This window comes from Schistocerca americana, chromosome 2 (assembly GCF_021461395.2).
Source record: "Schistocerca americana isolate TAMUIC-IGC-003095 chromosome 2, iqSchAmer2.1, whole genome shotgun sequence".
Taxonomy (NCBI): Eukaryota; Metazoa; Arthropoda; class Insecta; order Orthoptera; family Acrididae; genus Schistocerca; species Schistocerca americana.
Genome location: NC_060120.1, coordinates 405,311,827 through 405,600,184, shown reverse-complemented (window position 1 = coordinate 405,600,184; position 288,358 = coordinate 405,311,827).

Sequence of the window (288,358 nt, the reverse complement as noted above, 5' to 3'; positions counted from 1 at the left end):
ACAGAGTGGGCATCAATCTTCCAGTTGTTTACTGATGATGCCGTGGTGAACGGTAAGGTGTCGAGATTGAGTGACTGCAGGAGGAAACAAGACGACTCAGACAAAATTTCCAGTTGGTGTGATGAATGGAAGCTAGCCCTAAATGCGGAGAAATGAAAGGTAATTCGAATGAGTAGGAAGATCAAGTCCGTAATGTTCGAGTGCAGTATTGCTAGTGTCCTGCTTGACACAGTCAATTCGTATGAATATCTAGACAATGAGATACTAGATGGTACGAGCATGTGAGAACTGTGGTAGGGAAGGTGACTGGTCGACTTCGGTTTACTGGGAGAATTTTAGGAACGAGTGGTTCACCTGCAAAGGACAACGCATATAGAACGCTGGTGCGACCTACTCTTTAGTACTGCTCGAGTGTTTCGGATCCGTACCAGGTCCGATTGAAGGAAGACATCGAAACAATTCAGAGGCAGGGCGCTAGATTTGTTACCGGTAGTTCTGAGCAACACGTTTTACGGAGATGCTTCGGGAACTCAAAAGAAGGAGCTGGCCGCTGTGGCCGAGCGGTTCCAGACGCTTCAGTCGAAACCCTCGCTGCTACTGCGGTCGCTGGTTCGAATCCTGCCTCGGGCATGGATGTGTATGATGTCCTTAGGTTAGTAGGTTTAAGTAGGTCTAAGACTAGGGGACTGATGACCTTAGGTGTTAAGTCCCATAGTGCTTAGATCCATATGAACCATTTGAACTCAAATGGGAATCGCTGAAAGGTAGGTGACGTTCTTTTCCAGAAACACTACCGCACTGAGAAAATTTAGAGAACAGGCATTTGAAGGTGACTGATGAACGATTCTCTTGTCGCCAGAATGCACTACGCATAAGGACCGCAAAGATAAGATCCGATAAATTATTGCTCATACGAAGCCGTACAGACAGTCGTTTTCCCGTCGCACTATTTGCGAGTGGAACAGAAAAGAAAATGACTAGTTGTGGTACAAGGCACCCTCTGTCACGCACCGTACGGTGGCTTGTGAAGTGTTTACGTAGATGTAGATGGTTATTAGTCGTTTCTGGTCCAATTTTTGTAATTTTCTCTTGTTACAACTGATAACATATTTACATTCTTGCCGTGTTGTCCACTTGACCTCCCCCTTTTTCGGCTCCTTCATACATCATCCTCCCCGTTTCCTAGCCTCCATCTTCACTCTCCCTTCCTCCCTCCCGCCACCCTTTTTCCTACAGCCGGACTCCCACCCTACGCGCCCATGGGTAAGATTACGCTATGCCTTCCTCAGGACGGCAAATCAATCTTCGGTGCTTTGTAAAGAGAAGCTACTTTGTGGTTTAATATTTGTTTTTGCGTGTGGCAGAATATTCTCTGGTAATTTCTAAGGTTGGATGCGATAAAGTTGTTATACTTCTAAATGGTCGGAAATGACGAAGAATTTAATCTCCTATTGTTTTGTTTTCTCTCAATACTGATGTTGCTGATCACATTTAATGATTTTTATGTGCCATCATGGGATACAACTTTGTAATACGCGCCGCATGGACAGTGATTTTAATCATTTGATTGCTTTTGGTAAGGATTTTAAAAAGTATCAATTGTATTGTTGACTTGTAAGTTTATTGTATGAACTGCTGTATTCGTGATGGTTGGAGAACTTTTTAATAAATATAAAAGGTTTCCTATACCCTGATAGGGCGCCCCCCTCCAGAGGTTTGCTTACAATAGCGGTTGGTGATTAGTCATTTATGGTCCAATTTTAGTAATTTTCTCTTATTACCGGTAATAGTATATTTACAATTTGCCGTGTTGTCCATTCGACCTCCCTCTTTTACAGCTCCTTCATACTTCATCCTCCCCGTTGTTATCTGTATGCATTGCAAATGTTGATTGCACATTTTCGACATCTTCGCAAATGCCATTTTCGACAATGTTATGTAAGTTTGAAACGATAAGTTCTGTATCTGTGGCATGTACTTTAACGTTTGATTCAAATGGTTCAAATGACTTTGAGCACTATGGGACTTAATATCTGAGATCATCAGTCCCCTAGAACTTAGAGCTACTTAAACCTAACGAACCTAAGAACATAACACACATTCATGCCCGAGACAGGATTCGAGTCTGCGACCGTAGCAGTTGCGCGGTTATAGACTGAAGCGCCTAGAACTTCTCGGCCACTCTGGCCGGCTAACGTTTGGTAATAACTGTTTTATACATGAGAGTAAATTTGGTTTTCTGAGTTGTAGGATGATTTGAAAGTGGGTCTAGGCCAAAAACTAGTCACCTAATGAATGAAAAGTAAAAATTTGCAACGTGGACTGGTTCCTCGTTGTGCTGAGATACCTACTACCTGGTGATTGAAGACATGAACTGGTCGATATCATTTTGTGGAAAACGGTCTTCCGTCGTAATATTATGTACATACACCATTTTAGCTGTCAGTATTTCAAATTGCAAGTACCTTCATCCTTTTATTCAAATATTTATTTATTTTTGGACATTAAAACAGTGGTACAGGGAATATGAAGTTAGGTTTAACGTAATGAGGCATGTTTAAGAACCCGGAGGGTAAGAGCATTCCATGCCCAAGATAAATGACCGAGTTCGAATACTGGTCCAGCACAGTGCACAAATTAATCTGTCTTGATGCTTAGACATTTCTAGTTGAGTAAGCATCTTGGGCGGCGGTTTAACATAGAACAGCTATCGATAAATGTTTAAAAATTAATAGATACAATTTTTCTCCAGACGTAATCTGTTATGACCACATTTTCAACTATTCGTTTACTGTAAACTCTGCGATGAAATGTGTTTGCTTCCGCGTCCCAGCAGACGGAGACGTAGTAAAACTGACTCCATCACCGGAAGTCTGAGCTGTGAATCCTGTCCTGGTTTCCTCCTTCCATAATCTGTACGCGCTTGAAGGGAGCAGTTTGCAGGCAACTCGTGGTGCGCGGCTCTGGCTACATGCAGACTTTGAGGTGGGAGGAGACTGCCTCTACTTTCCGGCTTATGTAAAGCCCCTTCGTTCTATTATAAGTTACTAAGCTGCCAAATCCTGTCGAAGCGTGACGCCATTTTTCTCACAAAGCGGGCACAGTAGGTTCGTCGTAAGTACAGGTGATTGTAACGAGCAACTACGCAAACTTAGGCTACACGACGCTCACATTAGAAGAAATATCTCAGAAATAGTAGCTATCCGTTGCAGACTGCATGATTAACATTACTAAATTACTTTCATGAAGAACGCTACTAAGTTCACTGAAAACAAATCGTGAGATATTTCATCCAATTCTATTATGATCTGATACACACACCACGGATGCAGCTCAGTATTACACAATTCAGGCGTTCTATGCTTTTGTTCCTAGGCAGTGACGGACCGAATGCCTGTGGACTTCTCAAGGCTTAAAACTTAGGTCATCTACTGCGACATTGTTATCAGATGAAGGCTACTCTGGATGTGAAGGAACTAAGTAAATTTTTCCAAGTTTTATCATCAGCTCTAAAGAAGCAAAACGAAAACCGGCCACTTCAAAAAGCGAAGTAAAAAGTCCAACGAAGGGACACAAAACAAAAACATCATTGTAGAAGATGAAGCCATACTGTAACGCTATCAGTTCGGCTGTTTAGGAAGCATTCTCAGACAAGACAATAAGTGCACCACACGAATCAGGAGAATTGCCCTCGCTGAACAGACCTTCAGTAACAAGAAACAGCCTCTGAGAAGCAGGCACATAAGTTCTAAAACTGGTAAAGTATTCATCAAAACATTTGCCTGGAGTGTTATACGGCTGTTGAACATGGGTCCTAATTAAAGACATTAAACAGTGTCTGGAAGCAATGTAAGTGTTGATGTGGAGCAGGGTGCTGAAAATGATCTGGGGAGACAACAAGTCGAATGAATGGGCTCTCAAGGAACTGGATGCAACAAGGGAATGATCAGTACCAAAGGACAGAGAAAAAGATTGTAATTGCTCAGACAATACTTCACAACGAATTCTTGACCACCATATTGAAAGGAGAGTCTTAAGAAAGAAAGGATTCAGCGATGGGCGGACTTAAATTCAAACAGTACCCTGACATGCAACGTTTAACGGAAAAGAAAAATGTATGGGTAATTGAGTTTCTGAATGATATCTACAGCAGTCAGTTCTGGGATTGAGATAACTCTGATTACAGATTCTCTAGTATATTTACAATTGATATATGCTTATGTTTTCCTTTATTAGTATTCTAGATAGGTTTCGCAGCTGCTAGCACATTTCTTCGCATTGGATGTGGAGTAGGAGGTAGGAAAGGGGGTGGAGTTTGGTGCAAGTATCAGTGGCCCGTTCGATCATCCGGCATCTGTGGTCTCAAGTCTAAGGAGAGCGTGACTGTATGGGAATAGGTAGCGTATAACGCACTGCACTTCACAAAATAAGAATCGTATCCTATGAATAATTGCATCAATGATGCACAATTAGAATCGGTCAACGGACAGAAATACGAGGTTGCCATAATTTTTGTGGATTTCAACTGAATTCATCACATAGGCAGGTGACAGACTTCTGTCCATTGGCAGATAACTAAGAAAAGTAGTCAGGTTACAGAGAAGATTGCTTACAAATCACTTGTGTGTCTCCTCGCAGAATATTGTTCTAGTGTTTGAGACCCACCCCAAACAGAAGTAGTCGCTAATAGTAAACGCATACAAAGAAAATCGGTGCAAAATGTGAGAGGTTTGTTTGACTCGAGGGAGAGCATCACGGAAATGATAGAAAACCTTAATTATTAGACTTTTGAAGATAGCTGCCTCTCATTGCCCGAAAAGCTACAAAAAGTATCAAGAAAATATATCAAATGAAGAATTTGCAGTCATTTTTCAGCCCGCTACTTATCGCTCCTGTAGGGACCATGAAGACAAAATTAGACTATTTGCAACATGAGCCTTTCAAACGATAAATGGGCAGAAAGAAACCTAACATATGGCACTATGCTAAGAACCTTCTGCTTATAATTCATGGCAATTTACAAAGTGTGTTTGCAGATGCTAGAAAAAATATCTACTCAACAAATTATAACGATGGGTGATGCTTGGGGGAAGCTATACACTGAACAAAGTAATAAATTTATATTGATCTCAAAATTGCTCGTCAATGAACTGAAACTTGTTATCAATGAAGTATTTTGTTCTCTGGACTCAGGATTTCTGTTCCATAAACTCTAACGTTACAGATCGCTTGTCTCCCTAGTTGACAATTTCAAATAATAAAGAACACTTAATTTAGTGTAATAATAGTATACGGTAAGTGATACACACTTATGTCAGCGTTATAAACACTAACTTTAACAGAGAACAGTCAATTTAAAATTTTAACGTAAGTTTAGATTACACCGTAATTCTGATTTACTCGTAATTTACTAACACATAACCATAACATAGGTGTATAGTACCCTTACCTTGTTGAGCAGAAAACATGTGCCATAAATTAAAAAATGTAATAACACACGTGTGGCCGCGGTGGTCTAACGAGTGGAGCACTAGATTCTGGCCCTGGGGATCCCAGGTTCATTTTCGGCAGTCAAGTTCGTAGCTTCGTCACGGGCTGTGCGGTAAAGGTTAAGCTAGTAAAATCACGAGAGTCGTGCAATAAGTAATGAACCACTTTTTTTTCGGCCAGTCTCGGTTGAATGAATGAGGCATTTGTTGTGGGACAGCGGCTGATCCCGGCGGAGGCTCGAGTCCTCCCTCGGGCATGGGTGTGTGTGTTTGTCCTTAGGATAATTTAGGTTAAGTAGTGTGTAAGCTTAGGAACTGATGACCTTAGCATTTAAGTGCCATAAGATTTCTCACACATTTGAACTTTTTTTTTTTTTTTTTTTTTTTGGACATCGCGGAATTTCCCGTTTCAGCCAGTGTAGCTAAATGAAATGTCGATAGATGGCGGCGCTATATATAGTCTTCAAAATGGCATCTGTAACGTAGGAGCGTTTCAAGCAAAGAGCTGTCGTTGAGTTTCTTCTGGCGGAAAACGAGAGAATTGTAGATATTAGTAGGCGCTTCCAGAATGTCCACGCAGAACTTTAAGTGAAGAAAAGCGGTTAGACGTTGGGTGAAGCTTCTGTCATCATTGCATCAACGTCGCACAGGTCTGTATGGTCTCAGCGTGCCTGCCGGCCTCACGCTGCTGCGGCTCCTGCAGTGTTGCAAAAATTGGAAAAAGAAATGCAAACGAACTTCTCCATCACCATGACAACACAAGGTCGCACATAAGTCTACGCACATGAGAGGAGATGGCAAAACTTCATTGGACTGTGTTCCCTCGTCCACACTCCAAGCCGGATCTCGCACCTTACTAGTTCAATCTGTCTGTCGCAATAAAGGGGGCACTCCACGGGAAGCAGTACGCGGATGATGGGGAGGTTGTTGAAGCTGCAAGACATTGGCTCCGACCCCGACCTGTAGAGGAGTACCATGCGGGCATACAGGCCTCCCAGTAAGGTGGCGTAAGGCTGTCGTACTGAACGGAGTTTACCTGAAACGAGGCAGTCTTGGTTGCAAATTGTGTTATTAGTTTATTGGAAATGATGTGTTCCGTCCATGTGACGCATCTACAGATTAGCGTAAAAAGTAATGTCGTGAGCAGACATTCATTCTTTAATGCCAGAAAATGGCATTAAAATAAAAATTGTAAGGTAACATCGTCCTGTTATTATGTTGAAAAATAGTATTTCGTAACCAAAAGAGTGAGGAATAATATGGTGTGTTGGATGACTGAATAATACCAACATGCTTTCATAACAAGAAACGTGTTGCATTACTTATCGAACACCCCTCGATTATGGCACGTAAGTGGCAAGGCAAAAATCAGTGGCAATAAATAAATGAAAATATACATCCTAATATCGCTTAAGACACATTGGTTCAAATGACTCTGAGCACTGTGGGACTCAACATCTGAGGTCGTCCCATAGAACTTAGAACTACTTAAAACTAACTAACTTAAGGACATCACACACATCTATGCCCGAGGCAGGATTCAAACCTTCAACCTTAGCGCTCACGCCGTTCCAGACTGAAGCGTCTAGAACCACTCGGCCACACCGCCCGGCGCTAAAGACACATTCCATCAATTATTGTTTTCCAACCGAGATACTGCTTCGTCTATACTAATCGTCTCATCCACAAGACATCACACAATAATTTTCCATCCTCCTTCCTTCCTTCTCAAACAGCAATCCTATTACTTACTTAGCTACGTACGTTTCCTCCTCAAACAATTGTACTGTCAAGTTTGGAATCACCCTTTCAGGAGCACACCGTTCAGGAGCAGGTGGCCTTCAACAACGGCTCGCAATGATAGGATACACAGAGAGCAGACTATGAAACGGATGGGCGGGCGTTGTCTGCATACACCGGGTGGCCACGTCTGAACACACACAGTGTCTGGAGATATTGCATTTCCCCTCGCTGACGAGCGTCGGCGAGAGCAGTGTTTGCCGGCCGGCAGCAAGTGGCAGGCAAAGCGAGCAGCTCCGTGGTGTGGTGTGGTGCAGCGTGGTGCGAGCGCGCGTGGATTTGGCAGCTAATTAAAGCCGGGGCTCGGGAGGGAACGGGGCTACGCGGCCGGCAGAAGTCTGGCCGCAGCGGCCAACACCGGCCGCCGCTTCCGTATTCGCTGGTCTCACTACACGTCTGGCGCTGCGTAGCGGCACCACTCCGCACTGACAGGAACTGCGCTGCTATTGCGATTCTCGGTCCCCACACGGCGGAGATATTCTAGACCCTAGCGCAAGTGTCCGTGCTCCGGCAGAAACCTCCCAATGAGCAAGTCGTTGTCGTACACATCACATGACAGCTCCAAATGTTCAGAATCTCGGGCAGCTGCCGTCGGTGCCGTGTAACGTCACGTCTCTGAAATTATCGTGAACAGAATTGTGAATGTTGCAATTTGTTATTTAGTACTACTAGTACTTCGTTCGAGGTCGAGCACTGCAGTGCTGTCCATAACGTAACACGAACTCATGGAAACATTGAAACTGGGTACATTAATTATGTTGTAACATGGTGAATGTGTGTGTGTGTGTGTGTGTGTGTGTGTGAGAGAGAGAGAGAGAGAGAGAGAGAGAGAGAGAGAGAGAGAGAGAGAGAGAGAGACTGAGACAAACAGATAGACAGAGAAAAAAAGAAGGACCGTCGAATATGGGATGCAAAATATAAAAGGTAAAATGTCTGTGTGTGCAGGAATATGGCCTTCACGTGATACAGCAGACGTGTATTCTTCTCATATTCCTTTACTTGGTCTATGCTCCTTTATTTATACCAGGGGCGGGCAAACGTTGCACGCGGCTCATGAGCGCACATCGCTGCACGTGTGCTGCTCGCGTGCAGTCGTCGAACGGGGTAGTGCCGATAGCCGGCAGGTTGCCGCAGTGTAGTTCCAGGCTAAGCTGCGGACGTTGAAGCGAAGCGACCACTACGTAGTGAATTTCAGTAACAGGAAAATGCATGGTGAATCAAGGAAACGGAGAATTGGAGATTTGCCATCTTTTTAAAAGGAATGGGAGAATCCTTTTTTCTCTGTGCAAATACGTGAAAATTGGAAATGTATAATATGTGACAGTATTCTCGCTGGTCAGCGGAAGTTTGATATTGAATGCCATGATAATAAATTTCAGTATGTTGCCGTTCTTAGTGCAATAAAAGAGGAATTTCTCAAGCGATTTGGGGATATATCTTAGTTACCCAAGGTTTCGAATAGTTCTCGAGACAATCTGCTGTTTCTGTAGATGATATTCATCCCAGTTTGCAAATGGAATTAATAGGTCTACAGCGTAATTCTCGTCTGAGAGACAGGTTCCTTTTGGCAAGACGTGGGACAGATTTTTATCACGACTTTCCACAGCAAGTTTCCTCGTCTCCATAGTGAAGCCGCGAAGATAATGTCAATGTTTGGCTCGACATACGTTTGTGAGAGATTTTTTTCTGATATGAAAATTAATAAGTTTCGGTTAAGAGCAAACATCAGTAATGAAAATTTACGTAACTGTTTGCGTTTGTCTGTATGTAGAAATTTTGTTCCAGACATTAAACGTAGTGTAAACTCCACCTGTGATAATTAAATAAAACGTATCGTTGGTAGTAGGTACTCGTTCAAACCATGATTTCTTTCAAGCATTCCTACTAACCTTATTCCTCCATTCAATAAAGCAAGCTAGGAAACAAAACGCATTAGAGAGGAAGAAGCGGTGAGACGGTATGGTGGGGAGGGGAGAGAAGCGGGTGGCCAGCGTGCCCCAGTGTGCACGCAGAACACTTGTTAACTGCACGCGTGCATGTGCACCGCAGACGTGCAGAATTCCTGCCCGCCCCTGATTTATACGAACGACCACCAGAAGCCGACCTTTGTGGCCGACCGGTTCTAGGCGCTTCGGTCTGGAACTGCGCGACCGCTACGGTCACAGGTACGAATCCTCCCTCGGGTTTGGATGTGTGTGATGTCCTTAGGTTGGTTAAGTTTCAGTAGATCTAAGTTCTTGGGGACTGATGACCTCAGATGTTAAGTCCCATAGTGCTCAGAGCCATTTGAACCATTCTGACTACGAGAAACTACTTCTGTTGCGCCTGGATGTCGGTAGAGGCAAGAGTAAAGCTCGTTTACAAGGAAATACACAGGCAGACTGGATTGAGGCTGTTTAGCAAGTAGCAGGGATCAGGAAAAGTCAGAGTATCAAGTTTGTCTGCTATACTTTCGGCACCTTGTAGGGCCCACGGAAATCTGTATGAAACTGAAAAGCTATCCGCTAAAGATCTTAACTATCTGGTGTGCTATAGAGAGGTTGCATGCATTTGAACGTACAGTAAAAAATTATTAAACTCATCTGAAATACTTACGAGCTCCCGCCAGAGGCGGCTGCTGGCATCGTAGGACCTGCAGTGTCACGTGCTCTGACGTAGGCGCCACGGCCTCGGCAAGCAGCCCTGTTGAGTAAGACCGGAGCTACCACTGTGTTTCCAAAATTAATGACCATTTTTTTGGTTGACCATCGAAATATTTTGGGCATTTTGCGACCAATGAATCTCGCTAAGACGATGCAGGTTCTTACTAATTTTTATTTACGGTTTAGTTAATTTCGTGTTCTCCTGAGCTGCTGTTTGTGAGCTATTGAAAAACGTCAATACCTTGGTGTCTATGGTTTGTGCCACTAATGGCAAATATTTCTGGATTTGTTTCAGCCTTATTTGCACATCATTGGATTTTCTGTTGACCAGAGGTTTTCAATCGTGCGTGCGGCTCCCAGAGGCACCGCAGCCTTAAATTATGGGCGTCGCGTTGGTTTAATTTGGTTTATTTTCTTTCAGACTAAAGGAACAACACGTATTCTAGTAGTGACACCTAGTGAGCCGGCAGGTTAGTGTTGTTACTATGGTAGCGTGGTAGGAAACAGTGCAGTAATGTGGCAGATAAAGTTGGTTGAAACGGCTCTGAGCACTATGGGACTTAACTTCCGAGGTCATCAGTCCTTTAGAACTTAGAACTACTTAAACCTAACGAACCTAAGGACATCACACACATCCATGCCCGAGGCAGGATTCGAACCTGCGACGGTAGCGGTCGCGCGCTTCCAGACTGTAGCGCCTAGAACGGCTCGGCGACTCCGCCCGGCAGATAAAGTTGGATGATGAAGTTATTCATTAAGTTCTCTCTGCTCTTCACACGGTTTCAGAAAACTATGACACACAGTTTGAAAAATTGAAGTCTATATCTGTGGCTCACTTAACCGACCTCAATGGTTACTTCCTAAATCAGAGATCCTTTCGGCACAGGCTTTCCGTCAACACTTAGCACTGAAGACCAAGAGCAGTTTATTGGTATTCCTTCAGAACTGCGCACTGAAATCGACCGTTTCCTTATCACTGCTTGAATTTTGGAGCTTGGTGATACAGTAATATCCGCAGTCAGGCAATAAGCTCTTACGAATTCTGATACCTTTCGCAACGTCCTTATATGGGGCCTCTTTTTCAGAATTTGCTGTTATTAACGCGTAGTACGGTCGGGAATGAATGTGGAGAAAGAGATGCTAGTCACAGTTTACAATCTTGTGCCGAGATTTTAAGAACTGATAATGAAGAATCGAGGTCACCCTTCCCACTGATTTCGTTGTGACAATAGAATTTAGTAACATTAAAATTCTACTAAATTGTCTCATGACAAGAGTTAATGAAGAAATAACTACGCTTATTCTTTCCTGGAAAAATAAAGGTTCTGTGCCTCACATTTCGATTAGGGTATCATGTGCGAAAGGAGCCTCGCGGTATCTAGTTCAACGTCGAGGGAGCTGTGGACCCAAAGCGTTGGGAAACCACAGCTACACATATTGAAAAGTCAGTCCTACGTAAACACCCTTTCATATGTAAGCGGAGTCAGCATCACTTGTTGCTGACCCTTGAAGATGACACAGGATACCACACAAATTGAAACGTCCCCTTTGAACAATTATACATGACTGTGCTTAAACTGACACACAATATTTTGTTAGCGCAACGCAATCTGACTTTCAAAATTCCCTACAAAAGAATGGCCCTGACTAACATTAAACTATACCTTTCACAAACCACTTACCTCACAAAAATCTTCGCTGCTCAAGCTACTGCAATACAGCGAGCGCCACTACTGCCAGCTAAATAAAAGATTCAAACTATGGAAGGCACTAACTACTGATAGGGATAGTTAGCAAATGAAAGATGTTAATAGAGAACAAACAATGTATTTACCTTGATATCATCATATATAAATATAGCAGTTCATGACAAATTTCAAAACTCCGCCATCTCTCTCTCCACATCCACCACTGCTGGCGGCTCACCTCCAACTGCGCAACGCTACGCGCTGTTCACAGCCAGCTGCCTAACACTACAATGGCGAGTATTACAACAATGCAAACTAGCGACAGACTGCACACAGCACAGCCAGTGATTTTCATATTGAGCGCTACGTAACGTTGCCAATAAGAAAACCTAAACAGCCTACTTACATAGCCCCCATGCTCCCCACAAAAAATTTTACAAATTGGATTGGGCAGTGGCCAATACAGATTTGAAAATTTTTTTTCATAATTACAATAACAAAGAAATCAAATGCACACACTTATTGATACAATGTTGGTCAAAAGCTAAAATTGTCTCACAGTCCATAAAGACAGTCCTAATCGTACATAACAGGAGAATAGCAGTGTTTTTCTCAAAGTCTGAGCAGTAAAAGAAAATGCACACGGAAGTAGTGGATTTCCATGCAGTCTTGAAGAAGTAGTGTTGTCCTTCCAATGGAAAGACAGTGCTGACTCTCGACATGCAGACAGGTAATGGGCCACAACAGAGCAAACCCACAGCAGAGTCAGTCGAAATTTTGAAGAGTATTGGTAGGTAGGTCATCACAGAGCAGACCCACTGTAGTCCTGGTAGAGAATACGGTATTGGTGGGCCACCAGAGGTGCAGACCCACTGCAGTCCTTGTAGAAATAATGGCATGGTGGGTCATCATAGATGCAGACCCACTGTAGTCCTTGTAGAGATAATGGTACTGGTGGGTCATCAAAGATGCAGACCCACTGTAGTCCTTGGAGAGATAGCCAGCAGCCATCTGTTGTGACTGTGCAGGTGCACAATCACCGTTGAAGAGTCTTGCGGATAATATAGCAAGTCCATAAACCACCACTTGTGCACTCACAAAGTGTTTGGAATTGTCCTTAGAACCAGCAATGCTGTTATCCAGTCCCTTGCTGAATTATTAACACACGTGCAAACACTAACAGTCCCTACTTCTCACATATTGTCCATATACTATGACCAACAGAAACGTGTGCAGTGAAATGTAACTTAATTTGAAGAACTGGTGTCTGTACAATTATAAATTTACAACACGAAAATACAATTACAAAGGTACAAAATACATCATTAAAGAACATAACAATACAGATAACATTTGTAGTAACACAGGCTTTACAAAAGAATAGAAATAAACATATACATCAGTGGAATAAGACATGAGTACATACATAAAGGATCACAATAACTTTTGAAACATCAACTTCACACATGAGCATTGAACAGAACAGAATTAATAATGCCTAACATCTTTACAAAGTAAATAACATATTATTAATGCCAATTATATTCGAGGATAACAGTATTCCTCATCATAGTGAATGTAACTTAGTATTAGAAGAGAAAAAAGTTCTATGAAACAGTACACAGAGACAGGAAGAAAACAAATACACAAGGGTACACAAACATATAGTGGGATAACACCAATAGGAAAGGACAGGGTTCGTTTTCAGTGTAACATGTGGTACTGCAGTCCAACCCAAAACTTCATATATCTTTCCTCTTATTTCATCCTTTGTTTTCACCAAAAAAATTCTATCTAAGCATGCTTTCTGTATTTATATGTTCACACATTTCTTACCTCAACATTTATTTCCAAGAAAATCCTACCTAAACCTGTTTTCTCAATGCATTTCTTCCAATTCATCACAACTCATTCTCTTACAGGCTACCCCCTCTTAAGCTAACTTAAATCTACTGAGCTCAGATGCTAAACTAAGGGACGAGGCAATGCAGCAGCACAAAATAAGTAACACAAACAGCAATGACCAAAAAATTGGAAAATTGCAAAGCAAGCTACAGTAAATCTAAATTACCAAGCAATGCAACATTACAACTAATATGAGTCAATGTGCAGCAACAAAAAAATAAATCTGGCTTAGCAGAGTAACACAAATTAAAGTTCAGTAGCACTATGCCTGACAAACAGCAGCAGCAAATATAAAAAATATAAAACTTATATCTATACATGACAAAGCTCAAGCAGAAAAAATATTACAGTAAAAACAACAATGCAGATAAGGGAAATGTATATTCACATCTTAATATCTATGTAATTAAAGTGGTGCACCACAAGAAGTTATTCTACCAAAAAGTTACCAATTACTTGAAAAGAAAATTATGAATGCAGTTCCTGTGAAGGTAAATGTCATTTTGTGCTCCCTCATTTTTTTAAAAAAAATATTATTTACTCGATCTATAGACAGAAAATATTTATATTAGTACATCTATAAAATTTTATTTTAACCAATGCTGCAGTGCAGCTAGAAACTAGATATCAAATGAAATAAGCAACTATGTACAAAGCAAAGCATAAGAACATCGTTCAATAGTCATGTGGCATTTCATAAGTAGTAAAAAAAATCTCTCATCTAGAAAGACAGTAGTCATAGTCAGGTGTGTAGACAAACTATTTCTTGTCATTTCATTAGGCATTTCAGTAAATATCAGAAAGTACGATATGTTTCCAAGTAATCAGCGTGTCTGAGCAATATCAGCTGGTGGTCCATCTCTAAACACTTCACTTACTACAGACGCTAAATCTTTCTTTTATTTTTCTGGTCGTGATTGGAACTGAAATCAATATACAATGATGTTATTTCCTTTTTTATGTAGTGGCGGTCCAATTTCAGAGTGCACTTTTCTTCATACGCCGACCATAATACCTGTTTTAGACAAAATAGCAACCGTGTTTCATTTTTTGACAGATATTATGAACACAAATAATGATGAGTGAAATAAATATCCGATGACTTCATTACCATGCATCCTATATGTCAGTGAAATGCGCCAGCATCGTTCATATGCAGTAGGGCATGCTGCGGTGAGTAACACCCGCTAATTAACTTGCAGTCTCAACGAGTTGTCAACAGAATGAGATTTTCACTCTGCAGTGGAGTGTGCGCTGATATGAAACTTCCTGGCAGATTAAAGCTGTGTGCCCGACCGAGACTCGAACTCGGGACCTTTGACTTTCGCGGGTAATTGCTCTACCAACTGAGCTACCGAAGCACGACTCACGCCCGGTACTCACAGCTTTACTTCTGCCAGTACCTCGTCTCCTACCTTCCAAACTTTACAGAAGCTCTCCTGCGAACCTTGCAGAACTAGCACTCCTGAAAGAAAGTCTCCGCAATGTCCTTTCTTTCAGGAGTGTTAGTTCTGCAAGGTTCGCAGGAGAGCTTCTGTAAAGTTTGGAAGGTAGGAGACGAGGTACTGGCAGAAGTAAAGCTGTGAGTAGCGGGCGTGAGTCGTGCTTCGGTAGCTCAGTTGGTAGAGCACTTGCCCGCGAAAGGCAAAGGTCCCGAGTTCGGGTCTCGGTCGGGCGCACAGTTTTAATCTGCGAGTTGTAAACAGTTTGACAGGTGGATTATGTGCCATGAAACACTGCATGCTTACAATCTCGACTAGTATTTAGATTTTTTAAATTCTTTAAAATATCTTCATACCGAAATAAACACCGACAAACAAATGTATCAAAGTAAATTGCGCACCCCTTTATATCAACTTCTATAATATTCTGAAAATTAAACAACTGCCACGTTGAAACTTTCAGGTGGGTTAAGTATTTGATCTGGACCAGTATTCGAACCTTGAACCTTGTCCTTTCGCGGCCAGCTGCTCTACCGATTTACCTTTGCAAGCACGACCCACGACCCACGCCCCGGCCTCACAGCTTTACTTGCATCAAGACATCTTCTCCAACCTTTCAGTTTCACAGTAGATTAACGTAACGTATGGAACTGGCGCTTCCTGAAGAAAGGACACTGCGCAGAAGGATCATAGAATCATATATATCAGAGCTGATCATACCAGCTGACTCATGTCCATTCTGCACGCTAAGACGTGAAGGAATCTCATCAAATGCTATTACAAGCTATTACCTGATTCTCCATAATGTTGTGGTCTTCAGTCCAGAGACTGGTTTGATGCAGTTCTCCATGCTACTCTATCCTTTGCAAGCTTCTTCATCTCCCAGTACCTACTGCAACCTACATACTTCTGAATCTGTTCAGTGTATTCATCTCTCGGACTCCCTCTACGATTTTTACCCTCCACGCTGCCCTCCAATACTAAATCGGTGATCCCTTGATGCCTCAGAATATGCACTACCAACCGATCCCTTCTTCTAGTCAAGTTATGCCACAAATTTCTCTTCTCTCCAGTTCTATTCAATACCTCCCCATTAGTTATGTGATCTACCAATCTAATCTTCAGCATTCTTCTGTACCACCACATTTCGAAAGCTTATATTCTCTTCTTTCCCAAACTATTTATCGTCCACGATTCACTTTCATACATGGCTACACTCCACACAATTACTTTCAGAAACGACTTCCTGACACTTAAAACTATACTCGATGTCAACAAATCTCTCTTCTTCAGCAAAGCTTTCCTTGCCATTGCCATTCTACAATTTATATCCTCTCTACTTCGACCATCATCACTTATTTTGCTACCCAAGTGTTAACCATGAATAAGTTATGTTCTGTGCAAAATTCTACCAGGCGGCTTCCTCAATCATTCCTTACTCCCATTCATTATTCACCTACTACGTTTCCTACTCTTCCTTTTCCTACTATCGAGTTCCAGTCACCCATGACTATTACATTTTCGTCTCCCCTCACTATCTGAATAATTTCTTTTATCTCATCATACATTTCATCAATCTCTTCGTCATCTGCGGAGCTAGTTGGCGTATAAACTTGTGCTACTGTGGTAGGCGTGGGCTTCACATCTATCTTGGCCAAAATAATGCGTTCACTATTTTCCTATTCATTATTAAACCTACTACTACATTACCCCTATTTGATTTTGTATTTATAAAACATGTATTCAATTGACCAGAAGTCTTGTTCCTCCTTCCACCGAACTTCGCTAATTCCCGCTATATCTAACATTAACCTATCCATTTCCCTTTTTAAATTTTCTCACCTATCTGCTCGATTGAGGGATCTGACATTCCACGTTCCGATCCATAGAAAGCCAGTTTTCTTTCTCCTGGTAACAACGTCCTCCTGAGCAGTCTCCGCCCGGAGATTCGTATGGGGGACTATTTTACCTCCGGAATATTTTACCCAAGAGGACGTCATCATCATTTAACTATACAATTAAGGTGCATGCCCTCGGGGAAATTACGGCTGTAGTTTCCCCCTGCTTTTAGTTAGTTTTCATTAAATGTTCTCCGATATATAAATTATGGAGAGTCTTACCTCTGCTGGAAAAGCGGCTAATATTTAAACATTCTGGCACTAGTTGGCGCTATAGTCACATGACGCCGTCAAGACGTTACAGTGGTTTCTTCAAAATCCATGACAGTGGTTAGTTGCAATTAAAAAGAATAAAAGATGACGAAAGATGGGAAATTTAAAAGTTAAAGATGGTTAAAAAATTACTTAAAAATCAAGATGACTGACGGGAATAGCCCACTTGTACTTTGGAGTGCCTACACCTACATTACCATGTCTCTCAATTGACTCCAGTACATTAGAGTCTTTTCAAATAAATCATCCAATTACACTACAATCATCCTAATGCTCAAAAGTACGGAAACGTTTTTTTTTTTTTGCACAATTTACTAAACTATGAGGGGCTTCCAATAAGTAATGAAACTTTTTTTTCCAGAAAGGAGATTGGTTTTATTCACGACACCAATACACCGTATTATTCTCCACTGTTTTGGCTAAAAACGCTGTTTTTCAACATAATCCCCGTCCAGTGTGATGGCCCTACGCCACCATACTGACAGGGCCTTTATGCCTACATCGCACCACTCTACTGCTCGACGTCGGAGCCTCCCCGTCATCCCCGTACTGCTTCCCGTGGAGTGCATCCCTTGTTGGGATAAACAGGTGCTAATCGGAAGGTGCGAAATCTGAGCTGTAAGGTGGATGAGTGAAAACAGTCCACTGAAAATTTGAGAGGTCCTCTCAGGTGCCGACAAAGATGTTCAGTTTAGCAGGGAATGTGTGACTGTGAACCGTTCATCATCTAGAATGAGAGTGTCCGCCCTCTGCAACATGGCGAGAGTAATCTCTGAACGCGGCCGGCCGAGAAACGGGAGGTTAGACAGGTTTGTGCGACCTTCTTGCAATGATAACAGATGCCTCACCCAATTACTCACCGTGCTTTTGTTCACTGCCAAGTCTCCGTAGACATTCTGGAAGTGCCTTTCAATATCTGCGATGATCTGATTTTCCCCATAAATCAATGACAGTACTATGCTTACAAAGCACCTACATTACAGAGGCCATTTTTAAGGTTCTGTATAGCGCCGCCACTTATCGGAACCTCATTAAACTATAGTGGCAGAAGTAGGCAGGCTTATATTGGGAGTGTAATGCCATCAAACTGGTGTCAGAGACAGGAATTCGTGCGACATTGTGCTGGATGTTTTATCCGAAAATTGCTTTGAACAGAAGGTTAGAGAACTACCTCGTGATGGCAACGTCTTAGACCTCTTGGTAACAAACAGACCTGAACTTATCGAACCAGTTAACGCAGAGGAAGGTATCAGTGATCATCAGGCTGTGACAGCATCAATGAAAACGGATAATACAGATAAGAAAGGTAGGAAGATACCTTTGCTTAGCAAAAGTGACTGGATACAAATTTCAGAGTTTCTGATCAGTCAGCATCAAATATTCGCTGATGAGGGCGAATTTGCGCAGAAAAAATGGAAAAAATCAAAGGCATAGGGCGATATAACATAGACAAGTATGTTCCGAGTAAGAACTTAAGGAATGAGAAACACCGACCATTGTTTAATAGCGGTGTTAGAAAACTGCTACGTTTACAAAGAGAACTTCATCCCAGACTCAAGAGAAGTAAAATCCTAGCTGACAAATAAAATCTGATCGAAATAAAAATGAACGTAGGAAGCAAAGAGGAAAGTATTCAATGACTTTGAAAGTAAAACTCCGTTAATTGATCCGAGTAAAAACCCTAAGAGGTTTTGGTCGTATGTAAAGTCAGTAAGTGTGTGAAAATCATCTATTCATTCACTCGGCGACGGTACTGCCACTGAAACGGAAGGTAACAGAGAGAAGGCTGAAATACTGAATTCGGTGTTCAGAAATTATTTCACAGTTGTAGATCCTTCCTTCCAACCGCCGTACGAATGTCGAAATGGCAGATATTGAGATAATCGCGGTATAGAAAAAGAGCTACACTGGCTTAATAGTGAAACGTTGTCAGGACAAGATGCGATACCTATAAGATTCTACAACGATTATTGGAAAGACCTTGGTCCCCTTCTAGCAGTACTTTGTCGTAGATCACTTGGGCAACGAAGGGTACCTATCGACTGGAAGAAAGCGCAGGTCATTCCCGTTTCTAAGCAGGGCAGTGGGACAGATGAGCACAACTAGAGACCTATATCATTAACTTCCGCCCCCCCCCCCTCTCCCGCTGGAACCATAGACCTTGGCGTTGGAGGGGAGGCTAGCGTGCCACAGCGATACAGGTAGCTGTGCCATAGGTGTAACCACAACGGAGGGTATCGTTTGAGAGGGATGACAAACGTTTGGTTCCTGAAGAGGGGCAGCACCCTTTTCAATACTTGCAGGGGCAACAGTCTGGATGATTGACTGATGTGGCCTTGTAACACAACCAAAACGGCGTTGCTGCGCTGGTACTGCGAACGTCTGAAATCAAGGGGAAACTACAGCCGTAATTCTTCCCGAGGGCATGCAGCTCTACACTATGGTTAAATGATGATGGCATCATATTCGGTAAAATATTCCAGAGGTAAAATATTCCCCCATTCCGATCTCTGGGACTACCCAGGAGGACGTCGTTATCAGGAGAATTAAAACTGGCTTTCTACGGATCGTAGCGTGTAATGTCAGATCCCTTAACCGGGCAGGTAGGTTAGAAAATTTAAAAAGGCAAACGGATAGATCAGAGTTAGATATAGTGGGAGTTACTGAAGTTCAGTGGCAGGAGGAACAAGACGTCTGGTCAGGTGAATACTGGGTTATAAATACAAAATCAATTAGGGATATTGCAGGAATATATCTAATACTGAATAAGAAATAGGAGCGTGGGTAAGCTACTACAAACAACATAGTCAACGCATTATTGTAGCCAAGATAGACACGAAGTCCACGCCTATCACAGTAGTACAAGTTTATATGCCAAATAGGTCCACAGTTGATGAAGAGATAGAAGAAATGTACGATGAGATAAAAGAAATTATTCAGAAAAAGAAGGGAGAAGAAAATTTAATAGTCATTGGGGAGTGGCATTCGATAGTATGAAAAGGAACAGAAGTAAAAGTAGTAGGTAAATATGGAAATGTGGTAATGAATGAAAGATTAAGTTACCTGGTAGAATTCTGCACAGAGCTTAACTTAATCGAATCTAACACTTGATTAAAGATTCATGAAAGAAGACTGTATACGTGGAAGAGGCCTGGAGACACTGGAAAATTTCATATAGATTATGTAATGGTAAGTCAGACGTTTAGTAACTAGGCTTTAAATTGTAATTTCCAAGGACTCATGTGGACTATGGCCACAATTTATTGGTTATGAACTGTAGATTAACACTCAAGACAAGTAGGACATTAAGGAGACGGGACTTGGATAAACTGAAAGAACCAGAGGTTGTAGGGAGATTCAGAGGGAGCATTAGGGAACGATTGATAAGAATGGGAGAAAGAAATACAATAGATGAAAAATGGGCAGCTTTGAGAGATGAAATAGTGAACAGAAGAGATATTGACTTTAATTGATGAAAGAAGGAAATAAAAACCAGAGGTTGTAGAGAGATTCAGAGGGAGCATTGGGGAACGATTGATAAGAATGGGAGAAAGAAATACAATAGATGAAAAATGGGCAGCTTTGAGAGATGAAATAGTGAACAGAAGAGATATTGACTTTAATTGATGAAAGAAGGAAATAAAAACACAGTAAATGAGGCAGGTTAAAAGGAATACAAACGTCTCAATAATGAGATCGACTAGAAGAGCAAAACGGCTAAGCAGGGATAGTTAGAAGACAGATGTAAGGATGTAGAGGCTTCTATGACTAGGGGTAAGATAGATACTGCCTACAGGAACATTAAAGAGACATTTGGAGAAGAGAGAACCACCTGTATGAATATCAAGAGTTTATATGGAAAACCAGTCCTAAGCAAAGAAGGGAAAGCAGAAAGATGGAAGGAGTATATAAAAGATCTATACAAGGGCAATGAATATGAAGGCAATATTATGGAAATGGACGAGGACGTACATGAATATGAAATGGGAGACATGATACTGCGTCAAGTTTTTGACAGAGCACAGAAGGACCTAAGTCGATATAAGGACCCGGGAGTAGACAACATTCCATTTGAACTACTGATAGCCTTGGGAGAGCCAGCCATGACAAAACTCTATCATCTGGTGAGCAAGATGTATGAGAGAGGTGAAATACCCTCAGACTTCAAGAAGAATATAATAACTCCAATCCCAAAGAAAGCAGGTGTTGACAGATGTGAAAATTACAAAACTATCAGTTTAATAAGTCACGGTTGAAAATAAAGGAACTATCATTTTAATAAACCACGGCTGCAAAATGCCAACGCTAATACTTCACAGACGAATGGAAACGCTTGTAGAACCCGACCTCGGGGAAGATCAGTTAGGATTCCGTAGAAATGTTGGAACTCGTGAGACAATGCTCACCCTACGACTTATCTTAGAAGATAGATTAAGGAAAGGCAAACCTACGTTTATAGAATTTGTAGACTTAAAGAAAGATTTTGACAATGTTGACTGGAATACTCTCTTTCAAATTCTGTAGGTGACAGGGGTCAAATACAGGGAGCGAAAGGCTATTTACAATTTGTACAGAAACCAGATGGCAGTTATGAGAGTCGAGGGGCATGAAAGGGAAGCAGTGGTTGGGAACGGAGTGGGACACAGTTGTATCCTATCCCAGATGTTATTTAATCTTTATATTGAGCAAGCACTAAAGGAAACAAAAGGAAAATTTAGAGTACGAATTAAAATCCATGGTGAAGAAATAAAAACTTTGAGGTTTTACGATGACATTTTAATTCCGTCAGAGTCAGCAAAGGACCTGGAAGGATAGTGGAATGTAGTAGAATTAAATCAGGTGACGCTGAGGGAATTAGATCAGGAAATGAGACACTTAAAGTAGTAGTTGAGTTTTGCTATTTGGGGAGCAAAATAGCTGATGATGGCCGAAATAGAGAGGATATAATATGTAGACTGGGAATGGCAATTAAAGCGTTTCCGAAGAAGAGAAATTTGTTAACATCGATTGTAGATTTAAGTTGCAGGATGTCTTTTCTAAAGTATTTGTGTGGAGTGTAACCATGTATCGAAGTAAAACATAGACGATAAATAGATTACATAAGAACAGTATAGAAGCTTTTAAAATGTGGTCTAAATGAGAATGCTGAAGATTAGATGGTTAGATGACTTAACTAACGACAAGGTACTGAACAGAATTGAGAAGAAAAATTTGTGGCACAACTTGACTAGAAGAAGGGGTCGGTTTGTAGGACGCTTTCTGAGGCTTCAAGCGATCACCAATTTAGTACTGGAGGGCAGCGTGGAGGTTAAACATCGTAGAAGGAGACCTAGGGATGAATAGACAAAGCAGATTCAGTAGGATGTGGGTTGCAGTATTTACTCTCAGATGAAGAGGCTTGCGCAGGGTTGAGTAGCGTTGAGAGCTGATCGAACCAGTCTCCGGACTGAAGACCACAATAACAACATAATTATCGTCAATCTTTTGTTGAATTATGGAACAAATTCTATGTTTAAGAATTATGACGTGTTTGGGGAATGAAAATCTCCTCAACGTGTATTCCGCAAACAGAGATCCCGCGAAACTCAGGTGGTTTTGTTCCTCCATGAAATCCAAAGCGCCGTAGTCAAAGGCGCGCAGATCGATGCCGGGTTCCTTGTCTTCTGGAAGGCATTTTACACCGTCCCGCGTCGCCGTTTAGTGAAAAAGAAGCGAACCTATCGTGAATCGGAGCTGATTTGCGGCTGGATTCAAGACTTCCTTGTATACAGAATTCTACACGCCCTCTTTAACGGAGCAAAATCGACAAATGTAAAGGTAATTTCCAGAGTACCCCAAGGAAGTGTGCTACTACCGTTACTGTTAACATTATATACAAATGATTTAGTGGAAAGCGTCGGATACTCTTTAAGGCTGTTCGCAGATAATGCAGCTATCTACAACAATGTACGAACGCCAGAAGGTAGTAACGATTTACACAAGCCCTCCAGAGGATTGATGAATGGTGCAGGCTCTAGGAGCTGACCCCGAACGTAAATACACTCCTGGAAATTGAAATAAGAACACCGTGAATTCATTGTCCCAGGAAGGGGAAACTTTATTGACACATTCCTGGGGTCAGATACATCACATGATCACGCTCAAAAATGGTTCAAATGGTTCTGAGCACTATGGGACTCAACTGCTGAGGTCATTAGTCCCCTAGAACTTAGAACTAGTTAAACCTAACTAAGCTAAAGACATCACAAACATCCATGCCCGAGGTAGGATTCGAACCTGCGACCTTAGCGGTCTTGCGGTTCCAGACTGCAGCGCCTTTAACCGCACGGCCACTTCGGCCGGCCATGATCACACTGACAGAACCACAGGCACATAGACACAGGCACCAGAGCATGCACAATGTCGGCACTAGTACAGTGTATATCCACCTTTCGCAGCAATGCAGGCTGCTATTCTCCCATGGAGACGATCGTAGAGATGCTGGATGTAGTCCTGTGGAACGGCTTGCCATGCCATTTCCACCTGGCGCCTCAGTTGGACCAGCGTTCGTGCTGGACGTGCAGACCGCGTGAGACGACGCTTCATCCAGTCCCACACATGCTCAATGGGGGACAGATCCGGAGATCTTGCTGGCCAGGGTAGTTGACTTACACCTTCTAGAGCACGTTGGGTGGCACGGGATACATGCGGACGTGCATTGTCCTGTTGGAACAGCAAGTTCCCTTGCCGGTCTAGGAATGGTAGAACGATAGGTTCGATGACGGTTTGGATGTACCGTGCACTATTCAGTGTCCCCTCGACGATCACCAGTGGTGTACGGCCAGTGTAGGAGATCGCTCCCCACACCATGATGCCGGGTGTTGGCCCTGTGTGCCTCGGTCGTATGCAGTCCTGATTGTGGCGCTCACCTGCACGGCGCCAAACACGCATACCACCATCATTGGCACCAAGGCAGAAGCGACTCTCATCGCTGAAGACGACACGTCTCCATTCGTCCCTCCATTCACGCCTGTCGCGACACCGCTGGAGGCGGGCTGCACGATGTTGGGGCGTGAGCGGAAGACGGCCTAACGGTGTGCGGGACCGTAGCCCATGGAGACGGTTGCGAATGGTCCTCGCCGATACCTCAGGAGCAACAGTGTCCCTAATTTGCTGGGAAGTGGCGGTGCGGTCCCCTACGGCACTGCGTAGGATCCTACGGTCTTGGCGTGCATCCGTGCGTCGCTGCGGTCCGGTCCCAGGTCGACGGGCACGTGCACCTTCCGCCGACCACTGGCGACAACATCGATGTACTGTGGAGACCTCACGCCCCACGTGTTGAGCAATTCGGCGGTACGTCCACCCGGCCTCCCGCATGCCCACTATACGCCCTCGCTCAAAGTCCGTCAACTGCACATACGGTTCACGTCCACGCTGTCGCGGCATGCTACCAGTATTAAAGACTGCGATGGAGCTACGTATGCCACGGCAAACTGGCTGACACTGACGGCGGTGGTGCACAAATGCTGCGCAGCTAGCGCCATTCGACGGCCAACACCGCGGTTCCTGGTGTGTCCGCTGTGCCGTGCGTGTGATCATTGCTTGTACAGCCCTCTCGCAGTGTCCGGAGCAAGTATGGTGGGTCTGACACACCGGTGTCAATGTGTTCTTTTTTCCATTTCCAGGAGTGTAAATGTAACATATTGCGCGTACGTAGGAAAAGAAATCCACTAGTATACGACTACACTATTGTTGACAAATCGCTGGAAACAGTATCTACCGCAAAATACCTAGAAGTACTTATCCAGAGCGATCTCAAGTGGAATGGCCAGATAAAACAATTGGCGGGAAAAGCACATGCCACACTCAGATTCATAGGAAGAATCTTAAGGAAGTGTAACTCATATACGAAGGAAATGACATATAACTCACTTGTTCGACTGGTTTATGAATGTTGGTCATCTACCTGAGATCTCTACCGGGTAGAACTTTCAGAAGAGATAGAGAGGATACAAGGAAGAGCGGTGCGTTTCGTAACGGAATCGTTTAACCAGTTTGGGAGAGTTACAGAGAAGCTCAACGAACTACACTGGCAGACGAAGAGAGGCGTTGTGCACTGCGGAAGGACTGATGTACGTTGCATATAACCAAATTGCACGACACCTGCAAAAATGTGACAAGCAAATGTGCTGAAGTAGTTTCATGAGCTGCAAATCAAAAACGTTTCATAATTTCCAATGTATATCAGAATGAAATAGTGGTTGTAAATTGAAATTGTATTTCGACAGCAGGAAGGAGCACCTTAAATACAGAGAATAAAATAGTAGGCATCTAAAATGTGACAGTGAAAATAACGCTGTAGTACTGTTGGAGGTAGCTTCATTATTCTTTTTCTTAATATATAAATTCTTCTGGGAGCCAATAAAATATTTAAAAAAAACATTTTTGTATGGGGGATGTGTGGCGTTTCTGCGATATTTTTCGTCCAGATTACATTTTTAATTTACTTCTATTTTCTATCAGTCGGGCAAAAGCTCTGAGCAGCAGCAAGGCAGGAATACGGTACCGTGCATAGAGTTGTGTGGTTGATGGTTTCAGAGTATGGGAACATGTCTGCTCGCAGTGAGTGTATCACGCTGGAATGCTGCGCAGAGAGCCAGGAATTACATATTGTGCTTGAAGCGAAGCAGGACAGCGTTGTTAGTTAATATTTATTGTCGGAACACTACTATGCTCCTCCAGCCATACTAACAACATTAGTTGTACTGATTGAAACTCAGTAATAATTTTATAAAGTCATTAACTAAAGTAAAACCGGAAATGAGAAGACCATTTAACTCAGTCATTATTGGTGGAAGACGATAGACGAATCAGAAGCTTGCACTGTATAAGCAGGCACCGAACTGTTGCTGTAATTTACTACGAGGCACCTCCAGATTACAAGCAAGGCAACCTCCTTCGGGACGGTCAAGTGAAATACTATTCCGATAATTATTCGTCGCAATTAACAGTGCCTCGGAAAATGTTGGTGTCTAGCAACTCGCTATAAGTTTTATATCAGGTATGAACAAAGCAACACATGTAACAGGTTAGTGAAAACCATTTGTAGTGTTGAACAATGCCTTGGTGAACGTTGGTTGAGATTTTGAATCTTGTAACACTGTGAATCATTAGATCGTGCCAAGTTGTCGAGCTCGAAACATAGTTGGCTTCCGTGGAATTTGATTGAGTGAATTAACATAATCTAAACGTTAATGGATAAAAATCAAGTGACAGCCCATATTTTGGGAACTTCATTTCGTAGCAATGGAGTTTTCTCTCACACTGCCACTTCAGTTTAGCACAGTTTGTTGTTTGCATGTCGAGTCCTGCGCCTATGTCGAGAAGAAGCCAATCGGAACGAGAACTATGAGACATATTGAAAACATACGAAGTAAACAAACAACCGCCCGTGGTGGCCGAGCGGTTCTAGGCGCTTCAGTCTGGAGCCGCGCGACCTCTACGGTCGCAGGTTCGAATCCTTTCTCGGGCATGGATGTGTGTGATGTCGTTAGATTAGTTAGGTTTAAGTAGTTCTAAGTTCTAGGGGACTGATGCCCTCAGACGTTAAGTACCTTAGTGCTCAGAGCCATTTGAACCATTTTGACTTTTGGATACCTCGTAATTATTTCCCACAGTGACGTGTAAGTTTGAATGGTTCAAATGGCTCTGAGCACTATGGGACTTGACTTCAGAGGCCATCACTCCCCTAGAACTTAGAACTACTTAAACCTAACTAACCTAAGGCCATCACACACATCCAGGCCCTAGGCAGGATTAGAACCTGCGACCGTAGCGGTCGAACGGTTCCAGACTGTAGCGCCTAGAACCGCACGGCCACTCCGGACGACCGTAAGTTTGAAGATTGACTGAAAGTTGCCATAACCTCTTTCTGTAATGATACAAAAGCTTGTTGTCTTGCGACGTCGTCCTCAGGCTGGGTGGTGGTTCAGACAGCAAGATGTCGATACTCGTGAAAAAAGGGCCAGAGCTGAGAAGTTCCTGTGGGGTTTGAGGTGGTATAATGATCTCACAGTGGCATCAAATTTGACCAGAATTCTGCACATTGCTACCGTGGATGTGTCCCATGATGGGTAAGCTGTTACAATCCCTCTTACCTATAATTTCATGCCTTCTTTCAATGCCACCACAATGGTGGTTAGAATGGCGACGCCACTCAGAATCGACAAGGAAATTCCCCAGGGAGAGACATAAAAGGTGCCAATGAAACTGCCCCTACACTTGAGGCGTTGATTTCTACACATTTCGTGGTTGATACGAAAGTTGGCAATACGTTGAGCAACAGGAGGATGTTATTGACAATCTTTGAGACTGCTGATACCTCTCGAACGCCTCAGCCCATCTCGAAAGATATCACGACCCAGCAACCATACTGAACGTGACTGCATCCCTTTGAAGTGCAGCGCGACTGCAGTATTTGCTCTGGTGTACATTGTGGAACCGAAAAGACCCGTTCAAAAGCATTCAACGAAATTTGAACGCTACCTGAAGCAATAAAGTGTTATTATGCTTTTTCAGCTCTTCGGTTTTGCACCCTCCTGTGGACTGGTCGTGGAAGGGTGGACATTGATACATGAATGAACAGATCCGCAAAGATCCCTTCTAATTCCCGCAAGTTCGACAACATGCATCCAGGACTCTCTGACGAATTTTCTTTGTGGGGGTACATTCAAAAAATGCTCAAAAAACCTGGGAGGGTGACACTGACAGTATTTTCGAACTGGGATGTCTTAGAAAGACCCTTTGACGTTGACAATATATATATATATATATATAACTGACATAGCAGATAGTGTCGGAAGTTCCATGCAGCTTTTCGCGGATGATGCTGTAGTATACAGAGAAGTTGCAGCATTAGAAAATTGCAGCGAAATGCAGGAAGATCTGCAGCGGATAGGCACTTAGTGCAGGGAGTGACAACTGACCCTTAACATAGACAAATGTAATGTATTGCGAATACATAGAAAGAAGGATCCTATGATTATATGATAGCGGAACAAACACTGCAAGCAGTTACTTCTGTAAAATATCTGGGAGTATGCGTACGGAACGGTTTGAAGTGGAATGATCATATAAAATTAATTGTTGGTAAGGCAGGTGCCAGTTTGAGATTCATTGGGAGAGTTCTCAGAAAATGTAGTCCATCAACAAAGGAGGTGGCTTACAAAACACTCGTTCGACCTATACTTGAGTATTCCTCATCAGTGTGGGATCCGCACCACGGGTTGACAGAGGAGATAGAGAAGATCCAAAGAAGAGCGGCGCGTTTCGCCACAGGGTTATTTGGTAAAAGTATAGCGTTACGGAGATGTTTAGCAAACTCAAATGGCAGACTCTGCAAGAGAGACACTCTGCATCGCGGTGTAGCTTGCTGTCCAGGTTTCGAGAGGGTGCGTTTCTGGATGAGGTATAGAATATATTGCTTCCCCCTACTTATACCTCCCTAGGAGATCACGAATGTAAAATTAGAGAGATTCGAGCGCGCACAGAGGATTTCCGGCAGTCGTTCTTCCCGCGAACCATACGCGACTGGAACAGGAAAGGGAGGTGATGACAATGGCACGTGAAGTGCCCTCCGCCACACACCGTTGGGTGGCTTGTGAAGTATAAATGTAGATGTAGATGTAGACGCATACATCAAAGTCGCAAGCATCCGTGATCATACTACGCGAGGGTGCAAAACAGGAGGACCGATAAAGCGTAAACAACACTGTTGCTTTGGATAGCATTCAGATATCGTCGAATTACTTGGAACTATCTCTTGTGGTTACAGGTTGTTCACAAGAGCAAAAACTGCGATACCATTGAACTTAGCCGGCCGGGGAGGCCGAGCGGTTCTAGGCGCTACAGTCTGGCACCGTGCGACCGCTACGTCCGCGGGTTCGAATCCTGCCTCGGGCTTGGATGTGTGTGATGCCCTTAGTTTAGTTACGTTTAAGTAGTTCCAAGTTATAGGGGACTGATGACCACAGCAGTTAAGTCCCATAGTGCTCAGAGCCATTTGAACCAGTGAACGTAAAAGGGGTACTATCACATTCAGTGGGGTTGATACCTCACAGTGTCCTTAGAGAAGTGCTGTAGCGTCCGTGTGAAGTGCGTAGTGTCAAATATTGTTAGGAACGTCGACTTGTTGTTCATCGCACTGTGAACTGTACGACAGTGAAGTATGCGGTAATCAGCGCTTTAAGGAAAGGATTAGCTTTATTTAGGCCCTTGATTCCATTCCCCCACCCCCACTCCCCACCCCCACCCCCCACCCCTGAACATTTTTCGTGTCTGTTCTGGGCGATAGTAGCATTGGAACGTTTCCTAGGGCACACGTAAGACAACCGCCTTTTTTTCATCTCTGGGCTAGCGGCTCTAACCTCCATCACGCAGGCATCAAAAGAAAGGTCGAAATGTGGGTAAGACGGTGTGCGACGATCTCCCCATCCACGGTGGTGACGGGCAGAATTGTGGCGAACTTTGGTGCCACTGTGACATGATTAATCCATCTTACGCCTCACAGGAACTGTGCGCTCTGGCCTTCTTGGCCCAGGTGCCGACAACTTTCTGTTTGAAGCAGCGCCGAGCCCGAGAGTGACCCTGCAGGGTGCCACGCTTCCGCACCATTACAGAAGAAGGTTCTAAGTGCATAGGAGTTACATTTCAAACTGATACCTTGCATGTAGAAAAAATAATTTTGTTATGCAGTGTACTTCAGCGATTCATCGAACAGTTATGAATACTTCATCCAGTTTTAACGTAATTCATTTATTTCCATTCTGCGTCAGCTGCCAGTTAATATACCACTAGTTGCTTCTCTACTGCATGTCTTGCTTTTATGTACAGTTTCCTAACGTTGCAGCTTTTCTATATATGACAGTATCCCCTATAATCAGCGACAATGAAGTTCTGGAATTAGCGACTAGTGATTTCGTGCCTTTACGAACGGTGTTTTGTGGTTTTTCTGTTAGGTTGGCGGTAGATCCAGTCACATAGCTGGTCTGATATTTTGTGAGATATGTTTTTGTTCTGTGAATGACAAAACGTAAATGTATCGAAAGTCAACGAGCAAGAATATGTATAAGTGCCGTTGTCTACGGTGTACATAATCGCACCGACGAACAGACCGAAATTACACTTTTTTTACATAACTCATGTTGGTTATTACATAAGAGTTTTCGGTTCTCGAGAGGATAACTGGCAGTCAAACAAATCCGAGACACATGGATAGAAAATAAGCTATTTATCAATTCCAAAGTAATCGCCGTAACAATTAATACTCACATCAAAAAAAGTTCGCACTACTCCGGTTCCTAGAACTCCTGAAGATAGACGTTGACTGTGGATATTGTATCACAGACTCAGTCCCTTTGACTGTTCAGAGAGTCACTAAACCTGCCCCAAGATATAAACAATCATGCATGAGCAGTGCCTATTAGACGGAGTGGGTCCGACACCCTATCAGTTCCAGTCATTCCACCAGGGAAGGAGGTACACGGCTCGCGTTGTCTGTAGTACAACCATGCCTTGAGTGTCAATACCGCCGTTCGATCGCGTCCGCATTGTTACTTTGCGCCACGAAGGGTTCTCAACAAGGGAAGTGTCCTGGCGTCTCGGAGTGAAACAAAGCGATGTTGCTCGGACATGGAGGAGATACAGAGATACAGGAATTCTCGATGACATGCCTCGCTTAGCCCGCCTAAGGGCTACTACTGTAGTGGATCACCGCTACCTACTGATTATGGCTCGGAGGAACCCTGACACCAACGTCACCATGTTGAATAATGCTTTTCGTGCAGCCACAGGACGTCGTGTTACGACTCAAACTGTGCGCAATAGGCTGCACGATAAAAAACTCCACTCCCGACGTCCATGGTGAGGTCCATCTTTACCACCATGACACCATGCAGCGCGGTGCAGATGGGTCCAAAAACATGCCGAATCCACCGCACGGTATTTGCACCACGTTGTCTTCGTCGATGAGTGTCGCATATGCCTTCAACCAGACAATCATCGAAGACGTTTTAGGAGGCAACAGGGTCAGGCTGAACGCCTTAGCCGCACTGTCCACCGAGAGCACCAAGGTGGAGGTTCCCTGCTGTTTTGGGGTGGCATCCTGTGGGGCTGACGTACGCCGCTGGTTGTCATGGAAGGCGCCGTAACGGCTGTACGATACGTGAATGCCATCCTCCAACGATAGTGCAACTTTATCGGCTGCATACTGGCTAGGCATTCGTCTTTATGGACAAAAATTCGCGGACCCATCATACAAATCTTGTGAATGACTTCCTACAGGACAACGACATCGCTCGACTGGAGTGCCCAGCATGTTCTCCAGACGTGAACCCTATCGAACATGCCTGGGATAGATTGGAAAGGGTTGTTTATTGACGACGTGGCCCACAAACCACTCTGAGACGTGTACGCCGAATAGCCGTTGAGGAGTGGGACAATCTGGACCAACAGTGCCTTGATGAACTTGCGAATAGTATGCCACGACTAATACAGACGTGCATCGATGCAAGAGTACGTGCTACCGGGTCTTAGAGGTACAAGTGTGTACAGAAATATGGACCACCACCTCTGAAGGTCTCGCTGTATGGTGGTATAACATGCCATGTGTGGTTTTCAAGAGCAATAAAAAGAGCGGAAATGATGTTTATGTTGATGTCTATTTCAATTTTCTGTACAGGTTCCGGAACTTTCCGAACTCAGGTGCTGCAAATCTTTTTTCATGTGTGTATATTTATCCCACAGTGGAACAAGGTATTCGATACCTTCGTAGAAAAATGCTTGCTGTTGCCTAAGGAATCATGATTATCCCCAGGCGTGCACATCTACCTTGGAAGCAAATCGACGGCCACGAATGTCAACCTCCACTGCTCCAAAACTAAAGAAATCACGAGGGGAGATGCAGGGACTGTATGGAGCACGCGTAAGGGCTTCCCAGCGAAACTTCTGCAGCGCAGTCGAAATATCATTGGAAAAGTGTGGACAGGCATTATCCTGCAACAGAATAATGCAGTGCGCCAACATTCTTGGGCGTTTCAACTTGAAGCTGTGTTTCAAATTTTGCAAAGTGTCCACGTACTGTCGGGAGTTTGTTATGTCGTCGTGTTCCAGCAAGTCAATGAATAGCAGGCCGTTACAGTCACGGGAAAAGAGGGTCATCATAACTTTCCCATGCGATTTTCACATTTGTGGAGCCATGAAGAAAGATATTCGTGGTGGTCGATTTGCTTCGAACGAAGAGGTGCCCGGCGGAGTACAATCATGATTCCGTATGCAAGCACAGTTTTCCATGAAGGTGCTGACCGTCTGTTTCACAGTGGCATAAATGGTGACTACTTTTGAATTAGGAAACAGTTTCTTACTAATCAGGTTGCCTTCCATTCAGAAGGCTGTTGCACTCAGCGACTGTTATATTAACTTGTAAATAATAGATTTCAGCTATTAGTCGTCCTTCTTAAATTTTATTGGCAGATCTAGATTTCAGCTAGAAACTAACCATTCTCAATGCACTATCATTTTTGATCAATGCATGTTGGTCGGGCTTCATCCACAGTTCAATGACTTGTGGATGAAGCCTGACCAACAGGCATTAAATGTATTGATCAAAAATGATAGTGCTTGAGAATGGCTAGTTTCTAGCTGAAATCTAGATCTGCCAATAAAATTTAAAAATGACGACTGATAGCTGAAATCTGTTATTTACAAGTTTACTTACTTCTTTAAATCTGACTCGTTTTCATTGAACTACCTCTAGGCAGTAATATGTGTTCCAAGATTATACACAAAATATTTTTCAGTTATGCGCATCTGCCCGACGACTCTCCTTGAAAAAGGGAATCATGTGAGAATTACTAAACCGCTCAGAGACGTTGGAGGTTGCGGCAAGCTACGTTAAACTATTGCCAGATTGGACAAGTAGTTTCATATGATATACATGTAATCGTACCGGTATCTTGTCAGTTCTGACAAAGCAATTTTAGATTTGAGGTCTTCACACATATGCCCTGTTATTGTGACAATGTTTGCAGCACCACGGAATTGGGCGAAGTGTACCTTTTCAAAGCCTGAAGCAGGGACTTGGGAGAAACGAATAAAATTTGTAGGTATACGCATGAAAATACGGATTATGTGATACATCTTTCCGTTACATCACCTGAATGATAGGAAATAAAGTATGTAAATTCAGCGGAGAAGAGTGTGTTAATAAGTTTTGTAATGAGAATATTAGTAATTTAATGTGTGTTTACAGGGCCAAAGGCCAGCGGAAAATCTCTTTTCCATTCATCTTCAAAAATATTTTCTACTGTCTTAGCCAGAGGTAGAGTCGTGCATACAAGGGACGCGTGCTCTTACCCGATTAATGCGGTAACGAAATGGGTGTGTTTAGCCGTTCCCACACGACGTATTAGCATTCCTGTTGTGTTGCAGCGGTATCGTGGCCGCCAAATGTAACCCTCCGTACCGACACAGGCAGGCTAGTACTAGTTCACCGTAACACTCAAAAGCGGCTGGCCAGACAAGAGAGCTCAGCGCCCGGACCCACACACGCGGAGGGTACGTCGCGAACAATGGAACCGCGCTGAACGCGGGTCGATGCACTTGTCAATACTGTAATCCGTGGGCTTACGGCCACTTGAATGCGTTATTACGCTGGGTTCCTGGGACCACCAGCACCTGGCACCGCCTCCAACATAAAAGCTGTCCCCATGGCCTCTCCAAAGCTACTAGCAAAATTAAATGGAGAAAAAGCACAATGGACGCATACAAGAAATACATGTGCCGAAGAAAAAGCGAATATCTAATAGGATATGTTTAAAGTTAACAGACAGTACCAAAATGTTAGTATGTTTGAGAATGCATGCGAGAAACACATCTTCCAGTCACTTCCATGTGAGCACCTGTTAAAAGTATGAATACCTACCTCTTGCAGCGTGAACCACTGAAGAGAGTCGATGAGGTTCTGGCGGGTAAAGAGAAGAATGTGGAGCCATCACGATTTCCTTGTCGTTGCCAGCTGCGCTAGGTTTCTCGGTTGAAGGTTCATGGCGCGAAAAGTTCGACCGAGGTGATCCCTCAGTTTCCCGGTTGGGATTAAATCCGGGGTGTTTGGTGGCCAGGGGAGCATCCTGGTGCTCTTAGAACCACGCACGTACACTGTAAGCTGTGTGACATGTTGCATGATCCGGCTGGAAGATGCCACCAAACCGAGGAAAATCTACCTTTCTTATAGGGGTGGCCATTGTCCACAAAGACAGATACATATTTATGCTGATCTATTGTGCCTTCAAGAATGACGACTTCAGCTAGGGAATGTCACGCAAACAGTTCCCGCGCCATAACGCTCCCTCCTCCTGGCTGAACCCCTCCGACGATTGTTGCAGGGTGCTTACTTTCAGATATTTCACGCCGATGGGGCACAAAACGTGACTCATCTGAAAAGAACACTTGTCGCCTCTCAGCGGACGTCAAGATGCAGTACTGGAGAGCATACTCCAGCCTTCGTCGTCGATGAATAGGAGTTAGCATGTGTGCATGAACCAGGCGTCTGCTGTATAGGCACGTACGCAGCAACGTTCGCTGAATTGTCGTTGAGGAGACGCTGTTGGTAGACCCCTGTTTCATTTGGGAGGTCAGGAGCGCTAGAGTTACACGTCTATTCGAACATACACGCCTCCGCGGATGTCATTTTCCCCTATCATCCATGGCCGTGGTACAACACAATTGCCTCGGCGCCGGTTTTGGGTATCACTATTTTGACATGAACGTTTTACTTTTATGGCGGCATGCGAACAGTTTGCAAACTTTGCAGTTTCGGATATCCTTCCACCCTCGGCCCGAAAACCAATGATAGCGCCCTTTCGGACATCAGATAATAAGTTTCCGACTGCACCGTTTTAATCGCCCCCCACCTCCAACGCGCTTTATATACCCTCCGCTGTTAGTGCTGTCACCTGCCGCCTGTGAGTGGTTGCTACACGTTGACGTTGAAGAATAGACGGTGGCCACAATACTGAGACTGCGTATATGGAAAATGGCATCGTATTTCTCAGCATGACAGAATAAGACCTGGAGGGTAAGTTGAAATGAATGGGTGGTATCTAGAAATGTAGAAAATATCAACAAAATTGAATTTTGTGTTGAGGAGGGAATATCAACAAATGTGAAACAAATATAACGAAATATAATATAATTAATTCAGGCTGTCCTGAGAATATTACATTAGTAAATTTAACAGTATAAGTCGTTTATGTGTTTTATATTGTGAGCATCACAATTACTGATCAAATTTACCCATATACACTCCTGGAAATGGAAAAAAGAACGCATTGACACCGGTGTGTCAGACCCACCATACTTGCTCCGGACACTGCGAGAGGGCTGTACAAGCAATGATCACACGCACGGCACAGCGGACACACCAGGAACCGCGGTGTTGGCCGTCGAATGGCGCTAGCTGCGCAGCATTTGTGCACCGCCGCCGTCAGTGTCAGCCAGTTTGCCGTGGCATACGGAGCTCCATCGCAGTCTTTAACACTGGTAGCATGCCGCGACAGCGTGGACGTGAACCGTATGTGCAGTTGACGGACTTTGAGCGAGGGCGTATAGTGGGCATGCGGGAGGCCGGGTGGACGTACCGCCGAATTGCTCAACGCGTGGGGCGTGAGGTCTCCACAGTACATCGATGTTGTCGCCAGTGGTCGGCGGAAGGTGCACGTGCCCGTCGACCTGGGACCGGACCGCAGCGACGCACGGATGCACGCCAAGACCGTAGGATCCTACGCAGTGCCGTAGGGGACCGCACCGCCACTTCCCAGCAAATTAGGGACACTGCTGCTTCTGGGGTGTCGGCGAGGACCATTCGCGACCGTCTCCATGAAGCTGGGCTACGGTCCCGCACACCGTTAGGCCGTCTTCCGCTCACGCCCCAACATCGTGCAGCCCGCCTCCAGTGGTGTCGCGACAGGCGTGAATGGAGGGACGAATGGAGACGTGTCGTCTTCAGCGATGAGAGTCGCTTCTGCCTTGGTGCCAATGATGGTGGTATGCGTGTTTGGCGCCGTGCAGGTGAGCGCCACAATCAGGACTGCATACGACCGAGGCACACAGGGCCAACACCCGGCATCATGGTGTGGGGAGCGATCTCCTACACTGGCCGTACACCACTGGTGATCGTCGAGGGGACACTGAATAGTGCACGGTACGTCCAAACCGTCATCGAACCCATCGTTCTACCGTTCCTAGACCGGCAAGGGAACTTGCTGTTCCAACAGGACAATGCACGTCCGCATGTATCCCGTGCCACCCAACGTGCTCTAGAAGGTGTAAGTCAACTACCCTGGCCAGCAAGATCTCCGGATCTGTCCCCCATTGAGCATGTTTGGGACTGGATGAAGCGTCGTCTCACGCGGTCTGCACGTCCAGCACGAACGCTGGTCCAACTGAGGCGCCAGGTGGAAATGGCATGGCAAGCCGTTCCACAGGACTACATCCAGCATCTCTACGATCGTCTCCATGGGAGAATAGCAGCCTGCATTGCTGCGAAAGGTGGATATACACTGTACTAGTGCCGACATTGTGCATGCTCTGTTGCCTGTGTCTATGTGCCTGTGGTTCTGTCAGTGTGATCATGTGATGTATCTGACCCCAGGAATGTGTCAATAAAGTTTCCCCTTCCTGGGACAATGAATTCACGGTGTTCTTATTTCCATTTCCAGGAGTGTATTACAACTTCAAACGTGACTGTATTCTACAGACTGGCAGTATGAATTAAAAAACGCCTTCAGTCACAACTTTTCGTGTTTCACTAAATACACGATGCATTTCGAATCCTTTGGGATCATCATCAGGTGTACTTTGTCTTAATACATGCTTTATTTTTTCTCTTGAATAAGTTGAAATGTATATTCCTCTCATGAAAAGGTTTGTGTTAGGTTACGAATTTGAAGAAGAGATCACTAGTAACTGGTAGTTGAAGCAGAACGAGCACATAAAACTAATCGCCAGGGAAGCAAGTGACCAAGAAACATTGGAAGCATCCACCGACCACGGAGATACAGCGTGTGGATAAAAATACGGAAACATCAAAAGCGCAATACATTAAAAAGCCTGTATAGGGAAAACGTTGGTATGCAAATGGGTATATAAAGGTCTGGTTGTGACGCCACCGTGAAAAATTAAATAAATTTCTCAAATAAATTTAATTTTGTTTTACGGTATTGGTATGTTGAAAGATCAATATTAGCAAATGAATGTGTAAAAGTGTTATGTTTTTATGCAAAGCTCTTTGACATAAAAGATTTACTTCATAACTAATTGTTAATTAACGATAAGGAAAATGTTACTGCCATTCAATGAAAAACTTGTAATGACTGTAACCACCCCAGGCAAAATTCCATGGTTGATATCTTAAACAAATGTACAGAATAAGATGAGGGGAAGGACAAAGGGTTTTACGTGACTAGTTGTGGGGGTGACCTTGGCGAGACGAGCACCAAGGGAAAAAACCGTGGAAAGAAAGGCATTTGCGTAGGAGCTTTCACAACGTGTGTATCGGGCTGTGATATGTTCGCTACAGTGAGGCTTATATGGTGATAAAGTGGTGAAAAAAGTGAAATCAAATATTCGGACGGCAGCGGCAGTTGTGCCCCAAAGTCGTCTCCAGTATGTATCAATTCGGAAAGCAAGATTATCCGAATAATGTTATGGTGGAATGCGGCCGACGCTCCGACAAGGAAGGATGGCTGCTGCTTGTGATGTGGCTATCAATAAGGAAGTCCCTCACTGGGGACGTGAAGAACCTACCGAAGTTGTTGTACCAGCAATACTAGGAGCCCTCCAGCACGCAACGCAAGGCAAGCGCTAATGTAGTAGACTTGTTCGTTTGATCTCAGGACATTTAATGGGTTACAGTCAACTTACTTTGAAACGAAAAAATAGAAGATATGCTAACTTATCTCCAATAATTTCTGCCGCAAGCCTTCACCAGTCCTGTTTCCTGGTTATCTTTGTTGGGAAATGACAGTTTGAAAGTTAAATGGCTTGTTTGTTTAATAGTTGAGTAAAAGGTACGATAAGTATATTAATTATTATTACTATTTCATAGTAGAAAGAGAGATGGAGACATTCAACCTAAGAAATTGCTTTGGTTTATAACACCATCTTTAAACGTCGTCACTTTGTTCAAAGAAATAAAATTAATGTTGCTACAAATTTAAATTTGCTTTGCATGCTAATTCAGGGTGTGGTGTGCTACTGCGGTGTGGACGGATCTGATAACAGGCAGGTCAGACATTGTACAATCATGTGTGCCCCATTGAATTTGCGTATCGAGCCCCTTCATCCATAGTGCGCTTTGGGTAGAAGCCCACGTTAAATTATCACCTTGCAGTGAAAGTCCATCAGGTTGCAACCGTCATAGGTTTTATTGAACACAGAAAGTTTATTAACTATATTTGCAGTAGCGTTTTTCAGTGTAATGTTTACGTTAGCGGGGGTGACCTAGGCGGCGTAGGAGGGGCGGCCGCTACCCGCTTCCAAAAGGCGTTCGCTTTCGGCCGGAAGGCTGGCGAGGGACTTTCACTCAGCAGCAAACAACTAACGTTATTATGTGCACTGAAAATGTAATTATTTCAACAAAATTAGTTTATTAGTATTGTATTTAATACTACGAATCGGTCACATGTGGAAACGTCAGGTTCGGTCACATGGTACGGTTTCGAATGGAATCTTAAATCGTTCTTGCTGCAACGTAGTGGAAAGTTCGAGTAACGATGTTGCAGGTGGACAGCGTTCTCGCGACTTTCTCTTCAAATTACACAACTAAGGGTCAGTAATATTGAGATTTGATGACTGTTGTAGCCAGGACAGGTGCGACAATTTACACTCAGTGATCACATATCTAAACCTGGACATTGCGAGCTGTGTGAAAAAGGGTACTGTCGTCATGGAACACAGCATCAAGACTACGGAACAAACATGGTACCAAATTGGTCATCAAATCCTTGGCAGCACTGCGACTGTGTAGAGTAACCATGCGGCTAAGAAAATACCAAGGTTTGGCTGTTGAAACCATCACCGAGCCGCCGCCGTATTTCGCTCTTGGGGCTTAAACTCGGCCAGATGTTGGATACAATGTGAAACAAGACTAATCAGAAGAAATGACTTTCTATCCACAGTACAAGTTTTAAGGATTCCACACCGCGCTTCCTTTTACATATATTTGCACCACTGATGTCCGATTTGGAAGTTCCAGATCTCCCTGCAGTTACCAGCTTGTGGTAACGTCGTTGTTCTATTAGTGCTAAAAGGTTTCGCGGATCTGATATTCAGCCCTGCAATGGCTTTTGCAACATCAGAAGATTTACTCACGTTCGAATTCGCATTGCTACTACGGACCGCACTCAAAACTACAGAGAACACAGTTCTGTTCTGACAACGACTGACGCTTCCGATGTACAGAGCACAATGCGCAGGTGCCTCTCGGATCGAATATAACGGCGTCACATATGGGCTTCACAAGCATCTGATTTTGTGTTCAAACGTGCCTTTCTATTGGTTTTCATTATTTTGTCCAGTTTCTGTACATTGCAAAACTCCTTTGTCGACTGATATCTGCATGTTGCTTGTCAGTGCAGCACCCTCTTCAGATAGTTATAATACACGAAACTGAGATGTTTTGTCACTGGTTCGCATTTTTTTTTTCAGACATCGTCTTCTGACTGGTTTGACGCGGTCTGTCACGAATTCCTTTTCTGTGCCATCCTTTGCTTGTCAGAGTAGCAATATCAATGTACATTCTCACCCCAGTGTCATTATTTGCTGCCTGTTATTTGCTGTCTTGCTCTGCAGCTCTCTGTAGTACCGTCGACGTTATTTTCTTATGTCTTAATAGACGTCCCATCATCACGTCCCTTCTTCTTGTCAGTGTTTTCAATACATTACTTTTATAGCCGATTCTGGAGAGGACCTACTCATACCTAAGCTTGTTGGTCCACCTAATTTTCAAACTTCTCCTGTAGCACCACATCTCAAATGCTTCCATTCTCTTCGGTTCCGTGTTTCCCACAGTCCACGTTTCACTGTCTTAGAATGCTGTGCTCCAAACGTACATTCTCAGAAATTTCTTCCTCAAATTAAGGCCTATGTTTGATACTGGTAGACTTCTCTTGGACAGGAACGCCCTTTTTGCCAGTACGGTTTCGCTGTTAATATCCTCCCCGGCTTGTTCGCCATGGGTAATTTCGCTGCCTAGTTAGCAGAATTACTTAACTTCATCTACTTCGTGGTCACCATTTCTGAGATAAAGTTTCCCGCTGTTATCGTTTCTCCAACTTCTCATTCCTTTTGTCTCTCTTCGATTCACCATCATTTCGTATTCTGGCTCATTGAACTGTTCATCCCATTCAACAGATCCTGGGTTTCTTCTTCACTTTCACTGAGGATAGCAATGACATCAGGAAATCTTATCCTCTCACCTTGAATTTTAATCAAAGTATTTAATGTTTCCTTTAATTTCGTCATTGTTTCTTCGATGAATAGGTTGAGGCTACATCCCTTTCTTACACCCTTCCTTTTACTCCAAGCCCTTCGTTCTTCGTCTTTCTCTCTTATTGTTCCCTCTTGGTGCTTGTACATATTGTATATTCCCCGGCTTTCCTTATCGCTTCCCCTTATTTCTCTCAGAATTTCGAACATCTCACTCCATTTTTACATTGTCTTTTGCCTTTTAAACAAGTAGAAAAATGCTATAAAAATGTTGCCGCCCCCGCAGTATATCTCACGAAAAGACTAAGAATGCAACATTAATGGGGTTCGAGCTCTCGCGAGCGCCGACTGACAATCGTTCTTCCTGTGCACCATTCGCCACAGGAAGGGAGAGGTGGGAAATGACAGTGGTACATAAAGTAGCTGAACCACACACCATCCTGTGATTTACGTACTTCAGCTATACTAGCAGGTGCAGAGACGAAGATAAAACGAGCCTTGAAATGTGCTGCTGTAGCACGCTGATGGTCTGCTGCGTAGATAGGGTAACTAATGAAAATGTACTGAATGGAACTGTAAACAGAAATTTATGCCAACCACAGCAAACATTTGTTAGGATGCATCTTTTATTAATGAACTGTGGATGTAGTAACGCAGCGAACCGCGGTAAACAGCAGTTTCAGAGAGAGAGCAAATCCTGTCTACGGTAAGCTTCTTTATACTTGCATCTGTCTGACATTGCGTCATTTGTTCGAAGCGATCTGATACTTGTGCTGTTCTTGAAGAATCAAGTTTGCCAAGAGTGCTAGCAATTCTTTTTATTGCTACGACCGGTTTCGACAAATAACAGCATAGATCTGTTGAAACCGGTGATAGTAATAAAAAGAATTAGCGATCTTAGCCAACTTGTGTCTTCAAGAATAACGCTTCTTTGTAGTGATGTAGGTCGCAATAGTTATGCAAAGTTGAAGAGGTATACAGAGAATAGGCTAGCGTCGAGAACGCAGCAAACAGTCCTTCGGACTAAGGATCACAAGAACATGCGACCAACTGAGACAAGAGTATTTAATCGTTCTCTAAATTATCTTTCGACCTCGTCAGCATATGCAGTGACGAGTGCTGAAAGATGAGTCCTCGTTCTCGAAACTGTTGCAAGAAAATTATGTCTTTGGACAGTGAAAGTGATCTATCAGCTGAGAAAAGATGCATATCATCAGAAAGCCCTGTCCCGATAAGCTGCAGCAAAATAACACATTATTTAATGGAGAATAATTTATGCAGATAAAGCTCAAAATTCAAATTATAAATGACACGTTTCATCCACTGAAAAGGAAGAAAGAAATATCCAAAAAACACTGGGACATTCAGCGTAGTACCATGAACGCAGAAGTAGAAGATAAACGGAGAGAACAAATGAATATTTTATGTAAGAAACTTAGATGCTAGTCTCAAAATAACGAAAAAAGACCTGTGCCTTACAGCAGTCTGATATGCCTGAACAGAACAAAACTTTGCCAGAGGATCTTGTAGCAGTTTGCGGCATGACATTGCACACTGAGTGAGCGTAACATTGTGTGCGTAAACAGTTGTGACAGGAGAAGACTTTACTACACTTGCGTACTTGATTTCCTCTGCTGAACTGTTCTTGCTCTAAATTCTCTAGTTAAGTAACATACTAGATAATTAAATTCGGAGGAGGTAAAGTTGATGTACTAACCAGTAAAGTGAGAATGCATTACACTTTCTTTATCATCATTCAAGAAATTTGTACAAATATCTGCCATTAGGTATCGAAACTAGCCAAGAGACGCGGATTATCACTGCTGAACTACAGAAGTTCTTAAGAATACACACACACACACACACACACACACACACACACACACACACACACACACACGCACATACAAACACAGGCACACATACACACACACATAAACGTAATAGTATTACCAGGATTAGTATATATGAACTATAACACAGCTCTATACTGATCTTTTTATATACTTTTGATTTAATTTTTGACTGTGATTTTTATAAAGGCAATTATGTTGTTGAAGGCGAAACGGTAGGAGGTACGGACCGATAGATCCGTTCAAAATGTAATATTCAGTGCTTTCCTATTGCTGGTTATAAGCAACTGGCTTTCTTTATACAAAAACCATGTTAAAACTTGCCTTTAACATTCTGTTAGAATAATTCGTAATTTAAGATGCAGCTCAACAGTAAATGCTGTACAATAACTTGCATAAAAATGGCTCTGAGCGCTACAGGACTTCACTTCTAAGGCCATCAGTCCCCTAGAACTTAGAACTACTTAAACCTAACTAACCTAAGGACAACACACACATCCATGTCCGAGGCAGGATTCGAACCTGCGATCATAGCGGTCCCGCGATTCCAGACTGTAGCGCCTGTAACCACTCGGCCACTCCGGCTGGCTAACTTGCATAATGTTTTAGCAAGCATGTAGACTACGGAGATGTAATGGTTGGAGTGGTGATTAAATAGGGACAGAAAAAGTCAGTGTTGAGAGAGTTATGATGAGAAATTGGGTAAATATGGGTGGCAATGATTGTAAAATTGTTAGCTATAGTTAGTGTGAGCCTTGGTTATGGATTTAAAGGACGTGGGCTCTTTGAAAGCTGTGCGTTCTATACTTACAAGAGTTCCCTATGAAATTAAATGTGATTTTGTAGAAATTGACGCATTTCCGATTTGTGGACTTGGAGTGTGCAGAAATGTGGGCGATCGTGCTTGGGGTTTGAACTATTTTTGGTTGCTCGCTCAGAGCCAGAAACGTGTTGTGTTGTATTTGCCTTATAATTGAGATTGAGTGAAGCTACTTCAGACTGCTACTCAAAAGCACTAGTTTACGCTTTCATTTTATACAAGCAAGCCCGGTAATGTTTCTCAGTCGCTAAAAGTGTACAGAAATAGGATGTACTTCCTAGTCTCCTTTCCACCTCTGTCAGTCTATCTCTTTCTCCTCCCATTCACTCTGTCCGTAACCACCTCCCCTTCACTCTTCATATCCTTCTCCTCCCTCTGCCCATTTCCTCCTTGCCAATCTCTATGTCCATTACCCCCCCTCCCCACCCCCTCTCATTGCCCACCTTCTCTTCCCCCTTTCTCCCTCCTTGGGCCGTGTTCATCAGCATTGAAAACGTAACCTTGATGGGATATGAGGTCGCTTTAAAATGAATGGGTAAATCGGTCAGGATCATTAGTACACTATGTGATGAAAAGTATACGAACATGCCCAAAAACACACGTTTTTCACATTAGGTGCATTGTGCTGCTACCTACTGCCAGGTACTCCATATCAGCGACCTCAGCAGTCATTAGACATCGTGAGAGAGCAGAATGAGGCGCTCCGCAGAGCTCAGTAACTTCGAAAGTGGTCAGTTGACTGGGTGTCACTTGTGCCATACGTCTGTAAGCGAGATTTCCACACTCCTAAACATCCCTGTGTCCACTGTTTCCGATGTGACAGTGAAGTGGAAACGTACAGGTCGACCTCGTCTGTTGACTGACGTAGACCTCCGACAGTTGAAGAGCGTCATAACATGTAATAGACAGACATCTATCCAGACCATCACACAGGAATTCCAAACTGTAGCGGGATACACTGCAAGCACTACGACAGTTAGGTGGGGGTGAGGAAACTGGGATTTAATGGTTGAGCTGCTGTCACGTCGGTAAATACCAAAAGATACCTCGCTTGGTGTAAGGAGAGTAAACATAGGACTATTGAATGGTTCAAATGGCTCTGAGCACTATGGAACTTAACGTCTGTGGTCATCAGTCCCCTAGAACTTGGAACTACTTAAACCTAACTAAACTAAGGACATCACACACATCCATGCCCGAGACAGGATTCGAACCTGCGACCGTAGCAGTCTCGCGGTTCCGGAATGAGCGCCTAGAACCGCTAGACCACCGCGGCCGGCTGGACGATTGAACAGTGACGAATCACGGTACACAACTTGGAAGTCATATGGCAGAGTGTGGGTATAGCGAATGCCCGGTGAATGTCATCTGCCAGCGTGTGTAGAGCCAACGGTAAAATTCGGATGTGGAGGAGTTAGGGTTGATCATGCTGTTCATAAAGGAGGCATCCACCCCTTGTTGTTTTGCGTGGCAGTATCACAACCCAGGCCTTCGTTGATGTTTAAGCATCTTCTTGCTTCCCACTTGCTTCGGGGATGGCGATTGGATCTTTCAACACGTTCGAGCATCTGTTCATAATGCACGGCCTGTGTCGGAGTGGTTACACGACAATAACACGCCTGTAATAGACTGGTCTATACAGAGTCCTGACCTGAATCCTATAAAACACATTTCGGATGTTTTGAAACTCTAACGTCGTGCCACGCCTCACCGACCGACATAGATGCCTCCGCTCAGTGCAGCACGCCGTAAAAATGGGCTACCATTCCCCAAGAAACCCTCCAGCACCTGATTGAACGTATTCCTGCCAGAATGGGAGCTGTCATCAAGGCTAAGGGTGAGCCAAAAGCATACTGAATTCCAGCATTACCGATGGAGGGCGCCACGAACTTGTAAGTCATTTTCAGCTAGGGGTCCGGACACTTTTGATCACATAGTGTATTTGGGGTATGAGAGAGGCCTCTCCACCTGCTGTATTTGTGACGATAGTAATTTGGGTTATGGTATTTTGCTTAGTTTCCAACTGCAATGCGCAGAATTAAAGGGTTTTGGAGGATTCAGTTTCCATAATAATATTGTAATCATAAAATGACAATACGTAAAACAACTGTAAGGAAGAAAACAAAACAGCACATTGTTGGGTTTAAAATTTTTGTTTAAAAATATATGTGAAGGGAAAGAATATAATTGGGAGAAATATTTGTGCAGTAGGTTAAATGCCTGATACAGTCTGTATACAGATGTTTAAAAAAATATTCATACTTCGTCTGACTGATGTTCATTGGAATTTCGTGCAAAATTTAGGAATAGACTGGTCAACAAGTTTTCTTCATTTTTACAAACATGGTTTACATATAAACTTTAACAGTAAACCGGTCAAGAGTTTTTCATGATTTTTGTTAACAAGGTTAATATATTTTATATTACGCGTATAAAGAGTGTGGGAGCTATAAGTGCAGAAATTTCTGTTGTGACCAAGGCTGCTATATTTAATACCGTTACATGAGTATTTACTTTATTTGCAGACCAATAATTGTAGCTGTAACGAATAGTATATATTTTTAAGTTCGTTAGAATCTCCCAGTACATGTGGCACGAGCACGTCATTAATTCTTATTTTCCACTGGGAAGTAGGTCAGGTGTTTTGGAAATCCCCCTGGTTACTAAACGATAAGCATATACAGACAACTGGAGTCCATTTAGTGGTGCAGTTAAGACCATGGAAAAAGCATCGGGTAGTAAATTATGTGACATGTCTGCGGGAAGACTGCTAGACGTAGAGAAAAAGCAGCTGATACAACGAAGTGGGAACTTACTAAGATACCAGTGCGACACCTGCACTTATAACCCCAATTTTCAAAAATGGTTCAAATGGCTCTGAGCACTATGGGACTTAACATCTGAGGTCATCAGTCCCCTAGAACTTAGAACTACTTAAACATAACCAACCCAAGGACATCACACACATCCAGGCCCGAGGCAGGACTAGAACCTGCAACCGTAGCGGTCACGCGGTTCCAGACTGTAGCGCCTACAACCGCTCGGCCACAGCGGCCGAGCCCAAATTTCATTTATAAGTATGAGATCCACATGTTTTCATAAGTTTATAATGCCATCTTGTAATAGTTTTAAGTTAATCTATCAAGAAATTCCCGATAATTTTGATAAAAATGGTTCCCCATGGGAAATCACTGTTACTGCGCAACAAGATAGAAGGACAACTCTTCGGAAACCTCGTGATTGCCTTCCACTGCGACGCATAAGTTTGAAAGTTGGCTCAGAGGTGCCTAAAATCTTCCTCTATAACGGTGCAAATATGCGGATCTTTGGGCCGTTACGCTCGGGCTCAATGACATTTCAAACAAAAAGGTGTCGACACAATCGAAAAATGTCCACAGCCCAAAAGGACGTGTGAACTGTAAAGCGGGTTACTGATGTAAAACTGGCGCCAAATTTCATCACAATTCTACCAAAACGTCACCGTCAAAAGCATCGTGAGATTATAAGGTCGTCACAGCCCCTTCTTACCCACAATTCATCCTTTCTTCTGATGTCTCTGCGATTTAGGTAATGGCTCTGAGCACTATGGGACTTAACATCTGAGGTCATCAGTCCCCTAGAACTTAGAACTACTTAAACCTAACTAACCTAAGGACATCACACACATCCATGCCCGAGGCAGGATTCGAACCTGCGACCGTAGCGGTCACGCGGTTCCAAACTGAAGGGCTTAGAACCGCACGGCCACACCGGCCGGCGCGATTTAGGTAAGAACCGCGACACCCAGCATTGAAATCACACAGTTTTCTTATGGGTGGCCAAGGAAAACGTTTCAGATTAACCACCGCTCAGAATCAGGAGGAGGTCTCAGGGGATGGCATAAAGGGCCTCAATGAAACCACCCCTTCGTTTCTGACGTTTATTCCCACACACTTGGTAGTCGATAACAACACTTCACAAAGCAGTGAGCAAACAGAAGATGCCCTTGGCAACCTTTGACGTTGCTGACACTCTCGGACGTTGCAACACGGCTTTAATGACATTGTGAGGCTGCATACTAACATTATCACATCCCTTTGGAATGCAGAGCTACCCGAAGTTTTACTCTCGTGTACAAGTTGGAACGTCTAGGTACTGCTGAAAAACATTCGACGAAAACATGTGCTTCACTACAAAGGCAAAGAGTCCCTCTGACACCCCACAGATCCGCAGCACTCTCAGCTGCAGCCCACCCATCTTTGTGGAGCAGATTATAAATGTGTACTTGGCAGTAAAAGTAACAGTGCCACTTCTGAATGCAACCAACATAACGCAGCTGTGTCGAAGGTCCTATAAACGCTGAAGCACTGGGCGGTGCAGTCGTTTGACTGTACGCAATGATTACTACAAGAGACCACTAGCGAACACAGTTCACTGTGGCATTCAGTCCAGATGTAAACCGCAATTTAACAAGTATCAGAAAACACTTCATTACAATAAGTGACACGGCAGAAGTCTTATGGCATCCATTAAATGACCGACGTTATTTATTCGTGATCTGAATTTGAACCCTCTGTTAACCAAACAAAACTTGGGTGTGTGATCGTGGCCATAAAAAGTGTTCACCAGTATCAGTTTACAAAGCCGAATGTACGAACTTGGTAATAAATAACGATATTATTAACATTGCACAGGGAACCCCATGAAGCTTATATTGCCCCCGAGAAGTAAACACGAAAGGTATGTAATAAAGTACAATGCACAAGCGTCAAACGCCATTAAGTAAAGTTGTTATGATGGACAGGGAGTAGAGCCCAGTATCTACGTGAATTGTTAGTCAGATACCAGATATTAAATATGTTCACCAACAGCGTGATACTGGAATCTGAAACAACTATACAAATGATTTTTGCCTGGCAGGAATACAAGCACGGCACATTTCGCTGTTGTCTTATAGCCACCAACAGAGATGAAATAACTTTTGTATCTTCACCGATAGCGAGATGTGCAGTTGTTCGACGACTGGTTCGTGAACTAAAACAACTTTATTAGTATAAGAAAGCTTACTAGAGACAGAGTGTCTGCAAGCAGTAACTTCCGCCTCTGACAGCCGAAACTAATCCATCGCTGTTCCAGTCAGTAGCAAATGCACATATTTAATGTTGATTTGAAACCACAACACAGTCCAGCATTCCTTATTTGGTGTTACTGGAGATGAAGATGGTACGAGGGTCGGTCAAAAAGTAATGCTCCCATTTTTTTTCTACTTAAAGAAATTAAGTTAAGTGAAAAATTTGAATTTGGCGCCATTCCTCAAACCTTCTTCTGCAATCCACTGCAGTACTAACTTTCTGTGTCAACAGGTGGCAGCACAGCAGAAGTTTGTAAGATGGCCGACATCGATGTTCGTTTGAGACAGCGTTGTGTGATTGAATTCTTGAATGCAGAAGGTGAAACGCCCATACGCATTCATGAAAGACTGAAGAAGGTGTATGGTGTTGTGACAGTGGATGTCAGCACTGTTAGACGATGGGTTCGTCGTTGTAAGGAAGCTGAAGGGCAAACACCGTTGACTGACGAAAAGCGGAGCGGCAGGCCGGTGAGTGCAGTGACTCCACACAACATTCAGCAAGTTGATGACATCATTCGTGGTGACCGTCGGGTGACTGCAGATGAAGTGTGTCGCAGTATTTCTCTTAGTAAAGGCAGTGTGATCACGATTATTAAACAATTGGGGTACTCAAAAGTTTGTGCACGGTGGGTTCCAAGAATGTTAACCGATCAGAATAAAGAGGCAAGGAAAACAATAGCCTCCCAACACTTGCAGCGCTTCCGTTTGGAGGGAGATGAGTTTCTGAAAAAAATTGTGACCGGGGACGAAACATGGGTGCATTTTATGAACCCGAATCAAAGAGGCAGTCAATGGAGTGGCGTCACACAAGCTCGCCGAGGAAGAAAAAATTCAAAACTGTGCGATCGGCAGGGAAAGTTATGGCAACAGTTTTCTGGGATACAGAGGGTGTGATTCTGGTTGATTTTTTTGGAGCAGGGATGCACAATAAATTCTGTTCAATACGTCACAACCCTCAACAAACTTAAAGCACGTCTTCAGCGAGTTCGCCCAACAAAATCAATGGCAGATGTTCTTCTTTTGCATGACAATGCAAGACCACACACCAGTCGTCACACCTCTGACGAGATTGTCAAAATTGGATGGGAAGTTTTGCCTCATCCCCCATACAGCCCTGACCTGGCACCATCAGACTTCCATCTGTTCGGGCCACTAAAAGAAGCTCATCGTGGGATTCATTTTGAAGATGAGGAGGCCGTCAAAACATCCGTGCGTCAATGGCTTAGGGAGCAGAGCTGTGATTTTTACCGTGCTGGGATACATGCCCTTGTTCAAAGATGGACCAAAACTGTAGAGATGGGCGGAGATTACATTGAAAAATGACAAAATGATCCTCAATGTTGTGGTTTTCAACCTATGTAATTGCATTTAAATTTCCTGACAATTAAACGTAGAAAAAAAATATAGGAGGCATTACTTTTTGACTGACCCTCGTATGTTTGTGACTGTTAATAACTCTTAGCTCCAGTAGGAACCTGAGCCGTGCGTGGCTCGTGTTCCCAAAATCATGTATTTTACACCCTGTTTTTAACGTACTTCCAGCTCTCTACATTAATTTAAATTACTACTGTCACTGAGTTGCTGCTTTGCCTGACCGTGAACGGCGTTAGCGGCGTGTATCGATATATCCCCTCTCGTAGTATCTTTGCTCGACTGCTATTACTTCCCGGTCGTCGTCTGTCGTAATGGAGTTCGGGCTGCCAGTTTGTTGGAACGCGCCTGGGGAGGAGTCCGGACCTACCAGTCGGGGAGTTGCAGTGCTGCACTAGTGCAGTCGGGTTGGAGCAGCAGTGAGGTCTGCATCGACATGGCTCGCTCGACCATTGCCGCCACGCATGACTTGAGCTGAGCCACGGTCTAGGTGGATCGTTGGTCGGTCGTCCTACAGGACGACGCGTTTTGGCTTGCCGATCGTTCATGAGTCGGCTGTGTGTGTGTGTGTGTGTGTGTGTGTGTGTGTGTGTGTGCATCGACTCCCGATTTGTCTTCGTGTGTGCTTAGTTACTGCTGAGTATCGTTCAGGTCTTCGTGCAACTGTTGTCAGGTTGTGTATGTAGTTGGCGTTATTTCCTTTGACAAGTTATTTTAAATGTTGTCGGCGTACTACCTCTGAGACGTCGGTCGTCTCATCCGACGATGTGTGACTGGTTCTCCAAGCGCTTCTGGGCCCCTTCAGTTACCATCTTGTGGAACTTGGGACGGTCCTTTCCTGATGCAGGGATGTCGTTTAGCCAGTGGGCGTGTTTACTCTGCGTGGTTGGGTCCGAGACTGCATTTCCACCGTCGTGTGTCTGGAAGTGAGTGGGAGACGCACCAGCAGTGCAGTCGCGACGGAGCAGCAGTCAGTCGGTCGGTTGTTGCGGACCAGGGAAGTTATCTTCGCGCGGTGCAGGCGGCAGGGACCGCTGACGGTCCCTGCACCGTGTCGGAGCGTATGTGGAGCTGTCAGATCGCTTCGTGGTTCACCGACCCAGGACGTCAAACTTGAATAGTGGTTTCAAGTACCCAAGCCACGTCCATTCATGTTGTGTGGTTCGCTTCGATGGTACGCTGTTTGGGAGGTTTTCCTGTGAGCAGCACCAAGTGTTTGTATTGCTGAAATTTAGCCTCCACGCAGTGGTGTTAAGTACATTGGTTGACTACAATTCAAGTACACCAGCGGAATTTTTTGCCTTGTGGCCAATAGTGTTCCTGTTATCTGCCCTGGCCACTAACGTAATTTCAGGCAGTGTCCTTTCCTCACCTGTTGTCGCTGTCCAACACGGTGTGTAGTTTTTGACAGCTTAATACATATACATATTTGATTGTGGATAATCACACTCGTACTATTTTTTGTTTGAATTCTCATGTACCGATTGGTGGCAAGCAAGTCGTTTGTCGGTCGGTCTTTGGCCGTCCCTTGGTGGGCTTCCGACGGATCAAGTGTAATTGGGCTCACCATCTGTCTCTCCTAAGTGAACGAGGGCAGACCGACTCTACGGAGGCTTCTGAGTGCAGTTGTCTTTACTTTCTTTCTCACCGGTGTTTAATTGTCTGTTTATAATCTATCATAGCCAATGATAAAACAATTTCTTGGTTTTACTGTGTTTTATGTAAGTAAGTTTGAATTACTGCAAGTGGATATTTGCTGGAAGGTTATTGCCGTTGTGTTGTCTTTTCTTTTAGTCCGGTTTCAGCTACTTAAAATATAAGGCTTATGGTTATATTTTTTTAATTTTGGAAATTAATTGTGGGCCTTGAGCCTTGGAACCTTATTCTTAAAACAGCATTTCAAGCTTAAACATTGCGGCATGGACCCTTATTCTTATAACTACCCTTTAATCAAAACATTGCGGCCTTCTGCCTTTAAAAGGTTATGGTAATTTATTTTAAAATCATCCAAATTTTATTGTGGGCCTTCGGGCGTTTGTATTGCATCTCGTTTACGTTTGTTTATCCACTTTTGCCTTGAGGCTTTCAGCCTAGCTGTGATAAAAATATATTTTAATTCTAGAATGAAATTTTCACTCTACAGCGGAGTGTGCGCTGATATGAAACTCCCTGGCAGATTAAAACTGTGTGCCGGACCGAGACTCGAACTCGGGAACTTTGCCTTTCGCGGGCAAGTGCTCTACCGACTGAGCTACCCAAGCACGACTCACGCCCGCTCCTCACAGCTGTAATTCCGCCCGTACCTCGTCTCCAAACATCACAGAAGCTCTCATGCGAAACTTGCAGAACAGCAGTCCTGGAAGAAAGGATATTACGGAGACATGGCTTAGCCACAGCCTGGGGGATGTTTCTAGAATGAAATTTCACTCTGCTGCGCTGATATGAAACTTCCTGGCAGGTTAAAACTGTGTGCCGGACCGAGACTTGAACTCGGCACCTTTGCCTTTCGCGGGCAAGTAGAGCACTTGCCCGCGAAAGGCAAAGGTCCCGAGTTCGAGTCTCGGTTCGGCACACAGTTGTAATCTGCCAGGAAGTTTCATATTTTAATTATTTTATTTGCTGTTTTAACTCCATTTTTATCTTGTTGATTTTCAAGATTTCTTGTTTGGAGGCCTTCAGCCGTGAGAGAACTGCATTTTGGAAACTCGCGGTTGTAAAAGTTCGACTATGTGCCGCTTTGGTTGTGAATGTGTTATTAAACTACAGTACATTACAATTTTAAGGTGAAACTGACTCCTACCTTATTTGGCCCTTTCCACAGTCCTAATCTCCTGTTCTGCCCAGCGGGTTTAGCGGGCGTCTCAGAACCAAACACACATTAACCATTACAAGCTAGCCTTAGTCAAACCAAACACCTAATTTCACATGTGCCAGTAGCAGTTCCGCAGTATTTTATGTTTCTTACCCCTAGATCTACTGATTACTGAGCGTATCGACTCATTTTATGATGACAAAATTTCTAAAGATGTTCTGACTTCGGTATAGCTGTTTGTAACTGTGTCACAGAGAAGGTAAAATGTTACTCTCACGCCAGTTTGTAACAGAGAGCTACTGTTCCTTACTGTTTAGAGTGCTTTGACATTTTCAAGGAGCCAGCGACCAATTGCAGCGTTTATCGCTCCTCATTACCCTTGTTATGGCTGACACAGATAATTCGAAATGTAGACAACGAGATTAGTTTTAGTTGGTGCGTGAAAGGATTCTCACCTGTCTATAAACATATATTTGGTTAGTCGATGACATACCAAAGTGGAATTCACTCACAGTGTTTTATTGGTGTACCACGAATATATCGAGTGACTCTTGCAAGGTAGTTCTCTGTCATTCCAGGAAGTAACAAAATTATCACAGCATCAACAAACATATTCCACTATTTTGTTATGGCCACAACATAGTCATATCTGGACGACTATGTTTCTACTGACAATGCCTTTCTTGAGTGGGCTAACAATTCAGAAGAGCATCTTGTACATCAATGAAGAAGCAGCTTAATTACTTCTCCTACAACATTATTAGGAGTATTCCATTATTTATTGCGAAGCAGAAAAAGAGGAAGTTGCAAAAACCACTGCATCCGACACAAAAGAATATAAACGTAACCCATTGAGTTACAGATCCATTTGAATGAATTTGCATGTAGCAGGATAGTGAACAATTTATTTGTCGCAACGTTATGAAATACTCCGAAATATATTATGTATTAACATCACACCTGCACGGTTGTAGCTAGCATCACTCATGTGAGACACAGCTCGGAATTTATTCGCTCGATGCACTGAGTACAGGAACACTCAAATTGGTTCCGTCTTTATAGATTTCCATGAAGCCTTTTGATATCATTCGTCATAAGCGAGTCCCAAACACATAGCTTTCCTATGGACCAGCGTCCCAGTTGTGCGACTGGATTCGTTATTTCCTGTCTGAGAGGTCACAGTTCGCAGTAACTGACAGGACGTCACCTAGCGAAACGGAAATGATGCATGTGATTTCCCAAGCAAAGTGAAGTAGACATTCTCCTATTTCTAATATACAGAGTGAGTAACTAACTATTGCCACCTAGAGTCACTCCGAAAGTTTGATAGTAGCTGAGAAGTTTGTGGGACAAATGTTGCATGGGACAACGGGGGCCATAATATGTCGTTGGTTTTTTGTTGCTAGGTGGGCTCGAGTCAGAGATATGAAGGTCAACTTTGTTCTTTAAATGGGATGCTATAGTTTGGTACTCATTTTCTCGTAGGGGCTATTCGGGAAGAATCCAATGACGTGTAACAGTAAGGTCTTTGAAGGTCAGCGAAGGTCAAAACGGTGGCATGAACGTCCATTTACAAAAAGTTTTCGAAGTGATGACCATTGGTATCAACGCAGTGCTGCAATCTTCTTATCATGGATGATTTATAAGCCGTCCAACGGAAAAGCCTGAAGAAGCAACTTCCTCTCAGGCTTCAAGAACACAGACCCAAAGAGCGTCAGCTGTAGCAGTTGGTTTCGCGGCCAGTTCTCTGTTAACCCTCCGGCAACATCAGCCCACATGTTTTCCATAGGATTTATAATGGCAGCCGGCGGCGGCCGGTCCATGACGTTGACATCAACTGTGGAGAGCTGCTGCTGAACGAATGAAGGTTTGTGATTGAGAGAGTGGCCGTCTCTCGGTGTGAAGTCCCCTTCTCCGTAGAGCATTCGCACTGACGGAAGCATCACATTTTCCAACATGTGGGCGTACTGATTGCTGTCGAGAGTTCCTTCTATTCTGTGAAGAATTCCTGATCCTATTACAGAAATCCATCCCCAGCAGGAAACAGATTCTATTTCACCACTGTTCCATTCACATACTAAGCTCGAGAAAGACGAAGACCAAAATTTTTATGTGCGAGTTCTAATTTCCCTTATGTTATTACAGCTGTCATATCAACCATTGTACGCTGGTGACAACAAAAGCTATTTGAGTTCGGAGAAGAAAGATGGTGGTTGAAATGTCGTGAAAATAATGCGTTTGTTTTAACACTGCGTCCCCAACTCGTCCCTCCAAACCCTCTCCCCTCCAACCTCAAGAAAATATCCGTGACACTCTCCGTTAATTCGCTATACTTCAAAATTAGCTGCCTTTATTCGACGTTTTCGATGTACTTCGTTAACCCTTTCAGTAACGATCCCTCGGTACTCAGCAAGTTTCCAGAAGAGGTCCAACAACCGTAGTAAACTTCATGGGTCTTCTGAGGGTTGTCTCAACAACCCAACATTTGTTTCACTCTCGCCACAACTTGTCACCTTTCCCAGTTACATTGTTCATATTTGTAACTCCTAGAACTTCCGTTAAATCTAAATATGTCAGTTTTGTTTTACTTACCGACTCATCGAAGTTTAATGGAACCTTCGTAGTAATCATGAGAAGAAACACGAGTATTTTTTTGCTTGTGGATCACGGCCACGTTTTGCACCAAGTAGAAATTTTCCAATTCGCTTTGCTTTCTGAGGTGTTTACTAAACGGCAACATTACATGCCGCATATCTAAGAGAATTATTCTGATATTTTTGCTAACACAGTTTATATACATATTCACATCAAAAACAGTTTTGCATCACCTCGGTTCCTAGAACTCCAGAAGATAGACGTTGACTCTGGATATTGTATTACAGACACCATCCCTTTGACTTTTCAGAGATATCATTAAACCTGCCCAAGCCGGCCGAAGTGGCCGTGCGGTTAAATGCGCTGCAGTCTGGAACCGCAAGACCGCTACGTTCGCAGGTTCGAATCCTGCCTCGGGCATGGATGTTTGTGATGTCCTTAGGTTAGTTAGGTTTAACTAGTTCTAAGTTCTAGGGGACTAATGACCTCAGCAGTTGAGTCCCATAGTGCTCAGAACCATTTGAACCATTTTTGAAACCCGCCCAAAGATGTAAACAATCATGCATGAGCACCGCCCATTAGACGGAGGGGGTCAGACAGCCGATGAGTTCCGGTCATTCCACCAGGAAGGAGGTACACGGCTCGTATTGTCTGTAGTTCAACCATGTCTAGACGGTTCGATCGCGTCCGCATTGTTACTTTGCTCCACGAAGGGCTCTCAACAAGGGAAGTGTCTAGGCGTCTCGGAGTAAACCAAAGCTATGTTGTTCGGACATGGGGCAGATACAGAGAGACAGGAACAGGCGATGACATACCTCGCTTAGGCCGCCTAAGGGTTACTACCGCAATGGATGACCGCTACCTAGGAATTATAGCTGGGAGCAACCCTGACAGCAACGCCACCACGTTGGATAATACTTTTCGGGCAGCCACAAGGCGTCGTGTTACGACTCAGACTGTGCGCAATAGGCTGCATCATGCGCAACTTCACTCCCAACGGCCATGGCGAGGGCCATTTTTGTAACCACGACACCATGCACCGCGATACAGATGGGCCCAGCAACATGCCGAACGGACCGCTCAGGTTTGGCATCACGTTCTCTCCACCGATGAGTGTCGCATATGCCTTCAATCAGACAATGGTCCGAGATGTGTTTGGAGGCAACGCAGTCAAGATGAACACCTTAGACAGACTGTCCAGCGAATTCAACAAGGTGGAGGTTCCCTGATGTTTTGGCGTGGCGTTATTTGGGGCCGACGTACGCCGTTGGTGGTCATGGAAGGCGCCGTAATGGCTGTACGATATTTGAATGACATCCTCCGACCGGTAGTGCAACCATATCGGCAGCATATTGGCGAGGCATTAGTCTTCATGGTCGACAATTCGCGCCTCCAACGTGCATATCTTGTGAATGATTTCCTTCAGGATAACGACATCGCTCGACTAGAGTGGCCAGCATTTTCTCCAGATATGAACCCTATTGAACATGCCTGGGATAGATTGAAAAGGGCTGTTTATGGACGACGTAACCCACCAACCCCTCTGAGGGATCTACACCGAATCGCCGTTGAGGAGTGGGACAATCCGGACCAACAGTGTTTTGGTGAACTTGTAAATAGTATGCCACGATGAATAAAGGCATGTATCAATGCAAGAGGACATGCTACTGAGTATTAGAGGTACCGGTGTGTGCAGCAATCTGGACCACTATGACCGGCTGCAGTGGAGGAGCGCTTCTAGGCACTTTAGCCCAGAACCGCCCTGCTGCTACGGTCGCAGATTCGAATCATGCCTCGGGAATGGATTTGTGTGATGTCCTTAGGTTAGTTAGGTTTAAGTAGTTATAAGTCTAGGGGACTAATGACGTCAGATGTCTAGTCCCATAGTGCTTAGAACCATTTGACAATTTTGATGTTTATGTTGATCTCTATCCCATTTATCTGTACAGGTTCCGAAAGTCTCACCGAGGTGATGCAAAACTTTTATTTGGTGTGTATATTAGAAATTTTAAATGTCTTCTTCATTTTACTTGCAGAATCACATTCGATACTGTAGTTTCAGTAGAGGATGTCCCGCCAGTTACTGCGAACTGTGACCTTTCAGACTGGAAATCACAAATTCAAACACACAACTGAAATGAAATTTCATAGCAAACCAATGTCGTTGGGAGCCGATTATGAGGAATGATATCAAAAGCCTATTCGGAAGTCTATAAATAATGCATCAATTTGAGAGCCTCTGTACGCAGTACATCGTCCGAACAAAGTGCCAGCTGTGTCTCAGAAGTGTAATGCTTTCCAAATCCTTGCAGGTTTGACGTAATATATTTTGGGATATTTCGTAACATTGGACCAAAGTATTTGTTCACACATCGTCGATGTCAATCAAATGAATCTATTGCTCAGTGTATTACATTTATCTTCTTTCGTATGTACTACGATGGTTTCTGCAACTTTCCATTCTACTTTCTCACCATAAATACTAGAATACTCATAATGACGTCGTAGGAAAAATACTTGAGCAGCTGAATCGTTGATGCAGAAGATGCATTCTTAAGTTGTTAACCCATTAAAGCACTAAAGAAAGATATTGCCTGTAGAAATACAATCGTCCTGCTAGAACTGTGTTAGGGTAAAGACAACATAGTGAACTTTTTCAGGTGATGCTGTGAGAGTTCTGCAGTTGTTTTATACTTCCTGGAATGACAGAGAATTATCTTGAAGGATTTTTACTTGACATATTCGCGGTATTCTAATCAAAGATTTTGAATGAATTCCGCTTTGGTGTGTCATCGGCTTGTCAAATATATGTTTACAGAGATTAGAGTACCTTTACTCAGCAACTGCAACTAAGCTCGTTGTCTACATTACGAATTATCTGTATCAGCCATCACGAGGACGACGTGGAGGCAGTTAACGCTGCAGTTCGTCACTTGCTCCATGAATAGGTCGACGCACTGTACAGAGTAAGAGGCAGTAGCTCGTAGTTCCAAACTGGCGTGAGAATATCGTTTTACCTCCTCTGCGACACAGGAGCTATATTAAACTCAGAATGACATCTTCAGAAATTTTGTTACTATAACAGGTCTCGGTACGTTCAGTAACCAATAGACCTACAGGTAAGAAACATAAAATACTGCGTAACTGCTACTGAAAATAGACATATCTTTTAATGAAATTCTATCACTGAATACTCTGTTAACTGTGTTCCATTCAGCTTCTACTTTCACAGCCACATTGTTGTATTTAAGATGTAGTCTAGTAAAGATACTTAAGTATGTTATGATGGGACACCCGTTAGTGTGGTGCACATTAGTAGCATTTTCCGTTAAGTTACTGAACGAAATAAATACAAACATCACAGACAATTGAAAAACAACTGCTATCACTTAGTAGCGGAAAAGTATCCGGACCAGACGAGATACCCTTAAGATTCTACAGTGATTATGCTAAAGAACTTGCCCCCTTTCTATCAGCAATTTATCGTAGATCGCTGGAAGAACGTAAAGTACCTAGCGACTGGAAGAAAGCGCAGGTCGTTCCCATTTTCAAGAAGGGTCATAAATGAGATGCGAATAATTATAGGCCTATTTCGCTTACGTCAATCTGTTGTAGAATAATGGAACATGTTTTGTGTTCTCGTATTATGACGTTCTTAGATAATACAAATCTCCTTCATCATAACCAACATGGATTCCGCAAACAGAGATCATGTGAAACTCTGCTCGCCCTATTTGCCAAAGAAATTCACAGTGCCGTAGACACTGGCGAGCAGATTGATGCCGTATTCCTGGACTTCAGGAAGGCATTTGATACGGTTCCGCACTTACGTTTAGTGAAAAAAATACGAGCTTACGGAATATCGGACCAGGTTTGTGATTGGATTCAGGATTTCCTAGAAGAAAGAACACAACATGTCATTCTTAACGGTTCAAAATCTGCAGATGTAGAGGTAATTTCGGGAGTACCGCAGGGAAGCGTGATAGGACCTTTATTGTTTACAATATACATAAATTACTTAGTTGACAACATCGGTAGCTCCGTGAGGCTATTTGCAGATGACACGGTTGTCTACAAGAAAGCAGCAACATCAGAAGACTCGTACGTACTCCAGGAGGACCTGCAGAGGATTAATGCATGGTGCGACAGCTGGCAGCTTTCCCTAAACGTAGATAAATGTAATATAATGCGCATACATAGGGGCAGAAATCCATTCCAGTACGATTATGCCATAGGTGGTAAATCATTGGAAGCGGTAACGACCGTAAAATACTTAGGAGTTACTATCCGGAGCGATCTGAAGTGGAATGATCACATAAAACAAATAGTGGGAAAAGCAGGCGCCAGGTTGAGATTCATAGGAAGAATTCTAGGAAAATGTGACTCATCGACGAAAGAAGTAGCTTACAAAACGCTTGTTCGTCCGATTCTTGAGAATTGCTCATCAGTATGGGACCCTTACCAGGTTGGATTAATAGAAGAGATAGACATGATCCAGCGAAAAGCAGCGCGATTCGTCATGGGGACATTTAGTCAGCGCGAGAGCGTTACGGAGATGCTGAACAAGCTCCAGTGGCGGACACTTCAAGAAAGGCGTTACGCAATACGGAGAGGTTTATTATCGAAATTACGAGAGAGCACATTCCGGGAAGAGATGGGCAACATATTACTACCGCCCACATATATCTCGCGTAATGATCACAACGAAAAGATCCGAGAAATTAGAGCAAATACGGAGACTTACAAGCAGTCGTTCTTCCCACGCACAATTCGTGAGTGGAACAGGGAAGGGGGGATCAGATAGTGGTACAATAAGTACCCTCCGCCACACACCGTAAGGTGGCTCGCGGAGTATAGATGTAGATGTAGATGTAGATTGTCAACAATATATTCCGTCATGTTATCGAAAACCATCCGACGATGAGTAGGTTGTTTTTCAATCCCACGAACGTAGTGCTTTGCTGATTCTGAAATAATCCACTTTTAAAGCGAAATCGACAAGACAAACGAAACAAAAGAAAAAAAAAGAACACGAAAATTGATTTTCTTGGTCGATATGCGCCGACAAAAATAAAAACATGCGGGTGCCAGATTAGAATGCGTGCAATAGGCTTGTTTTTCAGCCATGCTCCTTGGTGCTGTCTTCTAGGCCGCATTTTGTACTGTGCAACTGCATGGCATCTCATTTCGTGGCAACAAATGTCAACTGCGAAGGTCACATCCCTGTGAAGCAGTTCGTAACACAGAGCACCTTCTTTGTGCCAGCACACGTATTAAACAACAATACATTCTGTGACATATACAAGCCATCGTCTGAGATAATGTTTCTTGTGGCTTACCCACTGTTTTCATCTCCTGAAGTTACCACACAGTACTTAAAATCGCCATCAGCCCGCCGTGATTTAGGTTTACAGTGACATCCATAACTCTATTACGGCAAATCCCAGGAGCTACCATTTGAAAGGGATGACTTCGTTGCCCATCCTTCCCAGTTCGAGATCTTGCTTTACGTCTTATCTACTTTTCGACAAGAAGTTATACTGTAATCCTCCTTCCTTTCTTTTAACCTCAATACGACTACTGAAGGTAAGTGCCACACGAAGATTAATTGGTCGTACTGTAATTGACCACAGTAGTAAATCGCAGACATGTACTTCGTCAATGCCTGTTTCAAAATGTTCTAATGTGTGTAAATTCTAAGGGACCAAACTGCTGAGGTCTTCGGTCCCAAGACTTACACACTACTTAAAGTAACTCTTGCAAAGAGGTTTGCACCCGTAGTCTAGGGCGCCGGCACAATAGCTCAGAGTGTTCTGTCAGAGGGCTTAGCTACCCTCTGTAATAAAAAAAAACTGAGTGAACGGATCAACGAACATCCTGAATGGGTGTCATCGGACGTCCGCCACGAACAAATTCAACGAACAATATAGAATAAAATGAGATCAACAAAAGAATGGGTAGCGTCGTTGATTCATAATCAAAACGTCTTCGGTCCCGGGTTCGAATCCCGCTCCTGCTTAAATTTTGATTAATAATCAGCATTGGTTGCCGAAGACTTCCCATATAAGTAGTCACCCTCATTCTGCCAACTGCGTTGTCATAGCGGGCAGAGTAGCGGACAGAGGTTCAGGGCACTCTCTTGTCCTAGGGATGGGAAATTGCCCCTAAAGGGGGAAGAATCAGCAATGATCAACGGCATGAATATGCAGAAGGCAATGGAAACCACTGCATTAAAGACATGTAATGTGTATCCACAGGAAATGTGGCCTGTAATTAAAAAAGTGTCATCATGACCTCTCCATCGACAAAAGATTTCGGAATAGAACCCCATTTGGAGGCGACTGCCAAGGAGGAGGTTACCATGAGAAATCAATGAAAGGCTAACATTCTATGAGTCGGGACGTGGAATGTCAGAAGCTTGAACGTGGTAGGGAAGCTAGAAAATCAGAAAAGGGAAATGGAAAGGCTCAATCCAGATATAGTAAGGGTCAGTGAAGTGAAGAGGAAAGAAGACAAGGATTTCTGGTCAGATGAGTATAGGGTAATATGAACAGCAGCAGAAAATGGTATAACAGGAGTAGGATTCGTTATGAATCGGAAGGTAGGGCAGAGAGTTTGTTACTGTGAACAGTTCAGTGACAGGGTTGTTCTTATCAGAATCGACAGCAAACGAACACCGACAACGATAGTTCAGGTACACACGAAGACGTCAGAAGCTGAATATGTAGAGATAGACAAAGTGCATGAGGGTATTTAAAGGGTAATACAGTATGTAAAGGGGGATGAAAATCTAATAGTCATGGGGGACTGGAATGCAGTTGTAGGGGACAGAGTAGAAGCAAATGTTACGGGAGAATATGGGCTTGGGACAAGAAATGAGAGAGGAGAAAGACTAATTGAGATCTGTAACAAGTTTCAGCTAGTAATAATGAAAACTCTGTTCAAGAATCACAAGAGGAGGAGGTATACATTGAAAAGGCTGGATGATTCGGGAAGATTTCCGTTAGATTACATCATGGTCAGAGAGGGATTCCGGTGTCAGATACTGGATTTTAAGGTGTACCCAGGAATAGATACAGACTCAGATCACAATATAGTAGTGATGAAGTGTAAGTTGAAGTTTAGGACATTAGTTAGGATGAATCAATACGCAAAGTCGGATACGGAAGTACTAAGGATTGATGAAAAATGGTTCAAATGGCTCTGAGCACTATGGGAATCAACTGCTGAGGTCATTAGTCCCCTAGAACTTAGAACTAGTTAAGCCTAACCAACCTAAGGACATCACAAACATCCATGCCCGAGGCAGGATTCGAACCTGCGGCAGTAGCGGTCTTGCGGTTCCAGACTGCAGCGCCTTTAACCGCACGGCCACTTCGGCCGGCAAGGATTGATGAGATACACTTGAAGTTCTCTAAGGCTATAGACGTAGTAATAATGAATGGCCCAGTAGGCGGACTCTGAAAATGACCGTCACAGAAGTTGGGAAGGAAAACATAGGTACTGAGGAGGTAACTGCGAAGAAACGATGGGTAACAGAAAAAATTTTCAATTGATCGACAAAAGGAGAAAGTACAAAAATGTACCGGGAAACTCAGGAATACAAAAATAAATGTCGTTCAGGAAAGAAATAAATAGAAAGCGCAGGGAAGCTAAAACGAAATGGCTGGAGGAAAAAATGTGACGACATCGAAAAAGAAATGACTATCCGAAGGACAGAATCAGCATACAGGAAAGTCAAAACAACCTTCGGTGACATTAAAAGCAAGCGTGATAACATTAAGAGTGCAACGGCAATTCCACAGCGAAATGCAGAGGAGAGAGCGGATAGGTGGAAAGAACACAATGAAGGCCTCTATGAGGGGAAAGATTTGCCTGATGTGATAGAAGAAGAAACAGGAGTCGATTTAGACGAGGTAGGGGATCCAGTATTAGAATCAGAATTTAAAAGAGCTTTGGAGGACTTAAGATCAAACAAGGGAATAGGGACAGATAAGATTCCAACAGAATTTCTAAAATCATTGAGGGAAGTGGCAACAAAACGACTTTTCACGTGTGTGTGTAGAATGTATTAGTCTGGCGACATACCACCTGACTTTCGGAAAAATCGTCATCCACACAAGTCCGAAAACGGCAAGAGCTGACAAGTGCGAGAATTATCGCGCAATCAGTTTAACGGCTCATGCATTCAAGTTGCTTACAAGAACGTAAAAGAAAATTGACGATGCAGTAGATAACGACCAATTTGGCTTTAGGAAAAGTAAAGACACGAGACAGGCAATTCTGACGTCCGATTAATAATGGAAGTGAGACTATAGAGAAATCATGACACTTTCATAAGATTTGTCTACCTGGAGAAAGCGTTCGACAATGTAAAATGATGCAAGATGTTCGAAATTCTGAAAAAAAGCAGTGGTAAGCTATAGGGAGAGACGGGCAATATACAATATGTGCAAGAGCGAAGAGGGAATAATAAGAGTGGACGCCCAAGAACGAAGTGCTCGTATTAAAAAGGGTGTAAGAGAAGGATGTAGCCATTCGTCCCTACGGTTCAATCTGTACGTCGAGGATGGTGTAAGACAAGGATGTAATCATTCGTCCCTACTACTCAATCTGTACATCGAGGAAGCAATGATGGAAATAAAAGAAAATTTCAGGAGTGAAATTAAAATTCAACGTGAAAGGATACCAATGATACCATTCGCTGATGACATTGCTATCCTGAGTGAAAGTGAAGAAGAATTACATGATCTGCTGAACAGAATGAACAGTCTAATGAATACAGAGTATGGATTGAGAGTAAACCGAAGAAAGACGAAGGTAATGAGAAGTAGTAGAAACGAGAACAGCAAGAAATGTAACATCAGGATTGATGGTCACGTAATAGATGAAGTTATGGAATTCTGCTACCTAGGCAGGAAAATAACGAATGACGGACCGAGCAAGGAGGATATTAAAAGCAGAATAACAATGGCAAAAAGAACATTCCTGGCCAAGAGAAGTATGCTACTATCAAATATCGGCCTTAATTTGAGGAAGAAATTTCTGAGAAAGTACGTCTGGAGTACAGCATTGTATGGCAGTGGAACATGGACTGTGGGAAAACCGTAACAGTAGAGAATCGAAGCATTTGAGATGTGGTGCTACAGACGAGTGTTGGAAATTAGATGGACTGATAAGGGAAGTAATGAGGAAGTTCTTCACAGAATCGGAGAGGAAAGGAACATGTGGAAAACACTAATAAGGAGAAGCAGCTGGATGACAGGACATCTGTTAAGGCATGAGGTAATGATTTCCATGGTACTAGAGGGAGCTGTAGAGGGCAAAAGCTGTAGGTTGGAATACACCCAGCAAATAATTGAGGACGTAGGTTCCAAGTGTTACTCTGGGATGAAGAGGTTAGCACAGGAGAGGAATTGGCGGCGGGCCGCATCAAACCAGTCAGAAGGCTGAAAGAAAATAGCTAAGAACAACACACACACACCCACGCCCGAGGGATGACTCGAACCTCCAGCGGGGAGGCCGAGCAGTCCGTACATGACGCTTCAAACCGCGTGGCCTCTCCGCGCGGTACAATGCCTGTTTGCCTTCCTCAATGTGGTAATTAATTTATCTCGAAACGATACCGCTTGAAATAATGCATCTTGACCTTCGCGATAAAGGGCATACCGTACGGGGCACACGTGTTTCGAATTGCTTCCACTGCTTTTACCCTTTCATTAAACACAATCATAATACAATGTCACAAATTTTAGAGTTTACTCCATTTCAGACTCCGTTTTCTAGTGCTCAAACCGCACTCTTCGTAACGTCAAAAATGAGAAATATTCAAGCTGCCATAGCATGAGCTAGACTACAGACTTGAACAAAAGAAGAGCACAGCTAAATATGCTTGTAGCAATATGCCATACAAAATCACCATAGAGTATGCAGAAGTATAGTATTACAGCATACGTAGCTTTACAAAATTTTATGCTTGCTATTCAGCGCGCAGAGAAGTCCACCGGAAATCATAGACTCTAGGCCGCCCAATTCGTCGTGATCACTTGGCTGGAAGCCGGTTTGTATCAAGCGGTCGCTGGCTTATGGCGCGGAAATTGGTCTTACCGTGCGGAGCCCTGCAAGATTTTCATATTAATGGCTGGCTAGGAAACGTAAGAAAGTGTATCTGCCTTTTTGTCAGACTGATGCGCTTATCAGATAGGCAGAATACGGCTTAAAAAGGAAAGGAAAAGGTAGGATTCTATGTCACGACTTTGCGTTTGCTCTGCGTGACGTTGACTACTATACCGTGAATATGTTATTAACAACAACAGTCCAAGTGGAAGTCAACAGTTCTCTAGTGTGTACCCATTATGACAAAAGAACATGATGGTAATACATGTAAAATTCAGTGGTAGTTTGGACTGAGGTTACCTGGTACGGCTGAGGTGTGGGTAGGTTTCCCGCTGGAAGTATCAGTTTTTAACAGCCAGAAATATACCCTCTTCACCCTCAGTAACGTTAAGTAAGGAACGCAGGACTGTGTTATCGTTTCAAATCAACACTAAACGTCGCCATTCGCTATTGATTGGAACAGAGTCGAATTAATTTTGGCTGTCAGAGACGGAAGTTACTGCTTGCAGAAACTCTGTCTCGAGTAAGCTTTCTTACATCAGTTACCTTATTTTAGTTCACGAACCATTCCTCATGTACGGTAAAAGGACCTTCATTTTTTATTGTAAGTGCTTGATATTTTGAAAATATTGGCTCTGGATTGGGATTCGAGCTCTGATTCCAATATTTCTCTGGATTTGAACTCTCAGAGATTTTACTGCCCCATCATTCATTGTTTCCTCACGGTGTCAAACTCCTGGTCTCTATGAACATGAACATGTACGAGGTTGGATTCCCATGCAGCACAGAATTATCCGTTGCGTTATCTCTATCTGAACATGTGTACATCTCGCTATTCATGAAGAAGGAAACAATATGTTATGTCTATTGGTAGCTATAAGACAACAGCGAAAGGTTCCACGCTTGTATCCCTGCCAGGCAAGAATCATCACGTTGGTACCGGTTTGTACTTCCTGTCCTTCACAACAACTTTACTTCATGACGTTTCACACTTGTGCATTGTACTTTATTACATACCTTTCATGTTTACTTCTCATGGGTAATATAAGCTTCATGGGGTTCCCTGTGCAGTGCTAAACATATCGTCATTTATTACCAGGTTCGGACATTCAGACTTGTAAACTGATACTGGTGAACTCTTCGTATTTTACTTCTCTTTATGGCTAGTCGAGTCTCGATCAGACACCCAAACTTGGTATAGTTAACAGTGGGTTGTAATTTAGATTAACAACAGAAATTCGTCATGTCATTTAATGGATGTGATAAGACTTCTATAGTGTCATTTATTGTAATGTAGTTTAATGTACAAATGTTAAGAACCGTCTAAGCTTTAATAACGTGTTTTCTAATATTTGTTGTATGACGGTGTTGGTTTACATTTTGACTGATTGCAATAATGAGCAGTGTTCTCTAGTAGTCTCTTGTGGTACCCATTGTGTGTAGTCAAACGATTGTACTGCAGTGGGATGAGAGGACCTGTGACACAGCTATGCTGTGTTGGTTGCTTGGAGTCAGAGGCAGTCTACACATTGGAATTCAGGGTTGGCTCGGTTCTTGTGCTGTCTATATCTCCTGAAATTTCAACATCATCCTGTTCACTGCTCTACGGATTGCGAGTTACGGGTATGTTTATAACGTGTTCAACAATTTTTCATATGTGACACCGAGGGGTCTTAGGACCCGTTTTATTCACGCACATGTTAATGTTGCTGTTCCTCATGATCACGCCACAGGAGGGCGATAAACATCAGGGCTGAATAAGCATAAGTAGTCTTTGATACTTTGGATCATGTAGAAATTTCGTAGCGTGGTTTTGAACAGTCCCTAGTGGAGCCAACCTGTATACAAGAGCAAAACTAGTGGCAGCGCAGTACTCCGAAGGGGTGAGACCAAGTTCAATGTGAATGCAGCTGCATTATGTCCTCAGAGAATCGTTGAAACGTCCCATAATGTGAAGAACATCTTCGTGATTGTCATTGCACTGCCACCTGTCGTTTTGTTTTCAACTGCGACATGTGTGGCAGTCAACGCGCCACGGAAAGGCTGGTTTCATTGAGTCCCTTTGTGCTACCCCCTGTGGCATTTTCATGTCTCTTCTGAGTGGCGGTGTGGCTGAATTGTGTTCCTCGCCCGCCCGTCAGAAAACTGGGTAATTTCAACGCTTATATGACCTCCGTCGCAGAGACGTTAAAAGAAGGGGTAAAAGAGGCTGTGGCGATATTCTAATCATTGAGAAGTTGATGATGGCGCTGGGAAGAATTATGACGAAATTTGGTGCCAATGTAAGAACGCCAGTATAAGAACATTACCCCCACTTTACAGTGTACATAAATTTTTAGCTTTCTTGCTGTTTGAAACGTCGCCGAATCGGAAGGTGACGTCGCTTTTTCACCATTGCAAAGGAAGTTTGTAGGCACCCTTCAGCCAAAATTGAAGCTTACACTTCGAAATATGAAGTAGGTACGAATTTTTGAAGAAAGTGAACCTTCGACTAGAAATGAAGGATAAAAGATCCTGTGAGCATGTGCCTGCAAATGTATCGTTGCCACGGCTGATGACGCCTACGAGAGATAGTTCCTCTGGCCACGAGCCGTGTGTTCGGGTGTGTTTAGGCTTCATTTCTGACGCAGACCACTGTATTAACAGAATGGTCTGGTATTTATGTCGGGAGCAACCAGGTGGAAACGTTCTAGAGGCAGCACAGCTGTACCAAACCAAGTACCCTCACAGACATCAATCACATCACACAACATTTTAATCCCTTTTTGAGGGTTTGAGTGATCATGTGTCCTTTCAGGCAGAAGTTCTTCCAAATGTTCATTAGAGCGTCGTGCAAAAGTGTGAAGTCAATCGATGAGCCGGCCGGAGTGGCCGTGCGGTTCTATTCGCTACAGTCTGGAGCCGAGCCATCGCTACGGTCACAGGTTCGCATCCTGCCTTGGGCATGGATGTGTGTGTTGTTCTTAGGATAATTAGGTTTAATTACACTCCTGGAAATTGAAATAAGAACACCGTGAATTCATTGTCCCAGGAAGGGGAAACTTTATTGACACATTCCTGGGGTCAGATACATCACACGATCACACTGACAGAACCACAGGCACATAGACACAGGCAACAGAGCATGCACAATGTCGGCACTAGTACAGTGTATATCCACCTTTCGCAGCAATGCAGGCTGCTATTCTCCCATGGAGACGATCGTAGAGATGCTGGATGTAGTCCTGTGGAACGGCTTGCCATGCCATTTCCGCCTGGCGCCTCAGTTGGACCAGCGTTCGTGCTGGACGTGCAGACCGCGTGAGACGACGCTTCATCCAGTCCCAAACATGCTCAATGGGGGACAGATCCGGAGATCTTGCTGGCCAGGGTAGTTGACTTACACCTTCTAGAGCACGTTGGGTTGCACGGGATACATGCGGACGTGCATTGTCCTGATGGAACAGCAAGTTACCTTGCCGGTCTAGGAATGGTAGAACGATGGGTTCGATGACGGTTTGGATGTACCGTGCACTATTCAGTGAGTGTCCCCTCGACGATCACCAGTGGTGTACGGCCAGTGTAGGAGATCGCTCCCCACACCATGATGCCGGGTGTTGGCTCTGTGTGCCTCGGTCGTATGCAGTCCTGATTGTGGCGCTCACCTGCACGGCGCCAAACACGCATACGACCCTCATTGGCGCCAAGGCAGAAGTGACTCTCATCGCTGAAGACGACACGTCTCCATTCGTCCCTCCATTCAAGCCTGTCGCGACACCACTTGAGGCGGGCTGCACGATGTTGGGGCGTGAGCGGAAGACGGCCTAACGGTGTGCGGGACCGCAGCCCAGCTTCATGGAGACGGTTGCGAATGGTCCTCGCCGATACCCCAGAAGCAACAGTGTCCCTAATTTGCTGGGAAGTGGCGGTGCGGTCCCCTACGGCACTGCGTAGGATCCTACGGTCTTGGCGTGCATCCGTGCGTCGCTGCGGTCCGGTCCCAGGTCGACGGGCACGTGCACCTTCCGCCGACCACTGGCGACAACATCAATGTACTGTGGAGACCTCACGCCCCACGTGTTGAGCAATTCGGCGGTACGTCCACCCGGCCTCCCGCATGCCCACTATACGCCCTCGTTCAAAGTCCGTCAACTGCACACACGGTTCACGTCCACGCTGTCGCGGCATGCTACCAGTGTTAAAGACTGCGATGGAGCTCCGTATGCCACGGCAAACTGGCTGACACTGACGGCGGCGGTGCACAAATGCTGCGCAGCTAGCGCCATTCGACGGCCAACACCGCGGTTCCTGGTGTGTCCGCTGTGCCGTGCGTGTGATCATTGCTTGCACAGCCCTCTCGCAGTGTCCGGAGCAAGTATGGTGGCTCTGACACACCGGTGTCAATGTGTTCTTTTTTCCATTTCCAGGAGTGTAGTTCTAAGTTGTAGGCGACTGATGACCTCAGAAGTTAAGTCGCATAGTGCTCAGATCCATTTGAACCATTTCAATCGATGAGAACTCTTCCAGAGTTTGGGTAACAATCTTAAACTCCTCCTTATTTAAACACTTTAGGACAAAAGAAACGACGCTCCACGAAGGAATTACCCATCTTTGTCGGAATCGGTAGACATGGTGTACGTGCACAGACAGCTAAATGATTACAGTTTCAGAAGTATTGAAAGACAAAGAGCTTCACAAACTGTGCAAATTAATAACGCGTTCGTCCACCCCTGGCCCGTAACCAAGCTGTTATTTGGCTTGACAGCTTTGAGAATGTTATTAGATGTCCTCGTGGGGGTTACGTTAAACCCAATCTTCCTTTCTTTTTCTTTCTTCCTGAGGGATATCGTGCCAAATTCTTTCCAATTGTCGCTTTAGATCGTCAGACTCTTGAGCTGGTTGGAGGTCCCTGCCCATAATGCTCGAAACGTTCTTAACTGAGTAGAGAGCCAGGACCCACCTGGTCAAGGTAGGATTTGGGAAGCACCGAAACTACCAGTAGAAATTTTCTTCGTGTGCGGGATGGTTGTAATTACTGAAATGTTAACCAGGATGGTTTTCCCTGAAGGGCAACAAAATGAGGAGTAGAATATTGCCGAGTTAAGGCTGTGTTGTAAGGATGCTGCGGATGACAACCAAAGAGGTCAGGTAATGAAAAGAAATTACACCCTAGACTATCATTACTGGATGTCTGGCTGTATGACGGGCGATCCCATCACAGTCCGATGCGTATCCAGAAACCTCTTCGGCCTCGAATCTCATTACCCATAGCGATGAGTCTCGCTTGGAACTCAGCCCCGACGAGCAACGAAGACGCGTCTGGATACGCCCCAGACAACGATGGGGTATCAACATTACTTTCGCCCATTATTTTCGCCCGTCGCTCGTGCTGCCAGACAGCCAGGAGAGATAGTTTGGGGTGCCATTTCTATCCGTTTCCGGACCCCTTTGATTATCAGCCACGGAACCCTTACAGCATAGAGGCGGCTTGACGGTATTCTACGTATCGTTTTCATCATGGCAAATCATCCTCTCATCCATTTCGACCGTTAACGCCATCCCGCACACGACGAGAGTGTCCACTATTTTTCAGCTCAGCGAGGTCGCCTAATCTCCGCCCTGCTGAGAACGTTTGGAGCATTATGGACAGGGCCCTTGAACCAGCTCAGGACTTTGACGATCTAGCTCGCTAATTGGAAAGGATTTGGTACAATATCAGAACGAAAGAAAAGGGATGGGAGATTATGTTTATCGTATCGCTCAGGAGGCCATCAGACAGCTCTACATAACGAATGTCAAATTGAAGACGTATCTGGAGACGCCCCGGACAAACCAACCACGAATTTCCAGTGTAAAACGTGGGTAATTTCACATAGAGGACAAAAAGGAAAGTAAGTCGCAACTGATTAATTATTATTTAATTTCTGTCCTTGTCTGTTGTCTTATTTATACTGATGTATTTTTCATCAGACGTACATTATACTTTTGCACGTGCTCTGTTTCTGTAGTTATGTGTTCGTTTCGAATGGTTCAATGTTCCTCATTTGCTATAAGTACATGTATTTGATGAGTTGAAGAAAGCTTGCTCGTTATATCTTTCTCTGTTAGGCCACTTCATGTTAGTTCCCAAATACACTGGTGTCCAAACTGGCAGTACCTTCCACGTGATATGTCACTACCAAGTAACATAGCTCTATGAAGCTTGGACTGTACATAGAAAGAACTACTACAGTGTAATACATAAAGCAACAGAAAGAAATTCGCAATGAGACGAAAAGCAATGACTCTTTTATTCAAAGACAATAATTACACTGTAATCACTTATGTCCATGATGCTTCACTGGTCAGTACAAGCGGCAGGACATGGTTCTTATTAGGGTGTGACATAACCACGAACAGCAATTCAAATAGGGCACCGTACTCGTATGCTGGCAACAAGGTCGGTAGTTTCTTTTGGTAGGGCGTTCCATTCCTCTACCAGGGTGGACGAAATCAGGTCGTCTGTACTTTTTGACTGTCGTCGTTATGTTTAGGACACCAGAATAATATAGTTTACTTCAGTTTTCTACTCAATTTGCGCTTATTTAGCTACTCTCCTTCTTATTTTTCGTACTCCCCTTTCTTTCGTTTTTATTTCATTTGACCTGAAGATAAATCCTCATAAGTTCTCTTTTATTCCTATTTCTGTCGGTCTGTTCATTGTCTCTGTAAGTCACAACTCCAGTTTAGAAATGGCAAACGGGAAAGCTACATTACATCTTCCTTAACACACGTTTTCGAGACTGAGCTTATTACTTCGTACTGTATCCTTCATCCTTTCAGATTCTCGCTTTACATTATAGTGGTTAGTAACAAGTCCATTTATTCTAGTTTCCTTAATTTTTGATCGTAACAGTGCGAAGTTCTAACACCAATAAACACTCGCATACTTTTGTAGGGTATTGCTGTTTATCTAAAGGAAAAATATACAGGTCGTCAACTTTACAGCAGTTTCAGTTTCCAGCTCCAGCTTAGTCACTTATTCATCAGCATCTACATTCGTAGAATCATCTGCCCTTTTTCCTCCTAATGTCGCTCTTAAGGGCTTCCTATGGATTTGTTGAAAGTACGGGTTTGGCTTCAAATGGCTCTGAGCACTATGGGACTTAACATCTGTGGTCATCAGTCCCCTAGAACTTAGAACTACTTAGAACTACTTAAACCTAACTAACCTAAGGACATCACACACATCGATGCCCGAGGTAGGATTCGAACCTGCGACCGTAGTGGTCACGCGGTTCCAGACTGAAGCGCCTAGAACCGTACGGCCACACCCGCTGGCAAGTACGGGTCTCCGCTAGTCTTTGCTTGACAGCGGAAACCGGCAGCATCCACCTGAAGGTGAGTTCTGGACTCGGAGAAGTAAAGAGTATCTGGCGAACTTGATATGCCGTCTGACCTGAAGTGATACAGTTACTGTGTATCCGGGCAAGCTCTGCCTCTTGATAACGTTTTCTGCATCAGACTCGTTTTATTTTCTTTAACTACTGCATGTCATCCACCCAGTGATACGGCCATTAGCACACAGTAGTTGAATAAGGGATGCCTTTAACTGGGATCCCTACCAGACGTTACGGATTTAGGTTTTCTGTGTAAAAGCAAGTTCCGAAATAATTCCCTCAAAATGACTGATGCCTTTCCCGTCCTTCCAAAGTTCGAGTCTGCTCCTCGGCTGTAATGACCATGCCGTCGAAGTACTTCAAATTAAAATTATTTTACCACAACTGTTTTACTTTGTGGGAATTAGTAAATCTAATTACATGCTGACTACAGACTGCACTAATTATATGTGATGGGTCAATGTGATGCCCCAGAGTAGGACTCCACCATTTTATTAATTCATGTTCCTAGTCTGCCTTCATGTTTTTCCACATTTTGATGATTTTTGTTTCATAGCGAGAAATGCCGATATTTTCCTTTTGTGTTTCGTACTTCCATGTATTACCTTCATTGATGTGCATGGTAGTGCTAAACCAATTTTTCTCTGTCCTTTGAGCTTCCGGAAACCTCAGGGGATGTCATGCTTTCAGAGATTTGGCAGTGTGAATTGCCAAACTAATCGTACACCAATCATGACATCAATCGACAGATGATTTACATAATGGAGGGTTAGTAATGCACTTCTGTAAATACCTTCATGTGCTCCTGCTTCACTGTTTAGATAAATAGTATCAATAGCTGACAAATCCAGCATTGCGCAGGTACTCATTTTTCCAACTTTCTGTTAGCAACAGAAACAAAAAACAAACTGTGTTTTAGTGAAATAGCGAAATAATGGCACTTCGTGAAAACACTTTTGAAATTATGAAACAACCGAACAAATACGCATAATTACAAATATGCGATTCTTTGAAAATCTCTGTGGCAACGTCTCTTTATATCTCTATAGAGGGCAATTTCTGTTGGCGCTTTGCAGTTGAAAGCCGTCAAGGGCGCTACGAGGTGTCTGAGATTTCCGTAAGTTGACTCGACTAGAGGCGTACCTTAAGAGAAAATAATAAGTTTATTAAAATCTCAAGCATGATACGGCATTTTTTCACACTCCTCAGTGTTTACGACGTCATATGTCTTCAACTATACGTTGTACAACGATGTATTTGTGTACATATATTCTCCTTCATATGTGGATACCGTCTGCGAAATAAGTTGCGAATACACTTGGTAGTAAAGAGGTAATAAATTTAAACGCCATGCATGATGCAGCAGTTTTTCAGGCATCTCAGCGGTTATGGAGCCATATCTCCTGACCTATGTGTGGTACCGTGATATACGTACATCTAACGCCATATGTGGATACTCTCTGCGAAATTTACTGCGACTAGACTTAGTAGCACAGAGGTAATAAATTTAACATCGCGTATGATGCGGAAATTCCTGATGCAATTCGTTACTTATGGAGTCATTCTCCTGAACTATGATGGCTAGGTTTGTTGTTACCCCAGCGGTGATTGATTCATGGCAGTGAGGGATATGTGTACCAAGGTTGGTTGAAATCTGTCCGAACACACACACGAACACACGCAATTATACATACATTTTCGTACTATGTATGAAATTAACTGTTTCCAAACTCAACCTACGAGAGTATTTCTCGTTGTCAGAATCTCTGAGAATTAATGAAGGTACTACCTTTGAAGCACAGCCATATCTAATGATGAAGTGGTGTAATCGGTTAAATTGGGATTTCGTTCCAGTTTTGCAGCGTATCTTTCATGAAGATCTTTTTCCCTAACTTATATTCTTGACGATTCCAGACACTGGAAAAACATTATCCGAAAATCATTTGACTGTAAATTATAATTAAACAGTGTCACATCTGACTTGGGCCCTATTACTTGTCCCTTCATAATACGTTTTAAATTAACTCAGAAGCTCCAATTGCTCCATGATCTGCATAATTTATGCAGAATTCATTTGATAATTTCGTCTGTTGCATTGTGCGATATTAGTGCATAATTAGGACTAATTTATATCACGAATATGTAGCAACGGTAGATGCTAAAGTCAAGAAGAAAATACAGAACTGTCCTTCAAGGTGTTATCGCTGTCTCTTCATCTTTTAATAGCTATTTGGCACGAGAATTGAAACTTTGTGTCTGATATCTAATTCGGCCTTAAGAAGTCCTCTGCCGAATGTAGGGAACCAGAGAGCTTGCCTTTAACTGCGAGATTAAAAGGTTACGTTTAGTTTCAGTTCTAAGTGAGACCGAAAAAACAGTGTTCTGGATTCCCTTTCAAGCTAATTTCTAGGCGATTCCTTCTGTAAGTTGAAAAGGGTTCTTATGTAAACAAATACGCGAAAATGTTGTTTTCCTTCTTCTATAAATCACGCTTATATGCGCTTGTGTAAAATCAGCTACATTATTCATAGGGGGAAATCGTATTAAATCTGAATAGTTCCATAAATTTGTGAAGTGAACTTGGTTATTATCAGAAACTTATCCATACAACGGAAATAAAGTTTCGGTTCCCTCGTTGATATATAATGGCCGTTGATGTACCCATAACTGATTTATTGTCAGTCAAATTCATTTGTGGCATAATCGTGTCCGCGAATCTCCTTCTTCAAGCACTATGAAATATAGATGACGCTTCGGAATATTTAATCTGTAGCACTAATGATGACTGCCCCTGAGAAATGTGTTTCAAGCTCTTCTGGATAGAGTTCAAACTGTAGCCTTCGATTACATTTCGTTAGCCTTGTTACGGCCTGGCCTTTAAATGGGACATGTTAATTATGTAGCTTAGTTGATTCCTTTAACAAGTTTCCACCGACTTATTCTATTTTACTCTAATATCCAAAGTTGTCACTTTTACTTTCCCACTGGTGGCTCGTAGTAAAAATGTCAGAGTATAATGAATACTCATTTCTGAAAGAGCCAATTACGATTTTCGATGGTACAAGTTTCCGACACAAGAAGACCGCAGGTGTTTGTGAGGTGACACACAGTGAACATTCTGATTAATTTAAAAGTCTTTTGTATTACAAGTAGGTTGTTTGTTATCAGCTTAGGAGCGTTGAGGAACACTACGTACGGAAAAATTAAAATTGCCGGAGTTTACCTTAGGAAGGAAAGGCAAAAAGAATTCTCGCTTGCCGCTAGACGTTCAACAACACCGTAACAGTTCAGAAAGGATAAAGATTTTTGTCTGGACTGTTATTGTGAAAACTTTGGTCCTTTCTAAAATATTTCTCGTCTGGGGTCCCAAGTAAACACAAATTGCTATAAGAGAACGAGCTTTTGATGAAACGAAATGCATCCAAGTGTTTAGTATTCCAATGAGCACTAGTGAGAAACTTAGTGTTCACACTTCATAAAAAGTTCAGCCTGACGACTAGTTATGAACTTAACTGTGTAATCTACTCCATTTACAGAACAATATTTGCAACTGGTAATGTGTCTATGATCTTTGCATTTGGTGTTCTGGGAACAGTTTAAGCGATTCGAAATGCTCAGCAGTTAGAATAAATTGTTAGGCTGTAACCGGAAATATTAATTAAATCTTCAGCAAGCGGTAGTAACACCTAGCATTGTTGCATTACTGAATCAATATCATCAATATGACAGTGTTCATTATTACATCTCTCGACGGTAAAGATTGTCAGACTAAGAAAGACACATAACATTAAGATTGTATTTCTATTCATTAGTTGTTTTATTTTAATTATTCAGTTTTTGTCCCAAATTTGCGTTTTCTGGCCTCACTACGTTGAGAAATTATTTCTTAATTTTCACTTATTGAGAGAAGGGAGACAAAATCAGTTTTCCTTTATCTATCTGTATGTCAAATAGTCCTGAATTTTGAAGTTGCGAATATTATCTGAATGATAAAAAATTTCACTGTTTCTGAAGCGTCAGCCATATTGAGAGTCTAATTATTCACTTAACAGGTTTGAAATTTGGTCACTTTGCGTCCATCTTATACACTGTGAAAATGAGATACAGAGACACTTTTTTATAATCCCTCTATTATTCCCCATTTCGAAGCAGAAACGTCAGATTTGACTCATAGGTGCCTGCTACTTTCCTCTGAAATGGTGTAAAAGAGTGGCACCCTGCAACGTCTCTCTCGAGATCGGCCACTCTGCACGCCGAGGTAGCGACACATGGGCAAAAAAAGCCGCACCTCAGAAGTTCAATTTAGGCCACAGTTCTGCACTGACATGTCGTATGATAAGAAGTTCACAACCGCCCCCCCCCCCCCCCACCCTGGCCGTTACCTACATCACCCACCCCGTCTTGATGCCACTGCAATTTGGGTCAGTACCGTGATGCCCAGCGTTGAAACCATACAGGAAAATATTTCAGAATCTATACAAAAAAGACCTCAAGAGGATGCATAAAGTGCGTGAAAGAAACAACTCCTTCCCTTTGGACGTTAATTTAGACACATTTCGTGATCGAAAATGACAGTTTGCATTGTGATGTACAACAGAACGACGTTCTTGAAAAACGTTTGGCACTGAGGACCCCCTCCCTTACGGTTCATCCCTTCTCTACGGAAACTATGGGCCTGCAAAACCCACTGCACGTGATCTGACCCCTTTGGAATGCAGCGCGCTGTTCTCGGCTGCAGTTTTTCCTGTAAGGTGTCGAAGAGATTGCTGTTCGCAAGAGAAAAGTAAGAGGAGTCGAAAGTGATGCGCGTCACGCCAACGAGTGGGAATCAATGAATGGCCGTCTCTGCACAGGGGCACTTTTAAAGTGCCCACCAAACGCGTGCGGGTGGCACCGTTGAAAGTTTTGAGCGATAGACAGTGGTTGCACCAAGCATTTCAAAGTAAAAACTGCATCACACTACACTCTAAAGGAGTCTCATCACTTCAGTGTGGTTATAGGCCCACGAATATCCTTAGAGTTATGAAAAACGTCGGCAGTGTCAGAGGTTGTGAAGAGTGTCGTTCCGTTTCACATCGCACTGAAAACAGTCGCTTTCGACAGCGAAAACTGTGTAAGTAAGAACCCCCCCACGGAGGGGGTGGTTTCATAAATGCCCTTAATACCACCTCCTGAGCCCTGATATCCTAGATTTCATTGTTTACAGTTATGATAAACAGAAGAAAACAAACTACTCTTTTTAGGGATTAAATTATTGTTTATGAGCAAAGCGTTTAAGCTCCAGTAGAACTAGGATTAGAACCAGAAATCTGAGGAAATTTAGCTGAAAATTCACATATGATACACGTATCTAACAGAAAATTGATAATTTTAAGTACTCTGAAGAAACCGCAAAATATGTGCACTAGACTCACATCGACGCGAGGCCATATTTGCCCTTGGCTCTTTGGTCTTAATTTTGAGTTCATTCCTGTCAGGCTTGAGATCTCGAAGTGTGAGTGCGCTTGCATTGCAGTATGAAAAGGTTTTTACCAGGGGAACGTAAAGGGCTCTGGTGTGGAAGGGAAACCCAAGGGTGACGCAAAGGGAACACCATTCACAGTTAAAAAACTGTTAACAGAAAATTTATTTCACAATTGACAAGCTTATCCGATATATCATATATTTATGATAACGAAATTATAAGGACATTTTTTCAGATCTCGCTCAGCCTGATCAATCACAGATTTTTTTTAAATAATGATGTCTTAAAAAAATAATAAGTAGTTTTAACAAATCCTAAGAAAATGGTATTTTAAGTAAGATGTTTGCTTTACATATTTCGCTGTTATTAGGGCAATCATGATCTCGACCCACTAGCAACTCCCTGAATTCGTGCAAAAACTTGAGGCTGACAAATTGTTGCGTTAAGAAAATGACAGATTAAATTTATAGGATCAAGAATACCAACACAAAAAACCATTAGTCAGTTCATTTCAGAAACAATGATTTCACGAGACACACAAATGGGTAAAATCGTAAAATCCACATTAAGTGACTAGGTTGTAATAATGTACAGAGGTTTAAATGTGATTAAATGAATCTCGTGCACTCTCACACAATGTAAGAAAATACTGCTAGGCAGTGGGCAATACTGCTAGATCTGTAGGCAGTTCAGTTGAAGAAGAAATGGGTATCTCTAAAAACGACTATCACTGAAGTTGAAAAGAACCTAGGCAAAAAGAAGGTGCCTGGGGAGAAACAATGGGGAACAGAAGAGATACTTCAGATGAAAGGAGGAAGCACAAAAATGTTCAGTGAAATTCAGGAACACTAAAATTAAAGCTACTTATGAATGAAAAAAGGCGGAAGTGCCAGGAATTGTATGTGAAATGGCTGTATGAAAAAGTTGAAAATGGAAAAAGCAATGATTCTTGAAAGGACTGACTCAGCGTATAGTGGAGACAACTTTCGGTGAAATTAAAAGTGATGGTGGTAACAATAATGAGAATGCATTGGGAATTCCACTGTTAAATGCAGACGAGGGAGTGGACAGGTGTAAAGTGTACGTTGAAGTTCTCTGTGAAGGTGACGACTTGTCTCATGACGTGATCCGAGGAGAAAGAGGAGTCGATATGGAAGACGTATGGGATCTGGTATTAGAATCAGAATTTCAAAAAGTTTTGGAGGATTGAAGATCGAATAGGGCAGAAGGTATGGATATCGTTCCAACAGAATTTCGAAACTCATTGGCGAAGTGGCAACAAAACGGCTATTCGCGTTGGTGCGTGAAATGTATGTTTGTGGCGATATACCATCTGACTTTCGCAAAAATGCCATCCATACAACTCCGAGACCGCAAGTTAGTTAGTTAGTTAGTTAGTTAGTTACGTGTTACTTTTATCAAAAGCACAGAAATGATGTGGAACGTGTCAAATGCGCACAGGAAACAATTTTTTTTTATTACATTACAGTGCTATACCTAAATATTTCTGTTATCTATCCCAAACCCTTAAATGGCACAAAATGCATATGTTATATCTCCAGATTTATTTACTCATATTCAAGAATCTATCTATGGTATAGAAGGAGTTGTCAAGGAGGTATGATTTCAATTTGTTTTTGAAATTATTAGCGCTGTCTATCAGACATTTTATGTCATCTGGTAATTTATCAAAAAGTTTTATAGCAGCATATTTTACGCCGTTCTGTGCCAAAGATAGGTTAAGTAAGGGATAGTGTAGGTCTTCCTTTTTTCTGGTATTGTAATCATGAATATCGCTGTTGATTTTAAACTGGTCTTTGTTGTTAAAAAAATTTCATTGCTGAGTAAATGTACTGTGAAGCAGTTGCAAGAATTCTTAACCTTTTAAACAGATGCCTAGGGGATGCGCGACTATGAAACCCACACATTATTGTAACTACTTTCTTTTGATCAGTGAATACCTTTTGCCTAAGTGTTGAATTGCCACAGAATATTATTCTGCATGACATCAGAGAGTGGAAGTATACAAAGCATGTTAGCCTACTAATTTCTACATCCTCAAAATTGACAATTATTCTGATTGTAGAAGTTGCTGAACCTAGTTACTTTAGGAGATCTAAAATATGAATTTTCCAATTAAGATTCTGATCTGTATATACACCCAAAAACTTAGTAAGCTCTATCCTGGCTACTGACTTCTTTTGATGCGTTTTGTTTATTGAAGGAATTATACTTTTTGCAGCAGAAAATCGGATGTATAGCGTTTTTTTAAAGTTCAGAGAAAGCCCATTAACAGAAAACCAATTAATAACAATTCCAAAGACTTGTTTGTATCATTTTCTATCGGACATTCTTTTACTGGATTAATAATTATATTTGTATCATCAGCAGACAGTGTCAGTTCGGCATCTTGTTGCACATAAGGAGAGAGGTCATTCACATATATCAAGAACAGGACGGGACCCATGATCGAATCTTGTCGAACACCTAATGTAATTTCACCCCAATTAGATGAAGTGACAAACTGCTTTGAATCACGTGAAGCATGTAAAGAGACTTTTTGCTTCCTGTTCTGTAGAGATGACTTAAACCACTCACATGCTGTTCCATTTATACCATAGAATTGTAATTTCTCTAACACAATGTCAAGGTTCAGACAATCAAATGATTTGGATACGTCATAGAATACTCCTACTGGTGACATTTTACTATTTAAAGACTCTACTATGTGGACAGTGAAATTGTAAATTGCTGTCTCAGTGGAACAGCATTTCTGAAATCCGAACTGTGATTTACTAAGCATCCCATTACTGCTGAGATGGCTAACCACTCTTGAGTACATTACTTTCTCAAAGATTTTTGAAAATGCTGTAAGCAAGGATACTGGCAGGTAATTATTGACATCTGTTATTTCCCCCTTCCTGTAGAGAGGCCTCACAATGGCATATTTTAACCTGTCTGGAAAAATACCCTGAGTCAGTGAAGCATTACATATGTGACTCAAAACGTCAGCGGTAATTGCTCCACACTGTTTTAATAAGTTGTTAGAGATATCATGTACTCCAACGGAACATTTATTTTTCAAAGACTTTATAATTTTCTTTATTTCACAAGAAGTTGTTTGATGAAACTTAATGCGACTAAAATTTTGGAAACTGATTCTTCCACGTACTGCCTAGCTTTTTCTTTTTAACCATTCTCACCAATTTTTTCTCTGACACTCAAGAAGTAATTGCTAAATACATTGGCTACCTGTGCACTATTGGTTAAGATGGTCTCATTCTCTTTAATGGTAATACTACCTACCCAGTGGTTACTTTTCCTGTCTCCCTTCTAACAACATTCCATATTGATTTGATTTTATTGCTGGAGTTTTAATTTCTTCTCTAACACACATATTTCGTGGTTTCCTTACAACTTTTCTCAGTATGTTACAATAATTTTTGTAGTGTAAAACTACTTATGGATCTTAACTAGTTCTTGCTGTCTCGTACAGTTTTCTTTTTCTTTCTGAAGACACTTTAATACTTGTAGTAATGCAAGGATTCTTTGAAAAGATTGTGGTGTTACATTTAGTAATTTTCATTGGAAAACAATGTTCAAAAAGGGATATAAACTTATCAAGAAATATGCTGCATTTATCATTAGCATTTGGTTCATTATATACATCTTCCCAGTTTAAATTTCCTAAACTTTATCTGAAGTGATCTATAGATACCGAGCTGAGCACCCTCACACTTTTACTTAATGGTTTCTGAAGTGTACACCCTGTTAGGTTTTGTAAGTTAATCAGTTATGCATCATGGTCAGATAATCCATTTACCACAGGGAAATCATGTGTTTCTTCTACATCCTCTTGCTGTACAAATACATTATCTATTAGAATATTACTGTCCTGAGGTATACATGTAGCGAAGTTGATCACTGATACTAAGTTATATGTTGTTAAGACTTCTAGTTCACTTTTCCTGTCAGAATTGCTTAGAAAGTTAACACTGAAATCACAAGAGATTAATAACTTCTTCTTTTTGTCTGACAGGCAGCATAATAGGGAGTCAAACATTTCTATGAATAGCTCCCAATCTCCTAGTGGAGATCTGTACACTGTTGCTAATATCAACACAACATTATCTAGCTGAAGTTCACATGCACAAACCTCAAAGTGCTGATCAACACAAAATTTGCTTACTTCAACAGTTCTGTATTTATACTCTTGTTTTATGAAAATGGCAACTCCTCCTTCATCCATACTAGATCTACTAGTGTAAGATGCTAAATTATACCCATTTATACTGACATTTTCCATCCCCACAGTTGCATGGTGCTCAGACAGACAAAGTATATCAGTCTCATTCTTATTTTTGAGATCATCTAAACACATTATCAGATCATCTACTTTGTTTTTTATTCCCATGATATTTTGGTGAAGTAAGTTGATACCACCCTTAGCTTTATCTCTATTTGCTTTGCAAGAAGTTTCTTTTCATCTATTTTCCTTTGTCGTTGTCTGTCTGGAATTCGGCTTTAACCTAAAAAACCTGTCTGTCTGGTCCCAATAACCACAGGGATCACCCTGTGGCCCCCCTTACAGTATCTGCTAATAGAGAAGCTAGCTTGTCTTTCCCCTTCCTATTAAGGTGCAGGCCATGTGTAGTGTAACCCCACGCACCAATAGCATCAACTGGAACAATACTCATGTGAGACTTTGCCAGTATCTGGAGCATCCCGTTCAGCTCAGTGTTAACACGCCTTACAGCAGTGTTTACCCAGGGCTGATCATGACGCTGAAAGACATCCACAAACACCACATTCGTGTGCCCAGTTTCTACTCCTATTTTATCCAGGTCACTTCTGACACTATATCTTCGATTAATAGCCAGGCAGTTTCCTGCTTCCCCAACTATAATTACCTGATCTTCCTTCTCTAAGTCCTTGCATAGCTGACCTATGTTTTCTGTAACCCAGCTAAGGGTAGCACTTCATTTCATAAAACTTGTGACCTGGTACTCTGTCCCTAATTTCTCCTTAAGCTGTAGGCTCACACACCTCCCATGACTGCTACCTATAAGCAGAATTTTTCTTTTCCTATTCTGGTTTGATCCCGACCTGTCTTTTTCTTTAAGCTAGTGTTCTGCTTCAACCTACATTTAACTACATCTGAATGAGGCCCTTCCTCCACTACTTCAGATAGAAAGCCAAATTGATTTGCTAACTGAATTTCAGAAGTTTTATCAACTGATTCCCTTTTTCGCGTTTTGCTTGCTAGCTTTTCCCAGCACCCAGCGTCATTTTCCTCCCTTGTCTTCCATAATTCCAAATTCGCGATTTCTAATTCAGCCTTAAGGGCACAAATCTTTGCCTTCAAGAATTGACAAGTGCTAGAAATATAGCAAAATCGGCATAATACCTTATGCATCTAATTTGCTCACAGGGGTAGTACGCAAAAGAATGGTAAAGAAAATTGGGGATGTGTCAGATGACGATCAGTCTGGTGTCAGGAAAGGTAAAGGCATCCGAGAGGAAATTCTGTCGCTGAGGATGATAATGGAAGCAAGACTAAAGATAAATAGACACGTTCATTGGATTTGCCGACTTGGAAAAAGCATTGGACAATGTCAAATGGTGCAAGATGTTCGAAATTCTGAAGAAAATATGGCGACCTAAAGACAGAGATGGATAATATACAACATGTACAAGGGTAAAGAGGGAACAATAAGAGTGGAACTTCAAGAACGAAATGCTTGATTGAAAAGGGTGTTGGACGGGGATGTAGTCTTTCGCCCCCACTATTGAGTCTGTACATCGAAGAAGAATGGTTCAAGAGAGGAATTAAAATTCAGGGTGTGATGATATCACTGATAAGATTCACTGATGAGACTGTTATCAATGAAAGTGCAGAGGAATTACAAGATCTACTGCATGGAATGAACAGCCTAATGAGTACTAAATACGGATTGAGAGTAAATCGAAGAAAGACAAAATTAATGCGAAGTGGCTGAAATGAGAACAGCGAGAAACTTAACAACAGGATATTTGGTCACGAAGTAGACGAAGTTGAAGAATTCTGCTACCTAGACAATAAAATAACCGATGACGGACGGAATAAGGAGGACATAGAAAGCAGAACAGTACTGGCGTAAAAGGTATTCCTGGTCAATATAAGTGTACTGGTATCAAACATCGGCCTTAATGTGAGGAATAAATTTCTGGGACTTTATGTCTGTAGCATCGCGCTGCAAGGTAGTGAAACATGGACTGTGGGAAAACTGGAAAAGAAGAGAACGGAGCATTTGACGTGTGGTGCAGCAGACGAATGTTGAAAATTAGTTGGATTGATAAGGTAAGGAATGAGGAGACTATGCACAGAATCGGCGAGGAAAAGAATACATGGAAAAGACTGACAAAGGAAGGTAGAAGATGATGGGACACCTGTCAAGACATGAGGGAATAAGTTCCACGGTACTAAGGGTAGCTGTACACGCTAAAATCTGTAGAGGGAAACAGAGATTGTAATACATCCAGCAAATACTTCAGGACGTAGGTTGCAAATTCTACTCTGAGATGGAAGGGTTGGCACACGAGAGGAATTCGTGGCTGGCAGCTTCAAACCAGTAAGAAGACTGATGAGTGAAGAAACACCCCAAGTTATGTAACATTTTATCTATCCAGTGGAAATGAATGAAACTGTGAGAGCATATTGTTAGATATTTCCGAGTGGTGCACAGACAGAAGGGAAGTAACACGGCCTGTGTCATCGTGACTATAGCGCCAGTGTGTCTGCCGGCGAAAAACCGGCAGTTGATGGAATGGGAAAAGACAGAGCGCGTCAACCAGCCAGCAGTCACGCTGCACTGTAGGGGTGACCTTCATGACACCAACGGCTTTAGACAACATTTGGATGACTTCTCACGGAGACGAATCAACGGGAAACTAGAGAAACCAAGTGTGACGAGTGTAGCTCAGGAACTGGGTGTTGTCACAGAATTGGTTCACGTGCATGAGAGGTGTTCCAAACCACGGGCGCTGCTACCTGAAACAGAGGAGGCGGTCGACCACGATCAAATACAACAGCGAATGATACCTGTATTGTGCAACAGGCGAAAAGCGAAAATGTCAAACAGTGGGTGCAATTACAACCACACTTAACTCGGCTGCAGGGCAGCAATCTAACGCTCCACAGTGGCATCGTGACAGCATGGATGCGGGCTCTCTGACCGATGAGCAGTACACTGTGTTCCGTTGATATCCACACATTAGCGGCACCATTTGCAGTGGCGCCTAGACTATCTTGGTTGGACCAAAGTGTAGTGGGCTCTCTCATCCTCCTCGAGTGTGAGCGGATTTACTCTAAGTAGAGATTCTACAAGTACCCTCACGTGGCGAGAGAGTGGTACAAGTAACGTACCGAGATACTTTATCGAACATGATCGTTTTGGCGGTCTGGTTGTTATGGTGTAGGAAGGCAAAACGTTGCAAGAACGTACTCACCTCCAAATCTTTGAACAGGGCACATACACTGGTCGGCCTTATTCTGACGCTGTGTTCCTTACCCATGCGTGTGTTTTCAGAGGAATATTCAGACCTGATTCCATTTCTATGGATGACAATGAGCAACCGCTTTGAACACCGCAGGGGGATGAGCTCTTGGAACGGGAGGATATTAGTCGAATAGATTGGCCTGCCCATTCTCTGACTTAAATGCCATCGAGGAATCATAGCATGCATTGGAGGGCCGTAGTGCAGCTCGTCCACACGAAACAACGACCGTCCTACAGCTGTCAGCTGCGCTGGTGGTGAAGTGCCATGACCTGCCACAAGGGTTCATAATCTGTCTTCTGGCCAGCATGCACTCAAGTGGTAGAGCATGCATTACCGTTCGTGGTCATCACACACCCCATTAAGAACCGTGTCCCACTTTCTGTAATGTCCTCAGTAACATTATAAACCACAGTAACTTACGTGTAATTACTGTCTTTGTATAAGAGCGTTATTTCTGTTCATCTCTTCACGTATTTCTTTCAATTACCTCCTGGAGTATGCTGTAGCACTTTTTTCTACGTGTGGTTCAACCTTTATGGCTCTATGTTAGTTGGTAGTGATACATCCTATGACACTTACTATCTTCTTAAAGTTTTGCACATCACTGTGCGTAATCCAGTAAGTACACTAAATGAAAATTCATGTCTTCATTTTGTAAGGTGACAGAATAAATGAAGGTCAGATTCGCACATTACTTGAGAGCCTTATACAACGCAATGGGAGGGTGAATATTACACCTAACTTAATTCGGCAATAATGAGCAAGTTTGCCTATTAGTGTGTAATTCAAAAAGGGATGACACTCAATTGGCGATAGTTAACACACCGTTTATGTAATGCAAGTTTGAGTGGAAGGTGGAACAAGCAGTGAGAGACGTTTCAGTGTGAAATTGAGAGGGACGAGGGCAGAGGCAAGGTCGCGCTGCAGGGGGTACCACGAAACCACTTAAAAGGGTTTCCTAGGCGGAAAGTCAACGACCGAGCAAGTGACTCAGCTGGGCAGAGCGAGTATAACGGACTATCTGAGGGAGGAAACGAAAGAAAGCTTTTAGAAAACTGCGATTCGGAATTCCAAATTGATACGAAACAAGACCAGTGACGCATTTTCGATCACGTGTCCAGCGAGTGCTACACACGGGAGAGAGTCAATGTAAGCATTTAGGCATCTGGAACGGGCACAAAACGCCGATTGGCGGAAAAGCGCTAGGAAGGAGGAAAGAACCAAAGATTCGACGCAATTTAATGGTAGGGACCTAGCTATTGGTAGAGAGAGGTTCCTCAAAATAAGAGGAACGCTCATATTGATCGAAAAAGCCGTGATGTGAAGAACGAAAGAACCCAGGTGGGAAGACAGTTTGACTATGAGTAAGACAAGACGGAAATTTTCGTGGACTCTTCTCTGAACTGGCGTCAAGTGCAGAATGGAGGGCCTAACGCTCTGTACGACGCAGAGGAGTAATTTGTGTGAACACTGGGTTCACAGCGGTTGATATACAGCCATAAATTGGCTGTAGCATCGTTTAGCTCCAACTGTGGAGAGGGCATTATAATAGGCACGCTGCTCCAACCATGCGCGTGTGTATCGCCACATTCTGTGACTAGGGATGAGTACATGTTCTCTCACATAACGAGATACATAAGAAAAGTTTCTGCTGGAAAATTCAGCAAAGGTGTAATTAGTTGTATAGGAATTTCAGAGGATGAGAGCGGCCTTGCAGACGATAGCTCAGCGTAGCTTAAGGTAAATACTATGTGAGGAGGCGTAAACTTGTTGGTTCACCAGCTTGTGTCCACTGTAAACTCAAGCGACCTTGGGTAATCTTTTGCTCAATTTGTCACATAGCTAACCATCCACTGTAGACTTGATTGTCATCTTAAAAACAGTACCGAACTTTGAAACGGAATCGTACCGATTTTCGTAGTACTGACCAATATCATAACGTAAGTGTAGGAACAATTTTGTAAAGAAACTTCTACTTAAACTTTAATATTGTCTTGTTTAGCATAATTTAACCTTCTGTGAGTTAATATTTAATATTGTTGTGTTTAGGATTATTTGACTTTTTGATGTTGACGAGATACGTTATCCTGATAACTGTTTTTTGTTGTTGTCACTTTGGCAACTGTGTAAAAGAGTGTATTTTTGTGCCAATATTGCGACATGAAGCATGTCATTTCAACGTGCACAGTTGTCTTCTATCCTAGAATAAGCAAATCACAAAATATTGCACCTTACAATTTGATATTATCTTTAGTGGAGTTAAGATGCATGTGACAAATGAAGACACGCAGTGGAAAAGTTTCAAGATAGACTATGTCCTCTTACCCATGCAGCATCCATCTGTCCGTAGTCAGTATGCTGAGAGCGTCATCCATATTTGATGCGAAGGACAGTCTGTCTATCCAGCAGGTTCTTCTCTTTGAAAGGCGACAGGTGAAGACGTTTGTCCTGCTGGCTCTGTTTTTCTTAAGACCTGGGGGAGTATACTCCTTCCTCCCATGTGACTGCTGAATGTTTCCTGTGTTTCCTGCTATCGCCCACCAAGTTCCAGGCATGTACGTCCAATAAGACTTAGCTGTGCCAAGGACACTGATTAATCTCTCACGTTATTAAAACTGTCTCAATTAAAGACACCAGGTGCTCTCCGAATCACTAGTCACTTTTTCGTCACAGTTCCACCATTAATGATTTAAACTCTGTTTCTGTCCGAGTACTTTTAGAAAATTCCTCATTCATCACTAGATCGTATGTTATACGTTGTCGCTGGTTCCAGACGACGTATTCAAATGTCAGGAGAGGAACGTGTAAGTATAACAGCGAACAGGGCGAGAGTCGAGTGATACACAAGTACAGGCCCTTTTATCCCATAGAATAAATATTTTATTTCCACTTTAACTAATCTAACCGAGCCCATTCAATCTATCATTCTCCAGATTGTTCATAGAATGACAACCCAAGAAGTAGTTCCACGCATTTAGCCAGTTCGAAATTGTGTTAGCATTTTTAATAAAAAAGAAGTTTTACGTGAACTACATTGCTGAAAAATATTCTGTGTGGAGGGTGAAATGGGTCACTGTAGTAAATAAATTACAAATCGTATTCTCTGTAAAACAACATTAAAGCAATACGAAATCTATGTCCTATTCTTAACAGCAATAAGGTTTTGTATCATGAATTATAAAAGACCGACTTTATTTGCTCTATGTAAACTGTTAATAGTGTATACACTAGTAATTAGAAAAAAATAAAATGGGTGTAATTAAGAGTTGATAAGCATACCTTTCCAGGATATTTATTACAATTTTACTTTGGGTTTTTTTCCCTTGACCGAAAAGAACTAATTGTTTTAGTCATTAAGGATAAGTAGTCTGCTTTCAGCCATATTCCACCTTAAGCATTTTTCTTCTAATTTCCTGAAGTATGTTCAATATACGCTGCAGTCACTGGTACTTTTTGAGTTATCCTCAAATCTCGAAACCCGCTGGACCTACGGAAAACCACAGTGGCGGAAATGAGCGTACGGCATTGTGGGCCGGGAGTCCCCCATTCTGGGAAGTTCGGTCGCCGAGGGAATTACTTATTGCATTCGACGCCACATTGGGCGACTTGCGCGTAGGAGATGGGGGTGAAATGATGATGAGGACAACACAACACCCAGTCCCTAAGCGGAGATTATCTCCTGCCCCAGCCGGGATCGAACCCGGGCCCCTTGGCGTGGCATTCCGCCGTGCTGACCACTCAGTTAACGGGGCGGACACCACATTAATATTTCTGACGGATTAAAAATTTGGGAAACAAACTCTTTACAAAAAATTAGTTTACTAAATTTGATCACCTATGTCAGATTTGCCGCTATCATCACAGTGCAGCTTGTACAGCAGTCACATGTACGCCCGAAGCGTTGACTACGCCTATTCATAAGCTTACGCCTACTGTACTTGTTGGCTATGACGATGGCTGAAATACCGAAAACGGTCATCAATTTTAATGAATTTTTTTGTGATCAAAACACTGATTTATATGATTTAGTCCTCGACGCCATTTGAATGATCGCGCACGAATCTCTTTTAATCTGAAAATCCTAATGACTCTTTCAAGAGGGACCAGAGTGAACACCATGTTTCCTATTCCACGGATTTCATTCATCGTTTAACGTCGCGTCGTGTTGGTCCCTCTGTCAGTTTCGATGTGGTTTCTGTCTTCCCTCGCAACTCTCTTGAAGAACCATGGTTTTTAATTAATGAAAAACTAGATGTGGAAATGACGAAGCTTTGTCGTCATACACCTACTTTTTAATCAAAGAAAAATATTTTGAGCAGGCTGACGGTGGGCTGTGGGTGGTCATTTACCCTCCATAGTTGCTGTTCCTTTTATGGAGGCCTTTAAGGATATATGGCCCTAAAATCATCTTTTTTGAAGCCTATTTTTTTTAGGTATGCTGACGATATTTTTCTTGTTTGGCCGCAGAGTAAATTATTTGTACCGGTTATCATCGTAAGATCGAATTCACGATAGTGATTGAAGAGGAAGGGAAATTATCATTTTTGGATAACCTGGTTTTTAAAAAATGTGGCAGAACTGTTGGATACAGAGTTTATAGGAAATTAACACATACTGATAGATATTTACATGCTACCAGTTGTCATCCATCGTTTCAACATACAGGAGTCCTACAGACCTTGGTCAAATGAGCATATGCTATCTAGCAGAATGTACCACAAGTGTTGGAACATCTTAAGGACGTGTTTAACCATAACAGCTATACGGACAGACAGATTCGACGTACATATCAGTATGAACCGTTACCTAAACCAGCTGAAGACGCTTTTAACTTTGTGGCTTTTCTTCCATATGCTGAGAAACTGTCTGCCGAGATAGGTAGGATTTGAAGAAAGATGAAATCAGATATGTATTTCGTCCGCCAGCCACGATTAGGGGACTTCTTGGCTCTGTTAAGAGTGATTTAGTTTTGAAGAACCTTGGCATTTACAAATTACCATGCCAGTGTGGTAAAATATACGTTGGCCAAACTATTCGTATCGCCAGTGACAGATGAGTTGAACATCATCGGAATAGCAATTATTACAACCTGATGAATCCGCGGTGGCTGGGCATCTGCGGTGGTTGAGCACTGACTCACAGAGGGACGTAGGTTACTGTACACTGAGACACAAGTGGTTGCAAACGCCTCTCGTTACTGAGATTATGTTTTCAAAGAATCTGTCGCAATCACACTAACAGACAATATCATTAACCGTGATAATGGATACCCGCTATGTAGAACTTGGAATCCTGTTTTATCGGATATGAAGAAACAACGGAATCTGAATCGGTCGGCTATTAGTATATTCTTACCGACACATTGTTTCCGACAGTATTTACCACTGGGTACGCTGCAACTCTTCTTGCGCCAGGGGCAGCAGCAACATTTGAGCGCTTGAGCATTACCTCATGGCATGAGCTTTCGTATTATTGCTGCATATGAAGGTTCAGTCGTTCGCTGTCGGAATCATTTATCGGCTACAGCGGCTTAGCTTTTATCGTCTGACGATGGTGGTGAGGTGGACTGCATAAAGACTGTATGCTGATGACGGATTGATCCGGCTGAAGACCCGACAAGAACTTTATCTGTTAATACGTCGGGAAAGTCTACATAGTTACTTGAAACACTCTAGTTCATTTTCTCAACACAGATCGTGTCTCGCATTCAGCCATCCCCTCAACCATCTTTTTCTCTTTTGTCATCATAGTAACAGCAAATCTGCTTTGAATGGATAATCACAATCTTCTTTGACATTGGCTCTGTACGCTGCATTCCTTCTGAACTTGACATTTTTCTCCAATACAGGTAGCAAACTTCTGTAAGACCAAAAACATCAGTCTTTCCTTGTAGTGCACTGTTAGTTCAGTCCCGTTTTATTACTACATCACACATCATATCTAAAAGGCACCCGTATCCACAATCAATTTTCCCTACTGTGGCTGTTTCAGTGGCCCTTTGTTTCTGTCAGTCATATCCTGTAAGTTGTAGCATCTTGCGTATGGATGCTAAGTTCCTTTGAAGAGCTTTTATGGTATGACGCCTAGAACATCCCCTGGCATCGCAATTCGCAATGTCTCTTGAGAGGAGTTTAAGACAACCGAAAAAAACTTCGGATCTCGAAGCAGATACATCCTCTGCTGCCGCGTCTCGCTCCAGACTTCGTCGGAAAAATGGAAAGCCTTCTGTCAGCTACCATATTTGCTCAGACTTCCACACGCCGACATTTGTGCCTCTACAGTACCGTAGCCGTGTGGCAGCACGAACTCCAGTGTTCAACATGAAAGAAGTGCAAGGTTGCCAGGTCCTCTGAAAATTCGGAAGATCTTCCGATTTTTAGATTTATTCCTTAAAATACGAAATTTTTGTGTAAGTCTTCCGAAATCCTGCGATCTTCCTGAAATCTTGTGCAAATCTTCTGAAATTTTCCGATCTTCCTTACTCGTTGGTACATGCTGTTACATAGCACATATCACTTCGAGTGCAACGGAACATTGTGTTAACAGTGACTATCGCTATATTACTACTGTATTATTTGGACTCACGGGCCGGTAAAGCCATGAAAAACTAACACTGCCAGTGATGCGTCCACAGTTTTGCTGATCCAACAAAGGAGCATACGGGCAACAAAGTGCTTCCAAGGAACTGGGTGGTTCATGACTCCCACAACTGACAGAAAGCTTGTGCAAAGTAATGGAGCGTTGTGCTGATTTAAATATGGGTTCAAGGTCTGTTTCTGAATCTGTGGTGCCTATGCCCAAAAAATGTTACGAAACCGTAACCGACAATGACGAAAAGAAACAACGTTCAGTGATTGGCTCAGAAGCACCAAAAAAAGGTGCTTTGCATATGATTATAATCTAAAGACAACGCCTGGGGAAAAATGATATAGTAAAGGACATGAGTTGTAAGAAACATATAATTTACTGTAGTGTACTGTAAATTTAACGATTTTACGTCAGTTAGTGCCAACTCAATATCGTTGACAGAGAACGCCAGAGAAATTCTCCTTTCTTATTTTGTTACGCAGTATAATTTGCCACTTCGAGTTATTGAACAGTCACCGAAACTCATCCAGTCAGTGTGTCTGCTTCACAAGTTGCAAAACATATTAACTGGCACAGAAGAAAAGTAGGTGGAATCATGAATAATAAGGCGAGGCAAGTTTCGTGAAACTAACCGACACACTGAAGACAAATAAATTTAGCCTCTTTGTTGATGAATTAAATGATAGAGGTGCATAAAACATTTGTATTAGGCAGTAAATGTTATGAGTGAAGGAAACCAAATAAGTAACGCTTTTCCACGACTGAATCCACTTACTGATGCTACTAGCGTTATATTATATCATATTGTCAAATCCTTCTGTGATAATAATATTAGTTGCAAAGAGAATATCATTGGCCTTGCAAGGGATGGAGCGAATGTTATGTGAAGGGCTTGTCATTCCCTATCCATATAATTTGGGCAATATATTATTTGGGCAATATATTCCGGAGCTACTCGTCATGAAATACAGTTTTCATCCATTTGTACTACGCGCTTCATACGCTTGCTTAACCCTTCCTAGAGGCATAGAGGATTTAGTGAGGGACGTGTCTAATGTTATGAATGAAATTGTGGTCTGTCTTAAGCTTTATTTCAGTCGTAAAATTTCTAGAGGCTATAGGCCAGCGCTGAACCAAAATCATGTGTATAGCTACGATTTCCCGTGTAGCCCTAAAAGTCTTTGTAAATTGAAGGAGTTTCTGAACTTTGTAAATGTCAAACCACGCAATTATTTCATCATCAAATCCAGAAAGCTGAGTCTCTTTACATGTGGTTGAATCTAGGCTTCCTGAGCAATTTGATTCCTTGAAACTCTTTTTATCGATGTTGCGGCTAATGACAGATTTCTGGCAAGCGACACAACTCAACCGAAATTAAATGATAATACATCAAGGCCCTACCTTACTTCTTTTTTTCATTTTGTGTTACCTATCTTTAACATATTTTGTCTTAACATGAAACTAGAGTCTCCTTAAATGCACAACATGCATCGTGACGTTGAAGCAACACTGAAAATGGTGTTAGACTGTTTCTTGGAGGAAAATGATCTACAATCAAACTACATGTTCAGTTCAGTATCGAAAACTCACTCATTTTAAATAGTTTAGTTGAAAACTGATAAAAATACGAATCTGACTTGCGATTAATTGAAGAATTTTATACTCCGGTGCTTAGACTTCTTGACTGAGAGCACTCAACATATATTCAAACGCTTTCCTTTCAACGATAACTTTCTAAAATATTTGGAGGCATTTGACGCAGTTTGCTTTACAGACAAGGAAATTCCATCTATAGCCAGTCTTGTGCCAAAGTTTCCAAGTTTAATTAAAAATGACATTCCAGAAATTGACAGTGAATGGAGGAAATTGAGAAACACAGAGGCAGAAACGAAGAGTAAGAACACGTCTGAATTCTGGAATGCTGTTAGTAAACCAAAACGGGGAGATAGAACACTAATGTTCCCCACGTTATCAACGATGGAGAAAGGCTTCTTCTCACGGGCAGACGAAAGCTAGGAGAGTTGTATAGCTCTCCCTGTTTGATTCTTAAACCATTTTTCTTTCTTGTTTTGTTTCCGGTCAGTTTTTATGACCCACTGTGGCTACGACCTACGAGATAGTCTACCCTGCCCCTCCTTCGGTATACACCGGTACCTAGTAATGGGCAGCTTTGCACCAGAATATAATTGTAGCCCAATCGACAGCACTTCCCGCCATTTAACACAGGAACAAAGCGACAAAACACTGCCTCTATATGCATCACCCTACGTGTGGTTTGATATTCTTTTGTGATTTGGAAACTATTTAGTATGGTGGTTCCCAACAGGGAGTAATAAATCCTAATGGGTATAATACAATTTTATGATTTGCAAAAAAAAAAAAAAAAAAGTAAAATAATATAAAAGCCTTCAATTATCTTTAAAAGATTATTAATATTATCTCTATTTCGTATGACTGTAGCACTAATTATATATGTTGCCAATGATTACATTTTTATTTAAGATTTTAGTATTAACTGTTTGTGAGGGTACTGGTGTGTAGTAGCTGTAAGTGGTTGTTCTTTGGAGGGCGACAATGGCCAGTGGCGCAAGGAGTCGCAAGCAGAGGCAGTTGTTGGAGGCTGTGGAAGGTGTAGGCTGCGTGAGCCAAAGGCGGTTGCGTAGCGAAGGATTTATTTCTATGTTTAACAGTAGTGGCACACAGTTTGAATACTAGTGTGTTTATGTTTTGTGCAGTGTGATAAAGGAAATAAATTAAATTTTACCAGTTCTTAATGCGTCTCCATCAGTTAGTACCACACCATTGGATTTACCAATGAACTAAGTCTCGATATACACGGTCAACTAAAACAATAGGAATTTAACATAATAATAATTAATTAACCCATATAATATCCAAGGGCACGGGAGCTTATATTTGGCGACCGTGACAGGACATAAGAGAAAGTCACATGACATCAAACACAGAGAATAAAATACACTCACTGCAGCTACCGACTACAGTCTTTACCATCTCACAATAGCCAACGACAATTGTCCAAAGATTTGTCCATCAGTAACGTAACATATTTATAACTAAACACGGTTCACTAATTGACATTTCCTTGTGATAGTTCAGGACACTTATACAACTTAATGTTCTCAACATGCTGTAGGCTATGTTATTTGCCGTCCCTTTTTCCTACAGCGTGTATTGTGTTCGAATATTCATTGTCTGATCTTTCAATTATCGGATTAGCCAACATCCTTTTGATTTCCTTCTTCGCTTCTTCTCTCTTCGCTAAAGGCATTGCATACGATTTGCTGCGAAATGGTTCATGTTCCTTGACTTTAATTTTGCAAACACATGCTTTAACTAATCCTGGTAATTTTGAAAACAGGTCAGCTTTGCGTCTCAGCACTTCCATTAATTCCTCTCTCTTTGCTTCCGTCAAGTTCACTGACGTCTGAACCTTGATTCGAATACTAGTCAGAGCATCTTCATCATTATTCTTCTCTTGCAGAGCAGGAGCTTCCTCAGAATCATCATAAGTCGCCGGTTCCTCTTCTCCTCAGAAACGCATTAGCCTCATCTTCAGGCACGCAGCGCCCTTATTATCTTCATTAATGAATCCTTTGAACATTATCTTCTTCTCGACATTATTTATTCTCGTCCACAGACAACCCTTTTCAAATTCAATACTGCACCTCATTTCAGTCATCAAATCGATTCCAAGAACTAATCCGACATTAAGAGATCCAACAATTAATACGCTCTGCTCATATTCGTCTTCATTGCTTGTGAACTTCAATAGAGCTTGACCTTTAATGGGTTTGCTTCTATTACCTACAGCACTGAAAATACGTACGCCGTTCACGGGGAATGTAGGAAATGCCACCAGATAATTTAATTGTGAAAACAGCTTTTCTGAAATTGCACTCGCTTCGCCCACTGAGTCCAATTGTGCGTCCACAATAATTCCGCATACCTCCACCTCTACAAAACGCTTTAAGATTTCTTGATCATTATTTTCATCCTCTCGATACAAATTGTCTTTAATATCATCTACTCGTTCACACCTGATTGCGTTAATCACTACATCCAACCCATTTCTTGTAACTTGAGTTTCGGAGCGGGTCGTCCTCGAAACTTGACTTAGTTTACCGGTTCACGCTCGTGTGGATTACGGTCTGGGGTCCTTTCTTGTTCCGGCGATCGTTGTTGTCTTCTGTTTTCTTCATACTGTGATCGATCTGAATACTGATTGTAATTAAATCTGTTCGGTGCGTCATACTCATTTCTTCTTTGTTTTTCGTCCCCTCTTCCATCAAATCTGCTTGGTCTTCCATTAGTCATAAATTCTTGTCGCAGTGGGCCATTACCACGCCAATGACGATCGTCATTATTTCTCTCACGCTGTTCCCGTTCATGGTTAAGTACATCAATTCTATCGATCATTAGGCAGATCTGCTCCATGTACGATTTTGTAGTGAGTGCTAACTTTTCACGTACCGCGATATGTAGCTTTTGTATCAAAATTAACATCAATTCACCTTTCTTGACCGGATCATCAAGATAGGCATTGTCCTTCCAAAATTTCTGCATATATTCACGCATTGTTCCATAATGTTTTGCGTAGTTCGGCGGTGTTAGAATCTTTGATTTCACATCCCATTGTTTTTCTCGCGACCTAAATTTACTCAAGAATGCAGATTCAAATTCTTTGTACTATGATTAATTTTCTGAAACACCGATGCCCCAGATATGTGCTTCGCCTTTCATGTGGCTAACGCACGTATCAATTTTCGCACGTTCCGTATAATGTCTTCGAAACGCGTGTTTAAAAATGCTTAATAAAGGCAACTGTATGGATACCTTGTTTCCGATCGTAATCCTGAAAGTTGCGTACGGTAAATCCATTATCAACAATAACTTGAGGTACGTTAACCATACTGTTATCAACTTCGCGCAGCGCTGCATTGATTTCCTGACGTATAAAGTCTTTATTGACAATGTTCAAACCATTTTCGGATGACGTTACCTTTTGGTGAATTTCGCCTACTTCGGTACTCAGTTCAGTACATTGCGTCTGTACGCCTTGAACTAACTTAATAATTGTTTCTTTGTTGTCTTTACATGTACTCTTCATTTTGCAAATTTCATCGTTTTGAGCCTTAACTGTTTCTTGAACTTTGTTAACTAACGTGCTCGATTGTTTACCTTGTTAATTAACTTTTGTGTTGTGATCTTGCATTTTATTTTCAAGTTCTTCATGTTTGGTATCACATTCTTTTTGGAGCTCCTTATGTTTCTGATTAAGTGAATTAGTGAGCTCAGTTCGCAAGTTAACCATTGCATGTGATAAATTCTTTATTTCTTCATTGGCGTTCCTACTTTCCTGTTTGATTTCTCTCAACATCTGCACTATCAAGTCGTTAGTGCTAACACTCGTTCCCGGTTGTTGACTACTCAGTGGTGTTGAATTAGGCGTCGTTGAATCGAAACTAACTACACCACTATCTTCCATTACGTTAAGTGTGGTATTCTCAAGTCCAAAATTGCATTATACATTGACTAAAGCATTAACCTGTCCCTCCTCAATAATAACTTCACTGTTGTTCTGCGTTGTGTCCGCCATGTTAACAATGTTCCCTGTCCATTCATAATTAGTTCCAACACTTAATTTAACCCCCCATGAACCATGGACCATGCCGTTGGTGGGGAGGCTTGCGTGCCTCAGCGATACAGATGGCCGTACCGTAGGTGCAACCACAATGGAGGGGTATCTGTTGAGAGGCCAGACAAACATGTGGTTCCTGAAGAGGGGCAGCAACCTTTTCAGTAGTTGCGGGGGCAACAGTCTGGATGATTGACTGATCTGGCCTTGTAACATTAACCAAAACGGCCTTGCTGTGCTGGTACTGCGAACGGCTGAATGCAAGGGGAAACTACAGCCGTAATTTTTCCCGAGGACATGCAGCTTTACTGTATGATTAAATGATGATGGCGTCCTCTTGGGTAAAATATTCCGGAGGTAAAATAGTCCCCCATTCGGATCTCCGGGCGGGGACTACTCAGGAGGACGTCGTTATCAGGAGAAAGAAAACTGGCGTTCTACGGATCGGAGCGTGGAATGTCAGATCCCTTAATCGGGCAGGCAGGTTAGAAAATTTAAAAAGGGAAATGGATAGGTTAAAGTTAGATATGGTTTGAATTAGTGAAGTTCGGTGGCAGGAGGAACAAGACTTTTGGTGAGGTGATTACAGGGTTATAAATACAAAATCAAATAGGGGTAATGCAGGAGTAGGTTTAATAATGAATAAAAAAAATAGGAGTGCGGGTTAGCTACTACAAACAACATAGTGAAAGCATTATTGTGGCCAAGATAGACACAAAGCCCATGCCTACTACAGTAGTACAAGTTTATATGCCAACTACCTCTGCAGATGATGAAGAAATAGATGAAATGTATGACGAGATAAAAGAAATTATTCAGGTAGTGAAGGGAGACGAAAATTTAGTAGTCATGGGTGACTGGAATTCGTCAGTAGGAAAAGGGAGAGAAGGAAACATAGTAGGTGAATATGGATTGGAAGAAGGAATGAAAGAGGAAGCCGCCTTGTAGAATTTTACACAGAGCATAATTTAATCATAGCTAACACTTGGTTCAAGAATCATAAAAGAAGGTTGTATACCTGGAAGAATCCTGGAGATACTAAAAGGTATCAGATAGATTATATAATGGTAAGACAGAGATTTAGGAACCAGGTTTTAAATTGTAAGACATTTCCTGGGGCAGATGTGGATTCTGACCACAATCTATTGGTTATGAACTGCAGATTGAAACTGAAGAAACTGCAAAAAGGTGGGAATTTAAGGAGATGGGACCTGGATAAACTGAAAGAACCAGAGGTTGTAGAGAGTTTCAGGGAGAGCATAGGGGAACAATTGACAGGAATGGGGGAAAGAAATACAGTAGAAGAAGAATGGGGAGCTCTGAGGGATGAAGTAGTGAAGGCAGCAGACGATCAAGTACGTAAAAAGACGAGGGCTAATAGAAATCCTTGGGTAACAGAAGAAATACTGAATTTAATTGATGAAAGCAGAAAATATAAAAATGCAGCAAATGAAGCAGGCAAAAAGGAATACAAACGTCTCAAAAATGATATCGACAGGAAGTGCAAAATGGCTAAGCAGGGGTGGCTAGAGGACAAATGTGAGGATGTAGAGGCTTGTCTCACTAGGGGTAAGATAGATACTGCCTACTGGAAAATTAAAGAGACCTTTGGAGAGAAGAGAACCACTTGTATGAATATCAAGAGCTCAGATGGCAACCCAGTTCTAAGCAAAGAATGGAAGGCAGAAAGGTGGAAGGAGTATATAGAGGGTTTATACAAGGGCGATGTACTTGAGGACAATATTATGGAAATGGATGAGGATGTAGATGAAGACGAAATGGGAGATAAGATACTGCGTGAAGAGTTTGACAGAGCACTGAAAGACCTGAGTCGAAACAAGGCCCCGGGAGTAGACAACATTCCATTAGAACTACTGATGGCCTCGGGAGAGCCAGTCATGACAAAACTCTACCATCTGGTGAGCACGATGTATGAGACAGGCGAAATGCCCTCAGACTTCAAGAAGAATATAATAATTCCAATCCCAAAGAAAGCAGGTGTTGACAGATGTGAAAATTACCGAACTATCAGTTTAATAAGTCACAGCTGCAAATTACTAACGCGAATTCTTTACAGACGAATGGAAAAACGAGTAGAAGCCGACCTCGGGGAAGATCAGTTTGGATTCCGTAGAAATGTTGGAACACGTGAGGCAATACTGACCTTACGACGTATCTTAGAAGAAAGATTAAGAAAAGGCAAACCTACGTTTCTAGCATTTGTAGACTTAGAGAAAGCTTTTGACAATGTTAACTGGAATACTCTCTTTCAAATTCTGAAGGTGGCAGGGGTAAAATACAGGGAGCGAAAGGCTATTTACAATTTGTACAGAAACCAGATGGCAGTTATAAGAATCGAGGGGCATGAAAGGGAAGCAGTGGTTGGGAAAGGAGTGACACAGGGTTGTAGCCTCTCTCCGATGTTATTCAATCTGTATATTGAGCAAGCAGTAAAGGAAACAAAAGAAAAATTCGGAGTAGGTATTAAAATTCATGGAGAAGAAGTAAAAACTCTGAGGTTCGCCGATGACATTGTAATTCTGTCAGAGACAGCAAAGGACTTGGAAGAGCAGTTGAACGGAATGGACAGTGTCTTGAATGGAGGATATAAGATGAACATCAACAAAAGCAAAACGAGGATAATGGAATGTAGTCAAATTAAGTCGGGTGATGCTGAGGAAATTAGATTAGGAAATGAGACACTTAAAGTAGTAAAGGTGTTTTGCTATTTAGGGAGTAAAATAACTGATGATGGTCGAAGTAGAGAGGATATAAAATGTAGGCTGGCAATGGCAAGGAAAGCGTTTCTCAAGAAGAGAAATTTGTTAACATCGAGTATAGATTTAAGTGTCAGGAAGTCGTTTCTGAAAGTATTTGTATGGAGTGTAGCCATGTATGGAAGTGAAACATGGACGATAACTAGTCTGGAGAAGAAGAGAATAGAAGCTTTCGAAATGTGGTACTACAGAAGAATGCTGAAGATAAGGTGGGTAGATCACGTAACTAATGAGGAGGTACTGAATAGGATTGGGGAGAAGAGAAGTTTGTGGCACAACTTGACTAGAAGAAGGGATCGGTTGGTAGGACATGTTTTGAGGCATCAAGGGATCACAAATTTAGCATTGGAGTGCAGCGTGGAGGGTAAAAATCGTAAAGGGATACCAAGAGATGAATACACTAAGCAGATTCAGAAGGATGTAGGTTGCAGTAGGTACTGGGAGATGAAGAAGCTTGCACAGGATAGAGTAGCATGGAGAGCTGCATCAAACCAGTCTCAGGACTGAAGACCACAACAACAACAACTTAATTTAAAAGATCATGTTATAAATATCAAAGTCCCTAACATAGTTCAGAGGTCCTTTCCTAATTTCTCCTGTGCAACGTGGCAAACAATTAGGAACGAAGGGCCGCGATCGCCATTAGCTGCTTCACTCACCGTTTGTTGTGCTGTTTTCTCCGACGATCCGAAGATTGCGAAGGAATTGACGTCCGACACACGCGTCGCCAAATATAAGCTCCCGTCCCCTTGGAGATTATATGGTTTAAGTAATGATTATTATGTTACATTCCTCTTGTTTTAGTTGACCGTGTATATCGAGACTTCGTTCATTGCTAAATGCAATGGTTTGATACTAACTGATGGAGACGCATTAAGAACTGGTAAAATTTAATTTATTTCCTTTATCACACTGCACAAAACATAAACACACTATTATTCAAACGGTGTGCCACTACTATTAAACATAGAGATAAATTCTTCGCTACGCAACCGCCTTTGGCTCACGCAGCCTACACCTTCCACAGCCTCCAACAACTGCTTCTGCTTGCGACTCCCTGAGCCACTGGGCATTGCCGCCCTCCTACGAACAACCACTTACAGATACTACACACCAGTACCCTCACATGTTGACATAATGTGGTGGAAGTTACATGTTGTGAAACGGATGTATCTTCCTCCTGTTGTTCATCCACAACACGTACACTTAAGTACCTCATGAAAATGTCTTTTCTGAACTTTAGGAGGGTCCCATAACAAACCAGAAATCGCTTCATTATTCACTTCGCAAGAATAAACAAGCTAATTCAAGTACAGCACAGCAGTAACTTCGCAACTTCTACTGCTCTGCTGCACAGCCGACCCTGTATAATAGTAACACTAACAATAATAGTAACGGTACTGCTATCCTAACAAGGTTTTTTTAGATTTTTTATGCAGTGGTTGAGCAATTTTCCTTGGATTTCTAATAGTACCTGCGCCTCCTCTCCCCAGAAAATTGCTCAGTAATAATAATAGTAGTAATAATAATAACAATTATTATTAATAACAGTAGTATTATTACGGCAGTGGTGATACACAAAGCAGACTCAAGTCTTCTAATTACTGCCATTACTGAAGGGCGAGCACACTAATCAAGAAATTTACAAACAGTCGGCCCAATACAGTGCATGTATTTTAATTTGGTATGTTCGAAATACGCCTGTATGTGAAACAAGTGTTGTTAAGGAGAGGAACAGTGCAGGAGAAGCATGCTTTGTAAGAAGAGTCAACCGTCAAAAAGTGAATCCTTGACATTCTTTTCTGCGAAGGTAGAACTAGAGATCCACGGAGAATGGCTCAACCATCGCATTAAAAAAAGTTGTTAGGATAGCAGTACACAAAACACCTACAAGAACCAAATATTAGTTGTCTTTTGTTATTTTGGAACGAAAAGTTTGGAAAGAAAATTCCCTTCATTCTAAAATTTAGTATGTTTTTAGTGTTGATAATGGTTACGGGAGGACAATGGGAGCGGGAAGGGATAATAGCTAATACCTGATTGATATCAAGGGTGATAGTCTCACAAAAGCTGAGAACCTCTGATTGTCTTTGATCCTAGCCTCGCTTCAAATCACAAAAAAATACTAGCGTTGCTTCAAATTACAAAGAAATGACTTTGAAATATGCATCCATCCACTGGGTAATGGCCTCAAGGAAATGCTGCCTCATGTTAAACCGTAATTTTCCTTCCTTCTGGCATGTAAATCATTTTCCCTCCTGCCCGACAGCTCTCCACCTAAGCTAACCCCCATTGTTTTGGCAAGAGTTACTTTCTTGTTTTCCTTTTCATTTACGTGCGAACAAGATCTTTATTAAATACGTTGTCGTTTCATCCAGATTTCTGGGTGATTCGTCGGACATTCTTATGTTATAATACTGCTGTTGCCTCTAATATGCTACACTATTTTATCTACAGTAATTCTGTTTAAGAGACAGAGGTTCCAGACTACGAAAACATTACACAATTTTTTTGGAACATTGTTCCAGGAAACAGCGACTTAATAGTATTACAATTATTTAATAAACACAGTCGTGGTCACGTGTAACTGATTACTTTTTATTTGTGGATAACAGGTTTCTAACTGCTACAGATATCATCAGCAGCGTTCTCAACACCAGCACGGATGGGCCTGCTCCACAGAAATTCTTAACATAATCGCCGACGCCTAAATATGGCCACTGCATATTAAATTCCCACTGGTTCTGCCTGACTGGTATCCTAGCTTGAGTTATTTCTGCGTTTTAGTCTTACACGCATTACTATCATTCTTGTAGCTTACGTTGTTTTGACGTTTTACGGTATACACCAAGAGGATGACTTTACAGTTATCTGTTGAAGTTTCCGAGCAAAGTTGCTATACTTTTCAATAATATTAAAAGCTAGGGTGTGTCACTTTGAGATTGTACAGATATCGATTCTCTACTTAACTTATCGAATATACCCTTACCTGTCTTTGCTTGGCGGAAGCTGCAATGATGACGTGGTATGCTGCATGTTATGTGTGGGGCGACGTTTAGACAGCTGCCGATTTTGATAGCCTTAAGAACTGTAGTGTGAATGGTGATTTGCAACGTGTGGAGATTCTGCTTTAACCTAAAGAATAGCGAAATCACTGTTCAATTAAACTGTGTATAGTTTTGAGAGGTTCTTGACGTCATTTAATACTTTCGTAGTGAACGATATACAGGAATACTAAGAGTTTCTATAGGGTGTGTATCAGTAATCGCACGGCAAAAGACTTAAGGACTTGACGTGTGTAACTTGGACGTACATTCGTCCACCACTGATGTCCTTGAAATTCAGGTCACATGACTAGGAATTTAGACAGCAAACTAATCAGGGACAAACTTTTTGTAACCAAAGCTGGTGGAAGTTTACAATTTATGTAATATATGACACCCACTTCAAATTGGAGATGTGGCGTTTGACTATATCACAAGCACAGAGTATTGATGGAACAGCGTGGAGCGGTGGATAGCATAAGGTGTTGTACCTGAAGTATGCCTATAGTGTACTTGGGAGCACATAGTGTTTGATAGTCGGCGTTTCAGTCCCGTTGAGAACCATGTGAAAAATTGCGCAATGAAAACCACCATAAGCAGCTTCCGGCATTCTCTACTGTTTTTATTGTTGTGATGCAAGAGGTTGAGTTTTTTGCACCGGTTGTAAATATCAAGAGTTCTCCATGTTGAAGTGTTATACAAATTGTTAAAATTATTTGGAAGATATTGTTAAACCTTCAGTCAGGCAGTTTTATGGTGAGATATTTTTTAAAATAAATGATACGTTCGTATCGATATGTTTCTGCACTGTAAGTGTTTATGTTCTCACATGGTTATATCTACATGACACTCCCGATAACACACCGATGATGACCATATTATAGTCGAAACCTGAATCTGCAATAAATTACGAAATCTGCGACTGACTGCTGTCCTCCTTTTCTTCTGAATATTCAACGGTCGCTGTGCACCACCGGTATCCCATAGATTCCAGTTTAATTAAAACTCCGAGAAAGCTATTACAATCAAAATGTAAGCCCAGAAACATAAAAAGCTTTTGGATGTTCAAATGAGGCAGCGGTGGAAAAATAGCCTGGGGAAAAAATTAACTGAATCCAACATATTAGCAACCTAAAGTGATTCATGAACTACATCGAAATTTGGAAGTAAAGTCTTAAGTAATACTATAAGAGATAAATAAAACACAAGTTTACATAGTTGTAAATCTGTATCACTGTAGAGAATCTATAGACAATAAACCGCTTGAGCAGTACTTTAAAATAGATTTTGAATCAATTCCGTACACACAAACTAAATTGGATGAGTAGGATGAAACAGCGATAGCAGAAAGTATGGAGAAATGCTAGAGGGGGTAAGTACAGTGAAAAGCGTTGAAAACGGAACCTCTGGACCAATATTTTATTGGGCTTTCATCTTCGTTTGGTATGTGGTGTTGATGGAACTTCTTCAGATAGCTACAGCCATCACTGAATGTGATGACCAACGGAAACGCCTACATTATGCTCCTAACTCCGGTTGGCTGAAAGGGCAAAACGTTAAATAATTTATATGGAGCATTTTGGAACTCTCTAAATGGGACATTGGCATTTTTGTAACCGGCAGACGAGTTTGAGAAGATTTTGTGACTGCTGCGTAGGTTTCCAATCAAGTGGTCGAATGTGGGAGTATTTTCTAAGTAGTTTCGTTGCTACTGGGCGATTACTAGAAGTAAAAGAGTGATGGCAATTTTAATCCTGTCTGTCGGATCAAAACAGGGCCGGCGAATTTCGTTTAGGCTGATTGTACGTGTTTATCTTCGCGGAGAATTGATCTGGGCCATTCGAAAAACTTTTCCGTGGAATACACGTAATGTAATCGCAGTTGCGAATATGGACAACCATCAGCCATGTAATGGAGTGACGACATTGCAAATTCGTGCCGGACCGGAAATCGCACCCGAATATCTCGCTTTAAGTGATCGGTCACCTTGATCGCTTCGGATATCCGTGAACGACCCCACGGCAAGACCCAAAATTCCCTATGTCGTCGATCCTACGTCACAACCTGTACTCGTACAAGCACGCTGTTAGATACCCTTGCAGGGGGTGGGGACATTTTATCTGAAACTAGCTACCTCGTATCGACGGATAAAGACGATAACGCAGTGCCTGTTTCGTTAAGAAGAATGAAGCTTTATTTTAGCATAGTATTAAATTCAGCATTATAAATAATATCACAACTTTCCTGAGAAACAATAAGTAACGCTCACTTTCGAATGATCCACAATCGAATATTTGCTCACAAAAATAACTCTCTTCCAAAATAACTTCACTGAGTTCTTTGCTTATTTTTTGTGCCCTTGTAGGATGTTTGATGACTGTCTAATCGATTGGAGAAAATGAAGCGTTGTCATTTTGGTGAACTTCCAGTTTTCGCAGTCTTAGTCCGTTAGCGAGCCGTGTTGCAGATTTCATAGCTTTCTCCTCTCCATATCTGCCAAATTCTCCTTTTGTCACATATCTGTCAAATTCTCCTTATGTCAGATCTGTCTTCAATTTGGGTGGGAAGTTGCTGCGAGAACAGGCACAAGACATTTATTGCTACTACACCTAATACGTTGGCCACATGACTTGTAATTGCCAGACTGGGTTTCGCACCAAATTGATGATTATAAAACTTGCCTGGACATGGACGACAGCATTGTTAGTGGAATTTCCTTCCTTCCGCTCGTTAGTGACGCTGATTTCCTCTATTGAGATCTATAGCGGCCGATGAGGAGATCATGAACTACATAATGTCTATCATTTAATTCGTCACTGCTTGCTTCAGTTGAGACACGGGGAGGCGCGACGTGATTACTCTTGGGAACATCGGTTTCTGAAAATCTACTATCTTACTGATGAAATAAAGCTTCATGTTCAAGCCATTCAGTAACAGATGATTCAAAACTTCGGTCACTTTTGCGGAATTCAGATGATGTTCTCTTTTGTGACATGTAGGAATTACTATATCCCTGTTCTATGTAAAGAATAAAGATGCATTACATATTTATTAAAGTAAAATGAGTAACGCACTAACCTTCAAAGTGTACCCAGTTGTAGCTTTTACAGTACTTGGGGAACTCTCAACAGAGAGTATCAATGTGCAGAACTGATAACTGTTGTTAGCAACTTGCTACTTTAACAGGGCACTCAGATTAACGATAAATATACTATTGAAGCGCGAGCTTGTTTTTTAAGGGGTCTGAAGGATCCCTGTGATGCATTACACATGTAGGATTACAGAAGTAATAAAAAATTCAATAATTGTACTTACAGTAAATAATGTTTTTCCTAAGAAAGTCAACTGTATTTCTAACGGTTACACAGGACATCAACAAAAATAAACTAATTTTAAGAGATTTTATTGAGAAATGGCGATTCATGTATGAAACAAGTTTTATTAGATTCACCATACAAATACGATGAAATAAACGACAATCGTGCTTTGCCTTAACCTCGTACAGTTTTGCGATGGCTTCATATTAGCGAAATTGCTACATTTTAGGTAAAATCTTATATATATATATATATATATATATATATATATATATTGTGTGTGTGTGTTGTGTGTGTCTACGTCTATTGTTGATGAAGGCCTTAATGTCCGAAAGCTTTATTTACTTGTGACAGTCTATTCGATATGCCTATCTGCGACTCAGCGTCTCCACTATATGGTGAGTAGCTATTTTCCTTTTCATAATACAGGGTGATCAAAAAGTCAGTATAAATTTGAAAACTTAATAAATCACGGAATAATGAAGATAGAGAGGTAAAAATTGACTCACATGCTTGGAATGACATGGGGTTTTATTAGAACCACCCCATATTACTAGACGCGTGAAAGATCTCTTGCACGCGTCCTTTGGTGATGATCGTGTGCTCAGCCGCCACTTTCGTCATGCTTGGCCTCCCAGGTCCCCAGACATCAGTCCGTGCGATTATTGGCTTTGCGGTTACCTGAAGTCGCAAGTGTATCGTGATCGACCGACATCTCTAGGGATGCTGAAAGACAACATCCGACGCCAATGCCTCACCATAACTCCGTACTTGCTTTACAGTGCTGTTCACAACATTATTCCTCGACTACAGCTATTGTTGAACAATGATGGTGGACATATTGAGCATTTCCTGTAAAGAACAACATCTTTGCTTTGTCTTAACTTGTTATGCTAATTATTGCTATTCTGATCAGATGAAGCGCCATCTGTCGGACAGTTTTTGAACGTTAGTATTTTTTTGGTTCTAACAAAACCCATGTCAGTCCAAGCATGTGTGTCAATTTGTACCTCTCTATCTACATTATTCAGCCTTCAAATTTATACTGACTTTTTGATCACCCATTATTATTACATTCAATCCTGGATTTTCCATTGTTTAAACATCAATTTCTACAGAAGTAAAAACAAACAGCGCCCAAGGCTGTATGTATAAGCACTATGCCGATAATTCAGTCATCCTGTTTTAATGGTTCTCACGAAAATAAAATATTGTTACAACTCAGTAATTTGTGTCTCAACATAACATTTGCTGCAAAGCTTGATAATCTAAAGAATATGGGTTTTTAGGATTCTGTACCTCAGTCTGTAAAAAAGGAATCGCTATACGGGGTGTTCAAAAAGTCTATCTGCAGTGCCGTAGGATTGTTAGCCGCGCGTGCCGTATGCCGCAGTGAATAGACCGAAATGAAACCCGCTGCAGTATCGTTGTGCGTTTATTGTTTCGTTGAAAAATGTGAGACTTACAATCTGACGTCTAGAAATTGCAACCCAAACTCCTATTTTCACAGAATTAAGTGGTTCCTTCTTGGATGCGCAATGGATTTGCAGTACTTCAGATACGAGAATTTTGCGAGTTCATGTACCCGAATAAATGAAACCACGCCTCAATAGTGAAAAATTTCATTAAGAACATCCCTTCCATTTCGTTGAACGAAATTTTTGAACCATTGCTAATAATGCAGTTTCTTGCCATGATCAGTATTTTTCAGTTCTTGCACGACTGTCATGCGGAAAGTTCTAATTTTTTCGTTACAGCTGTGTGTGCCGTTCCGACACTTGAAATGTCCCCTTAGAACAAATTATACAAGACTGTGCTTAACCTGACACACAATATTTTGTTAGCGCAACGCAATCTGACTTTCAAAATTCCCTACAAAAGAATGGCCCTGACTAACATTAAATTATACCTTTCACAAATCACTTACCTCACAAAAATCTTCGCTGCTCAAGCTACTGCAATACAGCGAGCGCCACTACTGCCAGCTAAATAAAAGATTCAAACTATGGAAGGCACTAACTACTGATAGGGATAGTTAGCAAATGAAAGATATTAATAGAGAACAAACAATGTATTTACCTTGATATCATCATATATAAATACAGCAGTTCATGACAAATTTCAAATCTCCGCCATCTCTCTCCCCACATCCACCACTGCTGGCGGCTCACCTCCAACTGCGCAACGCTACGCGCTGTTCACAGCCAGCTGCCTAACACTACAATGGCGAGTATTACAACAATGCAAAGCAGCCAGAGACTGCACACAGCACAGCCAGTGATTTTCATACAGAGGTGGCGTTACCAATAAAAAAAAACTAAACAGCCTACAAAAAGCTAAACAGCCTACTTACATAGCCCCCATGCTCCCCACAAAAAATTTTACAAATTTTTTTTTGGGCAGTGGCCAATAATGATTTGATAAAATTTTTCACAATTACAATAACAAAGATATCAAATGCACACACTTATTGATACAACGTTGGTCAAAAGCTAAAATTTTGTCACAGTCCATAAAGACAGTCCTGATCATTCATTACGGTAAAATAGTGGTGTTTTTTTCAAAGGCTGAGCAGTAGAAGAAAATGCACACAGAAGTAGTGGATTTCCATGCAATCTTGAAGAAGTAGTGTTGTCCTTCCAACGGAACGACAGTGCTGACTCTCGACATGCAGACAGATAATGGGCCACAACAGAGCAAACCCACAGCAGAGTCATTCGATGTTTTGAAGAATATTGGTAGGTAGGTCATCACAGAGCAGACCCACTGTAGTCCTGGTGGAGATTACGGTATTGGTGGGCCACCAGAGGTGCAGACCCACTGCAGTCCTTGTAGAAATAATGGTATTGATGGATCATCAAAGATGTAGACCCACTGTAGTCCTTGTAGAGATAATGGTACTGGTGGGTCATCAAAGATGCAGACCCACTGTAGTCCTTGTAGAGATAGCCAGCAGCCATCTGTTGTGACTGTGCAGGTGCACAATCACCATTGAAGAGTCTTGCGGATAATATAGCAAGTCCATAAACCACCACTTGTGCACTCACGAAGTTTTTGAAATTGTCCTTAGAACCAGAAATGCTGTTATCCAGTCCCTTGCTGAATTATTAACACATGTGCAAACACTAACAGTCCCTACTTCTCACATATTGTCCATATACTATGACCAACAGAAATGTGTGCAGTGAAATGTATGCTTACAAGTTACTTAGTTTGATAAACTGGTGTCAATTACAATTTTATAACATAAGAATACAATAACAAAGGTACAAAATACATCATTAAAGAACATAACAATACAGATAACATTTGTAGTACAGGCTTTACAACAGAATCGAACTAACATATACATCAGTGTTACAGGAATTATGACATAAGTACATACATAAAAGATCAGAATAACTTTTGAAACATCAACTTTACACATGAGCATTAAAACAAAACAGAATTAATAATGTCTAAGCATATTTACAAGGTAAAGAACATATTATTAATGCCAATTATATTTGAGGATAACAGTATTCCTCATCATAGTGAATGTAACTTAGTATTAGAAGAGAAAAAAGTTCTATGAAACAGTACACAGAGACAGGAAGAAAACAAATACACAAGGGTACACAAACACATAGTGGGATAACACCAATAGGAAAGGACAGGGTTCGTTTTCAGTGTAACATGTGGTACTGCAGTCCAACCCAAAACTTCATATATCTTTCCTCTTATTTCATCCTTTGTTTCCACCAAAAAAATTCTATCTAAGCATGCTTTCTGTATTTATATGTTCACACATTTCGTACCTCAACATTTCTTTCCAATAAAACCCTACCTAAACCTGTTTTCTGTATTCTGTTCATATTTCTTTCAAAATAATTATTTCTGATTGTACAATACTCATTTGGGCCCAAATCTTTTTTATATAACTTCGCAATGCATTCTTTACCTATTCTCCATAGTCAGTTTCTCATATAGTCTACCCCCTCTTAAGCTAACTTAAATCTACTGAGCTCAGATGCTAAACTAAGGGACGAGGCAATGCAGCATCACATAAAACAATTAATATAAACAGCAATGAAAAAAAATGGAAAATCGCAAAGCAAGCTACACTAAATCTAAATTAACAGAAAAAATGCAAAATTACAACTAATATGTGCCAATGTGCAGCAACAAGTAAAGCTTAACAGAGTAATACAAAGTCAAATTCAGTAACACTATGCCTGGCAAACAGCAGCAGTAAATGCTATGACGTATACCTAAGCATGACAAAGCTCAAGCATAAAAAATATTACAGTAAAAACAACAATGCAGATAAGGGAAATGTATGTTCACATCTTAATGTCTATGTAATTAAAGTGGTGCACTACAACAACTTATTGTAAAAGAAATATTACCATGTACTTGAAAAGAATATTATGTATGCAGTTACTGATACTAGTCCCTTCTTATTGTTCTTTCCTTTCCGAGTGCTCCTTTTTTGAAGAATGTGGATCACAAAATTATTATTTAATAGATCTGTTGACTGAAAGTGTTCACATTAGCAAATGCATTTAATTTTATTTTATGAAACCAATGCTGCAACACAGCTGGAAAACAGATGTCAAATGAAATAAGCAATTACGCAAACCAAAGCATAAAAATATCATTCAATAGTCATGTGACATTTCATAAGTCAGTAGCTCTCAACTCTCGTAGAAAGACACTTGTCATTATCAGGTTTGCAGATGTAAGAATATTTCCCATCAATTCATAAGCATTTCAGTAAATATCATAAATTACGAGCTCCACAGTATGCTTTCGACAAGGAAATGTCAATAGCGAGTATAATGGCCCCCCTTTTGTTTTTTTTGTTTTTTTACCTGTGCCGCTGAAAGGCTAATGGCTTTTTTTTTTTTTTCGGGCGGCTGTCGCCCAGGTGGGTGCCCGCGACGTTACGTGCAGGTGGTCACTTAACTTTCTTACGGAAATATTTACGACAGCAGTTTCCGCTACAGTGACAGTCTCACATAAAAATATTTCACAGGTCAAGAATTAGCGTTGCAAATCTGTAGAAACAAAATCCTATAAATATAAGTGTCCAAAAAAATTTTCGCCGGCATTGTGATACATTCACGCATTTACACACCTTTCATAACTCTTAAAGTACGATTCTTGGTTTCCAACATCCTGTTTCACAAGTCAAGAGTCCCTACCCACTATTCATTACTCCTTACCTTATTACACATATACGTATCCATCGACACTCGTCAATATTTCGTCGTTATAAATATGAAGCATAATCAAATAACTCATATAGCCTCAGCCTATTAATCATAAACATACCTCAGCAGCATAATACACATCGTCGTCGTAAAAATAACATCATAACACCTCAGTCAAATCTCAAAATCGTCGTAGCTTCCTCCAATAATTAAAAAAAATTCTCTGCTCATGTCAAAAGTGTCATCTGCCTCAAACGTACTTTAAAATCATGCTCCCTTACCAAATATATCATTCAAAGCTTTCATAGTATCACAATGGTTCCGAAAAAATATGAGCATTACACAAAGTACAGACAAAATACAATTTCATAAGTGTGAAGTTATCCAACTGTGTAATTGCGTAAACATCTGTCACTGATGTAATAAAAAAAGTTTATCTCTCAGTTGCATGATCAGATAGCTGTGTAATTTGTGTGTTAGAGAAATATGGTACCGATGTGTAAAGTTGTATAAGCAAATACCATATTAGCTAGGGTTCCTTGTGGTTGCCACACACATGGTACACAAAGTAAGCGTGTACCCCCTTGAGGATAAATGTAATTATACTCCCAGGTGTTACAAATTACAGCAATGGAATGAAATGTATCATGGAAAACTTTCTTTGTAATTAAAAAAATCTTTAAAAATAAGTGTTTTAAGTATAAGATTAATCACTCAAATGCGTGTACTGTAGCGCTAAACTGTGCATCTTGTCGCAACATAATCTCTGTGGAAGTGTCGTAGTTATCGTCCTCCGAAAGCTAAGTTCTGCAGAAGTCAATGTACTTACCACATGATAAACAAAAGTGAAATGCTTTGCGTATAGATATCGTAGTTATTATGCTTATTGGCATGATGAAGAAACTACTGTACAGTAACGTATTGTTATGCCACGAAAAAGGCTGTCTCATTGTTGCTATACCACAAAAGTTACTACTAAAACATGTTTTTCTTCCTAGAAGAATTCAGAAAACTGTGCAGATATAAAACAGATACACTGCAAAAGCAACATTGTAAATTGTCACTCATTAGTAACGTCGTGATAACATCGTGTAGCTGTCACATAAACTAACCACTGTGTCCTCTGGTATCTCACAGAAAGTACTTTAAACCTAGAATGTATTTTCAAGTAAACCAAAATGCTGCATTAAAATCTCATTAGCAGTACCAGTATGTGTCCTAAGTATGTAAGCCTGATAGTCGTTACGTAATCGTGCAACTAACAAGCAAGAATGTACAACTAACAACACTGTGTCGTCTGTTCACTATAACAATGCATTCGTAATTTCTGTTTAAAAATGTTCCCTAGGTTCTAGACTGGATATTTAACTTCAAACATTGTTGCATGTTAACAGTTTCTTAAGTCTGACAAAGCATACTAGAAATGTGAAGTGAAAAGTTTTATGGCAAAGACAAAGTTAAAAAGCAGATTATCTTTCAATAAACGGTTTTACATGTGAAATGTGGTGTAAACCTTTACTCTTCCTAGTACGCAGAGTTTCAACTTCAACGCAATTATCATGTGGTATACGTCGGATTCTGTAAGGTCCATTGTAAACTAGAAAGAATTTGTGACTCAAGTGTTTCTTCTTATGTGACAGTGAATGAGCTTTAATGAGAACCTTCTGACCAATATACAATTTCTTTGCATTTGTTTTACCGTGTAGTTTTCTCCTTTTGTCTGCTGCAGATTTTATATTTTTAAGAGCCAAATCAATTATGTCTTTGTGTCGAAGTTTACGTGTATTCGGGAAAGGTACAAGCTCTCTGATTCTGTTCGGTGGTTCTTCATTCTTCAGTACAAGAATAGGTGGTAAAGCAGTGGAATCATGAGGCATTTCATTCAACACATTTTGAAATAAGTGTAAATATCTGTCCCAATGCTGATGCTTTCTGTGACAATAAAGTCTGCAAAGCTTATTGATTTCTTTCATAATCCTTTCAGACGGGTTGCAATGTGGTGAGTACAATGAAATAAAAACAGGTTTGATTTTATGGTTGTGAAGCATGCGTGACCAAACAGCAGATCTAAATTGCGGTCCGTTATCTGAAATGACTTTAGCAACGTGGCCAACTTCACGTAAGAAATTTTTAACAAAGGCGTTGGATACAGACCGTCCAGTGGCTTTACGTAACGGTGTGAAAGGAACAAATTTTGAAGTAAGTTCAACAGCGACTAGAACGTACGAAAATCCATTGGATGTTCTGACAAGGGGTCCCAAGAGATCAACAGCAGCAAATTCTTTTAATTTAGAAGGAATAATAGGAAACAACGGAGCACGATGTGAGATAGTAGATGGTTTCGCCTTTTGACAAAGTTTACAAATAGACAAGACTCTTCGAATTCGCTTTTCCATATTGTTAAAATAAAAAGTCGTTCGAAGAATATGATAACATTTTCGTGGACCAAAATGTGCGTAGCTGAAATGAATGTACCAAATGAGCTTATTAACAAAATCGTCTGGAATGCTAAGTACCCATAGCTTGTCATCAACAGTGCAGCGTTTGAAGAGTATGTTGTTTCTAACCAGGTAATAATGCCGAATCTGAGTGTATGTCTTTTCATGCCATTTACTTTTGATGTCTTTCCAAATCGGATCTTTATCTTGTTCATGAGCGATGTCCTTTAAAGATGTGGTGATGAAGTTTTCAAAGGCGACTTTCTGAATGTAAAGAATAGTGAAATTTTTCTCGAGGTTGCCTTCTGTGTTACTTTTCTCAAGCCCAGCCGGTGCGCGTGACAGCGCGTCCGCAACAATGTTCTCCTTGCCGGGAATGTAGACTATTGTAAAGTGGAATTCTTGCAGAAACAATGCCCAACGTTTTAACCTGTCATGATTAAATTTTGAAGACATAAGAAATTGTAATGCACGATGATCACTGTATACTTTTACATGCTTACCAGACAGAAAGAAACGGAATTTGTTAAATGCCCAAACGATAGCTAAAGCTTCTAATTCAGTAACGGAATAATTTTTTTCAGATTTTGTTAGCACTCGGCTAGCAAAAGCAATGGTTTTCTGAATGGTAGTGTCATTTTCTATGGCTTCTTGAAATAAATGGGCACCAAGACCGACTTTAGAAGAATCCGTGCTAAGGCAGAAATCTTGTGACAGATCTGGATGAGCTAAGATTGGCGCGTGAAGTAACGCTTCTTTCAAAGAATTGAATTCCAATTGTGCTTGTTCGTCCCAGTTCCAAATAGTATTTTTTCCAGTGAGAGAACAAAGTTTTGGTGTAACAAGAATTTGCATATTCAGAAAACGACGGTAAAAATTTACGAGACCTAGAAAACTGCGGACTTGTCTTTTTGTGGATGGAACTGGAATGGCTCTGATTGCTTCTAACTTTTCAGGATCCGGCTGAATCCCTTCAGAAGAAATAATATGTCCCAAAAACTTCACCTTTGTCCTACCGAATTCAGACTTTTCCAAGTTAACTGTAATTTCAGATTCTGCAAAAATACGTAACAAACTGTTGAGAATGCGATTATGTTGTTCCCATGAAGCTTCTGCTATCAGAATATCGTCCACATATAAGGTGATGTGACGTTTTAAGAACTCAGGTAATATGGAATTTAACCCACCAATGAATGCTGCCGAAGAAATGTTCAAACCAAAAGGAAGTTTCCGAAACTGGTAACAAACGCCGAAACAAAGGAAAGCTGTGTATTTTCTACATTCTGGATGAAGTTCGATCTGATAAAAGCTGGATCTGAGATCAATGGAAGACAACACTTTTACACCACTGAAATTTTGAAGAAGTTCTTCCATCGTCTGCGGCCTGTCTGTTTCAGGAATGATGATAGTATTGATTTGTCTCGAATCTAAAACAAGCCTGATCGATCCATTTTTCTTCTCAACAACATGTAATGGGTTGTTGTATGAGCTTACTGCAGGCTCAATAATGCCCTCATTAAGCATAGATTGTATTTCTGTTCTAACACGGTCTCTATAATGCGCCGGAATTACGTATGGTCTAACACAAAATTTAGTATGTTCACGAACACGAAATTGGTATTGAAATCCCTTGATTGTTCCTGTTTTGTGAGTAAAAACTGTGGAATGTGCTTGTAAAATCTCAAAAAGGTCCTGCCTATCAGTGTCATTACAATTCTCAATTGTTTGAATTTTATTCTGAATTAACTCATTAATTTCAAATATGCCGTCGATGTCATCCCTGTCAGTACTTGCAGAGTGATTGTTAGTGTCTAGTTCCGTAGAAAATTCCTAACTGTTGTCTAACAGAACGTAAAGCCGATTAATTTCCTCATCATGGTTTGAGAGCCAGTCTTCAAATTTCAAAGCTATTGACTTACCTTCTTTCTCTAAACTTATTTCAGCATCGTGAAAGTTTAAGATTGCTTTGAATTCATTCAAAAAGTCTACTCCCAATATAATTTCCGTCGACAATAATGGAACAATAAGAAAGTTCGTAGAGAAGCTGTGGCTTTGACAAAAGAATTCTAAGTTGGTTTGTTGGCGCACATCTACACCTTTTCCAAAGATTGCACCTTGTAATTTAATCTTACGTAACGGAAGTGTGGGGCAATCGTTCGATTTGTTGCATTTGCTAAAGGCTGTTTCACTAATTACTGAGATGGGACTGCCAGAGTCAAGTACTGCCGTAAATTTTACGTCATTTACAGTAATGTGAATCACAGGATATGCAATGTTGTTAAGTTTTACGTCGTGTTCCTGGAATAAGATGCCCCTAACGTCTTCCATTTTTACGTAATTACTAGCTACGGCAGCTGCGTCATCAGTTTCATAAGTACGTTTTGTTGCTGCCAGCGGTGTGAGTCATTGCCTATTGTCTCTTTGTTGGCGCGCGTCGTTATTGGGATTTGGAGACCTAACTTCTACAAATTCACCGTGACGAGAGGGCCCTGCTCTGTTTGAATCCCGCCAGTTCTGATGCAATTCAGGTCTGTCGTTACGATCATATCGTCTGTCGTCATGTCGGTAGATTCCATAGTTTCTTTCTTGTCGGTCACATGGTGGAGAATTTCTCCCTGAATCGTAACTGCGCGCTGGTCCGTTGCGTCTAAAGTTATTCTGTCTCCCTTGATAGTATTTTTTTTGGTTCCTATATTGTCTGTTTATCTTATTGTCTCTGTGATAGTCATTACCACGGAGAGGTGATCTTTCCCTGTAGTTATTACTACTCTGCCAGTGGTTGTCATACTGGTGGTGTCTGTTTTGGTCACGATATGTGTTGTGAGAATAGCCTTGTCGTGTCCAGTTATTGTTTCTGTCGTCACGGAATTGTGACGGATGTGACCTGTAATTGTTGTGTTCTTGTTTTCGCGTTCCGCGATTATCAGTGTCAATTTCTAGTTCTTGTAACAGTCCCTGAAAAGCTTCAATGTCGTCTTTGCAACGTCCTGCTAAAATAATATGTCGTAAATGTTCAGGCAGTTTGATTAAGCAAATGTGGATGAGTTCTGACGGGCTGTATGGGTTTGAAAGATACTGATTCTTATGCAACATGTCTTCAAAATATTTCATAAGACTGGAAAATTCAGATTGTTCGAAACGTTTCATCATTATGATGCTATGTTTTACTCGGTCTTGTGTGGCTTGAGACCAATATGCTGAGAGGAAGGCATGGTAAAACTCTCCTTCACTGTGGCAATCGTGAATTACCGATCGCATTCTTACAGCTGGTTCATTCTCCAAGTAGCCACACATAAATTCTAATCTGTGTTCTAACGACCAGTTGGGAGGAAAACAATGCGAGAATTGATGGAGCCATGCTTGTGGATGAATGTCGTTGCCAGAATTCTTAAATGTTTTGAATTTACGTGTAGTAATGAACAGCTTATAGTCAAAATCATCATGTCGGCGAGTCGCATATCGGTCATTGTTAGGTCGTGTCGGCCGTTCCATCTCAAAATTCGGTGCACATTGCCAATTTCTTTCATAACTTCCGAAATGCCCTGTGTTATTATTTTGTGGCTGTTCCGTATTTCTGTGTCCCTCTTCCCGTATTGGGGCGCGAGTATCCTCTGAAATACGTAATTCTTGTATTACCTGTGTCAGCTGATCTTGTACTTCCCGGATTTCTCTTTTGTACTGTGTATTGATTTGATTTTGATTCTGTTTGAATTTTCTAATTTGTTCATACTCTTCTGTGTCAGTGAAGGCTACAGGTCTTGTGTCATTCAGATCATCATCTACCTTTGTAGATAAGTTAGTGACCTGATCCGAAAGTTCGGCTACTTTCTCCGATAGTGAACACATTTCCTCAGTGTGTTTTTCTGAACCAAGTTTCAGAGTGTCCATTTGTGTTGAAATCGAATCTACTGTGTCCTTTAAGTTTTCTTGAGTTTTTGCAAGTTGCGTAACCGAATCGGTAGATGCAACTGAGTCAATTTTAGCCCACAAGGTCTCATGATTTTCATGAACAATGGTTTGCAGTTCTTTTATGGCTGCTTCGTGATTCTGTAATGCATTTTCATGCCGCAAAAAAATAGTTTGAAAATGCTCACAAATTTGTGTTTTTACGTCATTACAGACTTTTTGACATTTCGATTCAATGTTATGTAACTCAGTAGTTAAATCTTCACGTGTTTGTTCAAGTGTTTGTTCCAATGAGTCTAACTTTTTAAGATTTTGTTCCACTGTGTCTAACTTTTGAAGCTTTTGCTGTGTTTGTCTCTGATTTTGTTCCATTGTGTCTAACTTTTGAAGCTTTTGCTGTGTTTGTCTCTGATTTTGTTCCATTGTGTCTAACTGTTGCTGTGTTTGTCTCTGATTTTGTTCCATTTGTTGCATTAATTGCAATAATAATGTATTAGTGTCTGGAATCTGTTTCTCTACGCTTTTCGGCAGTGCATTTGCACCGGCAACATTCACATTTTGACAAGCAGAAAATGTGTGTTGACTTATTTGAGAAAACGGTGATGACCCAAAACCTGAATCTACAGTATTTGCGAAATTGTGTCCTGTCATTTCGGATTCCTGAGGCGAGCTGTTGCCGACCGATTGATCGATAATGCTTCCCTGTTCACTACCTGTTTCACTGTCTACACCATTGTTTGCAGCCCGCTCCATTTCCCTATGCACAATTACCAAATTACTACTTTGAACATCAGTTAATTCATTACTCGGTGGCGCTAACACACTGCTTTCATTTTCACTGTCATTTCTCAGTTTACTTTGGAGCCTAGTATTACGTTTTTCACACGCCATTATTGTCACAGTATTTCACACGACAACACAGAAAAACACAATTTGAAGATCAAAAATAAGAGAACACATTAACATAGCACTGAAAATAATATCTAGTTAATTGCAGCTGCGAAATACTTGGTGCAAATCTACATGCATGCCACAACTGTTTTACTGTATAACAATGAAAGACTGCAACTACAAAGGAGATTTTCTCTACAATTACGCGCTAGCAATAAACAAAATCTACACTAATTACACAAACTACAACAAAAAATCAGAAGATTCCAGTGAGGTATCCTCGGCTAAGGGTCGACATATGAAACGTCCCCTTAGAACAAATTATACAAGACTGTGCTTAACCTGACACACAATATTTTGTTAGCGCAACGCAATCTGACTTTCAAAATTCCCTACAAAAGAATGGCCCTGACTAACATTAAATTATACCTTTCACAAATCACTTACCTCACGAAAATCTTCGCTGCTCAAGCTACTGCAATACAGCGAGCGCCACTACTGCCAGCTAAATAAAAGATTCAAACTATGGAAGGCACTAACTACTGATAGGGATAGTTAGCAAATGAAAGATATTAATAGAGAACAAACAATGTATTTACCTTGATATCAGCATATATAAATATAGCAGTTCATGACAAATTTCAAATCTCCGCCATCTCTCTCCCCACATCCACCACTGCTGGCGGCTCACCTCCAACTGCGCAACGCTACGCGCTGTTCACGGCCAGCTGCCTAACACTACAATAGCGAGTATTACAACAATGCAAAGCAGCCACAGACTGCACACAGCACAGCCAGTGATTTTCATACAGAGGTGGCGTTACCAATAAAAAAAAACTAAACAGCCTACAAAAACCTAAACAGCCTACTTACACACTAACATCAATTTCCTGGGCAAATTTTCTTACTGACTTGTTGGGACTCATGGATATTTTATAGGAAATATCGAGTAGTTTATCTTCAGACACAACACTAGGACGACCACTTCTCGGTGCATCTGTCTCTGAACCCGTACTTCGAAATTTGTTAATCAAATCTCACACAGCATCGCGATGTGGGAGTGTTGTTTGCGGGAAAACTGAGTTAATTGTTTGGCGAACTGAAACTGTGTATTTTCCGCCAGCTTTGAACACTTATTCGGCTAAAAACACACGTTCTTCAGTGGTTAGAATTGTAACACTGACAAAAACGATACAATCGAACAAAGGATCTAAACTTAAATGTTCACGTCAACACATAACGATACACACCAACGATAGTACTGACGCTGGCTGAGATAAATAGTGGAGTATTAGGAGAGTCACTTGAAGGGAAGTAATCCAGGCAGGCTAACAATCATAAGGCACTGCGGAGAGACTTTTTGAACACCCCGTAGTAACACTTTGTTGTTCGACTGTCGGTCTGTATGTCTGTCTGTCCGATTAAAACACTGTTTCTCAGGAGCAGGTAGAAATATCGAGCTGAAATTTATGTCCCTTGCCGATATAAGAAAGTGAGGCTTTTGTGTCAACGCAGTCGGAAGATACGGCTATACATGTCACGTATTTTGATACTCGCGAACTCAATCATTAAAACCTACAGGATATGTCTCGTTGACCTACAATGATGACCGTTGTCAGGAAGCAAGGTTTCACACTAAAACCAAAGGAAAATATCAGAAAATTATTTCGTATGAAAAAAATTGACATTTGTTATCAGACTGTCGTTGGTCCATCCATCTATTAAGACCTCTTTTTCTTAGGAGCGGGTAGACATATCAAGTTTAAATCTACGTCACATTCTAAGGTCAATGGTCACTTGGCCGTATAATATCCGCTAACCACTATGTCCACACAATCAAGAGATACGGCCGTTGTCACGTATTTTGATACTCACAAACTCAGTCGTTAAAACTTATGGGATATATTGACGTAGACTCATGAAATTTGTCAAGAAGTAAGATATTACAGTATAAGTAAAGGGAAAATTCTGAGAATTGTGAATTTGTAATTATATCACCCTAAAATAATTTCCTCTGTCATCTGTCATCCGACTTCAGACTTTATTCTCAAACTTCTTGGAATCTCTGGGACCCATATCTTGCCATTGTCACTGTCAATAGCAGGTAAAAGTCGTCGAGATCCCATATAGGTTCGAGTAATGGATGAACCGTCAATATACATAATTAAGTTAGTACACAACCCTTAGTGCACGAGTCCTAGTCGCACGTGGTCAGTTTATGTTTAGACTTAAGAACAGAGAACATTGGTACAAGTTTAGCAGTTACCGTAAACGAGTGACAAAGGATACAGTTATCCACAGAGACCCAAGAAGAAGTTTATAAAAATCTCTCAACCACTCAAGATACAGCTGTGAAGATCTGGTATGGCATCGTGTAAGCTGAACATTTGAATGAAAATAAATGTAGGCAAAATGAAACTCTACCAAATGAAGAAATGACACTAGCGGAAGAGACGGCAAAAAAAAGGTTTTGTTACGTCTTTTGCCCTGTGTAGGCGGTATTTGTAATAAACTAGGGAACCCTTTGAAGACAGTAATCTTAGATGATCTGAATGTTAATTTTTTGACAGACAATTGGGAATTTTGCCGTCTGCAATTGAACACGAGCGGCGCTACTGTAAAGACCTGTGTATGTATAATATGGAATCCATTGCTCCTTGTTTATAGTGACATGTGGTTTATTACCTACACTACTGTTGTAAGTAGGCTGTTTAGGTTTTTTTATTGGTAACGCCATGTGGCGCTCTATATGAAAATCACTGACTGTGCTGTGTGCAGTCTGAGGCTGGTCGGCATTGTTGCAATAGTCTCTGTTGTTGTGTTGGGCAGTTGGCTGTTAACAGCGAGTAGCGTTGCGCCGTTGGAGGTGAGCCGCCAGCAATGGTGGATGTGGGGAGAGAGGTGGTGGAATTTTGAGAGCGGACGATCTGGACGTGTGTTCATCAGAAAGAGTAAATTTGTAATATTGGATATCATGGACTGATATATATATATATATATATATATATATATATATATATATATAATGACTTTTGAACACTATTAAGGTAAATACATTGTTTGTTGTCTATCAAAATCTTTCATTTGTTAACTATGCCTATCAGTAGTTAGTGCCTACAGTAGTTTGAATCTTTTATTTAGCTGGTAGTAGTGGCGCTCGCTGTATTGAGTAGTTCGAGTAACGAAGATTTTTGTGAGGTAAGTGATTTGTGAAACGTATAGGTTAATTTAGTAAGGGCCATTCTCTTGTAGGGATTATTGAAAGTCAGATAGCGTTGCGCTAAAAAATATTGTGTGTCAGTTTAAGCACAGTCATGTATAATTTTTCTAAGGGGATGTTTCACTGTTTTTTCACTATTATCTTGTGCCTTTTAAATATTAGGCTACGTGCGCTGATAACTATGGTATGCATGAATCATATCACTTTCATTTTATGCTGGTTATGAGAACGATGTAGACACATCTATTGTACGTAATTACACAACTGTTGAGGAAACGTTACTTCCAGCAAATGCAGGTGCTTTTACATTTTGACTTTAATTTAACTCTGGTGTGTTATATACCAAAGGGTCGATTACACAGCGCATCTCCTTTTACATGTTAGTTGTGTGAGCGAGATGAGTCGTCTTCACTGTGAGACCTAGTGTTTTACCTCATGCCCTATCCTTGGGATGCAACGGATCGTTGAACTGTAATCTCAAATGTCAAGAGCATTAACACGTGGCAACATCAAATAGTCACAACCTGACTTCGCCTGGGATTCAACTACTCTAACAATGTTAGGCAGAAAATATAATTGTAAATTAAAAATCCAATTATTTTATTTCACCTACTCACGTGAACGACGAATCTTGGCTACAAAAGACGCAATCGTACATCAATACATGTGTATGACTAAATTCAAGAACGAATGCTGCAGTAGGTGCAAGAAGTTAAATAAACTCATATTTCAACATCTATGATTCGCCTCACACCACCACCTACATTATTGACTGACGTCATTAAAGCTATATTGTAGCATGCCTACGTCTCAGCGCGGTATGTATGGAAGTGCCTGACATATTCTGTATGGTTCCCCCCTCCGTGGACCAAGGTGAAAGATTTTGGCCTAGGTTGTTCGTTTGTCTGACTTGCAAGTCTGCCCAGTAGTTCGTATGGAAATTGGCGCAGAAATGTTAGAGTCACTAGCACAGTACAGTACTGTTACGTGAAAGCAGGCAGCGTCAGCGGCCGTTAGAGGACGTGCCCGCCCTCTCATGCTGGAGGAAGCGCGAGGGAGGGGTTTCTCGTGCCAGTCAGACTGACACGTTACAAATGGCCGTTTCAATAGCCCGTACCTTCATCTCCGACACGGTAGAGTTTCCGACCACACAATTTCGTGTCGGCTAATATTCCGACACTCAGTACTCGCTAACCTCAACTAGCAACCTTAATGGGAGGTTTAGTATCTTTGGCCCTAAAGAACATGTTCTTTGAGAATTTTTTTCTCTGGATGTTTTATAGATATCAATGACAAATTTAGTCAAAATGTTTACAACGATTTCCTCTAAAAACTGGAATTTTGTAGACCGGAAATGTCTAAACGCAAAGGTGGAAATGCCGTCAGAATGAAGCCAAATTTCGATGTAGACTTCCACACGCGGTGTGTCACAGGTCAGCCGCCTCGTCTGAAATCAAAACTGAGTTGACGTTAATGAAGTATATAACATTCTTTAGGAGTTGTACCCCGCGAAAGTTACTTGGACCATAGGAAAGCAAATGGCGGCCATCTGAAAAAATAGGGTTTTTTTCATCGATTTTTCAACTTCTTCGGCCAAGTAAAAATATTTATAGTTGATCGATCGAAATGAAAGTGGTACAACTACTAGACGATTTAGTTAGCTTCCTCGGAATCAAAGAATCATGCCAATCAGTTCAGTAGATTTGAAGTTACTATACCGCGCGATAAAATGAAACCTCATTTAGAGAAAAACGCGTTTGAAGTTTTGACTACATGTAAATGCAATGTCATGCAGCGTACGTCCAATCTACTATTCCGGGTCCATAAACTAGTCCTTCCTCTTCCACATAGAGGGCGTTTTGTCTGATCTGGGCCACCCTCCATCCTGCGCTGCTCCAGAGCCGCTCGTACGGCCGGTGACAAGCGGTTTTCGGCCGCTTGAATCAGGGGTAGTCCGAGTGCTTGGTGAAATGCGTCGAATAGAGTCCCAGGGTGACGTCCATCGTTGTCATAGTCTTCAGAATTGCTGAATATCCTTCGCTGTAGCTGCTCACTGCTAGGAAAATCGCAATCTCAACACTCTTCGCACCAGAATGTAAATGCTTGGGGGCTAACTTCCAAACACACACGTTCAAACTTTCATTAGAATTTTGAGGGTTCCCTCTCAAGCATCGGTACAATAACCCGTCCTCCAAAAGAAAAAAACTGGTGCGTGAAAAAGGCCGAATCAGGTAGGCGCATTTTTTTGTTCAAAAGCGAATAACAAACATTTCTGTTCCGTATTCGGAAAAACCGTTTCAGGAGTGGATTCTAAACACTTTTATGGATCCAAAAACGCAGTTAAAAAATCGATTTTTTGAACCAAAAGATATTAAACCTCCCCTTAAGACTATACTGTAAGGGAATAAAACTATGGCAGAAGTTGAAGCAGAAACAAAGCCCAGTGCTTTAGTCAGGCCACATCCGCAGCCATCCGACAGTAGTCACTGTGGGCGAACAGCAGAAGCAATGAGACTGCATCGTCCGGCCTCCACATCCTGATGCCAGTCCAGTCTCCAGGAAATCTCTCCAGCCCGATTTGCTGCCAATTACGACAGCTGTTCATTGCCTTGTTCTACATTGCTCGACATGACAAACAAACAGAGCTCCCACTGCAAAGTCAGCAAGCAGCAGCAGCATTCAAACTTAATGAAACCAACTAGTCAATATCACATATCTGAGACAGTTATACAACGCCCACTCTTTGACGGTTAGTGCCATGCAGATGACACTGCTGTACCTACCACCACTGTGCGACTAATCCCTGCCCATCACCTGAGCACCTGGACATTCGAGTAACTTTGGAACACTACGTAACAGCCCAGCCACCCCTGTCGCCAATGAGACGTCAACATTTGACATCTATATTCTAGGACACTGAAACTGGATGTACATAGGGGTGCCGCCGCCAGGCTGCCCATGCATCAACCTGGGATGCGTGCCTCTCACAACGCAGCAGCAATGGCAGCCGGATGCACATTCATTAACAGAAAGCCGACGTACTAGGGGAAGCTGTGTCGGAGTATTCACATCGCCCATCATCGCCACATGCAGTTTCCACGTTCCATGATCGAAAATTAGCAGAAATAAAGAAACTTCCTGGCAGATAAACTGTGTGCCGGACCGAGACTCGAACTCGGGACCTTTGCCTTTCGTGGGCAGGTGCTCTACCATCTCTACCATCGCTGGGAGCGTCTGTAAAGTTTGGAAGGTAGGAGACGAGGTACTGGTGGAAGTAAAGCTGTGAGGACGGGCATGAGTCGTGCTTGGGTAGCTCAGATGGTAGAGCACTTTCCCGCAATAGGCAAAGGTCCTGAGTTCGAGTCTCGGTCCGGCACACAGTTTTAATCTGCCAGGAAGTTTCATATCAGCACACACTCCGCTGCAGAGTGAAAATCTCATTTCAGAAATAAAGACGTTGTTCTATGTACCAACTGCCTTTTCCTGCTGCGCCTAACTCCGTCTTAGGCCGAGGACTACCACTCAAACCCAGACATCCAGCCATTCCGTTATAATTGGTGTTAGAAGCGTCTTTCCGCTGTCTCGTCGTCTGTGCGTTTTACAGTGCTCAGTGCTAGTTTAGTTAAACAAGCTACGTTCCTTTGCAGTAGGATCCTGTGTGACTTTCGAAAGTAGCAAACAGTGAGTTACAACGGAATCCTTTTAAATAACAGTCATCGATGTCATCTACAAATGAGTAAAGAGTCAAGTTTTGGTTTTTAGATAGGTTCTGTAACTGAGTAATACGTGTAGTTTAGTAAATGTTTGGCGCTTCAAATCTGTACCACTCACGAGTAGCTTAGAGAATATCATGGTATGCGTGCTTGTACTGATGATAGGAGTTTGAGTTTGTACATGTGTCCCGCGGTCGCTTAGCAGGAAAAAGCTTTGGCTATGGCGTAAAATGCGGCGGCATTCGCAGAAGCCAGGGGCGTGCCTGGCAGCAGTGATCAGTCAATTCGGCGCATTAGGTCGGCGCTGGTGCTGGCATTGTCACTTACCTCTCTGAGCCCCGCGAGAGCCGGCAGCTGTCGCCGCGGCGGCGCGGTAATCAATCTCGGCGCGACGCCGAACCATGCAGCGCCGTTATGTGTTGTGCGTCGCCGCAGACGTCACAGATGCCGCAGAGCGTACCAGCACCACCGAGTATTTCTTTTGAAAAGTGTCTAGATAATTCCCACGTCCACCTGTTTCCAAATACTGAAATTTCACATCGGAAACCATTACGACCTGCTAGTATAGCGTAACGTACCATGCCCTAGCTTGTGAGAAACAGGTGACCTGGAGAAAATCCAACCTTCGAATTAACGACCATGGGCTGCTACAGCGGTCAGCGAGAGTGTGGTTTTCTGGTGGTTTCCCAGGCTCGTGTCGGGAAAAGCTGAGCTGCTCCCCAAATCCCGCCTTAGAGAATATGGAACACAAACAGTTAAAATAACACATAGCACAAATTTTACGCTGTTCACAGAAGAAGGCACACACAATTTTCCTCCCTTAGGTTACCTTCACGTTTGGGGCTTTAGGAAGGGTGTCTGGCCAAATTATTATAGTAAGTTTTTTATGCCCAGAAAAACCGAACCCCGTCCTAACAGGGATAAACATTAGGGAAAAGAAAGAAAAATATCAGGACCGATTGCAGGGCATATATTATTATATTTTTCACTCGCAGGTGACTTCACCTCACCGATCTCATTCATGTTCACGTGGTGTATACGTTATAACTAGGACTTCTTCAATGGTTAACAGGAAGATCCGACTCTCGACCATTTTCGAGAAAATCGAGTTTGAAAGTTTTAGGCGTGCTTACACAACGATCGGCAAGAACATTTAACGGCTACGTAATAGCCGGCAGGTCCACCTTCGGCATGGACAACAGCGGCAACGCTTAGTGGTATGGAAACAATGAGGCCGTGGCAGATCGTTGGAGGGAGTTGGCGCCACATCTGCACACACATCACCAATTTCCCGCAAATCCCAGAGGAGGGGGTGTTGGGTCTGACGCCACGTTCAGTCATGTCCCGGATGAGTTAGATCGGATTGAGATCTGGAGAGTCGGAGGGCCAGCGCATCAGTCGGAACCAGCCGCTGTGTTCCTCGCACCACTCCATCAGACCTATGGCCTTGTGACATGGCGCATTATCTCGTTGAAAAATGCCAGTGGTGTTGGGAAACATGATCGTCATGAAGGGGTGTACACAGTCTGCAACCAGTGTAAGACAGTCCAAGGCCATCATGATGCCTTGCACGAGCTCCACTGGAACCATGGATACCCACGTAAATGTTCCCCAGAGCACAGTCCAGCCGACTCCAGCTTGTTTCTGTCCCGCAGTTCTGGCGTCAAGGAGATGTTCGCCTCAACCTCGGCGAGACGACGGATTCGCGCCCTCCCATCGGTACAATGAAGAAGGTATTGGTATTGATCAGACCAAGCAACGCTCAGCCACAGTCGGTCGGTGGTCATAATGTTCTGGGTGATCAGTGTATGCTTTGTATGGTCGCTACTACTCAAGGAGTCCACTTATTTTCCGCTCCATTTTTACGGTGCCGATAGCCACGTGCCCATTTCACTCGTAATTCCCGACGTCGTGGTGCTATCATTGGCACACGCATCGGTCGTCGGCTGCGGGGACCCATCGTTAGCAAGGCTCGGTTCACTGTGTGTTCAGACACGCTTGTACGCTGCCCAGTGTTTAAGTCTGATATTAGTTCCGTTACATTCGCCGCCTATCCTGTTTTACCAGTCTGCTCAGCCTACGACGTCCGACGTCTGTAATGATGGGTGCTCAACCTCATGAGGTCTAGACGTGGTTTCATCTTGGTTCCGTCACGTGTTGCAGACATTCATCACAGCATTTCTCGAATACCCGACACGTCGTGCAGTTTCCTAAATGCTCGCGTCGAACACTTGGACCATCAAAATCTGCCCTCGGTCAGCCTCACATAGATCGCGAGCCTTCGCCATTCTATACACGGGCAGCACTCTCACTGACACTACACGTAACGTGTGTGTGTGTCTGACTAGCAGTCATTCCTCGTCAGGTGATGTTCCCATCGCCTGGAAAGGTTTATATCGACAGTCAGTCGGTGGTCATAATGTTCTGGTTGATCAGTATGGTCGCTACTACCCAAGGAGTCCCCTTATTTGCCGCTTCATTTTTCCGCCTGATCGCAGCGTTGTGCCCAGCTGGACAGTTGTTCCTCAGTATTGTCTGTGTCTTTGTGTGTGCTTCATCGTCGTCTGGTTCATCGCGTCAGTTGTGTGTGTCTCCTGGTAGCAGCGTCATCCTCTCAATAATATCGCCGACGGTTTCCAAGTCTGTGCCGAGAAAAGGTACAGGAAGCTTTAGTTTTGACAAATGTTCTTGTTCTGTGTAGTCCTGATATCTGGAGATTCGAGACTGGCTCATCGATACCGTTCAAGTAGTCTGATCACGTTCTTATTGCCTATTTTGACACTGATTTGTCTTTTCCATTACGTTATTGGATCTCCTAGAAATAGGCATGTTGTTTATGCGTCACCGCTGTGAGGTTCCCTTTAAACATCGTGATGAGAACGGTACTTCTTCCTGACGCGAAACTGGATCAACTGAATGTCCGAGTGTCCAGTCTCACATCACAGGGTGACTACAGATTTCTTAAGAATATTTATCTCCCTAATGATGAAGTGAGCGGCTTAGGACGCAAACGTTGGTCCACCCAACACAGGTTTCAGTGTTTTAGCGGTATCCGTTCAGTGGAGATGGTAATTAAACATATAGTTACTTCTCATCAACAGGTCTGTAGTTACTGCATTGATGTAGCTTATTATAGATGATTTTCAGTGTGACGATGTTTATAATCTCGTAAATCGTCAGGGTTCGATGGTCTGCCAAAAGAGTTTTATGTGTGTTTTTGACGTTTGTTGGGTACTACTTTACTTTTGAACTAAATGTTGAAAGGCAGATTGGTGTCCGACTCTTTCAAGGTTGGCAAATTTGCGTTACTTTCTGAGAGTTTTGGTCAGGGAGAAACTGATGAATTTAGGCCGACTACCTCTTTGAATTCTGATTATAAGATTATGAATAGGATGATGAATAGCCTGCTGTTTGGGTCTCTCGAGAAGGTTTTTGCTGATCATCAGAGTTGTATTCCTGGTCGTACTGTTCTTAACTTGGTAGCGGAACGTCGTGATGTCTTATCGATGGCCGCTGTTCTGTTCCTTGTCCCCTGGCTTTTTTTGGGTTTTGACAAGACGTTCGACCACATCAGCCACGGCTTCCTGCTGCGTCTACAGGAAGCCGTTGGGTTCACTGATGCCAGGCGAAGTCTCTTGTGTAATTCATTTTCGGGTACCCACGCTTCTCTGGCTGTCAGTGGACTACCGGTACGCCGATTTTTGTCCGTAGAAGTAACTACGTAAGCTTCCTCCGCTTTTACCACGACGATTAAAATCTTTATGGGTGTTGTAATGCGTTATTGTAGATAACACTTTATTTAGAGCTTAAAACTAACGTTGGACCACACTACAACAGCTTTCCTTAGAGCAAGACTGGGGTTGTTGGAGGAAATATGGCTCTGTTTATTAGAGACGATCACTGTCAACACGTCGTGTTTTTGAAACTTGACTCAACTTAGAATATAACAGGATAGTCCTCACGAAAGGGGGAGAGGGTACAAAAAAAGAAACAATTTGTGGGTTAGCTGGCTTGTCAGCGATTGACGACAGACTACGAATCAGTGCTTGGCTGCTGGTGGGCACGTTTTCTTCCTGGTGTGCGCAGAAATGCCCTGAGAGTTTCTCTATGGCTGTTTGTTTAGGCTGTGGTGTTCGTGCACTGTGAGGCTTCTGCCCTGCGACCGCTCGTTGCCCGTTGGGCAGCGATAGCTGGCAGACAGGACGTCGAAAGTTTGCAGCCGCCCTCTCTCTTGATGTTCTCGGGCTGCTTAAAAATTTAAATAACTCTAGAATTTTGCATGCCTCGTCCACTATTCCTTCGGAATCACACGGGCCCCTTTTAAAGAAAATATGCTGTCCAAGAACACGATGGTGTTCCGTTATTGCCGTTATCGTTGTAATAGCACATAGCGCTGATGTTCTGCTAGTCGTGTTCTAACTGGTTCCGTGCTTCCCTTCTACAGGCAGCTCGGAGCTCACAGAGTAGTTCATAAACTCCTGCAGTGTTCAGTTCGTTGACTGCATTCATAATCGAATCTATCACGTTGTAGATTCTGTGGCTGCTGCGGAAAATCGGTTTCAAACCTCGTCGTCAGAGCAGTGTTTTACTAAGGTAAAAGCTACAGCAACTGCGGAGTTTCATTGATTCCAACAACAGGCATTTCTGTAGCAAGCATTTGTTGTTGGATCAAAGTTATCAAACTGGGATAGCGTCGACAGAAAGACTCACAAGCAAGCCTTCAAGGACGAGGAGCTGGCCCAGCAGTTGATAGGAAAAGAAATTTCAGGAGCTAGCAGGCAATAAATAACGGACACAGCCAAGTCTGGATACACACCGTACTTTGGTACACATTTCTAAGCAGACTATCAGTGTAGCGGCGACGTCAGTTCTGTCCAAAGGTTTACTCATTGGCATTGTGCCCACGAAGATTCCCACAGAGGAGATAATTTAATCTGTTGAGGCTTCGCTCGAGTACCACATGTCGAGTCGGAAGATATAAGACAAGTAACCGTCTGAATATTACAAGTAGCTTAGCCACCAAGAGACACTAATGCACTTGAAGAATGACAGGCCATAGAAGAACACAGGAATAACAACAACATTATTATCTTACAAGCAAACAAAGGAAACAACTGTTTTGGTAGATACCGCTAAGTGTGATAAGAAAATGGACGCATTGCTGAGCGATCCCATTTGCAGAGAGCTAAAGAGTGATTCAACGGTGAGGACAGTCAGGAATACGATGGCCCTCGAGAGATTATCCTGACACAGCCAAGAGGCTTATCACCCACGTTCCCGTGATTCCTAGAATTTGTGGAGTACCTAAGCTCCACAAGGAGGAATACCCACTAAGACCTGTAATAAACGGAATGGAGTCACCTGTCTATTACGTTGCAAAGTATTTGACATTTAAATTGCACCGCCTTGTGGGAGAAACAGATCCCTATTGGAAAGATTTTTCCTACTTTGCACAACTAAGACCAACGGATACCGTCAACTGACCTTCTGGTTAGTTTCGATATCAAATCTCTCTTTACCAGCATCACTACAGAGCAGAAAATCGGATCCTACAGGAACATATGTGTGATTTGTACTTGATCCGGCTGAGAAGATATTGCGAGCAGTTAGAAGGAGTGGCAATCGGACCCTGCCACCCCAGTCGCTGCGGACATCTTCATGGAAGCAAACGATCCTAGGTTCTGCACAGTTACACGCCTGTTGTTGGCTACGGTATGTACACTATTCATTCTTATCTGGAAGCCTACACAAGAATGTACAGTTCACCCACGAAACCTTAATGCACCGTGCGCTATAATTTTTTGGTGCGGAGTCGTATAGAACTGTGGATACCACACTAAGCCACAAAGTACACCGGAAGCAATCTCATACAATCCGGTACCTGCACACGGAGAGACACTATCATCCAGCATAGAAGTATTTACTTCTGCATGCTAACTGCGCTTTCCTACCTGGTAAGTGACACTAAAATCATCAAAGAAGAATTGAGTACGTTAAACCACGATTATGACTGCAACATTACAAGAAAGGCGACCAAAGTCAACCAAAATAAAACAAGAGAAGCGGGAAATGGAGAAAAGCTCCCGCTAGTACACTTACCACAACTGAAGGGCGTCAGTGAATGACTGGGCGAAGTTCTCCGCCGACTAGGTTTCAAACCGATTTTTCACATCAGTCACAGAATCCACACCATGATAGGTTCCACCAAGGATGCAGTCAACAAACTAAATACTGCAGGAGTGCATTATCAATTTTGGGAGTGCCGAGCTGCCTGTGTGTGGTAGACAGGGGGACCAGTTAGCACACGAGTATCAGAACATCAACGCTACGTGCGACTAGCGCAGCATAATAAATGGACAATAAATCATCGTGATTGTTGACAGCTTATCTCTTTTGACGAAGTCCGTGTGCTGGCGAAAGAGTCGCGAACTCGGCATCGCAAAATTCGATAGGTGACAAATTATTAACCAGCTTGACAACATCAGTAGCGAGGTGTTCTGGGTGCTAGCTATCCCAGTCCAACGGGGTGCAAGTGGTTCGGAGAGCAGATGACTCACCCGGCATGGCATCGACGTGACAGTCTAAACAGACAACTGTAGAGGAAGTCTGTGTATTTTACGCACACCAGGCAGAAAACGTGCCCACCAGAATCCAAGCGCAGATTTGCAGACTATTGACACTCGCTGAAAAACCGGCTGGCCAACAACCAGTAAGATGGTCGTTTCTCCCTACGTAACCGGGAATCAACAAAATATTTTCTCATTCTCCTACATTTATACTATTGTTCACAATTTTATACAGAACGTCGTTGCAGAGAGCCACGCTTTTGCATCAATACAGAGGAAGGTTGTAGGCACCTCTGATGTAAATTTCAAACTCCTGCGACGCGATAGGAGACGGTTACAGGGTTTCAAAAAAATTTTTCTTTAATCCTGTTGCGCAATGTTTATCTGACTATTATGCAGTTCACACTTACGTGCCTACGAGAGGTTCCATCGGACCAATTTTTATTTCTCTTCTTTGCTACTCTCCAGTAACACCTTAGAAAAACCAACACACAAAAATATTGAAGCAGCTCTGGTTTCTCATGTTTATACACGATAGTCGTTTCTCCTTACGTAGGCGGGAGTCAACAAATTATTTTCTCACTCTCCTGCATTTATATTATTGTTGACGTTAATATAATATAGATATAGGATCGTACTATTTAAGTACTAAGGCTGTAAAAGTGTTTATTTCTGTACTTTTAGATACTTTTCTTATCGAGTTTTAAGTACCAACCACGTGGGTTTCGTTCAGTATGTCTTGAATTTGTACCTGTCTGCCCAGGACAGCACCTCCGCTCAAGACAAATCTCTTGTTGACAAGAGTTCCTACAATTTATGCTAGATTTTGGAAAGTCTTTTTCCAGTACTATGTCTGTAACGGCTCTAATCCCGTTTCTAACGCTTAATTCCACTTTATTCTTAGCTTTGTGAATCCTTCATCCATACTTGTACTATAGTGACTGTCCATTCCAGTAAAAATCTTCTGTATATCACCCTCTGCCTCCTCAATGTGTCTAAGTATTGGGCTCTGCTATTCTTGACTTTTTATTCGTGTTTGAATTTTTTTTCGGGTCGTTCACTGCTTCTTCTTGTAGCTCTTATTGTCGTACATTACTTGTGAGAGAAGTTTGTTATAGCTGCTAAATTGTTGAATAGTGAGCGTATAACCCACGAGACTGGTTATGGAAGATATACACAATGTGATCAAAAGTATCCGGACACCTGACTGAAAATGACTAACAAGTTTGTGGTGCCCTCCATCAGTAATGCTGGAATTCAGTATGGTGTTGGCCCACACTTAGCCTTGATGACAGGTTCCACTCTCGCAGGCATACGTTCAGTCAGGTGCTGGAGAGCTTCTTGGGGAATGGCAGCCCATTCTTCACGGAGTGGTGCACTGAGCAGAGGTATCGATGTCGGTCGGTGAGGTGTGGCACCAAGTTTGCGTTCCAGTACATCCTAAAAGTGTTCCATAGGATTCAGGTCAGGACTCTGTGCAGGCCAGTCCATTACATGAATGTGATTGTCGTGTAACCACTCCGCCACAGGCCGTGCATTCTGAACAGGTACTCGATCGTCTTGAATGATGCAATCGCCGTGCCCAAATTGCTCTTCAAAGTGGGAGCATGAAAGTGTTTAAAACATCAATGTCGGCCTGTGCTGTGACGGTGCCACGCAAAACAACAAGGGGTGCAAGCCTCCTCCATGAAAAACACGATCACACCATGACACCACCGCCTCCGAATTTTATTGTTGGCAGTACACTCTGGCAGAGGACGTTCACCGGTATTTCGCCATACCCACACACTGCCATCGGATCGCCACATAGTGTACCGTGATTCGTCACTCCACATAACGTTTTCCTACTGTTCAATCGTTCAATGTTTGCGCTCCTTACGCCAAGCGTGGCGTTGTTTGGCATTTACAGGGGTGACGTGTGGCATATGAGCAGCCGCTCGACATTGAAATCCAGGTTTTATTACCTCCCACGTAACTGACGTAGAACTTGCAGTGGATCCTAATGCAGTTTGGAATTCCTGTGTGATGGTCTGGATAGATGTCTGCCTATTACATATTACGACCCTCTTCGACTGTGCTGTACGTGGCCCTTCAAGTTTCCGCTTCACTATTACATTAGAAATAGTGAACCTAGGGATGTTTAGGAGTGAAGAAACCTCGCATACAGACGTATGACCCAAGTGACACCCAATTACCTGACGAAGTTCGATGTCCGTTTGTTCCGCGTAGCGCCCCATTGTGCTCTCTCACGATATGTAATGACTACTGAGGTCGCTGATATCGAGTACCTGGCAGCACAATGAACGTATTATGAAAAAAGTATGTTTTTGGGGTGTTCGGATACTTTTGATCACATATTGTATCTACAAGGAGCAATCCTAATTCTGTATATCAATAAGTGAAAGTTATGGTCACGTAAGTGGAGTGCTGTAAAATTTTTAGATGTATTGTCTTACAAACGATGTCTACTATTTTACATCTAAAAATGGAATGTGACTAATGGATGGCTGTTTTATAATGTCACAGACCAAGATATATGCGCATGTGTGTCGTGTAAATAGCAAATAAAAGCATTTGGAATTTTTTGTGCAAATTTCGGCGTCACTTCGTAGACTTTAAGAAAATGTCCTCAGCAGATTTTCGGACTATAGTTCTGAATGTAACATAACGTTCAGGAACTGGTAAATTCGTGAACAGGTGAATGATTCAGTCTGTCCATCCAGTTACGGCTATTAATCTAGGGCAAAATAAGTATTTGTACCTCCTAAAACGTACATGAGTTGTGATAAGGACGTTTATATCTTTCCAGCCGATTCGTGGATGCGTTCAGGTCATCAATTTGCAAGTTTGTGACTTCGCGATACACAAGAACGTAGCCACAGAACTTTAAAATCTGTCGTGTACTTCACTTATCCTTGAAAGCAAAGTGTATACGTGAGAACGATACAAAATTCCGTTCGGAGGTCGTACAGACCAGACTCGATATGCCAATCATGCAAAAGTAGCCGTGTCACTGAATGAATCTTCCTATCGATGCACCATTTTAAAGATACGCGTTCCCAAAAACAATGTGTGCTGCTGCATGAAGAAGTCCGTAACAGCCTGCTCCACATCCTCGTACGACACGAAGCGTTTCCATTCTTCATTCTCCGCTGGATGTCTACCGGTGTTTGTCCTTCGGCAGCTTAGAAAAGAATAATAGTTTGTTGGTCCTGTTTGAACGCATTTGGTAATAACAGCACCATAATTCACAAGTACGCATTTACGGCGAGCACGTCAGAAAGAGAACAATGCCACACTGATTCCTTGCGTACATGTAGGTGCTTTTATACCCGCATCGGAGTCACGGTAAGTTGCAAATACGCGGCAGGAACGCTCTCAAATGGAAATTTTTAATCACACCTCATGTAAAGGGTTTTTCAGAGTCCTTGCATTAAACATCTGTGAGTGTTATATTCCTCGGTGGGTAACATCTTTGGTGTCAAGTCACGTGTGAAGGACTGCTGTTGAAATTGCTCACCAATATATTATAAGGTTTTGGTATTTATTTACACACGTTAAAGTTTATTTGTGTTAACATTTGCCATAAAAGTAGCTTATTAGTGGATTGACATTTATCTCAGCCTTTATTTCTGTATTACTGACTCCAGTGGGCTGTTATTCGTGAGTGTGCTTACGTCGTTCATCCAAGTTGGACGCCTCAGCAGCGCGTTTACATTGCGCGGCGTGCGGTTCCAGCCGTAGTGGTTCTTAAGTTCTGATAAAGTTGTTTGGCCACTGTTATACAGTTATTAAATTTAGTAGCTTTTCAACGATGTCTCCTGCTGTTTGTGGAGAAATAAAGGTTTAATAAACTCTTGGAAACGTTCGCTCACTGAGATTTTTCTCTGCGTTGAAGTCGTTTAATAAATTTTGTGCTGTAGTTTTCAGCTGACTTTTCTTATTGTTTCTAGTGAAATATATCAGTAAAATTTTCATTCACTGTTTTAACTGCATTGAGTGTTCCAGTGTCGCTTGAATTTTTGGTCTTAGCTAATAAATTGTGTGAAGTTTTGTTGGTATTAGTATTAGTTGTTGTTTAGTAGTATTAATAAAAGTTGTTGCTTTCTTAGTAGAGAGAGAATTTCGAGACCACTATTGTTAGTTCTGCAAATAGTTCTACTGGTATAACTGGACTTTGGTGACGCAGATATTTAGTTTTTTTCAGTAACCGAAAAATTTTATCATGAGTGAGAAGTTTGGGCTCTGTCGTTGGTTTTTGGGTAGTGGGTTACAGTGTGGGATTTGTTCAAAGTATTTTCATTGGGGAGAATGCAGTGGGGAAGCTAGTGGGCATTCTAGCGAGATCCTCTACTGGTAATGTGGTAACGTGGAATTTGTAGTAGAAATGGATTGACAGAGGAGCAGGAGCCTAGGATCTGTGCCTTTCAGGTGCAGTTACAACACGCAAAGGAGGAACTGGATAAGTTCAGGAAGATGAAGGGTGCTGGGGAATGGAAAATCGTAGTTGGCAAGAAGGCAGCCAGGAGGAGGAGGAGGTATTCAGACAATTGTACTTAACGTATATGCAACATATTGGACCGACTGTCACAGTTGAGTGGAGAGGAGCCTCTAGTAGCTGTAGGTGTAGGAAACACGCAGCAGTCCTTAGGAGCTAGGAGGCCTAAGTCAGTTGCAAAGTCTAACAGAAAGACGGTTCTGTTGCTATGTAGGTAGCACGGTTGAGTTGTGGGCCAGAAGTTGCAGGAAGTGTTGGGGAGTGAGTACCGGGTCACCAACATTGAAAATACTAGTGCAGGGTTGGCTGAGGTGACTGACAGCATAGGGGAATGCAGGAATTTTATCAAAAATAATAAGGTAGTGATCGGAAATGGAGCAGGGAATATGATATAGGTGGTGACCTGTTAAACATAGCTACTCAAAGTGGAGGCACGAATGTGCATTTCGTGTAACTGTTTCAGGGTCATGATCGACCTCTTCTTAATGCAGCTGCTAGGTGCTTTAACATGGGGTTGGAGAAGGCACTGATGGCAAAGGGCATGGGTGACATAGCAGTGGTGCCAGTTGAGCCTGTCAATAGGTCGGATTTCACTAGGCATGGCCTGCTCCTCAATCGGTATGAGAAATATAGGCTGGCAAAGCTTGTAGGTGACAGTGTAGTGGGCGGTGGTAGGGTCACTTACAGAAACGTTCCTGTAGTACTTGGTGTTAGAGCTGCACCTTTCTTAGATTGAAGTCAGCTGATAGGTATACCGGCTTAAAGAAAGTCCTTCTAATTAAGGAATCATGTTCAGAGGAGGTCAGGTATTCATGTAGAGAATGAATTACCATATTTTATCAGGATATAAGAGGTATTACAGATATAGTTATTGAACTGATCATAGATGTGGACTCTGACATTATTAGTATATCGGAGCATCACTTAAATAATTTGTCAGTTCAGAGACTTCCTTTACCAAAGGAGTTCCTTCCGGAGTAGGTGAGTGGCCATGTACGTAAAATACAGTATTCCGTTTAAGAACGAGGTTTTCACTCTGAAGCGGAATTTGCGCTGATACGAAACTTCCTGGTAGATTAAAACTGTACGCCAGACCGAGACTCGAACACGGGACCTTTGCTATTCGCGGGCAAGTGCTCTATCATCTGAGTTACCCAAGCATGACACATGTCCCGCCCTCACAGCTTCAATTATGCCAGTACTCCGTCTCCTACCTTCCAGACTTCACAGTAGCTATTCTGCGAACCTTGTAGAAATAGGACATCTGGAAGAACGGATACTACGGAGACATGGCATAGCCGCAGCCTGGGGGATGTTCCCAGAATGAGATTTTCGCTCTGCAGCGGAGTGTGCGCTGGTATGAAACTTCCTGGCAAATTAAAACTGTGTGCCGGACCGATACTCGACCGTCTGAGCTACCCAAGCACGCCCCACGTCCCGTGCCCACAGCTGTACTTCTGCCAGTACATCGTCTCCTGTCTTCCAAACTTCACAGACGCTCTCCTCGCAGGAGATCCAATAAACTCATATAATGTGATGCAAACTGTATTTTTACAGCTAGGGTGCAGGGGAACAGTAGCACAGCCATAGACAATATTCTTATTCATTCTTCATCACTAGATGGGCATTCTATTAGTAAAAGTGTGAATGGCCTTTCAGACCATGATGCACAGATATTAACATTAAAAGGATCTTGTAATCAAACAAACGTCATATATAATTACAAACTATGTAGGAAAGCTAATCCAACGACAATAGAGAGCTTTTTAAAGCTCGTTGTAGTTCCGGTAACATGAATGAGAAATATATTGCTTTTCGTAACACATTTCTCACACTCCTTGAGAATAGCTTTCCATTAGAACGTTCTAAACGGGGTACTAGCAGTAAAAGGCAGCTTGGGTGGCTGGCTAGTGGGATAAGGATGTCATGTAGAACAAACCGGGAATTATATGGATATGTTAAAAGTAGTCACAATCAAGCTACAGCAGCCCATTACAAACAGTATTGTAAGGTGTTTAAAACATTACTAGGAAGGAAAACAGTGTGTGGTACGCAGATAGAATAGCTGATTCAAAGGATAAAATTAAAACTATATGGTCAGTTGTGAAGGATGTGTCTGGTCAGCAACACAAGGTCGACGATATAAATTCAGTTCGTAGTAAAAATACTCGTATTTCTGTTACCGATAAATCAGATATACGTACAGTATTTAACAATCATTTTCTCAGCATTGATGGTGAGTAAAAGTTTCTAGAGGGAATCATATAACGCTCTTGGAAAATGACTTTCGGACACTGATGTCTGAAATACTCCTCTGTGATACTGACAAGGGGAGATTGAGTCAATAATTAAATCAGTGAAAACTAAGGACTCTCATGGATACAATGGAATACCTAGCCGAGTACTATAGTACTGATCTGCACATATTTTCCCTGTACTTACCCTTATTTGTAATTTTTCCTTTAACCATGGTCAGTTTTCTGAACGATTAAAGTACTCAGTACTATACACACTTTATAAAAAGTGAGAAAGACATATTGTAGACAATTTTAGATCTGTTTATTTGCCGTCAGTGTTTGCTAAAGTTATTGAAAAGGCTGTGTATGTAAGGATAATTGATCATTTTATATAGCATAACTTGCTATCACATGTACAGTTCAGCTTTAGAAGTCGTTTAACAATTGAAAATATATTGTCTTTTCTCTGTGGGTTACTGGATGGATTAAACAAAAGATCTCAAACGCTTGGCATATTTTTTGATTTAACTAAGGAGTTTGATTGTGTTGATCGCAAAATGTTGCTCCAGATGTTGGTCCATTACGGTATACAGGGAATAGCTCACAATTGGCTCACCTCTTACTTTAACAACTGACAGCAAAAGGGCATTATTCACAGTTCTGAGAATGGCTGTGATGTGGGGTCTGAGTGGGATACGGTCAAATGGGGGCGGGGAGGGGGGGGGATGGACTGGGATCAGTGTTGGGGCCACTCCTGTTCCTTATTTATATAAATGACATCCTCTCTAGTATTAAGGGTAAATCACAGTAAGACACAGTTTTTTCAGTTTATAACGCACAGTTTAACAAAACCCGACGTTTTAATTGCAGAGAAGGGGCATATGATTAGCGAAAATGAACAGTTCAAATTTCTAGGGGTCCAGAGAGGTAGTACAATGCCGTGGAAAGCCCACGTTAGGAAATTTGTTGAAAGACTTAATGCTACCATTTTTACCATTCGAACATTTTCTGAAGTAGGTGATCGTTCGACACGAAAATTAGTCTACTTTGCTTACTTTCATTCGCTTATGAAGTATGGTATTATATTTTGGCCTAACTCTTCCCACTCTAAAAGGATATTTTTGGCTCAGAAACAGGCGTTTCGGGTAGTAAGTGGTGTAAGTTGGCGAACCTCTTGTCGATCCCTGTTCACTAGTCTGTGTATTTTGACACTGCCATCCCAATACATATACATTCTTTACTGTAATTTCTTGTTAACAAAATCAGCTTATTCACAAGAAATAGCAGCATTCACTCAGTTAATACATTTGCATTTGGATCGCACATCCTTAATTCCTGTGCAGAAAGGTGTGCAGTATACTGCTGCATTATTTTCAGTGAGCTGCCACAAGCATACAAAAGTCTTAGCAGTAATCCACGCGCTTTCAAATCAAAATTGAAGACTTTCCTCATGGATCACTCGTTCTATTCTGTTGAAGAATTCCTTCGAAAGTGAAGCTGATTCTTTTATTATGTTGCTGATTGCGGTTACTTAAACTCATGACTTGACTTTTTGGGGTTCATAAAAATTTCATTTTATCTGTTATTAGTTTTATGTTGTAATTTCGTGTACTGACAATTTTCCATGACCTTGGAGATTTGCTCCTTAATTTGGTCGCATAGAACTAGACGTGTAAATAAATAAATAAAATAAACATAGAGCGGTGCTTTAGTGTTCGTTGACCCTGAGTCGCTGAGTTTTTACCGAACTAACATAGTCTCCTAGCCAGGTGCCCAGCGTCCTGCGTGCTACCTAAGTCAATAAATTGATAGACTGATTTACAACGAGTATGTTTGAATCTAAGTGGAGAAAGATATTTTATAAGCGAATCAGGAACTGTAGTTCACTCAGCGTACCACACTAACGCTGAGAAGATGACTAGACGATGTGCAACATATAGACTATTGTATATGCACATCACAGAGTGGCTACATCCCGCCTCCACTCGGGTTCATATGTTCCCAACGTTATGGTGATGTAGCTACAGAAATTTTTACCTGAAAACAAAACATATGAGCCTACAGGAAATTGAGTTTTTCATAAAATTTGTTTTTCATGAAAATCGATCCAAGATGATAAATATGGCCAAATAAAATCTGCAATGTTGTAAAAAACACTCTTTCTAAATTAAGTAAAGTACTGTAGCGCCAATCGAAAACTGTTAAATGAGTAAGATTAAAAAGATTAATACGTCTAGACTCATTTCTTAAGTATCGATTTGTTCTATTTCGAGATATGCCCAAAAGCCCGTACAAACTGATTATTTATGAGTCATTAAATTCACGTTACCATGCTTGTTATTTGCTGGAAGTGCAGCCCACGGTAATTAGAAGAACTACGTGTTTGAAATATAAAAAATTATTATTATTTTTCAAGAAATATCGACGTTTGAGAAAAAAACACCCTCGATAACTATCTAGATCTCAGTGTATGGCTTACAATAGCGGTTTTTTGCTTAATTTCTTCGCAAAGGATTGTGCTACCATCCAGTTAAGTGTTTTTTTCCATGCTAGGATCAGAAAATAATTTCGAAAAAACTGCTCTTCCCTTAGGTGTGAGTGATTTTTAACAACATCACTTATTAATTTACGAGGATAATTTTTATTAAAAAAGATATTGCTTACATTTTTTCGTGAACTGAAGAAAGATATTTGTTCTCAGGCCCTTTTCGAGCCGACATAGGTTTAAAAAAAACATAGAGAGGACACGATTAAAATTTACAGTGATGTATTTGATGCAGGTTAGTATTTCTAGAAAAAAATACTAGGATATGTTCATTGATTTCTAGTATTAGTAACTGACTGTTACATTTATTAATACTAAATCATTAAGACGATCATCACCATTAACGAATTATAAATTAAATAAAAGTGAAATATTTCCATGGTTATTTTAAGTCTAAGGTGATAATAACTACAACACTCTTGTTATTTCGTCAAGTTACTGGCGAGTAAGTACAAAAGGAATTTTGTACGCGGTTGAGAATCTGACACATCAAAGGTTTTGTAAGTATGAACCTTTGAGCATCAGTTTGCAGGGCGAGCGAGCACCGGTTATCCCTCCAGTTCACCCTCCGTTCCAGCTGATGCACTCCACACTGGCACGCTTTGCTTTATTACTGAGTTACTAATATTCCATAGTATTTTGTTCTTGAAAATATAAGTATTCAATACTAACTTCCATCAAATCTATCACTGTAAAGCGACCACAAGATTTTAAATAAATATATCTTGGCTCCAGTAGCTAGCAGAAACAAAAATTTTTTCTTTGGATTGATAAAAAATGTCAGCAGTTTCTTTCTTTAAAACTTAATTTCATAAAACAAAAACTGAAATATTTGTAGAAAAACGCCCAACAAATCTGCTTTTTTAGAAGCCATTTTTTGGATTCCTGGAAATACTAAAACTGTTAAATTATTTAACAGCACCACAGAACAACGCTTTGGAAAGGAAATAAACCTGAAACTATTACTGCAGGGCCATCTTCTGAGGACATTTAGCCAAATATCGAGGACGTCTTCGTCAAACAAAGAAAAGGATACATCTCAAAAAATAAATGCTTTTTAATTTTTCAAACAAGTATTTTTTTACACACTGCGGGCTGTTTTTATTGCAAATACCTTTTATTGGAATCAGAGCACTAACGAGTGACAGAGAACCCAATTTTAACGGCTTTTCTCGATATGTTTTGGTACTCGTACTGAACAAAGCAGTCGGTACTTGTAAATAAGCAATAGACAGATCTTTTTTAAGTCATGCAACTTTCTTATCTGACTAATTTCTATTGATGCTGTAGATTTCTTCGCTTGTTTAAAAACCCGCTGTTTTTGAAACTTCGCAGCGTTCTTTTGAGTGCTCATTATCTCCGATCGAGTTTCATGTAGCAAAAACTCAGTTTAAATTTTAATTTACAATACGATCATATTCTTCTTTAAGGTAATAATTTTTGATGGTACATAAGGGTGTCCAGCGTCGCCAGGAAGTGTCAGAGAACACTATATCTTCATTAAAAGTTGTTCCTCATAATGTTATTTATCACGCCAAGGAATCTGATGCAAAGACTCTGAAACACACAATATTTAAAGAGGGGAGAAACTCGGTATCGACACAGACTTGTGGTCGAGAAGATGACGTGAGTGAATAGCAGGGACCTGACCCTGCACGTCATAATGAGCCAAGCATCCCGCCGTTCAGTGTCGCAGGTGGCGCGGCTTGCCTACCTCCCGGGCTACGACACTGTCGGGACCGCGGGCTCGCGCTGACGCCTCCCTCTTTGCTATCCCGGCCTGGCCTTGCCTGGTTCCACAGGCGAGCCTCGGCGCTGCGCGGCGCGGCCGCCCGGCAACCCATCACGGAGCGTCCGGCGCCGCTAATCTAATCGCGGGCGTGACGTATCGCGCGGCCGGCTGTTAGCGGCCTATCTCGGATTATGACGAGTTATTGCTCAGTTACGCGCTGTTAACCGCAATTAGGACAGCGGGCCCAGACGGCCGCCGCCTCCCGCGCCGCCTCCGGTGCCTAATGCGCCTCGCCTCCAGCGCCACTCCACCACTCTGCCTCCCCCACACGCCCCTACCCCGCAGCAGCGAGGCCACAGCTGCATCGTTAGCCTCCGTCCTCACATGCGCCGTGATGAGAAATTTAAAACAGTCACCAGCTGCCGTATCGTTGCAGCACTTAAGCCAGGCTTAAAACGGAAAATTTTACTGCCGCTACGCTGGAATAAAAGCACATTGTGTATTAATGAGAAATCGTAGTTACTACCATGGCAGACACTATTAGGCATTCATAATCTCCAGTTGTATCGCTACAGAATTTCAGTTTATTGTAACGTTAACCACCTAGCCTCTAATGTACAGTAACGTAAAAATGGCACTTTAGTAAATGGAGAAATTACACGATTGTTAAAGTCTGTTCAAAAGTAGGTCGTAGGCTTCTTCAACCGGTGCCATTTAGAATAAAATAGTTTTGGAGGTTTCATTATTTTATTATAAAACAATCTGCTCCAAATCATTTAAAATTGACTTTGGCAGGAGAGCACTGAAGTAGTACAGAGGTGTACACTCTGGCACATTCCATTCTTGTCACTGTTTGCGCATCCAGTGGCAGGTTACCCAGAAGGGAGACACATTCAAGGACACCACACACTCCCCCCACACCCTCTGAATATCAGCAGCATATGTATGTAGTCCCGTCAAGGTGACCTAATGACCCATGGAACCTCAGCCCCCTCCAAACCCCTCTCCCTCCCTCTGCTTCCATCACGATCAATAGGAAGCCTGTACTAGTAGCAAATGTGATCTCCCTCCCCCTCTCCTGTTTAATAATATGAATCCAACTGCCCGAACTGCCCCCCTCCCACCATCATACGAGGTCTGTTGGCTTAAAAGTCTTAATAGAGGGGGAAAGGGACCAAACTACGAGGTCATCAGTCTCTTGTTCCGATTAAAACAATGCCACAACTGTGAGAATAAAACAAACGAGACTGACAACTGAAAATGGAATGGAAGGAAAAATCACAAGAACGATGAAGGGCAACAAACATGTAAATGGACAAAAGGGGATTAGAAAAACACATAAATGCAAGAATTAGGATGAAGAGATTAAAACAACAAAGCAGATTAGCATGGCTGGCTGGCTGAATGAGAATAAAAAACAAGAAGCCAGCTACTCTGCAACTGAAATCATCCACCATAAAAGCACTAGGGTGCAGGACGCAGAGAGACATATGACATGCTCTCAAATTTAGATCAAATGATAAAACCCACCCTCACGAATAAAACGTAAAACTAAATCAGCTGTTGAGGCGTTGTTAGATAAAATTAGCGGCAACGAGTCCGTTAACTCAAGATTTCGTCGCTGGGCAGTCAAAGTGGGACAGTGCACAAGAATGTGGGCCGCTGTCAACCGAGCGCCACACCGACACTCAGGCGGGTCAACACGGCCTGGAGGTAGCCGTGGGTCGCCTAAGCGTGGGCAATGCAGAGCCCACATGGAAGACTGCCACACATTCATAGTCTCCTTAATGACAGTTTGTTGTGTGTACTGTTATGCCATTCCATCTTCCTAAGCCGAAAAACCCTGTGGCGTAAGTTACAAAGCAGGTCAGGTACAGAGATGCCCATCTCCAATAGCGGTTATCGCGTATCCTATATGGTCAGCCTGTCGGCAAGTTTGTTGCCCGGGGTGCCGACGTGTCCTGGGGTCTACACAAACATCGCTGAACGATGGGACCGGTCCAGGGCATAGCTGGACTCCTGGATGAACGCTACCAAAGCATGACGAGGGTAGAACTGGCCGATAGCTTATAAGCTGCTCAAGGAGTCAGTACACAGAAGAAATGATTCCCCAGGGCATGAACGCGAATACTGGAGTGCACGAGAGATGGCCACCAGCTCTGCAGTGAATACATTGCAGCCATCGGGCAAGGAATGCTGTTGAAAATGGCCTCTGTGGACGTAGGCGAAGCCAACATGACGATCAGCCATCGAGCCGTCGGCGTTGGACGCTTCAGAGCCCTGGAACACGTGAAGAATCGAGAGGAAGTGACAGCAGACAGCAGCAGGAGTAACTGCATCCTTAGAGGCATTCGAAAGGTCCAGACGAATCTGCAGTCTAGGTGTACACCATGGAGGTGTATGCAGGCGTACCTGGATGGGAGGTGGTAAAGGGAAGGACTGCTGTTCAGACAGACGGGATCGCACAAGAACCGCACTCATTAGCCCTGACCTGGGCCGCCGATGAGGGAGATGAGCTGCCGTTGGTGAAAATTGAGACGTTAATTCAGAAGCTCAGGAGAACTACGAATGTGTGCAACGCAACTGGGGAGCAGTTGCCCACGTCGGATCTGCAATGGAGGGACTCTGGCCTCCACCAAGACAGTAGTCACTGGACTTGTTCTAAAAGCTCCCATCACTAGGCAAATGTCACAGTGGTGCACTGGGTCGAGTACACGCAACGCTGAGGGCGCCGTCGAACCATAAATCAGACTCCCATAGTCACGGCGGGATTGAACAAGGGCTTTGTAGAGCTGCAGCAGAGTGGAGCGATGTGCACCCCAGTTGGTGTTGCTCAGGCAGCGGAGGACAATGAGGTACTGCCATCATTCCACTTACACTGACGAAGGTGAGGTAGCCAAATCAGCCGGGCGTCGAAAACCAGTTCTAAGAATCGGTATGTCTCCACCACAGTGAGTGGATCGTCATGAATGTAAAGTTCTGGTTCCGGATGAACGGCACGACGCCGACAGAATGCATGACACACGACTTAGCGGCCCAAAATTGGAAGCTGTGGGCGAGAGCCCATAGTGCGCCTTGTGGATGGCTCCTCGTAGGCGCTGCTCAGCAATACCAGTGCTGGTGGAGCAGTACGAAATGTAGAAGTCGTCTGCATACAGAGAGAGGGTGAGATGGATGGCCCTACAGGTGCTGCTAGACCGTTAATCGCCACAAAAAATAGTGATACACTCAATATAGAGCCCTATGGGACCCCCATTCTCCTGGATATGGGGGGAACTATGGGAGGCACTAACTGGGACATGGAAAGTACAGAGCGGCAGGAAATTCTGGATAAAAATCGGGAGCGAGCCTTGGAGACCACACCTGTATAATGTCACAAGGCTATGATGTCGTCAGGTGATATCATATGCTTTGCGTGAAAAAAAAAAGATTGCAACAAGGTGTAGGCGTCTGGAAAAGGCTGTTTGGATGGCAGACTCAAGGGACACAACATTATCAGTGGTAGAGCGCCCCTGGTGGAAGCTGCCCTGAAGTGGAGCCAGTAGGCCACGTGACTGCAGGACCAAGCCCAACCGCCGACACACCATACGTGCCAGCAGCTTACAAATAACTTTGGTGAGGCTGATTGGCCAACAGCTATCCACATCAAGCGGATTTTTGCCAAGTTTGAGCACTGGAACGATGGTGCCCTCCAGCCATTGCGGTAGAAAGACGCCGTCGCATCAGTGCAGGTTCAAGATGACAAGGAGGTGGCACTTGTAGTCAGAAAAGAGATGTTTAATCATCTGACTGGGGATCCGATCCAGCCAAGGAGCTGTGTCGGGGCAATGTGCAAGTGCCCTGAGTAGCTCCCACTCCCTAAATGTGGCGTTATAGGGTTCACTGTGGTGTGTAGAGCACAGTGCTCAGCAAAGTGCTCGGCAGCCGCGTTTGATTTGTTACATAGCGCGCCATTGATGGTAACGACATCGACACCTGTTTAGGTCTGGTACCCCAAATGACGTCTGATCTTCGTCTAGACTGGGGAAGGTGACGTATGGCACCCAATGGCCGACATGCACCACTCCCTACACTCCTGTTTCTGTCGTTTTATAAGCTGGCGCACACAGGCAAGGAACCGCTTAAAGGCTATCAGATGCTCTATGGAAGGGTGTCGCTTATGTCGCTGTAGAGCTCGCCTGACGCTCTGTAATTGCCTCAGCAACTAGCGGCGACCACTAACGGACTTTCTTTCGCTGGGGCACCCTACAGAACGAGGGATCGCGTTTTCTGCCGCAGAAACGATTGTGGTAGTCATCTGCTCAACAATCGCATCGATGTTACCACATGGGGCAGAGTCAACGGCGACATCAAAGGTGAAAGTTTCCAAGTCTGCCTTGTTTGAAGCCCATGTGGGCAGACGTCCGTGGGGCTAACGCTGGGGCAGTGACAGGAAGATGGGGAAGTGGTCACTACCACACAGGTCGCCATGTGTTCTCCAGTGCATACATGGGAGGAGTCCTGGACTGCAGGTTGATAAATCAATGGCCGAGTAACTACCTCGAGTCATAGTGAAATGTGTGGCGGCCCCAGTATTTAAGAGGCAGAGGTCGAACTGAGACAGTAAAGTTTCGACATCCAGCAAGCACAGTGTCACGCCTCCAAGGGTTATGAACATTAAAATCTCCCAAAAGTAGGAAAAGTTTAGAGAGTTGATCAATCAGTGCAGCTAACACACTCAGGGGTCCTGTACCATGTGGAGGAAGATATACATGAATTGCAGACAGTTATTTCCTGCGTCGCCCGTATTCTGACAGCCACAGCTTCAAGATGGGTTTGAAGGGGCACAGGTTCACTACAGACTGAGTTTGAGACGTAAACGCAAACTCCACCTGACACTCGATTATAGTCGCTACGGTTCCTGTAATATCCCTTGCAGCCATGGAGGGCAGTGGTCCGCATTGCTGGGAATTAAGTTTCCTCGATGGCAATGCAGAAAGCTGGTGTACAGCTTAACAGTTGCCACAGCTCACCCAGGCAGTGGAAAACACCGCTGCAACTCCTCTGGAGGATGATATCATTGTGAGACTGGGAAGGCATGGAATATTCAGTGAGGCAATTTACGCCCCAGGGTCACCTGCTGCCACTGACTTTTGGTTGAGCAGTCCATGTCCATTGTGTCTGAGGGTCCGGCGAGATTCAGGTCTTCAGCAGACGCCAGAATTTCCACCCCATCCTCAAATGCAGAGCTTGTAGGTTGTGGTGGCGTGAGTGTCACTGCAAGTTCCTTGTTCTTCGGGGTCTCCTTTTTCGATTTCTCATACTGTTCCTTGGGTTTCCCTGGCTGGGAAGACTTCACTGAATCAGTCTCCAGCACTGAGGATGAGCATGAAGCCCTATGGCCAGCTGCTTCTGGGATCTTCAGCCACTAGCAGAAACCTGGGAAGGGAGTGACCCAAGGGACCCATTCCTAGCAAGACGAGCCAAAGAACCCTTACACTTCTCTGGCTCAGAAGTGGGGACTGAAATCCCTGATGGTTGGGGGAGGGGAGGGGGGGGGGACAGGTGTAGTCTCCCAATTCTGAGAGGCGACAGGAATTCAACAAGCTGATGGGGTAGAACTGTTCTGGTAGTGGTGGTGTATGAGGAGGGGAGGTCACAGCCACCAGATGTAGGTGTGCAAACTTCCTCTTAGCCCCAGTGTACGTCAGTCAGTCTAGAGTCTTACATTCCGTGATTTGCCGGCCGGAGTGGCGGTGCGGTTCTAGGCGCTACAGTCTGGAACCGAGCGACCGCTACGGTCGCAGGTTCGAAACCTGCCTCGGGCATGGATGTGTGTGATGTACTTAGGTTAGTTAGATTTAATTAGTTCTAAGTTCTAGGCGACTGATGACCTCAGAAGATAAGTCGCATAGTACTCAGAGCCTGAGCCATTCCATGATTTTCCTCTCTTTCCGTAAAATCCTGCAGTCTGGCGAGCAAGGTGAAGGATGGTCTCCGCAGTTGACACTGATGGGATGCAGGGTGCATGGAGTATTGGGATGCAATGGATGTCCACAATCTCGACAGGTGGGTTGTTACTTAAAATCCGTCTTGATTGCAAATTATTTTTTTTTATTCATATCACCGGTTTCGGTTCATCCAGAACCATCTTCCGATCTGTAAAAATAATTATACTAATTTACTACTTCACGGAAGCAAATCTTTTTCATCCTATCTAATCAACGTCAAATGTACCAGAACGTACCTGATATTTCAGTTACAGGAGTAACCCGTCCAAATCCAGCAACTTTCACATGCTACGTCACATAAAATTGGTTGGCAGAGTGCACGTCATTTATATTAATTACATTTGTTACATTCCATTTGCACATACTTTATTCAGTAGATTTTTTTTATATTAAAAATACCTAATTGTAATATGTAGATGTCAAGGTTAAAATCTGTACTTGTCAGAATTAAAAAACAGTAAAATTATCTTTTTATAGATCTAAATAAACATAGGGCGATTTATATATCTATGGTGCTGGTGTGAACTTGTTTTCTTCTACGGTCTCCTTCCATGGTTCCCGCCATTTCGGTGTTGTGCCGCGGTCCGCTCAGTCGTCTGATGTCCATCGCCGCGGGCAAGAGGGCCGCACAGGAGGGCCTCGTCAACGACGCCAGGCGCTGCACGCGTCTTCCGGCTTCTCCACCGCGCACCATCTCTCATCCGTCGGCCTGGATCTCCACACGCAACAGTTGTCAGCTTAGTAGGTCGTCATAAATGCTAAAATAGGCGTTATGATTGAATTCGCTTTGCTCGTTGAGGATTTAGGTGTGCTCCCTGAATCTGGTCTCGAAGTTCCTACCAGTCTGCCCTACATATTGTTCACAGCAGTCATTACATTTGATCTTATATACACCTGAATCCTGAAGTTTATTCCTGCTATTACATATTATATGCCGGAGCTTCAATTTTAACGTGTTGATTAGATAGGATGAAAAAGATTTGCTTCCGTGAAACAGCAAATTAGTATCATTACTTTTACAGATCTGAAGATGGTTCTGAATGAACCGATACCGGTCATATGAATAAAAAAATGCAATCAAAACGGATTTTAAGTAACATTATAAAATCACTGATTGTTGTTATCCCATAAGACATTATGTCTGTTTTTGCAAAGTCGACAGGTGGGGCTGGAAGTACAGCAGGAAGACATATGGCTGAACTTTCAGCATGTAAAGCACCATATCTGGGGAGGAATATATGGCTTGACTTCACAGCAGTAGACCATGACCTTGACCTTCTCGGGCAATGTGTCACCCACAAAGGCCAAGATGAAGGCATCAGTGGCAACCTGGTTATCCCCTGGATCCAGCTGAACGCGCAGGACGAAATGAACGCCTCGTCGCTCTAAATTGGCGCGCAACTCGTCGTCAGACTGCAAAAGAAGGTCCCTGTAGTGTATAATACCCTGGACCATATTTAAGCTCTTATGAAGCGTGATGGTAACAGAAACATCCCCCAGATTGCCACAAGTGAGTAGTGCCCGTGACAGAGGATGCTGTTTTTATCAAAACTGACCCTGAGCGCATTTTGGTTAGCCCTCCACCTCTCCAAACAAAAAAACTGAGGCTTCATGGACATGAAAGATTTCCCATCAACTCTCTTACACGTGAAGTACCGGGGCAAATAAGCTGCATTGCCATCCTTAGCCTGGCGTTCCTCCCATTGTGGGGCCAGGTTGGGGAACGACTTGGTGTCATATTTATCATTATTAAAATTAGACTGTGCCCTCTTATAGACTGCTGGTGGCGGTCCACCAGCAAGAGTTGATGTACTACGCTTCTTTGCGTGTCATCCACCCTGATGCCACCCACTCTGACCAGGGGATCTCCTCATAGGTGACACCCAGCCACAGCAAAGGCCATCTGGCTGGATGGCCATTGCTGGGAGTCCCGATGCCCCAGGGTGACGGGTATCTACTCCTTGTCATCTGTGCCGGCCGCGGTGGCCGTGCGGTTCTGGCGCTGCAGTGTGGAACCGCGGGACTGCTACGGTCGCAGGTTCGAATCCTGCCTCGGGCATGGATGTGTGTGATGTCCTTAGGTTAGTTAGGTTTAAGTAGTTCTAAGTTCTAGGGGACTTATGACCACAGCAGTTGAGTCCCATAGTGCTCAGAGCCATTTTTGAACCTTGTCATCTGTGGGGATTTAACGGCGCAGGCATCAGCAGAGTGATTCCTGTGTTGTCAGGGGGCTACAACTAACAGGGTTCAAGGGGGGCTCCACCACAACAGACTGGCTACCATGCTGGATAAGAGGTACAAAGAAGTCCATGGTCATTGTCGGCACAGAAAGTGACACTGTATAGTGCATGGCGGAAAACGCACCCAGGAAGGTGTCCTCACCCAAGAGATGGAGAATGGGTGGGACTGTAATGCAACGATGAGAAAGTGGGCTAAAGATCTCAGTGCACGATGGACACGATGCACCACGTAATGCGCCCTTCCCCAATTGGCTCGCTATTTTGGAAAATTTAGAAAGATGGAGGTCAAACCCGATAGGTGACCATCACGTAAAGGCCAAAACGTGTGAGACTCCTCGTAGTCGGCCCTTACGACAGGCAGGAATACCTCAGGCCTATTCTTGCCCCCAGACCCACAAGGTCGGTAATCTGGTTGTACAAGAACTGCTGCATGAGGATTTCCACATACTACTTACTGCACTGCCACAGCAGCATCCCACAGATAGTCTTCCTGATTTGTGCGAATTGTCTTTTGAATAAACTGTGCCACTGACACAACTGTAGCAACCACAGCTGCAGTAGCAGCCGCTGTTACAGTTCTAGCTGCCAAAGTGCTCATGTCAGCAAGAAAGTCTCGCACCAAGCATACTACTGTTTGTCAACACTTATAAAGTGACTGTGGGCTGATCTAAACGAGTAAATGTGATGTTAGCATCAGACAACGACTCTTTATGGTCGATGTGTTATATAACATATAAAATGGTGCTTCCCAAACTACGACTAACGTTTATATGTTTGGTCATAAAATCTCAAAAGGTGATATCTACAGTGAGGCCCTGTTGCACTTAACTTCATAGGACACGAACAAATACTTAAAGTATTCAACTGTTGTGAAGTTAGAAGATCGATAGCCAAAGAAAGATTGTAGAGCTGGTAAGTGTATTTAAGGATGTGTTACTATAAGTCTCTAGACTATTTGAGCATTAACAGTGTTACTGTGGAGCAGTGTATCAATTCCTGTAATCCCCTGTAACAAACTGTGTACCGAACTGTGTTAGTGGAGGACTGGTCAAGACTGGAGCGTGGTTTCCTTAGTGGGTACTAATGCCTACTGGCCGAACACCTAACAGGCCAAGTTTAAGCACTGCAGACAGCGTGGCTATTTTCCAAATCCTTTTCTAGCACTATGAAATTTAACTTGTATAAACAAAATAATCAACAAAACAGACTATGTTTACAATAGAGTTGCTTATTTCATACGAAGCTCCCCATATACTCTATCTAGACAACTATTAAAACAGTATATATCTTATTACCGGAAGTCAGGGCACTCACGCAATGCCTCTGGTGCCGTCGCTGTCACCACAGCCGCTGACTCTACCCCCAGTGCCCGCCCCTCCACCCACCGCCACAGCCATCACCCCCCAGCGTTACTTCCTACATCATTGCACGCTACTCCGTCTGACTTCGCCGAAGAGATGTGAACTACTGTCCTATAAAGGTCATTCAGACCCGTAGGCCAGTGGCATATCGAGGCCCAATAATCGACTGTCGGAGCCCACCCAAGGCGGTTCACATGGCAGCAACGGGCAGGTGGAGAGAGCCTCAGGTGTTTCTCATTAAAATAGTAGTTATGGCTTAAAAAGATAAAACAGCCTTAAAAACAGCCTGGCTGGTCGTAAAGTAAGTCAAAGGATGTTTCTGTAGATACCCATTCATTATTCATTACGCGATTCGGGAATTAGTTCTAAAATATTCAAAAACGTGGCGAAACAAACAGCCAGTACTAATAACGCTGTCGCTCATATTTATCTGACTTACATCGACTCACGCTCCGAAAAAAAATAGATGATGATTTCAATAATTGTAATATACAAGTAGTTTTCCGAGGAAGTAACTAACTAGGACTATTTTTGTGGCATTACCTAGGCGAGGGTGCTAATAAATACAGCAACGCAGGTGTTCAGGAATAGTTTCTATATTGGCAGGCGGGCAGAGAATCTAAGAATCGACATAGGGTGCGAACATATGCCAGAAATTACAACTTTGGTTATCACCCGAGAGAGCAAAATTACTGTTTATAGTCAATAGAAAATAAGTTATGTGTTTTACATTCAGAACAAAAAGACAGAATACTAGATATATCTGAAGAGATTGAAAATTGTACTAACCACCATTCAACAATAAATCTAACAGTTCACAGCATGGTTTTTAGCATTTTTGAGGACTTGCCGCTGAAGAAATGGAGGATGAAAATACGGACAAAAATCTTCATTTCCATAATTCATTCGGTTACGTTATGCTCCCCTGTGCTTTGTGGTTCATTTCGGCATTAGTTTTTATTTATAACGTAAGAAGTAATCTGTACATGTTTTATGTCAAATACTGTACTATGTTTTGAAATTACCAACTGTAATTACATACATGTCATATATGGTAGCGCCATAGAACTTACAACACTCTAGTGTCAATAAGCTCTCTTCTGTGGGACTAAAACCCTACATGTTTTTAAATTTGTTTTTATCTTTTCCTACATCTGCATCTACATCTACATTTATACTCCGCAAGCCACCCAACGGTGTGTGGCGGAGGGCACTTTACGTGCCACTGTCATTACCTCCCTTTCCTGTTCCAGTCGCGTATGGTTCGCGGGAAGAACGACTGTCTGAAAGCCTCCGTGCGCGCTCTAATCTCTCTAATTTTACATTCGTGATCTCCTCGGGAGGTATAAGTAGGGGGAAGCAATATATTCGATACCTCATCCAGAAACGCACCCTCTCGAAACCTGGCGAGCAAGCTACACCGCGATGCAGAGCGCCTCTCTTGCAGAGTCTGCCACTTGAGTTTATTAAACATCTCCGTAACGCTATCACGGTTACCAAATAACCCTGTGACGAAACGCGCCGCTCTTCTTTGGATCTTCTCTATCTCCTCCGTCAACCCTATCTGTTACGGATCCCACACTGATGAGCAATACTCAAGTATAGGTCGAACGAGTGTTTTGTAAGCCACCTCCTTTGTTGATGGACTACATTTCCTAAGCACTCTCCCAATGAATCTCAACCTGGTACCCGCCTTACCAACAATTAATTTTATATGATCATTCCACTTCAAATCGTTCCGCACGCATACTCCCAGATATTTTACAGAAGTAACTGCTACCAGTGTTTGTTCCGCTATCATATAATCATACAGTAAAGGATCCTTCTTTCTATGTATTCGCAATACATTACATTTGTCTATGTTAAGGGTCAGTTGCCACTCCCTGCACCAAGTGCCTATCCGCTGCAGATCTTCCTGCATTTCGCTACAATTTTCTAACGCTGCAACTTCTCTGTATACTACAGCATCATCCGCGAAAAGCCGCATGGAAATTCCGACACTATCTACTAATTCATTTATATATATTGTGAAAAGCAATGGTCCCATAACACTCCCCTGAGGCACGCCAGAGGTTACTTTAACGTCTGTAGACGTCTCTCCATTGAGAACAACGTGCTGTGTTCTGTTTACTAAAAACTCTTAAATCCATCAACACAGCTGGTCTGATATTCCGTAGGCTCTTACTTTGTTTATCAGGCGACAGTGCGGAACTGTATCGAACGCCTTCCGGAAGTCAAGAAAAATAGCATCTACCTGGGAGCCTGTATCTAATATTTTCTGGGTCTCATGAACAAATAAAGCGAGTTGGGTCTCACACGATCGCTGTTGGCATGAACTTTTATTTCTAATGTAAGAAAAAACTATAAAATTTTTACGCCGCTACAGGGAGTATAGGATTGGGTTGAGCTGTGAGTGGTTCGTACTCCTTGCTAAGATTATTTTTATTTTGTGTGAACAATTTCTCAACATTTATTTTCTCATAAAAAGTTAGAAGTTTAAAAGACAATTACTTTTTGCAGGTCAAAACTGTTGCAGTATGGGCAAACAAATCTGCTTTGTAGCTACTCACAAAAAACAACTTACTAAACACCAAACTGCTTACGTGACAGTATGAAATTCCATTATGAAAGTAGAAAATTTTACTTCAAATCTTATAATAAAAATACAATCGAAATAAGCATCATCTGCAACGTGACAGTTAAATATGTAGCAAGTTGATTGTATAGAACATAAAAATCAAATTACGTCAAATCCACTTACCAAAAGAATACGCATGTGAAAAACTTAGAGCAACTGCAGCTGATAGATATGAAGCACAGTTAGACAGTAAGTACTGATTTTATAAAGCGTGCCTATCAGGCTGAATTCACTCAGTACACACAGCAGCGCGCACCACTTAATAACATCTGCAGACCACCAACACAAGGGAACAGAGCTGTCTGGTAACACACTCACACAGGCAGTTCCGATATCTCCAAGATCTGCTTCGGTAGCAGCCAGCAGGGTAGCCTTGTAGGAAACTGCTCCCAGTCTGGCCGTATACTAAGTCTCCGGACAACAACCTCTTCCTTCTTGTTGCCGTCTGTCATTACAGTCACGACTGCAGTTAAATCGAAAGGCCGATTCCCGTACTGAGCTCTGTCCCTGGTAGATATTCGCTGGTTGTCCAAAACCCGACTCCTCGTACTGCCAGCTGTTCTGCGAAGTTTCGCTCGGTGGCGCCTGCGTCGCGATGCAAACGGTGCAGCGCCGCCACCGACCTGCTCAAACTTGTATGTCGCGCAACGGCGCGGGTTTCAAAGTATGGTAGCTGCCTGACGCCTTGCGATGGCACAACTTTTGTAATAGGCAATGTTGTTACCACTTGCAGTTATGTATCGGCCATTAACGACAGCACAGCGCCGCAACACTAAAGACATCTAGTGTCAACAAGCTGTCTTATGTGGGACTATTTACCAGCCACGTATCACTCGCCTGTAAGCAGTACACATATGGGTCAGAAAGTTACCTGCTGAGTGGAGTAGCACACTTTATGTTTTTTCAAAGTTAATTGACATTTTTCTCAAAGTTGTATATTCATTCTGTCCTATACTGTAAGTTCTTTTTTATTTTCTTGTTGTCCAATCAACTTGTAGCATAAGTCCTCTGTATAAATTTTGAAAGACAGCAAAACTATTTTGCTGTTACCAATTTGTCAGCAGGTAAACTGGAGATGGGCAGGGTAAAAACACATATTCAATAATAAATGAATCCTGAAACATCCTGTTACAATTATTTTGTGACCAACTAGCTACCTTAAATCCGTTTCCATCTTTGTGCTTACAATGATCACACACCTCCAATACGACTTTGCCGTAGTTATGGCTTAATCAGTAGCGTCTTACATACTTGCTAAGCTACTGTGTCTACACACATTTAAAAGGAAAAACACTAGAGTAGGAAAAATTCTGTTACTTTATATTCTCCATCTTACAGCAAAGAAGATGCAGTTTAATGGGAGGAGGATCATCAATCTGGCATTGAATATTCACACCATAATGTTTATAACAGGTCTCGTACATAGCAAAAACAAATACCGTTTTATAAATGCTTAATGTAGTAACTTAAATCTGTATTTGTCTTCTATTTTCTACAATTGCATACGCTACTGCAAATAAGGTACATAAACAGCAGTCTATAGTTAGTTCACTAAATCATGAGAGAATCGTCAAACGACTACGACGTCAAAATGCACTGCAGCAGCAGGTGACGTAAACCATCGGCACTTTAAACAACACAAGTTGTAAAGACATCAATGTTGGTATGATATGTAAACAAGAGTTCCATTCAGTGGTTGAATTTGGAAGATCCACGATTTTGTTGTGCTAAAGTAATATTATCTGTAAATGTATGGCACTGGCTATGTGATACATCAGTGCATATTTCTGTTCTGGTAACGGTCCCTCACTGTCACTAATGGTGGGAGATCATACTGTCACAGCAGGAGGCTTCCCTGGAACAATTGAAATATTTAACAGCAGAGATTGCATATATCTGCAGAAACAAACCTTTACGAAACTGAAGTACACAAATCCGAGGCAAGTCCCCCCCACAGAGGAGCTACGTTGGAAGGTAGGAGACGAGGTTCTGGCAGGACTGAAACTATGAGGACGGGTCGTGAGTTGGGCTTGGATAGTTCAGATGGTGGAGTACCTTCCCGCGAAAGCCAGGGTCCTGTGTTCGAGTCTCGGCCCAGCAGACAGTTCTATTCTGCCAGGAAGCTTCAAGGGAATTATTGTTCACCGGCAATGTGACGTTATTGCATGTGGATCTAAATGAGTAAATGTAGGTCATTCGCTGGACGGCGACTTTCCCATTGTGACTGAAGTAGAAAACGTGGAAATGTCGTTACTAAAATTCAATATTCATGTACAATTGGGAATATTTGCGTAACATGAGGGATTATATACCAAGTAAGTAAGTTGCTGGCTTAGTATGACACTTCCCACGCTCCCATGGTAGAATCAACATCATGGGAGACAAGCATACACATAAAATATTCGAGCACTGAGAAGTTAGAAGATGTGTACTACGCATTATCTGTCTTCGCAGAAAGCGTGTACCAGTGGGAGCCATATGTAAGAGCGGCCTACTATGATTTTTCGGAATATTTAAGCAGAATTAGCATTACTTTGTACAAAGTGGAGGAGTGTATCAGTACATGCAATCCTCTGTGCCAAAGTGTGTGAGTGTAGAACCAGCCTAGACTGTAGAGGGTGAGTTCACATAGATAATTCCTATGTGGTTGATGCTGTGTATTGATTGTATTGATCTGAACACCAAAGAGGCTAGGTTTAATGCTTCTAGATTGCAGAAATTTTAATAATTCTGTGCAACCACTACACGCCGAAACTTCTAAAAAAGAGTAATCAATAAGAAATGGTGAACTTCCTACAGAGTTGTTCCTTTCACACACAAGCCCCACTATGAGCTATCCAGTTAACTATTTAAAAAAAATGTAGTTTTTTACTGGGGACCAGAATGCTTACACACAGCCCGCAGTGTTGCTGCCAATGGCATCGCTTCTACCGCCACCCATGGAGCCCACCCACAGCACCTGCTGCTGGCGCCTGCCACAGCCGCCACTGTCCCTGGCCCTGTCTGTGTCATTGCCAGCCACGACTGCCTCTGACATCACATAACAGATGTGAATGACTGTCCAAAACAGAGTGCTCATTGGGAACCACAGGCTAACAGCTTATGGGGACCTGGAAACCGAAGGCTGGAAAATGCCCAAAGGCGTTTGTATGTCATGTAATGGAAGGTGGAGAGAGGCTCAAGAGAGTGTGATTGGAATATTAGTTGTGGCTTAGCCAGCAGCGTTTTATGCTAAACTGCTGTATCTACTCACAACCACACACACACACACACACACACACATTATCTTTAAAAATAGATTTAGAAGAAAAAAGCGTTTGCATTTTACGACCAACACTTTGCAGTTTAATGAAAAGTTATCTGTCAGTCTCACATCGAGACTTAACATGATAATATTTGTAGTAGGTCTCATATATGCAAGGAAGAAAATCATTTTTTAACATTTGAGGCAATGTTTAAGTAGCGTACACTGCTGCAAGAAATGTGTATAAACAGCGACTGCTGAATAGCTCACGTAGTCGGAGAGAACCGGGAAACGTGCGAAATGTAGAAGTTTATAGCAGAGTAAGATGAAGCGAAGAAGCAGCATGATGTGGTATTACCGTTCCAGAATGAGATTTTCACTCTGCAGCGGAGTGTGCGCTGATATGAAACTTCCTGGAAGATTAAAACTGTGTGCCCGACCGAGACTCGAACTCGGGACCTTTGCCTTTCGCGGGCAAGTGCTCTACCATCTGAGCTACCGAAGAACGACTCACGCCCGGTACTCACAGCTTTACTTCTGCTGTATCTCGTCTCCTACTTTCCAAACTTTACGGAAGCTCTTCTACGAACCTTGCAGAACAGCACTCCTGAAAGAAGGGATACTGCGGAGACATGGCTTAGCCACAGCCTGGGGATGTTTCCAGAATGAGATTTTCACTCTGCAGCGGAGTGTGCGCTGATATGAAACTTCCTGGTAGATTAAAACTGTGTGCCCGACCGAGACTCGAACTCGGGACCTTTGCCTTTCGCGGGCAAGTGCTCTACCATTTACGTTGTTTAATGTTACCTTCGTTTTAAGCAACACGGTCTGTATATATGGCTGTATTGGTGTGATACCCAACGAAGAGTTACATCTGGTGGTTGTATTTGAAAATACCTGATTTCGATGCTAAAGTGATATTGTCCGCAGGTGTGTGGTATGGACTGTGTGATACGTCAGTGCATATTTGCACGTTCTTCCAAGGGAATATTAACTCACTGTGACTGATGATGTGTAGTTATACTTCCGCAGCAGAAGACTTTCTGGAACAATTAAAATATTTAACATCAGAAGTTCATATGCAGAGTATATGAACACATTTAAATATGATCACAGTTCTGTATCTACATCTGGCACGCTCTGCTCCTGCTACGGTCGCAAGTTCGAATCCTGCCTCGGGCATGCTGTGTGTGAAGTCCTTAGGTAAGTTAGGCTGAAGTAGTTCTAAGTCTAGGGAACTGATGACCTCAGATATTAAGTCCCCTAGTGCTTGGAGCCATTTGAACGCTTTGCTCATCCATTTTTAATTTCATTCCAATGCAACATGAATCATACAACTCAGCGATGGTTTCTTCAGATGGCCCCAGTATTAAGTCACAAGTAATATCAAAAACACAATGGCAAATCACAAGACAAATACAGAGTTACACAAAGCGGCGACACAATTAAGCACATCCACTCTCGCCTAACAGTTTATAAAACACTGTCAGTCAATTTTTAACTCTGTAAAACTCGGCTCTCGTGAACAGCAAGTCTTCTGCAAAACAACGCAGTAAGCACCCAATGCACAGTAGTGCCTCCAGCATTAGTTCAGTCGTTTCGGGTTCGACACAGAAAAAAAGGTGCACCTTAGTGTGGTCCTCTCGTCTATCATGCTAAACTTATTTCCCCGTCAATTTACACCACCAATATAATGCCACTGAATACGGAATCAGATATCAAGCAGATGCTACGAAATGTCAACACAACAGCTAATACAAAAAATCTGACAGACAAACAGTCTTTCATGTATTGGTAAAACAGTTAGGACACCTCTGTGCTTAACCACACTACACTGCGGAGCCACTGACTCTGGAGCTATAACCAATTCCCGAACACAAGATACATGGTAAACTAGGAACAGGCCATACACTGCGGCCACGGCTTCTCGGTGCCTGCAGCAGGTAAAAAATCCTGGTCTGATGCCCATGGAACATAACCAAAACAAGTGAGCCTGACAGTAATTCCTTATTTCATAAGACAATAATCTGCCAACATGATAGCGAAGAAAACAATTCATAAAACACTCCCGTTTCCAGAGGCACACTTCAGAGCTTCTAAATCCGTGCAGGTGTCGTTGCACATGACCGAAGTCACTACACGAATGATACAATCACTATCACACAATTCGAATAAAGATTTCAATGAATTCCTCAAGCCAGATCTCAGTGTACGGCTGACAGTACGAACAATCGGAAATAAACTTTCTTGGACTAAACCACCAGACATTTCGCACGGTAGTCAATCGTAAATATCCCATTAGGAACGTCAGGGAACGTCACACTGGAAATTTAACAAAGCAGTCATCAACCAGACTTCACTATTGGTGTTGCCTCAACCCACGGGCAACACAGACGCTCAGCGGTGCAAAACATGAGATCGACAAATGTCAATGACTATGCCTATTGTGTCTCACAAACAAGGGAAACAGAACACGTATTCCTAATCACTAACAACGCGGCGTTTGCTAATCCACCCACAATACATTTAATGTATTTCAGACCGCGTGATTCATGGATGATTAGGAACACAAAGAGACACTACACTGATAGTGAAACCATGGAGATATCAGCTTGCTGCTCCCTACAGAACAGACTCTTGCAACAGCTGGCGGAAAGTAAGAGTGCAATCGATACTTCCAACATTTGACAGAATATGTAACGACGATTAAACACCTCACCAGACTACTTAAAACACTTCAGCTACTTAGAATAATATTGAACAGAACACAATACAACTATACTGCTCACAACGGCGAGACGGAAAGCCTGTCACTTCCGCACCTAAATACGTCCTTAGCGGGGTGCCGAAGCATGCAAGTGCTATTCAACAAACAGTGCTCAAAATAGCAATCTGTGTGGAATACCGCTCCGTATTCTCCCTATTCCCTGCTGTTAATTAGCATGAATCATCTTTTGTTTTGTTAAGCTGGCATACGTCGGCTTGTGTCTAGTGCCCCAAATATGGTCTTCCGTATTCTACCCTCCGTGACTCACGCGGCACAACTCTTGTTACTTCCTGCATCTGCTCCTTCAGCCACCATCATTATGCTCCGAGTAACTTCCTGTTTTCTTTTTAATTTTTTTTATTATCTCGCTAGGCATTCCGTTAGTACTTAGTAACTGCTGAAAACCCTAAAACGTATCATCCACCCTCCTTATCCGTTCTGCAGTTCCCGTACGTTAAAGACTAAACTCAGTGTCTGTGGCTAGGTTGTATCACATTCTGCTTCTTGGAAAGCAATGCTCCAGGGCTCAGTTGGTGATCTCTCTGTGCCCCCACTTTGCTCCAAGCGAGAACTCACTTTCTCCACACAGCAACCTGAGGAGAGGGACCCTTACCATTCCACCCAAGAAGTCTGCCGTCTCCAAACAGCTTGCCCTATGAAACACCAAATATAAACCTTATTATCCTAACATCTACATCCTAAATTGCTTCAATAACCTATTAAACACACAAAACAAAATCACATAAACACAAAACATATTGACTGCCTCTTCAGGCTTAACGCATACCATGCATGAGGCACTTGGACTTACTTCCCCCATTGCTTATTCTTCTGCTTCTTGTCCTTTGCCTGGTTCGACTAATTTTCCGCCTGAAATAGCTTCTGGCATATCCTTGGTCAGACTCCTGACAAGCACAATTGTAGAACTCGTTGGCAACTGTAGCTTCACATTCACAGATAATGTGGCTTAAGTCAGTTAGGATGGGCCCTGGTATTGCTTCACTTTTTCATCTTCCGTTTTGGAGTATATGGAATCGCTCACATAACACCCTTTGCCATCTTATACTGACGTAACGTTCCCTCTTGCTTCACAGCTTCGTCTTGATTTTCCAATGCTGGCTGAACCACCTTCCAAACCTGTCTCACTGTTTTCGCAAATCCTCAGACTGACTCTCGAATCCTATTTCGTTTCTGCCTAATCATGTGAGGTGGGTACAGCATATTCTTACAATATACCCCTTCAAATGGCAGCATCGGTGCATTTGTTACACCAAAACATGGCACACAGTCACGCAGCCCATAATAAGAGCCTTACCCTGGTGTGGAAATATCATCCTGCGCACTATGGCCATTACGTCTATGCTGTGCAGTTTTCTGTTGAATGTGGCCAGCCCCTTTCGCAATCCTTATGTATACTTGTTCGTCTGACACGTGTGTCGCCACACTCCAGCCACTAGCCTGCACCTGCTATTGCAATACTTCACGGTGGATTTCTTGGCACCTCTTCTTAATTTCACTATAAACTGGGTAGCGACACCAGGTTATAACGAAGCCCTTTACCACAGAGTGCAATTGACTAGGCTCATGCATTTCAACTGTAAAGAAAGAAGTTATTGCTGATAAAACAGAGCTTCGTTTGCTGTTGTTTATAAGATCCTGTACCTTTTCTCCCTGATTCTGGAGGCGGACGTCAGTACTTGGGGGGGGGGGGGGGGGGGGCAGCAGCGGCGGTGGCGGTGGCGGTAGCGGCAACCGCGCATGAGTGCTGTGACGACTCTCAGTACAGAGCTATATATTCTCTTAGTAGTTTTCTGGATACATTATTGGGGAGGGGGGGGGGGGCTGTGCAGGAAATAAACTACACAAAAGGATATAGACAGTGCTTCACTGATTACATTTTTAATAAAAGTTTAATTGCATAGCAGTAGGTCCAGATTTTTAAAATAGCTGCCATGTGTAAGCCAGCATTGACAATATGGCATTCAGGCAAACAGACGGCATAACCCACATAGAATTTCCTTCTGTGAACTCACTCTCTGTGGTGTTGAATTTTTCTATAATCACACACAGTGGTGCTGAGGGTTTACAGGCATTGATAAACTACTCCAATCTTTCTGTGGCGTTCGAATAACACAGAGTACAGATACCATAAATTCAAAACATCTGAATACTTTAAGCATATGCTTATCCCCCATGAAATTATTTCTAATTTGACCAGCGATACGTATCAAATGTTGAGACTTTAGTACCAAACATATGAATGTCTACTAGAGCATGGCATGTATCGCATTCGTCTTTCATTTTAATCTTTACACAACCCGTGATGTTACACAAATATTCCCACTCGTAACATGAGTATTGAACTCTGGTACCGACACATTGCACGCTTTCTATTTCAGTCGGCACGGCGAAGTTATTGTCTGGTGACAGACCCATATTTACACGTTCAGATCTGCACACAGTCACTTGTGAACACTAGTACTCTTAATGGGGGACCTGCCTGCGGTTCTGTGAGCTGTGGTGGCTGAGCCAGAATATACACTACTCCCTACTCATGGTGATGTGGAGGAGAGTTTTCCATGTCCCATACGGAGCACACGCACAAACTTACATTTCATTCAACTCGTTAAAACTCTCTAGTATTCAGTGTGCAAACATGTAACTGACGTCACTGAGTACCGGAAGATCTAGACAATGTTCACATTTCACTTTTATTCACGTAATTGCTTATAGGACGATATACGAACAGTTCAAAAAAATACACATTCTGATGACACTGTCGAGTTATCGACAAGCGGGAAACTTCCTCGCTGTCGAAGTTATGTGGTGAACACGTTAAGCAAACATAATCGTAGGAATACATCACATCTTTATGTGCTCTAATCGGGATTTAATCCTCGGAAAAGATGTAGTGAAACATCCAACGAGTTAACAGACAACAGTCTTCTCACATTTCCCTCGTTTAAAAAACCATCTTCCTCTAAAAGCACCCAGACAGTGAAGATCCATTTCCCTGACACTGTCACACACTGATGTGGGCGAAGACTCGTAAAATTTACAGCCTGCTTTTAGTCCACCGCTTGGTGAGGTCAGGTTCGGCTGATCCGACCTGCAGTACAGTACTCATTTCTACCTTCGACTCCTAGTCACTAAAATACACATAGTAGGGCGAAATGTGACATGTACATCACATTCACGTATGTACTCAAGCTACTTAATCAGACGTTATGTTTGGTCTATTTATTGTACTATACCATTTCAGGGTGGTTCATTGGATATGAAAAATATGGTAACTGTTTAGAAACTAGAACGCGAAGAAAGAATATGTTTTGGGATGAGTCTGGATTCTGAATAGGCCAGCACTGAAACGCGAATGGAAAGTGCATGTTTGTTTATAAATTGTCTTCTGCTGAGGTCGTTACTCCAGTTCTAGAACACTGCTGTAATTAAGACACAAAAGAATTGCAGACATTGGCTGCGAGTTGGCATTTACTTAAATCAAGGGGGAGAGTTGAAAATTTGAGGTGAAGTGGGAGTCGAACCTAGGTCTCCTTCTTACTAGACACTTGCGCTGACCACTGTGGCTTTCGGACACAGTGAACATCAGAACTTGATGGACTATCCTAGCACGGTTCCTGTCGGACCAAAATTCTCAACTCATGCACACACCACTAATGTAGTGCCCCAAACCCGTTCCCGCATTACTCACAGTATTTCGCCGATTCCCCTAAGGGTTCGAGCTCTGTGTGTGTGTGTGTGTGTGTGTGTGTGTGTGTGTGTATGTGTGTGTGCTGTCTGTTCTTTAGGAAGAGAGACGTGCGCATTTGGTTAGCGCACCTGACAAATAAGCGAAAGATCCGAGTTCGACTACCAGTGTGGCACAAATTTTCAATTTTTCTATTTGATTTAAATCAGTGTGCAATTGCAGCCAGTGTCCCTAATTTGTTTGTGTCTTAATTCTCGATGGCTGCTGGATGGAAATGATGTCTATTCTTTCGGAAATATCCAAAGGAACAGATACCCAAATATGCAATGCTACAATTGTTCTGCGATGTTTGTGCCATAAATATGGTCACAATTTTTGTAGTGCCGCTAACGTTTACCCTTTTTGATGCTTCTAATCTGATGTTTCTTCTGCATCAGTGCGAATTTTCTAACAATTCTGACAAGCGACCCAACTATAGTGAGCCACCAAAATAGCCACCAAAATAGCGTCAATACAAGACACTCGTTACAAGCTACGTGCTGTAACTGAATCGTTGGTTGTGAGAAAAGAACGTTGCTGAACTTCCATAAACGTTTCTGTGCAGTGTATGGTAGTGATACACTCGACAGGAGTGCTTTAGGGCGACGAGTGAAGTGACAGAGTTACGAACTGGAAAAACCAAGATCCATGATCGGCCGCGTTCGGGACGTTACGTCACAGCCACTGCTCTCAACTTGGTGAATCGCGCATATGCCGTTATTCATGCAGATCGGCGCATCAGAACTTGACATTTGTCTCTACAGCTATGGGTAGCATTGGAAGCATATGTGTAATGATTGAGACTCTTGAATGTTCAAGGGTATGCTCATGAAGGGTTCCATGGTTGCTCAGAACGTAGCATAACATTCAAAGAAAAGACATTTCAGTTGAACTGTTTCAGCAATTTGATGCCAATGGAGACATCTCTCTGTCACGAATCGTTACAGGTGAAGAAACCTTGCTGCTCCACTTTTATGTGTTCAAACTCCTAAGCATACATTTGTCCTGAGAAAAAAATTGTGGAACGTTATTTATAGAACGATCCTCATTTTTGACGTAATGGACGTAAAGTAATAAATTAAGAAGAGTTTGTTTCCTGTCCATAGTGTACAAGACATGAACTAAAATTATCGTGACTGGAACATAAAGAAGCGAAAATTTAGATCAGAAAAAAGAAATTGATTCAATTAATGTAGTAATTAGTTTTTCTCAACGAAATTACTAAACTGAGTTGTGTGTATAAATAACATTTACGCCAGTGGTTCAAGTGGTTTGGTATAGCTTTAGAATCAGTTTAAACAAATATTGTTCTAAATTATTATCTAGAATGACCGTCTGGAGAGTGGTCATATGCTTTACATAAACTCTAATTAAACTGTTTTGATCACAAAGTCTTTTCAATAAGATTACCGGTTTCGGCTATGCAATAATCATTTTCAGAATCTCTTATTCTGATGCAAAGTAACAAAGCATAAACATATAAACCGACAGTTTTTGACTGATTATGATTTATAGCAGGACAGCAGAATGAGGGAGTCTGAAGGTGGCTATAACATAGTTGAAATCACTAATCTTATTTAGAAAACTTCGTGATCAAGACGTATAAAAATATGTAAATATTGTTCTAGGTGGCCTTAAAAAATAAGGAACTGATGGATCTGTATTATTATGGTTATAATTCTGTACATCAAAGTTTGCAGTGACACAGTAATGCCTCCGTATCACCAACAACTTGACGCATTACATATCGGTGGTACAGTACAATATAAAGAACATTACATAATTAATAATTTATCGTTGTAATACCTCGACATCTGCATCTACGTGGGTACTTCGCAAATCACACTTAAGTGTCTGGCAGGTGGTTCATCAAACCATCTTCATAATAATTGTCTATTATTCTTATCTCGAACAGAGCGCGGAAAAAACAAACACCTGTATCTTTCCGTACCAGCTCTGATTTCCTTAATTTATTATGATGACCATTTCTCCCTATTTAGGTCGATGTCAACAAAATATCTTCCCATTCTCTGAGAAAGTTGTTAACTGAAATTTCGTGCGTAGATCCCGCTGCAACGGGAAACGTCTTTCTTTTAATGATGTTCACACCAAATCCTGTACAATGTTAGTGAAACTCTCTCTCTTGTTTCGCGATAATACAAAACGTGCTGCCCCTCTTTGACTTTCTCCATGTACTACGTTAATTCTATCTGGTAAGGACCCCGAACCACGCAGCAGTAATCCAAAAGAGGACTGACAAGCGCTGTGTAGGCAGTCTATTTAGTTGATCTGCAACATTTCCTAAGTGTTCTGCCGATAAAACGCGTTCTTTGGTTTCCCTTCCCCACAACATTTTCTGTGAGTTCATTCCCATTTAAATTGTGAAAAATTATAATTCATATGTATTTAGTTGAATTTACGGTATTTAGATTTTACTGATTTATCGAGTAACCGAAGTTTAACGTGTTCATTTTACCACTTATGTGGATGATTTCACACATTTCATTATTTACGGTCGATTAACAAATTTTGCACCAAACACATACCTTATCTAAAGCGTTCTGCAATTGGTTTTGATCTTCTGATTAGTGTACTGGGCGATAAACGACAGCTTCATTAGCAGACAACCTAAGACGGTCGCTCAGATTGTCTCTTAAACCGCTTATATAGCAACTGAACAGCAGAGGAACTATAACACTACTCTGTGGGACGCCACAGATCACTTCTGTTTTATTCGATGAATTTCCATCAATTACTACGAAGTGTGACCTCATTGACAAAAATCAGGTATCCAGTCCCATAACTGAGACGATATTCCACAAGCACGCAGTTTCATTACGAGCCGCTAGTGAAGTAAGAAGTCAAAATCCTTCTGAAAATGTAGAAGTAAGGAATCAATTTGAGATCCTTTGTCGCTAGCACTCAACAGTTTGTGTCAGTAAAGAGCTAGTTGTGTTTCAAAGGAATAATGTTCGCTAAATACCTGTTGACCACTCCATAGACCGTTCTCTTCGAGGTAAATCATAATATTCGAACACAATTTATGTTCAAAATCCTGTTGCGCTTCGATGGTAACTATACCGGCCTGTAATTTAGCGTATTACGCCCATTGCCTTTCTTGAATATTGACGTGACCTGTGCTACTTTCCAGTCTTTGAGTACGGATCTTCCGTCGAGCGAGCGGTTGTATATGACTGTTAAGTATGGAGCTATTATATCAGCCTACTCTGAAAGGAACCTAACTCGTATACAGTCTGGACCGGAAGACTTGCTTTTATTAAGTGATTGGAGTTGCAATCTACTTCCATGTCACTCAAAGGGTCTGTTATTGATTGGAGTTCTGGAATATTCACTTCGTCTTTTTTGGTGAAGCAATTTCAGAAGGCTGTGTTTAGTAATTCTGCTTCGGCAGTTCTGTCGACGATAGTATTTCCATTTCCATCGCGCAGAGAAGGCATTGATTGTGTCTTGCCGCTAGCATACTTTACATACGACCAGAGTCTCTTTGGAACTTCTGTCAGGTTTCGAGACAAAGTTTAGTTGTGGAGGCTATTATAAGCTTTGCGCATTGAAGTACTCGCTAAATTTCGAGCTTCTGTAAAAAGTCACCGATCTTTGAGATATTGAGTTCGTTTGAATTTGACATGCATCTTCGTTGTTTCTGCAACAGTGTTCTGACCTGTTTTGTGTACCATGAGGGGTTAGCCCCGTCGTTTGTTAATTTATTTAGTATAAACCTATCAGTCGTTGTCGATACTATTTCTTTGAATTGAAGTAACATCTGGTTACACTTACATCGTTAATTTGAAAGGAGTGGAGATTGTCTATCAGGAAGTCGTCAAGTGAATTTTCATCTGCTTTTTAGAGTAGGTATGTTCTTCGTTTATTTTTGGAGGATTTAGGGATAACAGTATTCAGTCTCGCTACGACAAACCTGTGTTCACTAATCCTTCTATCCGCTCTGATACTCAGGATTGATAAGACGTCAAGTGTATTGTCTGAACCGTCTATTATTAGCGTGGGCTTATGAACTAGCTGCTCGAAATAACTTTCACAGAATGTGTTTAGCACTATTTCGGATGATGTTTTATGCGTACCTCCGGATTTAACCATGTAGTTTCGCCAACACATCGAGGGTACACTGAAGTCACCAGCAACTATAATTGTATGAGTCTGATACGTGTTCGAAATTAAACTCAAAATTTCTTTGAACCTTTCAGCAATTATATCATCTTATTTGGGGGGCTGGTAAAAGGATCCAGTTATTATTTCATTCCGGTTGGTAAGAATGAGCTCTGCACAATCTAGCTCACGGGAACCATCTACCTAAATTTTGTCACAAGATAAACTACTTCTAACATCAACCAACACGCTACCACCAACTGTGTTATCCTATCATTTACGAACATCGTTAGGTTTTATGCAAAAATTTCGGCTGAACATATCTCCGACTTTAGCCAGCTTTCAGTACCTGTAACAATTTTAGCAACAGTGATTTCTATTAGCGTATGGAGGTCTATTACTTTCCCAACACAGTTACGACAATTTACAACTGTTTTACGGAAGGTCCCTGTATCTATATTCCTCCTGTGTTTGACTTGCACTCTTTGAGACTTAAGCCCTTTTTATGTATTCCCAAGACCCTCTAACCTAAATATTTTGCATGGTTTTTCCTGTGATAAAGGCTGTTGTAGAGACCTGGCGAGTGCTGAAGGCTGTGGTATGGAATTACTCAGCTTGCCGATTGCTGCCCATTACAGGAAGAAGTCTAAACCTGTATCATATCTACTGTGGTCATTATGACTGTAAAATTAAGTAAACAAACCATAACAAATACAGTCAATGTAGTCTCTTTCTGACCATGGTAGATTCAAGCTATATTTGATTCCATGATTGAAGATTCTGAAAATGGGGCACAATATTGAAGTCTCTGATGTCAATAAACCCTGTTGAAGCTATTGGGAAAATAATTAATTGACTTTGAGTTATAAATATTACTTTACGTTTCTGCCATGAAAATAGTTTCATATGCACTTTATATGGAAGTTGTCATTACTTCATAACTTATATTAGAAGAAGTATTTAAATAGTGGAAAGTGCCAAAAATAGGAAGTTACATGTCTGATGCTAAATCATTTTGTTGGGCTACATTTGTGAAACAATATTTAGGTCTCTAAGGCTGGAGTGAGCAATTAACAGACTGTGGATGACATACATTTTACTGTGATTACGTGAAACTACTCGTAAAGTATATTACTGTGGAAAACAAATTTTAAATGTAACTGATATTGTAAACACTAATGATTCACAGGACTTTGCTGAGCGTCAGATTGAATATAACCATTGGCTGTATTAGCAATGAACAAAATCGACAGCTATATTATAACGGCTTCTGGTGAAAAGTGTAGATAAAGAAGCTTCCTTTCTGACCTCAGCCTACTTGAATGAGGCAAACCTTCAAACCATTACATAATTAACGACATAAAATGTCGAAAAAGTTAATACCAAGGCAAATGTGTTGGTAATAGGACAACACTAGCCATTCGACCATTCATTATCTATCCACGCTCAAGAAGGAATCTGTCATACCAAAAGTTGTAGCTTGCTTTAGACTTTACCAGAAAAGTAATAAATAAGAGTACATAATTGAAAAAGTAGTAACACAAAGAGATTCCATAACACCAAAAGAATTATCAACAGTTCCAAACAAAGTCTTTTCGTTCATCATCTTTAAAAATGAGAGATATGACCCATTTGAACGAATGTGAACCGCTTTCATTATCATGATGAGATGTCTGCGTCTAGTATTCGTAATCATTGTCAATGAATACGTGAACACAGTAGAATACATTTGAAAACAGATTGGAAAAGCAATTACTATGAAACTAAAGCAATGTATAAACGGAACATCAAACAGCAAAATTCTTAAATTAACAACGAAGTAATAGAACCAGTTGATAAGATTTCGTATTTATGGCTATTAATTGTGGCAGGATAGACTGTAAAGGAATTAACTGTAGATTGAAATTGACTGGATTGTTGTTAATAAAATAAAAAGGATTTGCAGGTATTTAATTAAGGATTGCTCCATTAATGATTTGCTTTAATACCCAAACATCTTCCAACAACAATCTGATGTAACATACTTGCCAATAAAATATCATTTATATGTATATATTTCAGAAATGCGAGAGAAAAAGGGCCACTGAATATGTGACAATAGCGGTGAAATTTGTTTTCGTATTAAAGCAAAAGAAAAATTTTGTAATTTCAAAAGGGTTGACCCATTATTAATTGATTATAGCTGAGAGTGTTTGCTGAGAATTATCAGGGGAAACAGGAAAGAAAGAAAATAGATTAAGGAATAGTCCAGAGTGGGAAACATAAGTATAACTGCAATTAAATTTTAAGGATATGGCTTTATATACGATGAAGGACTCGACACTATAACATTAGGAATGGTGGACAGCTCAACTTCGATAGAAATGGATTGGTAACGTATATGCTCATAGCTTAAGACAGCAACGCGCGAAACCTCTACAGGATTTTTTTATCTTGTAGTAGCCATCAAATGACTGTGCTGATGGTACATTGTTTTGATGAGGTAATAATAAAACTGAGTTGAACATGATGCAAATTTCATAGAACAAGTTCCTGTTCATTTTTTCTGCAGGAGTAATAGATTGTGCATAGCATGCATGGGAATATGAAAACCGGATGTGATTTAGGACGGTGTTGTGGGTTGCATAAGACCAATAGGTAGGGAGAGCTGATTCACCCTTACATACAACATGGTTTTGCTGGAGAGGATGATGAACGCAACAAATGTCCTTGTCTCGATGCTGTCGTTTCAGCTAAGAAGCAAAGCATTCTTTACATGCGATTGGTTGTTTAGACTCAACGTAATCACCTTCATCTGATGTTAAAGATGATGATGACACATATCCTCTGATGACATCGGCAATGGACAGTGCTGCTCTGGCGTTATTATTGGCACAGTTAGTTTCTCCATAGGTGAGAGGAGATGAGGATTGTTAAACAATGATGACTATGTGAGCCTAAGTACCAGTCTATGTTACATTTGTGTTTAAAAATAATGTATATTTGCATAAATACTTATCTGATAACTTTTATTTTTGTTTATGAGGATATTTGGACGCTGTCTTTACCGAGCCCTGTCTGCTGGGTGCATTTGCTGTGAGCTCCCAGGACTATAGTTCTGAATGAAGGTTGCTGATGATAATGCTCTCTCTCTCTCTCTCTGTCTCTCTCTCTCTCTCTCTCTTTCTTTCACACTATCTGTCTATCTATCTCGCTCCCCCTCTGTCTTATATATGTGTGTGCATGTGTGTGTGTGTGTGTGTGTGTGTGTGTGTGTGTGAGTGAGTGAGTGTGTACGCATACATACACATATATGTGTATACATGTTACTTAGCAATATCACAAAGGCGATACAAAATGGAGCAGTGTATCAGGGACAGCCACACCTCTGATTATAATTATCCTAATGATGATTATTTTGAAGCAAACACCCTTTATTCAGAGGAGGACTTGCAGCACCCACTTTGCAGGAGCTATGTAGAATGATGATAACGAAATTCTTATCTATGAGTTAGGAAGGCTGGGGTCCAGTTGTGGAGAAGTGCCAATATCTCCACCATGACTCAGCAGACGAAGTTGATGACACGTAATGGAACAGTATACTGGGAATAGCCACATCTCTCATTATGCTGGTGATCCTAGTGATGATAATGTTGAAGTATTGGCTCTGAGCACTATCAGACTTAACTTCTGAGGTCATCAGTCGCCTTGAACTTAGAACTAATAATACCTAACTAACCTAAGGACATCACACACATCCATGCCCGAGGCAGGATTCGAACCTGCGACCGTAGCGGTCGCTCGTTTCCAGGCTGTAGCGTCTAGAACCACACGGCCACTCCGGCTGGCTGTTGAAGTATTCATCTTTCATTTAGAAGAGGAACTGACAGTACTTTAATCACAACAGTCTTGTACTATGATGATGAAGTCATTGTCATCCATGTGCTCCAAGGGCTGGGATCTGATTGTAGGCAGTCACAAACATAACTGATCTATCATGTAAAGAGTAACTACATGAAATAAGCACACAACGCTTATCTGATGTTTTGTATCCACTGATGTTAAAAAATGACTTGACAAGCCTGCGCTCAAATATGTCTCAATGGTCGAATTATAGCCACTCTTACCCGATGTGGAGAGATGTTCTATATGGCCTCATAAAGATTCATATGAATACGTCAGTAAGTAACAGTTCATGTAACAATAACATGTGCTTTTATGTAACTGTTCTAAGTCAATACTTGTGTACTATAATTTATATGCGTTTTGGAATCGTCAGTAAGGGGCTTTGGATCAGTATCACTACATAATTTTCATCAAATGTACCTGATCTGAGCTGAGACTATTGATATCAAAGCAGTCAACCTAACCCTGACTGTCAACGCAAGCATTACTTTCTTAGCCCATGCTGCTAACATTGAACATAAGGTGTGTCACACAGCTTTACCATACTTCTTGATTCAAAATGCATTTATGGAGAGGATATTGTTTGCCCAGATAGGTAATGTTATGGTGGGATACGAAGATCCACTCATTTTCTGAAACATGTGCCTACTCATCATGGAAAGGGAACTTCCTAAAACCGTAATTGATGCACAATATCCCGCCTCAAGTGTCACATACAGCTGTGCTGTGAGCTCACACATCCACTAAAACCTGGTCATACATGTCTGAAAAGATACATTGTGTACATATTGTATGAAGATGGCATGACATCATGGGACATCTTAGTTGCTGAGTGGTTTTAAGAATACACCTTGGGTGCTATACTAGCCCGACACTGTGAAATGCAGGAAATAGGGTCCAGGGAAGGTCTTAGTAGATGGCTGTATTTAGACATTCACTCAAATGTGTCTGATCCATTTAATGGCAGGTACGTCTGTATCCTAGTTCCAGACAGTAGAACAGCTACAGTGGGTGTTATTGATGTCCAAAATCATTATAACCATTGCTTTCTGTAGACACTTCTGGCTTGCAAAGAAAATTATGAGAAAAGTGCACAGCATAAGAGTAAACATGAAATTGAAGACATGCATGACTATTACAACGTTGATGGTATCAGGTCCCCCCTCAACCTCTAGGATGTCGCTAAATGTGGGTGGCAGAATGTACCTACCAATGTATACAGTATGGGCAGTGAAAGTAAACATGCAGGTGTTTGTTAATCTATCACGGGGATAAGGAACACTACTTTGGGAATAAGAACATGTCCTGTCATGTGTCCACCCAACTGTTGTTGTTGTTGTAGTCTTCAGTCAGAATTATTATTTGATGCAGCTCTCCGTGTTACTCTATCCTGTGTAAGCCTCTTCATCTCTCAGTAACTGCTGTAACTTGCATCCATCTGAATCTGCTTCGTGTATTCATCTCTTGTTCTCCCTCTACCATTTTTAGCCCCGCCCCCCTCCCTCCCACGCTCCCCTCCAATACTAAACTGATGATCCCTTCATGTCTCAGAACGTGTCCTATCAACCGATCCCTTCTTTTAGTCAGGTTGTACTAAAAATTTCTCTTCTCTCCATTTCTGTTAAGTATGTCCTCATTAGTTATGTGATCTACCCATTTAATCTTCAGGATTCTTGTGTGGCACCTCATTTCAAAACCTTCCATTCTCTTCTTCGCTGATCTGTTAAACATTCATGGTTCACTTTCATTTTTATTTATCGTGTCAGAAGCAAACTAAAAACAATTTTAGATACATTACTACATACATACATACATTATGGTTTATAAATTAAACTAGTCAAGAATGAAATAAATGATTAGACACAGATTGTGTTGTCAAACATAGGGTAATTTGAATCTATACAGTGGATGCCCAAAAATTTGCAACGTCCAGTGCACTTTGTGTAGCGTTTACGAGGTCCTCCATGGTACACACAGTTGGAGGTAATGTGCATTGTAGTAGATGTGTTGATGTCTGCACGGCAGCTCCGCAGTCACACTGGAGAGTCCACCTGGAAGCCCCACCTCTCCAGATTACTCTTGGATCTTGTGACAGAAGAACGCAGGCGGTTGAGTGATTTCCATGTGGACCATTTCTCTAAGTGGCCTGGGGGAAGAACTTCTTGCGGGATCAGCCACTCCTCCAGATGCTGGCATCTGACCTGCCATCTCTTCTCCCGGTGTTGATGTGGAGTGTCAGCGAGTGGTTCTGTACTGTGAAGGAAGCTCTTTCTAGACACAAGTCTTTGCTGTGCCGGTTGGTGGCCATGTAGTGGGTGGGTTTCGGATGTTAATGCCTTCTTCATTTCACTCCGTGCTGCTGTATCTCTTCGGATGTCCGGGGGGTGGGGGGGGGGGGGGGCTATGTCGGATAAGCAGTACAGTTTTTCCACAGGTGTGGCTCTTAGACAACCCGTAGTGATACGACATGTCTCATTCAGAGCAACATCAACTTTCTTTGTATGTGTAGATCTGCACCATACTGGGCAAGCGTACTCAGCTGCAGAGTAGCAGAGGGCTAATGCGGATGTGCGCACTGTGTCTGACTGTGCTCCCCATGTTGTTCCAGTCAGCTTCCTAACCACATTGTTCCTGGCGGCCACTTTTTGCTTTGTTTTTAAGCAGTGTTCCTTATATGTAAGAGCACGGTCCAGAGTGACTCCAAGGTATTTTGGAGTCTTGCAGTGTTCTAAAAAGGTTCCTTCCCAATATATCTGCAAGGTTCTACTAGCCTGTCTGTTTCTGAGGTGGAAAGCACAGGTCTGGGTCTTAGAAGGATTTGGTTTCAATTGATTGTCCCTGTAATAGGCAGTTAATTCTTTCAGAGCATCTGTTAGCTTCCGCTCCACCCTCTCAAAGCTGTGATCTTGTGCTGTGATTGCTCGGTCATCTGCATATATGAAGCTTTGTGTTCCTTCTGGTAACGGCTGGTCATTAGTGTATATATTGAAGAGGGTGGGTGCCAGTACACTGCCCTGTGGCAGCCCATTTTTCTGCTGCCTCCATCTGCTTCTTTGTCCTTGGTATTCCACAAAATATCTTCGGTTCTGCAGAAGATTTCTAATTAGACAGGTTAGTTTGTAGTCCTTGGTGAGGTTGTATAGCTTCAGCAACAAGAGTCTGTGGTTGACAGTGTCGTAGGCGGCTGAAAGATCTATAAACACCGCTCCTGTTATCTGCCGCCTTTGGAAGCCGTCCTCTATATGCTGTGTCAAATTCAACACCTGTGCTGTGCAGCTCCTCCCTTGTCTAAATCCTGCCTGTTGGGGGTGGTGGTGGTGGTTAGTGTTTAACGTCCCGTCGACAACGAGGTCATTAGAGACGGAGCGCAAGCTCGGGTTAGGGAAGGATTGGGAAGGAAATCGGCCGTGCCCTTTCAAAGGAACCATCCCGGCATTTGCCTGAAACGATTTAGGGAAATCACGGAAAACCTAAAACAGGATGGCTGGAGACGGGATTGAACCGTCGTCCTCCCGAATGCGAGTCCAGTGTGCTAACCACTGCGCCACCTCGCTCGGTGCCTGTTGAGGGATCAGTAACGGTTCTACCATATCTGTAATTCTTTGGAGGATCAACCTTTCCAGTACCTTATACAGGTGGCATAGGAGGGAGATTGGCCTATAGATTTTGGGGTCATCCCGGTCTTTCCCTGGTTTATGTATAGCTATAATTTTTGCTTTCCGCCAAGATTTTGGTATCTTGCCGCTCTTGACACAATTATTCATTAGCTCGAGTAGCCAGCATTTCGCGCCTGGACCAAAGTTCTTGATCTGTTCACTTCGTATGTCATCTAACCCTGCTGCTTTTCCGACTTTGCACTTATTTAGAGCTGAGTCGAGCTCATTCAAACTGAATGGTCGAGTCAGAGTGTTTCCCTCTTGTTCGGGCTCCCTTTCCAGGGTTCGTCTCCCGATTTTACTGGTATGGTCAGGTTTACCATTTTTCAAAAGCAGGTGTGCGATCTGGTCTGCCTTCACATTTGTATGCATATTGGGTTGGGAGGGATCGTTGTTAAGGTGTCGTAACAATCTCCAGGCCTTTTGACTACATCTACTCATCTCACATTCTGTCATCAGTTTAATCCACTGTTCTCTCTTCGCCTCAGAGATTGAGGAGAGAGTATTTTGCGCAGCCAGATGTCTCCTCGCTATAAGGGTTTTCTTCATATAGTCGATAGTATCCGTCCAGCAGGGCAGCTGTTTCAGGTGTCACACCCTGCAGATACATTGTCCTACACCCTCTTTGAATTGATGCCCGGGAGCAATGTTTGACAGTTTGAACGAAGCTGTCATACTCTTCAGGAATAGGTCGCACTGACTTAATCTCCTTGTCCAGCATCATAGGAAATTTTTTCCAACCAGCTTTCTTGAAATTGTATCTCCGTTTGAAATTCACCTCCTGTGGCCTTATTCCTGGAAGAACTTGACACAGTAGTGGCCTGTGTTGCGTCTTTAGTGTGGGCGAGCATACTGATTTCGAGCAAAGCTGTGTGATGTCTTAACTCACAAAGAGGAGGTCAGGGTTAAATCCACGTTGCCACCTGCCACTGTTGTAGGAAGGGGGTAGCTTGCTGTCGTGTATAAGAGACAACTGGCAGGATTCAGCCCAGGAGAGGACTGCCTCCCCATTTTCGTCATCTTCAGAGTATCCCCACAAATGACTATGGCTGTTAAAGTCACCGATTACTACAGACGTCTTGCTGTTATCGAAGATCCTGGGTGGTGTGAAGGATAATGCAGCCGAAGGGGGCTTATACACAGAGGTAACCACGCAGTTACTCAGCTCCACTGAGATGACTTCGATGTTATTTTCTACGGTGCAGTGAGCACTGATTATCTGAAGAGCTGGTCTTACAAATATAGCACTTCCATACTGAGAGTGTGGTGTTTCTGCAGCTAGTTTCATGCCTGGTATTTTCGGTCGTCTCTGTCGTTCATCTCTATGTGTCTCTTGTATACACAGGACGTCACATTTTTTGTCGTGGCATAGGTTGGATAACAGATGTTCTTTGGCTGATGATATGCCTTCAATATTTATAGATATGATAGTTAAAATTGGCTCTGATAAGGACCGTTTATTTAATCGCATGTTTGTTTGCTTCTGGTGTGAGAGAATCAGCCGTCTAGGTATACCTAGACGCCCAGGGGACGCCCGGATGTGTAAGGCTTAGTTGTCAGGACACACCCCTCGTGGAGGCTTCTCTCATGTCACTTTCATAAGCTGCGCGGAGTGGCCGCGCGGTGTAAAGCGCCATCTCACGGACTCCGCGGCCCCTCCCGCAAGACTTTCAAGTCCTCCCTTGGGCATGGGTGTGTGTGTTGTTCTTAGCATAAGTTAGCTTAAGTAGTGTGTAAGTCTAGGGACCGATGACCTCTGCAGTTTGGTCCCTTAGGATTTCCCACACATTTGAACATTTTCTTTTTTTTCACTTCCATACATGGCTTCACTCCATACAAATACTTTCTATAGGACTTCCCGACCCTTAAATTTATGCTGGATGTGAGCAAATTTCTCCTCTCCAGAAACGCTTTTCTTGCCATTGCCATTCTACATTTTATATCCTCCCTATTTCGACCATCATCAATTATTTTTCTCCCCAAACAGCAAAACTCATTCACTACATTGTGTGTATCGTTTTCTAATCTAATACCCTCAACATCATCTGAGTTAATTCGACTACATTCCATTTCTTTGTCTTGATCTTCATCTTGTATCCTCCTTCCAAGCAAATCCATTCCATTCAAATACCGTGCCATCAGCGAACCTGAAAGTTTTCATTTCATTTCCCAGCACCTTAATTCCTACTCCAAATTTTTCTTTAGTTTCCTTAACTGCTTATTCAGTGTACAGATTTAGTAATGTTGGGGATAGTCTACAAGTACGTCTCATTCCTTTTCAAGCAGTTTCCCTTTTGTGCCACTTGACTGTAGTATCAGCCATTTGGTTTGTAAATACCTTTTTGCTCCCTGTCGTTTACCCCCACCACCTACAGAATTTGAAACAGAGTATTCCACTGAGCGTTGCAAATAGCTTTCTTTAAGTCTACAAATGCTATAAACGTAGATTTGCCTTTCCTTAACCTATCTTCTATGAAAAGCCCTAGGGTCAGTATTGTCTCACATTGCAACACATCTCCAGTACCCAAATTAATGTTCCCCAAAGTCAGGTTCTACCAGTCTTTCCAATCTTCTGTAAGGGGTTCGTGTTTGTATTTTTCAGCTATAACTTATTAAACAGATGCTTCAGTAATTTTCACAAGTGTCAGCCCCTGCTTCCTTTTGAATTCGAATTATTATAGCTCACCAGATGGAAGAGTTTTGTCACAGCTGGCTCTCCCAAGGCTACCAGTAGTTCTAATGGAATGTTGTCTATTCCTGGTGCCTTGAATCGAATTAGGTATTTCAATGCTTCATATGATTCTTCGCACAGTATAATATCTCCCTTCTCATCTTTGTGCTGGTGTAAGGTGACGCCAGCACACCATGCGGCACCGAGTTTGCGCGAAGATCGACACAGGCCGAAAACAGACTCACTGGAAATGCGTCGCCAACACCCACTCGGACGCCATTATTTAGACCGCCGCTGTGGAGGAGAAGGTGACTTAGTTCGAGTCTGTTCGGGTCTGTTGCACTGAGAAGTTTGAGTGCCATCAGCCACAGCCTAGCGGGAATCGCAGTGGCGGTTAGCTCCACTGTGAATGCAGAGACAGGCAGCACATAGCAACCATGATTGTGAACATAGCGGACTTTGTACTTCACCAGCATTGAGGGCTAACGTGGACTAACGAATGAGCTTGTACGTAAGTAGATTTCTTGTTCTTGTAAATAAAAAACGCAGTTGATATATGTGTGCAGGTGGTGTTATAGGCAGAGGACATTGGCCACCAAACACCATCCTCTCCTTGTTCCCATGGTACAGATCTGCAGAGACAACGAGATGACATAAAACTCTTCTTCTACATACCCCTCCATTTCCATAATATTGTCAGCAAGTACGTCTCCCTTGCATAGCGCCTCTATATACTACTACACATTTCTGCTTTTCCTGCTTTGCATTGGAGTAGTTCTACATCTGAGTTCTTGATGGTGGTTCTCTTTTCTCTTTAATGTTCCTGTAGGCATTTTTAGATCTTTGTATCCCTTTTCGCCTGCTTCATTTATTGCATTTAAAATTTTTCTCCTTTGCTTAATTAAATTCAATATCACTTGTGTTACTGATGGATTTCTAGTAACCCTCGTCTTTTTACCTACCAGACCGTCTACTGCCTTCACTATTTCATCTCTCAATGCTACCCATTTCTCTTATATTGTATTCCTTTCCAGTGTTCTTGTCAGACGTTCCCTAATGCTCCCTCTGAAACCCTCTACAACCTTGGTTCTTTCAGTTTGTCCAGGTCACATCTCCTAAAATTCATGCCTTTTTGCAGTTTTTTTTCAGTTTTAATCTGAAGTTCATAACTAATAAATTGTGGTGAGAGTCCACATCTGCCCTGGAAATGTCTTACAATTTAAAATCTGGTTCCTAAATCTCTATCTTACCATTATATAATGAATCTGAAACCTTCTGGTGTCTGCAGGTCTCTTCGATGTATACAAACTCCTCTTATGATTCTTAAACCAAGAATTAGCTATGATTAAATAATGGTCTGTGCAAAATTTTACTACGAAGCTTCCTCTTTCATTCTTTTCCCTTAGTTCATGTTCCCCTACTACTTTTCCTTCTCTTCCTTTTCCTACTATCGAATTGCATACCCCTTGACAATTAAGTTTTCGACTCGCTTTACGATCTGAATAACTTCTTTTATATCATCATACATTTCCTCAATCTCCCCCTTATCTGCGTAGCTAGTTGGTGTATAAACGTGTTCTACTGTTGTGGGTATGGGGTTCGTGTCTATCTTGGCTATAATAAAACGTTTGCTATGCTGTTCTCCATAGTAACTTGTATGCATTCCTATTTTTTTCCTCAATATTAAACCCTTCTCCTGTATTACCCATATTTGTTTTCGTATTCATAATCCTGTATTAACCTGACAAGAAACCCTAATCCTCCTGCCACCAAATTTCACTAATTCCCATTACACCCAACTTTAGCTTACCGCTTTCCCTTTTTAAATTTTCTGCGTTGCCTGCCCGATTAAGGGATGTGACATTTAACGCTCCAGTCCGCAGGACGCAAGTTTTGTTTCTCCAGGTAACAACATCCTCCCGACCAGTCGCCACCAGAGATCCAAATAGCGGCCTATTTTACCTCCGAGATATTTTACCCAAGAGGATTCCATCGTCATTTAACGATACAATAGAGCTGCATGCTCTCGGGAAGAATTCTGGCTGTAGTTTCCCCTTGCTTTCAGCCGTTCGCAGTACCAGCACAAGGAGGCCAATTTGGTTGATGTTACCAGGCCAGTTCAGTCAGTCATTCAGACTGTTGTCTCTGCAACTGCTGAAAAGGCTGTAGCCCCTCTTCAGTAACCACACATTGGTCTGGCCTCTCAACAGACATCTCTCTGTCATGGTTGCACCTATGGTACTGCTGTCTCTACCGCTGAGGCACTCAAGCCTTCTCACCAACGATAAGGTCCATGGGTTCTTGGTATGGTACACCCAATTATATTCACATAATGGTGCAAATCGTGTTAAAACTTTGTGGTTGAAACCATTTTATGTGAATCAACATCTAACACAGCACCTGTTAGATTCCTCTAAACAATTGCGATAATGCACTTGATTGCTGTGTTTGTGGACTACCATTAGCTAACGTATGTGTAACACTCTGCAGTGATCATTGTCATCTAACTCGCAAATTCTCCACATGTTGCGTGCAATATAAATTACAAATTACCGTGCAACATTTCTGTCCTCTGTCACAAGTGGAATAGACATGATGCTCATTTCCTTATTGTGCACGTGGGCGATTTTGGTGTGTGCAGTGACCAAGCAGTGTGCTATCTGACAGCACAAAAGCATTTACTCTTTTTCTAAGAGAATCACTAAGACTACTGCACTGCACTTCCTGGACCCATTATGATCTACACATCCACAACTTCACAAATTAGCTGAAGCTGTACGTCTGGAAGATATGCATCTGACTCAAGTTGCACATCTCAATGTTGTTAAATGTTGGATAATGGTGAGGAAAGGGGTTTTCATGTACTAATAATTGGATTCGATGGAACGACTGCATGAAACGACAGTGCCCAACACAATCACATATTCCTGTAATCTTACAGCTACTGCCTCAATGTGTGTGGAATGTAGGTATGTAGGGGCCTGATTGGCAGGAGTTTAACATATCTAATTTACAGGTTTATGCATAACGTATAATGGAAACTGATGTAAACTTACTTGCAGACCTTTTGAAGGAGTTCCTGGATGTACGGATGGAAACATGTACTCTGGATCCACCATTTTACTACCCCATGCGAGGTCTTTTGTGTGATGCCATGCTCAAAAGCACAGATTTCAACATCAAACTCTTAACGGTTCAAATGCTTCAAATGGCTCTGAGCAGCACGGGACGTAACATCTGAGGTCATCAGTCCCCTATAACTTAGAACTACTTAAACCTAACTAACGTAAGAACGTCGCACACAACCATGCCCAAGGCAGGATTCGAACCTGCGACCGTAGCGGTCGCTCGGCTCCTGAAGTGCCTAGAACCGCTCGGCCTCGGCGGCCAGCAAACTCTTAGCAGATATCATCTTCCTGTAGCTTTCCGAGTGCGTGGTTGGCAAGGACTTAAGCCAATGTGTCGATAGGTAAACAAGGACTAATCGGTAAATCGGCGAAAAATCCAGTGAAACATCTGGCTGTTCAAGTTATATAAGGGACATGGGCGTAAAATATTTGTAGTGAGATGGCATGCAACGATATGTGCCCAGCAGTGGGTTCCAATGGCTGTGCCATGAAGAATTCGTGGGTTAGGTGATTCTTCAGATTTTGCAACTGATTCTGATGTAGGACAAGATGTGGATGCAGACATGACACATCCCAATAGTTTGAATGGTGCACACATTGATTTTCTGCTGTGTCCAGAGTACTGAGCTCCGTAAAACGGTTCCCTTCCCAAACTGAAGACGATGTCTGTGCATAAAAAAAGATATATACTGCATTATAGAAACTTCCAGCAATGTCGTAGTTTGGGGACTGAACTGGTGACACTCACCCACGCTGTTAAATCCAACCTCTCACGTTGCAGGAAGGAAGACATTGACGTTGCTGCACCGTAACTTCTCCAAGGGGTAACGTAATGATCCTGAAAAACTCAGCAGAATGACGTCATAGAGGAGGAAACGGTAATCAGTCCAGAGACTGTTTGGCTATTAGGTGTATTCAGAGGCAAGAGTATTCATATAGAATGCTGACAACGCAGATGGCACCGACCAGCGCCTCAGGAAAGAAGATGTTAGGAAATCTTACAGGGTTCTGGAGGAGCTCACCTAACAAGGAAACCAGAGCAAATGAAGTCATTACTACCCAATGGCGAAACCCTACTGCTTCAGCCTGACAGTGTTCTGGGGGTGGAAGTGCAAGCATTGGAGAAATAGTAACTGGCTCGCCTATGTATCCTACCAAAGTAGACCCTCATTCTCAGATGCTTTCAGATATTCTCAGTGGCTATCCAGGTGTGCGTGTGACGCTAAATGCCACAGTCTGTATCCGCCATTAACTTTAAAATCACTGAAGTACCGTATGACCCAGGCAGATGGAAAAGGGAAAGCACCAACTGTAAGTTAACATCTCTCCATATTACTATCAGTAATAAACTGCGTAATAGTGACTGGATAAAAGTTACAGACTGTTGCATGGTTTTGTGGGGAACGTATGCTGACAACAACCAATAGACAAATAAAAGGTTTGAGAACGTGCTGCCTCATGAAGAAACTCGCTATTTAGTACTTCCTGAACTGTTACTAATTTATTGGAGCCATCTTTATCTGATGGCGAGAGGTCGGCACATGTCAAGAAGAAAAATTTTCCTATCTCCACAGGTTGTGTCTATAAAGGTAATCATAACCATTATAACCAGTGTAGTAGCTAGCATCTGTAATGTTGATGTGGTGACGATAAAAGATTTCCTTATAGAAGGAGCAAGACTTCAGATGAAAGCATCAAAAATTAACATAGAAGTACAACAGTAGCTATGAATACGGCCGACAATCGCTGAAAGATACTCGATTTACCTGTCCAGCAGACATATGAGAAGCAAAGCAAATTCTCGTGAAAAAAATTTCCAGAACTCTTATATCACCGAAGAAAGAATTTCGCAGATGAAAACAGTGCTCAGTTATCTCTGTTTAATGTAGTTGTTTTACCTCTGAGACTTGCCAAAAATCCACATAGGAAACGTTCTGTTAAGATCTTTAGTAATTATCATGAGATTACCAGGTTGTTGACAATATTCTTTCAGGTCGGAGTGACGTTTACATCAAGAATCAGGAACACTACATCATTAAATTAAATTAAGTAGTACTCCACCCAAAAATCATTTTAGTTAGCTTTAATGTAATATCGCTGATTACTACAATTCCTTCTAGCAGGCTAAAGGAACACCTAAATTGGAATTTCCATGCCGATACTAAAGAACTGCTTAACTTGTCTCATAAGTGCTTTAAGTAGAATGTGAAGTTTTCCAAACACATGGGTGCCGTATCCATAAGGCCCCCCTTTTATGTAGCGGCAGCAATCTTTTTCAAGGAAAAAAATTATGAAACAAGCACCATAAACTACCACCAAAACCCAAACCTATGATTCCGTTCGTGTTGTGGAGACAAGGAACAGAGAAACTCAGTGAGGTAAATCTGATGATTCAATTCACTCTGGACCAAGAGGAGGATGTGGACGGTAGATTACATTTTTTTTATGTCCTACTCTTCGAGATGGTAACTTCAATATGGTAACTATGACCACAACATTGTAAAGAAAAGTCACATGCAACGACCGTTGTCTAAATCGATATTCGAATCACCAGCCACAGTAAAAATTAACTGTTATATAAATGTCAGTGAAAAAAATGAGGCACATCTATGAGCCAGTCTTTCTCGATGCTGACTGTCTTGCTGAGGGCAGTTCATCAGCTGGTTTATAAGAGATTGCTACGATGATAACTTAAGGTTCATAGGGATGTACAGTCCCTTGCCAAATCCAAGCTTTTCCTACACTTCGTTAAACAAGTTACAGACTGCATACGAAATATCTAGATTCTTATGTCAGCTGCTGGTTTTACACGGTTACATCACGAAGTAATGTGTGTATAGTGTGCAATGTGCATAGTGATCTGTATTGAAAAATTAATATTATTACGCAATTGTTTCTTACAAAGCATAAAATCAGAAAAAAATATTGTGCATTTGGTGTAATACGAATGAGGTAGCGCTTTTTTAAACAGAGTGCCCTTTTTGTGGAAGAATGGAGTTTCCACTCTCCATACATCCATTCTGATTTAGGTTTGTTGTGGTTTACCTAAACATGATTTCTACGACACGGCCGTCCACCTTTTTAATGATAGGTCAACACTACAGGCACTCCTGCGGGATGAGTTGCATTCGATTGCCGGTACTGCCAAGGATTTCTCCGTGGACGGAAGACTGGACTGGAGTGCACTCAGCCTCGTGGTGCGAATGAAAGAGCTACCTGATTGAGGTAGCGGCTCCAGTGTTGGAATGGCGACAACTGCCAGGAATGCAGTGTGTTGACCCCATGTCCCTCCACACCGCATCCGATGACTACTGACTGGGGATGACACGGTGGTCGATCGACCGTCGCGTGGTTTTCGGAGCCTGATCGCCGAGTTTCCCTTTCTTTTATTCTTTACTGCAAGGTCACGGTCGACTACATGTCCCATCAAAGACAAACTAAACATATAATTACGTAAATGGCTGCACACAAGAACTTCTCTTATCTTCAGCTACAATCTCGCGGTGTAAATGTGAGCCACTCATTAATAGAATTGGAACTACTACTACTACTACTACTACTACTACATTACTGCTTCAGGAATAAATGGAATACCACACCACAGAGATGAACGTATACCTAAAATCGGTAGAGGGCGCTCGAAGTGAATGGAATAAGCAGCATTTTACTGTATTCCATGTATTTGTAGAGACGAGGGACTGTTTATTAGCTAGTGAATCGCAGAAAAACTACCAAAGAAACCAAGGACAAGGGAAAAGGGGAGAAGAGTTGCACGTTGTAGCCCCGGAGACCATCATATTCGAGATGTTAATATTCTGGCCCTGGCAGCTGCATGGAGATACTATAGATGGCATGTAGAGATGCGATAGAAACAACTAAACATGCGAATAATTTTAATCTGAAGGTGGATGAAATTTAATGATATCTGGAGTGCGATGCTAAAGAAACTGTGAACCGACAACTGCCAAATGCTTTCAAAGCTGAATATGTGTGACATCACACGTCTGAGCAGAGGTCAGTTATACTGCAGTCAGTATCAAACCATTGGATGAATAGGACATTCGAAACATTTCCAACTCTTTTGACGATATCCTCCAAAAATGAGGTCAGAACTTCGGATTTCTTCTTCAATTCGATATTGTATGAATTTTTTTAGGATACCACTTTATGCGAAAAAATTGATTTAGGGCATGACAGAAATAATAATATATAACTTCTTGAGCATAGATATTTTGAATTAATTTGGATTTATTAAGTATATTAGTACTTTTGCCATTAGACAACAAACCGAAAATTTTGATTAATAGTTGATTTTTTAGTTACAGAGTCATGGAAACGTAATCCATGCAATCATTACACATTATTTCTCATACCTTAAAAATCTAAGTAGATGTGATGTAAGTGGTAAAAATTATGTACCGTTTCAGCTGCTTTTGTGTGTGTTTACGTTCATTTCACATTCAGTAAAGATGACTGGTTTTGAGCTATCCCTGTTAACTTAATGACGTTAAACAGAGGCTACATCTATGCAGCCAAACTGAATTTTTTGCCAGATGGCAGCACCTTGGTTATGCGAGTAGTTTGCTTAACAGTATACGTAAATTTACGGTATGTTTCCACATAGCAACAACGTGCAATAGAGGTTTAAGATACTCATTCAATTAAACGGTTTAGCTCCCAAATTTTAGGGAGACCGCCGAAACCCTCAACAGTATGACTTATAGGCAAATCGAGCACATCTTCTTGAATATGAGGTCAGTGCCTTAAAGCTGCTGTCTTTTTTTGTGCGGAGGTGTCACCCATTTCCCCTTTTCGTTTCTTCAATAAGGTTACTTATTTACATACATGGTTCTCTACTCACTGAGTGTTTCGGTTTTATGAAATGATGTACTACGGTACCCACAATCAGTTAATCAAGTAAGATTATAGACAAAATAGAAGTATTTTGAATGTATAATATGTGCCCGATTGACTGCGCAACATGAGCCTCACAAAGTTGCTGGTAGTGTCCCCATCTCAGCGGTATTTCTGAAGATGGAATTGCAAGCAAGTGTGTACACTTTAATTAACGTTAAAGAGGTCCGCGGCCTGCCAAGTGGACATCGGAGTTAATTAATGGCGGTGCTATGGTTGCTCAGGACAAATACCGCTATGCAAATGGGCAGCGCGCCGAGGGCCGCAGCTCTTTATGAAATTAGCGGCGCGCCCGCCAAAAAAAGCTGCAGCGTTTGCACTGGCCGGGGACAGGGGCTTCCGATGCAAAAGGAACCACTCACCGAATAGCACCTCCCAGAAAATCTGTATCCCTGCCTCTGCACAATAGCAGCTTCTCAAAGGAAGAAGTTCGCTGAGGAGACTTGGCAGTGGAGGGCAACACAGAATTCTTCTGTCTTTCAACATTTGATGAGACAGTGCAGAAAATTACCTAAAGCACCATTGTTAAAATATTTTCTGTACCACAGATGACTACTACTCACATTTTATGCCTGGTCGGTTGCAGAGAATACTCCCAAGTAGACTATTTGTACTAACAGAAAAATTTGCCATTCGTAATTCTTTAACCGTATTACTACTTTACACTATACAGTATTAGTTTAATGAGTATACTGACGGTCATTTTTATGTTTATGTGTCTGGAAGATATGTATCTGAGTGAAGTTGCACATCTCAATGTTGTTAAATTTTGGTTAATTACGACGAAGGTGACCTTCGTGTACTAATTAACAGATTCGATGGAACAACTGCATGAAACCACACTGTCCAACACAATCACATTCCTACAGCTAGTGCCTTAATAGGCGGGGAATGTAGGTATGCCGCGACTTATTGACTGAAGTTAAACATATCTACTTTACAGGTTTACTCAAAAGGGTAGTATGCACACTGATGTACACTTACTTGCGGACATTGTGTAGAAGTTCCTGAATGTATGGGTGGAAACATGCACTCTGGGTCCACCATTTTACTACCCTATGCCAGGTCTTTTGTGGGATGCCATGCTCAAAAGGACAGAATTCAGAATCAAACCCTTAACCATTGTCAACTTGCTGCAACTTTTTGAGTGTGGGATTCATAGGGACCTTCGGCAATGTGTCCATAGGCGTGCAAAGACTAATCGGTGAAAGGGTGAAAAATTCAATGAAACGTTATTAGTATAACTATTTTTATTTTGATATTTATACAGTTACATCTGTATCCTAAAAATCACTGTAAAACACGTGAACTTACAACTTTTTATTGTAATCCTGTAGTAAGACATTTGCACGTTCCATTCAACGTCAAAGTCTCATATTATCAGAGGGAGTATAATTTCAGAAAGTTACCCTTTTGTCTCACTGGTGTTACTAATCAATCTTGAAAAATGTCTCCTGATTCGCTATTCTTCACTGAAATCAGTTTCCAGTGGTAAGTGATCGATGACAGTCAGGTCATTTAGCTACGATCTCCGCCAAAGGACACATCACAGTTTCCAGTGTGTTTCAGTACCAAGTAGTTAATTTGAACGAAAACGTGGAAATCATCGAGAGTGCCATCTATATTCCTACATGCCAATGAATTTATACTTAAATTCAAAGGACCGTACTGGCGGCAGCAAGTCTCCTGTTTTAAACAAATTTAGCAATATTCAGTTTCTTACCGTGGCGAACCACGGTGTCATTAGTTAAATTCACAGGACTATACAGATAGCAGCACGTCTCCTGTCGTAGACAGATTTAGCAATATTCAGTTTTTGTATCACGGTCAACCACTGCGTCATTTTTGTGGCGAAACAGTATTCCTGAGTCACAAAAATGTATAACTAGACAGTCACGAGAATCTTCCGCGTTAATGAATATTTCACTCTTGTGTGAGAAAAGGCTGAGCTGTCCTAGTCCTGCTGCTCAAGAAAGAAACTCAAGCGTGCTTAATTTTGTCGTCGAAGGACAGTGGACACAAAGCCAGAGGAACATATATAAATTATATATGTATCTTTTTACTAGCAATAAACTACCAATAAATAACAGTGTCAGTAGTTTACAAAATTTTCAAATGACAGGGACTTTAGCACACAACGAACGGCGTAGCCTGCAAGCAAGTAGCGCCTACGAGCTTGCTGACCGCTGCCTTCAAAGAATACATTAACATATGTCGGGTATAGTTAAAATCTAAAAGAGAAATATACAGGGTGAGTCACCTAACATTACCGCTGGATATATTTCGTAAACCACATCAAATACTGACGAATCGATTCCACAGACCGAACGTGAGGAGAGGGGCTAGTGTAATTGGTTAATACAAACCATAAAAAAATGCACGGAAGTATGTTCTTTAACACAAACCTACGTTTTCTAAAATTGAACCCCGTTAGTTTTGTTAGCACATCTGAACATATAAACAAATACGTAATCAGTGCCGTTTGTTGCATTGTAAAATGTTAATTACATCCGAAGATATTGTAACCTAAAGTTGACGCTTGAGTACCACTCCTGCACTGATCGATCGTGTGTATCGGAGAGCACCGAATTACGTAGGGATCCTAAGGGAACGGTGATGGACCTTAGGTACAGAAGAGACTAGAACAGCACATTACGTCCACATGCTAACACCTTTTTATTGGTCTTTTTCACTGACGCACATGTACATTACCATGAGGGGTGAGGTACACTACACGGAGTGGAATAGAGTGTGTCCCGACATGTCAGGCCAATAGATGTTCAATGTGGTGGCCATCATTTGCTGCACACAATTGCAATCTCTGGCATAATGAATGTCGTACACGCCGCAGTACATCTGGTGTAATGTCGCCGCAGGCTGCCACAATACGTTGTTTCATATCCTCTGGGGTTGTAGGCACATCAAGGTACACATTCTCCTTTAACGTACCCCACAGAAAGAAGTCCAGAGGTGTAAGATCAGGAGAACGGGCTGGCCAATTTATACGTCCTCCACGTCCTATGAAACGCCCGTCGAACATCCTGTCGAGGGTTATCCTAGTGTTAATTGCGGAATGTGCAGGTGCACCATCATGCTGATACCACATACGTCGACGCGTTTCCAGTGGGACATTTTCGAGCAACGTTGGCAGATCATTCTGTAGAAACGCGATGCATGTTGCAGCTGTTTGGGCCCCTGGAATGAAGTGAGGACCAATGAGGTGGTCGCCAATGATTCCGCACCATACATTTACAGTCCACGGTCGCTGTCGCTCTACCTGTCTGCGCCAGCGAGGATTGTCCACGGACCAGTAAAGCATGTTCCGTAGATTCACTGCCCCGTGGTTTGTGAAACCCGCTTCATCGGTAAACAGGTAGAACTGCAACGCATTCTCTGTAAATGCCCTTTGACAGAATTGTACTCGATGATTAAAGTCATCACCATGTAATTGCTGATGTAGCGACACATGAAACGGGTGAAAGCGGTGACGATGCAGTATGCGCATGACACAACTTTGACTCAGTCCACAGGCTTTCGCAATGTCCCGTGTACTCATGTGTGGGTTCATGGCAACAGCAGCTAACACACCAACTGCACCCGCTTCTCCTGTGACGGGCCAGTTACGGACCCGTTTGAGTGCTACGACCATACCTGTTGCATACAGTTGCCGGTAGATCTTTTGCAATGTGCGGCACGTTGGATGCTCTCTGTCCGGGTACCGTTCTGCATACACCCTGCAGGCTTCAGCTGCATTTCGTCGACACTCGCCATAGATGAGTATCATCTCCGCCTTTTCAGAGTTCGAATACACCGTGGTCACAGTTCCTACAACACTACACTATCACAGAAGTCTGGTAACACGGTGTACTACAGTTGGTCTGCGTGCGGAGACGAATGCAGAATAACAATAGCAGCAAGCGCTACATGCGGACACTGCGACAGCTAGACCAAACCACAACAGTGCACTACAGCCACACTCGTAAACACGGTCGTCATCGTAAAAATGTCCGTGCAGATGCTGTTCGCCGACCGTGGCCCGTGTTTGTTACAACATGCAACTGAATGTCGGAGGTTTCAAGCTTCAACTTTAGGTTACAATATCTCCGGATGTAATTAACATTTTACAATGCAACAAACGGCACTGATTACGTATTTGTTTATATGTTCAGATGTGCTAACAAAACTAACGGCGTTCCATTTTAGAAAACGTAGGTTTGTGTTAAAGAACATACTTCCGTGCATTTTTGTATGGTTTGTATTAAACAATTACACTAGCCCCTCTCCTCACGTTCGGCCTGTGGAATCGGTTCGTCAGTATTTGATGTGGTTTACGAAATATATCCAGCGGTAACGTTAGGTGACTCACCCTGTATAAAAAAATTAGAATACTACATTGGCAAGTAATCATTCAGCATAATTAAAAAGGAAAACTGCTTGACATTTATATAGCCAGTGTTAGGGAGAGAATCAAAATAAATTAGGTGAGTTTAAAAACCAGTAATAAATCTTGATATACACTAAACAAGTTATACCCAGGAGTGATAGACAAAATTTTTTTACAAATAATAAATTTTACGTTAATGTAGGATTTTAACGCTTGCAACTTATGTAAACACGATTTTGTCCACTGTAGTTAGCTGACAGAGAACCACAAGGAATTAAGGAATTACAAACTAACTGTAATCTTTTGTACCATGCTTCAAGCACCGTAACCATTTGCTTTTGAAAAACAGAAAAGAACTACAAAAAACTATAACGGTGCTAAAATAAGTGGACCAACACAATATAAATGTTTAAAATGTATTGTCTCAAAAGCGCATAAAAAATTTCAAACAATAGAACCTTATTCCTAAAATATCAATTTTTTAAACCAACAAAAGCCTTAGGGCAATGAAATTCAGAAACTTCGAATCCCACGCAGATCTGAAGGTTCAGAACAGAAATGAGCCTCTTGTCCAAAGTGCAAAACTATTTTATAAAAAAATCCCGCCCACCATCCGTTAAAGTGTGGCTTTATTCTTCATCAGGAAACCTATCTTGGAAAGTATCCACAGCGGGCGACTAAGGTGGGAAGTGGCCTACAACTACGTCTGGTGTTTCTGATTTCCGATGTGCAGCACCTCTATTAATAGGCCGCATCTGAACCATTCACTATGGTTACCATGGTTACGCCAATGCAAGGTGCACTACATCGGGCAAGAAACGATACCCCGCCAGAGCGCCAGCGCACAACTCCCTCAAGATCTTCCTTCAACTCACAACAACAATAACAAGTCTCGGCAGTGCAGACACAGCTCGTTTGGCGCCACATAGAGCATGGCTCACCAAATGGTCCCAGAGGCCCCTTAGCCGCCCATGCGTGCTCCTTTCTTTCGCAGGGCCGCAACTCTACCGTCTCCTAGCGAGATGTTTGGCAACCGATCACGTACAAGCTCAGAGGTAAGCTAGCACTCTGACATTAGTGAGACCCCGGTGAGAAATGAAAGTGGCCTCCACCAGAAAAGCTTAGAGCGTATGTGCCTCAAAAGAAAGAGCAGTAGTGACGAAAAATACATTTGCCTGTACCATAGGAATATGATCCGCTGGGTGCAGCTTTGACACGCCAAATGACGAAAATATCCTTTACGATATGTTACGGTGGTTAAACCAACTTTCTTTTGACTTAACACTAGAAGCAGGAAATATACTCTATGAATGCAGATTTTGTCACAGCACTCTGCTAATGACTCTCGGGTTTACAGCCGGATGGCAGCGTTGAAAACTTTATTAAGACCACGCCAGGTAGTACCAACATTGTATAAGACTGTGGCAGACCGTTTCCATAAATAATAAATAAGGTGATACGTTGTAAAACAGACTCAATGGAAAATGGAAAACTCTGTACCTAAACGAACTCGCTACCTATGCATCAACTTCTCACCAATTATTTGTGACCATAGAGGTATAGTGGAGTTCATACGGCGAGTTACTTTACAGACACTGCTTATTTAATAAAAATGCCTTACTCCAAGAGTGAAACATTTCCACGTGTCATTGAGTACAGTAAAACTATTTCACAATTGACAAAGTCCAGGGAACATAGATAGCCTAGCGCTTTCTTCTGCGCTCCCTTCTTTTACATTTTGACAACAATACGTGAATAACGTCTCTTAAATCAGTCTCTTGAATCAGTAGAGAGAAAACAGGGATGCTAAAATGGACACCTCCCTTTTACTAAGAGAATTTCTGCAATCGTTAAGAAAATGTAGAAAGTTAAAACATAATGTTCTGCTCACGAAGGACACTGCGCAGATTCGAACTACATTACGCACAAAATTCTCGGACAATACACTGCCTCTTTGTAGTATACGCAGATAGTGCCAGTTTGGAATGATGTCATGTGTGAATGTTGTAGGATTCACCTGCATGTGAAAGTTATAGTATCAGGTACAGAGTGTGGTTCTGAAATAACCAAGGCAGGTAAGAAGTACCGGGTGATCAAAAAGTCAGTACCAATTTGAAAACTTAATAAACCACGGAATAATGTAGATAGAGAGGCAAAAAGTGACACACATGCTTGGAATGACATGGGGTTTTATTAGAAGCAAAATGCAGGATGGCACTCCACCCCATATTGCTAGTCGCGTGAAAGATCTCTTGCGCGCGTCGTTTGGTGATGATCGTGTTATCAGCAGCCATTTTCGTCATGCTTGGCCTCCCAGGTACCCAGACCTCAGTCCGTACGATTATTGGCTTTGGGGTTACCTGAAGTCGCAAGTGTATCGTGATCAACCGACATTTCTAGGGATGCTGAAAGACAACATCCGACGCCAATGCCTCACCATAACTCCGGACATGCTTTACAGTGCTGTTCACAACATTATTCCTCGACTACAGCTATTGTTGAGGAATGATGGTGGTCATATTGAGCATTTCCTGTAAAGAACATCATCTTTGCTTTGTCTTACTTTGTTATGCTAATTATTGCTATTCTGATCAGATGAAGCGCCATCTGTCGGACATTTCTTGAACTTTTGTATTTTTACGGTTCTAATAAAACCCCACGTCATTCCAAGCATGTGTGTCAATTTGTACCTCTCTATCTACATGATTCCGTGATTTATTCAGTTTCAAAATTTATACTGACTTTTTGGTCACCCAGTATACACGCTACACTGAAATTTTCACAGAACATGCAGGGGTCGTTGTTTCTACTATCACTAAATCCCGATAAAGATTCATCCGGCTGCCGGAAAATATCTAAATATCAGCAAGAAATCAGTTAGCTGAAGACTATACCAACTAACCAGTTTATTTCAAAGTTCCGACTGTTCGCTCTAAATCGCGAAAGTTCAGCACCATTATACGAAAACTCTGTTATACGTTAGAAATAATTCAGGGTCCAAGACGTTGCATCCAGCGGCATTTCCGCTGCTGAGAATCTGCCTCGGTAATTTCTATTAAATTTTCCGATCGTATAAGAATCCCACTTAGGTAAGTCTTGATTCTCACTGTATTCCCTCATTCTGCGTCCAAATCCCATAATTTTACTAAAAAATATAGAAAAATGAAGATGAAAAGAACATCTTACAAGATAAATTAACATTTACATGTATCCGCTTTGAAATCTCCACGCGCGGACACAGAACACGGCAGTGTTTGCATTTATTTTTCGACTTCAATAATCATTTATTAAGTTTCTCTTATCATAAGTTACTATTCTTTCATTAATTTAAAGTAAGACATTAAAATAAGCATGAGCCCAGTCATTTACCAAGAATTTTTACTTGATCTTCCGACTGATGATGACCACATGTAAAAGATACCACGGCAGTATGGTGACGCGGGATTTACCTATGACTAATTTTTACACTACATGACACCTCAGATAAATACATCTTTAAGATACCCTACTGAAATCTGTACATGACCGACTATCTGAACGCTTATTAACACTGTCTGACGGCAGTACTGAATCCTAAGTTGGAAACTTGTTATAAAACAGCAACTAACACGGAATATATCACAATATAACCAAAATTGCTAAATTGATGATAGACACTTGTATGTAAGATAATGTGTGAAGTAATAAAGAAAAACAGAGCTAAGAAACACGAATAAATCACAGTTATGCCAACAGTAATGCGTACAGGGATGGAATTCTCTGCCTAGTGGCTGCCTCTCTGAGCATATACGGTAACACTATCTAAATTACTCTAATCAGGTGATAGTGTCCGTCCCCGGTAGCTGAGTGATAGCCGGCACGGTAGCTCAGCGTGTTCGGTCAGAGGGTTAGCTGCCCTCTGCAATAAAAAAACTGAGTTAATCGATCATCAACGAACGACATCGGATGTCTTACGACGTCCGCCACGAGCAGATACAAAGAACAAAAGCGAACAAAATGATAAACAAAATGTGATCAGCGCGACAGCATGTCAATCCTAAGGGCCCGGGTTCGATTCGTGGCTGGGTCGGAGATTTTTCTCCTGCCTGGGACTGGGTGTTGTGTTGCCCTGATCATCATCATTTTATCCCCATCGACGTGGAAGTTGCTGAAGAGAGTTCAAATCGAAAGACTTGCACCCGACGAAAGGTCTACCCGACGGGACGCCCTAGTAACAAGGCATTTACATTATTTATTAAGTGATAGCGATGTGAATCTCTAAAATGAAGAGCTGTGCAACATGCGTATATTGATCAACTGCTGTTGTAAGTCAAAAGGAGTGGCCACAGAGGTTGTAAATATTCATGGAAAATTCGCTATGTGACGGAGTTGTAAAGATACTCACCACAGACGGCTGCCCATAGCGGTTGGACCACATGCGTGGTGCTGTGAAAGATCTACAATTCCACCACCAGGACGCCGGTGCTCAGGCTCAAAACGTTGGATAGTACAACGTCTTCCTGGTCTCGTTGCCCGGTAAACTGTCGTTTTCGACTGCGAAATGTGTAGGAATCAGCGTCCCAAGGAAATAGGTGGATTCATTGATGCCCTTTGTGCTTCGCCTTTTATGCTGCCCCCTGAGACCTTTGCGTGTTGGTTCTCAGCCTTGGTGAGTCTCAAATATCCTCTTCGGCCACTCATAAAAAATGGCCTGATATCAAAGTTGGGCGCCACGGTGCTTACCTCCATCAGAGAGGCGTCTATAGAAGGGGTGCAATGTCGGTAAGAGGGGCTGTGGCAACCTTCCCATCGTGTGACACCTCCACGGTGGCATTGGACTGAACTGTGACGTAATTTGTTGCCAATGTGATATCATGAACCCATTTTACACGTCACATGAATTTCTGAGCTCTGGCCTTTTTTTCACGTGTGTAGACATGATACTGTCTGAAGCGTAACCGAGCCCGAAGGTGACGTTGCAGGGCACCATGCTTTTTCACCATTGCAGAGGAATACTTATATGGATTTCGTGTCTGTTCTTTCGGACATATAAGGTGAGAATGTGAGTCTCGTGGGAAGCTTGAGCGGGATTTTCCCCGCAGGCGCGCTATGCTCTGCGCCCTCGGTGGCTCAGATGGACAGAGCGCGTGCCATGTAAGCAGGAGATCCCCGGTTCGAGTCCCCGTCGGGGCACACATTTTCATCTGTCCCCGTCGATATATATCAATGCCCGTCAGCAGCGGAAGGTATTAATGTATAATTCTAATTTCGTTCTAGACAGCTGCAGGTCATCAATGGTGTCTATTCTTTCGGACATGTCCGAAAGACACCATATTCATATAAGTATATAGTTCTGGCAACACCGGCCATGATCATCTTCTTCTGTACAGATGCTCACATATTCCCATATTCCCCGAACTCTTACGGGACTTGGTAAGAATGTCTTCCACGAGTAGTGAGTGTGTTGGGGTGGGACACTACGAATGTAGTGTGTGGACATACAAGGTGAGAATGTGGGTCTCGCGGGTGGCGTGCGCGTGATTGTTCCTCCAGTCGCGCTATCCTCTGTGTCCTCGGTGGCTAAGATGGATAGAGCGTTTGCGATATAAGCAGGAGGTCCCCGGTTCGAGTCGCGGTCGGGGCACACATTTACACCTGTCCCCGTTGATATATGTCAACGCCCGTTAGCAGCTGAAGGTATTAATGTAATTCTAATTACAGAGGAGGGTTGTAGGCACTTATACGTCGCAATAGGAGACAATTACGGTGTTTCGAAAATGTGATCCAATAATTTTGAAGGTTTTCTGTTAACCAGCTGTGAGAAAGAAAATGCTGCTCTGTGTTGTGAAAACGTGTGTTTTCGTTACGTTTCCCACAGTCAGTTTTAACTAAGGTGGCGGGGCATTTCAACCATCAGACAAATCGTTTCTCTAAAATATATTCTTCGTGTTTGAGAAAAATTAAAAAAAAAAAATGTTGTATACTCAGAAATGTGCAGTTTTGTTTTCTTCCTCGCATTTTGTTTTAGCAGAAAATACGAAAGTCGTTTTTATGACGTAATGGTTTATGATTAGCATACTACTCGTACTAAGGAAGCTGAATTTTCCGAAGCATTATAATCCTACCATTTCGCAGATGAAAACTACAGGAAATACTGTCATGATGCTACCATCCTCAGAGACCCAGAAAGCGAAGAGGCCTGTCTGACACCATTTGAACTGACTTCAACTGACAATCAAGGTTTCGTTTGTAATAACAGTCAACAAGGCCCAAGGTGACAGAGGACGTGGAAGAGGAGATGAACATAGAGGAGAGGATGAAATGGACATGTGGTCGGGAAAGCACGAGATGGGCAGAGAGAGGACACAGAAGGAGTTTAGGACGTATATCGAATGCTCACACGCATTCAGCTGTTGCGGAGAATTAGCTGGTTCATGAGTAACCTTGAATTTTTTATACTGACCGAGATTTTCCTGTGTCAATTTTTATCGTGAGGAACCCGTCGTCGAATGACACCTTTGTTACAGTTCCGACTTTTCTTCCATGGAAGTTATTGACCTCGAAAAATGTTAAAATGTCGTCTTTACTTTTCTCGTTATTCGATCGTTTATTCTCCAATGAAAAGCAGTTCTGATTTAAACAGTGTGTATACCTTTATCTGAGTAGAAAAAAAATGTTTCCGTGTGTTGAATACCACGTATAGTGAAGTTACCGCGATATTAGACTGACGTGGTATTGAAGAGGTTGCATCGTCTGGCAGCACCTAGCAGCAGCAGTAACGTGCAGTCTTGGAAGGCAGACTTCTGGGATTCCACTTGACGCGCTGGCCCAGTGCACACCGTGTCAGTGCTAGCTCTCAAGCTCATGGCCCCTGGCTACCAACACTGACGTCTGCTGCCGCCTTGCTGAGTCAGTCAGCCATTACCTTATGACTCAGTCTGGACTGAACTGCGTAATCAACCAATCTCAATGCCACGGACATTGTCTGGGACACTTGGTGGCTCCAGGTGCAACATCCCCGCAGTTTGGCTGCTCTGTGATACCTAACTGTCAATGAACGTCTTCGGGTGGATGTGGTATACCGGACAAAACCTGTGGACTCTCTGTCGCCCAATTGAGGCCTTTATGGTAACTACAGATTGTGTTAAAACGTGATATGGCGGTGGTCCCTGAGGGCGACCAGTTTTTTATTCTGTGCTGTATCCTTCGTCCTGACATCTACTACTCTTCCTCGACGACTGCAGTCAGTCAGTTGAAAACGTTAGAGCAAGGGGCGTTCAGGTAGGTCGCCAGTCACTCTGTTCATGCTTTACTACTATTCAGTCATTTTCAAATTCTCAATGCGAACAAGATGATCTGTGAGTTGAAAAACTGGACTTCAGGATCCAAGTATGACACCTTGACATGGCAATGTATTTCTTGTCGTTATCTGACAGATCAAACTCCTTCTCTAAGCACAGGTATGTTTACGAGTTCTTTGGCTAGAAGCTTCCATATTTCCTTTGCAATTCTGAATAAATTTGGAGAATTTTTCTATGTTGTTAACTTTATTCCGTCTCTTTCTCACTAGGAACTTACTATTGCTTTATATACTATATAATTAATATGTTCCTTTATATCTACAGTACGTGACGAGATCAACACTGTAGTGTATACAGGGTGGTTCATTTATAGTGACCGGGCCAAGTATCTCACGAAATAAGCATCTAACGAAAAAACTACAACGAACGAAACTCGTCTAGCTTGAAGGAGGAAACCAGATGGCGCTATGGTTGCCCTGCTAGATGGCGCTGTCATAGGTCAAACGGATGTCAACTGCGTTTTATTAAAGAGGGAACTCCCATTCTTTTATTACATATTCGTGTAGTACGTAAAGAAATATGAATGATTTAGTTGGACCACTTATTTCGCTTTGTCATAGATGGCGCTGTAATAGTTACAAACGTATAAGTACGTGCGGATGGTATTTGCTTCGTGATACATTACCCGTGTTAAAATGGACCGTTTACCAATTGCGGGAAAGGTCGATATCGTGTTCATGTATGACAGTTGTGCTCAAAATGCCCTACGGGCTTGTGCTATGCATCCTGCTCGGTATCGTGGATGACATCATCCATGTGTCCGGAACGTTCGCCGGCTAGTTACGTTATTTAAGGAAACAGGAAGTGTTCAGCCGCATGTGGAACGTCACCCATGACCTGCAACAAATTATGATGCCCAAGTAGGTGTTTTAGCCGCTGTCGCTGCTAATCCGCACATCTGTAGGAGACAAATTGGGCGAGAATCGGTTATCTCAAAAACGTCGGTGTTGAGAATGCTACATGAACATCGATTTCACCCGTACCATATTTCCATTCACCAGGAATTGCATGGCGACGAATTTTAACGTCGTGTCCAGTTCTGCCGCTGGGCACAACAGAAATTACGGGACGATGACAGATTTTTTGCACGCGTTCTATTTAGCGGCGAAGAGTCATTCACCAACAGCGGTAACGTAAACCGGCATAATATGCACTATTGGAAAACGGAAAATCCACGATGGCCACGACAAGGGGAACATCAGCGACCTTGGCGGGTTAACGTATGGTGCGGCATTATGGGAGGAATGATAACTTTCCCCCATTTTATCGATGGCAATCCAAATGGTGCAATGTATGCTGATTTCCTACGTAATGTTCTACCGATGTTACTACAAGATGTTTCACTGTATGACAGAATGGCCCACACGTTCACCGGATCTGACGTCCCCGGATTTCTTTCTGTGGGAAAAGTTGAAGGATATTTGCTATCGTGATCCATCGATAACGCCTGACAACATGCGTCAGCGCATTGTCAATGCATGTGCAAACATTTAGGAAGGGGAACCGCTCGCTGTTAAGAGTATTGTCGTTGTACGTACTGCCAAATGCATTGAGGTTGACGGACATCATTTTGAGCATTTATTGCAATATTGTGGTATTTATCACACCGTAACAGCATGCGTTCTTAGAAATGATAAGTTCACAAAGGTACATTATCACATTGGAAGAACCGAAATAAAATGTTCAAACGTACCTACGTTCTGTACTTTAATTTAAAAAACCTACCTGTTACCAACTGTTCGTCTAAAATTGTGAGCTATATGTTTGTGACTATTACAACGTCATCTACCACAAAGCGAAAAAAGTGGTCCAACTAAAACATTCATATTTCTTTATGTACTACACGAATATGTAATAAAAATGGGGGTTCCTATTTTAAAAAAGGCAGTTGATATCCGTTTGATCTATGGCAGCGCCATCTAGCGGGCCCACCATAGCTCCATCTGGTCTCCCACTTCAAACCAGACAAGTTTCGTTCTTTGTAGTTTTTTCGTTTGACGCTTATTTCGTGAGATATTTGGCCCGCTCACTGTCAACGGATCACTATATATATAGGGTGGGCAGAAAATGTCTGAAACGCTTGTCGTGATGTTGTTGGGCAGATTGTTCTGAGACATAAATGTTAAAAAAAATGCGATACGTTGCGCCGTTTACGAGTTATTTAGCATTGAAGTTAGCCAATAAGGTCGTTGCGTGAGCGAATTCAAGTTTCTGCTAACGAAACAAAGCACTCGTTAGGTAATACCGCCCCTGGCAGGCCGCTTGAATGTGAGCGCGCGTCGCCCCGATTGGCTTCATTCAGTGCTTAATAACTCGGAAACGGTGCAAGGTATCGAATTTTTTCTTAGCATTTATGTCACGGTGCAACCTGCCCTGCAACACCCCTACGAACGTTTCAGACATTTTCCGACCACTCATATATGTCGAGTCACTAACTATTACCACCTAGAATAACTCCGAAAGTTTGATAGGAGCTGAAAAGTTTGTGCGACAAATGTTGCATGGGACAACGGGGGCCATAATATGACGTTGGTTTTTTGTTGCTAGGTGGGGTCGCTGAAGTTCTTTTCTTTTTAAATGGGATGCTATGGTCTGGTACTTATTTTCTAATAGCAGTTATGGAGACGAATACAACGACGTGTAACAGTAAGGTCTTTGAAGGTCAACGAAGACCAAAAAGGTGGCGTGAACGTCCATTTCCAGAAGGTGTTGGAAGTGATGACCATTGGTATCAGTGCAGTGCTGCAGTCCTCTTATCATGGATTGAGTGTTATTCTTTATCGCATCGGCACTTATCGAAGCACATGCTTTGACAATTCTCTCTCGTATATCTTTCAAATAGAAAGCATTCGCTAAATACGGCATATTCACCTAACGTGTCATTGACATGTTAACACCATTCGACGGAGTCGCAATACAACACTAATAAGAACAATAAGACTAGCATCGTCCAATCAAAAGAATGTGAATGATGTATTCCCTCGAAGAACTAGTCGATATGGTTCTCATTTGCGGAGAATGCTAACGCAATTCATTGAGAGCTAGAGACTTATACGCTGAAAGATATCCTCAACGTACTCACCCTACACGTCGTACATTTATATATTTGTACGATAAATTGAGAACAACGGGATTTTTAACGCATCCTAAACATATCCGGAAAGAAAGTTCCCAACAAGGAAACGGAAATTTGTACTCTTGCGACAGAGGTTCGAGATCCTTGTGTTAGTTCGCCTCAAATCGCAAGGGAATCTGGCATGAGCCAGAGTAGTGTTCTTCGTGTTCTGCATCGCCATAAATATCATCGTTACCAGATCAGTCTCTAGCAAGAATTAACCGGTACGGTATGTAGGCGTCGCATTGAATTCTGCCGATGGGCTCAACTTCAGATTCAGAGGGATGACACATTTATAAATTGGATTTTATTTGCTGACGAGGCTACATTCACGAACCATAGAAATGTTAATTTGCATATCATGCTTTATTGGGCAACTGAAAATCCATGTTGACTGCGGCAGGTGACACACCAAAAACCGTGGTCGGTGAATGTATGGTGTGGAATTCTGGAGGACAGAATTATAGGCCAATATTTCATCGAAAGAAATCTTAATGGTAGGAAGTACACCACATTCCTGCAAGAAACTTTAGATATATTATTGGAAGAAATACCTTTAGGCACAACGAACAGAATGTGGTATCCACACGATCGATGTCCGGCACATTTTCCGCTGATGACTGGGAGTGAGTTACAGAGACAATTCCCAGATCGTTGGATTGAAGCCCGCCAGACTAGACGCCTCTGGATTTTTTTCTTGTGGGGATTCGTAAAAGACATTGTTTATAAAGACGTTACAACTATACCTTAAGATATTCGAGACACAATCGTCAAAGCATGTGCTGCGATAAGTGCCCATGTGATAAGAAATACTACTCAATCCATGATAAGAAGATTGCAGCACTGGATTGATACCAATGGTCATCACTTCCAAAAACCTCTGTAAATACATCTGCATCTACATTTTTACTCCGCAAGCCACCCAACGGTGTGTGGCTGAGGACACTTTACGTGCCACTGTCATTACCTCCCTTTCCTGTTCTAGTCGCGTATGGTTCGCGGGAAGAGCGACTGCGGGAAAGCCTCCGTGCGCGCTCGAATCTCTCTAATTTTACATTCGTGATCTCCTCGATAGATATAAGTAGGGGGAAGCAATATAATCGATACCTCATCCAGAAACGCACCCTCTCGAAACCTGGAGAGCAAGCTACACCGCGATGCAGAGCGCCTCTCTTGCAGAGTCTGCCACTTGAGTTTGCTAAGCATCTCCGTAACGCTATCAAGCTTACCAAATAAACCTGTGACGAAACGCGTCGCTCTTCTTTGGATCTTCTCTATCTCCTCTACCAACCCGACCTGGCTTGAATCCCACACTGATGAGCAATACTCAAGTATAGGTCGAACGAGTGTTTTGTAAGTCACCTCCTTTGTTGATGGACTACATTTTCTAAGGACTCTCCCAATGAATCTCAACCTGGCACCCGCCTTACCAACAATTAATTTTATATGATCATTCTACTTCAAATCGTTCCGTACGCATACTTCCAGATATTTTACAGAAGTAACTGCTACCAGTGTTTGTTCCGCTATCATATAATCATACAATAAAAGATCCTTCTTTCTATGTATTCGCAATACATTACATTTGTTTATAAAGACGTTCCAACTATACCAGAGGATATTCGAGAGACAATTGTCAAAGCATGTGTTTCGATAAGCGCCCATGTGATAAGAAATACCTCTCAGTCCATCCGCCTCATAGACGTATGTGCCACCATTTGACCTACGTTGACCTCTGAAGACTTTACTGTTACACATCATTGGATTCGTCTCGATAGCCGCTTTCAGAAAATAAGTGCGAAACTGTAGCATCCCATTAAAAACATCCAGTGTCATATTATGGCCCCCGTTGTCCCATGCAACATTTGTCCCACAAGCTTTCCAGCTCCTATCATTGTTTCGGAGTGATTATAGGTGGCAACAGTTAGTGACACCCTGTATAATTTTAAATACATACCTGCTTTCCCACAGTTATCTGCCTGCTTTATCCTTAGCTACACCATCCGCGTACCGCTGTGAGACAGAAAAGTTCCTTCTTCAGCCTTCTATTCCCTGAACCAAAATCCACTGATAAGTCAAATCATTGTGACAGTCTGCCTAACGCAGTACTGGACCACCTTTACATCGCAGTACTGCAGTGATTTTGTATGGCATGGATTCGAAAATTCCTTGCTAGGTTTCCAGATGTATCGCAGGTCAAGAAGTTCCCACGGTGCATGTTTCCAATAGACACACGTGAAGGCGGCGAATGTTGAGACGACCATCCACCTGGTACAGCTACAAACGTGACTTATACGACCAGGCGACACGTTTCCACTGACCGACACTCCAATCTTGATGATCCCGTGCCCATTGCAATCGTAATTCGTAACGTCGTTTTGTGGACATGGGAACATCTAGGTGGTGTCTGCTGCAGAACCAGTATTCAACATTATGCGCTGAACGGTGTGCTGCTACACACTTGTGCTTGAGCTAGCAGTGTACTGTGTCGTCAGACCTCCAACAAATCGCTGCGTATCTTGCCTTACAGCGTGGACAAGCCTACGACTTCCTTGTTCTGTGATGAGGCGTGAACGTCCATACCTTGTGTACTCGTAGTTTTTCCGCTATCAACCAATTTTCGTAGATGCTGATAATAGCAGAATGCGAACGTGCGACCAGGTTCCGGGCTATAACAACAAGCCATTTTTAATAAAAATTCAAAAGCAGTCTTGACGCGGAAGGCAGTTGACATCCACGACTCTATGTACGATACCTGCTCCGTATCGACGTCTCCGCCTAACCCTTTGAGGTATGGTCGGATGATAGTCTAAGAATGATTGAAACCCCTCACCATTTTTGAATAAAAGTGATAATTTTATCAAGATCTTTGAAAGTGGCTTTGTTAGTGCAATTTTCCATTTGCTGCCAGTATCGTCACTACAGAGATTCCTCATTCGTCCCAATTTTCCTTAACACTTTCTTTGTCGTGTCACGTGCCTAGATTAAATTTCTCCATGAGCAGTGGTCATAATGTTTTACATTATTAGTGTATATTTTGTGGCTTAAGAAAGTACGAATATGTGCATCATGAAAGGGAGTTTGTCATGCATCACTGCAGCATAAGTGAGAAGCACGTTTCGCAGTATCACTTCCATATAAGCACACTACTGTTCTCTGTAATCGAATTCCGGTTGAAAGCGAGATAAAAGTTAAAGGAAACAACATTCTTGATCTTTGAACACACAGCTTTATTTCACAAAGCTATGAAGTTTTCATGCTCGTTAGAGAAACACTTCGCTCACTATGTAATGCTTCATGATATGTTGCGTCCAGGCTGTGATTTTTGACACTAAAAGGCACTAAAAATACGATTATAAAGTTTCATTTTTATACGAAAATCAGCTCCAGTTGAGACAGTGATTCGTTTGGCATTGTTCTGAATGTCCTTTCCTTGAGCAGATAGAGAAAAAACTGTTGAGGATACCGTCTTAGACCTCCTGGCAACAAACAGTGAAAGGTGGCTACACTGAGCCACTGCGCCAGAGATTGCGCCAAAGAGTATTATTAAGCCGCCTCCACAGTGCTTGTTTAGAGCTCGTGGCAGTCAGTGCGTCTTAAGAACTCGTAGAACACAGTGCTTGGAGAGAGCTCGTAGTAGTCAGTGCCTGTCGAGGTCTCGTGGTAGTCTGTGCTGAGATGTTGTAGCAGAGACTGTTTGTTGAGATGTGCTATTAGGCAGTGCTTGCTGAGATGTGATATTGGAGAGTTCTGGTTGAGATATAATGTAAGGATTAGAATGATTTTCATCAATATAAATGAGGTAATTAACTCAGTTTGTTTTTATTTTAGTGTCCTAAATAATGCGTCATTACAGGTTCAGTCAACAAAGCATCTGCCGTGTGTTCTTGTATTAGAGTGTAAATCTGCTTTCCTTACGCAATTATCGTATTTCTAATTTTCTTTTATCACGTCAGTAAAATTGGTATTTAAAAATTCTTGTCTTGTTGAAGAAGAACCGTGCCAGATGTCCGTTGAGTCATACTTCCACATACAGAACAGTTATACTTATGCTTTGGTTTCGTAGGTTTCATAGTTGCTGGGGACTTAATTAATTAATTGTGTTAACGAAAAATTTCATTTCATTCTGGTTGTTGTTCTTTGCAGTCAGATAGCGTAATAATACTAGTCAGGGCCAACCGATTACGAGAGACAGCGTAATCGGACTTACAGCTACTAAAAACTAAAAATATTTTCAATCATATTTAATTAAGCCCCCATGCAACAGTCCTGATCTTATCGACTCAGTTAACGTAGAGGAAGGTATCAGTGATTATAAGGCTGTGACAGCATCTATGACGACGGGTTATATAAAGATGTAGATGTAGATGTTAAGATTGTCAGGAAGATATACTTGCTCAGCAAGGGTGACAGGATGAAAATTTCAGAATATCTCAGCAGTCAACATCAAATATTCGGTGATGAGGACGAAGATTTGGAGAACAAATGGAAAAAAAATCCAACGCAACGTTCAATATGCCATTGACAAATACTTTCCGAGTAAGGTTTTAAGGAATGGGAAAGATACACCATGGTTTAATAGACATGTTAGAAAAGTGCTACATAACAAAGAGCACTTCATCTCAGGTTCAAGAGAAGTAACAACCTAGCTAACAAATAAAAGCTGAACGAATCAAAAATGAGCATAAGGAGAGCAATGAGAGAAGCATTCAGTGATTTTCAAAGTAATACGTTGTCAACCGACCTGAGTAAAGACCCTAAAAAATTTTGGTTGCATGTAAAATCAGTAAGTGGGACAAAATCATCTAATCATTCTCTGAGCGACTACACCGGCGCTGCAACGGAAGGTAATAGAGAGAAGGCCGAAATACTGAATTTGGTCTTCCGAAGTTGTTTCGCCGTGGAAAATCGTAACACCGTTCCTCCTTTCAATTGTCGTACGAACGTCGAAATGGCAGATGTTGAGATAACCGATCGCGGTACTGAAAAGCAGCTACAATCGCTTAGCAGTGGAAAGGAGTCGGAACCAGATGAGATACCTATATGACTCTATAAAGATTAGGCGAAAGAACTTCGTCCCCTTTTAATAGTAATTTATCGTAGATCGCCTGAGCAACGAAACGTACCTAATGACTGGAAGCAAAGCGCGGATTATTCCCGTTTTTAAGAAAGGCCGTAAGAAAGATCCACACAATTATAGACCTATATCGTTGACGACAATCTGTGGAATTATGTTACACGATTTATGCTCAAGAATTAAAATGAATATCTCCTCTGTAAAAATCAACATGAATTTCGCAAACAGAGATCCTGCGAAGCTCAGCTCGCTCTGTCCCTCCATGAGATCCACAGCGCAGTGGACAACGGCGCTCAGATTGATGCCGTGTTCCTTGATTTGAAAAAGGCATTTCACACCGTCCCGCACTGCCGTTTAATGAAAAAAATACGATCTTACGGAGGGAGTTCCGGAGTAGGCTTGCGATTGGATTCAAGACTTTCTGGTAGATACAACTCAACACGTGGCTCTTAACGGAACAAAATCGACAGGTGTAAAGGCAATATCCCGAGTACCACAGGGACGTGTGATAGGACCGTTGCTCTTTAGGATACATATAAATAGTCTAGCAGAAAGCGTCGGATGCTGTTTAAGGCTATTCACAGATGATGCTGTCGTCTATATCAAAATAACAATGCCGGAAGATAGTAAGAATTTGCAGAACGACCTGCAGAGAACTAATGAATAGTGCAGGCTCGGACAGTTGACCCAGAACGTAAATAAATGTAACATATTGCGCATACACAGGAAAAGAAATCCATTACTGTACAGCTACACTATTAATGTCAAACTGCTGGAGACAGCGTCTGCCGCAAAATATCTAGACGTAACTATCCAGAGCGACCTCAAATGGAATGACCACATGAAACAGATAGTGGGAAAAGCAGATACCAAACTCAAATTCATCGGAAATCTTAAGGAAATGAAACTCATCCCAAATTCATCGGAAATCTTAAGGAAATGGAACTCATCCATGAAAACGTGGCTTATAAAGCCCTTGTTCGACCGATACTTGAGTATCGTTCATCTGTCTGGGATCCGTATCAAGTGGGAATGTTAGAGGAGATAGTGAAGATCCAACGAAGAGTGGCGCGTTTCGTCACGGGATCGTTTAGATGGCGAGAGAGCGTTACGGAATGATAAAGGAAACTCCACTGGCAAACGTTGCAAGAGGGGGCGATGTGCAGTACGGAGAGATTTACTATTTAAATTTCGGGACAGCACTCTTCAGAAGGAGTTGGACAACATATTACTTGCCGGCCGTGGTGGCCGAGCGGTTCTAGGCGCTTCAATTTGGAACCGCGTGTTCGCTACCGTCGCAGGTTCGAATCCTGCCTCGGGCATGTATGCGTGTGATGTCCTTAGGTTACTTAGGTTTAAGTAGTTCTAAATTCTAGCGGACTGATGATCTCAGCTGTTAAGTCCCATAGTGCTCAGAGCCATTGGAACAATTTGTACAACATATTACTTCCCCCCACACACATTTCGCGTATTGACCACGAGGAGAAAATTCGAGAAATTAGAGCCAATACAGAGCCTTACCGACAATCATTCTTCCCACATACAATTCGCTGGTGGAGCAGAGTTGGAGGGATCAGAAAGTGCCCTCAACCACACACCATTAGGTGGCTTGCAGAGTATGATGTAGATGTACCTTCATTTATTTACACGACCTATTTCGGCTTTTAAGTTCCATTTTCTGTTTTTGGTAACTCTGCAGATGTAATAAAATGAAGGTGCTGCCCAATGGCACGGAAATAATATTCGAAAATGGATACAGTGTTGAAATATATTTTGTAAAGCATGAATTATTTTTAATTTTTTTAATCTCGCAATGAAATTATCACCCTGTATGAGAACCAAGACGTCGAAAATGAATATAATGTTAAGTAGAGGAGAGCGAATGGTGGTTGTAATCCACATTCTGTGTATGTGAAAAATGCTAAGGAATATCCGTAGATGTCGTTAAATTTTCTCTAAGAACAAAAATTTTGGAAACGAAGTCTTCCATTTACTGTGTTTAATTCTGTTGTCTCAAGGGAAGTGATCAAAGGTACGTGTTTGGTGAAATAATATCAGTTAGTCTTGAAAAATAACTGTTACTATTCTCTTGAAAGAGATTCTGCAATTATTTGTAGTATCCATTGGAAAGAATACCTTACTTTGGCTGTACGAGTTTCACATTGCAGGTCAGCGTATCAGGATTGTGCTCACATTGTTTGAGAGCAAAGCGGCCCATAGCTTATTACTTCGTGTTGTTTAAGTATTACATACATAGAGAGTCGAACCTTTGCGTTTTCTACTACGAAGGTCATTTCTACACTTATTAGCATGAAAGTCTTTATAATATCTTTTACGGTCAGTGCTTTAAAACAATGACGACGTACAACAGCCATCAGTGCCTGATACATCAAGAAGAAAAAGGACGAACGATGGCATAGGATAGCAACAAAGCTGATGAATATAATAAAATAGCTGGAGAATTTTTGATATGTTAAAGTAGTAAACTCATCGTGCCATCGCATTTATGACGAGTCTCTTCCGAGGCAGACCTTTCTTAAGACACTGCATAATTTTTACTTGATTTAAATAGTTTTTTTTCAATTTTTATTAAGATAGTAAGGAAGGATACGTTACAGTAGCGCAGCTCGTTCTGTTCTCGTCTGCAAAGGACAGCTGCATCAACAGTTGTGAATGATAAATAAGTTACTAAATTTTCTTTTTCCACCTGTCTTATGTATTCTAGGAGTTTATAAGTTTGTGAAGTTGTATGTTCAAATCTTAGTCACTATCTGAAAGTTTCACCTCCATGCGCCAAGAAACTTCGGCACTCTCAAGGTATAGTGCTCTCCACACCCGCCAGGACTCTACCGCTGTCAGCATATCTTAAGGGAAAATGAAAAAATTAATCTTTGACTGTCCGTGAAACTATTTTTTGTTAAAAACAGAAGAAGTAGAACGAGCTTTTCTAAAAGGAATATAGTCGTAGAAGGATCTTAGCGAAAGAGACCGTGACCATCTAAGACGAAAGAGTCTATAACCATGTAAGCAGGCGTTATTCGCATACCTACGCGGCGACAGACGTGTAATTCAACTGCCGTGGGGTGCTGAAACGCTGCACTGACAGGTGTAGTGCGGTTCTCCACTTTATTGGCGTGTTGCGCAGCGATCCGTTTCCAGTGCAACAAATAACTTGGTAGCTGTCAGCCGAAGAGCTATTGATCGATGGCAATTACAGTTTATCGACTTCGCCTCTCCTGGCCGAATTGGCTCTCGAGGCAGCTCAAGCCCTATCTGTCCGCCGCAGGTTATTTTTGACCGAGCGCTGGAGAGGGCTGCCGTGACCGCAAAGTACTTCCTTCTTTCCTCGGCCGAAGTTTCGCGAAGGCGAACAAGATGACAAACTACAAATACGATTAAAAAAGAAGCTATATAATGCTTAAAAAACAATTTATGTTTCAGATTAACTGTTGCGTAATTTACGTAAATGACATAATCAGACTGCGAGATAAGGTTTTGCTGCTTGTGTGAATGATATGTTCTCATATCAAAAACTGAAATGTACAGTATTAATGTTCCACAATATTACATATCTTATATTTAGTGGTGAACCGATTCTCGGTTTTTTAAGTCATCCCATCATCAGACAACTTAAAACTGAACATCATAAACATGAGAGACTGAATCTACTTGTACAGAGATTGTTACTTCCAAAGATGTGCGACCATTTTACGACTCTGTCTCGAAAAATGACTCAAAAATCTTATAGATTCTGGTCGTATATAAAGTACACAAGCGGCAAGACACAATCAATACAGTAAACGTGCGATAGCAATAGCGATGTTGGCTACGGCAGCACCACTAAAGCGGACACGGGGAACGCAGTTTTTCGAAAATCCTTCACCTACGAAGGTGCTGTTAATATTCAAGAATTCGTATCTAGAAAATCTGCCAGCATGAGTATCGTAGATATCCTCATAATAGCGAAGTAACTTCAGTCACTTAATAAATGTATATCTTTCTGTCCAGAATGTATAACAATTAGGTTTCCTTAGAAGTATGCCGAACTAATAGCTCCTTTCCAGAATGAGATTTTCAGTCTGCAGCGGAGTGTACGCTGATATGAAACTTCCTGGCAGATTAAAACTGTGTGCCCGACCGAGATACGAACTCAGGACATTTGCCTTCCGCGGGCAAGTGCTCTACCATCTGTGCTACCGAATCACGACTCACGCCCCGTCCTCACAGCTGTATTTGTGCTAGTTTTTAATAGCTCCCCTTATCTAACAGTCATACACAACCGCTCGCTCGAGGAGTGATCCGTGTCTAAGGACTGGGATGTTCCACCAGTCACACCAATATACACAAGAAAAGAAATAGAAGTTGAATTATAGACTCGTATCACTAACATCAATTTGAAGTAGATTTTCGTAACTTCTGCTGTGCTCGAATATTATGGAATATAGAAGTGTTATCTGTCATTCCCCAATGGAGGAGGTATAAGGCCTCTCCTGTTTCTAATCTATAGAAACACACCGCGAGCATTCCTCATAGACTGCTTTCAGATGCTACTGTCGTTTACCGTCTAATAAAGTCATTAGAGGATGAAAGCAATTGTAAAATGATTGAGGCTCTATATGTGTGTGGAGAGAAAAGTGGCAACTGACTCTACAGTAAAACATGAGAGTTCTTCCACATCAGTACTAAAGGTTGGGTGCTGCCTTAACCCAATTCTCAGACTTACAACTGACATTAGGAAGCTAAAACATGTATTTAAGGTACACAGGAGACAGTAACACCTGCTATTATCCGGGATCTTGTAACATACAAACATTATGCCTTCCTCTTCCGGTAGCTATCTATAACACAAACCATATCAGATTTTGAAAACAAGTATTACTGTAGAATATTAATTTTGCATATTTCAGTTTTTGGTATTTCTATATTTCTCCAAGTGTCGATGGAATAGTCCATAAAACAGCTTCTCAAGTATACATGACCTTCTCAGTGCGCTGCATATAAAAGACACGAATGCTTTTTTCCACACTTATGAATAAAACATACCCATTTTCGTGTCATATATTTAAAAAAGTATGAGCAGCACACAGATTTAATGATAAATTTTAGATTAGGAGTTATTTAATACGTTAAGTATTCCAATCAAGTGTTACTCAAAATCACTATTGCCTCTTATGTAACCTGTGCCCCTAGTTTTCATCTTCCAATTACGAGTTAGAATCAAAATTGCTAACAAATGGTAACACACAAAAATTTGCTGAAGTTTTTTAACAAACAAGAAACTTCACAACAATGATGCCAGTAAACCGCTGGAGCGTTTCAACGTCACCTACTTTCACAAAAATAAATATTATGTTAGCGTACACGTTATACCGTATTCTTTAGTCATCACTCTTACCACAGACGTGCTTCTGTTGTCATCCTATCTTGGATTTATCTACCCTTTTACTTACTTTATTCCTGCTGCCTACGCCTAATATCTTTGTCTATTCAGTGGAACACATTCCGACTCAAGCCAATTTTTTGTTTTCAGTTTTTACCACATTCTACGTTCGAGTTTCATATGGTGCTATTCTTCAATTACGCAATTGATTCCGTATATCAGTGGCAGCATTCAATATAGTGTTTTCTTTTGTCAAAAACGAACCTTTCTTGGCCTCCAAGTAGTGACGCATCATGATCCCTTCGTTTTGTCCATTTTGCATGATATGGTTGTCTAAAAGGTCAAAATTATGCATGCACTAGCGCTACCATCTCAGGCGTCAGTAGTCTCTGAACAAGAAACACAGACGATTTTTTGTGAATTACTTTTCCACGTCGAGCCTAGTTTGTAGATGTTTTTATGTGTTATACTTCAAAATTGCCTTTGGATGTCATGTAATGTGTTAAAATGTTTATGTTGCAGTGTGCGTTGAAACGTAGGAAAAGCAAAGATAACTGATAGTGCGTATCATACCATCATAATGTAAGTATTATGACCGGAAGTACGTCGACAATTAGCCCATCCTTAAGGGGGAGGACGGACGGTCATGTGCAGAACCTACGCTCACGATGCCCAGTGTACAGGGGTGGCTGCCAGACGCAGAAGGTAGCGTCTGGTTGCCGTGGAATTAATTAAATTATTAAAAACGATGTGACCTAATAACAGGATGTATAATTTTATCGAATAAAGTTGTTAATTACTTTCTACTATAAATTATCAACTCTGTTGAAAACCAAATAATTAAGAAGCACAAATCAGTTAAAGCTAATTAGATGACATATAACGCTGGTACACAATGCAATGATAGAGAGATGGATCCAGCCATACCTGTCTACTACTGCTGAAATTCCGTCAAGCAAAACTAAAAATCAAGGTCAAAAAATCTGTCTATAATTGGATGAAAGCACAAGAGCTTTATACACTCCTGGAAATGGAAAAAAGAACACATTGACACCGGTGTGTCAGACCCACCATACTTGCTCCGGATACTGCGAGAGGGGTGTACAAGCAATGATCACACGCACGGTACAGCGGACACACCAGGAACCGCGGTGTTGGCCGTCGAATGGCGCTAGCTGCGCAGCATTTGTGCACCGCCGCCGTCAGTGTCAGCCAGTTTGCCGTGGCATACGGAGCTCCGTCGCAGTCTTTAACACTGGTAGCATGCCGCGACAGCGTGGACGTGAACCGTATGTGCAGTTGACGGACTTTGAGCGAGGGCGTATAGTGGGCATGCGGGAGGCCGGGTGGACGTACCGCCGAATTGCTCAACACGTGGGGCGTGAGGTCTCCACAGTACATCGATGTTGTCGCCAGTGGTCGGCGGAAGGTGCACGTGCCCGTCGACCTGGGACCGGACCGCAGCGACGCACGGATGCACGCCAAGACCGTAGGATCCTACGTAGTGCCGTAGGGGACCGCACCGCCACTCCCCAGCAAATTAGGGACACTGTTGCTCCTGGGGTATCGGCGAGGACCATTCGCAACCGTCTCCATGAAGCTGGGCTACGGTCCCCCACACCGTTAGGCCGTCTTCCGCTCACGCCCCAACATCGTGCAGTCCGCCTCCAGTGGTGTCGCGACAGGCGTGAATGGAGGGACGAATGGAGACGTGTCGTCTTCAGGGATGAGAGTCGCTTCTGCCTTGGTGCCAATGAAGGTCGTATGCGTGTTTGGCGCCGCGCAGGTGAGCGCCACAATCAGGACTGCATACGACCGAGGCACACAGGGCCAACACCCGGCATCATGGTGTGGGGAGCGATCTCCTACACTGGCCGTACACCACTGGTGATCGTCGAGGGGACACTGAATAGTGCACGGTACATCCAAACCGTGATCAAACCCATCATTCTACCATTCCTAGACTGGCAAGGGAACTTGCTGTTCCAACAGGACAATGCACGTCCGCATGTATCCCGTGCCACCCAACGTGCTCTAGAAGGTGTAAGTCAACTACCCTGGCCAGCAAGATCGCCGGATCTGTCCCCCATTGAGCATGTTTGGGACTGGATGAAGCGTCGTCTCACGCGGTCTGCACGTCCAGCACGAACGCTGGTCCAACTGAGGCGCCAGGTGGGAATGGCATGGCAAGCCGTTCCACAGGACTACATCCAGCATCTCTACGATCGTCTCCATGGGAGAATAGCAGCCTGCATTGCTGCGAAAGGTGGATATACACTGTACTAGTGCCGACATTGTGCATGCTCTGTTGCCTGTGTCTATGTGCCTGTGGTTCTGTCAGTGTGATCATGTGATGTATCTGACCCCAGGAATGTGTCAATAAAGTTTCCCCTTCCTGGGACAACGAATTCACGGTGTTCTTATTTCAATTTCCAGGAGTGTAGATAATGTGAGACAAAGGAGATGCTAAGAGTCCTGTTACAAGACGACACTGCTTCTAAGAAACGGAGCAAGTCTTCGTCAGTTTTCATAACTCGCCTGAAGGTAACAAGCAGCTGCCAAGTCGAAATATGGAATAAAATAAACGACGATTGGGTGCAAGTCCGAAATTTTTTTTAACGCAGGACTCTTATTAGAGACTTCGACTCTTCATGCGGGGTTCATCCTTGGAAAAATCTCTAACTATTTCAGATTTACATTCTTCCCAGTTCTCTTACGCCGACAAAAAAGTCGGAGTATAACACGAACTTGAAGTTTCGGAAAGTTTCGCGTCCCTCTATACTGGGCATACGTAACGTCATTTTAAACATTAAGAATCTGTTGTCTGGTTTTGCAGAACACTCTTTGTTCGTTTTCATTTCCTTCGCCTGAAAAGGCAATTACGATCATCTTTCGCAGTGAAAATTTCATATCAGACACAAGTAACAACTTCTGTAGTCAATCAATAGATCTTCTCAGCCCAAATTACTTAACTAGAGGAATGGCGGGATTTTGAGAGCGGACGATCTGGACGTGCGTCCATCAGAAAGAGTAAACTCGTAATATTGGATATCATGGACTGATATATATATTATCACTTTTGAACACTATTAAGCTGGCAGTAGTGGCGCTCGCTGTGTTGCAGTAGTTCGAGTAACGAAGATTTTTGTGAGGTAAGTGATTTGTGAAACGTATGGGTTACTGTTAGTCGGGGCCATTCTTTTGTAGGTATTTTTAAAAGTCAGATTGCGTTGCGCTAAAAATATTGTGTGTCAGTTTAGTGTTGATCAGAATAAGTAAAGAGAGTATGGTGTCACCGCCAGACACCACACTTGCTAGGTGGTAGCTTAAATCGGCCGCGGTCCATTTAGTACATGTCGGACCCGCGTGTCGCCACTGTGTGATCGCAGACCTAGCGCCACCACAAGGCAGGTCTCGATATACGATAGTGCACTCGCCCCAGTTGTACGGACGACATTGCTAGCGACTATACGGACAAAGCCTTCCTCTCATTTGCCGAGAGTCAGTTAGAATAGCCTTCTGCTAAGTCCATGGCTACGACCTAGCAAGGCGCCATTAGCCTTACCTACTTTGAGAGTTATCGTATAAATGTCTCACGAAGAACGCTGTATTCATCAAAGAATAAAAGATAAGTATTTGAGGAGCTGCATACTTTTCTTATGAGAATTCACTACTTATCCTGTTCCAGAATTCACGCCCGTCTGCGTTAGATAGCGTGCCTATCGGCCCCCTCAAAATAACACTGTGTTGGCACTTCTGTCGACACATCAGAGAGTATTGTCTGAGTACGTTCAGTTTTGCTCAGCTGTTTGAAAATCAAATAATGTAAGAAGTTTATCAGCACAGTCATTCATAAATTTTTCTACGGTGACGTTTCAACTATACTTTAATTCTATTTGCTGGCTCCCTGGACGTGTCCATACAGCCATACCAATAGTGGAATGTCGATTATGAATATACGAACGTAATGATAACGCAACACCCAATCCCTGAGTAGTGAAAAATCTCCGACCCAGCCGGTTACTTATCTTTACTGCTGGGTACAGCAGACGGCTGATGTAGCTGCCATGAACTACATGTGTTCCTCGTGAGACCACGGTTTCCCATTTTTTGCTAAAATTGCTAGCATAAAAATAAATATATCAGTTAAGGACAGATTACCCAAGTCTCCTATTTGAGGCTGTTACTACCGCTACAGTGGACTCCACGGGCAACATTTGTCAGATTATAAATGTTCTTAGGAGAACGCTCTCATAAATTTTATTTATTGGCTGGTCCTCTAGTGGGAGCCTTGAATAGGTGCTTACTGTTACTATATTCCGACGCAGCGATGCATGACAGGGTATTGAAAATGATTAAGCAGTTTAGCCAATCAATAAATTTTTCATGCGAATTGACTGAAAAGTGTATTGTCAAATTTACCGAACTCAAGCCAACTACATGCCAAATAAGAACAATTATCATATGTGGAGGGTACTCTACCTCGTTTGGTACGTCTAACTATACTGCCAAAAGCACATTCTGCATCTATAACGGCAAGATTTGTATCTTTGTCGTACAGTGTTCGTGTTTCTAGTGTACAAACATACGCGAAATTGTTGCTCTTCCATACGTAAAGCAGTAGAATTCAGCAGTTATTAAACACACACCTAATAGGGCGACACGGATGTTTACTATTCTTGTATACAGCTTAGTATCAGTGTGGAGTAAATTTATTTCAAAGAGTTATTGCATTTGCTGCTGTCTCACCTGTCAAATATGGGAATTGATAGTGAATCTGATGGTATGGTAATTCCGCCTTTTTGTAGTACTCCTGCAATACTTGCAGGAATCTTTTATTCAGTAAATATCCCACATATATTAAAAATTCAATATCGTGCACAAGCTGAGCCATAGACTTTTGCAATTTCATGGCTTTAAAGAAAGATTCCAATTCTTCCTTGCTTAATAACTCCACCGTTGTCTATGTATTTATATCGCCTGCTTCCATTTGTTTTCATGTCTCTTTTAAAAGTTTTCTATCTAGTCTGTGTCTTACATTATGACTAGTTTTACTTCGCTTGTTCTTGATTTATTGGTTTGTCCACATAATGGAAAACTCTTTGCCGTAAGTATCAACGCTTCCCCACTGATTTTAGCATTGTATTCATGTGTTCTGTTCGCCTTTGAACATATTTCATATACTTATCTTGTCCTTATCTACCTCGTCCATTTCATTTCCTTTTTAAAAATCTTTTACAACAGTGGGCTGCAGGCTGTCATTTCAGCTGATTTCGTAGTGTTATTCCACACTTCATTGATTTCTTCGTGTCCGTACTGTTTCCAGGAGATAATTTATACACATTTGATACAGTGATACTATGCTGTCTTATTCTGATAACTATACCTTATAAGACACGTATTTATTTTCTCGTGGAAGTATTTTCCTATCTCACAATGATAAAGTAATATATTTTTTTGTTTTCAGTCGCTGCTAGTGAGAGGTGATATCATAACTGTGATATCTATATGTACGTAGAAAACTGCAGCGGTCTATTTAGCGAGTGTAACCAAGCAGTCAGTTAGCTGAAAGAGCGAAGACTCAGCCCTCTCTGAAAGGTGTATGTACTAAAAGCTTTGATACTTCAGCACCATTATGCTGTGCGGCAGTCGTACGTACGGATAAGCTAACTGACTTGGGTGTTAACAGGGTGGAATGATAAATAAATAAATTTTCGTTTAGTTCATTACTTTTTCCTCCATAGACGTACTGAAAATGGCTCAACAGCGTGTACAAACACACTGACTGCCCACAGAACCGTAACCAATAGTGTTTCGATACAATAGGGGTCTTGACTTACGTGATTTGTTAAAAGATATTTGTTGTCTGTCTTATTTATTTTTTATTTATTTATTTTCTTAAGTTTTCAAAAAGGAGATGGTCATTGTTTATCACTGAGTCCTAATAAATTTTCGACCCTTACGGTTGTTCTGAGCCTGTCGATGTTACTATCAGCCTAAATGAACAATCGTACAGCGTCTGATACGTGTCAAGGAGTTTGACGTCAGTGCCAAATGAAGTAGCGTCAAAGGCTTTCACCCGCCTCCCGCCGTCCGCGTCCCAAACGACAGAAGAGCGTGTGTTCCTTTTGTGTGTGGGTGGGTGGGTGGATGGATGGCTGGTGGGGTGAGATTATTAGTCTTCTGACTGATTTCATATGACCTGTCGCGATTGACAACCTGCCCAGTCAAGGTAGCAGTTACACCCAACATCTCAGTTATTTGTTGCATCTGTCCCAAAAGTACCTCAACGGTTGCTTTAAGACAAGTATCATCCTTCTCGCAGTGTTTTCTGCGTTTCGCTTTCAAGTTGACGTTACAGAGAATTTCCTCATTTTATTAGCCCACTTCACTTTCAGCATCCTTCAGTAACATCGCATCTGAAAAGCAACAGTTCCTTTCATTCGTGGTATTACCAGAGCCAACGACTCATTTCAATACAAAGTTGTGCTTCAGATGCACGTTCTCAGAAATTTATTGCTCACCTTTTGAACTATTTTTAATACTAATGGTGCCGGCCGTGGTGGCAGAGCGGTTCTAGGCGCTACAGTCTGGAACCGCGCGACCACTACGGTCGCAGGTTCGAATCCTGCCTCGGGCATGGATGTGTGTGATGTCCTTAGGTTAGTTGGGTTTAAGTAGTTCTAAGTTCTAGGGGACTGATGACCTCAGAAGTTAAGTCCCATAGCGCTCAGAGCCCTGTTTTGGTACTAATGGTCTTTCTTTAGTGAAGAACATCCTCTTCGCTTTCCTTCGTCCGTCATGCGTTACTTTGCTTCGATGATAGCAGTACACCTCCACCTGGCCCCTTACATTGATGTAAAGTTTCTTGTCAAAATTATTTCTGGTAATTCTCATTAGGTGCGTATTTATTGGATTTACGGTCAGCTCTGATTCAGTGCTTTCATTCAGTGTTCAGTTTCACTGACGATAGCGATGATTGCAGCTAATCTTATCATTTTTACCCCATTTCATGACTTATTTATTTACGCCAATCCTTGTTTGATGTGCATGGTGATCAGTATGGGACAAATACGGCACAATAACTTACACCTTTTTTATCAGAGCAATTCTCGCCCTTCCGTATTTAAGTTTTCCTCTTTGTACATGGACGTACTACGTATTTCCAGTCTTTCTTTATAGAAGCTTCCGGCAACCCGCAATCTTTTAAAGCGCTGTCACGTTTCCACGCACCCAAAGTGTATCTCCGCCGGGATTAAATAAACACAGTTGTCGTTGTAGCTGGCCTGGCGCCTGCATTATACAGGGGGGGGGGGGGGGGGTGACCGTTTTTGTCTAGCGCACCGGGTCGCACGTAGCATGCCGCGCCCCTGTTTCCGTTCCACTCTGTATTCGGTCTACGCCGGCTGATACGCCACACTCGATTCCCGAGTCAACCGAAAATTTCCATTTCAATCTCTGATCCGCACTGAATATATCGCCGGTGAATATAGATGACATTTTCCCATAAGCGAGACGGGGAAATAAATTTTCACATGTGGCAGTCATAGGCGGTAATGGAATAAATATTTTCACAACTGGAAATATTTTACTGTTATCGTGCATTGTGGTGCACTGTTTGCATTGACAAACCACGTAGCTGGCCCAGATCTCTCCGTGAAAGTAAACGATAACTGGAGTAGTAGACATCGGATTTTTTGAAAGAAAAAGTTTGACAGACTAAGTGACTTTCGAAATGAACGTAGTCCACATATCTCAAAATTAAAAAGGACGTGATGTTTATGGTACTTACGCCATAATGTGGAGCTATTAACCTAGCAAGACTGTGCACCACTGAAGTGCTAGACATCTAGCTCATGAAACAAAATCTCAATAGTGAGCCACAAGAACATTAGGGTGTTTAGGTAAGAGCGCACAAAAATGTAACAGCGCGTAGATAATGCTCCACTGACATATTTGAGACAGGGAACCTGGCGTCGGAGAATCCGACTGCAGGAGATGTGGAAGTAAACTTGTCCAATGTTTTGTCTAGCAGCACTTTTTCTAGCGTATTTACAACTAACATGCTAACGGGTTTACAGGTGTCGTGCTTTTTGTTTGCATGTACATTCGTTATTTCCTGCAAGGAAACAAGGACGAGCCTGATTACCACCATAAGGTGGCTCTGTTGTATCGTATTTACATTGTCCCATGACAAAAAAATGGTTCAAATGGCTCTGAGCACTATGGGACTTAACATCTGTGGTCATCAGTCCCCTACAACTTAGAACTACTTAAACCTAACTAACATAAGGACATCACACACATCCATGCCCGAGACAGGATTCGAACCTGCGACTGTAGCAGTCGCGCGGTTCCGGACTGAGCGCCTAGAACCGCTAGACCACCGCGGCCGGCGTCCCATGACAAAACGTTCTATGAATCAACGACAGACCCACTCATTACTCAGTGCTATTCACAGACATGCAGTACAATGCGATCGAGCAGAATGGGTATAGGATTTCCTGGCCACTGAATTGGAAGAGGAGGTCCTATTCCACGGGCTGCGATGTCAAGTGACCTGAATTCCCTTGTTATTTCCTATGGGGATATCTAAAGTTACTTCTGTATGAGATCCAAGTGGATATGGAGATGGAATTAGTTGCCAAATTGTGGCTGCCTGTGACGTGATTCGAAACACACCAGGGATATTTGGGAGGGTGCATCACAATCTTGTTCTCCGATGTCATGCTTGCAGTGAGGCTGATGGTCATTAGTTTCAGCATATTTTGTAAGATGCAGTACAAAGGATATGTTCATTGTGCCAATCATGTTATTTGCATTCAACTAATGTAAATAAAAAAGTACACAGTAAAGTCATTTGATTCGCGCAATCCCCTTCAGCAGGCTTCTCCGACCGCAGGTTCCCTACCTCAGATTGTTCAGTGGTGAATCCATCCCCCATGTCGTGTTAAATTTTTGCACGCTCTTACGGAACCACCCTGTATTTCCAAATTTAATGTGCACTTTATGAAGATAAGAATAAACTTTACCACCATAGACAACACAGTCTTTACCACTGCATTTTAAATTAGGTACGTGTTGGGGGCGTCATCCACATTTAAAGAGGAAGCTTTGACTAAAGTAAAAATACCTGGCTTACTTTACCTTGTACTTGTCTACCTGAATGTTTAGGTATAATTTTGGGCAGTCATTTCATAACCAGTTCCTAAATCTCTTGGATGTTAATGAGTCGATGTATAAAATTTATACCGAATCAGACCCACGCACCCACAGACACACACATTCTTTCTTTCTCTCTCTCTCTCTCTCTCTCTCTTTCTCTCTCCTTCTCTCCCTCTCTCTCTCTCTCTCTCTCTCTCACACACACACACACACATACACACACACACACACACACACAGTCAGGCACACAGTGTTCAAACAATTTACAGGCAAATAAAACGATGGCCGTCTGTCCTAGCGACGGTGAAACGGATATATGGATATTATGTGGTTAAAAGGACGTGAAGGTATGGAATAAACGTTATATCTCGTGAAAAAATTCCACGAAACGCACACGAAAGACAGGCCACGGTGCGTACGTCACGAGGGTAAGCCATGGCTTTGGACATCTAAAGCTATGGTTTGCAATAATTGTTTCATCAACTTCGTTTACGACAAGAGCCGCTCGGCTTCATCTAATCTGTTGTGCGATCACATGATGTAATAAGGCCAGTAATTCTGAGAAATATATTTTTCCAAGTGTCGAAACCATGGTCAAGGGCTAATAAACCTTTATTTGCAACTGTTTCACTGACTTTTTAAGCCCCTCACATATGAGTGAGACATGCGACATTTCACGGAGAAATCTTTGCATTGCTATACACTCTTAACGAAAATCGTGACAGTCAAATGCGATAAATTTTTAGCCTCCAATAGCTTTCATTTAGTCTAAGAAATCTTACTAACAGTTAAACACACAGAACCATCGTGTGATCCCGTCTTGCTCGAGCCTTTCTGTTTACACACAACTCTTAACGTAATATACAGCACCGATAATGGCGTCATTCTAAGTCACTACTCTCCAATGTACCCATGGAAGTGAAAGTCTGTAATTTTCAAGAAGAGGCTACGAAATCAGCCTGAGAAAACCCCGAAAGTAGAAAATCGGAAATTTGTGGTCAGATCCTATGGAACCAAACTGCTGAGGTCATCGATTCATAGGCTTACACGCTACTTAATCCAACGTAAACGCTAAGGAGAACACACACAACCATTCCCGAAGGGAGACTTGAGCCACCGACTGGGCGAGCTGCTCGAACCGTCGCAAGGCGCCTCAAACATCGCGGCTATACCGTGAGGCTAACACCTAAAGTCTCATTTTGTAATTAGCTTATTACAAAATATCTCAGTGTCTCTTCTCTAAATAGTGATGGCTTCTCACCCAATCCAAAAACACGTATTACGTTGACCCACGGGAGAACTTCACGGACATACAGAAAAACCTGAATTGCCTGACCCTGAAGATTGATGTTGATTATCCTCCGTAAACGTAGTTGCAAAGTTTCGAGAATGAGTTTTCAAGTGAAGGATGTAGGATATTCTTCAGTCCCATATTATAGCTTGAGTAGAGACTGCGAAGAATATGTTAGACGAATTACAACTCACACAGTATCCGTGAGTAATAATGAGTACCGTCAAAACTGCTTACATAAAAGGTAGGATCAAATGCACGCACCATTATCTTCTCCCACTGTTCATCTACACTCAGTCTGTTTACGCAGTGAATATATTCCCCTTATCAATTGAAAACTTTAGTTTCAGTTATTTCTGTGTATTACGAAGGCTATACAGGAATTCATGTCTGCTAGCCTATAAAAATTTCCGGAATAGTTGAAGCTAATTCATTATGAAATTCTTGCACCTACACTTCTGTACTGTATCTCTACACAATCACCACTCTGCATAAACGTATGGTCTTTGGGGTAGGCACCAGTCATTGACAGCATCCCGCAATTTTTCGTCCATGTCAAAGAGTTGGGAATAAAGGCACTTTTCATGTACGTGAAGATAAAGAAATCAGTTGAAACCAAGTGCGAATTCTATTCCGTATATTCTAATAGCTTTGCACCTATTTTTTTGTTAAGCCCCACTGAGGGTTTCAGAGCTGACTGTACTTCCTCGTAGGTTAAACTCCATAAACAAGACTTCCATAACGCCCAAATGGCAGTAGTCATAAGTTTTCTAACTGAGAGCGTTGGACGCTCTTATTTTGATTTGTTGGAGGAGGCGATATGATTCCGTACTATTGACTGCCGTTTTGTCTTCACATTAAAATAGGAAACATGCTCCTTCTCATCGGTCATGATTTCATCCGTTAAATATAGGCCTATTGTTCCTGCATTGTAAAAAAAAGTACAAAAACGAAGCTCAGAAAAGCAGATAATCTATGATGTGCTAGCCTATTCTTACCTGCGTAGCTATTGGGACCTATGAAAGTTCCTGATAGATTAGAGCTGCGTGTCTGTCTTGAAAATTGAACACGGGACCTTTTTCTTAAGGGGTACAAGTGCTCTCGCAACTGAGCTACCCGAACACACATAACCTCACCTCCTCCTTCCAGACTTCACAGTTCTCCTGGGCAGTTTGCAGGGTTGGCATTCCTGGAAGAATTGATACTGCAGGAGCATGGCTTAGCCACAGCCTGGAAAATGTTTCCAGAAGGAAATATTCACACTGCAGTGGAGTATGCGCAGGAATGATAGCCCTGCAATTTACGCAGAAGGACGCCTGTGAAGTTGGGAAGATAGGAGATGAGGATTTGGCGGAAGTACAACTCTGAGGACTTTTCGTAAGTCGTGCTCAGGTAGGTCAGCTGGTGGAGCACTTGCACGTGAAAGGTAGGAGTCCCGAGTTCGAGTCTCGGTCCGACACACAGTTTTAATCTACTACCAAGTTTTATATCGGTACACACTTCGCTGCAGAGTGAAATGTTCGTTCTGATTACAACTTACATCCATTAAAACCTGCTATCCGTGGTCAAGCCTTCGTTCACTATACAATGTTTAACCACTACACTTCCCTCAAGTATCAAACGGTTTCGTCGCTTAGTCGAGTTGTGCTATAGGATTTTCTTCTGCCCTATTTGAAACGCTTCTATCGTCTTTGTATCTATGCTCTTTATCGTCGACGTTTCGCTTTCGTACAACGCTAAGCTCCTGACGAATGCTTTCAGAAAAGAACAAAATGTGTATTCATTATTAACAAATTATTTATCTTTGCAGAAAAGCTGTTCTTGTTACTGCACCTTTTTCCCTGCTACCTTAAGAATTTGGAAGAGTGTATTCTAATTAACAGTGTCAAAAGCTTTTACAGAATCTACAAGGCTACAAACATAGGTAGAGTCTGGGTATATTCTACAGTCTCTTTGTATTATCGTAGTAAAGACCGCGAATAATATGTTAGACAAATTACAGCACGCGCAGAGACGGTTAAACAGTCATTCTTTGCTGCGTCGCGCATGCGAGTGTCAGAAACCCTAACATGGTATAATGAAAACTACTCTTTGCCAAGCACATAACAATGGTTTCCAGAGTATGTACTTGGATATACAGATAGCGATATGTTGTTACAGCTTGTTACATAAATAAAAGACAAATAGGATTGAGCTTTCGGATGTTCACCAGCTGAAACAAATGTGTTCGTACGGTATTCCTCCATTAACATTAAGTACTTTATTCCGTTGTTTCCGCATGATTAGTAAGACAAAGACTTTCTTGTACGTCGTAACGACAGTTTAAAGCTGTTGTACTTTGATAGGAACACACTATGCGAAGCTACTGGACTACAAACTCTCTCTGGCCACAATTTCCCGTCCAATCACAAATAATTACTTACATTGCGACAGCTTTCCTTCAGAAAGGACTTTCAAACGTTTAAATGTATATTCAGTGCTACTAAATTCCTCTTTTTCATAGATTAGTTTTCTGTGTGGCCAAATTGCTTTTTATATCCTTTTTACTTCGTTGATTGCCACCTATTTTCCGCCCCAGTAACAAAACTCTACCACTTACAATATCTTTATTTCCTAGTGTAGCCTTGCAAGATTTAATTTGACTACATTCCGTTACCTGGATTCCCTTTTGTTGGTTTCCATCTTATTAAATCTTTTTAAGACACTATTTATGCCGTTCAGTGGCTCCTTCAAGCCTTTTTGCTGTATATGACAAGCTGCACATATCTTACGCTAAGTTCCAAATTTCCATTTCTTCTCCTTGCAAATTCAGTCTGGTTTTCAGCATTTCAAAAGCGTATTCCGGGCGAAATATCTAAAGTTTTCTTTAAATCTACTAATGTTACAAGACCATGTTTTCCTTTCTTGAACCTTTCTTCTGATATAAAAAATAGGATTGATGTCATATCGTGTGTTCCTACTCTCTTCAGAGTCCTGCTTCCCCAAAGTCGGATTCCAGCACTTCTATCATTCTTCTGTAAACAACTTGTGTCACTAATGTTCAATCATGATTTACTACGGAAAAATGCATCTATCAGAGCACAAAAAAGGAGAAAATTCTCCTGTTTTAAAACTCTGAAATCTGGGCTAGCCGGCCACTGTGGCCTAGCGGTTCTAGACGCTTCAGTCGGGAACCGCTCTGTTGCTACGGTCACAGTTCGAATCCTGCCTCGGCATGGATGTGTGTGATGTCCTTTAGGTTCGTTAGATTTAAGTAGTTCTCAGTCTAGGGGACTGATGACCTCAGATGTTAAGTCCCATAGTGGTTAGAGTCATCTGAACTATTTGAAAGCTGGGCTCTTTCTACCTTCCTCAGGATGTTTAAAAATTTTCTTTAAAATTTTGGGATACCAAACTATTCGTGCTATTTTCAATATGTAACGCACCTCTTCCTAACAGAAACTCACACTCAATAGTCAATCGCTGTAAGCCTTTCGTACTTATCCACTTCCCCTTGTTCATTCTCATTAACTCATTCTTTCATCCGAACTCATTGGACATTATAACTCTCTTCTGTCTCACAGCCACTGTCTTCTTCCTTCTGGCTTACTACTACTGTCTGCTCTCACTTTACATTCTCTACCTTGCTCTCTCTAACTGCTACTATCTCATTCATTCGTTACCACTGTTGCTGCTTCTTCTTACTCTCTCTCCCTCTTTTTTTCTCTCTCTCTCTCTCTTTCTATCCCTTATTGACATTGTCATTGACTCTGTCTCTCATTATCACTGCCTCTCATCCATTTCCACTTTCTCCTTGTCTGTACTCCTCTCCCACTAATACTATTGCCTTCAATCTTTTCGTAGCTGTGTTTTGTCATTGTTGAGTATGTTCCACTGACATTGTGTCCCTCTCTCTGACACAGGTATTATCTACCTCCCTCTTTTTCCACCACAACCATTGGCTACTATGTTCAAGTATTAATTACTTTTCCGTCTCCCTCACATTATTATTGTCTTCTTCTCTCTGAGCATAAAAAGCGCGGTTCGCAAGCCAAAATTCTTGGAGAAATTTTTAAAGTTACTGAAGAAAATAGAATGATGCCGCTAGTACCCCACTTTTCAGAGTCTTTTAAACAGGAGCATATTCGCCTGTTTTGTACTCCAATGAACATTTTTCCGCTGTTTCCATTCTTTCCCTGCAACAGCAAGATATGTCACTTATGTGAAATGAACTTTATTTTCTGATAGTTGACTTATTAGAAACTGAAATAACGCGAAACTGATTTCTCACCTGAGATCGTACTTTACGTGCACAGAAGTTTTGCATGTGCTTCAGTACTACAACATGGTAACTCAGACACTTTACATCATACTACTCCGTGCTACATCACTTTATAAATTAAGTTTTCGCCTCACTTTGGACCCTATTAGCGTATTTTAGGTGTACAGGTAGGGTAGCTTTGAACCCTTGTATATCGGAAACAGATAAAGATATCGATAAAATTTTCAAGGTTGTCCGGGACCGAGATCGTGGGAGTCTGTCGCAACAATTTCAGCCATTTCCTGTACGTACATGTTTTGGAGTCAGTGGCTCTGTTTTGGTACCCAAAAACAAAGTTTTCGGTGTGTTTCTCACCTAACAGATAAGGATTTTGAGTATGGAAAGATGGAACTTGTAGATAAATGACTAGAAAATATACCGTTACAATTTGAGCAATTTGCTGCGGTTAGTTATTTAGATATCTGCTGCTGACGCCGAAACAATTGCGAAAAATGGTTTTTCCTAGTTTTCTCAGGAAATAGTTCCTCCACAAACTCGTTACGGCGCACCATAAACCACATCAAATGCAAAAGAAGAATGATCGATTTGCACTATTAGCCTAAGCTGGAGGAAGTGTGTAATATCCAAAAATCGACCCTGTACTGTGGGATGGTTGCAGTAAGACCATCCTTCTGTTGGGTATACATATGGTCGCAAGGTTCTCCAAAATACTTGACACTACCGATAGGACCCTGAGTATAAAACCTGGAAATATCATGTTTTGATGCACAGCGTTTTGGAACATATAGAGATTCGAGCCGATTAATCTGTTGGTCCTGTAATATTCACACCAGTGTGTAATTGTTTTATGCATTTATTTTGTTCTCTGAAGGTATTTCGCCTGTCTCATACGCCTTTCAAAACAAGAAACAATACCTTACCTCATTACTCAGTAAAGACGAAACACCAAAAGGAAATCCGCATTACAAATTAAACGATACTGGTAGTTTCCATTTGATCGTTATAATAACGGCGTGGGTAAATGGCAAGGAAGCACATGAAGTTCCCAGTAATGTGAATTATAGAGCCGTGTGTGCTTTGCGAAATTACGTTTGTGTTCGCCCTTGTCCGACGGTTGGTGGACTACAGAGCCCATACGTACGATACACTGATCGCACAGAATGAGGCCGCGCGTAGCTGCACACGCGCACAGCACGCCATTAGGCTGTCCCTGGAGCGCGGCGCCGCTTTCCGCGTGAGGTTCCACAAAGCCGGGTTGCGGGATGCCGGGCCAGCCAGCCAGCCAGCCAGCGCCGAGCGGCCGCGCGGCTGCGGGGCTTCACTTCACTGCGGCGCGCGTCTATTCCTGCAACGCCAGAAAGCTAGCGCGCCTGTTTCCCTGCCTCCTGTGACACACCAATCGGAAAATCGCTCAAAGCAGATTCCTGCCTCAGAATGGAATGGGGGAGTAGGAGCCTTTTCTGCAGAAAACGAAAGAGCAGGGCAACGGCGGTGGTTCGTTAGGCTACGCGAGTCTCGCCGCAGTCGAGAACCCTCGCTCGTTCCCACATGCGCGTGCCAGGGGCGCAGAGTAATGACCACTGGCCACTCCTCGACAAGTACCACAAAATGCTGTGCGTGACCCCTATTTTGTTTCCCCTACCTCACCAGTACGCTGCAGTCTGTTGAGAATAAAAACTCGAAGGAATGTGAAGGAACCCACTTTCTGGTTGGGATCATCGCCAATACAAGATGCTTGTTATCCCTACTGTAACGCTCATTTCATGATCAGCAAGCAAGAAATCTAATAGTCTCTGTTCGAACTACTTATAATTTTGGTTTCCCAAGTAATGTATTGCGTTGACGAATGATGTAGTACATATGTTTAAAAAGTTTATTCGGAGATTACGTATCATCGTCGTCACAATTTTTTATTTATTTGGGTTATTATCTGCCCTCTAAACTAATTCTGCAAAGTGATTTTCGCTCGCCAAAAAAGAGCACAAATGTTGAATGCATTTTACGAGCAACCCCATCGTACTGTGGCTGAGGGTGGCGTGTGTGGTACCTGTTATGCCTAACGAAGGCACAGGGTGAGAGCTGCCGTACAGTGTCAGAAACGTAGGTGGAATAACCAGGCAAGACGTTTCATTTAGGGGTGAACGATGCTACGATTTATTAGTGGTGTTATTTCTGGTACTCTGCCGCGTTACCATTTCCTTTCTTCCAGCTATGGGATCGACATTTAGGCTGTGTAGCCGGAATCACGCTATTTACCCATTATAGCGAGAAAATGTGACCAACTAATATCGTGTGTTAATCATATATAACGTAAAACCCAAATTTTCATTTTGACGGAACGAGGAGAAAAGACCTGCAGGTAAACAAAAGTTGATCGGATACTTTAATGGTGCCGTAAATACGTTGATTGATAAAACAATTGACAACGCTATTGTCAACCGAACGTGACCAATTAGGTACTGAAGGAACACGACAGTACTCAGGCAGCTTTACACCGTGCCAGAGATTCAGTCAATATCTACACGCGGATTCATACAGTATCTTCATCAGTAACCAGAGTGGTATTTGTTACCTTTCTACAACAACGTTAACGGAATCCATCAATGATCAGTATTTTTCCCTGTTTAGCATACCAAGAAATAAAGTTAAATAGTCACCTCAATTTTAACGAGTGTCTTCACTGCTGCATTTCGCCACGTAGTACTTACCCACTTTTATCACAGTCGTAACAAATCAACACTGATTTCTCTGAAGGAACATAAGGAGAAAACTGACAAGGAAGTGACTAGGCCACATAGAGATTCATCCAGCAACTTGCAACACAGCAAGTGAAATACTCCTGACTAAGTAATCACCTAGCTAACGCACGCAAGCTATGGATAAAGTGAATAGTGACGAGATAAATCACAGCACACAGAAAAGAGGAACTGGTATCTGAATGGAAATGTCTGCTATATGTAAATGAATCTTAAGGACCTGTGTTGTTTAACTGCATCGCCTTGGCATTTCACACACAAATAATTAAAGTTGACTTCTGTGTATTAAAGAAAAGAGTTCATTTCTTCATATTAATCAAATTTTTTACTCCCTTTGTAGGTCAAAGCGTGAAATACCGTCAAGTCTACCCGCCTCTCCCCAACTCACTCTCTCCCTCAGTTCCATATTCGTAATACGTCCACCTCATGCAACTTACAATTTCCCTTATTCTATCTTTTGCATTACAAAAACTAAAATAAAATCAGTGCTTAAAACCATGAACCAACTATCGAACAAACATTCAGAATTTGTAAAACAGCTAGTATAATTGTCTAGTACATAACTTCTACATATTCATATTCAGTTTTTGTGGTATGCAAGAGAGATATCTTCCTGTGTCTTGCGTTTCTGTCACATAAACTCTGTTTACTGAAATACCACTGCTGATTCTAGCTGAGAATACCCATTTCCTCCTCTCGTTGAGAGGTGTGTATCGGTAGCTGCGAAAGTTAACAAGATTAACAGAAATGTCCTATTTTATGATGATAGTTGTTAGTTAGAAGTTGATCTGATTAATCTATACATATTATATAATGTATACATCTATATGTATATCTATATGTATATATCTATACATATTATAGAAATGTATGCGTGTGTGTGTGTGTGTGTGTGTGTGTGTGTGTGTGTGTGAGTGCGTACATATGTATGTATGCATGTATATACGAGGGTCACCTCCAAAAGAAATGCACAACTTTTTTTTCCATCTTTTATTCTACATGTTTGAAAGTGTTACAGTGTGTAGATACATCCTTTAGGAACAATATTTTCATTTATCCACATAATTTCCATCCCTCTCAACTGCCTTAAGCCAACTTGGAACCAGCGCCTGTATACCCGCACGGTGAAATTCTGAACCAACCTGTTGGAGCCACTGTTTGGCAGCGTGCACAAGAGAGTCATCATTTTCCAACCTTGTTCCACGAAGAGAGTCTTTCAGTTTCCCAAAGAAATGATATTCACATGGAGTCTGTTCAGGACTGTAAGGCGGGTGTTTCAGTTTTGTCCATCCGAGTTTTGTGATCGTTTCCATGGTTTTTTGACTGACATGTGGCCGTGCGTTGTCGTGCAACAGCAAAACATCCTGCTTTTGCTGATGTGGTCGAACACGACTCAGTCGAGCTTGAAGTTTCTTCAGTGTCGTCACATATGCACCAGAAATTATGGTGGTTTCACTTGGCATGATGTCCACAAGCAAGAGTCCTTCGGAATCGAAAAACATCGTAGCCATAACTTTTCCAGCAGAAGGTGTGGTTTTGATTTTTTTTTTTCTTTGGATGAATTTTCATGATGCCACCCCATTAATTGCCTCTTCGTCTCTGGTGAAAACTGATCGAGACATATTTCATCACCTGTCACAATTCTTCCAGGAAATTCATCTCCACCATTCTCGTAGTGTTCCAAAAGTTCGCTGCGTACCGTTTTTCTTGTTTCTTTGTGAGCCACTGTCAACATCCTGGGAACCCACCTGGCACAAACCTTTTTTAACGCCAACACTTTCAGTATTCTGCAAACACTTCCTTCCCCTATCCCAACGTAGCGTGACAATTCGTTCACTGTGTTGCGTGTGTCAGCAGTCACCAGTTCGTTAACTCTCTGCACATTGTCTGGAGTGTGTACAGTATGAGGCCTGCCGCTGCAAGGACAATCCTCAATATTTCTGTGCCAGATTTCATCACGTAACCTGCTTGCCCACCGACTAACTGTACTGCGGTCGACAGCGGCATCTCCATACACCTTTTTCAACCTCTTGTGGATGTTTACCACTGTCTCGTTTTCACAGCACAGGAATTCTATCACACCACGTTGCTTCTGACGAACGTCAAGTATAGCAGCCATCTTGAAGACATGCTGTGACGGCAGCACCCACGGGAACAGGTTGAACTAGGTTTGAAAACAAGCGGAAAGGATGTATCTACACACTGTAAAACTTTCACACATGCAGAATTAAAACTGTGTTTTTACAAAAATAGTGTACATTCCTTTTGAAGTGACCCTCGTCCGTACGTATCTATGTTATATTTCCTGTCCCACACCACTAGACCAATTTCAACCAAATTTGGTACACGTATCACCTATTGTAGCTTTGCACTTTGTACTAACTACCTATCAAAGGTGTGTGGGTGTGGGTAAAAATGAGTGTAGCCGACGATACGAGATTACATTATCTTACTCACCCTGTATTTGAAAATGAGAGCACTTAGAAACTTTTAATAAACTCTACCTATGATTTCAAACCTTTACGAAACCTCTTCTCGCTGACCACCCCCACAAAACATGGAAAAAAATTTTCATCGTTCAGTACATTTTCGCTATTAATGCAGTAAAACTTCTTCATGAAGTATGTTTTAAATTATTACTTCTTTACTATTAGCTGCGTTCGCGATACATTTCCAGGCTGTGTTTACATATACCACGAAATGTACCCGCAATATTATATTATTGTACAGCACTTAGCCCTGGAGATATAGCGTCATAAAAATTTGAGATTGTAACCGAAACTGCAAGACAACATTCACTAAAGATATAGGTAAAATTGTGTACAAATACATTTGAAATGTGAAACATATTTGACATGTGCATACGTGAGCAAAGTAAAATTCTCATTCTAAACCCCTGTAGTGATTTCAACCAAATTTGTTACACACATTAGCTTAAAACTGGAAAGGAATACTATGGGGGAGGGGGGGGGGTAAGAATCACGAGTCTCCAATTTCTTGGGGGAGGGGGAATGGGAGGGAGCGAGGTGACAGCAGAGAGAGAGAGAGACAGAGAAAGCTAGGAGGGAGTTTAAGGAGATTGACAGAAAAAGAGGGAGAGCAGGAGAGATACAGGTGGAAGAAGAGAGAGACAGGGAGAGAGGTGAAATGAAATGACGGGGAAGAGGAGAGGAGAAGATGGAAAGGGCAAAGCAAGAGTAAGAGATGGAGAAAGAAAGGATAGCAGAGTAGATGAAGAGGAATGGGGGCGACAGGAGGTGAATGAAGAGCTGGGGAAGAGGAGGTGGACAGAGAGAGATGGGAAAAGAGGTGGGAAGTAGAAGATGGACTTGGAGAGGAAGAAATGAAATTGGATGGGTGGAGGAAGAGATCAACAGAAGCGAAAGGAGCAGGCGGGCAGATGGAGGAGGAGCAAATCGACAGAGAGACGGGGAAAAGTATATTGACATAGAAAGGGGCAGGAGTAGATGGACACGAAGTGGATAGACAAAAGGTGTGGAGAAGACTGACAGAGACGGGGTGGTGGAGGAGATGGGAAGTTAGAGGGGAAGGAGTAGATGGAATAATAGAAGATTTGAATAATTACCTATCCAGGAAATGCGGGTTACTCATCTAGTATGGGACGTACTCGGTCCAGTAGTAATAATGTGAGCCGAGAGGTTCTAGGCGCTTTAGTCCGGAACTGCGCTGCTGCTACGGTCGCAGGTTCGAATCCTGCCTCGGGCATGGATGTGTGAGATGCCCTTAGGTTAGTAAGGTTTAGATAGTTCTGAGTCTAGGGGATTGATGACGTCAGTTGCTGAGGCCCATAGTGCTTAGAGCCATTTGAACCATTTTAACAGTAATGAGACCACCGCCTACGTTCGATGTCAACGTGCGATAACCACTCACTGACGACAGGTGGCAGCACTAGCAGTGAAGGGTAATGAAGCCTGTCGGTTGGACGCGAAAACCAGTCAGTCGTTGTCGTAATGGGCTGACGCAGGGGTTTATCTCACGTCCAAAAGTGCAAGATCATTGGCTTTCGTGCCAAGTTTGGAGGCATTTTCGAAACGGATAAGTTTTTAAACAGTTCACGTGCCACCGTCGTTAAAGTATACCGTGAATGGCAAAATAGCGCTATCCAAAAGCGGCCTGAGACAGCTGTGCTCCACCTAGAGCAATACAGGACAGTGACGAAGGACAGCTGCAGAGATGTGGACGGGCGAACAGACGTGCAACCTTTGAGGCGCTGACTGTCCAATTGAAAAAAACGGGCAACCAACAGTGTCTCCTCAGCGACAGTTCAGCGAATTTCGCTGTGTACGAGCTTTCGCAGCAGGTCCTGCTTTATGCACCATGCTGACTACTGTTCATCGGCGACTAAGGCTAGGATTTAAACGCTACTACCGCAACTGGAATTTCACTGCATGATTGCAGGTATCATTTTCAGATGTACGAAGTTTTATTCTGCATCTTACAGATGATAGTTGGCGTGTACTATGTGAAACGTCTGAAACCAAATGCTCTGCAACGATGTCCGGAGGAGGGACCATTACGACCCGGGGCAATATTTTCGTAGTATTTCCTGGGTGATCTAGTTATTCTCGAAGGCACAGTGGACCCACACAAGCATGCATCTGTCCTTGGGGACCATGCACACCTCTGCGCTCTGTTTGCTTGTCCTCGGTATGGTGGCATCTACCAGCAGGACAATGTATTTGTCACACAGCTCGTTCTCAGCTCCGCTGGCCACCAAACACTTCGAGTTTAAACGCAATCGGGAATCTGTGAGAGCACTTCGATATGGCTGTAGGCGCCACGGCTTCTCTTCCTAGATACCTAGCGCAGATGGCCACGACACAGGAGTGGGCTTGGCTTCCCACTCCTGTCGGTACCTTTCAGAGCCTAATTGACTGTCTTCCCGAACGTCGCGCCATGGTCCGCACTGCAAAAGGAGCATATTCAGGCTTTTGACAAGTGGTGACATTAACGTGACTGGACAGTATACAGGCACATCATCCTAATATTAAATACACAAGCAAATCTGAGGGATGTATGGAGCAGATCCAACTAATATTGATTTTTTAAACGCCATGGAAAACAAAACTACATAGCAGCAGATTAATCAGTAAGGGCTTCTAAAAGCTTATAAAACATAAAATTATTATTGGCTACCGAATCAGCTAGTCTTTAACCAAAAATGACACTGGTTAAGATTTATGACTGCTTAAAATCAGCCCAAACTATCTTCCGTATTCTGTTGTCATAACCAAATGTGAAAACTCTTAACAGCTATATGGAGTTGAAGACTAATTTGCCACCTGTATTCGTACTCGTAGTCTGCTGCACACTCCGATAGAAAGCTGAAAGAAAAGGGATGCAATTCCATGCTCGTCACATGTGATTGTACAATTTACTACATTCATCCTGACCATGCGTTTCTTAATGTAAGAAAATCTGCCACTAATACTCAGGCCGAAACAATATATTAATCTTATGGCTGAAAGTCTGTATTAAGAAAAAGAATCAAAATTACGGATATAATCGACACATATAACGAATCAATGCACAACCTGTCGTCTTGGACAAATATATATCTGTGTGTGTGTGTGTGTGTGTGTGTGTGTGTGTGTGTGTGTGTGTGTGTGTGTGTGCGCGTGCGCGTGCGCGTGCGTTTTCATCACACCTGGCGAATAGTGTGCCTAGGAGAATATCATTCATGAGCAAAGAGAATATTCTGTACTCAGTACTGAAAGGTATGTGCTAATGCGCTAAGGTCTGATCATGGTAGCTCCAGAATATAGTCGGTAGTTGCCAACCGCAAGGTGGAACGAGTTTAATATCTTTGAGTGGGAGGTTCTTTGATGGTTAAGAGATCCGGGCGCGTGCAGGAAAAAACCGAGGAGTCGCAGCTAGGTGCCCGGAGGATGCAGACGTGTGGTGACAGCTGTAAGGTACGTCGCGCTCGCTGCCCCAGACCAAACCTTAGCACGCAAGTGGGAGAAGATATATAATGATTTCAAATTGGTTTTGTTAGTTAATATTCAGAGTTAGTTTTTGTATTCCAAGGTTTGACAGAGTAGTCCGCAGCTCGTGGTCGTGCGGTAGCGTTCTCCCTTCCAACGCCCGGGTTCCCGGGTTCGATTCCCGGCGGGGTCAGTGATTTTCTCTGCCTCGTGATGACTGGGTGTTGTGTGCTGCCCTTAGGTTAGTTAGGTTTAAGTAGTTATAAGTTCTAGGGGACTGATGACCATAGTTGTTAAGTCCCATAGTGCTCAGAGCCATTTGAACCATTTTGAGCTACGTTCCCGTCTTACACTCGTCTTAATCCGAGCATTTCATTCTTGGGCTACTACTCTTATTATGGCCTCTTGGCTCTCGTACATGTTGTACATTACACGCTTCTCCCTGTAGCTTTTCCTTATTTTCCTCAGAATTTTGATATCTTGCACCATTTTACATTGTCGATTTGCTTTTTCCAGGTCGACAAATACTGTGAACGTGTCTTTATTTTTCTTTACTCTTGCTTCCATTATGAATCACAACGTCAGGACAGCCTCTCTGGAGCCTTTAACTTTCCTAAAGCCAAACTGATTGCCATTTAACAGATTCTCAATTTTCTTTTCCATTCTTCTGTATATTATTGTCAGCAACGTGGATGCATGAGCTGTTAAGATGATTGCGCGATAATTCTCGCATTTGTCGACTCTTGATGTCTTCTAAAGTGTATGGATGATTTTTTTCCGCAAGTCGGATGGTATATCGTCAGACTCACACATTGTACACACCAAGCGTGAATAATCGTTTGCTTGAAAATTTTCCGAACGATTTTAGAAATTCTGATGTTATGTTATCTGCCCCTTCTGAATTATTTGATATTAAGTCTTCCAAAGCTCTTTTAAGTGGTGATTCTGTTACTGGATCGCCTATCTCTTCCCTACTGCCTCCTTTTCCTTCTTCAATCACATGAGACAAGTCTTCCTCCTCATAAAGGTCTTCAAAGTACTCTTTCCACCTATGCGCGCTCTTATTTGCATTTAGCAGTGGTATTCCTACTGCAATCTTAATGTTACTACCCTTACTTCTGCTTTTACGGAAGATTTTTGTGTACTTTTGTATACGCTTATACAGTCGTTCCGACAATAATTTGTTTTTCGATTTCTTCACATTTTTCTAGCAACTGCTTCGTCTCAGTTTCCCTTGACTTCCCACTTATTTCATTTCTTAACGATTTGTATTGGCTTATTCGTGAATTTCCCAGAACAGTTTTGTACTTTTTTCTTTCATAGATCCAATGACGGATTTCTTTTTCTTTGCAATTACCTTCATCGTACCTATGTTTTTCTTTCCAACTACCGTGATTGCCCTTTTTAAAGATGTTCATTCCTCTTCGGCGGAACTGCCCACTGAGCTATTCGTTATCCCTTTATGCATAGCCTCACAAAGCTTCAAGCGTATCTCTTCATACCTAAGTTCTGTCGTATCGCACCTCTTTATGTATTGATTCTTCCTGACTAGTCTCTTAAACTTCAGCCTACTCCTCATCACCACTAAAATGTAATATGATTGTGCATCTACCTTACAGTCCAGTACCTGATTTCGGAATCTCTGCCTGACCATGATGTAATCTATCTGAAATCTTCCAGTATCTTCTGGTCTTTTCCAAGTATATCTCCTCCTCTTGTGATTCTTGAACAGAATATTCGTTATTTATAGCTGATATTTATTGCAGAACTCATTCTTCGTCCTCTCTCATTCCTAGTCCCAAGCCGATATTCTCCAGTAACCATTTCTCCTACTCCTCCCCTTACAATCGCATTCCAGTCTTCCATGGCTATTAGATTTTCTTCCTTCTCTACATACTGACATACTCTGTCAACATCCTCTTCATCTTTAGTTTGCGACATCATCATGTGTATCTGAACTATGATTATTGTTGTTCATTTGCTGTCGATCCTGATAAGAAAACCCCGTTCACAGTACCTCACTCTCTGCCCTACCTTACTGTCCATAATGAAACCTACTCCCATTATACCATTTCTTGCGGCTATTGATATTATCCCATACTCATGTGACAAGAAAGTGTTTCCTTCTTTCCATCAACTGACCCCCACTACTATATCTGAGACTGAGCGTCTCAGATTTTCTAGCTTCCTCATCATGTTCAAACTTCTGACATTCTATACCCAGACTCGTAGAACGTTATCCTTTCGTTGGTCGTTCAGTCTTTTTCTCATGATCATCTCCTTCTTGGCAGTGCCCTCCCTGATAACCGAATGGGGGACTAGTCCGAAATCTTTTGCCAATGGACACATAATCGTGCACGTTATCAATCAAAGGCTGCGTTTCCTGTGGATACACATTATGTGTCTTTAACGCAGTGGTTTTCATTGCCTTCTGCATCCTCATGCTGTTTATCACTACTGATTCTTCCGGCTTTAGAGGCAGTTTCCAACTTTAAGGGCAAGAGAGTGCGCTGAGTCTTTGTCCGCTCATCAGCCTTATTGACTACGCTGTTGGAAGAGTGATGGTGACTTCTTGTACTGGATGTCTTCGGCCGTCCAAGCTGATGATTTTCATTCAAAATGCAAGATGGTGGTGGGGTTCGAGCCCTGGACAAGGGATGCCTTGATTATAACTCAAAGATGCTACCTCTAGACAAAGTATAGTGGCCCACTGGGAGAAGCAACTTAGAGGTATGTTTAAGATTTCAGAACTTGCAGGGATCTATGTGAGTAGTAAGGAAATAAGCCAAAAGAAAATTACATCTGAAAAAAAGTTATTCATTTATTCACAATAAGGGCCGGTTTTTAATCGACAGATGTAAATATACTTATTTATGTACAAATTTTATCAAACGTTAATCAAAAAACAGTGTTTGTAATACACACAAGAAGATAGCTGACACTGCAAAACACATATCTTTGACAGAGTAGACTGTACCATCAATAAATACGAAACACGTACATTAAAGATTTCATAGAAGGTAATTTACATATACGGCCGTGATGTAGCTAGAGGAACTGTTGTCTCGCTAGTGTGTACAGTAAAATTGTAAGAAATTATTTATTCATTTTAACAACAGTTTCCGTAATATGCATCAACTAATGCCCTAAACGTGAAATACAACACACGTCAGTGAAGAAACAAGCAGACAGCGCAAATTGTGACATTAATATTTAATAAAACACGTAAACACAATTACTAGTAAAATTAAAAATAAATTGACGTGCACATGTGTAGAGCAACCAGGAATATTGTTATTTCCATAGTTTGTACAAACACGAAAAGCAGAAAATTTTACACTTGTACCTCCGTGAACCAGTTATTTATTTATTAGTTACTTTCTTTTAGTCTGTTATGTACATAAAAGATCAGACCGAATGTTGCACATGATTGGTTGGTTGGTTGGTTTGGGGAAGGAGACCAGACAGCGTGGTCATCGGTCTCATCGGATTAGGGAAGGATGGGGAAGGAAGTCGGCCGTGCCCTTTCAGAGGAACCATCCCGGCATTTGCCTGGAGTGATTTAGGGAAATCACGGAAAACCTAAATCAGGGTGGCCGGACCCGGGATTGAACCGTCGTCCTTCCGAATGCGAGTCCAGTGTCTAACCACTGCGCCACCTCTCTCGGTTGTTGCACATGAATTGGCATGAATATAGAACATATAAATTTTAGATAATGACAAACGTGTTAGTAATAACCAATTATTATATGCTGTTTGAGGGAGGAAAAATCTCTACACGATATCTATAATAGTTCATTCCTGGACGACGTGATCCGGATTCCCACTGCTCCACATTCACAAGTGTCTGTGGTGCGCTGCCGCATTTTTCGTAAATAGCTGGCACACGGACCTTCTTCCGACAGGTAGAGTATATCTCCCTTTGTTCGGAAAGAAGGATATGGTTCTTTTTCTCTCTCTTACGTTAGAAAGAATCTGGCCGGTTCTCCTCCCCATTTCTGCCCCGTCCCTGTTTTCTTGCCATTCTCAGTCGACGGATTCCTTTATTTTATTCCTTACGGCTCTTGTGCCCAGTACCTCTTTTATCTTACTGGCGGTTCGTGAGCCAATTTTTTGCACCTCTCTTTCTGATTGTAAGGTCCAGAAGTAGCAGGCCTAATATTAACAGCAGTGCCTCAGTCGCTGTTCTTCTACACGCTCGTGTCACACGCAGGACGACACTTCTCTTGCTCGCTTTGCAGTCTGTGCTGTCCACATCTTTCTGGCTCTATGAGCCTAAACGTTCGATCCGTAGTCCACAAAGCGAGGAAGATTACGTTGTGGCACGTTCTTCATTGCATTTTGTGGCAGCTAATTACTTCTTTGGCGAATGGTTGCTATTTTATTTAGGATTTTAATGTCTCTATGGCAGACGGCTTCTACACGTGCACGAAAGTTTTGCACGAAAGTTTTCCTCTTCGTCGGTGTTATGCCAGGATACCTATATACTAGTTTTATTTACACTGGTTGGTCATTTGTTCCGATTGTAGGATATCTCGCTCTTACTAAGGTCACTTACAGTAACGCATCAACTGTTTTGGGATCTGCAGTCATCAGTTTGTTTTCTATGCACTAGCTGCTTAGTCTTTCGAGAACTACCATACTGTCTTCCTCCAATTTATCCCTTGTGTTAGCAGATACTACCACTAGAGAGACACTATTTCATGAAACGCACACTGACGTAGGTCTCATTAATCACTGCCTAGTAAGATATTGGTCACTAGATGTCATATGGTACGTAAATCCCACAATTACAAAGAAAAATTACTTGCGAAAATGTTACGACCATACCATATATTTCAACGTAACAGATTCTTAATTATTTACAAGATCCACTGCCGAAAATCGCTTACAGTAATGCAAGAGAAAAGAACAAAAACTCCATTATATACACAGAAATACAGAGAAACACTGCAAGGATAAACCTTGGCATGGTGATAAATAAGATCTTAGATTCTGTAGCTGTCACAGCTTTTCGCGTAAAACAAAAATTATTAATATGCTACATCTTTGTTCTTCATGTCTATATGCACAGATGAGCCAGAGAAACTGGTATACCTGCATAATATCGTGTACGGCTCCCGCGAGCACGCAGAAGTGCCTCATCTCGACGAGGCATGGACTCGACTACTGTCTGAAATAGTGCTGGAGGGAACTGACACCATGAATCCTGCTGGACTCTTCACAAATCCGTAACATTACGAGTGGGTGGAGATCCCTTCTGAACAGCAGGTTGCAAGGCATCCCACAAATGTTCAGTAATGTTCATGTCTGGCAAGTTTGGTGGCCAGGGGAAGTGTTTAAACTCAGAAGTGTGTTCCTGGAGCCACTCTGTAGCAATTATGGATGCGTGGGTTGTCGCATTGTCCTGCTGGAATTGCCCATGTCTGTCGGAATGTAGAATGAACATCAATTGAGGCAGGTGATCACACAGGATGCTTACGTACGTGTCTGATGTCGGAGTGGTATCTAGACGTATCACTCCAACTGCACACGCCTCACAACATTACAGAGCATCCACCAGCTTCAACAGTCCCCTGTGATAAGAAGAGATCTCTACCCCCTTGTACTGTTACGGATTTATGAAAAGTCCAGCAGGATTCATGGTGTCAGTTCCCTCCAGCACTATATCAGACGGTAGTCGAGTCCATGCCACGTCCAGATAAGGCACTTCTGCGTGCTCGTGGGAGCCGTATCCAGTCATCTACAGTCCAATGTCGGTGTTGACGGGCCCAGGGGAGGCGTAAAGCTATGTGTTGTGCATTCGTCAAGGGTACACGAGTGGTCCTTCGGCTCCGAGAGCCCATGTCGATTATGTTTCGTTGAATGGCTTGCATTCTGACACTTGTTGATGGACCAGCATTGAAATCTACAGAAATCTGCGGAAGGGTTGCACTTCTGAAACTTTGAACAATTCTGTTCAGTCGTCGTTGGTCCCGTTCTTGCAGGACCTTTTTCCTGCCATAGCGATGTCGGAGATTTAATGTTTTACCGGATCCCTGATATTCACGGTACACTTGTGAAGTGGTCGTATGCGAAAAGTGCCATTTCATCGCTACCTCGGAGATGCTGTGCCCCATCGCGCCGAGTATAGCCCCATGCTCAGACTCACTTAAATCTTGATAACCTACCATTGTAGCAGCAGTAAACGATATAACAGCTGCGCCAGTCACTTGTCTTATTTAGGCGTTGCCGACCGCAGCGCTGTATTCTGCCTGTTTACATATCTCTGTATTTGAACACGCATGCAAGTTTCTTTGGCTTAATAGTGTGGTCAGGGTATGTCAAGGATCTCAATTCGGAGGGTATTTTGTCTGTGACAGGTTCCTTTTCATATTTAGATCCCTCAGTGCTCTATGCTACAGTAGTCATTTTCTCACAGTACCATGCAAAACATTCCTAGAAATCTGACAATGTACGTGTTATAGTGAAAGGACTGTTTTTACAACTTTTGAGTCGCTTCTCTATATCGGTTACTGGCTTCGTACAAACGGATTACCGTTTATTTCTTCCGATTAATAAAACAGTCTAGATCAGCTATTACAGGTTTTATACGAATCAGAGCATCTTCAGAGCTAATGTGTAGCCACGACCGTCGGTACCGACATCCGTCCTCCGTCTCTCACATAAGCGACAACCAATGACACGTACAAAAACACTCAATACATGCCAAACGAATGCAAAATAAATTTCTTGTTGGTCCCATGAGATTTGAGTTTTTTAGCCACTAAAAACTGTTTTGTAAAATATGTTTCACGGTTTGACCGTGTTTAAAGTTGGACCGCTTTCTTCGAATGGTCACTGTAGTCCAACGGGACACAACGTGACTTTTTAGGTATCGCAGTTCTAACAACACCGACCAGTAGTTACGCGAATCTCTCTAGGGACTGATCTGTCGCCCTCCTCCCTCAGCTGATATTCTCACTCTCCGTGAAAATGGAAAAGGAGGTTGTTCCAAAAGGCCCTTGTGGTATGGTGGTTTGATTGTAAGAGGGTAGGTAGTGGCCTAGTGCAGCTAAGCAAGAAACACTGTATCATGTGACATTCAAATAACCAGAAATATCAGACTGAATGTTCTCGTAGAGACATGCAACCATTACGAGTATAATTACTGGAAGGATTTTAAGAAAGCTTTGTTATTGCTGAAAACAATCGCTGGCCATGTCTCGATTTATTTATTAACTGTCACGATGCATTTTGCGTTTAGCCCATCATCGGATGACCTATTATAAACAGACGAAGCAGCAGTTCTCACAGCACAAATTTTTATAGAAACGCAAATATCTAAGAATAGTCAGTCTAAACGAATAATACTGAAGAACAAAGCTCTTTTTGATAAAGGAATACATACAGTTTTAGATACAAGTGCGGGAGGCTTTAATGTAAACGTGAAAGACTGTCATTACCAAAGGGTTTAAATGTGGTGGCGTAAATGTGTAGATGTACGTTTAAAGAGCGCCACATAGATTCGCGGCCAACGTAAATGCATTTAAATTCTTAAGAGACAATCACAGAAAGTGCGTATCAATATAGAAAACACTTAAGAATTGCTTGCCCATACATGGGCAAAAATTCTATCCTTGTCATAACGACTCAAGTAACATGTTATCGTAACACCCACTTATAAAAATCTTGACAGTTGCTTTTTTTGTCTACATGTGTAAAATTGTCGAGATATGACAAAAGGAAATATAAAACTTTTACAGGGCAAAGTGCCCATGTAACTTAGAACAGAAGTACAATTTCAATTTTGCTAATATATATATATATATATATATATATATATATATATATATATGACAGGCTCATGGGTCGTTGCTAATTCGACCAAGTACAAAGTACTTACAGCAGTAGATGAAGTGAATCTTTCACAAATGAAAGGTTACCATTAGCTCAGATAATAACGTTTATCCGCACGGTGTGCATCAGGCTGCGCTTAGAACGTGTAGCGTTGATATTCCCGTTGATTTAGGTGTGGTGAAGGTAGTTAGCCAATAGTGTGTTCAGTTGTTTGGCACAAGGTAAACATGTTAAGAAGCGACAGCATCAATTATCTGAGCACATAAATGTATCTATATTCTAGGCACAAAAGCGCTTACCCTAGTATTGCCTGTTACCAGCGCAGGCAACGGCTCGAGAACTGGACAAGAAAAGAGAGTACACTGGCGACACCGCCAAACATGCCCTGTCGTACTCTGCGCAGAACGCATAGCGCACCCGCTATTCATGCCAGCACACCACTGTCACATTTGGCCATGTCACCCCGTTGGCTTGTTTTACGTTTCCTTCTGTACTCAAAGTACCTTTTTCAGATACCCATAAACCCATAAACGTCTCTGTATAACATAAACCAGCACGTAGCACCCTATACTCGACCTCGTAGTAATGCTCTGTGAAGTGGAATGACGCTGCCGGAGCAGGTGGAGGTGTGCGGTGAGAACTCGCAGTTGTGTTCATGAGCTGTGCGGTATGACGAGCCTGGTGTCAACCCACTTCGCTGCCATCACGCCAAGACGGACGGCGCCGGATGGGGAGGTGGACGGGTGGTTGGGGGAAGGCGCCCGCGGCGCTGGCGGGCCAGTTTAAGCCGTTTCCCGTGTTCGCAGTCATCCAGCCGTGAGATAGGGAAGTGTACTCCCGCGGGCCACCAACTTTCATCCATCACAATGAACTGCGACCGGGAGCAGAGATGGAGGGGAGAGGGGAGGGAACAGCCTCCCCGCCCCGCCGGGAGTGCCAAGTTGGACCGCCCTCCCCCACACCACTTCACCCCAGCCATCCCCCTCAGCGCTCCCCTCGCAGATAAGCAGCCGCGCCCTCAGCGAGCACCTGGCGCCGACGCTACGCGACGCCACGCAGAAATTAGTCCCGCGCCTCGTAAAGCACGCACCGCGATAAAAATTTTCCTCCCGCTGGCTTAGGCGACGGACCCTTGCAGGGGTGCTGGAAAAACCGGAAGGGATACGAGCTGGGCGGCGCTTCTGTGCCTAGTACCGGGTAAATATTCTTCTTGGTCCTCCCTCTCTCCCTCTTCCCCCGCGATTAAAATACGGCACGGGAAATTGCCAGGCTTAAGAATTGGATAATACATCTACCAGTGAACATGAAAATAACAACTTTCTGATGGATTCACCAGGAGGTTGAAGGAACAGTGTTTGTGAGACGTTTTGCAGTCAATTTCTCGGAAATCAACGTCATAATACGTAGAAAATGGTTACGTTCTTGATCGATGAATATCGGTAAATACGTCGACTAATACTCGGAATTAGCCGAGCGGTCTCAGCGCTGCAGTCATGGACTGTGCGGCTGGTCCCGGCGGAGGTTCGAGTCCTCCCTCGGGCGTAGGTGTGTGTGTTTGTCCTTAGGCTAATTTAGGTTAAGTAGTGTGTAAGCTTAGGGACTGATGAACTTAGCAGTTAAGTCCCATAAGATTTCTCACACATTTTTGAACAGTAACACACAACTGTAATCCGAAAATTTTCTATGACTTTGGAAACCCCAGTTCAACTATAATAAAATAAAAGCGTATGTAAAATCGACTAAAGGTACGTTTACATGAACCATAGAAACTAGATATTGGCAACGTGGCCTGACGCTGCTGGCTACTTGGACTGCAACCACCTATTCAGCAACACTCTTAGCATGTGTTGCGTTGTTATCTTTCGAGCGATTCTTTTCAGGACAAGAAGTTTTTGCGCTTTCCACGGTACTAGTGCAAAATGGACGAATAATAACTAGCGCAAGTCAATGCGGCTGCCCTTCTTTCGCTTTCCATACTGAAAAAAAATGACAAGTTGGTCTGAAATAGTACTTTGTAAATGCATTCGTTTTTTAAATAAGTGAACTGTTTTGAATCTGTAACTCATGAATTTAGAAACACGATTTTGAATACAGCGTGAGGCAATTTTTCTCAGAAATAGTGTGACCAGTACCCTTTTTGCAAGTCCGTATACTATTTACAACCAGACTGGCTGTTAACTTTCGATTTCTGGCTGCTGTTGATGCATACCCGGAGTAGTCCTAAAACGCACTTTGTAGCGCCCATTGGTTCAGAAGCCTGCAAATCTTTGCTAGATGGACTCAAAGAATTGATCATAGTAGATATTACTAACAATTAGATATTTGTAGTAGTACTTTATTGTGGTTAGCCAGTGAATGTATAAAACTACGACTTACATTGATGTCATAAATCTGTGTCTAGGGTTATGGGCGCTTGAAGGTAATGTATATGAAGACTGTAATGGCAAATGACAGTTAACATTTATGACTCACTGGTGCAGATCATCTAATCCATGGCAGCAGCAACAATGTCACGTTTGAGTGTGTTTTTATATACTATATTATTGTGTATGAGCCATACCACAGGTCTTAGAGATCTATGAAGTTCACGGGGCCTCTCGTTGGTCCAGTTCTCCATTCCTGTAGATAGCAAACACAGCGAATGCCTCTACATATGCATGTAAACTGGGAAGTGAAGCCAAATGAAGATGTTCCACGGCAGATATTGCATGTTTTACCAATGCAGCGATGTCGGTGACAGGGTAACCAAGACTGAGAATGAGAGGAAAGCACTTACGGTCAGGGGCAGAGGTAGATATGGACCGGTCATACGAGATATTCACGACACCTGGAGGACAACGCCGGCATCACCTCTGCCATACGTTGGCAACAATGCTCCAACTGCAGAAATCTACATCTTCATCTACATCTACATTTATACTCCGCAAGCCACCCAACGGTGTGTGGCGGAGGGCACTTTACTTCCCTTTCCTGTTCTAGTCGCGTAGGTTTCGCGGGAAGTACGACTGCCGGAAAGCCTCCGTGCGCGCTCTAATCTCTCTAGTTTTACATTCGTGATCTCCTCGGGAGGTATAAGTAGGGGAAGGATATTATTCGATACCTCATCCAGAAACGCATCCTCTCGAAACCTGGACAGCAAGATACACCGCAATGCAGAGCACCTCTCTTGCAGAGTCTGCCACTTCAGTTTGCTAAACACCTCCGTAACGCTATCACACATACCAAATAACCCTGTGACGAAACGCGCCGCTCTTCTTTGGATCTTCGCTATCTCCTCTATCAACCCGACCTGGTACGGATTCCACAGTGATGAGCAATACTCAAGTATACGTCGAACTAGTGTTTTGTAAGCCACCTCCTTTGTTGATGGACTACATTTTCTAAGGACTCTCCCAATGAATCTCAACCTGCCACCCGCCTTACCAACAATTGATTTAATATGATCATTCCACTTCAAATCGTTTCGCACGCATACTCCCAGATATTTTACAGAAGTAACTGCTACCAGTGTTTGTTCCGCTATCATATAATCGTACAATAAAGGACCCTTATTTCTATGTATTCGCAATACATTACATTTGTCTATTTTAAGGGTCAGCTGCCACTCCCTGCACCAAGTGCCTAACCGCTGCAATTCTTCCAGAATTTCGCTGCAGTTTTCTAATGCTGCAACTTCTCTGTATACTACAGCATCATCCGCGAAAATCCGCATGGAACTTCCGACACTATGTACTAGGTCATTTATATATATATTGTGAAAAGCAATGCTCCCATAACACTCCCCTGTGGCACGCCAGAGGTTACTTTAACGTCTGTAGACGTCTCTCCATTGAGATCAACATGCTGTGTTCTGTTTACTAAAAACTCTTAAATCCATCCACACAGCTGGTCTGATATTCCGTAGGCTCTTACTTTGTTTATCAGGCGACAGTGCGGAACTGTATCGAACGCCTTCCGGAAGTCAAGGAAAGTGGCATCTACCTGGGAGCCTGTATCTAATATTTTCTGGGGCTCATGAACAAATAAAGCGAGTTGTGTTTCACACGATAGCTGTTTCCGGAATCCATGTTGACTCCTACAGAGAAGATTCTGGGTTTCCAGAAATGACACGATACGCGAGCAAACAACATGTTCTAAGATTCTACAACAGATCGATGTCAGAGATATAGGTCTATAGTTCTGCGCATCTGCTCGACGACCCTTCTAGAAGACTGGGACTACCTGTGCTCTTTTCCGTTCCTCTAGAGACTTGCGGTACACGGCTGTTAGAAGGGGGGCAAGTTCTTTCACGTACTCTGTGTAGAATCGAATTGGTATCCCGTCACGTATAATGGACTTTCCTCTGATGAGTGATTTCAGTTGCTTTTCTATTCCTTGGACACTTATTTCGATGTCAGCCATTTTTGCGTTTGTGCGAGTATTTAGAAAAGGAACTGCAGTGCGGTCTTCCTCTGTGAAACAGCTTTGGAAAAAGGTGTTTAGTATTTCAGCTTTACGCGTGTCATCCTCTGTTTCAGCGCCATCATCATCCCAGAGTGTCTGGATATTCTGTTTCGAGCCACTTAGTGACTTATCGTAAGATCAGAACTTCCTAGGATTTTCTGTCAAGTCGGTATATAGAATTTTACTTTCGAATACACTGAACGCTTCACGCATAGCCCTCCTTACGCTAACTTTGACATCGTTTAGCTTCTGTTTGTCTCAGAGGTTTTGGATGCGTTTAAACTTGCAGTGAAGCTCTCTTTGCTTTCGCAGTAGTTTCCTAACTCCGAAATGGTGGGCCATACCGCAATACTGGCGTTACCGAAACTCCACTGCTGCATTTTTGAGGGCATCACTATTGCGACCACAGATTGCCGTTTAATATGACCCACATTAACGCAACGTAAGACGACGGTCAAATATTCCACAGAAAAACAGTGCATACCGTTTGGCACAGCGGGCCCAATGTTGCCAAGTTAGTTTCGGGTACATGGAGATCCTATCTCTTCTCATGTGCTTACCTTATTTTTTGACCCCTGCATAGAATTCGTGTCCGTCGATATCCATCGGACGAAGAGGTGTATACTTGGGTACAGTGAAGGTTCTGTACGCTACCACAAACATTTTTCCAAGAAGCCACTAACCGTCTTCCCTCACAGTGGGATGAATCTGTTACCTTTTATGGCGATTCATTTTGAAACATTGGGCAGTTTACTTAGTTTTTTTTCCATCGGTCTCGTTTTCATTGGTCTTCTCCTAATATATATTAGCTTGATGTGGATCGTTTCTCCAAGGTATGCTAGTTTCTTATTCATATAGCGGTCCGCCCCCGGTAGCTGAGCGGTCAGCGCGACAGACTGTCAATCCAAAAGGCCCGGGTTCGATTCCCGGCTGGGTCGGAGATTTTTCTCCGCTCAGGGACTGGGTGTTGTGTTGTCCTAATCATCATCATTTCATCCCCATCGACGCGCAAGTCGCCGAAGTGGCGTCAAATTGAAAGACTTGCACCAGGCGAACGGTCTACCCGACGGGAGGCCCTCGTCACACGACATTTCATTTCATTCATATAGCTAACTACCGAAAGAGTAATCCAACAGTAGTGGACTTGTTCACCTGCTTATACACAATATGTTACACTTAATCACAGGCAGTCCCTGTCATCGAGAGTTCGCCATTCATCTTCGCTCATTTCGCTACAGCGTAGCTTACTGGCATTGCGACCTTCCTACAGTGTCGACTACGAAATGTCTACATCCACATCAAAACACGTACTCTACAAGCTACAGTGCATTGCATGACAAAGGGAACGTCCAAACAATCTTACCTGTTTTCCTTTTCTGTTTCACTTCCGTTAACGGATCAAGGAAAAAATGATCCCTTACATGCCTCTGTACATGTCTTAATCCCTCTTATCTTATTTCTTATGATCGTTAAGTGAGGTATATGATGATAGTGCCATAATAGTATCAAAGTCCTAGGTGAAGGCAGTTTCTTTGGATCCATACAACAGCCTTTCGTGAGAAATACTTTTTTCCGAAAGGGTATACCAGCATAATACGATCCTAGCAGTGTAATAGAGCTTCCGACACTAACTACCCAATGAATTATTTTAGCTGGTCAGCCACAACAAATCACATAACGAAATTTTATCAGTAGTAATGTTCCATAAACGTCTTTTGCGGGTGGATTACGTTTCCTTAACATTCTTGTAAATGACTCTGTGTCTGACATTTGCTTTTGCTTTACGCATCCTACTTTAGGTCACTACACATGCGTACTCCTAAGTAATGTAACTGTACAGCAAAGAACTTTTAGGCCTATTTATGTGCAACAGATTTATTTATATTCCGGTCAAGTAGCAGTAATTGCACAATTCATCAGTTCTGCAAAGCTATTCGTGATATTCGATACTGTCTTCTCACGGACACTTGCATCAGCTGCGAATGTCCTAAATCTACAACAGAACACATACCAAGCAAGCTGCTTTACAGTGCATGGTGGGGGTGCCTTCCAGCAGCATTATCACTTTTCTTCCGTATCTCACTCCAACGTACTGATCGAGGAATAAATGATTGTGTATGTGATCCTTTACATGTTCCAATCTCTGTTATCCTATTCTTATGATCCCTAAGTTGAATATACGATGATGTTGGCATAAACGATTTCAGCCCTTGTAGCTTACATTTTCTCAAAATGTACCGAATAGTGTTTCGAGACAAATAGGTCATCTCTTACCTATGAATTCCCTAGGCTTTTTCTGTTACAAATTCGAATGTAACATTACGACGTAATCTAATCCTGGCAACCACATAATATGGCAGTATTGCAAATCAGCCTCAGTTAGGCATCCAGCGTGATTTTATCTATAGTAGTGTTTAGTAACCTATATGTTTCGAGGATCAATGACATTTCCTTAAGATTTCTCTCAGCCAAATAACAACTGTTGCTTTATTCTATATTTCCTCTTTAGATAGCACCGGATGCTAGGTATTTATAGTAGGTACAGTTTCCAGCAATAATGTAGTATAACAGTACGAGGTTTACTCCCCTATTTAAGCTCAATAGGTTAAGGCACATGCATCAACAGTATTTGTGGGAACTCTGACAGTTAGGGTACTTTTTCTCTTAAGACCTATCGTATAGCAATATGCAGATTGTCCAAACCATCACAGACGCTCTTACACCTCTAGGCCGTGGTAGCCCTCCAAATATTCTTATCTAGACAACTGCTATGACAAACTAAGCTCATGAAGACCTCAGCTACAATAGAAGATTGGTTAATGGTGAGAAATAGGGAAATATAGATTAATAGTTCTCCGAAGTATTGACCAAATAGGTCTTGCAGACACACATAATGTGAGAGTAGTGGCTGTTAATTTAGAATCAAAACATATATCTGAAGAGGTATCCGAATTGTAGTTTAGACCCTATATGCGATATGTGGCCATTTGTCTACTACACATGTATCGACATCATTCCATCTTATGCAATACATGCTCCATTCACGTTGAATGGATCTATGTTGCTAAAAACCATGTATTAGCTCTATTTACTAATTGTGGTCATGTGCGTGGGAGGAAGGAATGTAATTCTCACAGCACAGTCCTCAGTTTTCCAATAGTAAACCTCTCTATGGTGCATGACGTCCCTCATGTAGCGACTACCACTGCAATCTGCCTAGTGTCTCCACAACGATATCACGACGAAATGTGTTAATACAACGTGACAGAGGTCCCAGGGTTCTCCTACTATTAGTATAATGCGTTCATTACACTTCAAGTTTGTTCGGACTCACGTATTTTCCTGCTGCCAATTATTTATCACCTATATATATGCAGTACATTACATTTATCTTCTTCCAGGCCCATGTAGAAGCTGTTCATTCTTTGCAGTTCGGTATCTTCTTACAGAAAGCATTTTCATCTACCACCTACGGCTGTAGAGCAACTCAAACTGTGAAACCCCAGTCTACACCCAAAGCTTTCGATGATTCTGATCCCACAAGTCAATCACTGACTCACCGTCAAAGTGTTCCAGTGGCTCCATACGGGAGCATACCACTACCTTTTCCACATTTGCAATCCCTAACGTTATGTCACCTCCCTCCTATATTTCTTTGAAACCCTATCTGACATCATGTACTGCACTTACATGGTTTATTCGACCTCATATAAAGGGTGAACTTTAATAAAACGACAAACTGCAGGGACGGATTCCTGAGTGGAAATGGAGGAAAAACTAGAGTCCAGAAACGCCACCGTAAATGTCACCGACGAATGACAGTTCCACTGAAAATGGCTCTGAGCACTATGGGACTTAACATCTATGGTCATCAGTCCCCTAGAACTTAGAACTACTTAAACCTAACAAACCTAAAGACATAACACAACACCCAGTCATCACGAGGCAGAGAAAATCCCTGACCCCGCTGGGAGTCGAACCCGGGAAGCCGGGCGTGGGAAGCGAGAACGCTACCGCACGACCAAGAGCTGCGGACGACAGTTCCTCTGACCACATGTCATACGTTTCTTGTGTGTTGCAGGCTGTTTGACTGACACAGCGTACTGTGATCAGCAGAGTGGACGGGTATTCAGGTCGGGAGTAAGCCGAGATGTATCTTGTGTACAGCCAAGCAGATAGATATGGTCGAGAAGCAGCACGGCTATGCTAAAACAGGTACCCTCGAGACACCAGCCACATCACACAACATTTCAATTCATTTTTGGGGAGTTAGTGTCATGATTGGACGTACCAGACAGACGAACGTGGACAGGGAGGCGACGGACTGTGCACATATCAGATTCGGAGAATCAGCTTCTACAGTACACTGAGGCAACCCTAGTACAAGCTCCAGATACGGTGTGCGCACAGTCTGAGAGCTCCCTACAAATTCGTTTATCTGAAAGGAGCCACGATCATACAAACGCCCAAAAAGGGCTTGAAATGTTTTTTTGGTTGATGTCTGTGAGTGTACTTGTTTTAGTATAGCTGTGCTGCCTCTCTACAGTTTCCATCTGTTTGGCCGTACAGAAACACCATCTCGGTTAGTTCCCGACATGAATAGCGGAGCATTTTGGTGCTTACAGTGCGCTACGTCAATCACACAATCTGTAACACGGAAGTAACACATGAAATGTATTCAGAGGAACTTTCATTCGTCAGTGCCATTTACCGTGGCAACGATGCATTTCCAGACACATGTTGATAGGACGTTGTTTTTTTGTTTCCACTCAGAAATCCGACCCTGCAGTTGTCGGTTTTGTTAAAGTTCATCCTGTTTATGTGTTATGTATATTAAATGACTCCCCCCCCTTCGGCGTGTTTTGCAAAATTCGTATTTCTTACCACGTGTACTGCTTTTCCTAAGTGTATTGACAAATTCCTGTAATACAGCAAAAGGGTATTGGCAACAAATTATAATTGCCCTGTTACAAGTGGTAACACAATTGAATATTTTCCCATGCAGTGCATTCCAGTACATCATCGAGTTGCTGTTAGCTCAGCAGAGACTACAAATCATCTACAGTGTGCTATTCTCATCATCACAAAGCACACTTGTAAATGGACGATACAGAACTGTGCAGTACAGGTATGTTTTTTCGAAGGAAGTGTTAAGGTCGTGGTGTAATCATTTTGTGAGTAGGACTAGCTAGTAATGACTCATCTCCATACAGAATGTTTATGTCTCACTTCAACAACAAATTGATGCATACTTTGGACATATATAATAATACACCATTTTCTGCTATCTTTACCATAAAAATTATGGCTGCATATCCCTAATCCTGAATATCAAGAATATGTATTAGACTTTTGTATCTCACGTGTCCAAAATATAAGGTAAAACAGTGTGTATTGCCATGTGCCACAGCAGTACTGTGCTTTTTACCAGAACACTTAGAATACCTTGTGGGAAATATGCTGAAGAGACAGAATAGATCACTCTTAAAATGGTATGCATACTGATACCCATTACCCCAGTTATGGCAATGTGTGAACCATGTATATTTCTCTATTGTCACAGAACAGTTAAGTTACATCCCTAGAGCTGGGTGTATGTTTTTTGCACGAAATTTGTAATAGGCACTGGTATAAGTCTATTTGAGACCGGTTATTCTTCGCAATGGCTGTGGAATTACCATATTTCTAGGAGCCAGTTCCACTTTGGTAATGTCACTATATTTGATGGTATTGGGGTGAGCAGTGTTCCTGATAGAGAAAAAATATGTTCCTCTTTCTTTTACATACCACTACAGTATCATTACTTAAAACATCTGGAAAGTTGTTCACAACCTCAAACACGAAAAATTCATTCTATAGTCATAGCTTTGGAGTATATTTCCTAGATATGATTTCCAGTGCTCTGTCGCCAATTTCGTCCAGTGAAAGCTACAGTCAGGTTTTGAAAAATTCACTCTATAGTTATAGCTTTGGAGTATATTTCCTAGATATGATTTCCAGTGCTCTGTCACCAATTTCGTCCAGTGAAAGCTACAGTCAGGTTTTACTTTTGGAAAGATGAACTTTGTTTCTAAAATAACTACCATTACAAGCATGCATTGTGTGTAGATGGCAGATTTTATCAATGCATTGTACTACTATTATTCTGAATTAACATCTTTGTGCATACAGTTTACGACACCAGTTGTTTAGGTAACAGTACTGGGCAAGTATTCATGCCTAATTCTCCGAGGAAATATGTGGTGGCTTGGACATCTTGCGTCTTGTTATGCCATAGACCTTAAGAAAATGCGCCCTAAGCTGCCACCGTTCTCACGGACGATGTTATACCATAGGTCTTAACATATTATGCTTACAAAGGAGAGAACATCTAGTAGTATTCTATTACACAATTGCTGAAAAAAACAAATACCAAAGAATACACGGAAGTAAGCACCAGAGTGATCTATGGGGAATGTCTACATAAAGCAACAGCAAATGCCTATCAGACGGGAAACGTAATGAAATGTTGTTCAAGAAAGATGTTGTTTCCAAAACATTCTATCTATTGCCAAGAAAGCAATTGCATTATACGGGCGGTAGGATCATATTAGGTCGTTACACTCCATTCGAATGCGTAACAGCAACAGTTCGGGAAATCGTTCGAGAAAATACGACGTATTTCTCGCGAAACACTATTGGGTAAATTTAGGGAAAATGCATTCAATGAGATCTGTGACACCATTATGCAACCTTAACTGTATATCTGATGTAGAAATCATAAGAATAAGATACGAGAGATTTTGACACGTACGGAGGCATAGAGCCAACCTAAGGTACGCGGTAAAAGTGCTAATACTGCTATGATTCAGCATCAGCTGTGCACTGTGTAGCGGCTACCGGGACATTTGTTTAGAAGTAGATGCAGGATGTTCGTATATGATGCAGTTTTCTTATAAGAAAGCAATGACTGCTGGAAAAACTGTGGATGACTGGTGGCTGTTGCAGGAACTGGTATTGGATCTGAACCTAAATAAATATTGCTATTGCACTTAAATAGGGTTAGATATCCGCTGTTGTACATTATCGGCATAAACATCAACTACAGGAAAGTATCTAGAAGCAGGCATCTCGAGTGACCTAAAGTTAGATGCATAAAACAAAACCTTTTGTCGTGCTCAGATTAATTTGTAGGAAACTCCTGGGTAAGCAATCCGTCCAAGAGAGAAGCGGTATATAAAATGCAATGACAACGTGTTCTTCCGCTTGATTACCTTCGGAATGGAAGGACTGAGCAAACAGGGCTTCAACGCCGTTCGTGACGCAAATGCATTTTAAATTAAGTTTATTACAATCTCCAATTTCCTTGACAACAGTGCAGCAAAGAATGTCAGCTGAAGTTCAGAGAATAAGTTTCTGTTTCGACGGTGCCAGTCATTGACGACGCTTCACGTGCTAGTTTGATCAAGGAACTCAGACACCGTCACTTTCTAAAACACTAACTTAAAACAACCTTCAAATGCATGCAACAGAATGAAAGACGCTTTAGGCACTATAACTGATCACAAGAGTCCTTCATTTGAGAATAAATTGAATTATGCTTCAATGTAATCAACCCCAAGAAAAATATTTACAACACACAACTGTTGGGACGGCGAGCAAGCTGGACAACTTAACCAGTTACCAGTCAGTTTAGAAGACAAATTAAACGTGCGCTAAGATTAATAATAATTCTGCCAAAATTTAGGAATGGCTGTAGATCTAAACTGTAGAGATAAAACTTCAGTAACTAACGCACATTTGGCAAAGCAACGATTTTGAGAAACGCTTTGAATTACATGCTGATCAGATTCGTTAACAAGTTGAGCTACGCACACACAACTTCCACGGTGAGGCAGTAAACAAGAAACGGCCACCTGCTTAGTCGTATTAAGAATACGTAAGGTTTGCAATATCTTAAGTTACAGAACCAAGAAAGGAGGACAGATCCCGTCAACACACACAGAAAGGGATCAGAATTCGTTTACTCTGTTTCAAAAGATACCCAGGTCAAATATTCCGTATAGACGAACCGTAAGCGGGAAGTGAAGTGCATTACAGAATTCTTTTATAAATCGCAAAGATATAAAATGAACACCTTTCAAAAGAATAATAATTACAGAACCAAAAATGCTCCTTAACAGATGCTGAGGTGTCTCGCACTCAGATTGAACAATCTAAAACATGTCCGGCCCCAGAAAACCAAATTTATCCTACTCAGTAACACGAGGAACGAAACACATGCATCGTCGCTTAAAGCCACTCAAGAGATTGAAAGAATTGCTCATACAGCAAACAGTCTTGTCCGGAGCCCGCAAAGTGCGATGCAACGTCATTAACTACAGCGAATGTTCCGGAACGTGCTAATCCATGATAAATGTCCGTCAAGATACCAGGGAACACAGTTGGTGTCAGTATAAGAGCCGATTTCCTCCAGTGGTTAACTCCTTCGCTGCTAGCTGCTTCCCCCAAGAATGCTGTTAAGGCGGTGAACACCAGGCAGCTTGCCCCGTTCAGCCGACCCCCACTGTCATCCGTCCAGGCCGCCGGTACAGAGCAAAACTGCGACCCACTGCTGGGCCTCCTCCTCAGCGAACCTATCTGTCCGACGGCCGAACTCCAACAGAGCTAAGTTGCTGTCGGCGCGGTCATTTAAGTCACCAGTCACGCCCTCTGGCCAAAGATGAATACCTATCGATTTGCGGCACGGCTCAACTAGTACAGGTACGTCGTGTTACGTGATTGCCTGTAGCTGACATGGTAAGCAGTTGCATCAGTATATAAATGATCCACTGGGTAACTAGTTTCTAATTTCAAATAGTACTGGTAAAATCTCGTTAAGTAAGTGGTTGTTGTTGATCTGGTAAGCAGCCGCACCAGCATATAAATGATGAAACGATTAGTTAAACTCCCTTACCTGACTACATTAGCGGAACTGACCACTTTGCATTCCATCTCTCCGACATCTTCTCCATCCTTGATGAACGTCATTTTGATTACTCCCAGTTTCCTACCAGCCATGAACGCTCAAACACTACTGTCCCACCCCTGGCTTCCAGCTTACACAGCATGCCACAAACAAGACGAAACACCTCAACCGCAGCACATGACATCAAAACAAGTATTTCACTGAAAACACAACTCTTCGCCTAGTCACGACTGCGTTACCCATCGATATCTTAAAGAATGCCCTGTATACTTTCTCGTCCCGCTTGCAGCCCGCTGTATCACACTACTCTCCACATGTTATTGCCCTGAACTGTGGGAAACGTCCAGAATCCTACTTTCCTTCAAACCACACAAAATCCATGCTGATATGTTCTCCTACGGTCCCATGTGCCACACCTTCAGCAAGGTCTTCGAAACCGTCCTTTCCCGATGTATCCATCAGTACCTGATCTAAAACCATTAATTAGTATGGTTTCGGTCCCACCTTCCGTCAGATGACCACTCCTTCACCTAACCCGTCTCGTGCCTCATCAGCCCAACACACTTAAATTCGTTATTTGCGTCTCTCTGGAACTAGAGAAAGGGCATGCCCGTGTATGGCATTCCAAGGTCCTTTTCAGACACAAGACTCACGCATTTCCAAATAATTATGTCCGCCTTATTGTGTCTTTTCTCTTTAATCGCCCATCCTTTGTCAGCATTAACAAAACCAATTCCTGCACCTTCTACTCCACTGCAGTCATTCCTCAAGGCTCCCTCCTTTCTCCTGTCCTCTGTCTCCCCTACACGGCCAATATGCCTAAACCATTTCCACCAGTTCACCACCTTTAGTGCGCTTATGACACCGCTCTCCTCACTCTCTAGCCGACACTCCAGAAATCCCAACGATTCCTTCAGAACCACTTCAGTCAGTTTACCTCCTGGTGTAACCAATTGCTCCTCTAAATCTACCATTCCAAATTCACACCAGTAAATATGGGACGCACCATCTTCCATAACCATTACTATTACATTATTATTGACGACCGTCCTATCCAGTTCACTTATACACTAAAATACAGGACTAACAACTGACGAGCAACTAACTTGGTAACGTCACTATTAACAAGCCAAGAGAAACAAAAAATAGACTAAAATTACGAAAACTATTAACTGGCCGAACTTCAGGATTGCATCTCTCCACTGTCCTCCACACCAACAAAACCTTGATCAAACCCATACGTTTCTAGCTCTGGGTGTCTCCAGATTCCAGATCCCAGGAGTCATGCAGTCCACCTCGCTTTCTGCATCTGTTTACGTTCCCCCACAAGGAACCTTTACCAACTTATCCAATTCTCGCTTTTCCTCACTCACACTGAACACCTCTGAACGCTTTACACCATCCACAAACTCGACTCCAATAATTCTATCGTCTCCTATCTACTCTGCAGTCCCTGTATGCTGCAGCACCTTTCCCAACACATACCACCAACCCTACACCAACACAACCTTCACATATTCTCCCAGTGAAACTCCAACCATCCCCCCCTCCTCCCCCCCCCCCCGATTATAAACTCTGCCCCGACATTTACCCATCCAACCAACTGTAAGTCCACCTCACTTTTTCCACACCATCAGGGCATTTCCTTACCCCTATTTTTCCTGTCTGCCTGTCTTTCCCCACACACCATTCCCTAAAAACTATAAACCTGAACAGTACCTCCCCCCATTCCACCCCCTCTCCTGTCCCAACAGCCACTCCTACCTCACCGATACTATGCACCAGTCCTCAATCCTTATACCACCACAGTCCTACCCTCCTCAGTGGCCATCTTTTTCCACTTCACTACGAGACTACTGTCCCAGTGTACGCCCATACAGTTTTTAATAACAGAAAGTGCCTCTTTTGAATATCAGTGTTTCAGCACATTGTTTTAAATGTTTTTAAACGTAAGGAAAATGTACTCAGCTGTGAATGTAATAACTTTATGCCACGACCATCGTCAATCTGACGTAGTTATCGTAATGTAAGGAAGAGAATAGCATATACTCAGACGTACATGATACCATCTTTGATTCAATCACTATGCAGCTGTGGATGAGGACAGAAAATAAGAATTACTGTTAGAGTGTGACCTCCGCTATGCACTGCCATTCGGCTTGTAAATTATATGTTTGGATATAGATGTAGACAGTTTGCTGCTGACACTGTAGGAGAGCAGTACGCTACTGTGAAATACACGAATGCTAATGGCTTATGATCGGCAACTGTTGTAGGAGTAGCTGTAATTAAATTTAAAGTTCTGTGTCTAAGGAAGTGAAGAGATCCATTACTGTTCGACTACGCTGTTGGTAGTAAGCCTTGGAATCAGTACCAAGCATATAATACAAGCATATAATACCTTAGAGGAACTGCTCGGACCCAGGTAACACAATACAACACGTAGGAAAATCAGATACCATTCTAACGGAAATGTTTTCCATTAAAGAAGCAGTTTAAAAAACATTTATTCGGTGCGTTTTTAAATATTGGTCCTCAGCATGGGATTCATAGCAGATAGGGTGGATAGAGAAAATAGAGAACCGCTGCAGGTTCTCTCGTAGTATCATTTACTTGCCAAGAGAAAGCAAGGGCGATGGAGTCCTGTAGCGACGAAGAGTTGTGTGTGTTGGTGAGTTTTGCTGTGGCGGTGGTCGGAAGGAGTATATTGCGGGAAATACATTACTCCTTGCAGTTACGACTCGCGAAATAGTGACAATGAGATATTCCTACATACCGTAAAGTGGTATTTAGATGTTGCATATTTGATTTTAAATACAGACAGTAACATCGTCTTAGGGGAAGCTTTATGGAGCATTAACTGGAGGAACTGTGTGTTGTACATACCATATGATGCTTTATTGAGACCTTGGCTGCGTACCAGAGGCTGTAAACCGCAATGGGTCTTTCGAACAGATTAATTTGAGACCACTGTATATAATTATCTCTTAGGTTTCTTCTTTTAAATCAATTTGCCCTCAACATCAAGCAAGGAAACGCTTTCCATTGACAGTACACATTCCTTCGAAGACGTGATCAGCAGGTTTTGTTTGCGGTACCAACTAAAGCTATAAACTGCAGAGCAGAAAATGATAATATGTACTGAAATACTTGACAACTTTTATGAGAGACACACATTATCACTGCAATATTGGTAATTAAACGAGGGAAACTATCTCCCACAGTTGCAAATCATTTCCGAGAGTCAAGTGATTAAATAAAGTGTAATCATATGCTGCCAATACAAGGGTTGTGCTACAATATACATGGAAGAAGGCATTACGCATGTACACTTTAATAAAGACATTTTAGGAACGTTTTAATATATTTATATATTCGCTGTGATCAATCATACAGCGAAGCAAATATGCGGGTACTGAATCTGGAGCTTCATCCATTTAAAGCCAGCGACCAAAATTTATATATAGCTATATACGGGTACAAATAGTATGTCAAGAAGGTCGAATGTTAATAACATGTCATTTCTGGAAATATCTCCAATGACTAACAGACGAGCTATGTAAAAAATTATTAGAGCCTGTTTCAGAACGCCTATGTTGGCGTCCACTGTGTAATACATAGACAGGTGGTGGCCAGTCGAACAAATGATTTATTATGCAGCTAGCACCCATTGGCCAGTGGTGTCAGATACAAACTGGGGGGGACCCTTATTATCACTGGAGCAGGACTCGCGGCAGTACAAGACACACTCAACCACAGGGCTGCGGCTCGCCTTTTTGTTTTTGTTTTAATTAAAATGTATAGCTCTGTTGTTCCTGTCCTAGTCGTTGTAGCAGTGCAAGTGCGGGATATCAGTGCAATTTAACCATGTTCTTTGTATATATATGGTTTTACAAGTGCTCCTGCATACTTTGTAATTCCTCACTCCTTTCACATGTCCACAAAATGTGACCTACTAGTTATGTCATAATGTGTCAGCTACTGTTTATAACACACTAACAATCCAAGGACAGTTTTCTTATAATCTAATGTAGAACTGGTATATAGAAATAGTGTATTTGTTCAATAATGTATTGTTATACCTATTAACTTTACAATATTTTCATATCAATGTGTTTCTTCAAGTAATGCATTGTGGTATTGGTTGAACATTCAAATTCCCGCATTGACATTTGTCTTTGGATGATGGTGTTGAAAAGTGAGAGAAAATTGACAAAATTTTAAAAATCAGCCAAAACATTTTGCATACGTAAATGGAGAGTGGAATGGCAATGTCAAAGTACTTGAGATCATTAAATTATAGTAATAGATACAAAAGTCATGTAAGGATAAGGGCAGCTATATTTTGATAGCAACAGTAAGTTAAGATAAGTGAATTAACTTGTTTATATTAACTGGAACAAGTTATAGTCATAATCTAATTGGGTATAAATTATAGGTGATGCCTGCTTCAACACCTCAGCCTAAAGGAAAACACCTCATATGAATTTCCCTCAATTTTCCTCAACCAATATAAACAGTGGAATGTGAGTGGGGTGGAGGGGAGGGGAGGAGACAGGGGGAAGCCGCTGGTGCAGGTGGGCACAGTACGCACAAAGGCCGAGGTCAATTGACATCATTGTCTGAAGTGGATACACTGCCAAGTGAGCAATTAACTTACACTATGATCTAAAATTAGACTGGTACGAACACAAATGAGATGTCATTGCTACTTTAGGGTGATAGGCCAGGTGAGGAGATGGGAGATCTGGCAACTATACAGACAGTGCACTTTCTCCCAACCTATAGGAAAACGTCACATTGAATTTTCAGCCACATTTTAGCTAACCAGTCGAACTAGAGAGCTGAGGGAGGTGTAGCTGGAAGGGGGAGGGGGAATGGGTGACCTTGAAATGGCATGTGTGGTCATTTGCATAAGAAGAACTGCCAACAATCCAGACTTTACATGGTCTGTCTTACCCCACTACTCACGAAATGCCACCACTCTTCCCCTGGTGAGTAGCCCAAGTAGCAGCAATGGCATGACGTAGGGGTCGGCTGACTGCACTTTAACTGAAATCCCGAGATTTGTGGTATACGAACTTTATGAATGACCTGACACCAGGTGGTAGTTCTTCAACGTAACTAGAATAAACTGCCCATTGGACACTTTATCTGTGATAGAGGCTATGTTGGTTGACGCGACCACGGTTTACTGTAAGGATGTTAAGAAACAAATTGTTTTGTACTGTGTATCGTAATTTGTATGTGTGAGACTACCATTGTACATCCAAAATGGGTCGACAATCAGAAATGTAAAGTCGAATGTTATGAGTTGGGGAAAGGGGAGGGGGGGGGGGGGAAATCAGGAGGGCCATAGGGCCACTATCCTTAATATAACAAGTAATACTTAAATAGCAAGGCGGCTATGTGACATATCAAACAGGTAGATAATAAGAACTACCACGTGGTGTCAGGTCACTCATAAAGTTCGTATACCACAAATCTCGGGATTTCAGTTAAAGTGCAGTCAGTGTCTCTCCGACACTTTTTTTCTGATCTGCAAATCACATTTCGCACCGATGAAAGTCATGTCTCGCCCGTATACCTCACTATACTTGATTCAATTGATGAGGATAACAACAAAGCTTGTATGGGTGAAGCCATCTCTTAATCTCTTTTTTTCTGGTAACTCGGAATTGATGCTTGCATATATTATATTCGCTTACTAAACGAGGCCTTTGACAGCGGGCGCTAACATGAAACAAGGGACAGTGGACAGTGTCTGGTACCCCTCACTGTGCTGCTCCCAAGGAGACCCTAGGTGGCAACCCAAAAGGCCGAATACCAGCAGAGGGTAGAGGCCTTCCTGAGCACTCCCAAGGCAGATTCACTGGAGATGTTTTGTTCTGTTGACGGATCACTTCCTCTACCAAGAAATTTGGAAAGCAGAGAATTGCACTTGGATTTGACAATTATCCTAAAAGGGTAGCCTGTGGTGACTCGCCTCCGACCCAGTGGATATTTTATAATTTGCCCCCCGCCCCCCCCCCCCCCCACCCCACCCACCGACTCCAGCAGTGTATTTACGACAAAGGACACTGCACGTTGGACAGTTAGTTCACAGAAGGCAGGTGGGGAGACAGAGAACTTCCCCATCCCACTCTTTTGCGTTCTCAAAAAGAAACAGACACCACTGAAGACTTTTCAAAAAATTTTGAGACGACCAAGAATTGGTAGCTAAAGACATTAGGCTCTGACATAGACCCACTTTCTGGTGATTCTTGGAATGGTGCGAGTCGGAGAATGGACGGCTGTAGAACATTTTTAGGCAGTCCATAGTGTGATATCATTAAAACATAAAAAATATTACGGTTGGTAGCTCCAAGCTGACACTGTGCTAGTTGGTGGGCAATATTTTTGCGAAGGAAACTCACAGGAATGCCAGTAAATGAGGTGTGTGCTTTCTCGTTCTCGTGATATTGTCGTGGCAGATCTAAGTCCAGTAACAATTTCTCGTGGAAGAACTCATTCGAGTAGCAGCTCTTCGCTATGGTGGCGGAATTCAGTTCAGACAGAAGCGGAGTTCACGAGGTGAGAAAAGTGGGGTGAGACGTCCATTTGAAACACTCATTCCACACGTCCACATGTACATAATGATAAGAATATATACGGCGTTGGACGGCAAAGAGTAAACTATTAGCTAACACTTCAGTAAATTCACGCCAACTTTTCATCAGTAGGAGGACAGGCAGGTTGCATGTAATCTCATGTTCTCTTTCCGGCGTGACCATGACATCACTAGTAGCATTTCGTAGCTATGAACTACGGTATTAATAAGTCAGAAAATTGATTTGCATGATCTCTGTTTCCTTGTTACGTTATCTGAGCCAACTGTGCCATTGCTTGTTACAACTTAGTTCAGTTCTCATTTCTAATGGTTTTTGCTATGAGTTCCATTATGAAACTTGTAATGTCCTTTATAAATCTGTGCACAGTAAGAATTGTAATGAATATTGGGATGTAGCTGGACCAGAATTCTGATTTGTAATTAGAAAGTCCCTTTTTCATCAAGTTAGTTAACAGTAAATTACGGTAATGAGTGTTAGGGCCATCCTTTTCCATTACTTGCGTTAGTCAGAACCGTAACGAAACTTCTATTAAGCATTTTCGGAGAATAATCTGTCACTCATCAAATCCAAACTGATGCAGATCAACTGAAGGGCTCACACCGATATTTCGCAGATTACTAGATAAACAGACAGAAGCCTTATAATTTTAGCCTCGCGCTATGACTCGTGTTTCTTCCTCGACAGTTTACTTCAAAACTGATTGGCGTAACACAAGCCGAATGCATTTAGGTAAAAGAAGATAACTGTTAGAGCATCCTTTATTATAGAAGCTTGGTTTTACAAGTTTTAGGCAAGAAAAGACATTCACCTTCATGCCCATGAGAACTGGACACATATAGTGAAAGACAGGAAGTTCTTAGACTGATGTTAATCAGTAAGCTGGTGAGAAGCGGCAGGACAGAAAGACAACGTAGTATTAGGAAATAAAGCAATGTACAAGGGGACATAACTACCATTCAGCTCAAGGAACCAATACATTTCAGAACTTTAATCAGGCACTGTAGTTTTTTACTAAAATGTACCCAGGAAACGTTTTGGGGAGGAAGAGCAATGTGAGACTAAGAAAACGAAGATGTAACAACAAATGAAAACATGAATAACTGAAGTGGACAACAAAATAGAAAAGAGCAGTAGCAGTGATTAGGCGTATCCTTTTAAATGTTTATTGAACATCACCAATTTTCTTAAAGACGGAATTTCCATCATGTGCGACTGATTCAGCAAGCTACGATCAAAAGCTTAAACAACAATATGTTAGCCTTGAATATAGAACATTAAGTCCAAAATATTTATACTCTCCCTAGGAAAATCAAAAAGAGCACCAGTTCCACGGATTTAGATAATGAAATAAATACCATCACATAAAGTATATTAGCTTCGTTACGCTTTCGTTCGAGACTTTTTCTTCACACGGATCACGGCAGAGATGGCGATGTAAGAGTCAAAGCAACAGCGTCTCTGACCGACTAGAGGAATTTTCTAACGCATCAGAATAATTAAATTAATAAACAGTAAAGAGTCAAGTAAACTACGTTCTATCTTCATACAGGATAGCTAATTGTCTAACATCATAGGAAGTTCTCCAGATGGCCTGACCAGGTGCAAACACACTGCTTAACTTTGAGGAGTATCTAGAAAACTGCTGTAGTAAGGTCCAAAACTTTATGTTCAGGTGCGAGTAGCTGGAAAAGACAAACATTTTCTTTCTTCTGCTTCTGTCTTGTTCAACTTATGTCGATTCATAAAATCTTACTTTCTCTTTAATGCAGCCCTTTAGTGTAAATCATATTTCGATACACGTCGGCTACTAATTAAGAGAGTTCACTATCCTTATCTGAAACTCTCACTTACTAAACTTCCATCTCTCATTAAGAGTTGTCTTCAGGAAGAGTCGGACGACATACTATTTCCTTCCACACACATCTTGCGGAATGACCATGATATATTCGAGAAGTTAGAGCCAACAATGAATCTCCCCATGCAGCATTCAAGAGTAGATTAGGTAATGGCACAACACACCATTAGGCGACTTTCAGAGTATTGTTGAAGATATGGATGTTATTTCATCAGGTATAGCTCCAAGATGGAGCATTGTCTTCCTGATGGGAGCAGGTCTGTTGTGTTGAATACAGAATTCAAGATCATTGATGTCACTGTGGGTGTAGAGCCGTTGTCCTCGATACAAAATCCCCTGAGATACTAGCACAGTATGTATGACGTCAGCGTTCAAGGTGCTAAGAGGAAGGTAAGTAACCAGTCTGACTTAACATGTTTCTCCAAAGCATTATTGACTCTGACATGTATGGGTACTTATAGCAGTCAGGTCACTTTATAACCCTCCTACCTCTCCGGCTAATTAGGCTTTTCTATTATGACCGTGTAAATGAAGTCTATAATCTGTGGAGAAAAGGCATCTACTCCGAAGAATAATGCAGAACCGAGAGAAGTAGATGAAGTTATAACTGAATCGCCGCTGCTCAGTAATTTAGCAATGAGTATTAGAAGCAAAGTTCGATTAACTTTATGTATTTTTATAACGTAAATTAGTTTTAAATTAACAGTAGTTAGTAGAAAATTTGGAAAAAATGGTTTTCAAAGTATGTCATTAATGGAAATAACCCACGGTGACCAGTTCCTCACCGGAAAAGAGTAATTAAATTGAAACTTAACTTTATACTCGTAAACAATCCTACGTAAGAATAGTCATTAGCGTCATGGCGTAGGAACAGTACCCGACGCACACTTCCAAGTACTTCACACTACACATGTCACAGTAGTCAGATAAAAATCAAACAGCTAACACTTACAACATACTACGTTAACTTCCAGAGATCAATTACAGTAAGATTGTTTACCGGCTGTGGACAGAAACTTTTTGTTACGTTACTCACCATAATACTGACAGTCGTAATTGTAGCAAAAAGATTGTCTAAATTTACTCATTGGTGAGGACTGTCATCTACCTAGCAGCTACTCTGATATTTCTTTGTAATAAATGTTGTAAATTATGCCACTAGCTATAAATTAGAAACTGTGCTCAGACTGTGAAATTCAGTGTCCTAATTATGGAACATTTTGCTAGCAATTTTTTATTGTGGATGTTATTCTATTTTTAGCAAATGAATTAATACGGGCTTTTTCATCATTCTATTTCTGACATATTTCACACTACATCCAAAAATTTCATTATTACGTAATTGTCCAAAAGTTGGAAAAAATATGTTTTGGCTAATCTAATAATTTGATGTTCACCTCATTTTCAATTCATTCTCTGATTATCTCGTTTCGTACAAAGGGATAGGATTGTTACTACTTGGATAACGACTTAGGAAAATTATTTACGTGACAATATGCACGAAAACAATGTTATTTAAGCAATAAAATTCCAACTACGCTGGTCAGCCTACTACATTTCTAGATATAAAATGTCTAGATCTTACTTCACTTTATGATGCCGTTGGTTTGTCGAGTGGATTCATTTAGCGGTAAAATAGGGCACAGGTTGATCTTCTTGCCATACCACAACCAATAACAAGGGCTCACAGTTCTCATGTAAATGCCATACACGTAGCTTGCCCGTATTAAACATTCACCAAAATAACAATTTCAGTTTTCACTGCTCCGCACTTCGGAACCAGAATTTTTATCTCAACACTTTCGCACAGCCACACCAGAGAATACACAAAACCAACGACAAAAACAGACTCCTTGCGACTCCGAACAGCTACTTTTTTGGCACGCTCGCACGCCCAGCGATAATGCATTTTCCATTTATTGTACTCTTTGACAATAGCTTTTCCCTGACCAGGCCAGCGTGTCTACTTACAAGATGTTAACATTCCATGTGTATTCTCTTTCTCAAATAAAAAATAGCATTTGTAACTCGACAACTTATTTACAAGAATAATATTCAGCACAATTAATAAAACAAATTTCGTAAAACACGTAGGAAACGTATGATCATCCACAGAGTTGTGGTGTTATAAATTATAGAATTATAGTTTGTAGCCTTTGATATCATTATTTAAATAGTTGTCACTCAAAATTCAAAGTTTCAGAGGAATTAAACGTGTCTCATATAATATCGTGTTATTTGAATTCAAAACTCGTAAACTCACTTTTCCCCTAAGTCCACTTGTGCTATACTTAAGCAATTTCCACCATCCATCTGACGCTACATTTCAAATAGTTATCGTCCACACCAGTTACTGGAAGTTTAAATGGTGAAGTAATCATTTTTTTTTTTCTCGACTTTAAAATGGTGCGAAGTCTGCTTGTTGTCAGTACCAGGAATTTTACTCTAACCCGAAAACTGAACTGCCACCTTATAGAGCCTACATGCCACTAATGTATTTAGTAGGGACAGGATAGGAAAAAATTTGCCTATATTCTTAAACAAACACAACACCTGAGGGAAGGCCCCACTGCCACCCCAGCCGCCCGTGCGTGCACAAGTCACCTCTGCGCGGGTGGATCTGGTAGCGAATATCCACTGCACCATACCACGTCAGCACGGTAGGCATAACACGTCCTGCACCACAGTATGACTCTCCAGGCCGACAGCGAGACACAGGTACCCGACGTGAAGTGCTCTCTGTCAGCAGCCATGACCAGTAGTTTTCTCTTGCACGGGACAAGTCTCAAGCAGCCAGAGTCAAGTCATACAACTTGAATGCAAGCGGACACCCCTCGCCTTTCGTCCTGTACACGTTACATGCTGCACCACAATCGGCGCGCTCTATACGGCGGCAAATATTTCAGACCCAATTCTAAGCCTACACGATTCTGCACTGATACACGCTCTAATTTTAAAATTCCTAGGTTTCTGCTTCTTTAATTGTCCACAATATTAATATTCCAATGCAGGAAAACTGCTTCCAGCGCGTGATGTACATTCACCTAGCAAGTTCCCTACACTAAGACCGCAAGGACTATGAGGGTGAAACTGCTACATTGTACAGCAAATACAACATAGATTCTATCTGACATCCGACTACAGTTTGGAAAATTATGGTATGTCCAATCATTCCTATAAAATTATCGTCCGCGATGGTAAAAGTACGTGATGAAACAACATCCACATATACATCAATATACTGCAAGTCACGTAATGGTGTGTGGTACCACAAGGTAATGTACTCGTCAGTGGAGCATGGGAAGACTGATTGTTGGCAAGATTTTGATATTCCTCTAATTTCTTGTGCATTATCATAATCATTTCGCAAGATGTATGTGGCAGGAAGCAGTATGTTCTCTAACTCTTCCTGAAAAGTACTCTTAATGTTAGAGTAATGTATGAAATCCATGGGTTTTTCCTACTGAGGTTCCAAGTTACAAGACTGTGGACGTATCTCGCAATCCGGTATTCCATCTAGTGACTCTTCATACATCAGACCAAGTTCAATATCATACATCAGAACAGAAATATAGTTGACATTTGTGGTGAGGAAAACATAGTGTGTCTTCATCTCAAATTATCAGAACAACCATTTTCAGTGGTAGAATAACGTGATAATAAACGAGAATTACGAGTTTCTTAAATCACTAGGATTGAAACCTCGGAATGAAGTCGCTCGATAAAATTACTCCCGTTTAATATGACCATCAGGTCACTCATCAAGAATATTTCTCCCACAAACCATTTGCGTTGATGACATAAGAATTTTTATTGAACATCAAAATGGATTAACTCTTCCAAGCGACAGGTTTTATATTTGGAAGAGATATTTGTGACCAGAAACAAGGGTGGAAACACTCTGCCATCAGCAACATTGCAGCTTACAGTAGCGCATTAACATTTCTGCTTCAGAAAATAAGACATACTCTTAATGATACTGACCACGACCACACAAAAGATGTTGCATACATACCGACTCAACACACATCCCTTTATCTACTTAGGACTTGAGTGCGTTACAGAATGCAGGACGGTTCATAGATGGATCGATAAATGGTAACCTTAGAGCCTGCACCCACTCGAAATGTTAATGGACTTCTTTAATGATAATGGACATGCCATTATGAAGGAATAATATGAGCTGATTCTGATTCAGTGTGCTGTGGATCCCATGTTCAAGGAACGGCGTAAGAACAGAATAAAACTCTGTTGGATTAATTGGTGTGGAAAGTGCCTCATCTATCAGTATCAGTTGAAGAGCACCTGAATCTTTTGCATATGTTGCAAGCAGATACCCAACTATCATTCACTTTCCGTTCCTGCGATCGTTATGAGTATTCAGGGCATCCAGAGATACTAAAGCAATCTTGAACAACTAAGACACATGTTCAGCTAGAAGCAATTTGATTTATTATTCTAATACTGTAAACAGAAGAGGATGTCTGAAAAAGGATTCAAACCTATTTGACAACTGTGAGCTAACCATTGCTGAAGTGTACCTGAATTCACAGTATTTTCGATACTGTATTTTACAATGAACGTGATATATTTGGTGGTGTACTCAGTCCTAATAATCTTAAAGAATTAGCAGCCATAGAGGTAATTGACTGCTCCAGGCAAAATAAGGTGGCTAAATCTGGAACTGTGGACATGCATATAGACTCTGAATCATCACGAAACTTCCCTCCAGGCACAATAGCATATTCCTCATTACTACATGACTAGTTAGTAAACTACTTATTTCTCACAGCAATCATACAACATGTAGTACAAATGTAGATGTATTGTAACATCACATGTAGCATATCTCACAATGATGTCTCAGAGTTCACACATGACTGTGGATATACAGTGATGAATTTGGACAATTTGAGTTTAAAGACGTTGCATTCACTACATTCTCGAATGGTGGACATGTATTAACAATACACACAATTTTTGCATTGTCCAGACCGTTTAGTACAGTACACTGTGTTGAGGCTATTTGAACCACTGCATGACTCATTCGCCATCAGTATGGAAAGTGGTGTTATACTATGGGAGGCACATACTAAAATATTGTGATACCACCTCTATCCTATGATCATATAGACAGTATAGATTACATCAAAGGCTGTGAGAAAGTTTGAGGCTATGTCACATCTTCAAAGGAGCATCAAGAAAGACTCTCGAGAATTGAAGTGGCCACCACATCGAGGACTCGAGTGAATGTATGGTGATAACAATACTGGCAGTTATATACGTCTTTGATCAAGATTTGTATTTTTTCCTCTCCTGTCAGATATTTTTTCCACATTTCCAATTACAGGATTCAAGTAAAAATGTTGCATTCGTTGCCTATGCTGCTCATGGAGAACTGGCGAAATTATTTTAGCGACTTCGCTTACGTAACACTGGAAGTGACATTGGTCGATGAATGCTTGCAGTCAGGGATGCACGTGAGCCTTTCTTTAGAATGAAAAAATTCTGTCATTTAAGACGGATACTGATGTACTCAGTTCATGCAGGAAATGAACTTTCTTCTGCTCCATGTCTGACAGTCTCAGTTATCGATAAATAATATGTATTAATTGATTCACTGGTCACATTTGAAATATAGCAGGCCGCAGACTAAGGCAGACGTCCACTGCTCCAGCAAGCATTCATCTGACACACCAAGACACTGGGCTCATTTCAAAGGCGTATCATGCAATATATGCAGAAATACGGCATTGTGGAAAGATCATGACATGTGTACACCAAGGCCGATGCTAAGGAAATTATACAGTCACGATCATGCACACGGAGGCTAATATACATGAAGTTGAGATATGCACGTTGGTGTGGTCTACAAATAAAGCACTTTTAGCAGCTCCTGCCTCACTTCAGTACGAGAATTGACTGTTGCATCAGCATGTAATGACAATTTTATTTCGACAGTGGTGGTGCCACAGATAATAGCTCTCATTTGTCAGATATTGGGACTTGGTTCAGAGCATTACATGACCTGTGTTTGATGATCAGACCATGATCTCCCTCATAGCAAATTTACAGGAAGGTGGTTGTAAGCTAGATTCTATATAACACAATGAGAACCGGCAATTCTAAATACAAAGCTCTCGGGGTTTTCTCCAATTAAGGAAATCAGATACGTAAGTAGTATTACATCTACATCTTCAACTTATACAAATAATTTTTTCCACATGTGTCCAACATTTATGTCGTCTGTATGTGTGCTTTCCTGTTCTACAAGCGCTTGATGGGGACTTGCAGATGTAAATGGCGAATTGTATCATAAAATACCGGAATCTACATGCAATGTACAAAATTATGAGAGCGACGAGAGTTAAAACCACAATGTAAGAATCATAAATTATTATTATTATTAATGGCGGAAGTATATGTAAACAGTGTGTATACACTATGTGGTCAAAAGTATCCGGACATCTGGCTGAAAATGACTTACAAGTTTGTGGCCCTCTCCGTCGGTAATGCTTGAATTCATTATGGTGTTGGCGCACCCTTATCCTTGACGACAGCATGCATCTAGCATGTATACGTTCAGTCAGGTGCTGAAAGGTTTCTTGGGGAATGGTAGCCCATCTTCACGGAGTGCCGCAGTGAGAAGAGGAATCGTTGTCGGCCGGTGAAGCCTGGCAGGAATTCGGCGTTCCAGAACATCCCAAATGTGTTCTTTAGGATTCAGATCAGGACACTGGGCAGGCCAATCCATTACAGGAATGTTATTATCTGAAACCACTCCTCCACAGGCCGTGCATTATGAACAGATGCTCGATCGTGTTGAAAGATGCAATCGTCATCTCCGAATTGCTCTTCAACAGTTGGAAGCACGAAGCTGCTTAAAATATCAGTGTAGGCCTGTCCTGTGATAGTGCTACGCAAAACAACAAGGGATGCAACCGCTCTCCGTGAAAAACATGCCAACATCATAGCACCATTGCCTCCAAATTTTACTGTTGGCACAACACACGCTGGTAGATGACGTTCATCCGTATTTCGCCATACTCACGTCCTGCCTTCTGATCGCCACAGTGTGTACCGTGATTCGTCGCTCCACACAACGTTTTTACACTGTTCAATCGTCCAATGTTTACGCTCCTTACACCAAGCGAGGCGTCGTTTGGCATTTACGGGCGTGATTTCTGGGTTAAGAGCACCCGCTCGATCATGAAATCCAAGTTTTCTCTCCTCTCGCCTAACTGTCATAGTACTTGCAGTGGATCCTGATGCAGTTTGGAATTCCTGTGTGATGATCTGGATAGATGTCTGTCAATTACAAATTACGACTCTCTTCAAATGTCGGCGGTCTCTGTCAGTCATCAAAAGCGGTCGGCTTGTACGCTTTTGTGCTGTACGTGTCCCTTCACGCTTCCACTTCACTAGCACATCGGAAACAGTGGACCTAGGGATGTTTAGTTGTGTGGAAATCTCGCTTACGGACGTTTGACACAAGTGACACCCAATCACTTGACCACATTCTGAGTCCGTGAGTTCCGCGGAGCGCCCCATTCTGCTCTCTCACGGTGTCTCGTGACTACTGAGGTCGCTGATACGGAGTACCTAGTAGTAGGTGGCAGCACAATGCACCTAATATGATATACGTATGTTTTGGGAGGGGGGGGGTTCGGCTACTTTTGATCACATAGTGTATACGTGTGTGTTTTACTTACCAATTCTGCTTCTTCTTCTTTTTTGTAGGAGTACTGGTGCCTCATGTGGGAACTTACAACACTCTGGCAGTATCCAAGTTTGACAAGCGCACCATCTCCACAGCCCAGACCATCAAACAGATGCCTAGAAACAGTATGTACGAACCTCTTGAGCCAGCCTGCAAACACCACAGCCCAGGTCATCATTCTCGCTGTAGCCACCGTCTAAGAAGACATAGCTGACACTGCATGTGGCAGCCCCACAGCCCCATTCTGGTCTTCAGATTGCCATGGGCCATCGACTCTGGCATCTGCGTCGCTATCGTCCTGGTGTGGAGCATCACACTGTAATCAGTCAGTATGGTAACATTAAGGGTTTAGCAGCAAAAGCAGCAGCAATCCCGTAGCCCGCCTTTTTAATAAACATCGCTAAACAACAGGTAAATTGCGCAGCAACGTTGAACTACTCTGTAGTTGCTGCTGCTCTCAGGAACAGGATATTGCAGTCCAGCATCGGTACCACAATGCTCGCTATCTTCCTTCATGCTTACTTAGCTACGTTAGAAAGGGGCTTCCTGAGACCGTCAACGACTTGTGGAATCGTACCATCAAGAACCACAGTTCTGCACAGTGAGCTTTTGTAAGACAGTATTTTAGTATCCACATTTACTGTTCAGTCTAAACACAGAAGAAGCAATGACGGAAATAAAAAAAAGGGTTTAGAAGTGGGGTAGAAAGATATCAGAGGTAATACTTACTGACGAATTATCAGATGTGTTGCACAGAGTGAAGTCCAATGGAGTGAGAGTAAATAGGAAAACATACAAAAATAATGAGAAATAACAGAAATGACAACAGTGAGAACTTTAACATCGTAAGTACGAATCAATAAGTAGGCGAAGTTAAGGAATTCTGCTGCCTTAGCAGCAAAATAACACACAATTGGCAGAGGAAGGACGACATAAAAAGGACACCACCACTGACAAAAATGGCATTCATGGTCAAGAGAAATCATATGCCTAAATTTGAGGAAGAAATATTTGGAGCACAGCATTTTATGGTAGTGAAACACGGACTGTGGGGAAAGCTGAACAGAACAGTTTCGATGAATTTCGGATGTAGCTACAGACGAATGTTGAAAATTTTGTTGACTGATAAGGTGCGTAATGGGGCCCCTTAGGGATATGGCAGCAAGAGAGGGGAAGAAAACCAATGTGCACTCCGTGTGCATACCTGGGGGAGTCATTCCAGATGTGGAAAGGATCCTTCCGGATGCCATGAAGGGTACAGGGTGCACCCATCTGCAGGTGGTCGCTCATGTCGGCACCAATGGTGTGTGTCTTTATGGATCGGAGGAAATCCTCTCTGGCATCCGGCGGCTATCTGATTTGGTGAAGACTGCCAATCTCGCTAGCGGTATGAAAGCAGAGCTCACCATCTGACTGCGGACTTTTGGTACAGAGCCGAGTGGAGGGTCTGAATCAGAGGCTGAGACGGTTCTGCGACCGTGTGGGCTGCAGATTCCTCGACTTGCACCATAGGGTGGTGGGGTTTCGGGTTCCGCTGGATAGGTCAGCAAGCGGCTGCACGGGCGTGGACTGGGCGGTTTTTTAGGTTAGATGGCCTCGGGCAAGTACAGAAAGGGCAGCAGCCTCAAAGGGTGCGGGGCAAAGTCAGGCCATGCGGGGACCAACCAGCAATCGGTATTGTAATTGTAAACTGTCGAAGCTGCATTGGTATAGTATCGGAACTTCAAGCGCTGATTGAAAGCACCGAAGCTGAAATCGTTATAGGTACAGAAAGCTGGCTGAAGCCAGAGATAAATTCTGCCGAAATTTTTACAAAGGCACAGACGGTGTTTACAAAGGATAGATTGCATGCAACCGGTGGTGGCGTGTTTGTCGCTGTTAGTAGTAGTTTATCCTGTAGTGAAGTAGAAGTGGATAGTACCTGTGAATTATTATGGGTGGAGGTTACACTCAACAACCGAGCTAGGTTAATAATTTTCTCCTTTTGCCGACCTACCGACTCAGCAGCATTAGTGGCAGAACAACTGAGAGAAAATTTGAAAAACATTTCACATACATTTCCTCAGCATGTTATAGTCTTAGGTGGAGATTTCAATTTACCAGATATAGATTGGGACACTCAGATGTTTAGGACGGGTGTTAGGGACAGAACATCGAGTGACATTATACTGAGTGCACTATCCGAAAATTACGTCGAGCAATTAAGTAGACAACCGACTCGTGGAGATAACGTCTTGGACCTACTGATAACAAACAGACCCGAACTTTTCGACTCTGTATGTACAGAACAGGGAATCAGTGATCATAAGGCCGTTGCAGCATCCCTGAATATGGAAGTTAATAGGAATATAAAAAAAGGGAGGAAGGTTTATCTGTTTAGCAAGAGTAATAGAAGACAGATTTCAGACTACCTAACAGATCAAAACGAAAATTTCTGTTCCGACACTGACAATGTTGAGTGTTTATGGAAAAAGTTCAAGGCAATCGTAAAATGCGTTTTAGTCAGATACGTGCCGAGTAAAACTGTGAGGGACGGGAAAAATCCACCGTGGTTCAACAACAAAGTTAGGAAACTACTGCGAAAGGAAAGAGAGCTTCACTCCAAGTTTAAACGCAGCCAAAACCTCTCACACAAACAGAAGCTAAACGATGTCAAAGTTATCGTAAGGAGGGCTATGCGTGAAGCGTTCAGTGAATTCGAAAGTAAAATTCTATGTACCGACTTGACAGAAAATCCTAGGAAGTTCCGGTCTTACGTTAAATCAGTAAGTGGCTCGAAACAGCATATCCAGACACTCCGGAATGATGATGGCATTGAAACAGAGGATGACACGCATAAAGCTGAAATACTAAACACCTTTTTCCAAAGCTGTTTCACAGAGGAAGATCGCACTGCAGTTCCTTCTCAAAATCCTCGCACAAACGAAAAAATGGCTGACATCGACATAAGTGTCCAAGGAATAGTAAAGCAACTGGAATCACTCAACAGAGGAAAGTCCACTGGACCTGACGGGATACGAATTCGATTCTACACAGAGTACGCGAAAGAACTTGCCCCCCTTCTAACAGCCGTGTACCGTAAGTCTCTAGAGGAAGGGGAGATTCCAAATGATTGGAAAAGAGCACAGGTAGTCCCAGTCTTCAAGAAGGGTCATCGAGCAGGTGCGCAAAACTATACACCTATATCTCTGACGTCGATCTGTTGTAGAGTCTTAGAACATGTTTTATGCTCGCGTATCATGTCGTTTTTGGAAACCCAGAATCTACTCTGTAGGAACCAACATGGATTCCGGAAACAGCGATCGAGTGAGACCCAGCTCGCCTTATTTGTTCATGAGGCCCCGAAAATATTAGATACATGATCCCAGGTAGATGCTATTTTCCTTGACTTCCGGAAGGCGTTCGATACAGTTCCGTACTGTCGCCTGATAAACAAAGTAAGAGCCTACGGAATATCAGACCAGCTGTGTGGCTGGATTGAAGAGTTTTCAGCAAACAGAACACAGCACAGCATGTTGTTATCAATGGAGAGACGTCTACAGACGTTGAAGTAACCTCTGGCGTGCCACAGGGGAGTGTTATGGGACCATTGATTTTCACAATATATATAAATGACCTAGTAGATAGTGTCGGAAATTCCATGCGGCTTTCGCGGATGATGCTGTTGTATACAGAGAAGTTACATTAGAAAATTGTAGCGAAATGCAGGAAGATCTGCAGCAGATAGGCACTTGGTGCAGGGAGTGGCAACTGACCCTTAACATAGGCAAATGTAATGTATTGCGAATACATAGAACTAACGATCCTTTATTGTATGATTATATGATAGTAGAACAAACACTGGTAGCAGTTACTTCTGTAAAATATCTGGGAGTATGGGTACGGAACGATTTGAAGTGGAATGATCATAATAAAATTAATTGTTGGTAAGGCGGGTACCAGCTTGAGATTCATTGGGAGAGTCCTTAGAAAATGTAGTCCATCAACAAAGGAGGTGGCTTACAAAACACTCGTTCGACCTATACTTGAGTATTGCTCATCAGTGTGGGATCCGTACCAGATCGGGTCGACGGAGGAGATAGAGAAGATCCAAAGAAGAGCGGCGCGTTTCGTCACAGGGTTATTTGGTAACCGTGATAGCGTTACGGGGATGTTTAGCAAACTCAAGTGGCAGACTCTGCAAGAGAGGCGCTCTGCATCGCGGTGTAGCTTGCGCTCCAGGTTTCGAGAGGGTGCGTTTCTGGATGAGGTATCGAATATATTGCTTCCCCCTACTTATACCTCCCGAGGAGATCACGAATGTAAAATTAGAGAGATTCGAGCACGCACGGAGGCTTTCCGACAGTCGTTTTTTCCGCGAACCATACGCAACTGGAACACAAAAGGGAGGTAATGACGGTGGCACGTAAGGTGCCCTCCGCCACACACCGTTGGGTGGCTTGCGGAGTATAAATGTAGGTGTAGAAATGTAGGTAGAAGTAGAAGGCAAGGCAAATGATGGGGTTCTTCGCAGAATTGCCAAGAAAAGGAGTATATAGAGAACTCTGACAAGAAGAAGAGACGGCGAAATAGTACGTGTGTTAAGACATCAGGAAATAACTTCCATGCTACTAGAAGAGGCTGTTGAGGGTAAAAACGACACAAGGAGACAGGGATTGGATTATAACTAGCAAATAATTAAGGACGTAGTTTGCAATTACAACTCTGAAATGAAAAGTTCGGCACACGAGAGGAATTCGTGGGGGGGGGGGGGGGGGGGGACATGAAATACCAGAAGACAGATGACACAAAGAAAAAAATATAATAAAATCAAAAATAGAAAATGTAAAAACGTCTCTCCTGTTTTGCGAAAGACATTAACCGTAAAATGCACTCAGTACAGGTACAAAAAAGAACTGCTATTCTGTATATTATAACTTCAAAGGCTTCTCATTCTCCACCTACCGAAACTTTAGAGGCAAAACCCTAAATAACCAGTTGACGATGCAGAAAAGAACAGGAAAACAAGTGAGGTGACGTAAAGCGTAAGATAGATCTTCTATTTTTCTAAAGTAGCACGCCAGTGTCGAAAATATATGTTTTCTGCTAAACTGCGACAGTGATATGCACCACTAGATCTGGATCAAAAACATGTCCTGTCTACTTTCCACCCAATTGTCGAAACATTGTGGCACAAGACAGTTCCGCCGCAGACGACTCAACTCTTTCACTGAGCATAAGTATTTAGAGAGATAGCTGACTGGTTTCTCGAGCAAGAAAAAGGTACACTTTGAAATTCCTACCCAGGATAAAAATTTCTTAAAGCTTAAGAACACCCAACCACCTGGAACATTCTCACTTTGTTGTACACGCTGACTATGAGTGCTCACTCTGTGGCACAGTGTAATAGTAATGCCACAGCCTCTCACAGTAGTTTCACAGATCGATATAGTCATAAGATTCCAGTTAACAAATTCGAACCTAGTGTCAGGGATAGTAAGGCGAGACTTTCGCACTGAGTATTGATACACTTCAGAGCAAAATTATTCCAATGAACAAACTGCAGGAGAATGATGCTTCATAGAAGCAGGCAGTTGAATGTCATAATTGTGGCCATCAACTGGGTAGAAAAGCGGAAACTCCATGTGGAGACCACTGTCATCTAACAGGGAAGATCCGCAGTGCATCTTACAATGTTTGCAATATGAGGTACAAACTGTCACGATCCATACCTGCCTTCTTCTATAACATGAGTGGATATGAGATTTTATTTCTTGTTGAAAACTTTGGTGATTTCAGGGCTCAGAAAAATAGTGTCATTGTCATACCCGACAATGTATCAAACTACATTTTATTCTCCAAACGAGTCGCATTAAACTTATCGCATAGCTTCCTGTCTTCTTAATTGTTCATGCATTCGTCTCTTCAGTAATGTGATGAGATAAGGCGTTGGGAATATACACTCCTGGAAATTGAAATAAGAACACCGTGAATTCTTTGTCCCAGGAAGGGGAAACTTTATTGACACATTCCTGGGGTCAGATACATCACATGATCACACTGACAGAACCACAGGCACATAGACACAGGCAACAGAGCATGCACAATGTCGGCACTAGTACAGTGTATATCCACCTTTCGCAGCAATGCAGGCTGCTATTCTCCCATGGAGACGGTCGTAGAGATGCTGGATGTAGTCCTGTGGAACGGCTTGCCATGCCATTTCCACCTGGCGCCTCAGTTGGACCAGCGTTTGTGCTGGACGTGCAGACCGCGTGAGACGACGCTTCATCCAGTCCCAAACATGCTCAATGGGGGACAGATCCGGAGATCTTGCTGGCCAGGGTAGTTGACTTACACCTTCTAGAGCACGTTGGGTGGCACGGGATACATGCGGACGTGCATTGTCCTGTTGGAACAGCAAGTTCCCTTGCCGGTCTAGGAATGGTAGAACGATGGGTTCGATGCCGGTTTGGATGTACCGTGCACTATTCAGTGTCCCCTCGACGATCACCAGTGGTGTACGGCCAGTGTAGGAGATCGCTCCCCACACCATGATGCCGGGTGTTGGCCCTGTGTGCCTCGGTCGTATGCAGTCCTGCTTGTGGCGCTCACCTGCACGGCGCCAAACACGCATACGACCTTCATTGGCACCAAGGCAGAAGCGACTCTCATCGCTGAAGACGACACGTCTCCATTCGTCCCTCCATTCACGCCTGTCGCGACACCAATGGAGGCGGGCTGCACGATGTTGGGGCGTGAGCGGAAGACGGCCTAACGGTGTGCGGGACCGTAGCCCAGCTTCATGGAGACGGTTGCGAATGGTCCTCGCCGATACCCCAGGAGCAACAGTGTCCCTAATTTGCTGGGAAGTGGCGGTGCGGTCCCCTACGGCACTGCGTAGGATCCTACGGTCTTGGCGTGCATCCGTGCGTCGCTGCGGTCCGGTCCCAGGTCGACGGGCACGTGCACCTTCCGCCGACCACTGGCGACAACATCGATGTACTGTGGAGACCTCACGCCCCACGTGTTGAGCAATTCGGCGGTACGTCCACCCGGCCTCCCGCATGCCCACTATACGCCCTCGCTCAAAGTCCGTCAACTGCACATACGGTTCACGTCCACGCTGTCGCGGCATGCTACCAGTGTTAAAGACTGCGATGGAGCTCCGTATGCCACGGCAAACTGGCTGACACTGACGGCGGCGGTGCACAAATGCTGAGCTGCTAGCGCCATTCGACGGCCAACACCGCGGTTCCTGGTGTGTCCGCTGTGCCGTGCGTGTGATCATTGCTTGTACAACCCTCTCGCAGTGTCCGGAGCAAGTATGGTGGGTCTGACACACCGGTGTCAATGTGTTCTTTTTTCCATTTCCAGGAGTGTATGTGTATCACCAGAGCCGCATGCGCTTACGTAAGGTTTCATCTCGTGACGAAAAAGAGGATCTTTCCCTATTAATATCTAGATTCAGTGGTAAGATTCTGGAAAATAGACGCAGGTCATAATTAGACAATGACTATTGAACTCTAAAAACCAATTGTCTCATATATGCTGACACAGAATAAAACAAGGAAAGTTTTGGTACATCTCAAATTGCGATAAGCCTATTGTCTCGTTTGTAATTAAAGCTTAAGTTCGATTCTCCAATAGAAATTCGACACTAAGATTCTAGCCCCTTCCTCCTCGCTGGCTTCTCTTTCCGTGTGTCAAGTTCAGTCGGATTTAATTTTATGGTTTCCCACCGTCATTTTTGACGCAGGCTTTGTACTGCCGCTGACTGAGTTAAAAAACTTTTTTTTTTCTTTTTATTCTTTTTATTCGCTGTTATTGAAACATACATACTTATTGAATGCACCTCATATTTTCTTACTGTGTGATATTTTCCAGAACATGGCACCTTGCAAAGAGCAAGACGCACTTTTTACATCTTGTAAATGTCATTTTTCGCTGTGGATTAGCAGCACGTACTTCACAACGTCTCTGGGGAATCTCCTTTTTCTCCGTCGCTCCAAGGAATCCTGGATAATGTTCTTCTCTGTTTTCTCTCGAAACGGAATTTCCTGCTTTGATGTCTTTGGGATCTCAGTTTTACATGTTTGGCCAGAAATTTAACTAGAAACTGGCTGATTAGTCGAAATGTTATTTCGGCAGTGCCAGTTTCTGTTTCTTTTAAAAAATTGTTTTTTGCATTTAGTACAAAGAAGTCATTAAATAAAAGAAAACCTTCTTGTACCACTTCATTGGCTTTCGAATTTACTGTACGAATTTAACATCATGTCTGTCTTATCAACAGCTCACTACCCAAGTCGGTTTTATTTTCCTTTTTGTCGGTGTCATCAAAACGTGGTCCATTTAATGTTTAAATCATCGAAACTTCTTTGTTGTCCATCCGTTTTACAGTCAACAGTGTTCCACAGGACTTAAATTGTATTTCACTTTGTCACGCAAAGGTGCCTAATATTTCCTTTTTTTTTTTCGTAGTTTTCCAGTGGCTTTAGTACATTTGTCATGGAACCATAGAAATAATTCTAGGGTCGGATACCATTTGTCTACATAAATCGTATGACCATTGTTGATGAATTGCAATGAGAAACTCGAAATAACGTCGCTGGTTTTCCCAGTCAGCATTTCTGGATACTACTTCTATGGCGGTACCAACGTAGACAATATAATCTAGAATGTAAGTAGTTTGTTTGTCACAAGGAAAGAAAATCTTAATACCAAAACGTCTACATTCCTTTGGTACACTCTGCTTAAATCACAGCCTTGCTTTGAAAAGTAGTAGACTTTCATCTGTTACTCAGTTTTCAAAAGGGGCTATGTCCTCAAGGAATTTTTTCCTTGTATGATCTACAACAAGCCGTATTTTCACAAAATATCTTAAGATACTGACAAAATTGCCATTAAAGTGCAATAAACGCTGAATAATTTAATACTGATTCATGGACATTAAGCGCGAAAATATTGGCGTTTGAAGAAAATAATCTGTTTCATAGTATTCATTCACTTCTAGCTTATTAGTTCTTGGTATAAGCAGGGAATACGCCAAGAAGCAATAAAATTCAGCAGGCTCCATATGCTTCCATCACGATAACCTGATGTGTGCCGTCGTCATTTTTTGGTAAGGAATGTATAATAATCATTTGCCTCTTTACAAATTCCAGAAGCAAATCCAAAGAACAAAAAGAAGTCCAAACGACCTGCTGTACCATCAAAGTCTACTTTTACATGACAAAATGTGTGCACGAAATTGTGGCGTTTCGTCGCAGGACGATTATCTGACCAATCATACGTTCTTTTTCTTCATCTTCTTTTCCTTCTTCATAAGAAGGATCATCTGAAAAAGTTCCTTGTGGTGTTCAAGAACCAGCAGTACATCCAGGCAAGGCGGGATCTTTGTCCGAAGAAAGGTCGGAAGTATCAACTCCATCTTCGTCACTATTACTCATAAGGATTTCCTTGCCCGATAAATTACTTTCCGACATCTGAAAGGCAATACAGGAAAACATTGTATCACCAAGGCGTAAAAAGGACTGGCCCAGTGGACGACTCGTAGGCGGAAAGGGCCCAGGAGCAGGTAAAATCTGTAGCACTTTCCGACATTACCAAGAAGAGCAGATAATGACAGCGCTGGCAAAGAAGTTCAAATGCTTACATCAGCACGTCGCCGTTCTATTATGCTTGTTTACCTTCTCCCGCACCCGGGTGTACAGGAATGTCCTTAGCCGTCACGTCTTCCTATCTGTCTGGCATAAATAAGTGCCCTTAGCCCTCTAGACATTCTGTCATCTGGTCGTACATGTTCGCCGTTAGCCGTCTGGGCGTTCTACAAGCTGGGCATATATTTATACCCGTAGCGGCGAAAGAGTTACAAAAGCGCACGTTATCAACATCAAACTGTTGACTGGTGTAGATACATCGCCTTTATTTCTTTTCCTTTTTTTTAATTTCGAATATAGGATTCAAGGGGGTTTGCCAACGTGCGCCCAGGCACGTCTAAACTAATAACTCACGAATCATAAGTGCAAGCCTTCTGGTGATTCGAGAAAAAATGGACAATTAGCCTTTCTGGTGATTCGAGTTACAGCCTTTGTTCAGGCGTAAATATCTATATGGGCATACAGCGCAACAATGTCTGCCATTTGGGGGGTCTAATAGGTGTCCGAAGATGAAAGCTTCACCTCTAGGATCAGTTTTTGGCAATGAGATGTATATATACAATTTTGGTAAACATTTTTGGAATACAGTGATCAATAGATTATTATATTTTATCTAAAATTCAGTCTTGATCACAACACTTATGTCTCAATAACATAGGTGACCGGTTTCGGTTATATTTATATAACCATCTTCAGACCCATGGCTCCCTCGGAGGATGGTAGGCGGAGCTCTCTTCAGCTGTTACGTAGCAGCTGAAGAGAGCTCCGCCTACCATCCTCCAAGGGAGCCATGGGTCTGAAGATGGTTATATAAATATAACCGAAACCGGTCACCTATATTATTGAGACATAAGTGTTGTGATCAAGACTGAACTTTAGTTAAAGTATAAATGCATATATGTTGGAGGGTTGTAATGTCTTTCATTTAGAGAAGCAAAATATTTTGCAGTTTCACTTGATAATGATCTAAAGGCCGAAACTGTAATTGTGAAATAAATAATTTCTATAGTCAAGGATGATTTTGTGTCCCTTGAAAGGTTTTACATGACTGTGAACACCAGCCATGAAAATTTAATCGTTAAATAAATACCTTATACTAACATCGAGCCCCTAACAGTCATTGTTTTAATAGTGAATGTATAGTCTCTATAATGTCTAGACTGGCGACGAATCTGACGACGTTCAACCATGGCACTTAAGCATACCATCTGTGAAGACCTTAATATGGTTCCTCATCTTTGGTGTCTGTGGAGAGATAGTCGTCGAAAAATTCAGTTTCTTTACAAACTGGTCGTAACAGTGGAATCAGAACATGTCTTCGAATTTTCAAGGAAGGGCGTTGAGTTATAACCGTAGTTTGGAAATTATGTGGATCATTCACGTTACATGAATGAAGCTGTTCGACAGAAGAACGATGTATGGGCAGTACCACGATTTTAGTTCGTTCCAAGCCCCAAGCGATCGACCAAAATGCGAGCGCTTGTTAACAAGCGGCTGATTATTAGCGACACCGCTAACACGGTTGTACGAATTTACCTGCCCTCTGTCGCCCACGTCGGCGCTTGCCAAACAAACGGCGCGCTGTTTGCAATGGAAACGCGAGTATCGGGAAAGCTGCCTGTGGTCTGCAACATTAATATGTTCCATCGCGCGGTAATTGACAAACCCGTGTCGAACACGGAGGCTGCATTATGCAGGGGGACGCCGTTTAATGCCAGCCGGCGCAGGGGGGTTCCCCGCAGCTGGCGCCTGTGGCGACCAGCCGGCGCCGGCGCTGCTAGCTAAACAGTGCTGCCAACAGCGCCGAAATCATTCCCTGTCATCTGCTGCCGCCACGAACTGCTCTATCCAACACCCGTACTTCATAACTCACTAGGATTGTGTAGCAGCGTACTAAGAAAGTCTAAATATACGTGTACCTACATGTATACTTTGCAACTATCGATCGAGTGCATGGCAGAGGGTACTTCTCACTGGTACCAGTTATCGTGGCCTTTTCCCGGACTCATGTGTGGAGAGCGGGAACAATGATTGCTTAAGCTCTTCTGCGTACACTGTAATTAATCTGATTTGGTCTTTGTGAGCCGTAATGCAGTAAAACGCAGGGGTGTTTAGTCTGCTACCAAGAGTCCTCTATTAAAACTGGATCTTGATGGTAAGGAGGATTTCGAGGGATAATTTGCATTTATCTTCAAATATCACCCGGTTCAGATTCTTCAGTGTCTCCATAACACTCTACGATTGGTGGAATCAGCCTGTGATAGTTTGTATTGCCCTTCTGTTTACGTACAATACCTCTTCTTAGGCCGTTTTGGCACATGTCCCATACCCTTCAGTAGTATTCTAGTGCCGGTACCACAGGTGCTTTGAAAGCAGTCAGCTTTGTAGACGGATTGCATTCCCCTACAGTGGTATATGTATAGGATTGCGGCTAATGGGGCGATCACAGTGTCAAGGGGAAGTGTACCACGTGACACTCCAACCAATGACGTCATTCTGCCCCGTCCGCCCGTAATGCGCTCTTCGGGTACACCTACAAAATTACTTAACTTTGATTTTCTTCTTAATTAACGTACTTTGAAGGTACCATGCCACCCTAGTGTTCATTACTATAGTACATATACGATATATATGCTCCGAAGTCTAAGATCTGATTTAATTACGACTAAATATGATTGTTCAACTTCCCGCAGCAAAAGACATGAGCACTTCCCTTCGTCAAAGCAGGTAGGCTTTCGACTTTTTGTTGAGGTCGGAAGCTCATGTCTTGTTACGACATTGTCTGCTCCCTCCAAAGCCAAGATATGTCGAACCTCTGAGCATGAGCCCATTCAGTTTTAGCTCTAATGCAGAGCAACAGATGCAGCATCGTCTTAATATCGTCGATGCGTTTTCTTATACACAACTACGCTGCAGTTTAGCTTCGCACCTCGAACAGAACTCTGCAGTGTAGCTCGCTTACGTTTACCCCCAAGATTCCACGGCGAGGACGCCATCTCGCGCTATGACTACAGTGTGACGACGCCAGCCATGTGGTAAGATTTAACCGTAACCCCACCTCCCCACACGCCCATTATGTCAGCTGGATTGGCATCTAATGGCTCAGTACACTCTCTCCTTCTCGTGGGTGAGCGAATATTTGGTAATATCAGCAGCAGCAGACAATGTCGTAACGGAAACCGGATTCGTTATGAATAGAAGGGTAGGGCAACGAGTGAGTAAAGTTGAACGGCTCAGAGATAGGGTTGTTCACATTACAATCGGCAGCAAACCTACGCCAAAAGCAATAACTCAGGTATAAATGCCAGTGCATAAAGTGTAAGATGCAGAGATAGGGAAAGCATAACATTTATTGAAATACTAATTCTGTACGCAATCTAATAACCATTTGGATTGGCATGCGGTAGTAGGCATTGGAGAAGAATGCGGAGTTTCGGAAGAACAGGGGCTTACTGGTAGGAATGAGAGGGTGTACTCACTAATTGCAATAAATGTCAGCTAGTGATAACGAATGCACTTTTCAGAATTCAAGAGAATGAGGCATGCGTGGGAAAGGGCTGGTGAAAAAGGAAGTTTCTTGCTGGATTTCATGCTGGTCAAAGAGTTGTGAATCAGATATTTGATGTGCATAACGTGAAAGGTCACTACCATGAACATTCTGTAAATTGTATCGATCATTCATGAAACGCGCAGCCACCAGCATTTGTAATAAGTGCTACTTGTCCTCCCTTAAATATCCGTAGTTTCTCTTAAGCATTACATCGATTTATTTGAAATATTCTCATAATTGTTTTTTTATTTTGCTGCGGATGGATGATCTCCCATGAGCATAACTACGCATAGTACCAGCTCCTTGGATAACGATTGTCTTTTACTACGTTTCACTGAGAAAGCTTTTATGGCCACCTGTCCGACAAGAATGATGAACTACATGGCTTGACACCTGTTTCAGTATTATTTTGACTTGTCAAGCATTTATCATCGTATCAAAAACATCGTTGTACTCCTAAGGTACGTTGTCCACTCAGTCGAGTATATACGACACCACACATTGCGCTGATTCATCTGAAACGCTAGTCTACTTATTTCTTCCTCCTCGAAATTCCGTGGGTTACTTTCTGACGAAATATCAACTTCAGCAACTGTTATTGCATATATATTGCAATGTTCGCTTTGTTTATCGTTGCAATTGCTCTACTTTGAATCAAC